The following is a 243,793-nucleotide window of genomic DNA, read 5'->3' as shown; positions in this document are numbered from 1 at the left end:
GTATGTGAGCAGGAAAAAAAACACATTAGAACCACCTGAATGTAGATATGATCTATGATTTTGAGAGCATTCAGTTTTGTTCTCAAGATTAGTGACATAATCTTTACATTGTTATTTTTAAGGTATGTGCAGTTTTGTAATAGTAATACAATGCAGGTATGTATACTTCATTGTAAATAACCATTCTGGCCAATAAAAGGCTTTCAATGACTTTGGACAAGTAAATGATTCCTGGTACAATCATACTTCTTCGGTATTTATGAAAAAGAAGATGTTTTAACCCCTGAGCACCCAATTCCTGGTGCTCCATTTAAGTATTTAAGATATTTCTAATAGGGTTGAATCTTGTGAATAGCTAGTGAAATACTAACATGGAAAGCAAGTTTTATGAGCATTACTAAATTGAACACAAATTATCTGCTGCATAGACTACAAAGAGCTATAGATAAAAAGTACAGCAAAATGATTTCACTAAATCAATATTTTATTCAGTGTCAAAGCATCTTAACTGAGTTGTATAAGTAATTTTGTCTGTAATTTTAGAAGTAACACTTGTAGAAAATATCAATTTTATTATCAGTTGTGCTACTAGAAATAATATTGAAGGAGTTAATTCTGAATTAATTTATTCATTTATGCAGTTATTTATATCCACTTAGGTACAAAACTTTTGTAAGAAAGATAACACTTTTATTGCATTATAATTTCATATTTTACAGGAGTCATAATGCAAACTCATAAGCATAAATATATACATGATGCTACCAAATGGCAATGTAACTACTAAGAGATTTAAAACATAAAACTAGAATTTAACAAGCAAAATACTTAATATGGCTTTTAATGGAAAATAACTGTTTAGAAATGATTTGTTATTGCCCCATTCTAGTCATTCCCCATCAAGTGAACATAAAATTATGATCTCCATTTAAAATGGTACATGTTATCTAAGCCAAAGTTATACATTTTGTAGCATGTATGTAGTATGATTTGTGGACTTCCTTAAATATACATACATATATACATATATACAGATATACAGTACACAGTTCTGTTTTAATACCCCTGAACATCTTGATTAAAACTATTACAATTTTTTCTATTATAAAACTACTTGAAAAGTTGGCATAACTTCTTGGTATCGAAGTTCAATCCTACAGAATTAAAAAAAAAAAAAAAAAGCAACAAAATGTTGGTTATAAATACATTCTTTACAAAAAAAATTGAATAGTGGTCCCGCACTCATAACTTATATTACAGTGAAAACATTTTATCCATTTAAAGGTATTTATATCTTGTTGTCCTTGGTTTCTGTGTGAAACAGAGGAAGTTAATAGTGAGAATATTGTAGGCAGGCCTATTTGTTATGTTTGTCTAGGTGTTCATTTTTGTGTAAGTTCCAATTCTCTTCTTTTGAGTTGTTGTTGATTTCTATTTGCCTTGTATTACTGCTGCTGCTGCTTCTTTTGGTGTTCTGGGAACACAGGGTGACTTTACTTCTAGGAACAGGAAGAAAAGATTTAACTCTTGAAACACCCAACTCAGTCTTTGATTTACTGTTGCTGCATTCAGTAGTTTGATGGCTGCTGAGAGGACTGACCTCCTGTAAGAGACGAGAAACCACACAAGTTTATCACACTTGCCATTGTCACCAACTTCTCCTGTTATGAGCCCTACCCCTGACTCCTCTTTGAGCAAATGCGCAGGAGTTTCTAAAACTATAGGTTCTCATGAAAAATCAAAAGAAAATGGAGAGGAGAAGCTGAGTAATTAATTTCCTATAGATTTACTGCATGATTTTCATTAGTCCCCGTCTGGTGTTACAAAATTCCTAAATACAGGAGTCAGTGAATCAAGTGCTAAGGCATCGCTCTCCTTACCAACAGAAACTTCACAAAATTACAGGCATGAGGAAATCACCAAATTGGAGTAGTCCGATTTGTAGGTAGCTCTGCAGACTGTCACCTTGGGTAAGTTACCTAACTTTTCTGCCTTTTACTTTCATGTCCTAAAAGTGACCTATTAATCAAATAATCTGGGGGCATAGAGCAGAAAACATAAGAGAAACATCCCTTCCCTAGCAGAGCCTACATTCATCTATGATTAGGTTGCTCAAGATCTTCCAGACTTGGAAGCTGCATGTATCTCCTTTCTCTAGTGTTTCAGAACTCCTGTGATTACCTGGTCAATGTCTCTTTTTGCCCATGAAGAATCTGAAAGCTGGAGAGGTAAGATGATTTGCCCACAATGAACAGAGTGGTGAAGCTGGGACAAGACCTCAAGTCTCCCAACTTCCACTCAAGGTGTTTTCCCCTATATTGCATCAAATTCTGCAAACTAACAAACATGATATGACTCCTACTAAGTGAGCTACTCTGAAAGCCTCTGAAGGAGGTGACCTTAATAACTTCCCCTCTTCACAGGTAATAATGCAGCCAACAGCAATATGACCATTAAAAGATTTAAAACAAAACTAAAATTTAACAGGAAAAATCTCACTTCACCTGGCAGTTGCATTCTCCTGGGTATCATCTTACCTGACATTGGAATCACCTGGGGGAGCTTTAACAGTCATTGACTGGGCCCTATTACCAGAGATTCATATTTAATAGTTCTGGGGTGTGGTATGGACATAGGATTTAAAAAAATCTTCTCTAATATGCGGCCAAAATTAAGAATGCCTAGCTTAACTCCTCAATATCCTTTTCCTCCATTGACCAATTAAATCAGGCGTCCCCAACCCACAGGCTGTGGACCAGTCCATGGCCTGTAGAACTGGGCAGCACAGCAGGAGGTGAGCAGGGGCGAGTCAGCATTACCACCTGAGCTCCGCCTCCTGCCAGATCAGCAGCATTAGATTCTCATAGGAGTGCACACCCTCTTGTGAATTGTGCAAGTGAGGGATCTAGGTTGCCCAGTCCTTGCGAGAATCTAATGCCTGATGATCTGAGGTGGAACAGTTTCATCCGGAAATCATACCTTTTACCCAGGTCCGTGGAAAAATTGTCTTCCAAGAAACCAGTCCCCGGGGCCAAAATGGCTGGGGACTGCTGTCCTAAATGGTAGTATTTTTCTTAGCCCTCTATAAGTCACACATCGGTGATCTTTCCCTTCAGAGTATTTCAATCTCTAATTAAATACTTCCCAAAATTCTTTCTTTAGCCCTCATTTATCTCCTGCATTTCCACCCCACTAATTCACCTATATGTCTAGTTACACTTGAAATTCTTTCTAAAACAGTATTTATTGCATTTCCTCAATACTACTCATTTCTAAAGCCTTTCCGCTTGGCGGCTCATTACTGGTTAATACTGCTCTCCCAGTGAATTTAGCAGGAAACCCTCAGTTATCTTTAGCAGTTGCCTCTCTCTCTCATCAACCTAATCCAATGTCACCCACAAAATGGGCAGAGAATTATGGCTGTATCGGTGTAAATAGGAAGGTAAAGTCCTCACTAACTGCACAGAACAAGTCCCAAACTTTTAACCATGTCATTAAAATTCTTTTATAAAGTTTGGCTCCGATCCCCTTTAAATCCCATTTTTCCTTTATTTCCCTATTAAAGTCCTAATTCTTTAAAGCCCAATACAACATGTCCATTAAACTACCCCTAAATCACTGAAGTGAAATCTCTTGGTGTCAGATTTCTAGACTCAGCTAATCATAAATGAAACAGCAATGTAACTCTAATATACACTTGGCTAGAGGTTTGGGAAAATATAAACACACTGAAACATCAAATATGTAATGGAGAATAAAGAGGGGACAAATCCGGGGTCCAGATCACCTGCATTTTCAGGGAAAGGAAAGAGAAGTCTAGACTGCAAGAAGCTAGCTTAGAAAGGCAAGAGCTTCCTGACATAACAAAAAAGAGATGGGCTCGGTTTTAACTACGTCCAAGGAAGGCTGGAAAAAAGCTGAGCTACATCTGGTGAGGGGACACATCCTAGTCCATCCTTGTCACCTCCATGTGTAGTTGATGGTATGTGAAGGGTGAACCTGCTTAGTATGTTCTGCTTTTGTTTTGTAAGGATGCTTATGCTGTCAAGTTACCAGAAAGAAAATGAGAAGCTATATTGCTTGTCATGAGTTGGATGGTGATGGAGCCACAACTGTAAAAACAGTGCAGGTACCATGATCCAATCTCATTTCTCCTAACAAGAAATTACTGTTAAGTCTGCAAAATGGAACTTAGTCATGGGCCAATTACAACTTGTAATTTGGTCTAACACACCAGCAAATTCAACACATACATAGTATTCGGAAAACATGAACTATGGCATTATAATAAGGATAACAGCTAGTTGCTATACAGAATCCGGTGGTGAGGGGAGTTGTTTAATTTTGCCATTATCATCAAATCCACAGAGTTAATGCCATGGCCCAGAGGAAGGAAAGGAGACATACACTGTGTGCTCGTCTATTTCTGTACCTGCAACATGATGGTGAGGGGAGTGTACCTTCATGGTCTGAGGCAGGAAATGTCCACATGAAATGAAGTACCACAGTGTGGTTTGGTCAGTCCCTGGAAGTGTGAGGCTAGGATGGAAGGAGGTAGGATGAGAACATGGAGAATCACGAGGGCTTAGTGTGAGCCATAGCAATTCGAGGCCAGGAGTGCAAGAATAGAGCAAGTGGCCGATGCACAGCGTCCTGACTGAAAAGTACTCCTGACACCCTAGAAGTCAAGCCTAGGGAGGCAGCGGAGTTTAGGAACAGGAGAGTTATGAGTGTTTAATGCTTCCTGGGCCAAAACCCCCAAAGTATCTGTATTAAATGTATAACGTTGACTATCCATGTTGCTGTGCATGTTAAACTCAAAGAGAAACTAATTCATATAGAAAGGCACTGACCTAAAGTAAGTTTTATTTAGCCTTAAAGAATTGGTAAATCAGAGCAATTCATTCAGTGAAACTCATTCAACACACAGCATCTACTAGAAGCTAAGAAGATGCTATAATTCCTCTAGGTGGGAAAGTTGGGGGCAGGAGGAAAAGAAAAACATGTAGGGAAAGTGGCACTGGGGGTGAGTCTTTAAAGAGGCACAGGACTGTGACAGGTGAAGAGAGAGGGTTCTGTGGGGAGGAGTACAGAGGGGAGCAGTAAATTACATGTAAAAAAGGAACGTGTGAAAAACAAGATACATGAAGGCATCATGTATCAATCCCTCTAAAGATATATTTGGAAAAAAAGAAATGGGTGGAAAATGAAGATGACTGATCAGGGCTATGTTTTAGAGTTGTGGGTCTCAACCCTGGCTGCATGTAAGAATCACCAAGGAGCTTTAAAAAACCCACTGTCCAGGCTTCCCCTCAGACCAGAGGATGGGGGGGAAAAAAAAAAAACCTCAAGTGGATTTCATGAACCAAAGATGTGAACTTGTCCTTTCGGAGGATTAGTTTGGATTTACATAAAAAGAAAACATTTATTAGCATTTGTTCTTCCTGTTGATTTAAATATGCATATTTGTTTTTAATTTAGAAGGCCGGCTAAATTAGTAAACCCAATTACGCTCCCTTACTGTTAGAGTAGTGAGGAGTTATATTGTGGCAAATAATAAAGATAAGTTACTCATTTTTGTTTTCCAACAGATAATGATGGTTGCAGGGCCCCTCTCCAACGGAGGCATTGCCAGCCTTCTGGCCATGGAGAAAATGATTTCAACTAACCCAGGGAGCTCTTACCTCTAAATGGAGATACTTCCTGATAACAGAAGAAACTGGGCATCTAACCCAGAAATACCAGCTCAGTAGGAGAAAAGGCATGAGCCAGCCAAGGTTTCAGAAGGCTGCCAACAGTAAGTACCACTTTGCCCTCTGCTGGCAGTTTCTGAGAAAAACATCTTCTAGCTTTTAGGGGTGTCTTCAGTGGGCAAAGGCAGAGGTCCTGATCCCCACAGCAAATTGCACATTTAAACAATAACATAGGTTTTTTTTTGGGGGGGGGGGTATAAGAGCCCATATAGTGTAAAAGGACTCGTTTTAAAAAAGATCTTTTAAACAAAGCTGCCCAGAACTTTGACTTTCAGTACTACTTTATTTGTGGACAGTACCTTACTGTAGCAATTCAATATGGTCACGTGACAGAGAAGTAGTGGTATGACCATGTTTCTCCATTAGACATTTGTCTACCAGCCAACAATATTTTTACACAAGAAAGTGATCTGGGCTTATGGGGAAGGTGGCTCACTGTTCTCTTGCTAAGATCCTTCCACTGACCATGTTCCACAAGGAATCCTAAATTCTTGGGTCCTAGAGACCGGCCTCCAGTCAAGCACAGCTCAGGGCAAGCCATAAATACAGGGGGAAGGAGTTGAGGCTTTAAAGATGGCAAAGGAATGGGCCCTGGACAAAGTGTTTTCCAACCAGAATGCTCAGTGCTGACTCCAGGTCACCTCCTTAGGCCATCCTCCAAATTTTGCTGGGCTTCTAAATTGTTCCCAATTGAACAAAAAAAGGCAGACATTATGCTAGCGTGGGCATGAAAGCCATGCTTTTCTTCACAGGACATCATGTTTAATATTTTGTATTAGAGCCCCAGCCGTGCAAATTCCCACTCCCATACCTGCTCCCCCAATGCATGCAGCTCACACAGTTCCACATGGAATAGCCAGGACCAAAACCTAATGAAGCAGTGAGGGAGCAGGGCTGTGGGGCCCAGTGCTGCTAGGTGATCAGATAAGGCTTAATAACTTAATAGTCTCACCATGCTTACTTTATAATCCTGCTCTTTGCGCCCCACCCTCCCACCCACACACAGGTCTTTGTAAGCCACCTTGGGAGTAGATGAGAACAGGATGTGAATGGCAATCAATCAACATGGTTTGGTGAACAAACCATATATTACAAAGTGCTTCTGTGAAGTCTGCATCCTCACAACATTACTAATGAGTGAGACGTTTCCTATTGTTTCTGCTCACCCAGGAATACCATGCTGTGCCAGCTCTTGCCATTTATTAACCAACTGATAATGGTGCAGTGTTGTAGTCATGGAATCTATTTCAAAAGGTTAAGGAAGTCTACTGGAATCCTGGTTCTTCTAGTTGCCATTCAGATTTGTTTTTAAAGTATCATTGAAATGTAATGCATGTTATAGAAATTTTTTTGCAATGTATAAGACCTTTATGTTATCACTCAGTGCTTTGCTTTGTTATAATTAACTCTAATTTTCTAAAATACAGGAAATCTTAAGAACAACCAAGATGACAGTTTTGTTACCATAGTACCCCCCTCATCCACAATTTTGTTTTCTGCGATTTCAGTTACCTGTGGTCTGGAAATGCACAATTCATAAATTTGCAGGCCATTCTAAGTAGCATGATGAAATCTTGCACCATCCTACTGTGTTCTGCCCAGGATGTGAATCAACTTACCCATTCTGTCTACATTACCCACCCACTGGCCACTTAGTAGCCCTCTAGGTTGTCGGATTGAAGGAATATAGTGTATATAAACTTTGGTTGGGGTTCAGGCATCACCTGATGAGGCAGAACTACTGTATTTCTAGTTTTGTCATGTACAAATGAAAAAAAAAATGGAGATATCAACAGACACCCAAAATTTTGGAATCAAAGAGAAGGGAAAAAAGTAATGCTTTTCTATGTCATTTTTTCCCCAAGATACTCTATAAACACTCTTTCTAATCTTGATAAACTGATGAACAATTTTATCTTTATCCTATTTCTCAGTTCTTAGCTTTGGTTTAAAAAAAAAACTCTCTGATTCACACTGAAAGATGATTTGTGAAGTCAATTCCATAGCAATCATCCTTTGCTCACTTTGGGGGGAAAGGGACACTTACCTTTTGTGACACTGGCATTCTCAGATTATTAATAGTTGCTGAAAGTACAGGGTTGTTTCCAGAACTATCAAACATCCTTAAATCATCCCTGGAATCAGCAATCTGGAAAATACAGAATTTACCCGGTCATGTCTCCACAGTCACACTGTGCATACTCAAGGCACAGCTAAATGGTGGAGAAACCACAGCAGAAGTGTTACTCTTATCCTCCTCCCTGCCCCTCAAATCCTGAACTGTTCACATGAAAGACTTGAAGTCTTCATGTAAAACTGACAGCAAATGCATGAGAAACATCCTCTAAGGAAAAAGAATCCATTTAAAAAGTCAAGTCATTTTGCAAGTAAAGAAAGGATATAAAATTTGCAAGATTTTAATCATTACCTTTTCCAGTGGATATATATTTTGTTTCCAACACAGTTAAATAAGATAGTGAATTCTACTTTGTTGTGGATATTATGACGATTCAAATAAAACACAGTTGAGTGTTTCAGGGGAAGCTGAAAAAGTTACAGCCACTCAAAAGGCATCCATCAAGGCAGCTCTGTGAAACCTGCTGCACATACCAGAGTGCCAAAACGGGTTGAACTTGATGCTGTCCATGTTTTCTTTGAGATTTCAGGTCACTGAGATTTCAGGTCACTGGTTTCCATATTTGGCCTCAAATTTCACAGCTTAAAGATTATGATGATATGCATTATACAAGCTAATTCTTTTTCTCATTTGCAAAGAAAGTTGTTGCTTGGTCTATAACATAAGTCTGCTGTGATGCTTGTTATAATTTTCTTACTGATAGATGACTGATATGCCAAAGTTAGGAATGTGGAAAGGAAAAAGATCCGAGGAAACTCAAATTTAGGCTTATATAAAAAGCTGCCCAGGCTGGGTGCAGAGGCTCATGCCCATAATCCTAGTACTTTGGGAGGCTGAGGCGGGCAGATCACCTGAGGTGTGAGGAGTTCAAGACCAGCCTGGCCAACATGGTGAAACCCCGTCTCTACTAAAAAATCCAAAAATTATCCAGGAGTTGTGGTGGGTGCCTGTAATCCCAGCTACTCAGGAGGCTGAGGCAGGGAGAACTGCTTGAACCTGGGAGGCGGAGCTTGCAGTGAGCCAAGATCCCACCACTGCACTCCAGCCTGGGCGACAAGAGCAAAACTCCGTCTCTCCCCGCCCCCGAAAAAAAGCTGCCCAAATGAATTGATGTGACTCGTACTAATGCAATTAACACACAATTTTAACTTCAGGTCTTGGAGGAATTTGGAAAATCAGGCTTCACAAAGTAGAGCTCCTTTATTGTATAAATGATATTTCGGAAGAAACGGCCTTTCTAAGCAAGGTGAGGGATGGTTTGATTTGGAGCATTAACCATGCTATTCAATAAGGAATTTCTTTTAGGGAATTGTGGTCCCCCAAAAGTCTCCCAGCTCTTGAGTAGAGCCATTCAATGCCCCCCAGTTGTACTGCTCACCTTGCTGATATCAGACTCAGACTTGCTGGAGCACATGCTCTGAAGTTCCTTGACAAGATCTGCTTCGTCATCCGAACCCAGAGAGAGTCTCTGATCCAAATTCAACGTCAGTGACAGATCATTCTCTAAAGACCTAACGCAAAGTTCAGAAAAACGTTTTTCAAAGTGAGAACAATTCCCAATTTGGAAATCTAGACACTGTACCTTTTTTGGGATTTGGTGTGGGGTAGGGAAAATGTTTTTAATATCCTTTAAAGTATTTCATAAATGTCATTTAATGCAACAACCCACTCCCATATCCTGAGAGACTGGAATACTAAGGTAAGAAATTTCTACAGGATTTTGATAACTCCTACTCAAATTCTTGAGAGGATAAAATTTTGTTTCACAAAGAACTTCACTTTGATGTACAATATTCAGGCTCCCTCCTATTGCCGTTTCTTCTGTCTCCCAGGCCAGATAGGAGGCTAAACACTGGCATAGGGGACAGTGTGATAAAATGGGACACAAACACGAATTTCAAACTTGGCTCTATTGCTAGCTAGCAATATGATCATGCACCAGGTTTTCTCAACACCTCAGTTCCTGAGTTCCCTTTTCTATAAATAACCCTTATGTGTACATCCTAAGGTTGCTGGAAAAATGATACAGGCTGTTGCATGTCATGGATCTAGCTGTGGTCCTGCCAGAAAAGAGCATGCCATGCAGTTTCCTTCATCTCCCTTCTCTCTCTTCACCCTCCCCTCTTCTCTAATGCGGCAAACCAGCGGACATGATCCTAAATGTTACCTGCCAAGGGACAGGGCACACAAACTGCCTAAACATTTCTATTCTATAATTGTACAAATCATCCTTTATACCTCGATATTTGCAAGCTGAAATAGTCAATTTCTTAGGAACAACATAAGAAATTATCACTGTAAATATATAGCACTTAAAAATCACGCCTGTAATCCCAGCACTTTGGGAGATCTAGGCGGATGGATCACAAGGTCAGGAGTTCGAGAGCAGGCAGGCCAAGATGGTGAAACCCCGTCTCTACTAAAAATACAAAAATTAGCCAGGCACGGTGGCAGGCCCCTGTTAATCTCAGCCACACAGAAGGAGAATCACTTGAACCTGGAGGTGGAGGTTGCTGTGAACCGAGATCACACCACTGCACTCTATCTAGCCTGGGTAAGAGAGCAAGATTCTGTCTCCAAAAAAAAAAAAAAAAAAAAAAGTCATGCTGTTTCTGTAAATCTGTGGAAAAGTCATCTAATGACTGTCTAAAAGTTCACAAATGTATAAACAGAATTTGATCAAATGAAACCTATAATATTTCTAACCTTATTCAACAAACTACAAGCAAAATAGTCTTTATATTGCATTATATTAATCTTAAGGAACAGTTTAGATGTCATCCAAAGACACCATTCATTAGATTTCAGTTTAATATCAACATTTGAATGACATACATTATTTTAAAAGCACATTAACAGCATAATATTCATACAAATAATTGAGAACATGGAACATTTAAAATGGTAATTGAAGTTACTTGATTTATCTTTGTTTGCTGTGAGTTAAATTTGAAAAGGGAACTTACTTTTGTTTTGACAGAGAAGCATTCCTGTTATAATTCAGCTGTGATATAGTCTTATTTTTTATACCTGTTAAAAAAGAGAACCATTTTCAATAGATCATTGTCCCTGTGCCTCTTGAACTCCGTATTTAAAAGAAACAGACTGTGGACTTTGCAGCACTTTCACACTGTTCTTGGATTAGTATCTACCATTTGAGATTTTCCCCAGGACAGAGGCTTTGGGCATAGCCTCCTGCACAGGCATTGTGGGAAAGTCAAGGAATAGCCAACTCCCTCGAGTACATTTTGGTGGAACTTGGTACTACTAACACTACCTGAAGCTCAAGTCAAGAATCCTGAATTTCGCTTTTATAGATGGCCCTTCTCTCTAGTCAAGTCCCTAGTTCCTCAGGCCCTTGTTCTCGAAGGAACAAAAGAAGATTTAATACCTGCCTTTGGATGATGGTAATCACCCTTTCTCTACCTTTGTGTGCACTCTAACACTACTATGTAATCAAGTATAGTTTTTGATATGTGGCATTAGCCATGCACTTGTAGAAATTTAACTTTTAACAACTTTTGCATTATAGAGAAAATATGAAGAGGGTACAAAAAGTCATGGAATTTAAAAAATGCTGAAAATCATATCAATGTTTTTTAAACTGCAGATTATGACATAGTTAAAAAAAAAAAGAAAATAGCCTGTATTGATTATCAGTTATACAAACATACAAATGCAGAGGTTTGTGTGTACAGGTCATGGTATAAAATGTATTTCTCACTATGGGTTATGGTTAAAGTTTGAGAAACACTCTTATAAACCATTTTAGACTCAATATTATGAATGCATTAAAACAGTTGCTTTTGAGTGAATTCTAAAAATATAATATTGCCAACACAAATTTTCTCTAAAGAATGTTTTTGAAAAGTAAATATATCCTCATTAAAAGAAGATCAAAGAAAATCACTGTCAAGTTTCTTTACTCATACTTTTGTCATTATCATCCAAAGCACTGACTAGTAGCTTCTACTAATCACTACATAGCGCACAGCCTTGGGCTCTGCCTTAAAGGCCTGGGATCTGACAACAGGCCTTTCTGTTTTAGATCAGAGAAGAAATGGGCTGTCTATCAAATTTTATGAGCTTCCATAGTGATCTGCATGCAAAGGGATTCCTGTGTTGGGTTTTTTTTTTTTAAACAAAAACCAAGGTCACTGGAACCATTGTAATAATCATATATACAATGGAATTATTAGAAAAATTTACCATTATAAAAATAACGAGAGGCATGTCAGTCATGGTTTCTAACCCAACTACCGACTTATGAATTATATACTTTGTAAAATTAACTTTTAGAAACTTCCTTGAAGTCTGTATAAACTCTTGTAGCATAGTTTTATTCTGTCAAAGAAGTTCATGCTTTAAAGAATATAACATTTGATATCAAATAGTTCTAAAACAAATTACTAAAAATACAAATAATTTCAAATCTATTCATCTTTTTTTACATTTAACATAATATAGTTTTCTGAGCCAGCCTCTTCCATGATACTGCTTTAAATTCATATTCATTTTGTTGATTGTCCACTCTAAAGCATATACAAACACTTATTAACTTAGCTCAAAAAGTTGGTCTTAAACATTATAGAGATTCTAACAAACTTAGAAATGACACAGTGAAAAGCCTCAATGGGTGTCCAGTTATCTAAGTACCCACAGATCATTGCATGTCTAACAAGATTAGGGTGGCATGGAGTACAGAAAATAGCACTGGGCTTGCAAGAAACAATTATAGAACCACATATTTCCAGGAGAGGTGATTTGGAGCAGGTGTTCTAGGGTTTCTGAACCTGAGTTTTGTTCTCTGTAAATGGAGATGATTATCATTGTCTTAGAGCTTTCTCGCATACCAAAAGGACTGAGAGCAAATGAATGGTATAATCTTTGCTACAGAAAGTCACCTGGGGGTCTATATTAAATTGATGGGCTGGAGTCTAGTGATTCTTACTCCCTGAATCAAACACTCTGACAACTTTGGGAAGTAATGACAAGCTCTGAAGATCAAAACAGTATCTATTATCAATATAAAATGCTTATCTTTTTAAAAGTATAAGAAAATTCATTTTATTCAGTAAATTTTCATTCACTTAAAAAAAGGGGTCACAATTTGCTATCATGCACTTAGGGTAATTGGGGAGCCCTAGCATATATTGATAGGATTAAAAAACATTAAATTGTTATTAAAATTAACAAAATACAAGCTTAAAAATGAAAATATACTCATAACTAAAAGCAACTTTATGTTTTTAAAAATACAAGATTTTAAGCACCTCATTTAAAAACCCCACTGCTAAAAGGTGGCATAAAATTCTACAAAACAAATACTTTGAGAGGGGAGGCAAATGAATGACATAATCTGAAGTCCACGGTGCACATGAGGTGGAAATTTCCTTTCACTTTTATTCCAATTTGGATTTCTTTTGGGAAGGACATTTATAATTTATATAATGGCTGATTATCCTATTATCAATGCCAAAAGGAATAGGTCTAACACCAGAAGATACACACGTGTTACATCTTCTTTGTTAGAATGAAAGCTTACACACTTATTTTTCACATGATGTCCCATCATATGAAATCTGTCCAATTTATTACAATGCCTCAATGAAGGCAGGAATTTTTTTTTTTTTTTTTTTGAGACAGAGTCTCACCCAGCCTGGAGTGCAGTGGCGTGATCTTGGCTCACTGCAAGCTCTGTCTCACAGGTTCAAGCAATTCTCATAGTGGCGTGATCTTGGCTCACTGCAAGCTCTGTCTCACAGGTTCAAGCAATTCTCATGCCTCAGCCTCCTGAGCAGCTGGGATTACAGGCATGCGCCACCAGGTCCAGCTAATTTTTATATTTTTAGTAGAGACAGGGTTTTGCCCTCCTGACCTCAAGCTATCCACTCGCCTCGGCCTCTCAAATTTCTGGGATTACAGATGTGAGCCGCCATGCCGGGCCAGGAATATGTTTTTTTACCGCTCTATTTCCAGGGCCTAGACTAGAACCCGGCACATGGTACATGTCGTCCATGAGAAATAAATGTGTACACCTGATTCACCTGGAAAGGCCTTAAATGGGTATCAATGTGTCTCTACACGTATTTTTTTAAATGTAAGATTAACTTAGGAGTGACATAATAGTAGAGAAATATGCCAATGATTTTATTATGCAATAATGCAATGATTATACAAATTGTGAACACCAAGAGAAACAAATTAATAAATGACCATTAACAACTTAAAGATTCATTTTGGAATTCTAGTTTGAAAGTGGTATTTTTCAATCCTGAAAATACCATATATAGGGATCTCCTATATATTTTTGGAAATGTACCTACTATATAGTTTGTTTATTCCATGAGAATGTGCTTTGAAATACTTAAACTTTGTTTTGCCAACTGCATAGTGATAAAAATGAAAGCAGATTTGCTTTCAGACACTGGACTGGGAATGTCCACCTCCTTGCAGGCAGCATGCCCACCCCGGTCCCTTACCTTCAGTGCTTAGGTCTGGCTTATTCCAGGTGGGTAAAGAGAAGCGGCCAGACTTCCTGCGAGGACTGGTGTTCACCTTTCTCCAGGCACCACTTTCTCCTTTCTTTTTGTTACAACTGTTATAACTGGAAACTATGGATAAAGGGAAACTTCCTCCTTTGAAATCAGCTGTATGCTGGTCTAGTTCTGAAACAACACAAATCACACAGGGATAATGCAGTTTCACTGATTAAAGCAAAATCCATTTCTATTTCTCAAAGATATGGACTGTTCAAAATCATGCACTTGTTTAATATCCAAGCTGGGGTTTTGTGAACCAGCACAAACTTTACTTGGAGGTCTAGAATTCAAACATTAACCAGTAATAAAAATCACAGTTCTGGAACACTGCTTTCAAATGTATACTTTTCTAATTACAAAGAGAAGAGAGACAGCTCTCTAAAAACAACTTCTAAAAGGTATTTTATAAGGGTGTGAATTTCCTCTCCTCTCTGCAGAAACCCACGTACCTGCTCTGGGGAGGGGACAGCCATGCAGTACAGCTTTATTTAGCAAGATGCTGAGAGCAGCTTTGACCACAGCCTGCTGTCCTTGGCTAGGGTGTCTTTTAGCAGTTGTCTGTCCAAAGCCAGGTTGTCTTTTCACAGAGGCTCTTGACAATATTGCTTCTTGAACTCTGGGCGCGATGACGCCGTTCCACAGCTTAGACATCCACCTAGCAGGAGAGGGGCCGATTCATCCCTTAGGAGCAGGCTTCTCAATAATTACACACAATTCTACGAAAGGACAGTTTGAAGACTATGGGGAAAAAACGTTAAGTGTTTCTATAGATATGCTACCTTTCCCAGGTAGTTTTCAAATAAGTGAAATTACCCAATACAAAAGTAGTTTGAATCTTTCTCAAAAATACAATGCATTTCAAATGAAACTGATTGTTTACATGTCTATCTCAATGTAGAATCAATGCTTGAGTGCTGAGTGAATGAATGCATGAATAAATACATGGAAAGGAAGGTAAATATAAAGACTGAAGGAATCTGGAAAAAAGATTTCCTAAAAGTCCATGTCTAAATAGCTTCAACTTCTTTGTTTTATCTCCTTAATAAAGTACATGTATATTGTATTTTAATATTTCTGAAATTGGGATCTTTTTTTTTTTTGAGACAGTCTCGCTCTGTCACCCAGACTGGAGTTCTGAGGCACAATCTCGGCTCACTGCAACCTCTGCCTCTTGGGTTCAAGCAATTCTCATGCCTCTGCCTTCCAAGTAGCTGGGATTACCCGCAAGTGCCACCATGCCTGGCTAAGTTTTGTACTTTTAGTAGACATGGGGTTTCACCATGTTGGCTAGACTGGTCTCAAACTCCTAACCTCAAGTGATCTTCCTGCCTTGGCCTTCCAAAGTGCTGGGATTGCAGGCGTGAACCACTGCGCCCAGCCTGACATTTATTGTATAATCACTGGTAAATTAAATCTGCCTGTCCCAAGGCAAGGGCTCACTGTTGCGTGTGGGTGGGCTCAGTTCTATCGGGAGGATGGGGGTCAACCAGCTATCGCCTCAGGTGGACTGCCTGCATTAATAGCCATAAACAGTGGGACTTCAGCCCAAATTTGCAGCACTCAAAATTAAAACTAGATTATGCTTACAGTATTTTAAAAACACTTATATGATTAAAGGCTATAGAAACAAAACCACATCTCCCGGGTCAGGAATGTTTCCAAAGCTATTAGACATTGCATGAATTTTTCAAGAATTGTCAAAAACTATGATCCATCAAGTTTCTCTCTTAATGTCTAGTGCTATGCAATCGGGGAAAAATAAAAGTACGATAGGGAACACAGACAAAATTCTGGTATTTTACAGCATGAATCAAAATTATGCAGTTATTCCTAAAAGTGCTATAGCATAAATATGATAAGCTGTGGTTTGAAAAAAAAAATCAACTCCTTAGCCATTGGTAGACAATTATCTGCGGCATTTCTGCACATCTGGTGTTAGTTTTTGTTTGGAACTATCTTTTCAGTCCTGGAAGACAGAGATAAAGGTCTCCTTCAGGAGCAGAGGGCAGAATTGTTTCCTGACCAGGATAATAAAAATAACATCTTCCAGGGCTAAGGGTCGACAGAGTTGCAGCATCCCTCTTTAGAAGCCTTGGAGGGATGGGAAGGGGGGAGTTCCACAGCTGTGAGGCAAATCCAGCATCCACATGGGCTTCTATGTATCACCCCATGGGACTTCAGGGGTAACGGGAACCTATGTAAAAGTGAAGCGCAGGCTGCCTGCTGTGTTGTGGATGATGAAGTCCTGTGCCCTCACTCAGCATCCTCAACCATGGCAGGCTAACATGGTAGCTTGCAAATAGGGTAAAAATCTTGGAACCTCCACAGTTCTTGACAAAGACTATACTCCATATAGGAGAGGTCAAAATTGGTTCCTAAGAAGCTTGAGACTCTGGATGTAAAAAAGACTAATTTCATTGACATAATAATGAAGAAAGTGGTAATTATATCAATAAGTGTATTTATTTTGTAGCAAAAATCTAAATATACATTTAATATAATACTTCTTTCCCACCAATTAGCTGTTATAAAAATGGCGGTTTGTCTTACAACAGAGAAAATATACATGTACTTTTTAGAGGCAGGGTCTTGCTCTGTCACCCAGGCTGGAGTTCGGGGGCTTAATCAAAGCTCACTGCAGTCTTGACCTTCTAGGCTCAATTGATCCTCCTACCTCAGCCTCCCAACTCAAGTAGCTAGGACTGCAGGTGCATGCCACTATGCCTGGCTAATTATTTTTCAAGTGATCCTCCCCTCTCAACTTCCCAAAGCAATGGGATTACAGGCATGAACCACCACATCCAGCTGAGAAGATATTATTTCAATCTCCTGCTTTCCAAGACAGGCTTCTGCCTATGACACCAGAAACTACAGAATCAAATCTGCTTGCTGGTCACAGAACCATTACTAAACTGGATGGTAACAAATTTTTTCTCCTTTCAATTTTCTCCTGATTTTCTGTTTCATTAACCTTATTGTATATATGTCTGTTCTCATAAGCTGCTTCAAAGGAAAACACAGTAAGTACTGAACATAGGTCTCAATAAAGGGAGAAGCTTTTCAATTCATTAACAGAATGCAGGTTTTTTGGAGGGTGTGCATACAATACTTGATGAAACTTCTTATGTGGGACCTCACTTAGGAGACTCTGCATAGCAAGCCAAGCATAATTTGGATGAGAGTTTTCTAATAGAGGAAAAACCTAGCTCTCGGCAAAAATGCAGCTGCCCTAGGGGAAGCACCCAGTAGACAAGCTGCGGCCATCCTCTGGAAGAGCAGAGAGCACTGGCACTCTGTATCAGTGACAGGAGGTGGCACAAGGCAGCCTGGTCAGCATCCTCACCCTCAAACATCTGAATTGCCCATGTCTCCATTATAAGCAGAAAACTAACGAAAAATGGCACTTACTTCACTGTCACTTGGGCATGTCCAGGAACTACAGGACAAGACAGGAAATATTTTGGTCCAAGAAGTGCTTCAGGTGTGCCCAAGCGGGCCAGGCAGGAGTTAAGCTGACGCCAGACGGACAGAGCCCAGTCGACAATCTTACACACAGGATCGCAGGGTGAGGGCGCCTGACCTTTGAACTAGAGAGACAGGGAGGTAGAACCCAGGGGCTTGGTTTAGAACATTTTGTTTTTAAAAGCCCAAAATTAAAAATATGAAGCTTTAAATCAAAACTGAAAACGAGTTGAATTTTATGTAACTTTACTTGGGATGGCTGAATGAGGGATAACAACACACTATAGTTGTGCAAACATGTTAGTGTGATAAGCATTTTTCTCCTTTAATTCTCACCATGAGCTTGAGTTAGGCATTTTTACCCCATTTTACATATCAGGAGCCTAAGGCAGGAAGAAAAAATAACTTGCCCAAGGTCCTACAGGTAATAGTGACAAAACCAGGGCTAGAGTCTATTTATATTTTTTATTAAGGTATAATTGACAAAAATTATATATATATATAGTGTATATTATGATGTCTTGATGTATGTATACATTGTGAAATTATTCAATTAAGCTGATTAACATGTCCATTTCTTCACATACTTATTTTTTTATGGTGAGAGCATTTAAGATCTACTCTCAGCAATCTGCAAGTATACGTTAACTACATAGGGTTTATCTTTAATAGAAAAATAGGATACGGCATCTCGCTGAAATAATAAAGGAGTCATTTATCACGTTTAAAATAAATTCAGTAATCACTATTAAGCTAAAGAACTTCCTCTTCTTCCTCAGGCTTAACATTTCTGAAGCTCTCTGTTCAAGCTTCACTTTCTATGGTCAGCCAGGGCTGAAAGAACAGGCTTAGCTTTGTGGGCAGCTGACAGAGGGAGAGGGGCCCCCCCAGCTGCCTCATCAAGACCGCATGTAGAGGAAGGCAGGAAGGCAGAGCTCGCATTGGAACTCGGTCCCCAGGGAAACGTTCCTTTTTCTGGGAAGGCTGAATTCTTCTCTTAATGACTAATAAACTGCTTCTAAAGCTCAGACTGTTAGATATCGTAACAGAATCACATTTCACAGTCGCCAAAGGCAGAATGTAATCTGTCTTTCCTAAGCACCTGAACCCACAGGTGGGCACCCCTTCTCTCCAAAGTGCAGATGTTGTTTATATGAAATTTCTCCTTTTGCAAGTTGGTTGTATTATGGGAAAAGTGGTTACTGGACAGTACATTAAAAACTGGTGTTTCATTAAAAGATCTATCCAATAAATAGACTTTCTAGTAACTCCATGTTTTCATTTCCTTCCCTAGAGATATATTCCTTCAGTGTTAATGGATACTTTTGTGTAGAGGTGTGTATGCCTACTACGTATTCTATGCCTATTTGTTATTGCTGCTAAGAAGGAAAAATCCATGTTAGTTAGTATACTCATGAAATACAGAGGACACAAAAGAAAAGGTGTGAAAAGCTAATGAAGAGCAAGTGATCAGTTCTGGTGTGGTTTCATGGAGTGCAGGATGCCACCTGCCTTTTTTTTTCTTTTGAATTTTACCAGCTGGAAAAAGGAGGAACTTGAGCCAGGCCCTTTATCTCTCAGATCTCTTCCAGACTGGCAGTCTTGAAGTACAGACAGACACAAGCTGCTATGGTAATTCGAAAGAAGAACTGACTAAATACAGCATGGTCAGGAAAGACAAATAGATGAGGTGGGACTTCAGCTGGGTCTCCCACAGGATGTCCGGGACACGGGATTGGTGAGGGGAGGTGGGAAGAGTGTCCCAAATATGGAAGAGGGAAGGAACTGTGCAGGAGCAGTCAAAATGGATGCTGATGTTTGCAGATAACAAAAGGGATGAATAAATGACAGACTTCTACAAGTAAACAGTCTATGTACCTGTTACTAATTCAAGGTGCTGGATCTGATCCCCCATCTAGCAAGTCCCCTGAACAAATGACTTCACAGCCACATAGTTGTCCTTGAGTTTTCTCACATGCCAACCTCCTCCTCCCTAGGCCTGAGATGTGTTGCAAGTGCTGCTCCTTCTGCCCAGACCCCCTGCCTCCCTATTCTCAGCAAACTCTTCTTCCTTTAGATAACAAATTAGCGTGACCTGCAGATCCTTCAGTGTGACCACAGATAGAGAGGTCTCCACCCCAAATTCCTAAAATAAGTACTCTTCCCACTTCCGCCCGAGTTTCTATAGTGGTACTTTACCTGTTTCTTTCACAGCACGTATTAGCCACCTGTTTAATTAGCATGATTTAAGTGTTGTACCCATGAAGTCGGACAGAATCAGAACAGGGAACACAGAGTTTAATCTGATGTCATTTATCAGATTTGTGGCCCTGCCACTCACGAAAAGACAAGGCTTAAATAGTTGAATCCAGTCCAGTGGTGAAATAGCATGGGTAAAGGTTACAGATTCAAATACAAGCTGAGAACTAGGTAATGTGTAAACTGAATCTACCCCACTCGGAAGGCATGGACTTAGATACTTGCACACAGTGACTGTTAGCGGGACTCTACCGATTATTTTCCTGTTACTGAGGAAAGCCTAAGGGCAGATCACAAGTCCTCGACAAGCCCGGCCAATACACAGACTTGGCCAGCCAAGAAAATAACCCTGAATTTTCATGGAAATAGAACCCACGTTTCTTGAGATGGAAAAAATTGGGGGGTATGGGGGCAGGAGGTATATTTTTATCTTCATTAATATTCAGAATTAAATACAATCAAACATGTTATGGGTTAGGATGAGAGAATCATATATTGGGTGTTTTTAAATACTTGAAATGTTACAGGAATTTCATATATTAGAATAGCTTCATGTCCAGTTTAAAATGGTAACTGAGTTACTGATTTAGGGTTGTGACCTTAAGAAGGGGTAAGAGAATTTTATTAAGTTTATGTAAATGGTACAAGAATTAAGAGAACATTTATAAATTTAATTTTCTGGTTTTATAAGAGTTAAGTACTTGGGAAGATTTTTCAGACAGCAGAAATTTTTATAAAGAGAAATAAAATATATTAAAGTTTTAAAGACCAAACTATTTAAAGAAATGTAATTAAGCTGTAAGAGTCCCTTCAAAGGTGATTGTTAAATCTTGCTACATTTATACATAGAAAGATAAAGCTTATATAATTAACTTAAATGCCTGAGGGAAAGCTGGGTATTTGGATGTACAACTCTAACACACTGAATACATTTTTAAAATAGCACTTGATTAATGCCTCCTGAATAAAAGTTGTCCTCCAAGGTCCCAATTCCTACAAAGATCATTTCGTTGTGAAGGTCTGTCTTTCCATGAGAACACTAGCTCTCTGAGGGTGAGAGGAGCCTCATCTTGTCCCACAGTCCCCAGGCCAGGGGCAAATGTTTACAGAATAACCAGCTAATACTGTTCTGATGCACTTATCACACGGTGTTTTGATGATCAGTTTGTATGGCTATATGTCCTTTCAGTCTTAGTACTGGATCCTTCTTGGTGTGCCACAAAGTGAGGATTTAGAAAACGCTATGACTGACCCACGGGAAGAACAGGCTGAGAAGTTCTAGGTCTGGATGACTGATAACAAAAAAGGAAGTCGGCAGGGGAAGCCCGGAGTTAGGTTTGGGGACAGGACACGTTGAGTTTGTTATGTGTGCAGTGTCAGATGGACTGCATTATATAGATCTGTAGCTGATTACATGAACTGAACACAAAATAGAGGGGTACGCAGACAAAGGAGAAAGCTGGATGAATTTTAAAACATGAATTCTGGAGGAAACATTATTTACATGTATATATAGTACCTCACCAGGTATTACAAATAGTTAAGTGTTAACTTAATAAGAATGACATATTTCATATTCTGGGTAAGTGACGAGATGCTGTATCTGGATTTGTAGGATGTTCAGCTGGTACTAATGGTAATGAAAAACAATTTTATTTTACTAAAAGGTCTCAGATAAAATGCTAACGTCACCAAAATGTACAGAGCTCTTTCAGCATAAATACATTTTTCCAAAATTTCAAATTTGCACATTTTAAATAACACCATATAACACATATGACCTAAAGGGAGTAATTCTTTTTAGAATTATATTTTATAAAAATCAAATCCCTTTTTGGTGGTATGGAGGGTTCACACAAAAATAAATATTTATTTACTTTTAGGAGAAATATCTCTTGATTGGAAACCAGGCACAGAAACTAAGTTTGTATTTTATAAGAAAGAAGATTCACATAAATCTTTGCTTTACCAAGTAATTATGACATTAAGACAGAGGACAGCTGTGAACATTGGTATGTCCTACACGAAGGAAATAATGTGGCCAAGGAAAAACAAAAAAATTGATTCTGTGATACCAGCAGCTCTATTAAATTGATATCACTGTATTATCTGAGGCTTTGGGATTTGTTACAATTTTCCTTCTCTTCAAAAGAGGAATGATCATTATATAACTCTGATATTTTTTAAGCAACAATTCTGAGATCATGTATTATATAATTAATGATAGTTAATATTTCCTACTAAAAAGGGAATATTGTTTTTTATTAAATACTAGTAGAAAGCCTAGTACTGTGCCGAGAGGTCGATTTTCTTGTCTCTCTCCAAGGAACTAGAAGAAGAAACTGTGATCAATTACCAGCGTGCTGTAAGTGTCCACAAAGATGAGGTTCTGTGACATTACAAGATTCCTGAAGTTTTGCAGGAGTCATCCGTTCCCTTGTACACACACCCCAGGGACCGTTCTATTCAGCTATTTGAAGTGCTTGTTGGTAAAGGAAAGGCATTTCCTTTTTTCCACTTTCTATTCTTTGCAGCACACCCCACTCTCAAATGCAATGGAAAAGAGAGTGAACCTGAAGCTTGGAACTTTCCTTTCAAAATCAGTTAAAACAATTTTTATCAGAGAGCCAGGGGGAGGGAGGTATGCTTTACCTGAAATAGTGCGAATCCTACATAATAGAACTGGTATCTTTTCTGATTATTTATGTGAATTATCTTTGGTAATGAGATTTAAATATTGACAGTGATAAAGTTAATGGAAGTATCGGCAATTTGAAAAGCTACAGTTTTTACCTCACCATTCTTCCTCTTGTTGAGATCATACAGTGGCTGGGCTTTGGCCAAAAGCATATATTTATGACCAAGTAACTGATTTAAATATAACATGGGGTAGATTTCTCTCATTAAATTAGGAATTTCAGATACTAATTCTAATTACCAGTGGCAGACGCTGTTTAATGAATTCCCAAAAGCCATTCTCACCCCACACTTCTCCCCACCACTATCTCCCCTGCCCCAGTACATGTACATGCCTGCACACACTCTAACACAATAGATGCAGAAATTTGTTCAAGCATTTGGTGGAGAGCTTCAATCTTGGAAAAGCAGGTTTGGCCATGGTCTGGGATGAAACCAGTTTTGGTTAATGAAACATTAAAGAGAAGTCTTATGTTTCTGGAAAAGTGCTTTCCTCCCTGATGAGGAGACTGAGGAAGCCGAAGCTCTCTATCGTTCGCTGCAGCCCGCTTCCTGCCCTTGAACATGTTTTCACAAGGGCACAGTGTCTGCAGCCTTTTGGGCACACGGCAGTCTTGAGGGGAGGGTCAACGGACTCCCTTGGACCTGGGACCTGAGATGTTGGACACCTACCACAAGACATCTGGTTATGCGAGGGTGAAAATCCTTTCTGTGAAGCAGCTAGCAGTTGGGGTGTTCTGTTTTTAGCAGCTTAAAATATTGCAATAATGCAATGACAATACTGTCCTTCAAATGTGGCCCATCGTGCAGGATTAAATGAGAAAATCTTACTAAATCAAGCTCTATTATTTCTAATCTACTTTGACACTCAGCTACTGGCCCACTTTAAAAATATTAAATAATGATGTGTTCGATTTGGTCAACTCTCAATTATTTTTATCATTTGGGAGAATATAGAATACTTATTTTGTGATTCTGTGAAAGTCACTAAAAGTTATTATTACTCTTGAAAATGTGTCAAAAGATATAGAATTCTACTTATTCATGTGGCTTTTTAATATTTACCATAGCGTAGTATAACAGGCCTATTGTAAAATGTGCCCACAGGGGCGTATGTTTTGAAGGCCTCAAGAAAACAGGAAGTTTTCCTTAAGAAGAGTGATTAATTTTCTAACCAAGCTTTTTACGGCATTTAGAACTGGGTGAGATTCCTTGAGAACCACTGATAACAATGGTAAAACTGATTTGCTTTTTCTCGTACTTAATGCAGTGCAGAAATTGTTATGGGTTTCACATTCATTATGTTATTTGGCCATTCAATGTCAAAAAACTGTACTTGCCCAAGGCTGCATAGTTAGTAAGTGGTGGAACTCAAGCCGAGATCTCCTGACGACTAAAACCCCTGCTCTCCTGGCAATGGGCTGCAGTTGCTGTTTGTTACCTTATTCACAACTTTCCTTCGTAAGAACCTCTGCAGCAGTCCTTGCATGGGCTCGCCATCCCACCGCAGCTGCACCCAGCGGAAATGCTGCTGCACTAGCAAGTCAGAGCCCTGGAGACAGGCCTTGGCGATGGTTCCCATCAGAAAGCAGTTCTCATGAAAGTAATAACATTCGGACATTCCATTTCCTGAAACAAACCAAAAGCAATGGCCCATCCTCAGTGAGTTATGTTATGGGACCAATTCAAATGAAAATAACTTAAAGAACATGAAGTATAACTGGTACTCTGGGAAACAGAAAGATTAGAATAGGACGGAAGCTTGCTTCTCAGCATGGTCCCTCTATTAGCGTTACCTTTTTGGAAAGTGCAGGGGCTTTCAGTGCTGCGATTTTCAAGAGGTGCCAAAAAGTCCCTCAATAACTCAGACAGTGAAGATTTTTCCAAATTCTCTAAAATGATGATGATTTTCTTCTTACTGGGAGACTGTTTCACTGGAATCAGACAAGCTATAATAAAAAAGGAAATTCAGTGATTCAAGCTTTTGACAAAAATTTATACTAATTGGCAAAACTAAAAAGTCTGAAGTTATAAAGCATTAGCAAAGATGTGGTATAATGGAAATGTTCTTAAATTGCTTGGGGAGTGAACAACTCTGGAAAACTGTTTGGCAATATTTGATAAGTTTGAACACACAATGATCCAGCATTCCTTGCTCTATAACAAGTCTCAAACGGAATCAACCCCCATCCATCAACAATAGAATAAATGAATAAATAAGAGTATGTTCATACAACAAATAGAAAGTGAACAAATGACAACCTGCACAACATGGAAGACTCACAAACAATATATTAAGAAGCAAATCACAAAAGATTATATACAATGTGTTTTCATCATGTAAAGTTCAAAACAGGCAACACTAAATCTATAATTTAGGGATTCATATGCAGGGAGTAAAACTATAAAGAAAAGCTAAGAAATGATTGTCATGAAAGAGTAGTGGTTACTCCCAAAGGGAAGGGTTTGCGATAAGAGGGATGGACCACACAGTCACATTCTGAGAGCTGAGAATATTTTACTTCTTGGCCTAGTCAGTGGTTACATGGTTATTTTATTTTAAATTATTAATTAATCTGTAAACATAAGTAGTATGTATTTTAGTATATCTATTTCATAATACAAAAGGCTAAAAGCCCTTTAAATTATGCATATGTAAAATGTTCATAAAATTATGTAGACAGGTGGTGGCTCATGCTGGTAATCCCAGCACTTTGGGAGGCTGAGGTGGGCAGATCACTTGAGCCCAGGAGTTCGAGGCCAGCCTGGGCAACACGGTGAAACCTTGCCTCTACAAAAAAATACAAAAAATTACACAGATATGGTGGTGGGCGCCTGTATTCCCAGCTACTTGGGAGGCTGAGGTGAGAGGATCACTTGAGCCCAGGAAGTTGAGGCTATAGTGAGTTGTGATTGCACCACTGAATTGCCACAGAGCAAGACTCTGTCTCAAAAAAAAAAAAAAAAAAAAAAAAAGTAGGACCTCAGAGAGATAAGTAAATCCCTCTCTCCATTTTCCAGATCTCAGAGAGGTTGAAGTAATTTGACTGTGGTCTCAGAAACAACGGTAAGGGAGGAGTAAAATCCAGGACTTCCGACTCATATTTTCCCATTCCTTTCACTCAGAATAGGAATGGCTGACTTCGTGTCAACCCAAAATGAAAGTTGGAAAAGTAAATGAAAAATTAATATTATATATAGGAAATGAATAAGGACACAAAACATACTTAAAACAATACCTGGCACCTACTAAGCAAAAACTATTAATATTTTAGTTAAAATGTATTATATATGGCACTTCCCATATACTAATCAATTACAAAATAAAATCACTTTAGTTTCTTGAAGATTCTAAGATGCCATAGTTTTAGTCAGATCAACCTTGAAAAGAGACCAGTTTAAGACACTTGAGAGTAACATTACCAAATAGTCTACTTTTTACAAATATTCATGATAGTATATTCTCAATTCCTTCTTGTTACTATAGACACAATGCATTTTCATTTTCAAAAGAACTCCTTGAACATTGTAAATGAATCTCTTCTCAGACAGAAATGGCTTTTCTGGATGCTATGAAAATTTAAAAACTAGAAGGCTAGAAACAATCACAGCCACCTCTCAATCTAGTTGTACTTGTGGAGGGCTGTTAACACTAGCATCCAGTGTGTGTCAGATCACTTTCAACACAGCTGTTCAGTAAAGAATGCTAAAATTCTATGTTTCTTTGGGTTCAAATATTATTTCAGAAATAGATGTATTGTGGAAGTATGAGAAATCCGTAGTTGGTTAAAATGACAACGGAAAACTAACAAACATTTTTAATTCAGTGATTAAAAAAACACACAGGATTGATGGTTTATGTATCTGGTTTTCTGTAACTGAGGACTGAAGGTCTCCCATTTTTCCCTGATTTGTGTTAAGTGCGTTGCCAGTTTAAGTGGCTCTGAAGCTGCTGCAGCCAGCCAGAATGTATCTGAAGGAAGGAATATTTCCTTGCATTTCAACAAATGTTTATCCATTGCCTCTTTGCTACAGGTACTGCATGCTGAGTGCTATGGCAAGGCGGAAGTGACTCATTCTAACTGGGGGTGTGTAGCATTTTACTTATTTTTTTGAGACAGAGTCTCGCTCTGTCACCCAGGCTGGAGTGCAGTGGCATGATCTCGGCTCACTGCAACCTCCACCTCCCAGGTTCAAGTGATTCTCCTGCCTCAGCCTCCCAAGTAGTTGAGATTGCAGATACATGTCACCATGCCTGGCTATTTTTTTTTTAATTTTTTTATTTTTAATAGAGATGGGGAGTCACCATGTTGGTCAGGCTGGTCTCAAAGTCCTGACCTCGTGATCCACCCGCCTTGCCCTTCTAAAGTGCTGGGATTACAGGTGTGAGCCACCACACCTGGCCAGCATTTTAAACTAAGTTTAAGAAATGGCACTGGCTGAAGAATGGAGGCTGGGCAGGACTCAATTCTAGAAGGGAATTGGGTATCAGATCAAGGTCAGAATAGTTACAAAAGCAACATCATGGTGAGCTCAAAGCTGATCCATATGGCAAGTTGGGCCAGGGCTGGGAACTTGGCATGGAGCCACAGGAGTGGCAGGGGGCCCAGCAGTCACAGCTGCAGAAGGCAGGCTGCATCTTCATCCTGAGCTGCATAAATCGCTGGACCCATCCCCTGTGATTCTCAGTGATTCTGATTTAATTGCGCTGTGCTGGACCTGGGACATTGGCATTTCGTAAAAGCTCCCTAGTGACTAGAATGTGCAACCAGGGGTGAGCTTTGCTGATAGGAAGCCTCAGGACCAAGCCAAACATGAAAAGTAGAAGACCCAGAATGTCTTCTTGGGAGGGAGCTACCGGTTCTGGGAATCAGTGGAAGTCTTTAAACAGGGGGATAAACAGGATTTGACTCCTGCTCTGAGATCCTCACTGGTGCAGAGAATTGGCTGAGGAGGAAAGAAATAGGAGAACACAGCACCTAGACTCTTACTGCTACGGTAAAGGAAAGAGATGATGGGAGCCTCACCCAGGACCAAGGCACAGAATGAAAAGGCCTTTTGAGACCGAATCAGTACATCTCAGTGGTTGACTTATTGAGAGAGGAGCAAAGAAGAAATACTGGAGACGACTCTGAGGTTTCCACCAGAGAAGAGGCTGAGCGGTTAACGGAGGCAGAGAGCAGATGACCACGCACGTACTTGGGGAGGAGGTGGTGGTGATGGGTTATGCTTCAGGCTTGATGTGTTTGATGCATTCTCTGATGCCCAGCAGGTGGTGGGGCATGAGGGTGAGGGCATCGAGGAAGGATCCATGCTGCAGATAAAATAAATGACTTTTCAGGCATGCTGGGGTCTCCTGGAAAGAGGCAATATGCTCATTCTCCTGGGTCCACAAGCAAAGACTGTATTGCTAATGACCTAATACATCTCACATTCAATGGACAGTTTGTGCCCTAGAGGAAAAGGGGGAAGGGTTGCTATACATAACCGCTGGGTTATCTTTCCACTTCATCTCTGTCTTGGTCTCCCACGAAGTAGCAATCAAGGGTCAAACAGCACAAGTTTCTTTGGGGAAAAGCTTTGTCTTCATTCGCTTGCCTCATCGCCTCAGTTTTTCGTTAGTACCTACTTTTCCATCTGACCACTTAAGTTCAACATCCTTAGTCCAGGTGGGGCAAAGGTGAATTTCATTTTAGTTGATAAATAGTATGTGTCTAGTTCAGGTTATTCTGCATAGTTTCAGGTCTAAAATATTAACCAGCCACAGAAGCAGGAACTCATTACAGTTTCAAGGATTACTCAGTCTCTGATCAGGGCTTACGGAGGGGTGAGAGAAGGCCACACACCCCATGTTACAGCTGCAGGGTTCTTTCTACCTATGGCCCAAAAGTCAGCCATTTGAATTCCCTTTGCTTTGTGCTACTTCAAAACGCTATTTCTGAAACCAGTCTGCTCTTTTTGACCGTTTTCTTCCAACTTTATAGTCTCTCTCAGCCCTGCTCCTCTCCTGCAGGTCGGTAATTTTAACCGGACACTGTCTTTGTGAGGCTCAGGGCTACATCCCAGTTTTGTACATCCTTATATTAAAAGTCCCGGAGAGTGAATTCTGCAGCCAAACTTATCAGTTTAAAAATAATTAGCGTATCGCATTTCTAAACCCAAACGGCTTCGTGTCTTAGGTGACTGACTCCAAGTCTATAATCTCCCCTTTGAGGATAGAAAACAGCCCCTCTTTTCCACGTGCCCCTAAACCCCGGCACTGGAGGAACGATGTTCGGAGAATCCCAGTGGGAAGCACGGGACAAGTCTTTAAAGAGTCGCCAGGGATGCAGGGTCCAAGGAGGTAAACTCATTTCTGGAGACTCCAATTGTCATAGTCTCCTACTGTTATTACAGCAATCCTATCCTCATGACTTTTACAAAGGAAAGTTCCCTTGAAAAATTCAACGTGTTACTTTAAAATACCCTTCTAGTCTTTAATTTTTTTTCTGTTTTACTGTTTACAGTCACTGTAATTTCAAAAAGTATCATCTTGCTAACCCAAGTCCGTACTTTATACTGAGGAGAAATTTGACCTAATTCGAATATGCATTCACAGCCTCCTTACCAAATAACAGAGTCATATGACGTGACCCTCTCTCAAGAAAGGGAATATGAGAAGGAAATGTTATTTTAAAATAAACACAAAGCAATTTATGCTAGAATAAGTGCTGTGTCATTTTCTTTGAAATGGTCTTTTGTTCTCTATTATTTTCTTCATTGGCACCGTTTTAATCTCCATTTAAGTTTTAGATTCTTAAAGCCAATTATTTTAAATACTTTTGCTACTCTTCATTTCTGTCCTTTTTGTTCACACCCTTCTTTAACTCTTTTCTGTGACTGTTCCCTGGCTTTCTTCTACAGCGTTGTAGAGAGGAACACACAAGGCAATGTGTGCTGTGCTCAGTGGAAGACAGAACTTCAGCATTCTCACCCTGTTCAATCCATGTAGTTTAAGGCTCTCTCTTTAGAGAAAATAAGGTTAACCATCAGGAGTACGTGTAGAATACCTCAGGAATCACTGTACTCTTCAGTCGTGGTACTTATCATTTGACCTCTTTAATTCCTTGGTGAAAAAAGAGAGTAGCTGGTAGATAATCCCTATATGCTCATTATTCTAAACGCTTGAGTGGAACAGCCTAAAAACCTCCTTTCCTCCATCCAGATCTCTGACTTCTCTACTCTGTGGCCTCATCCATCGCCCCTTGACTGAAGGATCATTCCCTGCTGCATGCTTTCCGCACAGTGAAAGAACTGACGACACGCCTGTCGATGGATCCTTCCCTCTGGCTCGCAGGAGCTCCCCCACACTGCTCTGAAGTCTCTGGTGTCCTTGTTGATTCTAATTCTCCTCTATGTCTTCATCAGCCTCCAGCCCACAGCATGGGCCCTATTGAGAGGATGGCAGTAGAGGGAGAGTGGGTTTTAGGAGATGAGGGTGAACTGTGGCAGGGCAAGGATGAGAGGCCAGTCAACAATGTTCCTGATGTAGATTCTGAGAGCTTTAGCTTTCATTCTGGAGCCTTGGGGGTATAACAGCAGGGAACTGTCTGAATGGTTTTGTATCCTCCAGTGAGCCCCCAGATGCCTTATGGAGGGCCCACGGAGGGAGTGAGACCAGAGGAAATACAAAAGGTTAATGATGAGGCCTCCACAATGCCTTGAACAAGAAATAATAGGTGATGGGGGAAATGGAGAGCAGGAGGAGGAGATAGAGGAAGCAGATTCCACAGAGCTTAGGGACTGCCTAGATACGGGGAGTGAGGCAGACAGGAAGTAATAATGCTCACCTTGCTAACTTGGGCAACTGCAGTCAAGGTCTTAGCAGATGAACCTTGTATTTGTATCATAGTTTTATTATTAAAAAGTGAAGAAAGATATTGATACTTATAAGTTACTAAGTTACATACAGAATAAAAATCCTTCTGTATGAATTTTCTTTTCTGCTTTACTGCTTACGATCATTTGCAATTTTAAAAAGTATCTGTCTTATTAACCCAATTCCATACCTTGCACTGAGGAATATTTGACCCAATTATAATATGCAGTCACAGCCTCCTTACCAAATCACAGTTATGTGGTATGAAGGGTACAGAAGGATTTTTATTCTGTATTTGGAGACAACATACCATTTCCTACTCTTCCTTCTTGAACTTAGAGTATAGTTTTTTTTGTCCTTAGTCTATTGTTCAAACACTTCATTTTTTAAAATTCAAATTATTCTTTGTGCCTAGTCATCAATGACTCCCTTATCAATGTCTGTCTCTCTATCCCTTATCAATGCCTGTCTCTCTAATCTTACTTCTTTCTACCTTGACTCTAAGCAAGTTCTTCTACTTGTTGCCACCTGATTGAACTAAGAATTCTTTTTCTTTGCCTATGCTATTGCATCAGAAAATTCACCAATTCTTTCAGCAAATAATTATTGACAATTTATATACAAGCTAAGAGAAGAATAAGCTAAAGTGCTAGCCTTCAAGGAGCTCATCATATAATATGTGTGGGACAAGGCAAAACCCCAAATAATACCCTCATTGCCTTGACATACAGCTGGGTGGGGCCCAGAAGTATAAATAAAGTCCACTGCTGTTTACCAGAAGGAGTGAATCACAGAAGCTTCATTTGAGGTGTCCTTAAAGTTTTTCAACAGAGGCTTTTTCTATAGTTTCCAGAAGGGCAGAGACTGTGTCTATTTTAATCACTAGTGTATAACAGACTACTCTGCAACACACCAGTCACGTGGTAGCCATGGTGTCTGTGGGATGAGAGGCGTTTACGTGTTTACTCCTTAATTCTAGTGGAAGCTGCAGCATGAGCAAAGACATGCAGAGTGGAAAAGCAAAGGATACATAGGGAAGAAACCTCCTATTCTGCTGGAGCATGGGTATCTATGTTAAAAGGGTCAGATCAGCAACCTGGGTGGATGAATGCCCCAGAATAGAAGGCCTTGAACAGCATCGACCTGGTGCACTGGGCGATGGAGAGATGTGGGATGGGGAGGGGCAGAAATCACAGGGATTTTCATCAGAGGTCTGCTGGCCTGTGAAGAATGTTCAGGGAGGAGAAACAAGAGACAGAAAACCGTTTACGTAAAAGCTAGGAGTTCCAGGAAAGGGGGGCATAAAGTAAGATGGTGCTGATGGAAATGGATTTTAAAAAGCAGATTGAGCCTGACTAGCAGGATGTGACCATGGACTGTGGGACGAGGGTGAGAGGCCCACAAATGAGAGCACCTGGGATTCCATGCGGTTCTCATTTGCTTTTAAAAATTAGAATAGTTAGCAATATTGAAAGAACAAAACCCCAAAGTTTTTACATAAAAACCTGGATTTCTGGCTTCTTCCTAAAAGTCACAAGACCTGATGACATTGGACCTACAATTCTGTCAGCAACGAAGAGCTGGTTCTGAGAGCTGCTGCCCCTCCTAGAGATGGGGGCACACCTCCCTCTCCCTGCAGCCCCGCCCAGCCTGCTTCACCTCTTCCTGTGGCTTGTTGTTACTTGGGGGCATTGAGGTTTTCAAGCCTGCCAGTGAAATCTGAGTTTCCAGCGTGGGAGCCAAGAGACACGGGCCACTCTCCAAACTGGGAAATTAGGAGGAGGAGCTCTTTTTAAGAAGATGCCCACCGTAGATCTAGAAATGCTGAGTTGGTCACCTTTGCATCCTTCATGATCCTGTTCATTGTACTCCAGTTTTCTTAGCTCTCTAAGCTTAGAGCAGAATTTAGTCTGTGGTTGCTATCTACTCTCATAGGGTGAGCACAAAATACTTTAGCTTCTTACTTTGAGAAGAAGCGAGACTGAAAGTTGAAAAACTGTGAGAGACTTTTGTTAGATAATAGGGAAAAAACATATTTTGGCACTGGGGCGTTAAGGCCAGTAGTGATTAAGGTCAGGCTTAGGAGCTGGAATGCTGGGATTTGAGTTCCATTGTATGTTCTCCCGTGGGATCTTTGGGCAGGACACTTAACCTTTTATCTCAAGTGTTTTCATGTTTATAAATCAGGGATGGGATTGTATCTGCCTCAGAAAGTTGTGAGTTAATAAATGCAGTGTTTAGAATAGGGCCTACATGGTGAAACTCCATCTCTACTAAAAACACAAAAATTTGTTTGTGTGGTGGTGAGCGCCTGTAGCCCCAGCTACTTGGGAGGCTGAGGCAGGAGAATCGCTTGAACCAGGGAGGCAGAGATTGCAGTGAGACGGTGCCACTGCACTCCAGCCCTGGTGACAGAGTGAGACTCTGTCTCAAAAAAAAAGAAACAAAAAAGGAATAGGGCCTACCAGAGTAAGAGCTTTAAAAATGTTAGCTATGATTAGTAACATTATCAGAAAAAACAGCTTTCTGTAGCTAACTGTCACTAATTTCTAGCCCAAGACTGGCCTGTGTAGTACAGTGATATTCAGATTCTACTGGAATTTTCCTGCCCCTAAAATGTGCTTCTAGGTTTGTGGTATCCTCAGTGAAATCCTCAGTGCTTCCCTAAACCTGCCTCTTAATTTCATTTCCTTTTTAAAAAAATAAAAAAAATGGTGGCTACATAGTAGGTGTATATATTTGTGTGTATATAAGGTGTTTTGATACAGGCATGCGATGTGAAATAGTCACATCATGAAGAATGGGGCATATTTATCCCCTCAAGCATTTATCTTTTGTGTTACAAACAATACAATTACATTCTTATAGTTATTTTACAATGTACAATTAAGTTATTACTGACTATAGGTACAATTATTACTGATGATAGTCACTATCAAACAATAGGTCTCATTCATTTTTTCTATTTTTTTCAGTACCCATTCACCACCCTGACCTACCCCCCAACACCCCACACTACCCTTCCCTGCCTCTGGTAACCATCCTTCTACTCTCTATCTCCATGAATTCAACTGTTTTGATTTTCAGATCCCTCAAACAATGAAGAACCTGTGATGTTTGTCTTTCTGTGCCTGGCTTATTTCATGCAACATAATGATCTCCAGTTCCATCCATGTTGTTGCAAATGACAGGATCTCATTCTTTTTTATGGCCGAATAGTGCTCCATTGTGTAAATGTACCATATTTTCTTTATCTATTCATCTGTTGCCTTAGAAAGTGCTGGCTAGGCACGGTGGCTCACGCCTATAATCCCAGCACTTTGGGAGACCCAAGGTAGGCAGATTGTTTGAGCTCAGGAGTTCAAGACCAGCCTGAGCAACATGGCACATTCTTTCTCTACAAAAAATACACACACACACGAATTAGCTGGAAGCGCTGGCGCGTGCCTGTAGTCCTACCTACTCAGGAGGCTGAGGTGGAAGGTTAGCTTGTGCCCCAGAAATCAAGGCTGCAGTGAGCTGAGATCACGCTACTGCACTCTCTACCGTGGGTGACATAGTGACCCTGTCTTAAAAAAAAAAAAAAAAAAAAAAAGCACAGGTAATTTCTATCGTCCTAAGCCTAGGCTACATTTGCCCTGGCCACAAGATAAACACCCCTCCCCAATAAAGAGATTTTGAATTTGCATTTCAACCTATCCTCCAATCTTACAACTGCTTCCTTTGCCCCTTCCCCAGGGGTCTCTGTGGCTTTGAGCCCTAGGAGACTAAAGCCTGGTCCATTTCAGTTTTGTGTCAGAGTCACTAGTTACGCTATTCTACAGTATGCAATGCAGGGTAATGCTAATTCCACCCGTGATGAAGCTTGGGGTGCTAGACCCTGGAGCCTAAGATTGAAAACTCATTAATAACATTACATTAATAAACATGTTTGATCCTGGTGCTGCTACTACATAGCTGTAGCAAATTATTGGACCTTTCTGTGACCCTTTCCCCACCTTTGAAAGTAGAAATAATGCTACCTACTTGCACAGGGCTGTTGTGGAGACTGAATGAGTTAATTAGTGCATGTGATATATTTCACTAAGTGCCGGTCAATGGCATAGCAAGAGTGAGGTAGAGAAAGTGGTTGGCCCCAGGTGCAGTACTAAGGGATGCATTGGTTGTAGAGAATTTATGACTAATCAAATTTACTAAAAAATTGATCTGCTGTGTATCACCACCATGCTCCGGCAATTCTAAACAGCATCAAAGATGTGATACCTAGTCCAGCTAGGGTGAACTGCTCCTACCACCTCCTCCCTTGGTATACCACTAGTGCCAGTAAGACAGTATGTTAGCAACAATTAATGATTCATAACAAAAGATGACAAAAAGAAGAAAAAAATGCAGGATGCTCAACAAATGCAACAATATGCACATGAAGATAATTTGTGCAAGTGTTTATCCCACAGCTGCTGAATAATTAAAGTTATCTTAAATGTATCCCCAAGCAACACAGTGTATTTCCTTGTAATGGCATCATTGAAGAGCACACCTTTAGGTTATCACAGTCAATTTGCTGAAATGTTCTTACCGCTACTGATGAACAGGTCTAGCAGCTGTTCCTTGGAAAAGCCAGCATCTACTTCAGCTCTCACTATTTCACAGGAGAATCCTGCAGCCATTTGTCTGTGCTGTGATAAGAAAATTGGGTGATTAGTTCTACGCACTTGCCAATTTTCAAAGAAAAGGAGATGGTAGACAAGTAACCAATACCTTCAGGCAGAGTGCAAGCTGATGTACTATGTAGTCTTGCAAGCTTCCTTCTGGGCCGTGGAAAATGACATTATGATATTGCTCAACCTATTAACAAACCAAGAAGAGACCTAGGGTGAAGATGCTAAGTTGGGAAGAGAAAAAAAGTGGTACACAAGTGTAGAATTCTTTCTTGATTGTCCTCGTACTTTCAAAAGATTAAAAACAATATTTTAGAGGTTAGTTTTTTTCACTGGACACGTGTACTCTCATTTGAATGTGAAACATGGGCAAAGGGTACTTAGCAAGAGCTGACACTTTATAAAAAAACACATTTTTTTCCCTCTATTTTCTACAGCGAGGGTCAGCAGGGTAGCTGAGAAACACAGTTCCAAGTTCATTTTGTCCCTTCCAGAAATTCTGTAACTTTTCCTATATTATCCTTTGCAGATGTTCTTTATGTGGAATTTTGTCAATGCTTATTTAGCTTTTTAGTGGTTAAAATAGTGCATTTCATTATGGAAATTTTGGTAAATATAAAGAAGAATAAAAAATTACTGAGTGTCAGCACCCACAGTCACCGTAAATATTTTTGTTTCCTTCCAGTTTTTTCTTTGCATAGTGGCTGTGTGTGTGTGTGTGTGTGTTTAAAAGATGGGTATGTGAGTGTAATCTTTTTATAGCTGCTATATATCAGAGAATGTCTTTGTGTTGACTTCTTAGGTAAAAGATGTTTTGATGAGGATAAAACTCAGATCAACTTTATATATTATTCCATTCTGGAATTGAGTGTTTTAAAGAAATCTAGGTAGAGATAGATCACATTTGCTTTGTCAAAAAGAAATTCTCCTGCCTGGATGCTTATGGATTTTTTTTAACCTTTACCCTCGTGTATAAGGATACCTCGCCTGAGAACATGGAGATTCAGCAAGCACTTGGTTGGAAAGACAATTATCATCTACACAGGGCAAAGGCAGCGATGTCTTGAGAAAAATGTGGAGAGGAAAGTCAGCCTCCCACTTCTGTCATTCGAGGGCGGACACCCCTGCCCTCGCCCAGCACACAGGCTTGGGAGAAGCTTTCTTAATGGAAAGCAGGTCTTGCAGCAAGGTCTTGCAGGAAAGGACTTGGACAGGTAAGGCTCCAACCTAACTGATACAACTGATATTGCTCACATGTGAAGACTGAGCCACCCAGACTTAATGGGAGTTTTGAGTTTGTTCTCTCTATAATCTAGAACAGGACAATGTAAGAACGTGTGTGTACATCTCCGAGTTGTCTCTCTCTTGTACTCTGATGAGGTTGTCCCTTTGAGATCACAGGAAAAGGCCCATCCTTTATGGTAGCTGGGATGGACTTCTGTGAAGATAGTAAATATGCTCCAGTCCATCATTACAGGGAGGCAGATTGTGGGATATAAAAGGAAGGCTTGAAGAAAAGTTCTTAGCATAAGAGATGAGGTAACTTTTTCCTTACCCGGGGCCTTTAAGACTTGAGTTTTGGGCCGGGCGTGGTGGCTCATGCCTTTTATCCCAGCACTTTGGGAGGCCAAGGAGGGCAGATCACTTGAGGTCAGGAGTTCGAGACAAGCCTGGCAAATATGGTGAAACCCCATCTCCACTAAAAATACAAAAATTAGCCAGGTGTGGTGGTAGGCGCCTGTAATACCAGCTACTTGGGAGGCTGAGGCAAGAGAATCGCTTGAACCTGGGAGGTAGAGGTTGCAGTGAGCCAAGATCATGCCACTGCACCCCAGCCTGGGCAATAGAGCGAGATTCTGTCTCAAGGAAAAAAAAAAAAAAAAAAAAAAAAAAAGACATGAGGTTTAGCCTGTAAGGAGACTAAGGAAGTTGGTGAGCACTTCTGGGAAGTGGAGGAAAGCCAGGCATGACCACCAGGAGTCAGACCATGCGCTAAGGGGCAGGTGATCCTGTAAGGGTCTCCTTGATGTTGGGCTTGGGACTGGGTTTTAGGCTCTGAAAGACACCATGTCTGGTAGCCTCCAGTAATATTCTCTGAGTTGGAATACTATTCAATGATTAGTATGCCTTCAATAAAAGGCTTACGGTAGAGGTGCAGGCAAGGACCAAACCTGGAGCAGGAACTTCCCTAGAGGCACAGGAAAGAATACCCTAGAAAGTGCTGCTGAGGTTCTGCCTCTAGGCAGTAAGGCAGTGGGGCCACAAGTCTGCAGGGGTACATTATTATTAAATAATAAATAATTATTGAAGAATAATACATTTCCATTTATACTTATGAGATGGGGAAGCCTGGGCGATATACAGATTGTACCTGTCATTAAAAAATATTGCCCAGATATGTCTAGTTATAGCCTCTTTCTCCCAATCTTAAATGGAACATGGTAAGTCCTTTTGATATGCATAGTCAGAACTTTTTTGGATTAGGAAATTTTTCCCCAATTTTTTGGTAATTTCTCCTCTTCTAGTTCTCTTTATAATGAACACCTATAATGCTTAAGTTCTCTGTTTTCCGTGAGTATGTCATCTCACCTCACTGCTATAGCTCTGTCCTCTTTGCATTGAGAGCTCCTCAAGTTAGTCTTGCACAACACACAAAAGAATATTCACGATCTCACTTCTGTTCTCTACAGTCAAATGCAACTTTATGCCATTGCATTTTCAGTTGTTCTTATAGTTCCTTACCTCATCCATCTCCTAAACTTTTCCTTGTAATCTAAGCCCAGACTCTACTATGACTTTCTTGCTCTGCTTTCATAGTCTACCACCTTGCATTCTGTAGACAAAGAACATAATTTTCCCAACTTTTTCTGTTTTTCCTAGTTGCTGTGGTCAAAATGTTTGTGTTGCTTCCCCTGGCTTCAATTCATATGTTGAAATTCTAACCCCCAAGGTGATCATATTAGGAGTTGGGGTTGTGAGGAGGGATTAGTGCCCTTATAAATGAGGCTAAGGGGAACCCCTTGCCCCTTCCACCACTTGAGGATTGAGTGAGAAGGTGCCATCTATGAACTAGGAAACAGGCCCTCACCAGACACTGAATCTGCTGGCACCCTGATCTTGAACTTTCCATACCCTGGACTGTGAGAAATACATTTCTGTTGTTTATAAGCCACCCAGTCTATGATACTTTGTTTCAGCAGCCTGAATGGACTAAGACACTAGCAAATAATTTTAAGGGTGTGTTCTTCCCTGAGTTTGCAGACTGAAAACTGATCTGCAGTATTCTTCCATAGGTATACAGTTATTTTGTTATTATTTGTTTATGTGCTATGAAACCAGAGGAAGAATTTTGCAGGAAAGCAGGATGTGTAGACCACCACTGGCTTCACTCACTGTCCACAAATTGGGTGGCTGAATCTCCTTCTTGGGTCAGTGGGTGGATGAAAACTTGGTGTCTGCAATTGCTGGTTAAACTCCTGGGTCTAGCAACGGCTGCAGTGGAATGAACTCCTGCTGTCCAACACAGCAGATAATGCATGAGGATAAACCACAGTCCCAGGAAGCGCGGCAGCCCAGCAGCTCCTGTCTCCATCCCTGCTGAGTGCTTATGGAGAATCCACCTCCTAGGATGTAGCATAGTTTCACTAATCCCCACCAACTTTTTGTCCAGGTATTTCTAGGACCCGCAGTCTTCAGACGGATGTGGAAAGGCCTCCTGGGAATGGAGGAGAATATCATAGTGCTGCAAAAAGCAGAGACTATGCAGTAAGGGATAAATGCCCAATTTTCTAACTGGTATAAATCTTTTTTTTTTTTTTTTTTTTTAATCACCAGGAAGATGGTAGGGGAAGGATGATAATGATTTCCTGCCTAATTTCAGGTAGGCCTCACATAAGTGGGCCTAATACTCTATTACTCTTAACGAGAGTAGCAAATGCTTCCAGATTCTTGCTGAAGAGAGACCTCAGTTCTATTTTTCTGTGACTGTGAGGTTTTGCCAATTTTCTTTTTTTTTTTTTTTTTTTTTTATATGGAACGCTTCACGAATTTGCGTGTCATCCTTGCGCAGGGGCCATGCTAATCTTCTCTGTATCGTTCCAATTTTAGTATATGTGCTGCCGAAGCGAGCACGAGGTTTTGCCAATTTTCAAAAGTACTTTAGTGGGAAATTGTGTATTAGGTACACAATTTGCTAGCCAGGTGCAATTTTAAACCAGAGCTCTTGAGCTTTCTAAATTAATCCCAAATTGCTATGATTTATTGGGTAGAATTTTTTTTCACAAGTCATGGATTGTTTCACACCAGTGACTCAGGATACCGAGTTTTAAGATTTACTGAAAATAAACAGGCTAAAGATTTTCAAGATTTACCCCTGAGATTTTTCAGCTAGCGTGGCTATTTAATCTTGTCTCACTTCTGAAAACAAGAGTGCTCTATTCATTATGGCCACCCTGTCAAACTGCCTGTACTTTCTTAAGATTGATTTTGGAATCAAATAACATAAAGAGACCCAGTTTCATAAAGGAGCTGTCTTTAGTTTCAACACTTCATTTGTTCTCAGACTGTAGGTTTTTAGGAAACATATGCAGGAAACATTCAATTTCAAATTTCATTGAAAAGGCCATTCACCAGAAGTAAGCCCTTTGTATTTACATAGTCTAAAGTCCTTCACCGGATAAAGTAGAAATATAAATAAATAAGTGAATTAGGTAGGTAAAGAGAAAAACAAATGGATATACTTCCAGATCATTCATACATTTTCATGCACGCATTTCATTAGTAGGTTTCTCTTCATTTCAGGTATTACCAATTTTTTGTAAATGGTATTCTGTTATCTCATCAAATGATATAGTCGCGTTGGTTACCATTTAAATTCTGAACAACAACAAAAATAGCTCAATTACTGGGAACTTGTTGCTCTATCAGAACCGGGGCGAACATGCAAAGCTTTGCTAAGACATTACATATTGTTTTGAAGTTATATTATATTTCTCCAAATATCAAAATCTTGGGCATAATGAATATATATACTCCATTCTTCCAGCAGAGGGCTCTAAAGATAGATACACAGGCAGAGTTTTTGGGGAAAGAGGGGTATAAATATTCTAATTGTATTGAAAGGAGATCTGTTCTTTGAACAAGATCAAACAAAACTTTTAAAATTACAGTCTTAATTGTAGTTATCAGAATTATACCCTAAGTGCACATTTATAGTGTGACATTTCTGCTTATTGGTAAAGGGACACTGGCCTCATTATCACAATTGGTACCAATCCCTTTTATTCTTGTGTCTTCACAGACTATTCAGGAAGCTCATCACATGTCAATTAGTGCTTTGTGAGCCAAACAGATTCTGGATTAAATGGAAACAAGTGACCTCAACAATAGACCATGCATCTCTATTTTTTTCCCTCCACAATGATTTCCTGCAGAATGGGGTTTACCAGAAGAGCTGTGATCTCCACTACTGTTGATGTGGCACCTGTAATGTGTTTGCAGAGCTGTGGCATTTTAAAGCAATAAATCCTAAGTTTTGTTTGGAGTTTCACTTGTCATACATAGTCCGAGGAAAAGCAGCTTCTGTCCAGAGACAGTTCTAGGCCAGCTTGTGCTGACTAAACAGAAAAGAAAAATAAAAGGGCACTATAGAGCCAATAAAATTGGGATTGTTAAAATCACATGCTCTATAGCTACAAATTTCATTCTACCCACATCTGACACCTGATTTTACATAACTAATTTACTTGTGACTTTAGAGCCACTGATGACACAATTACGGTCTACTCATTAACATAAAATTTCCTCAAACAATATTGGTACATCCAGCATTTGGAATACAAAAAACTGGAATTCTTCATGGTAGAGAGCATTTTAATCATTTGCTGAAGTCCCTTTTAAAGAATAGGTATAAGAGTAATAGGAATCTAAGAGAAATTACAGTTCACATACATAGCAGACTTGGTTACTAACTTCAAATATAAGACAGGTCCCCATTTATCCATACAGACATAATAATTTGGGTATTACAGCTATTTCAAAAACATAAAACCATAAGATGGAACTTTTAGACATAACTGCTCCCTTGTCAGCCAGCTCTGGAATTCATGAAGTTTTTCTGCTTTAGACCTTTTCTGGGCTGACACTTACTGCCCAGGATCCTCTTCCACTATTGCCATGGAAGCCAAATGTTCCACTGGTGGCAGAGCCACCTCTTCCTCATATCACGCAACCAGCTGCTTCCCACTTTCACTAGGACCTCACCCAGGCTTGCTCCTCCCTTCCCTGAGAAAGATCAGGCTAGAGCTGGCCCTCTGCTACCAGGGTTGTGGGATGTCTTAGACACATAACCATCACTTACAACCTTATTTTTATGGGAAAGTAGCGAATTTATTTTGGGAATGGATGGAGAATAACTAGGCTCTCCTAGTGATGATTCTCAATGACTGGCACGGCACATTTTGGAGTGAATGAAAAACAGGTAGAAGAATCTGTCAAGGATCCCATCCAGGACATTCAGAGTCTTAATTTTAAAGGCGCACTCAGATCAAGATGATGGAACTCCAGCATTTTTTCTAATGTAATAATTATTCATAGTCACTGAATTATTATAATATGAGGTTTCAAATAACCTAACAAAAAATTGCAACTGGTTAAGAGAAATGTTTAAGTTAATGCAAAAAATTCAACAATTACAATAAATTACTAGTGATTCAAAACTCAATTGGGTTGAATATTTCCTCTATTAAATCAAGGGTGGAGATTTAAAATGTACTTGTATTATTTTTAACAATAAAAGTATTTAAAAATAACATCGTTTTAAAAAACAGAAACAGAAACAGAATCCTGATCTAAAGTCTTCACTACATGTGGTTTTCTGCATAAGGGTTTTAACACATGCATTTTAGATATTTGCATAAATAGTAATGACTGGTACTGCAATGCTTAATCAACAGGCTAATAACCTAGGCTAATAAACTATGATTACATGCATGAGCAGGCAGAAAGGCTAGTTTCAACTCCGTGGGTCTCACCATTTAATTGCTGGAGACGTTGGGTAAATTACTTTGAGTCTTTGTTTATTTACCTGTAAAATGTAACTTGTATGGGGTATCTATCTCACAGAAAGATTAAATGAGATTATCCATATATTTAGAACAGAGGTTGGTGTATAATAAATGCTCAATAAAAAGTTAACTATTCAAAAGCAACTATCATCAGAGTGAACAGACAACCTACAGGACGGGATAACATTTTTGCAATCTATCCATCTGACAAAGGTCTCATATCCAGAGTCTACAAGGAACTTAAACAAATTTACAAGAAAACAAACAAACCCATTAAAAAGTGGGCAAAGGACATGAATAGACAATTCTCAAAAGGACATTCATGTGGCCAACAAACACATGAAAAAAAGCTCAACATCACTGATCATTAGAGAAATGCAAATCAAAACCACAATGAGATACCATCTCACGCCAGTCACAGGGGTGATTATTAAAAAGTCCAGAGGCAACAGATGCTGGCAAGCTTGTGGAAAAAAAGGAACACTTTTACACTGTAGGTGGAAGTGTAAATTAGTCCAATCACTGTGGGAGAGTGTCGCAAATCGTCGTTTATTTTTAGAGGCAGAAATATCATTTGACCCAGCAATCCCATTACTGGGTATACACCCAAAGGAATATAAATCATTCTATTATAAAGATACATGCATACGTATGTTCGCTGCAGGACTATGGATAATAGCAAAGGCATGGAATCAATCTAAATGCCCATCAATGATAGACTGGATAAAGAAAATGTGGTACATACACACCAAGGAATACTAAGCAACGACAGAAAGGAATGAGATTATGTTCTTTGCAGGGACATGAATGGAGCTGGAAGCCATAATCCTCTGCAAACTAATGCAGCAACAGAAAACCAAACACTCCATGTTCTCACTTACAAGTGGGAGCTGAATGATGAGAACACATGAACACATGGTGGAGTGGGAGGAACAACACACACTGGGGCCTGTCACAGTGGGGGTTGCGGGGAGGGAGAGCATCAGGAAGAATCGCTAATTGATGCTGGGCTTAATACCTAGGTGATAGGATGATCTGTGTAGCAAATCACCATCACACATGTTTATTTAATAAACCTGCACAAGTACCCCGGAACATAAGATAAAAGTTGAAGGTAAACAAAGTCAACTATTACTACATTTGTATATCTACTGTACAGATTTCCAACAATTCAACACACATCAATGTGCCTGTAGTTATTTGTGGAACTGGGAAGCTATGCCATTCTCTGGCTCAAATTTCCCCAGTGGCTTCCTATCCACTTGGAGTAAAATTAAAATTTTTTGCCATATTCCTGCATGATCTAGTTTCTGATCATTTCCCAGACTTCACTGTCAACCTAGATACATTTGTATCTGTGGTTCCCTGTACCTCAAACACCCTCCACAAGGTGACTCCCTTCTCTTCATTTGTTTTTCAGTCCAAACGTCACTATAGTAAGATCTTTCCTGATAACTCCATCTAAAAATAGTGCTTTCTGCCTCCGCTTCCACCCACTCTTTATCTCCTTGTCTGCTTTATTTTACCTCACACTTGTGTTAGTGCTGGTCATCACATTACATATGCATTTATTCATTTGATTTTTTAAAAATCTGCCTTCCTTACCACTAGAAGGCAAACTCTATAAGGCCAGGGCTCTATCCTCAGTTTCTAAAGCATTACCTGCATTTAAGAGGCTCTCAATAAACAGCTGTGAAACAACTGAAATAACAGGACACAAAAATGCATAACACAGGGCCTATGCTCTTAAGGGGCTTATAATTGTTTATGGAAGAGAAAACATTCACAACCACTATGATATACTGTTGTCTCAGTCACTTTAAATTTTGCAGTGACTGCTGAAATAAGTGATACATTTTTATTGTATTCATTCAAGAGTTAATCGTTGGATTAAAAAAAGCCTTTTATGTACACTCACTGAATTCAGAATAGAATTAACAGGGTTTGGTCTCTGATTTGCTGTTAACTGGTAGTAAAACTATGTCTTATGTATAAGGGGGCACACATATAAGTGTACTTGGAATATTTTACATATAATGTGACTAGCAGACATTTCATTTTCCAGATTTGCTAGTCAATGCTAATTTGCAGTTATGTTTTATCATCTTAATGGATGAAGGAAAAGCCCTGGGTCAGAACCTTGCCTTGTATGGAGAAGCTGAGAATGGGGTAGGGGAGAGGAGGGAGTGGTTCTACCAGCTGATTCTACTGAGAGCCTGAGGCTAACATTCCTGAAAACCAGTTGATCACACCCTTCCACCTTCATGTAAGCCAACTAATGATATAGATCTCCTTCCTATCACAGGCATACTTTGATGCTTTTAGGAAGGGGGACAAAGAGTAAAGCAAAGAAGTCAAAGTATCGGATTCAGGAGAATCCACCTTTTCTACATTGTGAGGCTTTGAATGTTTCTCTGCTACTGGGGCTGCTGGTACAGCCACAGTTAATCCTAACTTTGAGCCTGGCTAGATGATCAATGGAATGGTTTTGAATACTTCTTTTCATAAGGAGTGAAAACAAAGGCATCAATTCACAGTCTACGGAAACAACTTTTGTCAAGGGTCATAATTTCAACTCATTTATTTAAAAAGGTCATCTAAATTAAGGCAGCAAGCAAAATTATTTTTTGATGTTTTATACCGGTAGTATTAGTTTTAGATAGATCTCATACACATCAGAGACTTGCACTATTCTGGCTTCATCACTTATTAGATGCATGACTTTGAGCATTTTACCTCTCTCTGTTCAGTTTCCCCATGTATAAAATGGATGAAATCATCTCATAGGGATGTTTTGAAGAATAAATAAAATAAATCATAACAGCACTTGGCATATTGCATGGCATGTAATAAGTATGTAATGAATGCAAAGCATTACATTTATCCATTTTACATTTATAATTTGCTACTTTCTTTTGATGATCATATTCTACTTCCTCCTTTTAGTAACAGACCACCTGGTTTTAGGTGAGTGCACGATTGCCCAGCAAAAGGTTCCACTTCCCAGCTAGGCAGCGACAGGTGTCTTAAGTTCTGTTGAATGGGATGTGGGCAGGAATGACACGTGCAATTCCCCTGAAACGAAAGGCTTGCCCTCCAGGCTGTCTCTTTCCAGCTAGGAAGTGGGAGTGGGAGTGGTGACTACCTTTGACCCAGCAACACAAACAACATTCCAGGGAAGAGTGGAGCAGGGAGAAAGGGTGCTGAGATCCTGGGGAGGTCACCCTGCCACTTCTCCCTCCCCAGGCCTCTCACCTGCTGAGACTTACATGTTTGAGAAAAATAAACTTCTATCCCGTTTAAGCTGTAATTATTTGGTTTCTGTTAAAGTGGCCAAATTAACGTTCTCACTAATGCTAGCATCTTTACTCAATTTTAAGTCATAAAAGTTTATAGTAAGACATCTTAATATTTGTGGTCATTCCCTTCCATGCTGATCATCATTTACTTGACATCAAGTCCTTGTTAAAGGAAGACAACCTGCTCCTGCCCAAATTATAACACTTCACAGGTCACAGGTGGCCTCTGGATCCAGGCAATAGATACCCGGATGACAGCGACAGACATCCAGACTATGTAATTGGCAGGCTGACAGGGAGGGGGCTGGTGGGGAAGGCAATGGTGTCAGAGCACAGGGCGGGTTTGGAGGGCTTGCACGCCTCCTTTAAACATCAAAATGGGCCACCCAGTTTTCCAGTGGCAGGGATGGGAAACACAGGCCTCCACTCAGCAGTGTGCACCTACCAGCCTGAGGTAGTTCTGCATCATCTGGAGAGGGATCATGGAGGCATAAGTCACACTACTGAGGCAGCCTTCTTGAGGACCTGTAGGAAAGGACAGACAAAGAAGAAAAATGGGCACTCCTTTATTAAATATAAATGATCAAAATACAACAGAATCTATCATAAAAGAGAAGTGTGTTTTTTGACTTATGTAGGCAGAGCTGACATTTGGCCAGGAGGCACCAATGTGCCTTTCTGTTGTGAAAATATTGTCACACTTTGTTCTGGCTGATAAACTGCCACTGCTCCTGACCTCCCGAGAGCTCCCAGCTGCTCCTTCCCCCACCCCCTGGGATGCCCGCCTACCTCCCAGCAACCACAGCCTGGGCCTCCAGATCCCAGTCCCAACGCTGTGCCCAGTATCTGCTGATTGCTGGGCTCAATGTTTTACAGTTCATAAGTAAAAGTTATCATAGATCATTGCAATCTCAGAAAGCTTTGGCCTTGGCCTGCATTAGGTCGACTGGCGATACTCCGCCACCCCTCCCCCCAAGTTCTGCCATTCTCTCAATACATTGTTTGGGCCTAAAGCAATTTTCTGGGGTGGCCTTACACTTTTCTTTAAACTTCAATAAGTCCAGTTCAAGTAATAAAATAAATATTTATTAAGATTGAATTTTCAGACTCCATTCCCAAGTATGGGAAATACATGATGAACTCCATAGCTGTTTAGCATCAAGGGCTGAGAAATTGAGTATTCCTATATCACGTAGCAGTAGCATGACCTTAGGCAAGGATATCAATCTCTCAGAGCCTCCATTTCCTTGGATATAAAATAGGGATAAGCAGAAATGCGTACCTCATTGGGTTATGAGAATTAAATGATTTGATACTTATGCTATAAACAACAGGGTCTAGTACATAGTAGGTGCCCACTAAACATTAGCCTGTACCAGTTTAATAATCATATTAAGCATTATTAGGCACAATAAAAAAAGACATTTCTCTTTTAACACAGTCTCTGTCACTCTCTTATCAGCATGCCAGTTTGGCCTCTGGTTTATTTCCAATGAGTGATGCAATCAGAATGACAGGAATCAATGATCCAGACAGACATCACCATGGGTGTCAAGAACATAGCTTTTGAATTTTCCTCCCCTTAATCAAACATTTCAAAAAACATCTAATTACCTAGTGGTGGAAGTCACATGTGCGTGGCTAGAAGACATGGGATGAAACTTGAAGATTTAAGAACTGGTGTTCTGAGGCAGCCATGAAGCAAACACTCTTTAAACGTTACCTTAGTTAGGGACATCCTTACCTGACAAAAGCACAGTGATGTGCTCTGCCTTATTCTTCCTCATAAAGTCCCACGGGGACTGCGTGAAGCTCTGACCCACTGACCATGGCACATTTCCTAGTTCCAAAAAATGAAATAAAATGTCAAGGGCAGCTTATGAGTGATTTTTCTCACAAGGGTAAAACGTATGCTCTCCTCTGTGAGAACCCGAAGGAATCCAGAGCTTACACTGTCAAAGGCACATACGGAACACATACAGGGCCACACAAGGGGTTAGCTCCCTAATGAAATTCTTGTTGAAGATTGAAAGGAAGGCTTTCAACCTACAGACTTCTCCAAAGCAGCCCATAGGAGGGATTCAGGGAGAGATCTAGAAAGCAAATATATCCACTCAAATATTTCCAGGGTTAAGCTCTTAAGAATAAAGCTGACCATAATCTAAAACTGTTTCAGGGTTCTTCCAATGCTTGTTTCTCAAAGCTTAAGCACTTTGGGTGAGATATCAGATCATTTATGATCTGGTCCCTGATCCCCTTTCCAGCAAATTTTTAGATTCCAGAAAAAAAAAAAAGTAGATAATTTCAGGTGCTCAGAATAAGGCAGGTCCTCTCCCATTGCGGGCCCTCTGCTCACTCTTGTTCTGAAAGGGTGCCACTCCATAGGTATCTTCCCTAGGGGGTGATTGGTAATACGTATTTGTTTTCTTCTCTAACTTCCACAGATGAATTCCTAAATATCTATTCTCAGCATGCCTCCAATATACATGCACACCCACCTGTAATTCTGCTTATCTGCTGACCTGAAGTTTCTTTCATGTAGCTTAGGGTATGAATCCAGCAAACTCACTTACATACACACAATAATAACACTAATAATTACCAGTTATGAAGTGGTTACAGCAAGGCACTAAATTAAGCCCTTTATCCACAGAACTCAATGATTTTTGGATGTGAAGTGTTACCAGGGTGCTCGATACCTCTGAGACAAGCACGAACACTGCAATAATCAAGCCTTAGCATGCACTGTTCACAGAAGTAAACTTATCTGCTGGCAGTGAATATCCATCTGCCTTTGTCAGTTTCCACATTAGCTGAACAAAGGCTGATGGAGGGCCATTTCCTTCAATACACAGTTGACTGACTTTGTTTATCAGACCCTGGGCCAGAACCATATTTTGAGTAATACTTCATGTGTGGACAAAATGTGTTCCTAAGAACTGAATCATCTCTTAATGCAATTTTAAGTACATTATAACAATTCTATAATTTTTTTTTTTTTTTAAAGAGACAGGGTCTCACTTTGTGGCTCAGGCTGGAGTGCAGTGGCTGCATGATAGCTCACTGCTGCCTCAAACTCCTGGGCTCAAGGGATCTTCCCACCTTAGTCTCCGAGTAGCTGGGACTACAGGTGCATGTGACCGCACCAAGCTAATTAAAAAAAATTGTTTTGTAAATATGAGGTCTCACTATGTTGCCCATGCTGGTCTTGAACCCTTGGGCTCAAGTGATCCTTCTGCCTCATCCTCCCAAAGCACTGGGATTACAGGTATAAGCCACCATGCCTAGTCAATAATAGTAATTTTAATGATCATACCAAAGATCCATAAAATCAAGTTGTCATGAATACTCTTCTCTAAAAACTAGTAACATGTTTTGAAAGTAAATAAACATATATGGGTAAACAGAATAAAACACTTTCTGATATAATAATCTGACAGATAAATAGCAACGGTAAAACGCCCACCTTTCCCTCAACCTTGGACCATTCTTTTCCAGTATGGTGCTGTTGAAAGTACACAAGCTTTTCTATCAGACAGAATATGATTTGAATCCTGTCTGCTTTGCTCACTGGTTCTGTGCCCTCAAGCAAGTCATCTTGTACAGAGTTATCAGTAAAATGACACCATTGAAAGGACCATTTATAAAGCACCCAACACAGTCCTTGCAAAGGAGCAGGTTTCCCATAGATGGTAGTTCTCCTGGACCAAGAAGAAAGGAACTAATCAGGGACAACTAATATTTACAGAGAACTTACTATGCTCAGCAGAAAGCAAATCTCCTAATTTCTTTGGAATTTGTTTTGTGCTGTCTATCAAATTGAAATAACCAGTTATCACCCTGATTCATCCCATGTGGAAGCAATGAATATATCTTTATTAAAGTGCTTCTTTCAAGTCTAGACTTCATCAGAAAACCTGTCCTGGAGGTAAGGTACTAATGCACTATAGTGCTCCTGGGTCAACCCGAGAACAAATTTTGAGCTGTGTTCATTACTTGTGCAAAAGCAAGCAGCTGTGGGGTGTTCAGTTTCTTGCATTTATCTAGAATAGCAAGTGCAATCACAAAGCCTCATCAAGGGCTTTCATGTTTTTTACTCTTTCAGTATTATTTGAGGTATAAAAGCATTTTTATATTAACAGGCAACATTACATAATGGCTACATTGTGAATACTCAAGTTTTTCATCACTGGCAGCTGCCACAATAAGCTTTGAATGTGCTTAATCAATGAACTAAGAATCAGGTTATGAAACCCATAAACATAAATAAACCCAGAAATTTCACTTTCTCTTCGTCATAAGACTGCTGATACCTAGTGTGATGGATCGTATGCTTGTTGCACTGAGGCCGATGTTGGAATTGGTGGTGTTATTGCAAGTCACGTCTTCCAGACTCCACCATCCATCAGAAGAGATTGCTTGGAAATGATTTGTCAGAGCTTGACTCACTGCTTTTGAAAAATCATCCCATGATGTCTGTTTGCGGATATTTAAAGCACATATTGTGTTTTCGCATTCCAAGTCATCAGAACCATAGTTGCTTGGTTCAATCTCACCCACTGAAATCCTTAAGGGTATTTTAAGAGCATCTGGTAGAAGAGTAAAAGAATTAGGAGTTAAAAAAATCCGGACAGAAAAAAAATGCAAAACTATTATATAAAATAAGCAGATACAAACATTTAAAAATACAAACCAAAGGATAGCTATTTTACTCCATTAAATAACATTATATTGAACGTTCTTACACCAGAGTAAACTTTTGTCTTCCAATCTCTTCAGTTTCTTTGGAAGCATGCTGCATGAACTGTCTCTTTCCTTGCATCTTTGGCTTTTTCTATTTCATTAACTCTTTCCCATCAGCAAGATTGTCAAGGTTTTAAAAAAATATCTGAAATAACTATAACCCTCCCTTGACCCTGAGTTCTCTATATTCTCCTTTCCTTCTTAGATAATGTCATGGATGAGGCAGGCTATAGTTGGACAGGTTGGGATGCTTAGGATAGTAACTGAGAACCTTGGGTTGAGCCCCAGGGTCAGCGTCAGCCTCCTATAGTTGGGTATTCTTGTAAATTGCCTTGATCTCTCTGTACCCCAATTTTTTCCATAAAATGGAGGGAATGTACATTGAGTTGGTATGAAGAATAAATGAATTTACTTTTGTAATAGATTTTATATATTCTTATATGGTAAATACCAGTAAGTATTTGATAAATGGTTAACAGGGTAGTACGAATGAACTTCTGAAAAGCTCTTTTCGATTTCTCTGACTGAGGCTCCAGCGCAGTGGGTAGCACCCCCATGTACTTCTGTTCTCATGGCTGAATTGTATACTGAGTTACGTGTGTTTGTTTCCAAATGTTCTATATTCACTGAACTGATGACTACAGTTAGTGAATTAAATATTCCATAAATTGATGAAATATGAGTTACCGTTCCTGTGAAAACTAAGTTGAATTCTTTAGAGACAGTTTAGGAACTGCTAAAAAATGTTATCTAATGAGGTATAAATGGGACAACTATATGAAATGAGAAAGGGTTTAATAATCTCTGGACAGATATCAGCTTTAGTTTGCTTCATAAATGTGTTTAAGCAGTCAAACACTAGAAATCATAGACGATGAATTAAAGGTATGTTTTTTTAAACAAGAGTATGTGAAATTTTAATTAGTAGAACCCACACTAAAGACTTCTATCTAAACGTTGGTTAAAAAAATTACTTTGTACGCTTTACAATTAAAATGTTTTAAAACAACATGTGTTTATATGATTCTCTTCTTAAACTGGATTTTTCCATTAACTAACCAACTGCTGGATTACTTTATTTTCCATTTGCTGACTCTCAGTCATCTTACTTATCCACAGTACCTGACACAAGTGATCTCTCTTTTCTCCTTGGTATAATGCTCCTGGATCTCCATACCCATAGATGGTAGTTCTCCTGGAAGGAGGTAGTACCTCCTTGGTCGCTCTTTAATGTTGTTCCTTTATTGTTCCCTTCACCTTTTCCAGACTTCTTAACGATAGTGTGTTTCGGGGCTCCTTTCTCTATTTACTTTGTGCATGTTCATTCCCTTAGTGATCTCATCCAGTTCCATGACTTTAAATATTACTGATAGACTGCTGACCTTCACATTTATTCATCAGCTCTCACTTGTCTCGGGAATTCCTGCTGATTCGACATCTCCACACAGATACCCTAAAAAACATCTCAAATTCCTGCAACCAAATCTGAACTCCCCAACTTCATGAGCAAAATCTGTTTCACCCACAGCCTTTCCCCTAACAAGTGCTGGCAACTCCATCACGCCAGTTGCTCAGACTGAACACCTTGAATTATCTATGAATCTCTTCCCTCTCTTAAACTTCACATTCAATCCATGAGGAAGTTCTGTTGACTCTACCTTCAACTGTATCCAGAACCCAAGTCCTTCTCACCACCTCATCTGTTACAGTCCTACATTGAGCTACCACAATTGTCTCTCACCTGGAATACTACATTCATGTACTAACAGGTGTTCCTGATTTGTCTGTGACTTCCTATAGTTGATTCTCAACAAAGCAGCCAGTGCTACTGTTAAAATGTGCATCAGATCCCATCTCTCCTACAGTCGAACACTGCAATGGCTACCTTAAGTTCTTACAATGGCCTACACATTCCAACAAGATCAGGCCCCACTTCACCCTGTAACTGCTCTCCTGCACTCAAACACTGAAATGGCTAGGGCTCTGACCTGTCTTCCTGCTTCTCTTTCCTTTTAACCCAGTCACCCTGCCCTCCTTGCAGTTCCTCAGACACAACAGGAATGCTGCTACCTCAGGCCTCTGTCCAACTGGTGCTAAAGCTCCTACCTTAGATAATCCACATAGCTGCCCTGTTCACTTCCTTCAAGCCTTGGCTTCAATGTCTCATCAGTGAGGCAAACTTGGCCACCATTTTAAAAGCTAAAACCCACCCTTACAATCTCCATCCCCCCTTAGTCTTTTCCATAGCATATCTCACCACCTCACAAAGCCAAAAAATAAATTTTTCTTATGTTTATTATTCATTTTATCTCTTAATGTTAGACTATAAGCTTCAGGATGAGAACAATCTTCTTAAAAATTCTGACTTACATCAAGTGGCTAAGATAGTGACTGGCACAAAGAGCAGCTCAATAAAAGCATGTGTTCAATGAATTAATAAAAAGGGGTTTATTCAATGGATGAAGAAAACTATTCTACTGGAGATTTCTCCACTGCCTTTCCATATTATTCTCTGCTTAAAATAATCAGCTTCTGTCTACATAACAGCATGAAACTTGTCTCTGTTAGCAGTAACTTCCTATTTGCCAAATGCAATGGACTCTTTTTAATCCTTACAGTCTAGGGAATGTGATACTATTAAATTACTTCTTCCTGTTAGAAAGGTCTCCTAACTTGAATCCAATTACACCATTGTTTTCTTTTCTTTCTTTCTTTTTTTTTTTGAGACAGGGTCTTTCTCTGTTACCCAGGCTAGAGGGCAGTGGTGCCATCTTCTCTCACTGCAGCCTTGACCTCCCCGGCTCAGGTAGTCCTCCTGCCTCAGCCCCCATGGAGTAGAGAACAGATGGGACTACAGGCGCATGCCACCATTCCTAGCTAATTTTTTTTTTTTTTTTGTATTTTTTGAAGAGATGGGTTTTGCCATGTTGCCCAGACTGGTCTTGAACTCCTGGGCTCAAGCAATCCTCCTGCCTCAGCCTCCCTAAATGCTGGGATTACAGGTGTGAGCCACGATGCCTGACCATACACCATTGTTTTTGGCTCTTTTCCTTCCTATTTCCCAATCTTCTTTTAGAGTCATTTAAAAAAATCTTCTCTGACCTGAAGATAGGGGTTTCTCTGGGCTTGGCCTTCAGTTCACTTCTCCCCTCACCCTATACATCATTCCTGTCTCACAGCACACCTATAACTTGAACCATGACACTGTTTCTCCAGCCCTGTTCCTCCCTTGCTTGTTCAGGCCTCCTTCCCTCTTACTAGGTACTAGTCATGCTCTCCATCTATGGTACCCTGTGTGTCAAGATAATTATTTCCCCATTACCTACCTCTTATGTCCTCACTTGCAATCATTCAATTGTTCATTCAGGTCCATGGGATTGCCTCAAAACTTACAGGGAGGATTGAATCAAAAGGAATACAAGGCCTTTTATGACCTGACTCTAGACTTTCCACACTGATCTCCCTCCTCTCCCCAGCACTGCAGATATAGCTAAATATCTCTAAAGACTCCAAAGCATGTCCCCTTCAGTGCCTCCAGATATGCTGCTAGTTCACCTGGAATGTCTCTATTTTCCACTCTTTCTTGGCTCAGCCCTTCAATTTTCACTTAAATCTTCCATGGGGAAGCTCTTACGTCCCTTATGCATATTTTTACACGTTGCCTCATTTAGTGGTACTTATAACAAATATAGGCTTGGAGTTGTATTTTTAAACTTTTTACACAGATGGTTTTATATTATGTGTCCTTTATAACTGACTTCACTCAACATTTTTTTAAAATGTATTTAAGGTGATTTATACAGATAAAATTTATTTTTAAGTGCTATTTGGTACCTTTAAGATATGAATTTTCTAGAGTTTATTCTATTTAACCATTCCCTAATATATTTCACTTTAGAATGCTTTCGGTTTTCTAGTATTACATACAATGCTGCAACACACATTTTCACATGTCTCCTGGTACACACATGCAAGAGTGCTTCTAGCTATGTGCTTAGGCGAGGAGTAGTTTGTTGAACAAATGAAAATAATTGTGCATCTTTGTTCTTCTTTGACACATTCTGTTCTTCACTTTCTTTCTTTCTTTTTTTTTTTTTTTTTTTTTTTTTTTTTTTTTTTGAGAGATGGAGTCTCCTGCCTCTGCTCACCCAGGGCTGAGGCAGTGTGGTGGCCTCATCTTGGCTCACTGTAACCTCTGCATCCCAGGTTCAAGCAATTCTCCTGCCTCAGCCTCCTGAGTATCTGGGATTACAGGCATATGGCACCATGCCCAGATAATTTTGTATTTTTTAGTAAAGATGGGGTTTCTTTATGTTGGTCAGGCTGGTCTTAACCCTAACCTCAGTAGATCCGCCTACCTCAGTTCCCAAAGGCTGGATTACAGATGTGAGCCATCGCACCCGGCCCCACTTACTTTTTATAGTTCATTTACATTCACAGCTTTTATCATCAGCCTTATGGAAGTAATCATAATCTAAATGCACATCCTGTCTTTTTTACTTCTCTGATTGTCAGAATTGGAATCTTAGAAAGACTTTAAGAAACGATCCACTCTTTTGCACTCAGGTATACGAATAATTGTTAACCCTACTAACAGGCGAGCAGACTGAGGTGAGAGAAGGCTAAGCACCTTGCCTGACATTACACAGACCTCTGGGAGCTGGGATTCAGATGCCCTTTCCCTTAAATCAGACTACCTAATGTCCAATCTTCCACAGGATGTACACCTGCAAAGCCTGCCAACATGTCCGAGATAGAAATTATACTCAGGTCTCCCATACTAGTCTTCTATTTCATAAAGTCCTCCTTAATCCTCAGTTTTAGGATTTCTCATCTCTCTCCTCATTATATACCATTTCCCTCTCTTCCACCCTGGTCCAACTGAGGACTCATCATTAAAACTCTTTGATGCTTGATCTGTTTCCAGACTCTCTATAGGTTGATTTGTCTCACAAAGAGCTGCCTATGAAATTCCAAAACACTGTTTGTATCATATTATGCACTATCAAGAATCTCATTGACTTATCTTTGTCATATAAGGTCAAAACTACTGAAATGAGCATTAAACTGCCCAAAACATCAACTGCGCTGTCTCATCCTTCCAATTTCCCACCTCTAATCACACCTCTATCCCAGCCATGCCAATATGCTTCATATTTTTCACATCTAAGATATCACAGCTATATCTACTTATTCAATTTTTAAATGTTTAATATCAAAATGTGGAATATAATTAAATGATAGCATTTACATTCCATAATAAAATTTTAGCCCAACAGAAAGTTTTCCATGTTTGTTGTTAGGTTAGCATCAGCTTATAATAAAAGAACTGTTTTAGAGAAATCCTATATAAGATACTGTTTCAGACACTGAGCAGTGATTCAAAAGTTTAAGGTCCTGAAAGCTAGACTTTAATGATAAATAAAGCCTTCTGTCAATGAAAAAAAAAAAAAAAAAAAAAAAAAACCACTCAGGTTTAAAGAGAATTTCTATGATTCTCTTTTATCCTTTTATATTAAAGTTTACTTACACAGTTTGCATATATGCTTCCTAGCCATTCTGAAATTTTCTTCACAAAATAAAAGTATATGAAGGAATGTATTAGGTTGAAGATAAAAACATTATTTAAGTTTTTAAAAATCTGCTTATCCTAAAACTGAATTACTGATACAGCTGGCTGACTGGATGGATAGAGTGATAATCTTAATATAAGAGGTCATAATGTTTCGTAAGGTCTATACTCCACACTCACAAACCCACAAGTGAGCCTTTATAAAATATGCTGAGGAGCATATACTCTTGGAGCTGAAAGGGACCCAAAAGATCAACAATTATCTTCACAGAAAAGTAGGCAACCAGGTGCTGGGAGACAAGCAACTTGCCTGCCTCATACAATCAACTGATGCAGAGTACACAGCTGGGATTTCTCATATCCTGCCAGTCTAATGTCTAGAAAGACAATCTAAATCAGAAGAAAAATGCAATAAATATTTAGATTGCTCTCCTAGGTCAGTAAAATACAAGGAGAAGCCCACATCACTTGAGTAGCAATTAGTTCTGCAAAAAGTCATTCTACATGGAACAATAATTATCACACTTACAGTCAGTATTTTTGCCATAGTTGGGGCTCCTAAAAGGTTAAAAAGGAGATGCAAAAACTGTAAATAGTTTTTTCCATTGTACCAGAGGCCCCAGCAGCAGAGGGGAAAGATAAACAATAAGCTCTGAACATCACTCACTCAGATTCTCCAGCAAATGCTTGCAGTCATCAGTGGCAACATCATGCACAGTCCGATTGCACTTGTCTCTCCTTTCTGGCTCAAGCCCTCCGTGTCTACACAAGATTTCTAGGCAGTTCTGTAAAGACAAGAGCTCGATTACCTCCAAGTCCAAATGAATTAACTTGAGTGCAAAACCCAAAGGAAAGGCCAGTTGCCTATATCAATCAAATCAAGAATTCACAGCTATAAATCTTATTTCAATTCCATCAACCCCAATATACAGATTAATCTTAAACTAAACAATGCCTAGAAATGCAAAGCAAAGAGTGCTTATTTAAATGCAAATGATAGGATCATAACACTGTTCCACAGAACAGCTTCTTAGGTTTCAAGAAAAAAAATAGCTTGGTAATCACTCAATCTGCAGATTGAAATTAAAAACAAAATTAATTTCAGCAGACATTCTCCTTCTATGGTAATTTGGCAATATAAAGCAGAAGACTTTTGCTATAACGGGATGTACTTTGCTGTCTTCTAGACTATAAACTGCTTTCCTGGTAATATAAGTGCAGGGTTCTAATTTTAAAAATTCTAAGAGTCCTCATAAGCATATTTGTATTTGAGATGTTACCCTGCCATATTTTATGTGAAAAATATGCACATCATGTTGATTGAGATTTTAGAAAATCATTCCCTATAGATATTGAAGTGATGCTCCCTTTCCTTTTCAGCTTTTTCTTCTTCTGTGTTGCTTAAGGAAATCTCCATTCAAAAAGTAGAATTATGAACTGAAAAGTCTTAGTCCTCCATATTTTTTCAAATGCAAAGTAAGAGACAATATATATACATACATTTTCTAATAAATAATCACATGGCAAGGTATTACATCAGGATATTTACCAAGGAAATCTCCTAAATCAATGTTTGCCACTTGATGATTGTTTGCTAATTTCTCACAAGGCTAAGGAGAAAAATGAATAGACCAGAAAGCATGAAAAGGAACCAATAACCAAAACAAGCAATGACCTGCCCATCACTCCCCTAAACACACACACACACACGCACACACGCACGCACACACGCACGCACACCCACTCGGAGGCATGGGGCTGTCTTGCAGTTCTAACAACATATTAAATCAAGTCATCTTGAGTAGCTTTTTCTTATCTTTCTGTAGCGTAGCCTTTCATTCACTTTTAAAATATACTTTTTTGTCTTCTAATATAAAATATTTTTAAAAGAAATACAATATCCGGCTGGGTGTGGTGGCTCATGTGTGTAATCCCAGCACTTTGGGAGGCCGAGGCAGGTGGATCACTTGAGGTCAGGAGTTTGAGACCAGCCTGGCCTGGCCAACATGGTGAAACCCCATCCTACTAAAAATACAAAAATTAGGCGGACATGGTGGTGGGCGCCTGTAATCCCAGCTACTCTGGAGGCTGAGGCAGGAGAATTGCTTGAACACGGGAGGCAGAGGTTGCAGTGAGCCAAGATCATGCCACTGCATTCCAGCCTGGGTGACAAAGCAAGACTCTGTCTCAAAAAAAAAAAAAAAAAAAAAAGAAATATAATATTCACATAGAAAAGTACACAGAAATGGACAACTTGAAGCATTATCACAAAGCAAACATATTTGTGGAAGGAGCACTTTGGAAGCCCCTTTTGTACTCCATCTCAACAATTAACTCCTCTCTCCCCCGCAGAGGCAACTACTGTCTGATTTCTAATTTTAGAGATTGGTTTGGCCTATCTGTGAACTCTATATAAATGGAATCATACTGTATGTAGGTGCATTCTTTCATTCCATATAATGTCTCTAAGATTCATCCATGTGTTGGGAGTAGTCAGAATTTGTCTTCATTAAAAAATGATAACTATGTGGGATTCCATTACATTCCATTGTGGTATACCACAATTTACTCATCCATTCTCTTGTTGATGAACATTGGTGTTCTGCTATAAACATTCTAGTACATGTCCTGTGGTGGACACGTGTTGGGTATTTGGTATATGGTAGGGCTGGACTGCTGTGCACAGGGCATGCACATGTTCTACGTTAGTCCATACTGCAAAGAGCTTTCAACAGTGCCTACACCAATGTGCACTTCCACAAGGAGTATACATGACTTCCGGTTGCTTCATGTTGCCTCTGAAACATACTTTTAAACGCCATAATGAGTTCGCTAGAAAGTACAGTGAGTCCCCAAGGGCCAGAAAAAAAAAAAAACACAGAGTAAGCAGAAACCACCAATTTAGTGAAACTTTAACAGGAAGCCAGTGCTGCTCTGAGGGTAAAGCTGACAGAGAGAACCTTCTTGGATGTTGGAAAGATGGGAAACTAGGCCTTGGGTTTCCTGAGTAAAGAAAATCTGCCTGCTTGCAAAGGGAAGCAACTAGGACATTTGTTTCTCCCTGCCTGACCCTGTTCAGGTTGGAGGAATCTCTCTAAAACTTGCCATTTAAGTCCGGCAGTCTGTACAATTATTATGTGGCCATTAAAAAAGTAAATCTTAAAGAAAAGTCTGGAAGTCTGACTTTCATAGGTCTACAGTTCAGATTTAAGAAATCGCTAAGAAATTAACAGAAAACAAAGTCAGATAAATAAATGTCAATTCATATCAATTTGTTGTTACTAATTTGGACAAAATCAGTAAAAATAAGATAATGTTGATTGAGAAATGAACTCTAATTAGAAACTTAACTAGAAAGCAATCTGAGAACTAAACTTAGTGAATTCTCAAGATGATAAGTGATAAAAATCACGCATTTATTTTGCAAGTTGGAACTTGCAGTAAATGTAGGTAAGAGCCACAGCTGACCTGGATGAATCCTGCCAACCAAAATGACTGTATCTACCACTGTTGCGGAATCATTTAACAGTTTCTTGCTTTCATTTCCCTATCTGTATTTCAAGTATCTATATCTCATAAGGTTAACGTGACTTAAATGAAAGAGGCACACAAAGTTCTCATATTCATGGCCTGTACTAAACTCCAAGTAGTTATTAGTAGCTATTATTATTACTATAATCAACATCATCATCACCAGCTAGAAAACAGTCCAAATATCCAGTTAACTGGTGAGGTATCATAGCGCATCAACAAATGTCACTAATCTCAAGACAATTTAAGTACTGTTACTTCAAATTACAAACAGAAATGATAAAAGGTGTAACACAAGTTTGCAATACTCCTGAACTGCCTGACCCTGTTCTTTTATAGTCTTTTATTTCTGACCTTCAAAGTAGGTGATTTCTAATTTTTCTTACATTCAGGTAGGTCAGTGGGCCAGACCATAAGCAGTGACTTTCTCTTTAAGGAAGCATGAATGTCAGTCCCCATGAGGGTAGCGCATAGCCAAACACTACTACAAGTGTAAATTCTGCAGCATGTGCTGGCTGCATAGGGAACTCAAAGAAAGTGAAAACTTTGGCCCCACTGACACTTAATAACAACAGCTACAACAACTATTTGAGCACATACTAAGTTCCAGGCACATACCACACTTTGCAAGTATTCAATGTTCGTTTAGCCCTCACAACAACTTTATAAGCAGGGCACAAAGCCCCTTTGGGCCAGGGACTATTACATGGGCTGAGGGTCCTGATGGTGAATAAGGTAGAGGAATTCCATGTCTCAGGGAGGAATGCAAAGTGACCTGATACACTCAGAAAAGGGGCTGGCGAAGCAATGAGTACAGTTTTACTTTATGGAGGAGCAGGAAGAGGTAAAGAGGGAGAGAAGTCTCTATACTCTCTCCTTGTTGAATGGGATTGTGTGAAGAGGACAAATGCTGTGATTCCAGTCTCTGCTTCTGGAAATAGAGTTCCAGGGGCCCTAAACTGGGCAGGATGTCCTACCCAAGTGATACGGAGACAGGGATCTAGATGGATGAGTTTAAGCTAAATTCCTATTAGGATATAGAGACATCTGCTATAACAGAGACTTTTTAAAGAAGTAGCTTAGGCCTCAGCTTTCACGTGCACTCACATTCCACTTGCTGGAACTCAAATATTTGGCCATAGTTCCCTGCAATCAAGACTGGAGAATGCTGTCTTTATGCTGGGTGCCCATGGGTCCAGCTGAAACAGAGGGATCCGTGATTATGGACCAGGGACAGAGGAGAGGTTGAGGGGTGAGGGAACTGCCAGGCTCCTTTCAGCAGAGCTGAGAAGCAAGGTACCAGCGTCCAGGAAATTCAGTAGCAACCCCGAGTCCAGAGAGCTAGAGATAAAAATCAAAGTCAGAGCAGGGAGCCAGGAGTTTGAGAGTGAGCAGAGAGAAAGAAAGTGAAGAAAGTTTGCAAATATACATCGAAAGCCCAGCTCAAGTGCTGAGAACAACCTTGGGGTGTACCTGCTGCTTTACAGGGCTGGGGAGATGGAAGCCGTTAATGTGGGAAATAATGACATGAGCAAGAAGGTAGTTAGGTGTGCATGGCCAAAGATGAAGGTGGCTGCTGTCAGCTGTAAAGGGTTGAGTGCTATGCACTTTGCATGCTTTTCTGTAGGCATGAGGATGTGTTTGGGAAGGAAAGCGCCATGTTCAGCTCTGTTCTGCAAACCAATTGTTGTAATGAAAGATTACATTGGAAAGGAAGAGAGTGACAGCAAGGAGACCAGTTAAGAAAAAGGAAGCAGTCCATTCTCTTACTGACTCAGCAAACATTTAGCACTTTTGGGTCACAGACTCTGCTGGACACAGTATATAGAAGGATTAAAAAGTAACTGTTCAGAGGAGATGGAGAGGCAGCGAGGCATGCAAACAATTACAATGAAGTACATGCTCTCTAAGCAAAGTGTGGAGAGGCATCCTGGGAACACCTAACTCCAAGAAGCCAAGACAAGCTGAAATGTTTTCCAGGCAGAGAGGGGTCAAGACAGGAGAAGAGGCCATTTGAGGTAATGGGAGCAGCAGATACAAAGACAGGGAGGGGAGCGAGCACAGAATGTTTGCACATTGACCAGTATGCGTGGTCAAAGCCTAGCACGCACTAGGGAAGGAGACAGAAGTGTGCCTAGGGGGACAGACCAAGGCCAGATCAGGAAGGGACTTGACTGTTATGATAGGCATCCCTGCCCTGGAAGTGACAGAGGCTTGGGAAGACATGAAGCAGGTAATTACATCACCATGTTCACCTGTTAGAAAGGCCCCTCACATGGCAATGTAAGGGAAGCAGAGAGACCGAACATGATGAGACCGCGGCAGTATCGTGAATGTGACCAGACAGCAGATGATGAGGGCTCCCTAAGGACAGTGCTGACAAGACTACGGAGGAGACAAGGTATTCAAAATTTATTCATAAAAGAGTAAATTTAGAGTTGTGTTGATCATTTGAGTTCTTTCAGTTAGGAAGATGGAGCAAGCAAACAAATGCCAGGTGATGCTATTGGAGTAAGAGAGGAGAAGCAAGAATTGCAGCAGACTGGCTAAGAAGCATAAACATTTGGGCCCAAGAATGTGCTAGAAGAGCTATCTGGTGGAAGCAAAAGTGAATGTGGTCCCCAAACTGCAGGATTACCCTACAGTTGTTTAAACTGGAACACATTAGAGAGTGAAAGGAGGCACTGTTAATTACACTGGGATGACAGGCATAAACAGGGTTGTACTGAGCAAACTGGAAAGTTTGTTCCCCTGATTATCAAGGAAAGGACCTGCCTAGACAGACTCAGAAAATGCTTAAGTAGGGCTAGAGATGAGATTTTAGAATCTGTATAGATTATATTCTGCGGATCAACAAGATCATTCAAGTGGGAAAGTTTAGAGTGATGAGAAAAAGGATCAAAACCCAGATCCATGAAAGGTGTTGGTGGGAAACACTGGACAACTCATGTCTTGGATGAGAGGTGGAGCATGACCCTGCGCAGCCAAGTTTACATTCTCTTTAGGGTTCTGCCATTCATTGCTGTCCAAAGTAAGAAAGGATTCAGTACTCTTCACTGAATATTATAGGGAATGAGTATAGAAAGGCATTTTCCAGAATATTTTTTTCTAAAAATTAAAAGAAAAAAGGAAATAATCATAATCAAAAGCATTACAACAGTGTTCAAAGAACAGATTTCTATTTATCATGATTAAAATCTAGTTCCAATGACTTCGTGCCTTTGCAGGCACCTCATCTAATTTTCTCTTTTCTAAACTAGCTACCCAACTCCATGCAACAATGAATAACTTGAGCGACTCCTATTATCTTGTTCTTGTATCCAATTCCTAGGAAGAAGGAATCCAAATATTGGGGCGTCATGTGGACCTCTGCACATACCTCATGGAGACCTCTTGGAGGACCGAGGTGGCTGCTACAGTGTGAGTGCAAACGTCTGATCCTCATGTGGCTAAAAGCTTAACAATGCATCAGGCAGATCGCAATCCTAACACACAAAAATGATCTAAAGTGGGTAACAAGAGGGCTACTACCTGACCAGAGGGCAGTGGGCCTAACCAGACATGACCTCTAGGATGCTGGAGATGAATGTCTGGAGGACAACTAAAAAGGCAGATATGGAGATACGGGTTTGGGACTAGTTACTGCAGGAGTCACAGCTGATTCCTGAAAGACCCCTGAAAGGCTGGATAAGCTCTTAGAAAACAGGAGTAGGCAGCTGAGAATGAAACTTGGGAGTTGCTTAGAGTTAACACACACACACACACACACACACACACACACACACACACACACACCCCAAAAAACAAAAAGCAGAAAAACAAATAGAAAGCCTGGTCAGCAAAGTTGGAGGGGAAGTGAGAAAAGGACAGTGGTCTGGAAGCCCAGGGAGGGAGGAGTTTGTATTAAATCGTCAACTTGTTAAAACACCCAGGGAGACTGAGCAAAAGCAGAAGTGACAGGAAGCCACTGGCTTTGGTAAGCGAGAAGTATAACCACCTCCTGTAGTGAAAAATTCACGCAGTCCCTCCAGTGAAAAAAATCTCTTGGTATATGAACTTCAACAACAGAGCCGCTCAAATCCAGACAATCTCTTAAATTTGTTTCTGTTGCAGGAAACTAACATGTCAATGGTTTCATGACAGAATAGGAAGTTTCATTAAGAAATTCATCCATCGGCCGGGCGCGGTGGCTCAAGCCTGTAATTCCAGCACTTTGGGAGGCTGAGACGGGCAGATCACGAGGTCAGGAGATCGAGACCATCCTGCCTAACACGGTGAAACCCCGTCTCTACTAAAAAAATACAAAAAACTAGCCGGGCGAGGTGGTGGGCGCCTGTAGTCCCTGCTACTCGGGAGGCTGAGGGAGGAGAATAGTGTGAACCTGGGAGGTGGAGCTTGCAGTGAGCGGAGATCTGGCCACTGCACTCCAGCCTGGGCGACAGAGCAAGACTCCGTCTCAAAAAAAAAAAAAAAAAGAAATTCATCTATCTATTCAGATGAAATGATGGAAACAAAGGCTTATCCTTAGTTCAGCAGCCTGTGGAGTAGTCAGGCCAGCTGTAGAGAGAGGTTTTCCGATGACATTTAATGGTGGTCTGCACAAATTTCTTAACCATTGGAAAAAAGACCAGGGGCTAACGTGGAAAAAGGACAGATGTGGGAATTTGATCTTCAATGAATGGAGCTTGAGGAATTAGTTACCCATTTGTTATAGATAAATACTTAGTTTCTTTATCTACAACACAAGGGAAATTGACTAGATGAACTATGTCAGGGGTCCACAAACCCCTGTCACAGACCAGTATCAGTCCGTGGCCTGTTAGGAACCAGGCCGCACAGCAGGAGGTGAGTGGAGGGTGGGCAAGCATTCCTGCCTGAGCTCCACCTCCTGTCAGATCAACGGTGGCATTAGACTCTCATAGGAGTGTGAACCCTATTGTGAACTACATCTGCAAGGGATCTAGGTTGTGTGCTCCTTATGAGGTGGGACAGTTTCATCCTGAAACCATTCCCACCCCACCCCACCCCCAACCATGGAAAAACTGTCTTCCACGAAACTAGTCCCTGCTGCCAAAAAGGTTGGGGACCACTGAGCTATGTTATGTCCCTTCAAGCTCTGAAATTCCACAATTCTCTACTGAAAACCATATGGAAACTGAAGTCATCTTCTTGGGTAGCAATGATTCTACTACTCTGTGTAGATTAGACAAATGTATGCTAGAGTAAAGAAAAAAACTATTTTTAAGCTCTACTTGTGGTCAATGTAGAATCTTTCTACCAATGCAATGACTAGCTCAGAGCCGTATTTTTTCAGAAATCTGGCCTTAATATCTTAGTTATAAGTAGATTACTTTCTGAAGAACTATCTCAGCCAGAATATAAATATTAGGCAAATGATACTAATACATTTTCCAATATCTTTGACTAGGGTAGAAGGAAGTATGGTACAATGAAAAGACTAATGGATTCAGGCAAACTGGGCTTCATTCCCAACTTTTATCTACTAAATCCTCTGGGGTTTAAATGTCTTAATCATAAAATGGAAAGGTTAGACTAGAAGATTTAATGTCCACTCTAGGGCTTAAAAAATATATTAATAGCCTAGCAGCATGTGAATATTGTCAGTCATGCCCACTTTAAAAAAAATCTCTCTTTCTTTGTCCAAAATTCATCTTGTGCTTCTTAAAGTAAAAGAATACACGAGAGTCATAGTCTATGGGAGAAAGAGGTCACATTTCCCTTGGACAATATGCCAGAGGTGTGGAAATCAATGACAATGCCCTCTTTGATCATAAAAACACCAGAACTAATAAAGAAGTCATAATTAAGGAGTTGAGCAGCATCACAACTGCCCTACACTGAAGGGTAACTCACCCTGGGGAGCAAGTTCCTTTCTGCCTAGCCTGAGAGGTGCCAGTAGCTGAACATCCTAGATCAAGGGTGTTCAGGTTTTTTCTTTTCTTTTTTTTTTTTTTTTTTTTTGCCTCTAGGCTGAGTGCAGGCCTAACACACTCCCATCATTAACATCTCATATTACATTCAGAGTTTTTCTTTTAAAGGAGTGGAGGCAGGTTGCAAACTACCCTTTCCATGCACCTCTACAACAGCAAAAGAGATTCATAGTCCTAGATTAACTGTACATATTCAGGTTTAAACTATTCACATTTCCCATCTTTGTCTCCCAAAAACTTTTATGTCAAATATTATTGCATTCCATTCAAATCATACATACAAATCAAGTTCCCAGAATTTTTCTATCTTTTTGGTCAAAGGGTGAAGTTGGGGAAACAAAACAACAAAACTACTGCTAACAAACCATACCTCCAGACTCAACTGTATCATGCCCTTTTCTCATTTTGTAAAACACCAAAGTCCAAGATGAACAGCTTCTGCCAAGATCACAACAGGAAGTTACCCAACCAGGAGCTCTAAATACACATCTTTAGCTATCTCCATCTGGATGAACAAATCGTAACACATTCACCATGTCTAAAACTGCATTCTGTCTTCTTGATCAAAATGATCCTTTTCCTTATTCTTTTTGGGAATGTTACTACTATCTTTTTATTCAGCTCTCCCATTTCCCTCATCTAATCCATGCTCATTCCTGGGGAATTCCTAGTATTTCTCATTATTTCCACTGCTCTCATCATCTTTCATGTAGTATCTCTTCCTGACACCAATTTCTTTGTAATCTCAAATCTTCTTGATGTTCTTGCTAAGTGAATCTATTTAAACTATTCAGTTGATTATTTTGTTCCTTTGTACAAAACCTTTCAATGGTTTCACTTTGAATAGTAAATTAAGACCAAACTCCTTGCTATGTCACTGAAGGCCCCAGGCCCTGCTGTGAGACTCCCAGTCAGGTCTTGTTTCTCACTACTCTCCATTATCCCAATTAACAGGGACCTGTTATCCACCTCCCTACTTCCATGTGTTTGTTTTTACTGCTCCTTTCACCTGAACCACTCTCCTTTCTCAGTGGTGATGGTGAATTTAATCCTCCTTGCAAAGCTCAAAATAATTTCCAGCTCCTCCAGAATGAGCCATGCTTGAGCCTAACACTCCTGAAGTTCTGCCCTTTGAAATACGTATGTTCTCCTTCTTTTTCCTGTAATTGCTGCATTTTTATACTGTTCCAAGTGCATTTCTGTTCTCCTTGTGTTCATTTTTGTGCTTTTCTTGTCCTACATTTGTCTTGTACCCTGCACACTTGCCACTGAACTAGGAGCTACCTAATGGCAGAAATGATCCTTACAAATGTTAGCACACACAGTAGCTTGCACTCAGGAACTTCCTAATATCTTATTATTGCTAACACAAATTAATGCTAAAGTGATTGACATCAGAACAACATGAGTGAATGGATTACTATATTACACTATTTCTTTAATATTCAGAATCATTCCGTATTCTATCTGAGCATCTAGAGCTTCCTCTTAGATATTGGTAAGACAGCACAGACAGGGGTAAGTTTGGCAGCTGAGGGTACAGGGCAAGAGAACGAGCTCTGCAGCACGAATGTGAATCCTCACCTTGCCTCTCACTAGCAGCGTGGTGTTGGTACTGAAGTAAGCAACCCAATGAACTAAATCAACACCAATGATTTGCTCCTATTGTAGATAAAATGTTTGAAATTACCCTCATATTTCTCATTAACAAACTACAAATAAATTATTTTTATTAAAAGTCTTTTATGCCCTTGACCATAACTATTGCATAGGAATAATGTCAATTTGTATTGGTAACACTTGCAATTGTATCACTCAGTCTCCAATTATTCAATTTAAGTACACTTCATCTATAGCAGACAACTTTGCCGCTCATCAAATTACAGCTGCATGATGAGGCCAGCTGCTAACAGACACACCTTAAAACCTTTGGAAGCAGCAATGTGGGCAGCAGTCCAGCCTTCTCTGTTGGCGTGGTTAATGAGGTCTGCAGGAACAACAGGCTTGAATATGCCTTCAGGACTCTCTTCTCCTCCATCCAAGTCAAAGACACCTGACTCGGACTCCTCCTCATTGAAAGAATTTCCACAAGCTGGTATTCTATGGTACATAAGAAGCTTGAGGCTGTCCACATTACCAGTGTCCACAGCTGCATGAACTGGTGTCCAGCCATCCTGAAAATAAAATGACCAGGGGGAAAGGGTTGATAACAACATTAATGTCAAGGATAATGTTATTGAAAGTTCACTTCAAAATGTTCTTGGGCATGGACCACTGAGCTGGGAAAAGCAGGCATTCCAATCCTGAACATCAACACTGATGAGCTGGGTAAAGTTCTCTGACTTCTGTCAGTTAACAATATTTCCAACTGCTATGACTCATGTTTGCTATTTTGTAATCACTTCTACCTACCAGTTAAACATTTGGGGTGAGCAGGTACTGCCCAGGGCATAACTGAGTATTATGTATGGTAAATCAAAATCTCAATTTAATACTATGAAAGAGAATGAACTTTAAAGGAATTAAAAAATTTATATGCAAGAATGTTATTAGTAGAGTACTGAAAGAATGCAGTTATAAGCCAGTTTTACTTATAAGGCACTGACCTAACTCTGCGATCTTAAAATTTTATGCCAACCATTCCAGAAGGAAAGATCCTAAATAACAGGGAAAAGGTAGACATAAAGAAAAAAACAAAGCCAAATAATTTCAGTGCAGGTTTACAGGCCCCTATTGAGTGTTTTGTGACTGCAGAGGGATACTGATCATTATAAGCTTAGAAAATGTTTCAACTAAAATTACTGGGTCTGTTTTCTAGAATATATTACTTTGGAGCCTCTATTACCCACTTAGCTAGTAGATGGAGTAGGGGTATTAATAGAAGTCCTTTTTAGGGCAGTGATTCTCAGGTGTGGTCCCCAGACCAGCAGCATCAGTATCACCTGGGAACTTGATAGAACTGTGAATTCTTAAGCCTCATCTCAGATCTATTGAATCAGAAACTCTGGGGATGGGGTCTACCAATCTGACTTAACGATACCTCCAGGAGATTCTAATACACTAAAGTTTGACAAGCATTATTCTGGGAAAAATCTAGGTTCTATCTATAGTCTCTTCATCTTTATATAGAGATGGGTCTGCGTTCTATTCGGACACTCATTTTCTTTATTTTTTAAAAAAAATTTTCATAAAAGAACCTGGCTTATTTTGGTGATTTGTATTTCGGCTATGTTTTTCTACCTTTAATTTCCCCTTGACATACCGTTTTCATGTAGTATTTCACACTGCTATGCTAAATATATTTCAGTAAGCTACAGTACACTTTTAAAAAATAATAGGGTAGAAGACAGATAAATAGACAATTAATACGAACAATCTAAATTTGGGTTAAGTCATCTGATCATTTGCTAAAGCCATCCCTTTGCAATGCAGCTTTTTCTCTGGTTTGGTATCTCATACCAATAAAATCCACTTGGCTAAGACAAGACAAGGGTGCTCCAATCAGATAAATAAAGTTCACTTGGCTAAGACAAGTAGGGAGCTTCAATCAGCTCCATTCAGGTGTGTTCTTCACTGGGTTGTGGACACCTTTACTTGGGTAGTATAACAGTATACTACACAAGTAGTCTACTACTGAAGACTATAAGTGCTTTTGACCTTTCCCGATTTATATTAGAAAGGCCATGCAACCATTTCTGGAAAAATAAATTTCTATCTTCCATCCTCTTTTGATACTTATTATAAGGCACAGACATAATTGTTCCCAATTACACTGTTTATCTCTGAACTTTTGAGCATCCATACTTCCAAAGATTTTGTTCAGCTCACCAGCAACTAGCTGGAGAGAATGGATTTCTGTGTTCTCTAACTTAGGATGTGACTAATTTTTATGCTGTACTGCTTTTTTTTTTCATTCAGCCCAGTGATACAAAATTATTTTTCACTATAGAATTTTATACTGAATATGTGTAACACCACAGATTTCTCAATATATATAAATAACATGAAAAATATAAAACTAAACTGTTTTCTCAGATTTTCAAAAAATAGGAAGTTTTTTTTTAAAAAAAAACTCTAGCAATAACAGTCATTAAAAATGTTTATATCTAGCTTATTACATCTCTGCTTACATATATGTTTTTTTTTTTTTTAGGCAGAGTTTTACTCTTGTTTCCCAGGCTGGAGTGCAATGGCGCCATCTCGGCTCACCACAACCTCTGCCTCCCAGGTTCAAGCGATTCTGCTGCCTCAGCCTCCCAAGTAACTGGGATTACAGGCATGCACCACCACGCTCAACTGATTTTCTATTTTCAGAAGAGATGGGGTTTCTCCATGTTGATCAGGCTGGTCTCAAACTCCTGACCTCAGGTGATCTGCCCACCTTGGCCTCCCAAAGTGCTGGGATTACAGGCGTGAGCCACCACACCCGGCCACATCTCTGTGGCCATTATTAACCATTGGTTCTCCTTTACTTAAGAAAACACAGGATCTGAGACTATTATTTGTTGAATGAATAAAAAATTATACCTCCCTTGTCTGCCCTAGTTCTAAAAATAATCAAAGCATAGGTATTTGTTTTCCTGTTTGACAGATGAATCTGAGGCTCAGAGGTTAAAGGACTGGTTAGGCTAATGAACAAGACATTTAATTAACAGGAAAGAGATTCAAACAAGGGTCAGACACTTCCCAAATCCTACGAGCAAAACAAAATAAAGCAACCTCTATTTTAACCTTTATTTTGTTTTTCTAGTTGTAGAGTTTACAAATATATGGCAAATTATGTATACAGGGGGGAAAAAAAAACCAGAGTGGTACTCACTGTGGTTTTTACACTTCGGTTGGTTCCGGCTTCCAACAAGAGTTTAATACATTCTTTATTTTCATTTTTACAGGCCAGGTATAGAGGTGTCTGTCCTCCATCAGCAGCGTGATTAATGTTAGCATCATATGCAATTAATAATTCTACACACCTACACACAAGATTAGGATTAATTACATAAAACCTGGGTTTGACCTTTGAAGCACCACCTAACCAAGATATTAAATACAGAAAAGAAGGCAATGCTGCATCTTTATATACATCAACTGTTTCTATTTATATATATATATATATATATCAATTATTATGGATCTTATTACATGAATACTATTTTTATAAGGCTAGAAAATATATTCTAATAATAAAATTTCATTTCTCCCATGAAAATTTGAAAAGTGCTAATACCTCCTTTATGATACTTCCCTATAACCAACTTGTGAAAGCAGAGTCCTTAGAATTGAACTTCCTGGGATGAACGGTTTAACTGTACTTGATAAATATATATTATTTTGGTTCAAAATAGTTTGAACATTGAAAAAAGGCTGCTGAGTCATTCTGAGATTTTCACTTGAGAAAATAATTATAAATAGCATAGACAGCAGGGCACCATGTGCCTTCTCTATAAAAGGCAGCAGAAAGGCTGAGAAAAGGGTTGCCTTGGGGAGAAAAGACAGCAGAGGTTGTCCTGTCTCCTGAAGGCAGGCCAGCTGATGAGGAAAAAGATAGCTAAGCAGAAACTCCACTGCCCTGAGAATCAAGGAGGAAAGAAACGAGGTAGTCAAGACTTTGTGACACTTAGTTACTAGCTAAACATGCGGAGCTTAAGTTGTAAAATTAGTTGAGAATAAACTTAAAAAGAGGGCTAAATCATAATCAAAGAAAGAAGCAATCCACTTCATCTTTTATTTTCACTCCAATGAATGTTTTTCCTAGTTTTCCCTGATTTATATATATATATATATATTTTAAATTAAGTGACATGTTGATGTATGTGTGTATCAGACACATTTAAATTAACCAATCCGGCCTGGTGCAGTGGCTCACACCTGTAATCCCAGCACTTTGGGAAGCCAAGGGGGGCAGATCACGAGGTCAGGAGATCCAGACCATCCTGGCCAACATGGTGAAAACCCATCTCTACTAAAATACAAAAAATTATCTGGGTGTGGTGGCGTGTACCGGTAGTCCCAGCTACTCCGGAGGCCAAGGCAGGGGAATCACTTAAACCCAGGAGGCGGAGGTTGCAGTGAGGTGATGAGCTGAGATCACACCACTGCACTCCAGCCTGGTGACAGAGCAAGACTCCGTCTAAAAAAAAAAAAATAATAATCAATCAATCAATCCCCAGATTTCTCCAGGGTCCTTCCTTTTTGCAGAGTTATCCATGCTTCCATTCCTGTGACTGCTATACTCTCCAAGAAAGTGGCCCTGTGGCTGCCTGGTGAAAGTAAAGGTAAAAAGCACAGCTCAGAAGGAGAAATTCCTTTTGAAGGAGTCAGGATATGCCCAAAGAGTACAGCAAAATCAGTGTCTAGGGTTCTCAATGACAAACTCAGGGTAATGAAATATGTGTTCGATATGCAGAAAAGTAAATCATGCTATACATAAATAATTCATTTTGTATTTTAAAAATTTTATATTTATGATTAATAACATGGATTCAACCTTAAAAACCCCATTTCAATAATTCTGTAATTTGTTAAAGAACATTTCTATTGGGATCAGTTAGATTAAAAAGTTAAAAGCAACTTGTGTTTCCCACAACCTGACATTTCAGCACAGGCAGAAAAAGCAACTTAGCTATTTTCTATTTTTTTAAAATTAAAATATGACTTTTAATGTTAAAAAGTCATGCCTATATCTGACTGACTTAGTAAGCTACTAAATAAATCATTGCTAAAGTTAGGTATATTTTAATTAATAGGTATCTTTGGCTTAATGCTTAAACTTCTTTCAGTATGTGAAATTCATGCTTCAATTTTGTTTTAAATGGTAAAACAAGATGAATAATTAGAATACATTACCACTAGGAAGTTCAGATTATTACAACCAATTTAATTCTATGTTCTACTTTTAGTGACATCATAAGTAAAAAATCTTTTGGGGGGTTGGAATGGTGTAAAATAGTGAACAACAAACTTCTCAACAGTCTTTTATCTCATGACATATGTGTTGACATGCCATAGATTATCTTCTGAAGAAAGTTCATTTACGTTCAGTTGGGACACAGCACGGTTCTCTTCTTCACTTCCCTCAAATATTAACTATTATTAAGAGCAAATTTAGAATCCTAGTTTGCATTTAAATCCTCAAATATATTTAGTGAATTTATTTGCCAGTGATTTTAAGCACTAGTTTACACATCCAGCCGGAACTAAAATATGTGTGCAAATTATAAAAAGAGGCTTTCACAGTGGGAAAAAAGGAATTAAGAGCAACTTACTCGAAATGTCCCTGAGCAGCTGCAGCACACAAGGGTGTGAAGCCATTTTTATCAGCAGCATTGATTTGGGCTTCTGCACTCAGCAGCAATCTCACACAGTCTATGGATTTTAATAGAAAGCCATGTAAATTCCCCATTTGGAGTTAAGATGTGCCAAATTCTATGCAAGCTGTAGACAGATTCTAAACCCAAAGGGCCTCTCCCCTGCACAGTTCATCTCACAATTCCATCATGGCAGACCTGAGACTCTGCAGACTAATTTACAGGAAAAGCAGCCTCTTCTCCCAAAGATTATAATACCCCAGACTCACTGACTAAGATGGGTGTGTGTGTTTGTGTGTGTGTGTGTGTGCGCGTGTGCACGTGCATGTGCCCATGCGCGCGTGCATTTTGGGAAGAGTTGCTGCTGAGTAAAAAAAATGTCATGTGCCAGAAAATGCTTTACCAGATTTTTCTACCAGTCTATCCCAGAAAATAATGTTCCTGGATGGAGAACCAAATTCACTTACCAAACTGAAATACCATTCTTTGTATTTAAATAAATTATTACTTTATGATGTTTAATCTTTAAACTGCTTCTGGATGGTGGGCATACTACCCTTAACTCCATGAATGAGGCTAAAGGACAGCCCATTGGAAGTCACCTAACTCAGGAATAAATGCCACCTAGATGTCACATTCCTCATGTTACTTACTAGATTTACTTCTTCTATATTAATGAAAATCTCCATAGTGTTTATGAAGAATTCTAGAATACTTAAAAAATAATAGGCTCTCTGAGGTTGCTAGAATCCTCCATTTATCTGAATTAATCGACAGTCACATGGGCTCCCATATGCAATGCTATCTGACTTTGCATTTGCGGTCAAATCCTCTCTTTTTCTGCACTCCCATATGTTTTGATATATTTGACTACAGGATTTGCATTTTAAAGAACAAGAATAATTCCCAGTCTTCATCGATATACCATTTATAGTTACACAACTTCTCGGTTCTTTTAAGACATTCAAATAACTATAAATTCTTCCAACTGTGGAATGATTTCAGGCCCATGTCCTTTCCTAACTACTAAAACTTTCCCTCACTGTAGCATGTAGCACTAAAGTTCTCATAATTAGACTTTCTCACATATCAGGTATTTCTAACGGACCATAAATGCAAAGTCATCTTTGCATAAAACAAAGATTATTTTTTACTAGCTGTGGTAAAACTTTATATTAAGGAACTGTACAATTTGCATTTTTTAAATGTTTATACAAACTTTAAATCTCATTTAATACTATCAATTACCACCTGTAAAAGAAAAATAAAACTAAATTGAGCCTTAGGCTCATAACAATGGATACATGGGCTTTTGACTTTCCCTCCTTTTGCAAGTGTGTGATATGATAAGATCTTGCCATATTTACCTGTATGTCCATTCTTAGCAGCAGAATACAAGGCAGAATGGCCATCTTCACAGGAGTAATTAATGTCCAGTCCTTCTTCATTAAGCAGCATTGATAATAAAGTGACATTTCCCTGGGCAGCAGCTTGCTGAAGAAGGGTGGGCCTGCCAGCCAGGGGGGCAGGACCACCACTCATTAGCAAAGGGGTTAGGGAGGGTGACCAGCCTGTAGGTTAAAGTGACCCTCGTTAGAGAGTAGGAGCAAGGACAAGAGACAGATATTACCCATTCCTTTCTGAATTACACACACACAAACATATGAACATGTGTCCCTAGAGGATTATGTGGTTTCTAACATTATCAATCTGTTAATATTTACTTAGCATGAATCTGAACTGTTATTTCAGATCTTGTATCTGCTGCCAATTAAATCAACATACATACTGAAAAATTATTTTTAGTCATGAGTCTTGTATAGGTAAGTGTTAAAGTGGTGATTGGTTTTAGGAAAACTTAAGATGGCTGTCTTGTTTTAAAAGTTCAAATTCCTCCTCAGGATTTTAAAACAATTTGAATTTTAAAATGTAAAGGTTTTACAAGGTAAAGTTTTCCTCTAGTTCAATATTAATCTGGAAAAGTGAACTGATATTTTTAGGTATAAGATAAATAATTGTAAGAAACAGATTTTTCTTTTTCAACAATGTTTCTAAAATGTTTAATTACAAATTTTATGTAAACTGTTAAGATGGACCAAAGAGTCTATTTATATTCCTTGAATTCCCTTATTTGGGAATGGAAATAATGGAGGCCAACTGCTATTCAGTATTAAGAGATAATAAAATATAACATATATAACTGGATCTAGAGTTCACCAGCACAAATATTCTATATACAATTGTGAAGACGGTATCATCTGGCCACCTTCACAAAACGCCTAACAAACTTTTAATCAGCCAACAAAACAGGACACTCAATATGTAATTTTAACAAAAACAATGAGTTATCATAGTTAGATATTTCTCATCAGTATTTAGCAGCTTTAGAAGAGAATCTGTTAAGTGTGTGAATTCGGCTGCATATAGCATGAAAAACTTTCTGAATTCTTCCTTGATCAAAAGGCTGTAAAAACAGTAAAGTAAAAATGTTCATTCAATGTGATATATAGGTATTTGTGTATTTTAGACTTAAATACAGTGAATTTTCAAAATAAGACATTTTCCTCTTTTTCCTTATAGGGTTCTAATATGTGTAACAGCATTGTGCATATGTACATATATTTATCCCTAAGAGCACACTTTCACAGGCCAATTAGGTCTATTTTGTCCTGACCAAAGTGATCACAGATGGAGGGCTTTATTCTCAATAGTGCTTCACAATGGCTAGACCCTAAATTTTTATACGCACAATACATCTCATTGTACATAAAACAAAGATTACTTTTTACTAGCTGCAGTAAAATTTTACATTAAGGAACTATACCATTTGGATTTTTAAAATGTTTTATAACTATCCACTACCACCTGTAAAAGAAAATTAAAACCATATTGAACCTTCTGCTCATAACAATGGTCATATGGGCTTTTGACTTTACATCCTTTTGCAAGTGTGTGGCATGATGAGATAAGATCTTGCCATATTTACCTGTACATCCTTTCTTAGCAGTGGAATACAAGGCAGAATGGCCACCTGATTACGATACGTGGTAATATCCCTTTAGTAAGATACAACAGATGGATGTTTTATACCCTCTGTACATTGGTATCAGCATAATTATTCTAGGCATATAAGTGTCATATTAATACACATATGTAATACTCAATTCTTATGATTAAATCCTAAATTATTGGCCTTAAATTATCTTAATAAATATTTTCAAAGTACATATCAAAGGAACTTCTCAGTAAAAATTATTTATTAAAAAAGGCAAAACAAAGCCAATTATACAAATTAAACTACACTGCTTATAAAAAGCTGGATATTATATCTTTATAATCAATTATTTGGGTCTATGAATAATTTATTGTTTTTAATCCTATTAGGACTATATGTAGTGACATACAAAATCAAAATGCTCATAAAATTCAATATTTATATAAACTTTGTGATATTTTCCTACTGATACTCATTAGCTCTTCTTACAAAAGTAGTATTTTTACTTCATACTTACAAGAAGGCTCCTCTCTGGTACATTTTACCTTTTGTATTTTCTTAAAAACAAACAAACAAACAAAAAACAGGCCCACAAAAATTAAATCAGTACTTATTAGAAATGGATAAACAGAGAAATTATACACACGAAGGTATAAAACCTCGACTGCAAAGCAAACACAGGCAATATGAAGGCATCGCACTACAGTCCTCGGTGGAACAGGAGGGAATGGGGCTCATACTCAGCCTCTCTCTCTTTCATTCTCTCTTCAGATCTCATCCAAGGGGTCTTGGTTATTGATATTCTTTTATGAATACCAATGCATGTAAATGGCTTGCTATTCTTTTGGGTTTTATTTACATTTTTCTTTTTTCACCATAAATCTAGGCTTTTGTGGGGAGAAGACAGTTTAAATATATTTTTCAACTGCTTTATACAGAAATACTCAATTGCAGCTGTAATTTCCTGGGAAACCCTATTTTTAATAAGTTATCTGAAAAACAAATTTTTTTCTTCAATTTGTTTTCCATCTTTAGACCACTGAAGGGTCGTCTTATACAGAACTACAGAAGATATATCAGTTGCCTTATTTTCTTAGAGGTCTGCAATATATTTTAAAAATCTTTACAGAAGAAAAATGCTTTATAAATACCAAGTATTTTAAAACTGTAAATACATTTCACATCTTCACTAACATTTCCAATGTTGTCTAACACACAGACAAGCTTATTTTAATAAATCCTGCCTAAATGTGGGAAAAATAAGACTTCACCATGAGACTACATTGTTCATCTGAAATTCCTGACAATGATAAAAATGGTAATGTTTAGTTAAGAGGTTAAATAATGGTTAAGACAGAACAGACCGGTATTCGTACAGCTACTCTACTGATGTTAGCAAAAAGTCAATCAGTTTCGCAGTGTCATATGCAAACATTAGTAAGGTGAGCATCCTGCACAACATGCCAGGAGGAAGGGAATGACTGGACATGCAATAGCAGAGGGAAGGAGTGAGAACAGCTTCCGGCATCAGCTTCAGAGGGTGGAGAAGGTTAATGTCATAGCCCAGATCATTCTTGTTTTCTGATTTAGCCTTTAAGCCAATCATACATGGAGGATAATTTTTAAAAGTCATGTTTCAATAGGGAAAAGGTGTAAACCAAATTAAATCAAATGTATCAAATGAAAAAAAAAAAAAAACACAGAAAAAACAATTTCCAAGGGTATGGAAACTCAGTTGCCTGGAGTGATTTCTGGTTTAGGCTTCTGTTCATCTAACATTTGAAATGTGTTTATTTGGCAAGTTCAGGAGGAACAAGAAATTCTAGTTCATTTAGAATTAAGAATGTTATTTAAAAATTTAACATTTGGCTATAAAGGTTGCCAAATAGAGTTTGGGTAATTTATACTACAATTCATTGAAAGGGTAACTTCTGTCATTCCAATTTTCCTTGGGGCTCTAACTTAGTCATAATTGTTATAGATAGAAGCTGACATGGAACACAGGATTCTAGAGTTGGAAGTACTATGGGCCAGTAGTTCTCCAAGGAGGGAGAGGTAGTTTGAAAATTTATCAGGCAAGTTTAAATCTTTTATTGTTTGGGAATATTATTCTATTATTATAATTTTGGTTCAATGCTTTTTTTGAGACATAGTCTCACTGTGTCACCCAGGCTGTTGCACAGTGGCATGATTAAGGCTCACTGTAGCCTTGACTTCCTGAGTTCAAGTGATCCTCCCACTTCAGCCTCCTGAGTAGCTGGTACTAAAGGCACACGCTACCATGCCCAGATAATTTTTATATTTTTTGTAAAGATGGGATTTCGCCATGTTAACCCAGCTGGTCTTGAACTCCTGCGCACAAGTGATCCTCTTTCCTCATCCTTCCAATGTGCTTGGATTACAGGTATGAGCACTGCAGCTCGCAATGCTTTTGCTTTTAAATGAAAAAGCTAATGGCTCAGAGGGAATTAGCTCTCTAGGGTGATACTTAGAAAGGGGCAGGAATGGACTAATCCTGCCTTACTATACTTAGTTCAGCGCTTGTTTGGTCACCGAAATTGGAAGAGACATCTGTCAGGTATTTGACAGATGTGCATTGTCCCTGTGCCTTGCTTTTGGCAACCACAATGGAATCAGTGGCTGTTTGGAAGGTTAATACCCTTCAAAGGGCTAATGACCTGGAGAGGCACAAGCTCACCCAGGGACACACAGGTTAGTAAGCAGGGTGGAGGCAGCTCTGGTGTTTCTTAGTTGCAATGGGCATAGTGGCGAAAATAGGGGTAATCTCAATGCAAAACAGAGTTTAAATCCTCTATCTTATTTGGAAAGTTCAACGCAACATTTATAGTTGAATTGTAGAGTTGTAGACCTCCATTGTGTAAGTGTAATCACACTTTCATTTCCCAGTCTAGGTGCTCAGTAAACACTTGCTGAATGACTCAAGGCTTCCAGTGCCTCCCCTCTCCCTTAATAAGTCACATCTTATAAGCAAATGACATAGAAACCTGTTATTCTACCAAAAGTAATTCTGCAGTTCTGAGAGGAATAAATAAACAAAATACTTTGGCAAAATTGCAGATGTCAGAGAGTAGAAAATAAGGAATCCGTTTTCTGTATCTTCAGGGGCTGGTGTTTTTTTGGTCTCTGGTCTATAGTGTCTTTTGCTTTCCAAACATAAGTGAAGGGCATTTTTCAGAGGGGTTATAGCTCTTTTATCTAAAATTTTACTGTATCCTAGGGCAGGACATCCTGGTGAATAGATAACAGACTAGTAAATCTCTGTCTTTAGAAGTTAACACATTTTAATCCATTAACTTTTCAATCCTATTGAGAAAATGTTCCTCAGTCATAGATCCTGGTTTTAAGGCTTCTCTGCCGAAACCAAAGGGCATGTGCAGCTAAACCCTGGACCACAGTCATGACCAAGGCAACAAGTGGCAGACCCTCAAGGTCTCAGAGTAAAGATGGCTTTGTATTTTTTAAAGTGACAAAACTTCTATATCCTAGGAAGTGTTTTCTATTTTACAGTCTATGCATTTGTGGCAACAGCACTGCCACTGCTCCACACATTTCTGGAACTTGTGTTTTGTGACTGCCCAAAGATCTTATAGTACATTCTCTATTCTACTGAGTAGCAAAATTCCTCTTCTGAGGGTGGATTTAATTTGTAAGAAACAGCCAAAATTATTTTAGGCCACGAGAAGAGCTGTTCAGCTCAGTAATACCATTTTGGATCAAAAATATAGAACGCTGAATGCCTGTAAAGATATCTCAAAATAATACTAAAGTCAATTCCAAAGCAAATTCTCAAAAATACTGTAAACAACAATATCGTTGAAGCAGTAATATCATCTCTACTTATTGATTACTCATGCTATTCTAAGCTCAATACTATGCTGACAGATTAGAGGATCTGCTCCTCCTAACAGCCACCCTCCCCCATATGAGTAGCATAAGAAGTCACCAAAAATGCACAACTGTAAATGGCAGAGACTAGATTTCAACATAGATCTAACTTCAAAGTCCATGCTGCTTCCAATTCCCTATTTTGCCCCTCAAAATATGGATAAAGCCTCTCAAAGACCTTAATTTCAAGTTGATAGCTTATAGTTGGACAAATAAATCCTAGAGTACTGCTGCCATCACCTGATAATTAGCAAATATGATGCTATTTGTTTTTCTCTCTCTCCCTTCAAAGTACTCAATATAACAACTATTCAAACCTTCCTGTAATTATAAAAGTTTCCTCCCGTTAGAACCAACAATCTCCACCAACCACTGAGATCCCATGGTAGGAGAGACTTCTCCAAAGCTTCAACAGAACTTTGTCTTCCACATTTTGAGGGGTAAAATTGGGAACTGGAAACAGCATGGACTTTGCAGTTAGTCAGATGGGTGTTGGAATCTAGTCTCTTGTTATTTATAATTATGTGTTTTTGGTAACATTACTTTAGAGCCACATTTGCTTAGTAAAGAACTAATCCAGTCATGTCAATAAAAAGCAATGCTTTCTCTAGCACCGTATAACAAAAAGGAAAAATCCACCTTTTCTTTGTTCAAGAGTCCCAGATTCAGTGACTTCATAAGCCACACCTGCAATGGAAACCTTCTGTAACATAGCCCACATGCTATGTTAACCATCTGTGCCCAAGTGCTGGAAGACGGCAGCACTAAATAGGGTACATGGCTTTTAGAAATAAACTTAGAACAGATTTATAAATATTCACACTCCATTTCTGAGGGTAAAAAAAAAAAAAAAAAAAAAAAAAAAAAACTCTAAACACCAAACTGATATTAGAACTTAAAATATACCAATTACAGAACAAATCTAGTCAATTTGGTAATCCAATATAGTGTTAATAATTACTTGAAAGGCCTTTAAAAATGTCATCTCAGAAGGAACAGAATTAAACATGTACTGTCTGATGATGACCCACTGAGGTCTTGCGAGATAAATATTTAATAAGAAGGAATACTCTTTTCTCCCATGTAAATACTTTAGTCTCTCTAAATTAATGGTCTCCATGTGCTTTAAGCCACTACTTTCAGGTTATTTTAAAAGAAGAAAGCACTTAGCATAGTGAAACCGCAATTCATACAGCAAGATGAATCACCATACCCTGGAGCCTTTAAAAACAAACAAACAAAAATCAAAAAACAAAAAACAAAAAACAAAAAAAAAAAGAGAGAGAGAGAGAAAAGAAATGGGTGGGGGCGGGGGAAGCATAAAATTAAAAAAAAAGTTTCAAGGCAATGTGAAGAAAATCAAGGCAAGTGAGACGAGAGGCCATATTCTTTAAAAAGGGTATAACAGTTCGATCCCTTTACCTGATGCTGTTACCAGGAGGCTGTCTGAGGCACCTGGTCTACAGGATGAGGCACTAACGGGGTTTATGGAAGAGCAAAAGGCAATGGTGGTAGGAATGACAAGGGAACTGTCTGAACATGCAGGTTGGTTCAGTCCGGGGGTTGCAGCAGGCCAGGCACCCACCTGAGATGTGGCCAGGGCTGAAACGGTACAGCCTGCAGGTGCCACAGTTAAATCTATGGATGGTTTTGGTGGCAGCTGAGGGGAGGATGACTTAGGAAGGTTGTCCTCATTGGTCACCCTGTTCCCTTGTGGCAAACTGGAAGGAGGCGAAGCCACAGTTTTGTTATCAACTTTGGCCCCTGTGTTCGAGGCCCTGCTGCTGTCTATAATAACCTTGAGTTGGGGGTGTGGTGGAGAAGGAGTTTGGGAGAGCCCTGGCTTTTTTGGAGGGATAGGAGGAGGATTTCCTCTGTCAACTCGTGCAACACCGTGAGTCTTTAAACTGGTCCGACCGACTGGAGGGTGAGTGCCAACATCCCCTGTTGGGGGCGCTCCAGGCCTTGAGGGAGCACCTGCTTGAGGGCTTGTAAATCTTGACAGTGCTTGGGTCACAGTATTCCGAGCTAGTTGTTTGGCCACTAGGTTGTCACGACTTGTAGGTGACATATCTCTTGACGGAGGACTTTGGGTAGTATTTCCATTTTGGTCTGGGTCGTTAGCATTGCCCTGAAATCTAAATCTAGCTGCTTGGATTCGTGGGTTTAGACCTGGATGCAAAGAGGCGTTGGCACATGGTGAATGTAAACTGTGCATAGGTGGAGCCTGGGAGTTCTGAGGAGCTATGCCTGGTGTCTGAGTGGTGGGAGGGGCAGCATTACTGGGAAGTGGGGGTGTGCTACTGGTTGGATCTGGTGTTGAGTCAGTGCTTGGTCCATTTTCCTCAATTCTGTTTGCACTTGGAGGTGGGAAAGCGGGTACAGAAGAGCCAATCAAGTCACCGTGGGAAGCCTGCCTATCAATACCTGGTCTGGCCATTGTGGCACTAGTGCACACGCTCCCTTTTGCATTTGCAGAAACTAGGGGGCTCCCTGTGGAAGGTTTTACAGGCATGGTTAAAGGCAACTTTTTCACATGGTCAGCACTTTCTGTCACTAGGTCTGTCTGGCATGCAACAGACCTTGTCACAGTTCCTTCTGTTCCCACAGATATGGAAACCAAACGCCTATCTTTTGTCTTCCGTGGAAGAGAGAGGCTTGGTTTACTGTCACTTCCCCTTTTCAGTTGCTCAATCATTTTCTTCATCTTGTCTATCTCCTCTTTGAGGTCAGTGGTGTGTGCTTCTTCCCGGTTCAGCTTGGCACGAAGCTGTTCCCGCTCGGTGTCAAACTCAGAGAGCTGTTTTTCCATCTGAGCTTCCATTTCTGTGCTTCTTCGTTTCTCAGCGGAGAGTTCTTCTTCTAATTCATTTGTCTTTTTCTTTTCCTCTTCCAGTTTGGCCATTATGTCTTCGAGCTTCTGGGCCTCCTCTATGACCTTGCCGGAGAGCTGCTTGCACTCTTTGACCAGCATCAAGACCACCTGCTTGTTCTTGCCGCGCTCTTCCTCGAGGCGGGCGGCCAGCTTCTTGTGCTCTTGCTCAAGGGCTTGTAGCTGAAGCTTCTCCATTTCCAGCTGAAAGAAATTCACAGGAAAATCCTGATTAATATACAGAATTTTCTTTTCACCAAGGAAATGCTTTTTGTGAGATTTTTATTAATTTTCTAACAATTACATATTCGGGTTAGCAAAAACACCACATTTTCAAAAAGTGTTGTGATAAGAAATATTTTAAAGGCCCATTAAAATGAGAAAATAGATGTAAATGGCTTTATAAAAACATCTAAATTACAACAACAGAGAATTTTTAAAGTCTATTGAAGTTAACTACAGAAAAACAGAACAATAACCAGATGCTTTAAATCACAGGGATCAGAAAGATCTATTTTTGTAAAAACACAGCTCTGTGATGGAACTGGTGATATTTTTAAAAAGGTTTAATGCTTTAAAATAATTAATCTCTGAGGTAAAGTATCATGAAAAGTACTGAAAACCGAGGACTTCAGTTAAATTCTAAGCCACTATGTTTGCTAATTGTATTATCTATCTCAGAAATGTACCTTCTTTGAGCTTCCTATGATGAGTTGTTGTGGAAATCATATAAAATTACATATGAAAGAAAGTTCTTTGAAAACTCTAAAGAGCTAAAAGAACGATCTTATTAGAACTATATTTGGTGTCAGTGAACCTGGAGCCTGACCTTGTCTCCTACTTTGATCCCACTTGCTCCCTTAGCTTCACTGGACGCCTGGAGTTTCCTAAACATGGTCCTGTCTTGGGGTCCTTGCCCTTACTGTTCTTTCTGCATGGGATTCCCACCACACACCTTCCCATAGCGCTCCCACAATAAGCCACTTGTGCACGGCACAAGAGTGACCCACGGAAAGGGTGAGTGGGAGCAAAACTCCAGAGCTCCCCCTCCCTTCCTTGAACTTCCCTACTCATCCAAGTCGCCTGCCCAGCCATAAAGACGGGGTGCCTTTTCCTTCACAGAAAAGCACTGTTTGTTCACCAAGCCATGGCCCTTAGGATTGGTGCTTTCCAGAGTAAAATCATTTTTCTAACTGATCAACCTAGACAGGGAGCTTTTGAAGCCTTTCTCTCTCCAGATGGGGCTTTCTAATATACACAAAAGCTCCCAATAGCACGGGGGTTGGCTCGTTCATTTCTTCCAGGCTTCTGCTTAGCTGTCACTTTACAGTGAGGTCTTCCCTCACCACCCTATGGGAAATAACAGTCCCTCCCACCCCTGCGTTTATCAACCTTTGTTCACTACATGCCTGCACCCCCTACCCCGAATGTGACTTCACTGAGGTCAGGGACTGTGTCGTTAAGACCTAGAACAGTGGCTGGCACACAGTGGTGCTTCATAAATTGTAAATGGAAGGAATTAGCTAAAATTAACATAGTTCCACTGATAACAATCAACTTCTGTTACTAATGGGCTTTCTGGCTACGTGGGCAGCCTCACAGCGGCACTGGTCTAACATGTTCCTGCAGATTTCTCACTTCTCTCCAGGGGAGCATCTGTCATGAGGGGCTCTTGAAGGACAAAGGTCACACCCCAAACTGGGATACAGAAGCCAGGTTGGCCCACACGCCTCACTTCCCCAACTAGTGAAATGTTCCACTGGCAGTCCATAATGGGCCTTATGGTTCCTAAAGGTTAAAGTAGATCTACCTGATTATAAAGCTGTGAATAGGACTTGCTTTCTCATGTAGATGTTAAACACAAATATCCTCTCAAGAGAGTCACTACTTATTTGAGTCAAATTTTTGTCATCAGTAACAGAGGAAGAAGATACTCTCACGACCTGTAAGTCATGAAGATGTTCCTGTTTCTTGCCCTGTTACAAAAATCCATGACTCCATTCCCCTCACAGTCAGCCATGGGACCAAAAGGATGGTCAGAGATAGTGATTCTTTACTCTGGAATGCTTCCTGCTTTGACAACCAATTGCTAAACAGCATTGGGATGTGTCTCATAAATAGATGATCAGGAATAGAGATTATTCCTCAAGCATAATTACACATATACTTTATTCTACTGGATAAAATTTTGGGAGTAATTCATAAGTAGATTAGGTAAGATTGGGGAACAACAGTGTTGTCATATACTGTTTTTATATGTATATCTTATTCACGTGGGTGCCTTGCACAAATTTGACATATTATTAACTAAAACACATTGAACTCTTCTGAGATGCACCAAATAACACACTGGTATTAGAAGGCATATGCAAAGTTAGAACTGTTAAGAAAATTTAAATCTTATTTTATACTAACCCCAAGAAAAAACATTCTTACAGCAATGTAAGAAAAACATAAACTAGGCCAATTTTCTGCTTACTATTAAAATACAAATTTCACCATTTGCTTCTGAAGGTAGAGAATTTGAAGAGCTACCTTCATTTTACAAAACAATAACTAGAGGCCATATGAGTGTTTTTCCTAGTGTCATCCAGCTAATGAGTGTCAGTCATGGCAATCACTCAGGGTTCTACTTGTCTCAGATTTTTCTCGGCATATCTCACATCTTGTCCACAGTAATTCTGCACTATGGATCATCATCTTTCAGAATCAAATCAAAGAAGGAGTTCCAAGCGGAGAGCAACTCAGCTAATCTCAAATATTTATACAGAAAACTATACTATTATAAGAGCATCTGTAATTCTTTTCTATCGTTGTCCTCCATCACTTGTGCTTTGTAAATCCTACCTCAAACTAATACATGTCTTAAAAAAAATTATACCACAAATAGCAGAGCACAGAGGAAACCTCACAGTTGATATACCTATAAACACATGGCTCCAAACTCAACCTCTGACTCCCAGCCATCAATTACTCTACCTAACTTCATTTAGCTTCCTCTGCCATTTACTACAGGGGATATTTCAAACCTCTGCCTTTCCCCAAATCTTCACCCAATGACCTCTTAACTGACTTAGTCTCTCTTTACAGACTCCTTTATCGAAAACATTCAAACTCACTCACTTCCCCTCTTCATCTTATCTCCTCCTTTAAGCTTTATCATAGCAACACCAATCCATATTTCCTTCCCTTCAATCGAAAGGGGAAAGGTTTCCATCTGCTCAGTGGTGGACTTTCCTTCAGCAATTAACTTCATTTTCTCCCGTCACCTCTGGGACTCATTCCATCAGTTATTATGTTGCTCTTTTTAAAATATTAAACACCCTTTTCTCTACAGGAGCCTTCCGATAACAGTATACAAACACAGTATATAAACATTTTTATATTAAAAAATTTTTGACCATTTCAGTCAAACGATGTGTACTTAAGAGAATGAGAGATGTAGTACTAAATAACATACTCCCGTACCTTAAAAATAATTTTTATATAGTACTAAATTCTGATCCCAAACTTACTGTGTGACCTTGGTAAGTTCTCTAAAAATTGGTTCTGTATGGTCCTAATAATTACACTATTTTATGGTTTTAAATAAGACAACACGTGTAAATCACATAGCATAGTACCTGGCACTAAAAAATACTAAGTTTCAATTCATAATACAATAGCTACTTGTATTAATTTAAAATGTGTGTGACTTTGCACTATATTTCTTCCTCTGAAAACACACTAGAGGCATACAAAAATCTAGAGAATACACCATATTAAACATGTAGATGAATGTTTTTATAAGTTAGATAGGGGTTACAATTTAGCAATTATGAAATATATCAGAGAAAGTTCTGCTACCAGTAATGGATAAGCAATGGTTATTAGACTAATTCTCCTGCAGATAATAATTACAACCCCTTGAAAAACATATAAAACATAGTGATTTAAAGGCTCGTGAGAGCAATAAAAGAGGTAGAAATGAGAGAGGAGTAGACCCTCCTGTAAGAAAGGAGCCAACAGCATTGGATGAGATTGGCCTTTGTGTAGCTGCTCAGCTGGAGGCAATTCCCTATTCTGGTAGCACTGGCAGCTGAAGCTCAAGTACAATGCACTGGTGATATGGGCTTGAGGAGTCAGAGGATGAATCTGAGGTTGCCACGATTTACCAGCATCCTTGTTTGATCCTTGAATTATACATTCATGGGGAAGACCCCACAGAACGACAGAAGGTGGCTGCTGAATGTCTGACAGAGCTGAGCAAAGACCTCAGATGTTGTCAACTGCAAGGAGACAGAATATGAATCTAACCAGGTTAACTGCTTACTAGAGCAAAGTACAACTTTTCAGCAGGTAACAGAATCCAGAGTCTGCAACATATCATCCTCAGTGTTTAGTACACAATAAGAAATTACTAGACAAACAAATTAAGAAAAAGTGAATTGCAGTCCAGAGAAAAGTAGTCAATAAAAACTGGCCCAAGATGATCCACACTGGTATTAGTGACAAGGATTTTAAAGCAGCCATTTTCAAAGAAAATACAGTCATAATAAATGAGGGGAAGGGGAATCCTGGCATACAAATAGAAACTATAAGAAAAGAACCAAATGTACAAATAGAACTGATAAGTGTAATACCTAAACTGACAAAAAGTTCAGAATGGGCTTAAAAGCAGATTTGAGAAAGCAGAATAAAAAGAACAATTAATTTGAAAATAAAGCCAAAGAAAGTATCCCATTTAAAGAGCATAGAAAAAAATGATTGAAAAAAAATTGAACAGCATCTTATTCATATCTAGGGCAATGTAAACTGGTTTAAATTCCATGAACTGGAATTTCAAAAAAGAGAAAAAACAGAATGCAGAAGAAAAATATCTTAGAAAAAATGGCCCCAAAATTTACAAATTTGATTAAAAAGGCAAACTTACAAATCCAGGAAACTCAGCAATTTCAAAGCAGAAAAATATAAAGAAAGTTATACCTAGGCACATTGTGGTAAAACTGCTGAAAACAAAGATAAATAATACTGAAATCAGCCAAAAAATTAAAGACATATTACATACAGAGAGCCTGCAACATAAATCATGGCAATGGTGTTAATTTTCTCTAAAATATACAAAGCAGAAGCTGACAGAAATACAGGAAAAATAGACAAATCTACAATAATAACAATATCTCACTTAAAAAACCTAAATTAGAAAGCTCAGCAAGAATATAAATAGTATATCTGAAAACACTATAAAAATCACCTAGCCATTGATATTTATAGGGTAGAATATACCAAAATTACAAAAGATATTCTCTTCAAACGCACTTGCTGAGCTATTGAGAACTACCGAACCAACAGATTTCAAAAGGCTAAAATCTTACAGAATGTGTTCTCTGACTGAAGCAGAATTAAACTGGAAATAAATCATAAGATATTAAGAAAACCTCAAAATTCAAAAATAAAACAATATAATGCTAAATAGTAAAGAGGATTAAGAGGAAATCACAAAGTAATTTAGAATATATTTGGGGCTGAATGAATATAAGAACACAGCATACCAAAATTTGTGGGACTCAGTGAAGGCAGAGAATCTAAAAGCAGCTAAGGCAGAGGGCAGAGAGAAATTTATGGCTTTAAATGTTTACATTAGAAGAGCTGCCTCAAATCAATCATCCTAGCTTCACCTTAAGAAGCTAGGAAAAGATGAGCAAATTAAATTCAAAGCAGAAGGAATCAAATACCAAAGAAACTGATGAAACAGAAGAAATAAATGACAGAGAAATTAACAAATCCAAAAGTTGTGTCTCATCTAAAAGATTAATAGTATTGCTAAATATGTAGAAAGCCAGATTTAGAAATAGAGAAAAATACAAATTACAAACAACAGGAATGAAAGAGGGGATATCACTACAGAATAAAGAAATATTAAAAGGATAACTTTGTGCCAATAAGTTCAACAAATTTAAAAAAGTCCTCTGAAACGTACACCTTCAGACATTACACAAAATGACTAGAAAATTGCAATAGCTTTATATTTTTTAAGAGAAACTAAATTCACAATTAAAAACTTCTTCCCAAAGAAAACTCCTAGCTTGTAAGGCTGTACTGATGTTCTAGCAAACATTAAAGAAAAAAAAAGTGATGCCAAACTTACACATACCCTTTCAGAAAATAGAAAAGACTTCCAATTCACTTGATGAACAAAAAATTACCATTATACAAAACAAAATATTTTTTAAAAATTTACAGAAAAAACATCTCTCTTGGACACAGACACAAAACTGTTTAGCAAAACACAGGCAAATGAAATCCACCAATATATAAAAAGAGTATTAAAAAGGTGACCATGTGATATTTACCTCAGGGGTCTAAGTTGGTTAATATTTGAAAATCAATCTGTGTAATTCATTATATTAAAAGATAAAAGAGAAACACCAGGATTATGTCAACAAATGCAAATAAGCTATTTTTTTAAAATCAAAACCATTCATGATTTAAAAAAACCTTTCAACAAATAGTATAAAATCTCAAATGAGATAAAGAGCATCTATGAAAAGCAAAGCTAACATTGTACTTTATGATGAAACATGAAATATTTTTTCCCTACGAAAAACACAATAAAGTCTACTTTCACTACTTCTATTCAACATTGTTCTTTATGATGAAACATGAAATATTTTTTCCCTAAGAAAAAGACAATAAAGTCTACTCTCACTACTTCTATTCAACATTGCACTGGAGGTTCTAGTCACTGCAATAATTCCAGGGCAGTGGTGGGGAAGAAGAGGAAAAAGGCAGGCAGGCAAGTAATTTGGAAAGGAAGAAGTAAAATGTTCTCTACAGATCATTATGTTTTATATTTTTAACCTAGAAAATCATGAATATACAAAATATTGGCTAGAACTATTTAAGTAATATAGCAAGATTACAGAATACAGTGTGAACATACAAAGTCAATTGAATATCTGCACATTAACAACAAACATTTGAAATTCTTAAACAAATAATGCTATTTACAATAGCATCAAAAAATATGAGTAACAGCAACAAATGACTAAGACCACTACACTGATAGAAGCCAAATATTGCTAAGAGAAATTAAAGATCTAAATGAATGGAGAAATGTACTACAACCACAGGTTGGAAGACTCCATTTTACTAAGATGTCAGTTCTCACAAAATTAGTCTACAGATTAAATGAAATTTCTATCCCTGCAAACTTTTGGAGACACCAAACTGCCTTTAATTTTTCTGTAGGGAAGCCCAAAGGATCTAGACTAACCAAACCAATTTTGATAGAGCAAAACAAAGCTGGAAGACTAACAGCTCCTGAATTTAAGGCTTACTAACTATAAGACAATAGTCATCGTTTACTTAAAATCTGAATACAGGTAAGACTAATCCATGAAGAAAAAAATCAGAATAGTGCTCACTAGTTGCCTGAGTTGGGGGAGAGACTTATTGGGGAGGTACTCCAGGAACCTTTATGTGGTGATGGAAATATTCTATATCTCGTTGGTGGGGTGGGGGATGCACAAATTACACACATGCATGAATTTTCAAAACTCATTTTTAAACTTAAGATATGTGAATTGTACTTCCTGTAAACTTTGTCTTAAGAATCTGTAAACAAATATTGAATTCCAGGTTTTCATTTTGGCCTTATACAGCAGTATGAGTAAGTAATTCTGAAACTACTCTGTATGTTCCACACTTGAATAAATGAGTAAATATACTGAAGTACAGTGAAAATCGGGTTTCTCACTGGTGGAAAAAAGGAGTCATAAATAGAAAAAAGACTGGCATATACTCTCTGGCTCGGAATTAGATTCAGGAATGTCAGTGTCAGTATACTGACAGCTTGATACATAGAAAGACAAGATATAGCTATGTTTTGTGTACATATGAACATGATAAATATATGTAATTTCCTAGCTCCAGATTTGCTGCTATGCATCATCTCTCATTAAATAGGAAACGTAGTGCTCCTGAAAGAAATAGCTAATTCCAAGCATTGGGTTAAAGAAAACACAAAATGAGCTGGAGTATCTTGCTGCAAGTGCTCAAAAATGACGAGAATATCTAGAAGGAGCCAGCTTAAGAGGGCTCCCAGTGGCCAAATCTGGGACAGATGGTGATGGTAAGTTCCTAAGTCACCAAATAGGCATCCATGACTCCACACTAATGTAATAAACACGTAAACAGGGGAGAAGAAAAAGCTTTTCCTTACAGTAGTATGCCACATAAAAAAATGCAGAAGGAATAATGGGGTTGGAAAATCATCAGTGGATTCTAAAACTAGCAGGTGAACATTTAATGAATAAGATATTTAAAGAATATCAACATTTCTCCACAAATTAGTTACTAACACAAAAGGAACAATAACAACTAAACAGTGAGGAAAACATGCAAAAGCTGAATAAAATCACCAGGAAACATTAGACAAACTTGAATTATGTTTTACAAAATACCTAGCCCATGCTCTTCAGAAATACCAAGGTAAATAAAGCAAAGAAAGACTGAAGAACTGTTACAGCTTAAAAGAGACTAAAGAGAAATAACAATTAAATGCAATGCCTGGTCTTGAATTGGGAAAATAATTGTTAAAGGGACTATTATTGGAACAACTGGGGGGAAATGAATATGTGGATTAGAAAAAATGCTGTCTCAATGATACATTTGCTGATTTTAAAAAACTGCATGGTGATTATGTAAGAGATTGTCCCTGTTCTTAGGAGATATACATCAAAATATTTAGGCGTAAAAAAGCACATGTCTTTATTCTCTAATGCTTTAGAAAAAAATCTGTGTGTGTGTGCTCACACATGCATGTGTGTAAAGGAGAAGGAAAAAATGATAAAGCAGATCAGATATATAAACAACTGTGAATCTGGGTAAAGAATGCTGATATTGTACTATTCTTGCAACTTTTCTGTAAGGTTCAAATTATATCAAAATTAAAAGTTTGGAAAATGTAAGCAGCACTACAATAGTGGGAAATTACAATTACATAAGAAATAGACATGGTAATCACTTGAATATGAGGAAGGAGAACTTCCCCAACCTACTAAGGCAGGCCAACACTCAAATTCGGGTAATACAGAGAACGCCACAAAGATACTCCTCGAGAAGAGCAACTCCAAGACACATAATTGTCAGATTCACCAAAGTTGAAATGAAAGAAAAAATGTTAAGGGCAGCCAGAGAGAAAGGTCGGGTTACCCACAAAGGGAAGCCCATCAGACTAACAGCAGATCTCTGGGCAGAAACTCTACAAGCCAGAAGAGAGTGGGGGCCAATATTCAACATTCTTTTTTTTTTTTTTTTTTTTTTTTGAGACGGAGTCTCGCTCTGTCGCCCAGGCTGGAGTGCAGTGGCGCGATCTCGGCTCACTGCAAGCTCCGCCTCCCGGGTTCACGCCATTCTCCCGCCTCAGCCTCCGAGTAGCTGGGACTACAGGCGCCCGCTACCACGCCCGGCTAGTTTTTTGTATTTTTAGTAGAGACGGGGTTTCACCATGTTAGCCAGGATGGTCTCGATCTCCTGACCTCGTGATCCACCCGCCTCGGCCTCCCAAAGTGCTGGGATTACAGGCTTGAGCCACCGCGCCCGGCCCAACATTCTTAAAGAAAAGAATTTTCAACCCAGAATTTCATATCCAGCCAAACTAAGCTTCATAAGTGAAGGAGAAATAAAATCCTTTACAGACAAGCAAATGCTAAGAGATTTTTGTCACCACCAGGCCTGCCCTATAAGAGATCCTGAAGGAAGCACTAAACATGGAAAGGAGCAACCTGTACCAGCCATTGCAAAAACACGCCAAAATGTAAAGACCATCAATGCTAGGAAGAAATTGCATCAACTAACGAGCAAAATAACCAGCTGATATCATAATGACAGGATCAAATTCACACATAACAATATTAACCTTAAATGTAAATGTACTAAATGGTCCAATTAAAAGACACAGACTGGAAAATTAGATAGAATGTCAAGACCCATCAGTTTGCTATATTCAGGATACCCATCTCACATGCAGAGACACACATGGGCTCAAAATAAAGGGATGGAGGAATATCTACCAAGCAAATGGAAAACAAAACAAAACAAAAAAGCAGGGGCTGCAATCCTAGTCTCTGATAAAACAGACTTTAAACCATCAAAGATCAAAAGAGACAAAGAAGGCCATTACATAATGGTAAAGGGATCAATTCATCAGGAAGAGCTAACTATCCTAAATATATATGCACCCAATACAGGAGCACCCGGATTCAAAAAGCAAGTCCTTGGAGACTTACAAAGAGACTTAGACTCCCATACAATAATAATGGGAGACTTCAACACCCCACTGTCAACATTAGACAGATCAATGAGACAGAAAGTTAACAAAGATATCCAGGAATTGAACTCAACTCTGCACCAAGCAGACCTAATAGACATCTACAGAACTCTCCACCCCAAATCAACAGAATATACATTCTTCTCAGCACCACATCGCACTTAGTCCAAAATTGACCACATAGTTGGAAGTAAAGCACTCCTCAGCAAATGTACAAGAACAGAAATTATAACAAACTGTCTCTCAGACCACAGTGCAATCAAACTAGAACTCAGGACTAAGAAACTCAATCAAAACCACTCAACTACATGGAAACTGAACAACCTGCTCCTGAATGACTACTGGGTACATAACGAAATAAAGGCAGAAATAAAGATGTTCTTTGAAACCAATGAGAACAAAGACACAACATACCAGAATCTCTGGGACACATTTAAAGCAGTGTCCCAGTGTCCTCTATAAATTGTAGAGGGAAATTTATAGCACTAAATGCTCACAAGAGAAAGCAGGAAAGATCTAAATTTGACACCCTAACATCACAATTAAAAGAACTAGAGAAGCAAGAGCAAACACATTCAAAAGCTAGCAGAAGGCAAGAAATAACTGAGATCAGAGCAGAACTGAAGGAGATAGAGACACAAAAAACCCTCCAAAAAATCAATGAATTCAGGAGTTGGTTTTTTGAAAAGAGCAACAAAATTGATAGACCGCTAGCAAGACTAATAAAGAAGAAAAGAGAGAAGAATCAAATAGATGCAATAAAAAATGATAAAGGGGATATCACCACTGACCCTACAGAAATACAAACTACCATCAGAGAATACTATAAACACCTCTATGCAAATAAACTAGAAAACCTAGAAGAAATGGATAAATTCCTGGACACTTACACTCTTCCAAGACTAAACCAGGAAGAAGTTGAATCCCTGAATAGACCAATAGCAGGCTCTGAAATTGAGGCAATAATTAATAGTCTACCAACCAAAAAAAGTCCAGGACCAGACGGATTCACAGCCGAATTCTACCAGAGGTAGGTACAAGGAGAAGCTGGTACCATTCCTTCTGAAACTATTCCAATCAATAAAAAAAGAGAGAATCCTCCCTAACTCATTTTATGAGGCCAACATCATCCTGATACCAAAGGCTGGCAGAGACACAACAAAAAAAGGGAATTTTAGAACAATATCCCTGATGAACATCGATGCAAAAATTCGCAATAAAATACTGGCAAACCAAATCCATAACACATCAAAAAGCTTATCCACCATGATCAAGTGGGCTTCATCCCTGGGATGCAAGGCCAGTTCAACATATGCAAATCAATAAACGTAATCCAGCATATAAACAGAACCAAAGACAAAAACCACACGATTATCTCAATAGATGCAGAAAAGGCCTTTGACAAAATTCAACAGCCCTTCATGCTAAAAACACTCAATAAATTCAGTATTGATGGAACGTATCTCAAAATAATACGAGCGATTTATGACAAACCCACAGCCAATATCATACTGAATGGGCAAAAACTGGAAAAATTCCCTTTGAAAACTGGCGCAATACAGGGATGCCCTCTCTCACCACTCCTATTCAACATAGTGTTGGAAGTTCTGGCTAGGGCAATCAGGCAAGAGAAAGAAATAAAGGTATTCAGTTAGGAAAAGAAGTAGTCAAATTGTCCCTGTTTGCAGATGACATGATTGGATATTTAGAAAACCCCGTTGTTTCAGCCCAAAATCTCCTTAAGCTGATAAGGAACTTCAGCAAAGTCTCAGGATACAAAATAAATGTGCAAAAATCACAAGCATTCTTATACACCAGTAACAGACAAACAGAGAGCCAAATCATGAATGAACTTCCATTCACAATAGCTTCAAAGAGAATAAAATACCTAGGAACCCAACTTACAAGGGATGTAAAGGACCTCTTCAAGGAGAACGACAAACCACTGCTCAGTCAAATAAAAGAGGACACAAACAAATGGAAGAACATACCATGCTCATGCATAGGAAGAATCAATATTGGGAAAATGGCCATACTGCCCAAGGTAATTTATAGATTCAATGCCATCCCCATCAAGCTACCAATGATTTTCTTCAAATAATTGGAAAAAACTGCTTTAAAGTTCATATGGAACCAAAAAAGACCCCACATTGCCAAGACAATCCTAAGACAAAAGACCAAGCTGGAGGCATCACGCTACCTGACTTCAAACTATACTACAAGGCTACAGTAACCCAAAACAGTAGTCAAATCATGATACACGATTTTTAATAATTTCCTATGGTATATTAATATTTGAATAACTGCTTTTTGATGTTCAAAAGCCTGGCATTTATTTATTTATTTATTTATTTGATGGAATCTTGCTCTGTTGCCCAGGCTGGAATGCAGTGGGGTGATCTCAGCTTACTGCAACCTCCGTCTCCCGGCTTCAAGAGATTTCTTTTGCCTCAGCCTCCCAAGTAGCTAGGACTACAGGTATGCGAGACCATGCCTGGCTAATTTTTGTATTTTTAGTAGAGACCGGGTTTCACCACATTGGCTAGGCTGGCTTTGAACTCCTGATCTCAAGCGATCTACCTGCCTCAGTCTCCCAAAGTGCTGGGATTACAAGTTTGAGCCACTGCACCCAGCCAAGCCTGGCTTCAATTTTAATAAATGTTATGAGCCAGTAAGTATTTCAAGCCACCAGTATATACAATAAACATCTTTTTTTCTGGTGATCATATGCCTTTTGAATCTTATGTACTATGAAAAACAAAACATCACAGACATGGTATTTCTATCAAAAATGCAAAAGCTCATCAAACTGTGATCAAACTAAGAAGTCCTAACTCATTATTATAAATTTCATATATGACTATTCACAACAGCAAAGACATGGAATCAACCCAAATGCCCATCAGTGATAGACCAGATAAAGAAAATGTGGTACATATACACCACGGGATACTATGCAGCCATATAAAGTAACAAGATCACATCCTTTGCAGGAACATGGATGGAGCTGGAAGCCATTATTTTCAGCAAACTAATGCAGGAACAGAAAAACAAACACCGCATGTTCTCACTTATAAGTGGGAGCTGAACAGTGTCAACACATAGACACAGGAAGGGGCACAACACACACTGGGGCCTGTTGGGGCAGGGTGGGAGTAGCGCATCAGGAAGAATAGCTAATGCGGGCTGAGGTTAATGCCTATGTGATGGGTTGATGGGTGCAGCAAACACCATGGCACACGTTTACCTATGTGACAAACCTGCACGTCTTGCACATGTGCCCTGGAACTTAAAAAATTTCCTGCATGTTCATTCTCCATAATATGTAGAAAAATGATCCATTTCAAGCAAAATCTTTTCTGTGGCCTCTGTTCTTGATTGTTTCAATCTTTATTAATACATTTTGAATGTCTTTTGAATACCCAACCTTCATGTTTTTAGCTCTTTTTGAAGCATGAACTAGATCAATCATACATTTAATGATAAGGGTTTTAGAGCTGGTCTTTTGATCCAATATCATATGGGCATTTTTTTCCCTCTAAACTTTGGGATATTCTCTTGATTGTAGAGCTATGGGGGAATAAATGTGTTAATATCTGTGTCTCTCAATCTTAAGTGGCTTGAGGGAATGACATAAAAATCACAAAGAATCCAAGGTATTAAGGATTTTCAACTTTTCTAGCAGTAAGGAAGAAATACAGTACATATAGGAAGCCTGAGAAGCAGGAGATCGGAGTTCTACCACCGAGTGGCTATAGGAAAGTCGCCCTCGCACAGCAGTTAAGTATGTGGACTCTGAAGGCAGACTGCTTGTCTTCAAGCCAATAGGCACAGCTGTTCAAGTTCTCTGTGACCTTATTTATGCTTAAAATGCAATTATAATAGCCTTTACTGTATGTAATAACAATATCCTCAGGATCAAATGAGTTGATTTAATAGGGAATGGCATACACTGTGGGCTCATTACATCTCAGGGGAATCCCTTAAGCTCTCTGAATTTAATTGTATAATTTTGAAACCTCCTGTCATTATCACCATCAAGAGTCATTGATTCTTTCCTATATTTTTTCCTATCATCAATAAAGTAGTTTCCAGGAACAAATATTTTAAAGAATTGTTCAGGTCAGTATAACAGCAGTGAATGTGCACTTGTTTAAATTTGAGTCACCTTGGTATTAATTTGTTCACACAATTATCACAAGCAATGTCTTTAGAACTTTTGAAGAGAAAATATCTAAACTGCGTACAAGGAACCACACTAGAAACTACAAAGGACGTGAAAATCCATACATTCCACTTACTTGATTGTAGGACTACACAAATTTTAAAGAGATGATCAGATGGCAGGGCCACATACTAAGTTAAAAAGGAACCACAGTATACATAAATTCTGGAGTTCCAGGTGACTTTGTTATGTTATTGTTGAATTTATATCTCCTTCCAACCACTTTCAAGTAGGGGCTGAGGGAAACTTGCATGGAGCAGTATCACCAAACTCTTTTGCAAAAAGCAGTGGATTGTGTGGAAGAGCTCAGAAGAATGAACACAGCTTCACTGGTAGTGAGAAAGTGGGTGGTTGCTCCAAGAATAGCACCCAAACTGGAAGCTATGAATGAAGAGGCACCAAGCACATGTTTTTATAGAATGAAAGGGAAAACTATGTAGGTGGGACCAAAGCAGCAATGTAGAGGCAATTAGTTCTAATTCAAAGTGGCAAACTGAGAGGAAAGCAATTATGGCCATTTATAAATTGAGAAAGCAGAGTGCATATCTGCCACACCACAAAATACTCTTATGACATTTAACTGTATTCTTTATTGCTCTCCCAAAATCTTTTAAGGTTCGTTGCATCCCTGTCCTCTTCTCTCTCTGGGCACCCCAACCCATCTGCTCAATCTGGTAAACAAATACCTAACAACAAAATATATTAAGAGATCTTTTCTTCTTTTTTTTTTTTTTCTTTCATTTTTAATTTCAAAGGGGCTGTGGCTAACATTCAGTGATCTGGGCTATACAGTTCTCATCTACCCCTCCCTCTTAATCTAGAGTTTCAAGAGTGGGAAGGTAAGCCCTGGAAGCAGAGGTTTGGCTCATTTCTTTCTTTCTTTTCTTTTTTTTTTTTTTTGAGACAGAGTCTCACTCTGTCACCCAGGCTGGAGTGCAATGGCGCGATCTTGGTTCACTGTGACCTCTGCCTCTCGGGGTCAAGTGATTCTCTTCCCTCAGCCTCCTGAGTACCTGGGAGTACAGGCGCACACCACTACACCCGACTAAGTTTTGTATTTTCAGTAGGGACGGGGTTTCACCATGTTGGTCAGGCTGGTCTTGAATTCCTGACCTCACGATCTGCTCACCTGGACCTCCCAAAGTGCTGGGATTACAGGCTTGAGCCACCATGCCCAGCTAGCTCATTTCTATTTACATGGATCAGGCAAACTGCTCTCTCCTTGAAATTTCTACTCAGAAACACAGACCTCAATCTCCAACTCTCCCTTGATAATGGCTCTGCAATGCTCCTGGGGAATCAAAATGCATTTTGTAATGTAACAATGCAACAAAAAAAGACTCAGGGATGAGCTAAATAATCATTCATGTGCAAAATGTCCTAAATCTTCTCCTGAAAATTTTATTACATATGATTCTCTACCATGTTGTTACTGAATGAAAGTCTAGAAAGTAACTTAAAATGAAAATACATTCATATATGTAGTAAGCAATATATAATGAAGAACATGGAATAAAAATGGCAGAATAAAGTACAATTGTAAGAAGAAATGGGCATATGAAATCAAGGGAACAAAACAAATATTTTGTTCTTTTCTGACCCATTTCCATTTCTTCGGTTGTCTAGCACTGGAAACTCCTTCCTATGTTAGGAGAATTCTCTATTTTATGATTCTTCCCTATAGAAGCTAAATATGTCCAACAGTTGCTTTCCTGGCCTTCTGTGTAGCCTAAGCTTGGCTAATGACATACACCTGTTCTTAGGCTTCAAATGGAAATGAGTGAAATAAAAAAGAAGGACCCGGGGAGGGACCACTCAGGATCTGGAGCAGTGAGGGCACCGGTGCTGTCTGGCATCAACAGGGTGAAAAGCAAGCTGCAGCATCCATTTCCCATCAGATCAGCAGACGTATCTCCTGCTGCAGACTAGCTCTGCAGAGGGTACTTGTCTGTGATGCTGGCTGGGAACAGCTAGTCCTCTAGGCTTTGCTAGCCATGCTGAACCACAATGTAAGCCAACTACTATTTCTGTAAACCAGTCAACAAATGCCCTTTCTGCCTTTTCAATGAATATTGGCTTCACCTCCTCAAAACTAAGAATCCTGTCTGCGGCATCTATTGCCACGCAACTCACCTATTTATATTGAGCTGACACGTAGAAGGAGCTGTATCTAATATACACAGTTATTTTTAGCTTTTGCACTGGTGAAAAGAATTGCTCCCTCTCTGAATTTCCAGGTTATTATTTTGGCTACACACATTCAAAGTTCTGATCAAGTTAAAAGGTCTTTCCTACTTCAGGGCTAGAATTTATACTTCCTAAATGTGAAGAAAATGTCTGAAAATATATAGATTTCCTCCCTACTGTTCAAATAAATTAGAATGGAAATTCTATTAAAAGATGATAGACAAGATTAAAAAAAAAAAAAAAAACAAACTCCAAATATCATTCCATCCTGGGTTACTGGCTCAAAATGGGAAGTGGATTACCGGAGGCGAAGTTCCCCATGATGATTACTCATTAGCTTATTCAAAGTGGCTTTACAGGCTCAGTCCATTTGCCAAATTGACTCTTGCCCAAATTTCCCTGGCACACAAATTACCAAACAGTTAACCCGCCTATTCGTAGTCGCAGCAGGAGCCAACGCATGAATGAGCACGGACCCTGTCCTCCTGCCTTGAGAGGCAAACCAGAGCAGCGCTCAGGCCAAGTGTCTTAGAATTACCAAAGAGATATGCCCAGTGTCAGATAATAAATACTTGAATCATAGATAATGGAGCCTTTGCTTTCCCAGACATTTGCTCTGGCAGTGATTTAAAGAATAGAACTCATTTAAAATAATGGATTTTTTTCCTTATGGCTTTTAGATGTTGAAAGCTGCAATTTACTCTATATGCGAGGGAACTGAAGACACTCAGTTAAAATATTTGCTTTCAGAGGACTAAAGGTGACAGGTAATTTTGTTGTTAAAGAGATGACTTTGGTGTTTCTGCTTTCATCAGCTGATACGGTATTTTCTTTTTAAGCGAAGACACAGGGTAAGAGTACAAATTGTAACTCTTCTCCTACACTATAATCTACTAAAATATAGTATTTTTTAAGGACAAAATGTAGCACTCCCTGTCAGAGAAACCCTTCACTGAGACTACACAGCCGATGAATTTGGCTATAAAGGACTCCTGTATTCCCATTATACATGGGAGACACACCACTGGCTCATTTTATGTTAGCCTCTCAGGACCCATAGGACAGAAACAATTTCCTTTCACTATCAGCCAGGTTGGAAATGACCCAGTCATTCAGAAACAAACAGGATGTAAGTTGATTTAAAAAAAAAATCAGCTAGATAATAAAATCTTTGATCCAACTAGAAGTGTTCTTTTTTTTTTAATTCTAAAAGAGAAATGAGTTTTGTTAAAGGCAGAACAGAAGTAAAATTTAGGAAAGTATTTTTTATATATTCAATGACAACAAAATGTTTTCTTAATTTTTTATAACGCAGTATAAAGTCCAGCAGGAATAATTTATTATGAAATAACTCATTTGACACATTACAGGCATAATTGAAATGTATCCCATCCAAGAAATACAAATGAGTTTCAGTGACATCAGCTGAAATTCACTGGCTCTTGTTTATGTGGTTTGTGGGGAGTTTTGAAAACCTCCAGATATCTTAGTGGTTGTCTGCAGGGTTTTGTAGAGGGCTTGCAAAGTCCAGAGTAAAACTCTGATTTTGCCTTACATCTATGGAAAGCCTTCTATTTTTCTTATTTTACTCAGTGCTTTAGTGTCCTACCATGCAACATACTGAGAAAAATGTTTCCTTTTTTGCAGCACCTACACCAGAACACTGACATTTATATGTTAATGTAAGGATAAAATTTCAGGGAAAAGACACACATTAAATGACAATATGTATCATAAATATTTATAAGTATAGTGCATTCAGGTTAACTGTCAACTAGTGTTACATATATTAGAAGTTCTGAAAAGGCCAAATAAAAGAAACATTTTAATTTATGCTTTAATAATAATGGTGGAGAGAACACATTAGTTTTAATTTTAATCAAACCACACAGCATGAGCTTCTAGCTTTCTCACTCTTTTTTCTAATAAAAGGCATCGATAGTCTTGGCAGCATATTGGAAGGGCAAAATTTAAATTTCTATTTCCTTATGGCTGATCATCATAAGTTTTATTGAACTTTGTACTCTTTGAAGCAGATACTCAAGTGAAAGGAACATGTGTGCGATGGTGGGGGAGGGGGAGAGGAGAAGGAGGTTGGTTTAAATGAAACACATGTGACCAGGAGGCTTGAGGTCTGCAGCTGACACAGCTATCACATCCCAGAGGTGAGTGTGACACTAACCAGGACTTTAAGATGACACATTGAGACTGGATATACCACACAAACGTGCATTCCATTTTCTTCATGTTATTTTCATTTTCCCCCACCAAAAATAAGAAAAATAAAATAATTTCTAATTGCAAATAACTATTTTAGACAGAAGCTATACACAATAAGTTGGGATGTTACCATACGATCAAAGAGTGCTGGTTTATCACTGGATTAACCTACCTAGCAGCTAAGCATGTTTTCTAGAAGGCACTAGGAAGTCCAAAAACATATAGAGAGAGATTTTAAAGAAAGTATCAAAGTAACAATTATCAGAAACATAATTTTTCTATTATACTTCCTTTATGGTTTAGTGTTATTTTGAGTTACATTTTAAACACTAGGTTACATTGGCTTAAAGAATCTGTCAGCCTCTTGTACTTCTAAGTACTTACTGCAATCCTGTCTGAAAATATAATGCTGAAGAATAAACAACAACTTTGGAGATGATCTCCTCATTCAACATCATGTTGTGGGGGAAATGACCATTTGAACGTCTCAATACCTTCTTTTGTCTGCTCTCAGCAGCAGCCAGCTGTGCGGACATCCTTTCTTGCATTTTCTTGCAGTGGGCCATGACTGCTTCAAGGATGGAGAGGGGGTTGGTACACACTGGCTTCTTCTCTTTGTCACCAGCACCTGCTTCATAGTCTCTCTGGAGTGCCAGGAACGGGTCATTTAGATTAAATCTCCCATACCGTTCCTGGATAAATACCTCCTTCCTGCGAGCCTGGAACAAAGTTAGAGAAAAGTATTGAAGAAAGAAATGAAAATATACCGAAAGATATTTATAAGAAGGTTTTGTGATTACACTTGGTATTCCCAACTGCTATGAGTAATGGCTTATGATGTCAGTGGTGAGTGAGAGGCAAATGTGACCCCCAGTCTCCAACTAGCCTGGAATGCCATTCCATCTGCTTTCAAATTTTCTTCCATTAAGAATACTGTATCTTATATTGCAAATTATGCAAATATAGTTATTTCCCATGATGTCCTACTCCTCAAGGATCAGAATTTAAGGAGCAGTCTTTTTTTACCCCCGCCTCCACACACCCCCCCCCCCCCCCCCCCCCCCCCCCGGTCTTGCTCTGTCATCCAGGCTGGAACGCAGTGGCACAATCACAGCTCACTCCAGCCTCAATCTCCTGGGCTCAAGCAATCCTCCTGCCTCAGCCTGTCTTATAGCTGGAACTATATGTGCAAGCCACCACACCCAGCTATTTTTTTTGATTTTTTAATTAAGATGGGATCTCACTTTGTTGCCCAGGCTGGTCTCAAACTCCTGGGCTCAAGTAATCCCCCAGCCTCGGCCTCCCCAAAGTGCTGGGAGCCGCCACACTCTACCTAGTCTTTTCTAATTTAATGTAAAATCAGAAATATTGACAATTAAAATAATTTTTAGCAAAAGTTCAAAAATAAAATTATCTCTATATTGATAGAACTTATATTTAAAATAATATCAGCTTAAATCACTCATAGAAAAAAATCCCCTATAAGTTTTTTTTATAGCCAGAAGGAAATCACATGGATGTCTGGTAAGCAGAAAATTCTTTGTGAAATTTTTAATGTAAAAATTTTAATTGAAAAAATAAAATTTTTTAATGTAAAAATAAATCACAATATTTGTAGTTTGTAAAATTTGACTAACTACAACAGCCTGCAGAAAATTTAAAAAGGCATCTATCTCCTTCTCACTGAAGGGCATTAAAATATAGTTCACAGAATCCCAGGAAAGAATGCAACTTAATTATACTCTAAATGTCAGTCCATCAGCGACAAAGTTAATTTCACACCCACGTAATGAGGGCCAAATGCAATTTTCTATAATTAGCCTACAAAGTCATTGCATAAAAGTGGAAAAGAGCAGTAGAAATGTATTAAAAACTAGCAACATTTTCCTAATTCAGGTCATTTTGGAATAGCCACTAGAATGAAAAAATCTATGTCACTGCCAGTAGAAAAATTAAGTTAAAATAAATCAAGCTTATTTGTCCAAAACATTAAACATGTTTTCTGAAGAAATATTATTAATCCATACAGTTCCATATTTTAAAGGGAACTGAATTGGAAAACTACACTTTTCCATTTTAGTCCACTATCAGCAAGCCAACAACTAGATAAACACAAATCTAATGACAAATGGGAAAAATCTAACATTTCTTTCCTTATTATCAACTTAGATTAAGAAATAAAATTTGCAAAATGTCCAGTTTCACCATGAAATTTAAGCTAGCTTTCAGAAGACCACTTTAAACTTAAAAGATAAAGTTTATGAGTTAAAAGCACTTTGTGTTTCTAGATTCTTTAAATTCAATTATGTAATCAACACGCTGAATAAGTATCACTTGAGAGATGCAATTTCAAAAGCAATTTCATTTTGTCCTTCACATTTTTCTTAATATTATTCAGTGTAGTAGTTCTTCTTCCACCCTTGGATGTTCACTTGGATAACTCTATGTTTTTTTCTAATCGTTTTAATTTAATAAAAGACCTACAGTCACTTTGAGTCAAAACAGCCTTAATTTGGTTATTAGAATGTCCATATTCATTCAGTGGTACGGCAACCTCCCTTCCTCAGCTAGCATCTGCTGCAGGCTAACATTTACCACCTGGCAAAGAGGTATATATGAAAACCTCTCTCCTTTTCCCAAAACCTTCTCCCCCTCATTCTAAGCTGTTGTAGTCACCTCTGGGTTGGAAAGGACTGGAGGTAGATGATAAAGGAGTGGTGAAGGGAGCAGGAATGCCGTACCTGACTGGTTCAGTTGGTCAGCTACCTTTACCACCCCAGTGTGAAGAATATTTAAAGTCTACTCTTTTCCCATGAAGTACTTGGTGTCTTCTTAGAGGAACACCCCCTCTTGCACTGCTGGGACCCCTTCATCTACAGTTTCTTCAATGTAGGCCATAAATGTAGGACAAGCTACATAATCTGCAGGACCCACTGCAAAATGAAGACATGGGCTTTTTGTTCAAAATTATTAAGCATTTCAATATGGCAACAGCACATCATTTAACCAGACAAGGGACCCTTCTAAATGCACGGCCTCTGTGACTTCTCAGGTTGCACACCCATGAAGCCCAGCCCTGCATACTTTCCTTATCAGCACTGGGAATGCACCTTTTGACAACTGAGGTCCCATGTTCTCTACAGACTTCCCTATTGAAGAGGACTTTAATCGATCTCATTCCTACCATTTCAAGACCATGGCCCAACCTGGTCTACAGGAAACACTCATGGATCTTTATCTAAACAAAAGCTGGGAGTCTCCACAAGATGATCCCCACATCTATCTCTCCTTCACGTCCACAGAATGGCTGTTTGTTCAGCCCCACCTTCACTGAGCCCACCAAGATCTGCAGGAAAAAACCTATTATGTCATTCAAAAGTCTCTCTGAACCCCTCTTCTCTTCAGATGAAGGGAGAAGCAACTGAATGGGGCAGGACTCAGCAGAATTCTCTGCAGAGAAATGCTCTCTGATAGAAATCTTTCTTTAATGTCCAAAAACTACATTATTTTATACCCTCAATGTGGATGAAAGGTTTAAAAGTCAACACTAGCTTTTAAATATTTCTTATGAAAATTTGCATCTTGGTCCTCACTTGAGTATCTGATATTCATTACAATGAGTTATCTGCTGAAACTGACATTTTAACAACCCATTGTAATTGCCTGATGTCTACTCACCCATACAACATATTTTATGATGTACTGTACTTGTAACACTAATCAAGCAATTTCTTAACATGCAGGTTATTCTTAAGCCTGAGTAAACTTTTTGATAAGTGGGTTAAAATTGATTGTATAATAAAAGAGGTAAATACATATATCACAGACCTAGTTCCAGTTTTACCCAACAGATTTCATTGTCGAAAAATATTCTTTTTTTTTTAACTGGTGTGAAATAGTTTTTTACATGTGTATTTTTGTTCTGTTTGTTTTTATTTTAAAATTACTAGTTTTAACTGAGTCACATTGTGACACTGTTAAATGCAGATGAATTTTTTTCTGCTGAAAATGTTGTATAATGATACGTGTACAAGTTGATAAACATAAAACTGCCTATTTATTTGAGATAGGGTCTTGCTCTGTCACTCAGGCTGGAGTGCAGTGGCGTGATCACAGCTCACTGTAGCCTTGAACTCTCAGGCTTCAGTGATCTTCCCACAGCTCAGCTTCCCGAGTAGCTGAGACTATAGGCATGTGCCATCATGCCCAGCTAATTTTTAAATTTTTGGTAGAGATGAAGTCTCACTATGTTGCTCAAGCTGATCTTGAACTCCTAAGCTCAAGTAATCCTCCTGCCTCAGCCTCCCAAATTTCTGGGATTACAGGAGTGAGCCTCCGTGCCAGCCTAAAACCGCCAATTTATTTGCTTCACAAATATGGACTGACATTTAGCCTTTATGAAGTATAAAATATGTACATTAGATTCCTTTAAGGATAGATACAGTGGTTTTGTATTTGCTGCTAACTAGCTATGCAGCTGTGCTGCTGACATCTTTTGTTGTCAAAATGAGAGAAATGAAGCGGTATCATTTGTTGCCTAAGACACCTTGAGTTTAGACAATAAACCTGGTCTCATTCTTTCATTTTTAAGTCCCTAAAAGTATGGAAACCAGGCAAAATGAATGTCAAAGACTACATGTTCTTCATTAACATTAAACTGACTCTTAAACACATATTTATTATTTTCAGAGATGACAGGTTGTTGTTCTATGACCACATATGTATTTATTTGTATATATCACATATATTCAACATGTACTTTTGATATTCTTGTCTTATAGCAAGGGTTTCTAGAAATATGTAATTCTAACAATTAAAATGTCCTTTTTGATCAGGCTTTCTATCAGGCTTATAAATTAGAATGCAGTTGACCATTTTGATTCCATGGTGAAAAGTCATAGATTAAATAACAATAGGACATGAAGATGATGCTATAATATAAATTCAGTGTACTCACAACATAGAATATGACAAATTATCCACTAATAACTAATTTTAAAAAATATTTTGATATATTTAATGTTGGAATAATATATACTCATGTATTTTTAAAATTACTCCCAGAGAGAAATAGAGTTACTTTTCTATATGCATATATCCTACCACCAGTGGATGAGTTTTCCCAGATGGAGGAATAGAAAATATAGTAGATCCATTATCTATCTAGGAACTTTTGGTGACTTGGAAATTTCAAGATCCAACAACAGGTTCCCCACTATTAAGATGCTGGGCAGTGCTGACTCCCACAAACGCATGCAGGAGACAGGCAGCCAACATCAGTGTGTACATTTGGCATGCTACTAATCAGTGTGAAATGGCAGACTTTTGGGGAACTAGAGATGATATGCTCTAGCAAAAGGCAGCCACGTTTTTTTTGTTTTGTTTTGTTTTTTAAATCATGACACTTTGCCAGTGAAACAAAATAAAACTGGCAGGACTGGTTTGGATAGCAGGACACCCAGTTTATCATCTGTGATTTATGGGAAGAGACCAGTCACTCTGGGACTCACTGGCCTATATCGTCTCTTAAGCATTTTGCCTTGAGTTTCTTTTAAGTGGGGGTACTTGTATTTAACTGACACATCCAACCCACTACAGGGCAAAAAACAGGTGCATAACGCATACTTGTTGACTGAATAAAGGTAGCATCTAACAGACTTAGGAAAATAGCAGATGTATCCTTGAAGAAAGAGCTCAGACCACATTTCCCTGTTGGAGGGAAGTCTCCTTCCCAGGTGGGGCAATCTTCCCAGGAACCTGGAGAGGAAGTTAGGCCAATGTCAGACTCCTCTATGCAGGACTAATTCTAGAGAAAATGATAGCTAAGGATCAGTTCACCCACTGCCCAACACAGAAAGCTGGGATCTCAGGAAGGATTCATCAACTCTCCAGCCTAAAGCCAGGTGACAGCAGTTCCAGGAGAACTACAGGGTATATCAGTTGGTTTTCAATGGTTCACCGTGCTTTGTAATGATCATTTTTCTTTGCACCCCCTGAATTGTGCAGCATGGAGGCACTCTGTACACTACACAGTTGTCGGAGTAGTCTTTCTAAAATGGAAACCTTCTCATCATTTCTCTGTTCAAAGCCTTTCGGCACTCTTCTGCCCCAGGCCTTTGTGTTGCTTGGGATGCTTCCCCTCCTTTACCCATGTATCTCCCCATGAACTGCCAACCCTCACTGCCACCTCTTCGTCTTGTGCTCATGTCAAAAGTTTCAGAGTTTAGCTTAATTTGGATTCAAGGAAACATCTGTAATGAAACATATGTCCAAGCCACTTGAAATCTCTTCAGTTTACCTACTTTTCAACAAACAAAATGTGTATTCCTTCTAACATTCTTGTAAAAAGTTTACTGTTCTTAAAATCTTACTTTGCAACAGAGTGCTTATTTTTAATTTTTAATGTATTACATTATGTTTAATAAAGGCAGATCAACAATATAGACATGTTTTAATAGGTAAGGAGATCATGTAACAAAAAATGACTTGAAATGTTTATTATGCTGGGCTTGAGGAGGCCTGACCCTAAAAAAGGAAGAGATGAATGTGTAGAGAATATCTTGGTTTATGCATCAGAGTTACTTGAGAATGAAATGCACTTTAGGGAAATGAGTCATTATGAAGACACAAACTAGTTGTAATAATAAAAACAGACTCTTAAAGGAACTCTTAAACCTAGCCACACTGATGTATAAAAATATAAGTTTGGCCTGGTGCGGTGGCTCACACCTGTAATCCCAGCACTTTGGGAGGCCAAGGCAGGCAGATCATGAGGTCAGGAGACTGAGACCATCCTGGCTAACACAGTGAAACTCTGTCTGGACTAAAAATAAAAAAAGTTAGCCGGGCATGGTAGCGGGTGCCTGTAGTCCTAGCTACTCGGGAGGCTGAGGCAGGAGAATGGCGTGAACCTGGGAGGCGGAGCTTGCAGTGAGCCAAGATCGCACCACTGCACTCGACTAGGTGACAAAGTGAGATTCTGTCTTGGAAAAAAAGAAAAGAAAAAAAAAAAATATATATATATATATACACACACACACACACACACACACACACACACACACACATATATAATTTCATCAGAATGTGAAGTTTTAGAAGATCTTGTTGAGAATGTTGCAAGCAGGAAGTTGAAAGACGACCATTATTACCGAGGATTTCACATACATGAGGTTCCTACTTTGGCTTTCCTTGTTTGATATAATCAATTGAACTAGTTTTGACATGATTAGTAAAAATAAAAGAAAGCATACTTAAAATATACAATCTTTCCTATAGCATGTAATCCTCTGAGAAATAGAAACTAGAACTTGTACTGTGAGTCATAATTAAAACATTATAAAACATACTATCAATTTCAAAACATACTGACAAGCTTATAAGCTTTTCATTTTATGAAAAGCCAAAATAATTCTGTAACAATTTTAAAAACAATACTAACAAAAGATAACTTTTATTGACATTATTTATTGCTAGGTGCTTTTTATTCATTTTGTCCTAAAAATAGGCCCAGAAGATAGCCATTATTTTAATTCACATTTTATAAATAAGCAGACTGAGGCTTAGAAAACTTAATGTGCTTGCCGAAGGTCACTTTAACAGCAGCTGATACTCAACCCAGGCAAGTCTTACTCTAAAGCCTACATTTTTAAGCACTGAAAGACAATTATGACTAGAGTATTTTGGAATGCTAGAAAAGGCTTCGAAAATAATTATTGTTTACAACACTTTTTAAACCAGTACAAGAAATTAGGTTTAAAAGAAAGACAAAAGTATGACAATGTTCTCAAAAGTTAGTTTTCTATATGCTGTATTTGTACTTCCATTATTACTGACCATATACTAACATGATCTAATCAGACTTAAACAGTTTTTCAAGATTCTGCACAGAATATATTGTATCATTTAAGTTTAAAATCCAATGATAAAAATGGTTTCTAGATATGCTTTCACAAACCACTGATTACCTAAGAATAACAAAAAATAACAAAAAACCAGCATTAATATAGATCTAACTGCAAGAAGACTGCCAAGGAATTCTGTACTCAGCTCTAACCCGCTAAACACAGCTGTCACTATCTTGGGTGCCAATAATACAAAAAGCCACAGCGGATGGTCAAAATGTTGAGTCCAGTCTGACAAAATGGACTTTTTCAGGAAGAAATGTGAGTCAGTTCTTGAGTACAAACACAGAAGCAAGCATGAAAAACACTTAGGGGTGTCAATCAACAAGATATTGAGCCAGCAAACCATGAAATAGACACTGCCCCTCCTCCAAACTAGCAACTCAACCCCAGACTTCATTACTCAGTAGAGAACAGGTATCAGAACTGGATCTATGGACTCACTTTTGGCTGAAGTATTCAAAGAACAATCAATAGCAAAAGGATCTGAAAACAACACTGAAGAGGAAGAGCAGAAAGAACTAGGGACACTTGAAAGAGGAAAAGCCTTCCAGAGGCATGATGGTGCTCTTTCAATATCTGAAAGCATTTTATGTTTAAAGAGGTGTTTGAAGATTTATTTACGTGATTCCCAAGGAATAAAATTATGGCTAATATAATAAAGAATTTTTAAGGGTCAAAGGTTTTCCACAGATACAACGAGCTGCATTTGATTGGAACAAAAATCTCTGTCTCCAGCTGTGTTTCAAACACAGGCTAAAGAAACACGTGATAGAAATGTAACTCAGAAGTCTCAAAAGTCAGGAAGGTCCTTGGCTTCTAAACTGTTATATTCCTCTCAAACCCTGAAATTCTATGACTCAAAATCAAAAAGGAGAGAAAATACATAGAGATTTTTCCAAACAGTCAACATGAAAATTTATCTATCCAGCTGTAAATCTGTCTTAGTGTTAAGGAGTTCAAGTAGAGCAACATTAAATAACACTAACATTAAAAGCTCTTTTAAGAAGGAAGGGGGAAATTCCTGCTTGTAAATAAAAGGGAATGGGAAGCCAGAGATACGCCATGGTCCTCAGAACTCATTCTCGCTCTAAGAGGGGTTGAATAGCAGAGGAGTGAGTTCACACATTCACGTACTTTCTCTCTTTTCTCCTTCTCTCTCTCTCTCTCTCTCTCACACACACACACACACACACACACACACACACGGAATGGCTGGGTGACTGCAGAGTAGAATAACAATATAAAAGTTACACAGTCGTCTGGAGAAGGATAATCACTGCCCAATGCCCTTCAAGGATCAGAAAGCCTTAGAAATTAACTGGCCAGGAACTAAAAATAACTTCTAGAATTACGACTTAAATGCCAAAAGAACTGAGTTCATTTCAGTGTCTGCATCTCAGACACCGCATCTATGTGTGAAGATACACTTGAGCCACAGAAGTGAAGGAGAGTGTCATGGTGTCAAATGATTTTCTGTGCAATGCTGAGAATGTCAGAGAAGAGGCAAGCTTTTCCTCTTCCCTCTCGCTTCCCACCTTCATCTCCCAACCTTTCTGCCACCTACAATGTCCTACCTGCTCATAGACATCATAATCTGGAGGTGTGGAAATTGTCATGCCAGGAATATACATAATGCATATCATGAATCATACCAAGACTTTGATTTATTTTGTTCCCAAAGCTAAAATCTGGAAGGCATACTTCGATAAACCACCAATTTTCTCTCAAAGTATAGACCATACTAACAGAATTCATGAGAGGCTTGGTTTCACAGAAGTCAGAGCCAGAAGTAACCTGTCTCCTTTCTGAAATCTCCCACCACTTTCTTTTGGCCTTGTATGCCACTTACCATCCTGCACACATTCATTAGTGCTCATCTCAGCCAGATGTGGGAGCCCATGCTCATCTGTAGAAAATAACAACACCTTTATTCCCTAACTAGGTCAAGAATGGTATACAAGTGCTGCACTGTTCCACTCTCTTGCCCAGGTAGATATTATTAAATTATCAGTGCATTTAAAGCTGAATCCTGAACAACCTCCAACTTTGTCTTAATAAGACTCCAGACAGCCACCGCCTATCAATAACAACGGGAGCACAGATGAACCAACTCACCATTTCTGCCCTGGGCACTGAAATATTACCATTAGGTCTTTACTTCTAGAGAGTATGTTTTTAATTTTGATGAAATCCAATTTAACCACTTTTTAAGGTTTCATGTTTTTCATCTTCTATTTAACAGCTAAGAAACCTTTGTCTAATTTGAAGTCTAAAGATTTTCTCCTGGAAGTTGTATGTATTTAGCTTTTAAGTTCATGATCCACTTTGAGGCAATATTTGTGTATGGTGTTAGAAAAAAAAAAGGTTGATGTTCAATTTTTCCACATATAGATCCAATTTTTCAATCATTTGCTGAAAAGACTAGCCTTTACCCATTGAATATCTCTGATGCCTTTGTTGAAAATCAACTGACCACATACGTGACTCTATTTCTGGATTCTTTGTTCTATTCTGTGAGGTATATGTATGTTTCTTTGCTTTATAATAAGTGCTGAAATCAGGCAGGCTAAGTCTTTAAAACTCTTCTTTTTTTAAATTGCTTTTGTTATTCCAGGATCTCTGTTTTCCACATAAATTTTAGAATCAGTTTGTAAGATTTAAACAAGTCTCCTGAAATTTTAATTGAGTTTGGTAAGTCGTTTTATATTCTCTCAGCAATTTTCATTTTGTCTTCAGCATAAAAGCTTTGTTTTGAATATATTTTGTTAGGTTTATTCTTAAGTATTGTATTTTTTATGCTACTGCAAATAAATTATTTAAATTTCACTTTCTAATTATTTTTCTAGTAGTATGTAGGAATATAACTGATTTTTCAATACAAAGTTTTAAATTCTACACATTTTATAAATTCCTTTTTTGGTTTCAGTAGTTGTCTTTGAAGATTATCTAGAATTTTTACATAAGCAATAATATCTGCAGAAGTGACAGTTTTACTTCTTTATGCTTTTTATTTTATTTCCATCTTGCAATGGCTAGGATTTCCAGCACTACCTTGAACAAAAGTGCTGTAAAAGTGCTAAGCGCTTTTCTTATTCCTGTCTAAATTGCATCCCTCAATTATTATGCTGGCCGTGTGGTTTTTTCGTTGTTGTTTTTCAGTTTTCGTTTAGTTTTTTTTTTTCTTTTTTTCTTTTTTGTAGCTGCACCCTTTATCACTTTGAAGTTCTCTGCTATTCCTGGTTTGCTGTTGAAATTTTTCAAATATTTTTCTGCATCTATTAATGAAAACATGTGGTTTTTGTCCTTTATATTGTTAATACAGTGAATTTTATTGTTTGATGCTTGAATATTAAACTCTTTGATTATGATATATTGTTGGAAATTCAATTTGCTAATATTCTGTTTAGGATTTTTTTTTTTTTTTTTTGAGATGAAGTCTCGCTCTGTCGCCCAGGCTGGAGTGCAGTGGCGCGATCTCGGCTCACTGCAAGCTCTGCCTCTGGGATTCATGCCGTTTTTCCTGCCTCCGCCTCCCAAGTAGCAGGGACTACAGGAGCCTGCCACCAGGCGCGGCTAATTTTTTGTGTGTGTTTAGTAGAGATGGGGTTTCACCGTGTTAGCCAGGATGGTCTCGATCTCCTGACCTCGTGATCTGCCCGCCTCGGCCTCCCAAAGTGCTGGGATTATAGGCGTGAGCCACTGCGCCCGGCCTTTTAGGATTTTTTATATCTATAGTTATGAGGAGTATTACTCTGTAATTTTCTTTTTTTTAATACCTTTGCAGTTTTGGGATTACGATACTCTGAGCTCATAAAATGAGTTCACCCATTTACTAGGGAAACCATCTAGGCCTGAAATTTCCTTTTGGGAAAAGTTTTTGATAGTGAACTCAATTTTTAAAATAGAATCAAGGCTATTTGGATTTTTTATTCCTTCTTGTATTCGTTTTATAAGTGGTATTTTTTCAAGAAATTTGCCTATTTATCTAGGTTGTCAAAAGTATTCATAGTATTTACTGAATATCCTTTTAATGTCTGCAGAATCTATAATGATAAATCACTTTTTCCATTCTTAATATTGGTGATTTGCATTCTTTTTTTCTTGTTCATTCTAGCTAGGAGTATTTCAATTTTGCTGATCTTTTCAATGAATCAACTCTTATCCTTATTATTATTTTTCCTATTGTATGTCTATTTTGCATTTCATTGACTGCTTTTAACAAAATTGTTTTCCGTTCTACTTACTTTGTGTTTACTTTCCTGCCTTTTATGTCATTTCATAAAGTAGAAACATAGGTCATTGATTTTACATCTTTCTCCTTTTCAATATAAACCTTTAGAGCTCTAAATTTTCCTCTAAGCACTGTTTAGCTGCATCTCAAATGTTTCAACATGTTGTATATTTGCTGCCATTCAGTTCAAATTACTATCTAAATCCCTTTTGATTTTGTCTTGGACACATGAGAGTTTTTTTTTTTTTTTTAAATCCACAGATACTTGGAATTTTCCTAAATAGCTAACTGTGACTGATTTCTCATTTAAGTCTATTAAGGTCACTGAATACCTATTATTTAAATTAAGACTTGTTTTATGGCCCAGCATATGGTCTGCCTCAGTAAATGTATCACATACACTTGACCAGAATGTGTTTTCTGCATTACTGGATCTAATACTCTACAAATGTCAATTAATCAAGGTGGCTGAGGGTGTTTCTGTTTTCTATGTTTTTACTGAGTTGTTTTCTAGCTCTTCTATTAATTACTGAGAGAGCTATTAAAAGCTACTATGATTATAAAATTGTGTATTTCTCTTTTTAATTGTCAATGTTTGCTTCCTATATAATTGAGGCTCTGTTATCAGCCACATAAGCACTTATGTCTTTGTGATAAATTGTCCCTTTTATCATTATAAACTGTATTATCTCTTTAACACTGGGCCTGTTATTGAATCTTCTATTGTTTCCTTTGTCTTTCTATTCATAATTCAACAATATTAATGTTTTAATTTATATTAGTAAATGCTACCAACCAGTAGGACAACACTCTCTCACAATGTTCATTTCTTAAAATCTGCTATGCAACCAGCTTATTCTTGTAGATGCAATTTAGATTTCATCTGCTTTGAAAAATAAGCAATCATAATTTTGATTGGAATTATATGTAAATTAGAGATACACTTAAAAGACTTTTTCATGAAATTAAGTCTTGTGGTTGAAAAAAAATTGTTTCTTAATATATTAAAATTTGCTTTTATAGCTTAGAAAGGTTTATATTTTCAAATAAATTTGCATAAATTTGAAAATAAAAGAAATATTTTCAGATATCTTTGGTAATATCCGCACTTGTCTAATTTTCTTTGTATTTATTTTATCTTGAGTAAAGTTGCTAAAGCAATAGGTCTCAATCCTGACCACTCATAAGAATCACCTGCATAACTCTGCAAACATTCAGAGTCGGGTCAACACTCAATGGCAAGTCCACTTGATTCTCTTAAGTCCTTTGATGCCCCAACCAAGGATTAGAACTAGTAACTGATTTCTTGCTCTTCTTGGACACTTTCTGTTTGTTTCTGGAGACAGGGTCTTGCTCTGTCCCCCAGGCTGGAGTGCCATCATGGCTCACTGCGGCCTTGACCTCCTGGGTACAAGTGATTGTCCCTGCTCAGTCTCCCAAGTAGCTGGGACCACAGGCACACAGCACCACTCCTGGCTAATTTTTGTATTTTTTGTAGAGAAAGCATTTCACCATGTTGCCCAGGCTCACCTAATTTCTTTATGCTTATTTTCAGCTAGGGAATCTTTCAGGTCTTTTTTTTTTTTTTTTTTTTCAAGCAGCTATTAGATGGAAATATTTTATATCCTTTCCACTTTGAGGATGATTTCTGTTTTCTTCTTATGTAAACACTGCCTTGTCTGGTAAAAACATGCTTAGGTGGTAACCTTTACAACAGTAGATACTAATTTCAACATCTCCTGAATTCAGGAGTATGCAAGATCAAGCCTGAGGTCAGGTAGATTTTTTTCCTTTTCAGTAAACCTTCTGTTTTTCTACCTTACTAAGTCAATTCTTTTTCTTACCTTAAAATACATAATATTTAAGATTACTCTTGGTGGCAGCTGGTATATTCTGGGCATACAGCCCTTTTAATCTAAAAATTATGTGAAATCTTGGTGGTAGCATTCATTCCACTCATTCCGGTCTCTTTGAGGAACATCAATTTTTCTCCTGGTGGATCTCCATTCTGTATCTTGCACATACATGAATCTTCATTTCTACTTTATCACTTTAATCCTTTCCACTGAGTTCCAGGAGATCTTCTTAAGTTTGTTACTGATTCAATTTTTTTACAGTGTTGATTTTTTCTACTACTTTCAATACATGCTTTAATTCTGCTGATACACTTTAAGTTTTCATAACAATCATATTATGTAGGTGCTGTGATGCTCATTTTAAAGATAAGAAACCTGTAGCACCAAGAGAGGGCAAGGGACTTGCCCACAGCTGCATAACTAGAAGTTTGGGAGTCTGGACTCACTCCCAGCAATCTGCCTCCAAGATCTATGCCCCATTCAGTGCTTTCTCTTCCCTAGCTTCACAGCTAGTCCACCCTTCACAATCTGGCTCCCTTCACTTCAACGCCTAGGTTTCTTCAAATTGTAAGACACAAGACAGATGGTATCTAAAAATGATACTCTAAAATTTGTTTCTTGTAATAATTTTGTCAAATATAAGTTGTTCCTTTGCATTTTAAATGTTACGTTATCGTCTTTGTTCTATGCTGCAAGATCTTTCATGGGCCTTATGTTTTCTTTTTTCTTGTTTACTCCATCCTTGGACCAGTAGGAGTTAACCCAGATCTGGTGTTTATCCACAAGCAGGGCATGCAGGTAGAATCTTCCTGAATATATTTACTGTCCAGCTGGTTGCCATTAAAATGCTTCTTTGATACCAGGTAGGTAGACCGGTACAAATGTACATTTCATTGCCCCTTTCATTCAAGTGAGAGAGAGTAAAGGCCAATGGCAGGCCTTTCAAGATAAATGGGCTCCTAGTTAGGTTTTTTCCCCCATCTGTGTTAAGGATATGCAGTCTCTTTGGCTGTGTCTGCTTACTAGGTACTAGGAAGTCTGTCATTGTCTGTCCTTGCAGAGTATAAGGGAATGACCAGCTCTCAGGTTGTTGCTTCTGTCTGAGTCATGCACTGTTGCCATGCTGCTTTCTGTAACGTCTCCTTCACAGTCACAGAAGAGATTTCAATCAGCATCTCCTACCTATCCCACTTTCTACGTTGGCCTCTCCAAATACACGAGGGTAGGCATTGGCTGGCTCTTTTCCAGAGCATCACAGGGTTTCAGGAAGACTCAGTTCTCATTTATCCTTCAGCCTGGTCATATAGACATTAAATCTAGCAGGCATTCCTTAATTTTTCAGGATATAGGTAGTACAACAGCAGAGGGGTGAGCTCAGAGGTCAAACTGGATTTAGATATAGAACCTATTGCTTCAAAGTTATGCAAACTTGGGTTGGTTACTTGACTCCCCTTGAGCCATCACCAGTTACATGAAGAGAGTAGTGTACCTAAACCAGAATTTTGTTGTTGTTTTGAAGAAGAAGGAATAATACATGTAAGGCACTTAGCTGGGTGCCTAAACAAATGGAACATCCAACAAATCACAGTTATCATTACGATAATGATGATGCTCTTTCTAGTTTGTAGCGCTGGTGTAAGGTTTTCCCTATTCTTATATCCTTAGGATGTAGACAGGAAGTGGGAAACCAGGTGCCAGTGCCAAAGTTTCCATGTTATTTAGAACTCCCAGTTGCAGTTTATCAGGTATCTAGCATAATGGGTGACTGTTCTCATGTGTGTGTCCACACAGTCACAACTGTTCTTTCTCTTTAATTGCATCACACTCCAGAAGAGAAAACCTCAACGCTCCTAACCATCCATTATTCTAGAGCCCCTCATCATCTTTGGAGGGCCAAGAACTATGGGGGCATTCATGAAACACAGCCAATTATGTCAAATGTAATCCAGGTGCCCAAGGCTTGCCCTTATTAATAAATGTTTTTCAGCCTTCAGGGTAAATTTAGATATGAATATATAAATATTGTTTGTAGCCCTAAAATAACTAATGTACAAAAGTCCTTCATTTACTGAAGTTCTAAATCATATCCTTTATGTTTTCTCAAGCTTCTAAATCCTGAATTGATTACAATTTTCTAAGCAATCCAATCATAAAACTTACCAAAGTTTGTGATATTATAACAAACTAGCTAATTATAGAAATAGCTCCTATAGATGACTTAGAACATCTGTAAGAAAATGTTCTTTCAATAATTTAAAAGAAAGTTGAAATTTCTATTGAGCATTATTATTATTATTATCATTATTATTATTATTAGATGGAGTCTCACTCTGTTGTCCAGGCTGGAGTGCAGTGGCACGATTTCAGCTTACTGCAACCTCCATCTCCCAGGTTCAAGCAATTCTGCTGCCTCAGCCTCAGTAACTGGGATTGCAGGAGTATGCCACTGCACCCGGCTAATTTTTGTAATTTTAGCACAGACAGGGTTTCACCATGTTGGGCAGGCTGGTCTTGAACTCCTGGCCTTAATTGATCTGCCTGCCTCAGCCTCCCAAAGTGCTAGGATTACAGGCATGAGCCACCGTGCCTGGCCAATTGATCATTACTTCTAAAGTAAGTGTTTACAAAATAAGGCTTCTGAAGAAGGGTTTGATACTGTCCAAAGAAGCAATCATCATGTTGTGGGAGATGAATATCACTGTAGCAAGCATACTGGGAGTGGGGGCTCATGCAGGGTTCAGCAGGTACTGCTTTCATGTTTGCTAGACCAAATTCCTGTTCTGGAAATTTTCAAACAGGAGTTTCCCCCACTTGCACGTTGTTCTCATCATTATAAATGCACAGAAGCATTTTCTTATTTGGCTTTGATCATGTTTGTTTGGTTTTAATCACTCATAACAGAAAAAAGATTCCCAATATTAAGCTTCTTATATAAAATAGACACATAAGCAGGTATACAAACAAGCAAGCAAGCAAATGAAGACCCTTAGGAGAATGCAGGAAGTTTCCCTGAGGTGTTTCAATGTTTCAGGCAGAATGTAGTTTGCAGTATGATAATTCCAGAAATGCTTACTTATATGTGACTTGAGAAAAGAAATGGGGAAACAGTAGTGGATGTGGAAACAAGAGTTAACAGAAGCATTCCCACACACAAAATTTAAAAAGTGAAAAACACAGAAATAAAGGTAGTTTCTTGTCTACTGGGTATAATACAACAGATAATTTCTGTGGGCAGAAGTTATGATTTAAAATTTTAAATACAGTCCCTTTTATAGCTCCAAGAAACATAAGTTGACTTGGTTAAAAATAAAATTCCCCAGGACATTAAGAGTGAATGGTGGGGACAGTTGTTCTCCTGTACTCCCCCTACGCCCCCGCCCCAAACTCCCTACAGAACCAGCCTTGGCCCCTGAGGAGTAACTCGCCAACTGCACGAACCACTGAGCATCTGGAAAAAATAAACAGAAAGACCTTAACATTTTCACCATCTACCAGCTGAAGATGACTCACTCCATATCAAAAACAATCAAGGGAAAAGGAATGTCAACGGGTTGAAAGCAGCCTTTATTGAAACCCTGCCAGTAATTTTGCCACCATTAAATAAATGTTCCCCCGTACTTGAGAGAAGGTATACCTCCTGCTACTCCCAGAGCAAACCAGAAAACCTTGGAGGCTGACAGAAAAGGATCATGGGGCAGTCCAGAAAGCAAAGAGAGTCCTTTGAGGGTAACTTCATCTTATCCCCACAATAAAGAACATGTATGCCCCTCAGATGGGTGGCAAATGTGCAAACTGTGGGTAGGGCACTCCTGGCTACCGTGAAGTCAGAGGTACAGGGACCTAGGCAAAAAGTGAAGGGAAGAGGTGGTCTTGCTTAAAGGGTAGGCACATCTCAGCAGGACAAGTATCATTTGCAGGAACAGGGTAAGAATCTATTTCAGATCACGTAATTTTGTCTTCCTTCATTGTAGGTAATGTATTAACTGCCGTAAAAAATGCTTTACAAACCATCAAGTGTAGTGCATAGGTTAATTGGTATCAGCAACGTAAAACTGAACAGGCCATTTGTCACAAGGCTGTTTGTATTTGTTCACATTGGTAAAAATGCTCAACTATTTATATTTCTGCTAGACTTTTTATATTATATCATTTATTCAATGAAAATTCATCAAGAACTGTCTATGTGTATACAATTTTTCTCCAGTAATCAGCTTCCCTTGTCTTCCTTATTATGTTGGGCATTTGGGGGCAGAATGGGAAGTGGGTGGTATCTATTAAATAGTCTGTAATACAGAATAAATGCTAGAATACTGTAAACATGTGTTACACATTATAAAACAGTGACATGTAGTGTCTGCTCCAAAGGAGTTTAGCCCAAGACAGATGCTAATCATTTCCTGACTCTCCAACATGATTTATGACTGGCTGTGATCAATTTCTGAAAAGACTAAAACTGAATTATATATTTAAAATCTATTCTTGTAGGAATCTGTTTTCTCTTCTCCAAGCTACGCCACCCACTTTCTCACTGAAAGTGGAGCACAAGCCTGCAGGCCTCGGTGGCCTCAGAGCATATGATACCACTCTTCTGTGTAGGTGGCACATAATAGCGCTTGTTGGAATTTGCTGCAGGAAGGAGGTCAGGACCTGACTATTCCCACCCCCTCTATTCTGAAGCAGCTACTGAAGGCATCTGCCTCTGTCCTTTAATGTCCTTAGTCTCTCATCAATATTCCTAGAGAACACAAGGATGGCAAAAACAATAAAGTAAGCATGAGACTAAGGTCCGTAGCTTCTGCCCAAAATATGTCTGTTCTTAAGACTCATCAGTTACACGGAAGTGTCGGTTTAGGCAAGGCTAAAGCCTGTAGTCAGTCTCTCAGCTAGGGCAGACAGGACTACCAGTTCAAACTAAAGGTACTCATTTCCTTTTCACCTGCACACCTTTTCTTTGTATTGGGAAGATGATGCTGTGGACCTTCTCAGGACACAGGGACTAGCAATGAGGGATCCACATATGCTCATGCCTGTTCCTGTTAGTCACTATCTTCCCATGTAGCCAGCCAGTGGAAAAGGACCCAGGTATAATTTCACTGCCTCTGTGCTATAGTAAATGCCCCCAGTAGGAATTACATTTATAACTCTGATCACAACACTCCATGCTCAAACCGATTGACCAACTGCACATCAGAATTCATACAAGAAGAGGTGTCAGAGTATGTACGAGGCATCCTGATACTTTGAGCTGTCTCAGTGCAGCCATACATTTAGAAGAGACCTCTAAAATAATATCATGCTTGCCTGTGAACGCACAGACTGCTTTGCCTGTGTAGTCTATTTTTAAATATTGGTACCAAGCACATGGATTCTTGCAGCTGTGTTTGAGAAGTAAAGGGTAACGTGTACTTGAGAATTAAGACTGGCATCCATAGAAACAATTCCTACCCCATTCCATAGAAATAGGAGTATCAACAGAAGAGTCCACCAAAATGATTTTTAAAAATCAATTTAGGCAAGTAAATATCTTGATAGCCCATTTCCAAAATTACTACTTTTTCAAAGTTAAAATGACTCTAATAATAGATTTTTTAAATATATGCACAAGTACATGTACAGAGTGTACAACAGGCAATCAAGTTATTTTTAATTGAATGTACTTCTAAAGGTGACCTAAGTTACAACGTTTCACTACAATTCTGTTGAGCTACAAAGTCACACTACAAGGCCAACAGCAAGGGCTCCATGGAGACCTCCTGAGGTCAAAATATTCATTAGCACCATGATATATTCAGAATCTACCCTAAGATCAATTAACCTGCTAGCTTGTGAATGAGTGAACAGCCAGAGACATACTGAACATCAATGCATCTGGAATTCCTATTCTTTCCTCCTTGCTCTTTGAGTGTCATGAACACTCAAACTGATTTGGAAATGAAAGTAAATAATTAGAAAGCCAAATACATGGCCATTGGGAGAAATATCCTTAACGCTGATATATTATTTGGAGGGAGAAGAGACTCAAGAAGGCATTAGAGTCATTAGATAGCTGATGGTTTTGCAACCCTGTTTGATTGTTCTTTCTTTATTAGGAACGCCTCCCTCTCTAGAATGAACGCCACCCTTCCCTGGCTATTTGGCACTTCTGGAAGCTGCCTGCTCTGCACAGAAAATAAACACTTCTCTGGCTGAATTAATTGAGAAAGTAATGACTGTTTTTGTTTCACAAGGTCACAACAAGGATTTATATTTGAACTCCACTTTGGAGATGACTAGACTACCAAACAGTCAAAGAATCCTCTTGGCTAGAAAAAAGATAATGTTTTCACATATAAGTTATATATATATATATATATATAGTTTCTTAAAGTAAATGAACCTCAGGGTTAAAGTGTAATTCTAACTGTGTATGAAATATTTATTGGCTATTAAACCTACATTTTGAACTTTTCAAGCACTTAGAGATAAAACATAAACATGGCTATCTAAAGACCTAAGTCCCCTCATCCACCAACAACTCTGTCATTATCCAGGAGTCCCTGAATCATGTGGATAAGCAAAAGAATCAGAGCTCACTATTTCTTAATATCCTTGGCTCCAACTGTCCAACCACTTTTTCTCTCCATCCAGTGTAGAGCTCTTAACATTTCTCCAGATGCTTCAGCCTCCTGAGTAGATGGGATGGGATTACAAGCACCTGCCACCATGCCCAGCTAATTTCTTTTTGTATTTTTAGTAGAGACAGGGTTTCACTATGTTGGCCAGGTTGGTCTCAAACTCCTAAACTTGTGATCCACCCACCTTGGCCTCCCAAAATAGTGGAATTATAGGCATGAGCCACTGCATCTGGCCCATCAACCTTTTTTTCATGGAACTCATACATCAAGCTACTACCTCCCTGCTCTAATCACTCTCAGGTCCAGGTATCCCATAAGTCCCAAAACCAGAGGCAGTCCCTACAGCCCAGAAGCCTGCTGAAATTATTCAAACTAGCTAATCTCAAGCCTGCTTTCCCCTGCCTCACTCCTTCCTTCCCATGGAAACCACAATAAGGCGCTGGCCCGTGCTTCTCCTCACTCTGCCTCCTGACCGACCCTGGTGCTTCCGCACGGTCCTATTGGCATACTTCGCCTCCTGTTTCTATCTATCTCTGAGAATAAAAAGGTCTTCCTTCATGACAGTTATTTCTGTGTTTGTGTGTCTTGTCTTATCTGACTAAAACAAATCCTGAGTGCATTTAAAACAAGTTCCAACTACAGAACAATTTTGAGTCCTGAGTTCGCCATGTGGTTTCATGCCTGTGTATGTGTAGCTGCTGAGTTGCATCCATCCTTCAAGAGCAATAGTGTCTGGTTTGTCTTTCTCTAAAACGCCTTTGCCAACCACCCTAATGCTGAGCCCATTCTCCCTGATCACCATTATGTTGTACATAGCTCCTCACTGAATTCTTCATATTCCACTACAACCTAGTTATCTGTTTGCAATTCCATCTCCTCTCTGTCTTCCAAGGCTGGGCTGGGAGCTACAAAAAAAGAGACCAAGCCATACTCATGTTTATTGTGAGCACTTTACCTAGTATACAACAAGCACTCAATGAATTCTTCAATTAGTTTAAGTGTCCATTGCTAATGTCAGTACTGAGCAGTACTTAATGACCAGCCTTGCTGCTCTGAAATAGAGCTTCTCAATTAAGAATTTCTCAGCTGAAAGAAAAAACTGTTAATCAGTAATAAACTTAGATGCTGCTTACTCACAGTCCTTTAAAAAATATATAGATAGATAGACAACATCTTAATGGTGGCTTCACCAGTAAAATACATTCACTTCGGAACATATTTTCTTTTTTCTTTTTTTTTTTCTTTTTTTTTTTTGAGATGAAGTTTTACTCCATCGCGCAAGCTGGAGTGCAGTAGCATGATCTTGGCTCACTGTGACCTCCGCCTCCCAGATCCAAGCAATTCTCCTGTCTCAGCCTCCCGAGTAGCTGGGACTACAGGCACCTGCTACCATGCCTGGCTAATTTTTGTATTTTTAGTAGAGATAGGGTTTCACCTTTTTGGTCAGGCTGATCTCAAACTCCTGACCTCAGGTGATCCATCCACCTCAGCCTCCCAAGTGCTGGGATTACAGGTGTGAGCCACCGCGCCAGGCCTGGGATGTATTTTCATATGTATATTTGACTAACGGTATGTGATACAATTTTGGAATTTGTAATACAATACCTGCAAAAAAAAAAAAAAAAAAAAAAAAACAGAGAATACAATCTGACTCTAAACTAACTGAGAACTTATGCTACTATCATTTTTTCTCCCTATTTATGACTCCTTTACAACTCACCCCAGTTAGGAAATGATGGGAAAGTGTAGATCTAAACAAACTAATCTCTCTTCATTCTCAAGAATGGCAGTTTAGTATTTAAATCTTAAATGGTTAGAATTCTAGATAAGTACATAAATAAAAGAATATGTACCTAAGTCATTTTTAAAAGAACTCTAATACATTTAGTATTGATAAAGGAATACACTTTACTTTTTAGTGCAAGTCATAAACTTCTCCATTTTACACTTAGAGAAATCTCATTTAGAACATTCAATATTGCTTTCAAGAAGTGATGAGATTTTATAATTTATTCTATTTTGTTTAAACATAGGGATAGAAATGCATGTACTAATTCTTTAGTCCACACCAAAGGTGCTAGGTTGGGTTTACTTACTCAAAACAAAATAATTCTGGTCCTTCAAAAGCTGCACAAGAAAAATGCTTCAGGTTTCACTTGTTTACTTTGAGTTGCCTCTTGGAAATGCCTCGAAATGATGCAGCAGTGTTCCAATTTTTCTATACTCTTCAGATAATTGCCAGCATCAATAAAAGCAAAAACAGCTTGCAGTGCACACCTCCGTAGGTGGAATTCTAAACCTGAGCAGCTCAGCTGCCACACATGAATAGATGCTCTCAACACTAAGCCTCCCACAGGGGACAGCTGAAGTTGCAGTTTAAAAGTGTTTGCAGAAACAGGAATGAGCCTCTGTCTGAGCCCTAAGGATGGCACGGTGAATTATCAGTGTGTCTTGTCCACATGAAAAATATGCACACTAACTCATGTTTAATTAAGTTTGGCCCAAAGCTGACATCTTGCATGTTTTAAGTTCAGCCTAAAGATTTCTCTGTATGTAGTGAACTGTGACCCCACTTAATGTGTAAACAGACTGGAACCTACTTTTCTAACAAGTAGCCAAGGCTCAGCGAATCACAGCAGCCAAACTTCAGTCAACCACAGGGGGCCAACAGTTAGAAGCAGATTCAAATAAGGCAAACACTCAGCTGTAACCTATCCAGCTGTTTCCCTCACTTCCCTTTTCTCTCTCTAGTCACTTTCCTTTTTCTGTCCATAAATGTTATTGGTCATGTGGCCACTCTAGAGTTGTACCAAACCTATGCTGGTTCAGGGGCTGCCCAATTTGAGAATCATTCTTTGCTCAATTGAATTGTTAAATGTAATTTGTTTGAAGTTTTCCTTTTAACACACGCTTGTCTTGATTAAAGCCAGAGGGTCTGGTGCTGCATCTGGAAAGAGACTGGAGATTATAAGGATGCAGAACCACATAATTCAGTCCACAATGGGGGCTCTGGTTTTCAACTGCCTAGATTTGAGTTTTGGCTCTAAAGTTCCTAGCTTTGTGATCTCTGCCAAGTTGCTAACCACTCTAAGCCTTAGTTTCTCATGTGTAAACTAGGTAATATCTAATATTAGTAATAATACCTACAACTAATACCTAAGTCACAGGATTACTGTAAGACTTAAAGAAGTAATGTACAGCACAGGGCACATTGCCTGACACAAGGAAAAGTGACGAGTTCTGTCACTTTCAAGAAGAGAGAATAGGATAATTGACATCTCCCTATGAACTACCACCCAGACTAAGTCTGAGCTGGAGGACTGGACAGAGGAGGCTTCATTACCAAGACAGTTGTTTCCACTTTCTCATGCTACCTCAAGTGTTAAGCACAAGCCCATTCTTGGAGTAGTAAATTAAGAACTGTTGCTACCTTGTTAGCATTTCATGTCCCTTCCCACCCCACGTTTCTTTTTATAAAACTAAAGAGAGTGGCTGGGAGCGGCGGCTCATGCCTGTAATCCCAGCAATTTTGGAGGCCAAGGCATGCGGATCACGAGGTCAGGTGATCGAGACTATCCTGGCTAACACGAAAAATACAAAAAATTAGCCGGGCATGGTGGTGGGCACCTGTAGTCCCAGCTACTCAGGAGGCTGAGGCAGGAGAATGGTGTGAATCCAGGGGACAGAGCTTGCAGTGGGCTGAGATTGCAACTACACTCCAGCCTGGGCAACAGAGTGAGACTCCATCTCAAAACAACAACAAAAAAAACTGAAGAAAGTGGTCTTTAAGAATACTGATTGAGAGGATTAAGAAATGTTACTCTTGTACAAAATACCTTAAGTGTCTGTATTAGTCTCTTCTCACTGTGCTAATAAAGACACACCCAAGACTGGGTAATTTATACAGGAAAGGGGTTTAATTAACTCACAGTTCCATGTGGCTGGGGAGGCCTCATAATCATGGCAGCAGGCAAGGGAGAAAATGAGAACCAAGTGAAGGGGAAACTCTTTATAAAAACATCAGATCTTGTGAGATTCATTCAGTACCAGGAGAACAGTATGGGGGAACCCTCCCCTGGGTCAGTTATCTCCTGCGGGGTGCCTCCCACAACATGTGGGAATTATGGGCACTATAATTCAAGATGAGATTTGGGTGGGACATAGTCAAACCATATCACCATCCAATTCTACCAATGTTGTACTTTTCAGAGAATCCAGAGTCAGTGTTTTGCCTGAGCAGAGTTAACCCAAAGAAATCAGGATTGAGGCCAGGCGCTGTGGCTCACGCCTGTAATCCCAGCACTTTGGGAGGCCGAGGCGGGAGGATCACGAGGTCAGGAGATCGAGACCATCCTGGCTAACACAGTGAAACCCCATCTCTACCGAAAATACAAAAATGAGCCAGGCATGGTGGTGGGTACCTGTAGTCCCAGCTACTCAGGAGGCTGAGGCAGGAGAATGGTGTGAACCCAGGAGGTAGAGCTTGCAGTGAGCTGAGATCGCACCACTGCACTCCAGCCTGGGCGACACAGCGAGACTCTGTCTCGAAAAAAGAAAAAAAAGAAATCAGGATTGAGAGACAAGGAGCATGAGATTGAGTTCTGATTGACATCATTTGAGCCCTTATTTTTAGCCAAACCTAAAAGCTAGACTTAGTCCTGTAATTTTTCAGTTACATCAGCCAATATATCTCTTGGGAGGTAAGGGTTTCTGTCATTTGCAACCAAAAATTTCCCTAAGCCATTGAATACCATTGAATGCCAGACTATTGCAACAACAACAAAACCACCAATAACAACAAAACGTTCACTTGCTAACATCTACCAACCTAATAAACTTTTACTACTTTTCTCACTACCACTAACTTGGACAGCATTCTTTGCAGATTTTTTCTGATTTCTTCCTCTCTCTCAGTATACCGCTGCTACCTTCTCTGCTCTCTCTTCCCCCTGTCATTTGCCCTAGCCAGCCTCTCTCAATTAAGAAAATACCAACTACAGGTTGAAGATCCCATAGTCAGAATGCTGGGAACCAGAATTATTTTGAATTTCAGAATTTTCAGAATTTCAAATATTTTCATGTATATAATAGGATATCTTAGGGATGAGACCCAAATCTAAATATGAAATTCATTTATGTGTCACATACACCTTACACACATAGCCTGGAGGTAACTTTATATTTTAATAATTTTGTGCATGAAACATAGTTTTGTGTTTTGACTGTGATCCTCCCATGAGGCCAGGTATAAAATTTTCCAGTTGTGGCATCATGTTGGTGCTCAAAAAGTTTTGGATTCTGGGGCACTTTGAATTTCAGATTAGGGATGCTCAACCCATACCTGTCTATGAAGGATGGCTTAGATACCCTAGAAAAGTGACATCCACCTGATAGTGTAACCTGCAGTACCCATCGTCATCTGGCTCCCACCTGCATTTGTGGCCTCACTACCTACTACCCTATCCCTTACACTAGCCAACCCCCGGAGACAGAGATCTGAGAGTTAATCATTCATGGGTTAAAACCTCAAAATTGGTGGTTAAAGCCACAAAACTGGTTGGTGTAGTTTCTTACGCGACCACAGACACATGAAACATTAGCCTCCAGGATGTAATCTCCTGAGATGAGATAGTCTTCACCTAGAGATAAGTACTACCCACCAAGTTGCTAGGCAGCACTGAATATTTGAATGCTTTCCGTAAAACCCTCCCCAAGTAGCAAAGCCCATCTTTTGTATTAGCAATCACCAGGAAAAAAACCACTAAACTCTGACTCCAAAGATGGTATTTCTGCCACTAAGACCATGTGGAGGGTTTGGCTGCTGAGCTTCAATTTCTGATTTCATAAAATGGGGCCTGTTATAAAGAATGCATGGCACAAAACATGAGCATGGTCTCTAATGCTAATATCATCAAGGAGTCTAATGTGGTTATGTGACACCTTGTTTGGGGGGATAACTTAGACTACAGCTAATTCTTCTCTTTAGACACTATTTGTTACTATAAATAAAAAGGAGAGAAAATTTTTAAAGATTCATTAACAGAGTAACTCTGCATTAATCACAGGACGAATCTGTAAAAACTATCTCAGATATTCAAAAAATTAATAGACATGAATTCAGTCATTTTTACAATTGACCAGCTATTTAACAAATGATCCAGCTTGGAAAATTTGAGATGGATGAATCTCCAAAATCTCCATTTTTAAATCTATGAGGGCAAGTCATATATCACCTTTGATTTTGCCTTTACAAAAATGTTAATACAAATAGTGGCATATAAAATACGGAAAGAAACCTGCACTAAAATAAAGATTTCAGGATTTACCATAGTTTCCTGGGCTTGTTCTTATTAATCTTTTTAATAATATGCCTTTATGTAGCTGCAGCTGGAAACCACGGTACCATTTTACTATTTGGAATTTCCTCATTTCTTCAAAGCGCTTTCCACATTTTTGTTTAATAATGTATAGTAACATTGCAAAGGTAGGGGGCTTTTAAACAAAATCCTCCAAAGAATTTTTTAAAAATCTTTTAAAAAATCCTCCAAAGTGCAATTTCCACAGGTTTATGGTCCTTTCCTAGAAACATTAATATTCAAGTTAAGGCCTTCCCCAACCGCCCTACCTAAAGTAGGAACCTGCCTGTAATTTTCTTAGTACAGAATTTCATCACAGTTTATAATTATTTTCATAGTGTGTTCTCCTCACCTGTCTGGCAGATAAGCACCCAGTCATCAAGAGTTACCTACAACTATCCGAGTTTATATATGTAGTCTCACTGAATCCTGACAATCATGTTAAGATAGTTCTTTATATGCCATTAGTCAGAGTAGTAAACTGAGATTTAAGGAACAGGCATAAATTTCCTAACTTCACACAGCCAATAATGGCAGTCTGGACTTTAGTTCCTAAGCCCTGTGTCAGAACCACAGAATTGCCTTAACAATGCTTCTAATAATTTGGCAAAATCCTCTAGTCATAGCTAAGGGATCATAATCAATAGAAAACTTCAACACACTTGTAATGTGACAAATTGTTAGATTTAATATGCTAGTGGACTATTCATTTTAATACAGGTACTTTCTGTTAATTGATTCTTCGGAGCATTTCAGTCCCCTGGGGAATTTAATAAAAGTGCTACTTCTGTCAAAGGAAGAATCAAGGTCAAATCTCTGACTCCAGGCTGAAGAATGGCAGGAAACCAGAGCCCAGTTTTAGTTCTACTTCCTGCTGTGGGCCTGACCAGCTTTCAGAACTCCGCACACATTGTTCCAGCTCCCTACTTTAGCTTTATCCTCATCTACAGGGCCCCATGGCGTAATTCACCTTTACTCCTCCAAAATTTCCCCCAAACAGTTTTAAAGTAGGCTTTATCTATAAAACTTTTTATGACCATAACTCTCCCTAATAACAATAAACTACCAAATAATCATATCTGGTTAACATAAATGTCTAAAGACTGAAATTATTTTCCTGATTTTGAAAGATTCACTACTCCAAATTTACATGGGGTATATAGATTAATAAATACATACACATGTTTCTATGTATGCATGCACAAATATATACATATACATACATGCACACCTGTTCAAACAATCCATAAATATCTAGGGTATATTTTAAAGGTTTTTGAAGGCTACAAAGTACAAAACAATAACTGAGCCTCACAGTTTTATTGAACCCATGGGCTTCTGAATCACTGCTAGTTCCAGAAATAGCCTACCAGGGAGAAAAATATCTTTTGTGGAAAAGCAGGACACTTGGTAACAACCAATAGTCCTGTCCAAAAAAAGTTGAAAAGTAAGGGGATATTTCTGATATCTCTGAGCATCCCCAGCATCAAGTTGGGGTCAGGAAAATAATAGAAACTAAAAAAAAAAAAAAAAAAAACCGTTAATTAGCCAGGTGCAGTGGGGCACGCCTGTAGTCCCAGCTACTGGAGAGGCCACCTGGGGAGGGTCATCTGAGCCAAGGAGATAGAGGCTGCAATTCAGCCATGTTTGCGCCACTGCATTCCAGCCTGGGTGACAGGGTTTGAGCCACTGTCTTAACAACAACAACAACAAAAATTATTTCCCTGGCCGAGTGCGGTGGCTCAAGCTTGTAATTCCAGCACTTTGGGAGGCCGAGACGGGTGGATCACGAGGTCAGGAGATCAAGACCAGCCTGGCTAACATGGTGAAATCCCGTCTCTACTAAAAAAATACAACAAAAAACTAGCCGGGTGCGGTGGCGGGCTCCTGTAGTCCCAGCTACTTGGGAGGCTGAGGCAGGAGAATGGCGTGAACCCAGGAGGCGGAGCTTGCGGTGAGCTGAGATCCAGCCACTGCACTCCAGCCCGGGCGACAGGGTTTGAGCCACTGTCTTAACAACAGCAACAAAAATTCTTTCCCTGCCTCCTCCAATGTCCTCTCCACACATGTAAACCATTACCACACAAGTGCCTTATTGTAAAGCACACATGCATTTGTGATATAGTTAGCTTGCTGTGGCTGCGAAGCATATGACTATTATAATCTCTTCAGGAAGAAGTCTGGGTCTCTCCTGCAGGCAATTATTTCCAGTATCACTGGGAAAAGCTATGTTCTCCAGCAGAAAATCTGAATGGTGAGGGCAAACTTCAAGTAGAGAGACTGCCCATCTTCTCATGAGGGACTGAAATAGCCCAGCATGGACTCTGGAGGAAGAATGGGTCTGGGTAGTGCAACACAGCTGTACTTCAAAAGCCAAATTAAGCAGTTCTCCAACTTTCTAGTCTCAGGACTCCTTTATGCTCTTAAAAATTATTGAAAACACAGAGATTTTTTTTATGTGGGTTACAGCTATTGCTAGTCATCTTACTAAAACATAAAACTGAGAAATTTTAAATCAATGTATTATTTTTAAAATAATTATAAATCCATTTATGTGTTAACTTAACATATTTATGGAAAAAAGCACTATATTTTCCAAACCTAAGTAAGTGAGAAGAATGGCATTGTTTTGTATTTCTGCAAATTTCTTTACTATCTGGCCTCACAGAAGACATCTAGAGTCTAGTATCTGCTTTTTCATCTGAGCTGTTAAAAAATCATCTGTCATTGTAGCCTCTGGAAAGCTCCAATGTATACATATGGGAGATGAGAGTGAAAAAAAGAAAATAATGTTTACTATTATTAAGAAAATTGTTTTGAACTTATGGGCTACTTGGTAGGGTCTTGGGGATCTTGAATCCTGGACCATACCTTGAGAGACTAGACTCTACTTTCTGTCTTTTTTTTTTTTTTTTCGTTTCATCTCCATCCTTTCATTAAGCCATTTGGAACATTTTAGCCTTGTATCAGCTTTGCTACAGAGGATGAAGAGTTATATGTGTGTGTGTGTGTGTGTGTGTGTAATATATATAGATATGAAGAGTTAAATATATACATGAAGAGTTAAATATATATGAAGTTATATATAAAGAGTTATATACATATGAAGAGTTTTACACACACACACACACACACACACACACCCCAGAAAGTTAATGAAAGTACAGCATCCCCCACACATCAAATCCCAATATGGTGGTTGCCTCGGGACCCAAAGGGTCTTCCCCGTACCTCTCCAAAGATAAAATTAGTCTCAGATAGAAAGCTATGACCTTTCAGTTAAATCTCTTCTCCTCCCTCAGAAATCGTGTGCATAGGAATGCAGGGGAATTAAATAGGTGTGATGAACACATGATTAAACAGGCAGAGACACTACTGACTGGTGTCATCAGATAAAAGATTACTTCTCTTTTTCATGATGGCTGAAAAAGATAAGGTACTAAAAAGAATGGAAAGTCAAAACATAAAAGAGAAAAAATGGAACAGTAACCACCAGAGGAAGTTGCCATCAGAATCCACAATCAGGACAGCAAACATCAGGGATGCTACTAGAAACACACTAGAACCTAGAGACAAAAGAAACAGCAGTTCCCTGGCTTGGGGGAGAGCCTGAGAGAGATGGTTGGAAAAAGGGACACCTGGGTTGAAGCCCAGTTTCTCACAAGCTCTTCCAGGCTTCATGGCACCACACTAACTACTAACCACTCTACGTACTATAGGGTTAAAAAATAGGTTAATAATAGAGGAAATTGGTGGAGGGGGGCACATGAGAACCCTCTCTACTTTCTACTCAATTTTTCTATAAAGCTAAAACTGCTCTAAAAAATAGTTTTGTTTTTTTTTTTTTTAAACAGAGTTTCGCTCTTGTTGCCCAAGCTGGAGCGCAATGGTGCAATCTCAGCTCACTACAACCTCTGCCTCCCAAGTTCAAGCAATTATCCTGACTCAGCCACCTGAGTAGCTGGGATTACAGGCACCTGCCACTACGCCTGGCTAATTTTTTGTATTTTTAGTAGAGACGGGGTTTCACCATGTTGGCCAGGCCAGTCTTGAACTCCTGACCTCAGGTGACCTACCCACTTTGTCCTCGCAAAGTGCTGGGATTACAGGCACGAGCCACCGTGCCTGGCAAAATAGTCTTGCATTGAAAAAAAGAAAAGAAGATCCATCACTGTAAAGTATAGTAAAGTACTCCAGGGTCCATAGAAACATATACTCAACCAATAACAGAAGTAGGTAATGTGTAAAAAGTGTCCTCCCCACTGGCTCCAGTTTCATCTATGGAAGAAGAAAATAGAGATAGAAAAAATGTATTCACCTAAAATCAGAAAATGGATATTTCTGTATAACAAAAAAGACAAAAGAAATTATTTCTATGTCTATACAATATTCATCATTAATCTAAACTCCATGATATAAAGAGGCATCTATATTTAACAAGGAAAATTTGGAGTCAATCTAAATACTTTCATTCAGCAAATATTTATTGAGCCAGGTATGACAGAGCAGTGAACAGAATAAAATTCCTGCCCTCATGGAGCTTACATCCTAGTGGGAAAAGTAAAACAAACTATAAACACGTAAAAATATATAATATAGTCAGCCCTCTGTATTCATGGGCTGGGGATTCACACTCACAGATTCAACTGTCGAAAATATTTGGGGACGGGGAAAGAAGAATGGTTGCAATCTGTACTAAACATGTACAGACTTCTTGTAATTATTCCCTGAACGATACAGTATTAACAACTTTTTACATAGCACTTACATTGACTTAAATATTATAGAGAAAATTTAAAGTATATGGGAGGATATGTGTAGGTCACATGCGAATACTACGCCATTTTATATCAGGGCATCTGTGGATTTCAGTGTTCCAGGGGGTCCTGAAACCAATCCCCACTGATGCTGAGGGATGACTACCTATCAGATAGTGATAAATGTATTGGAGCTAAATAAAGCAAGAAAAGATGGAGATTGCTTGTGGTGTAGGCAGGAGTGCCCATTTTAAATAGATGGTCAGAGAAAGCCTCACTAAGATGACATTTCAGCAAACATCTAAAACGGTGAGGGAAGGAGCTACAGGTCCATTTAGGAGAGCTTTCCAGACACAGAAAACAAACACAAAAGCTCTAGGGGTGAACAGGCAAGGGGGCCAGTAGGGCTGTAGAAGAATAGGAATGATGCTAAGAAGTGATTCAGAAATATAAGGGAGGTAGATTATGCAGCCTTGAGGCCACAGAAAGGCCTTGGCTTTTTACTCCGAGCAAGATGGTGGCCATTGAAGGCTGTGAGTTGAAGGGTGACATGATCCCACTCTTGCTTTAACAGGATAACTCGATGGCTATGGAAAACAGAAGCTGGAGTGGGGCAGCTACACAAGTGGGAGGACCGGTTAGGAAGGTATTAAAATAATTCAGACAAGAGGGTTGCAGTGGGCAGAATAATGGCCCCCAAAGATGTCCACATCCTAATCCCGGGGACTGGTGAATATGTTCCCTTACATGGCAAAAGGGATGTTGCAGATGTGATTAAATTAAAGATCTCGAGATGGGAAGGCTATCCCAGATATGGGTTGGTCAAATGTAACAGCAAGGATCATCGTAAGAGGGAGACAGGAGCCTGGGAGTCAGAGAAAGAGGCATGATGAGAGAAGCAGAAAGGAGAGAGAGACAGGGACAGACAGACTCTGCGGGAGGGATAGATACTAGAACATGCTACCCTGCTGGCCTTGAAGAGGGAGGAAGGGACCATAAGCCAAGGAATGCAGCCAGCTTCTAGAAGCTGGAAAAGACAAGGAAAAGGATTCTCCCACGGAACCTGCAGAAGAAATGCAGCCCTGAGGGCTCATTTTAGACTTGTGACTTCCAGAACTGCAAGATAATAAATCTGTGTTCTTTCTAAGCCAAGATGTTTGTGATAATTTGTTGTATCAGCAATAGGAAACTAATACAGGTTGGGGTCAGTGGAGACGGGGTGAAGCAGTAGGATTTAAGGTATATCCTATCCCTAGAGACAACAAAAAGGACCAACAGGAGGACGTGGTGAATTTAAAGTGAGGGCAGTCAGCAAGGCTGGATGGCTTTTCTCCAGCCTTGTGCAAGCCTATTGGTGTGGGCGTGAGGTAAGCAGAGAGCTTAATTTCACCAGCGCCAGGGTTTTGCCAAGTGAGGACCAAGGGAATTGGGGGCATTTGCAAAGGAGGAACTGCAGCAATAGTTCATGGGGTCTAAGATGGGTAAGGAGATGTCCAAAAACTGAGGTTTCAGTAAATAAATGATACACAGTGATTGAAAATCTCAAAGTCGAAGAATAGCTAGGGATATATTCACTCACAATATATTAAGAATGTAAACAGGCTGCACAAATTACTGTGTAGAGCATGTTCCCATTTTTGAGAGATCTGTATTATATGTGTTCATTAATGCAGAGAAAAATGGTTACTTCTGAGTGATGGGAAAATTTCCTCTTTTGTGTCTTTGAAGATACTCAATGAAGAACATTTATTACATTAATAATTAGGAAAAAAGGTATGTTAAATAGCACAACTTTTAAAATATCTTGCAGATTATGTCATTTAAAATTGTACCTACCTAAATTACACATTTCAGGCTGCCCTAAATTCTAGCAGGCACTACCTGTGTTCATTAAGATGACACAGGTTTTTATAAGGAAATACATTTGACTGGGCTGTGCTTCTCTATGGAGGGTTTTCAAAATTAAAACATTACCAAAGGATATCCACAGCAAGGGCTGTGGTTCAGCCAGTACACATCAAGATGGTGTAATGAATATGATCTGTCCTGGTATTTTAAGCATCCTTTCTGACTTACTGCTGCCTGTGTGGTTTCTGTTAATTTTTTTTTTTTTTTTTTTTTTTTTTTTGAGATGGAGTATCGCTTTGTCACCCAGGCTGTAGTGCAGTGGTGCGATCTCGGCTCACTGCAAGCTCTGCCTCCCGGGTTCACGCCATTCTCCTGACTCAGCCTTCCAAGTAGCTGGGACTACAGGCACCTGCCACCACGCCCGGCTAATGTTTTGTATTTTTAGTAGAGATGGCGTTTCACCGTGTTGGCCAGGATGGTCTCGATCTCCTGACCTCGTGATCTACCTGCCTTGGCCTCCCAAAGTGCTGGGATTACAGGCATGAGCTACCGTGCCCGGCCCTGTTAAATATTTTGAATACCATCCCTACTAATAGCTAATGGAAAAACAGCTGATGACAGAATATAGAAGAATAATAAGGTTTTGGTTCTTCAACCGTGTGAAATACTGTATAGTCAAGAAGGTTATAATTTATTAATACTAGAAACACTAAAAATAGTTAAAATGCTTAATAAGAAATGAGAAATACAAAACTGTTGTATAACTTGTTTACAATTATGTTATGGTGTTAGGTTTATGGGTAAATCTTAAAGTCAGTAATTTAACAATCAAATGATATATGTTTCCATTAAGAAAAGGAAGTACAACTTTCTGGTACATAAAGAATTAGAACTCTGTTATTAGTGAGAAAAAATAACCCATGGAGAGAGACTAATCCCACATAGACCCAGAGTCATTGTTCATGTACCAAAAGAAAAATTAAAAAAAGGAAATATACTTTAAAATATCATATAATGCTATTTACAGTTAAGAAAAGGATTAATGAAGAAACATTTGAATTGCCTGTAAATCAAATTGTTATATTTTACAAAACTGTTATAAACTCAATTCTCATAGTTATAAATACTAACAAAAGTGTTAAAAGTTGTTCCATTATTATTACTATCTAACCATCTTCATTCCTTAGTTAAATGTATCAAGATCTAAAAACTGGCTTCTTAAATATTGTGACTTTTTTCCATAAGCTAATATTTATATAATTTAATGTCACCTTGTAACTAAAATATATATATACACACACATATATATACACACACATATATATACACACACATATATATATACTCTCATGTTAAAGGGGCAGTTTCACTTGTTATGAAGAAAAAATGGTAGTGAATGTTTACCAGAAGTTACACTTGGTTAGTTACAATGTAAAGACAAATTGACTTAGAGACAATTTTGAGACTGTTAAGAGACACCACAGAAAGAGCAACAATGCCCTGCAAAAATCCACATTCAATTCACCAACAGGAAGAGGAGCTAAATAACAAAATTTTAGATTACAGGGTTACCAACATGCTTCTAACATTTTAAATCATTTCAGGGGCATCCAGAAAAAAAAAAAGAATGCACAAGCTGGTTTTCAAAGCAATGAAAAGTGGGACAATAAAGAGAGTTGGAAAGTCCAAAAGCAAAAATGCAGAAAACTGGGCCGGGCGTGATAGCTCACGCCTGTAATCCCAGCACTTTAAGAAGCCAAGACTGGCAGATCACTTGAGCCCAGGAGTTCAAGACCAGCCTGGGCAACATGGCGAAACCCTGTCTTTAATAAAAATACAAAAATTATTAGCTGGGTGTGAAGGTGCACGCTTGTAATCCCGGCTACCTGGGAGGCTGAGGCAGGAGAATTGCTTGAACTAGGAGACAGATGTTGCAGTGAGCTAAGATCACGCCACTGCACTCCAGCCTGGGCAACAGAGCAAGACTCCAAAGAAAAAGAATGTTCTAAACTGAAATAAGTTGATTAGAGAAAATAACTAGCCAAATTATTTCAGGGATATAGAAAAATATTATTTACTGTCAACTACCAGTACTTAAACTATTAAGAACTATATATTCATAAATTCATAACATAATTTGTGTTATAAGCAGTCATCATACATTCTGACAAAGAGTGTTATAAGCCAAAATTATTTGCATTGATATAACTGTTTTCCATGCTTTTGTTCCATGTTCAAATTTTTATAGATCTTCTTTGCTAACCTTTTTTTTTTTTTTCTTTTTTGAGACAAGAGTCCTGCTCTGTCACCAGGCCGGAGTGCAGTGGTGCAATCTTGGCTCACTGCAATCTCCGCCTCCCAGGTTCAAGTGATTCTCCTGCCTCAGCCTCCCGAGTAGCTGGGACTATAAGCGTGTGCCACCACGCCCATCTAATTTTTGTATTTTTAGCAGAGACAGGGTTTCACCATGTTGGCCAGGATGGTCTAGATCTCTTGATCCCGTGATCCACCCGCCTCAGCCTCCCAAAGTGTCGGGATTACAGGCATAAGCCACCACGACCTGCCTAATCATATTTGAATACTTGTTCAGTCTAGAAAACATGTACATAAAATGATTAAATAAGGAACAATAGCAAATGTTATGATATCAAACTGGTAAATGGTTTGAAGGTCACACAGCCCATCTGCTTCCTGAGATGATCTGCTGAAGATCCAGTTCACGGCAGACCACCCTGCTATGGTGCCCATCCCTCTCTAAATCCCACTGTCTTGCCCACGCCTCGCCACCCCACCTGATCACTTCCACCCCAGCTACTTTGCCCAAGCATCCTGCCTCTCACTTATGTCAATGAATTTTATGCAAAAGCACCTATTTATACCCAACCATTTCAGTTTTAGGTTGATATTGTGGAACACATGACCACACTACCCAATACCTCCAATTTGAGGAGGCAGAAAAATTTTAGAGCCCAGTATCAGGAAAAGTTTCCCTTCCCTGAGCAAGTAATTGCTACAGCTTTTTTCTACCTTACAAACAACAACAAATCATAGGTAACTCAAGCTGCTCCTATTTTATTTTCTCTTTTAGTTGATTCAGGATACTTAGGACTCTAATCATTTGCTCCAACCCAAGAGCTCAGCTTCTGGTTTACGTACTGGGACTCAAGTAAGATTTCATTAGAAGAAGAGGTCTTATTATTAAAAGGTTTGTAAACCACTGTTCTAGTCCCTAATGTTTATAGACTTGCATTTTCCCATTTTGCTGTTTTTCTTCCTGTAAACCACTTCAATTCCTATGTGAAACCATTAGAGGTGTCAGTGAGTAATTACATCAACTGTAATAGCAATCAGTTGATTGCATACAATTCTTAATGTCTTAATAATTCATGTTTCATTTTAATCCAACAATTCAAGAAAGCTCCTTTAGTGCTATTTCCACAGGCTTCTTTAAGAAAGTTTCCAGGCTGAGTCACTTTGAGGCACTTGCTGATGGCTTTTGAAAAAGCTGTCCTGAGAAGAGCCACTGCCTCTTTTTCTCATCAAGTAGATGGGCAAAAGAAAAAGACTAGACCAATTTGGTGGCCATCTTGCTTCCTGAGCAGAAAGCCTTTCCAGCCCTGACACCTAATCAGCATCAGCGATTTCACCGCACACCCTGATGTGATGTTACACAAATACACCAGCTTTATGAGTGACCATCCTTTGGATCAGCGGTTCTCAGACTTCAGCATGTATCAGAATCACCCAGAGGACTTGTGGAAACATGGAATGGAACACTTTGCTTTATCCCCAGAGTTTCTGAGTTAGTTGATCTAGAGTAGGGGTTCTAAGAATTTGCATTTTTAATGAGATGAAGCTGATGATGCAGGTCTGGAAACCACACTTGGAGAACAAAAGCCTCAGATCATTCAATTTTCCTGCTTGATAATCTTCAGGGACTCTGCACTGCCTATCAGGTTAAGCACATAAATGCTTCAGCTTGGCTTTCAAAACCTCCTGGATAGAGCCCATTGGAACTCCTACTCCATCAGTCCATACCCCTGTGCCTTCATCCATTATCTCCTCACTCTGCCCAGAGCACACACAGATCCTGTGCTCTGGCTCTTTCTGATCAGAACGAACTTCTCATTGCTCTATTCATTAAGGTACTCATTCTTCAAAAGACTGCAAGAATGCCACCTCTTCCCAGAAGCCATCCATAATTCATCTTCGTTAGAACTCTTTTCTCTGGGCTTTACTAAAACACTTACACAAGCCAGCTCTGCATTATAATTAGTAGCTATTACCTAGCTCTCTTCCATGAGATTATATAGAAGAGTAGTTAAGAAGATGCATTTGTAGTTAGAAAGACCTGGGTCCAAATTTTGGCTTGGCACTTAACTATGTGACACAGAACACTTTCCTTAACCATGAGCCTTAAAGCGAAATAACAACAGTACCTACTTCCAGGGATACTCATGAAGGTTAAATGACATAATCCACATAAAATATTAAATAGCATGCCTAGCAGTCAGGGCTCAGCAAACAAGGGCAACTATTTCCTAGAGGTTTTAGAACATCCTCCAATTCTTCATCATTTCTCCCGTGTCAGGTTTATGTCTCTTCACCTTGAATCTGAGTTCTGTGACTGCTTGATTAATGGAATATACGATAGCCTCCCCTTATCTATGGGGAATATGTGCCAAGACTCTTAAGTGCATGCCTGAAACCACAGATGGGACCTATATACATGGTTTGGTTCAAGGCTGCAGTGTGCTATGGTCGTGCCACTGTACTCCAGCCTGGTTGACAGAGACCCCTTCTTAAAGCAAAACAAAACAAACAAACAAACAAACCACCTCTATAGTCATTGGTACAAAATAGTCATACTGCTTTGTAATTTCAAGTAACCAAAGAATGACAGGTAAATAGGAGAGACTAATAGTCACTTTGAAAAGCAAGAAATTCATGAGGCCACCATCTGCACATAAGGAGAGATCAAAAGGAGACATGGCAAAGCAGCTGCACAAAATAAAACAACTTTGAGGGAGTTGCACAAAATCCAGGGAAACCTAAGCAGGTGGGGACCAAACAAGAGAAACATAGTTATTTTTATTTTATTGGATATATTATAAATATTAATATTTTGCAAATATTTTGTATTCTTACCTTGGCCCTATTATTACACACCTCTCCACAGTGGGTCTGAGAAAAATACCGTATCAGTCATGGTACATAATCTTAACAGCCCAGTACTCTTCCATTGTCGCACTTATCACAAATGGAACTTATTATGGTTAGTGTTCTTTACTAGACAATAAATTTTAGAAGTACCAGGACTATTTAGCATACACTCTCTTCCCAGTGCAACACCTGATATGATACATATACACAGAAAATATTTACTAGGTGAATGTTGAACAGCTAAGCACTAAAAAGGCCATTGGAAGAACTAGAACAAATGCCTGATTTAATTGAGCATGAATTCACATGGAGTATAGACACAATGTCCTTAAAAAACAAAGTTTCTACCCTAACACAGAAATTGCATTAGGAACAACTATTTGCTGTCATCAGTTAGAAAATAATGCACTGTTAAGCTTGGCATGGTGGTACATGCCTGTAGTCCTAGTTACTTGGGAGGCTGAGGTAAGTGGAGCTCTTGAGCCCACGAGGTTGAGTCCAGGTTGAGCAACATAGCAAGACCCTGTCTCTATTTAAGAAAAAAAGAAAATAAAACGGAGAAAGAAAAGAAAAAGAAGAGAGGAAATAAAGGAAAATAATGCACTCATGCTGGAGGAGATAATTTTATTTCCAATCTCTCCTGTCTATTCAAGTCCTGTTAATACCCCTCCCCCCACACACAACAAATTACCTACATTTAGAGCCATCACCCAGAATTCAGAGCTTCATGGAACCATACTTTAATTAACGTCAACTGTAATTGCTTCCTCAGATTCCTTCTTTCCCTTTTACTGTCAATCTATCTCCAAAAGTGGTTAACATAATCTCCCTTAAACATTGTTTTTATCACATCTGTTTCCTACCTCAGAGCCTACAGTGAATCTCAATTGTCAACTGTCTGAAATCTAAACTTATGAGTTTAACATATTCACAATATCTATTAAGAGTTTCTAAAGCTCTTCCATTAGTTGTCCTACCTACAGTCCACCAAACCAAACTCACAACTTGTTACTATTCCGATACAGGCACAAAAACACATGGAACCTCTGATGGAGCCAAGCAGACATGCTGGAAGGTTGCTTCTCAGTTACACCAGTCAAGTCTCATTATTTTGTCAAGAAACTCCAGAAGGAAGCCCAATACACTTTTGAGACTTTTTATGAAAAACGTATTCCCAGGCACTCATGGAAAGAGACTCGTCAATAGAAAATCATCAACCCTTAAGTTAACTTGTAGGGATTACTTAAAAGTTTGTCTTAAAAAAGACAAATCTAACCTAATCTAAAACTAGATTCTGTTGATTCAGACTTCATGAAAGGAAACCTAAACTTTCTAACAAGGCCAGTGACACATCTGCATTTTAATATATCATTTACTTAAATACTGAACTCTTCCTAGGTAGTGCCTCTATCATGACCCTGGCTTACATAATCTACCCTCACAAATTCACTTCAACTTTTATTGATTGGAAAAAATAAAGAATTTTATAATATCAAGGAAATCCATACAACAGCCTTTCATGGAAACCAAACCAAATTTCTATTTAAGGACTCAATTTACTACCTGCTGATGTTTTGCAGATACGAAGCCAAAACAAAACAAAACAAAACAAAACAAAAAAACAAGATCAAATATGAAAAACTAAAAGATGTACAAATTTAAAAACAAAATGCAACTACAAGAGACACACTTAACGACTGAAATATGCAAAGATGGTCAGGGTGGAAAGAGCAGTTCCTCAGTAATTGTGTCCTCGTGTATTTCAGAAATCTCCATCACTTCCCTAAACTCAGGTCATGCGGCATTCTCACATGCACCAGCATGTTCCCTGTCATCCAGAGGATGACAGAATCATATCCCAATTACAGAAAAGTACAAGCTTGTAGTATGATAATTAATAAGAAGGACACATTAAAAACCAATGATGTTCTTCTACATTATCATTCTTGCCATTCAAAAGGATCTTAGAAACCTTCAAGGCTTTACTTCTGTTTATAATTACCTGTGCTCAATCACAAGGGAAGAGCAAATGAATGATTAAACATAGAAGACTAACAATTTCTTTGTAGCTTCAATTTCTGTGCAGCTTTTGAAATTTACAATTGATTACAGGTGTGTAGAAATGGTCTGAGACTTCATAGCAATTAAAGTAAAGATTCCATAAATGACAACTTTCAGCTCTAGGAGAATGCTTAGTTTCATTAATGTTGCCTTTGGGGGAGAGACATGGTGAGGGCTAAGGTTAGGAGTCAGACAGAAAATGGCAAATATCCTATTAGCTTTACTTTCTCTGTTCCTAAAGTAGGGGTACTACCACTGATCTCAAGAGATTTCATAGGGATAAGAAATAATGCCTATGAAGTGCCTGACCAAAACCTAACAATATTAAGCCCCATTCCATCTCCACCCCCTGCTAAAACTCTAGCTTGTTGTAAATAGCAGTTAACCTCAGGATTCCCGCAAAGCATGAGCCAAATGGAATTACCCTTGTCTTGATTTTGGCTTGTTTACTGCCTAACCCACCATCATGGGATGGATGAAGGTGGCTGTAGAAAAGAAATTGTTTTAGTTTAAAATGATAAAACCACCCTCTTCTTCTTTCATTTTTTTGTTTACTTTTAACTGGTTGTGAAGAGGTGGTTGCAAACAGAATTATTTATGCAAAGTTGAAAATAATGCCACACAAAATTCAAAAATTTACATAATAAAGACCATGCTGCACACTGTATGAGCATACTGCTTTAGAACCTTGTTTCCCCTTATAATCAAAACATAGAATTCATCATAAAGGTGGCAAAAGAAATTTCTGCAAAAACCCATGACTTGTAGCTTAGCCACCAAGTGTCAGGATGAGGTGGCTAAAATGTAATCAGAATGCCTCAAAGGAATACCTTGTATTTTCAGATCACATGGAATTCTAAAAATGAACTGCTAATTAGACTGAAATCCCCACAATTGTGATCATGTTCAAAGTGTACAAAAATATATTCCTTGTTTCATCCTATTTGTAACCCTGATTCTATCCTGCACCAGAACAGATCAAATGGTATGTGGGAGATTGATCTGGGAAAAGCCTCATCTTTAGTTTGTTCTCCTTACATATATCTTGATAACTTATTAATAATCAGCAGGCAGATGCTACACAGTTACTTCAGTTGCTTTTTAAATGGGCTAGAAATGGTGATCATAAACATTTTGCTTTCACGACCTCATCACCTAAATTTTCTAATATATGGAAAAGCAACGTTTTGCATGGTATTCTATATTTTGTTTGTTTGTTACTAATAGTAAATATTTATCAGAGAAAAAACTGACCAGAAGTAAAGAATCAAAGTTGCTCATTTCAGTGTTCGTCCTGCTGGAACAAATACAATGCTACTTAAAATTCATCAGCTATTTCTTCTTTCTGAAAACTGATTTGCTAGCAGAAACAATACAAAATCTGGTCAACACCCTTCTTCCTTTCTCTAGCATGGCACAAAAGTGTTATCTCAACAGACAGGAAAGGAAACTTAAATTAATTTATGTTTTCATAAAATCAGCTCTGCTCAGCAAATTAATTCATTCATTAATTATAATGAACAACACAAAAAGGGTATGTTTTGGTCTATCAAATGCCTGCATTCACAGGAGAATTTTGAAATACAAAAGACTGCATGTTTTACTTAGCTGAAACCAATAAAAAGCCAGATTGTTATTCTTTTATCAGGATTTAGCAGACATGTCATATGAGGAAAACATTCACAATACTCTGTAGCATACTCTGTAGCTATTTTTAAAACTAGAGTGGAACCATTATTTTATTTAAAGTGATTGTCTTTGTTCTATGTCAAGATTCTAGCACTGAACCATACAACTATAAAGGCTTTTTTAATTTGAAAACTACGGTATTTAATTTCTGCATAAGGAACTGTAATTCAATTTTAAATAGTAAAATATGTAATACATTTTGAAAGTGTCCTGAAGTTGTTAAAATGGGCATTTTCAGAATACTTTTAGTTTAAAGGCATACTTTTTCAAGAAAATCATTGTATCATTATGCAACATATTTGAATAGAGTTTTTACATTTATTTTTAGCAAAAATAGACTTTTCTTTTTCTTTTTTTTTTTTTTTGAGATGGGGTCTCGCTCTGTCACCCAGGCTGGAGTGCAGTGGCTTGCTCTCGGCTCACTGCAACCTCCGCCTCCTGGGTTCAGGCAATTCTCCTGCCACGGCCTCTCAAGTAACTGGGATTACAGGTGTGTACCACTACACCTGGCTAATTTTTGTACTTTTAGTACAGATAGGGTTTCACCATGTTGACCAGGCTGGTCTCGAACTCCTGACCACAAGTGATCCACCTGCTTCAGCTCCCCAAAGTGCTGGGATTGCAGGCGTGAGCCACCGAGCCCAGCCTGAGATACATCTTATAATCACTGGCAAATTAAATCTGCCTGTCGCAAGGCAAGGGCTCACTGTTGCACGTGGGTGGGCTCAGTTCTATAGAGAGGATGGGGGTCAACAAGCTATCATCGCAGGTGGACTGTTTGCATTAATAGCCATAAATACAGGGACCTCATCCCAAATTGGCCTGCCACCATGCCTGGCTAATATTTGTATTTTTAGTAGAGACAGAGTTTCACCACATTGGCCAGGCTGGTGTTGAACTCCTGACCTCATGTGATCTGCCTGCCTCAGCCTCCCAAAGTGCTGGGATCATAGGTGTGAGTTGCTGCGCCTGGCCAATTTTAGCAAAATCAGTTTTAAAAATAGTCCTTCCTTGACTAGCATTACCTCCTTAAAGCAGCATTTCCCAAGCAGCAGCAATGTGGTCCCCCATGGAGAGACCCTGTTGTCACAGCTGAAGAGTTGCTACTGGCATCTAGTGGGTAGAGCCCAAGGATGTCGCTAAATATCTTACATGTACAGGACAGCTCCCCACAAACAGCAAAAAATAAAATGGTCCCAAATATCAACAGTGCTGAGGTTGAGAAAATCTGCTTTAAAGCAAAATTACTTAAGAGCTTTAAATTTTATTTTTAATTTTGAACCCCATGAACAGCCAAGTTTTTGAAAAGGAAGATCGTTCTAGGCAAACTCAATATACTGAGTCACGGTCTGAGAAAAGTAAAACTTAGGCCTAGATGGCATTACATAGAATACTAATTTTAAATATATAAAGTCAAGAAAAACAATTTTCTAAACAGCTACAATTTTGGCATAATACATCTTCACTTATATGTACTTCAAAGTTTATTTTTATGCCTGCTACACAGTAGGTACTCATCAAATCCTTATTGAGGAAGGAAGGAAGGAGGAAAAGATCTATCTTCCTATATCTTAGCCCAGGATATTTTGAAAGATAATATTGAAATCAGGATAGGACCCCTCCCTCTTGGACTTCGGCAGGTTGTTAATGTTTTCCCAAGTCCTCCCATCTTCCATAGTACTACAATGTAGCCAGCTAGCCATGGCCATTTTCCAGGCTCCTATGCAACTACGAAAAGCTGCATGTCTATGAAAGACCTCACCGATACACTGTGTGCACTCTGCAGAAGAAAGACCATACTTAGAGGAAATGCTTGCCCTTCATTTCCCATCTTTCCCCCTTACCATATATTGGGATGCAGAGCTGGCACTGATCCTGTTTCAAGCACGCTGATGAGGTTAACTCCCTAAGAAGAGTAGTAAAACAAAAATAACCTGGGTTGTTGAATGACCACTTGGCATGGAGCTGACTCTCCAGCTGGGATCACTCACCTCCAGATTGTCATGTGAGAGAAATGACCTTATTTAATCTACTGTATGTTGAGTCTCTTTCTTACAGCCACCTGTACAAGGCAATTCTATAACTGATAGTGTCCTGTGTTACTGGGGTGATAAATGCATTCTACCTGAAGAAATGTTAAACTGGATAATTTTTAAACATGACAATGCAAATAATAATTGAAAGTCTAGATTATATAGTTACTTTATATGAACATTAGGAGGAAGAATTGCCATGGGTTTATTATGGTCAATCTCAGTTATCCAATCTAAAAGGAAAAAGGCACAGAAAAAATCTGAAGATAATTGCCAAAGGAATTCATTGTTTAAATGATATTTATGTAAACTCATGCTAATGATAGCAGGCTGGGCCCTGTAAAATGTAGGCTTAAGCACATAATTTTGACTTTTAAAATTTTATAGTTATAGCATTTTCATCTAGTTATAGCATTTTCATCATCTTGACTTTGTCTCTCTTTGACTAAGATACCTGTAAGAATACCAGTAGCAAGAGGAAAAAAGAAACAAAGGCCAGAAGACTCCACAAAGTAAACAATTAAACTTGAATCACGGATTTCTGTATGAATTGTGTACTCAGATTTTGAATAGTCAATTAAATTTAATTCAGAAGCTTCTGTGCCTATCTCGGTATTCAGAAAATGCGGCTGCTTCTCTTTAGGCACCTTCTTTATTGAACTACAAAGTATTTTTCATTGGGCTTTATCTGAATGTATCTATTTGTTCAAAGATTTATTCCTACTCTATGTGAATATGGAGGAATTGTTGACAAACTAAATATTTCCCATGAGAATCAATTAAAATATACTTCAGTTAATCAGCTTTATGCAATTCAGATTTTTCCATCAATATCGCTCTTTTTAAAAATTAATGTCTTCAATACTGTCATGGACTTTTTTTACTAGGAAATATCTATACCTTAAATATATGAAAATAGCAAAGGTACCAAGATATATATTGCAATCTCTTAACATCTTCCCCATTCCAAATTATATTTATGGATTGTTTTGAAAAGTCCGTTGCCATTAATTCAATGATGTATGCAATTTTTAATAACTTCAAATCAAAGCATCAAGATAGCATAATTTAAAAAGTAAAACAGCTTCATCTGAAATATATGTTTAAAGATTTAAAATTCTAAAGAATTTTAACGTCTCACAACAAAATCATTTCTAAATGTAATAAAGTTCAGTGTACAAATTAGGTATCTTTATAATTTATATATTAAATTCAAAACTATTTACTATTTTCAGAGGAATATTAATTTTGGCTGAAAAAAAAAACCAAGATGCACTTCCTTCACAGTTGAATAGCAGCACACTGATTACTGAGTGAGGAGATTTTGATTCTTGATTTCGGAATAAATTGATCTCATAATGTAAAACAAAATTAAAATGACACTTTCACAGCCTCTCTCTTTCCCAATTTCTTTCTGGGGCATTAGTCACTCAGCTACATTCCACCACTACAGGAAAAGGCAAACAGATGACACACTGGGACTGTGCATGTCCCAGGGAACATTCAATCAGTACATCACCACGGTGAGTCTATGATGGCTACCACAGGTATGTGAAGATGACATTATTACCTATTGTAAAAAAAAAATCATCCAAATAAAGAAATCACAATTCTGAATTTTAAACCAAAAAAGCTTTAAGATTCTCCATATACACCGCGTTCCACGTGGGAGGCTGTGTGAAAATGAACTGGAAGCTCTTATGCATGCCATATCTGTGGCCTTCGATAAGTCAGAAGTCTCCAGGCTTTGTTGTTTGATTTTATCTATACACAAAGGAGACTGGTCTTGGCCAGTGGTTCTCCACAGGAGCAGTACCCTAGGATGTGTTTTGGAAATGGACTAGCATTTTTTATTTTCACAGTGATGGGCACTTAGGGGAGGCACGGCAAAGATGTGGTTCCTTTCCACACATTAAAGGAACTGTGCTGTGTTCTCTGTCACGTTCAAGTATTTCTCTGTTCATTCCTTTCACTTGAACCTTCTAGATGACCAGGTTAGAGAGTAACTCCTTTCTACTTATTAAACAAGTCAATTTAATTTTTAACAAACTGAATTTTCCACGGATTCAACTCCTGTGTATGTATGTGCTTTTGTTTGCCACTTTACTAAGTCATTCACCATTTCAGAAAATCACCTCGCCCACCACAAATCTGCTGACTCAGAGTAAACAACATAGCAGGATGGGATCAGGATTCTTTTGCAACTATTATATTCACGTCAATGCCATGAATAGGTTCAAATAGCCATGTGTTTGTTTTATCATGTCTTTCAGTACAGTCATGTCTGAGCATTTATATATTGAGCATATCATATTTTATTTTAACTATTTTCCTGTTATCTTTGTACTGGTTTTAACAGAACCTACTTATACATGCAATTCTCCACAAATTTCATTGCAGGATAGTAAGAAGGTGATAAAATATTTTATGAAAAGGAGACATCACATCTGATAGGGAGGCAAAACACTGACCTACGACATCATCTAAGGCTCCTCGTAATTCTAACATTTCTTGATTCTGTGAAAAATGTCCACTCAGCAAGTGCTGATTATTAGCAAGCTTTTACCTCTACTCTTACATTTCAACATTTCCAAGTATTGCAATTAAATTAAAAAGAGAAATACCTGTGGTCGCTAAGGTGATACATAAAAACACCGACTTCATTAAACGTTCAAACATTGATGTTAGTGGGGAATTCCATAGTGCTGATGCCTTTCATAGGTTAACACAGGACCAAAAAAAAAAAAAAATATCTAAGGCACAGTTCGAGCCCTTCACTTCTATCTGACCACAAGAGGCTATACTACTGGCCTCAGCAGCTGACTGTGCCCTTGTTCTGTCCTTGGGCTAAGGGGCACATATGTTAGTTATATGCTGCCTCAGCATCTCTCCCAAAAATTTCATTCAGGAAAATATACATCTGCCAGTAACAAGATGTTCTAAATGTGGAACAGGATGAACATAACCAAACTGCAAATGTCTACTTAGCAGAACTTGTCATTCAAAAGGCAACACCTTCAACTCAATATTGGCTTGCCGACAGTACAACTATACTACCATTTTTCTGTGGCAATTTGTTCCTGCAATCAAATTGAGGGATAATCATTACATCTGCTATGCCAACTTCTGGTTTATGAAAATACATTGAAGACATGACTTCAGGAGCTATCTCTTCTTCCCACACAACTGAGTTCTCCCCATGTCTACCTTTTCCATTATTATGTCTGACCATCCAGCACTACCACCTCCCTCCTCTACCATATAAGCTCCTGTCACAGGCAACAATGTGTTAACATTCCACAGATTTTCATATGTACATGAAATTAAACTTACCAAGACAATGTTTGGGGAAACAATTCCCTGGTGAAATAAGATAAACCCATACCTAATAAATATAGCCTTCTTGGTCAAATGACCAAGAGCCAAAAAGATAACTAATTACATACAAACTATTAAACAGAAAAGAGGGACAAAAACAAGCACCAAATTCTGTTTGATCTACATACCAAAACAAACGCAAGATCCAGAACATTCAGTTGGAAAACTGCATCAAGAAAGTCTAATAACCATTGTTTTTTCAAAAAGAAAATTTTATTGAGGCTATTAAGTAATAAATTCTTTGTAAGCAATTACAGAAATATTTCAAAATTACTGAAAGATCAAAAAAATTAACACTTTGAAGGTATGGATAAACATTTACTTTTTAACTCATGAGTTTCTAAAAATAAAATAATAATTTTTATAGGAAGAAAAAACATATATTACCAGCAATCTTTTTTTATAAACCTCAACTTTTCCTCACTGCCCTCACATACATGTAGGATACCAAATCAGCAATTTTCTGAAAATGCATGTTTCTAACCAAATAAACATGTGAAACATAAAAGGATTTCTGAACGAGTACAGCTGACTCCTCAAGTTTCCCACATTACACAGTCTACTCTCAGCTCCCAGCATTTCAATGACCATCTATCTGACTTCAGTGTTTGTTTGGGCTTATAAAGGTTATGGGTTAGTGCTTGGGGTGAAGAGCACATTTTGACCTGATGTAACATTTTATATCTACTTGATTCAAAAATTAAGAAAAAGAAGGTTTGCCAATGGCTCTTTGAAAAAAGCAGATGACCCAGCATGGAGACCCAGTCCTGTGTCATTCTTACCCGCAGGGCCTCGATGACGAGGTCTCTGGCCTCCAGCTCCCCTTCCATCACGCTGAGGAGCATCCGCAGCTCGGATTTACTGAGAGTATCCACATCAAACTCTTTTTTCTGTAACACATAAAAAAACAAGGCAATGAAAAATCTTTTCCTAAAGAAGACACACACATCCTAAGAGTTATGCAATGGATCATTTTTATCCCAGTGGCTCAGCAGATCCAAGAGGCACTGGGGTACTATTTGCAGCAGACAATCTATGCCATGACCTTCTAGGAGAGAGGTAAAAACTATAACGCCAGTCTCTCAACTCTCCTCTCCAAGGAGCTATAGTTCCCCAGCCTGCCTGCACACCCAGACTCAAAATCTCTCCAAATCACACAGCACAAATTTAAAGTCCCCGAAGTCTGAAGCAAAACAGGTCTGGTATATCTTGGGGGAGTAGGGGAGTTTCAAGAGAAGCAAAGAAAGCATGGATGTATTCCTAGAAGGGCCCCAACATAAAGACTCCTGGGAGGTTTTTATAAATTCCAGAACATCCAATAATAATAGGTCATGTTTACACACTCTGCAGCAGAGGCCACCAGCTGGCAGCCAAATCTGGCCTACAGATGTGTGTTACTTGGGTCACAAAGTGGGTTTGTCATCGTTGTTGTTTTTCATTTAGCCGACATTTAAAAAATCTTAAGATGTCACCAAAAAATCCAGATCCCTGGCTTGCCTTCAAATGTCAGATGACTGGGTAACTCCAGATTCATATTTCCTCACGGCAATAATGCACAGAGCCAGGAAATAGCTGCCCCTTTAGAAGGAACACATTCCTCATGTTGCCAACCCTCCCCCACCAACACATACACACACACACAGTACAGGCACACACACTTTTAAGAAACCAGGACTGCCACTCATATGTGGTCATCTGGGCGGACAAAGTCCGGTGAGTTTGGAACCCCTGCTGTTTGGTTATCAAAGTGCCTTCTTATGAACGCCTCTGTAGCTTCTTGGCAGGCCTGGGAGGGAGCTGAGACTGGAATAAGTGAGACTTCCAGGGACCTAGCTACAGCTTGAAGTCAGCACCAGGGCCCTAGGTGTGTGTGGGGGGGAGGTGGGGGGAAGGGAGGGGGTCATAATTTCTCACACAAGGTTCTTCCAGCCCTTTTGTCTTCTCTTGTAGATTTCTTCCCTGAGCGACTGCATCCAACCTCTTAAGGCTTTAAATTTCATAGGTATACCACTGACTCTCGATTCTTTTGTCTTCCGCTCCAACCTCCTTCCTCACAGCAAATTTTACAAGTAGGTTCTCCGGCATTTATTTTAGAGATAAAGCTGAGAGTGAGTTCACAGTCAGCCTGGGTGAGTCCAAAGCCTGAGCTCCTTCCACCAGGCACACTCTGCTCCTCCCTTCTGTACACAGACTCATTTGACAAGCCCAGTCACCATCATAGAGAAGGGTAACACAACATTTATCCCCAAATCTGTCTGTACACTCACCCTCAGAAGCCATTGTTCAAAACATGCCAGAATATTACTTCACACTTGCATAGCACCCAATGGCTTCCAAAGTAGTCTCAGAGAATTGACTAATTTACACCATATTGCCATCTCCATTTTTAAAATTGAAACTCAGAAAAGTCAGATAATATATGCAGAGCATGCAACCAGTAAATGGTAAAACGAGGATATATGACCAAATGCCATGACTTATCTTCACACTTTACCAGCATGGCACCAACATTCTAGAATAAGCTCTTTGAGATGAGATAAAAATGGTACCATCCTATCAATCAGCCAACATGAACACTGGGCTATTTCTGTGAAGACACAAAAGTATACATAGTAAAGACAATAAACTATTTCAGAGGCTTTCAAACAGGCATGACCAGAACGGTAACATTTAAGTTTCAAAAGAATCTTCTGGAAAGAGATGATGGTACAAAGGGGAAAGAGACTAGAGCTAGGGGGTTCTCTCAAGAAAGATTTTAAAAGGATCTCTCTCTTAAAATTATTTCTTTTTGCATACACACTAGACAGAGAAGTTATTTGGAAAGGTAAGGGCTAAGGATAAAGAGAAGAGGAAAACCTATAGCAAGCATAAATCATGTATAGTTCTCAGGGATTCCTACTTCAAAGATTTCTTAGAGATGCTCCCTATGAATAGTAAAATCCAACGTACCAAGTCCCAATCTCTGCTCCCACTACACAGTAGTGTCCATAAAGTCTTATAAACCAATTGTTCTCAAACTTTGGCATGCATAAGAATCACCTTAAGACCTTGTGAAAAAACAGGCTGCGGTGCTCCACCCCTGGAAATTGTGATTCAGTGAGTCTGAGGTGGGGCTGTGAATCTGCCCCTCTAACAAGCTCCTGCTGATGTTGCTGGTCCACAGACTACATGCTGAGGAGCACTTCTATAACTCATGCCATCCTCTGTTTTCTCATCTGTATAATGGAAATCCTAACATCTACCCTGCATTCTTGTGAGGATTAAACAAGAACATATCAATGAAGTAAGTGCCAAATGAAGGCAGGCGGTTGTTATTATTAACCCAGATGTTTCATGTAGAGAGGAGTAGGGTATTGGCCAGGAGCCTATTTCTTTGAAAATCTACCAGCCCAAGTCCAATAAACTCAGTTTATTGGCTATGATGAAAGACAGGCTCTTTTATCCTGGTTTTTCCCACTGAGATGGGAGAGTAAGCTGCAATTCTTATGTGCTTTAGAGGGTAATGTTTTATTAATGATGCTGCTGGTTGCTCTAAAGATTTTAATTAATTGTATATTTTATTGTCCTGCTTCTCCAAAGCTTTATAAGCAAAGTGCTCCATTTTAAAAACTAATAAATTATGAAAGACATTGCCAAGATCCTGATTCATATTAGAGTCAGGAGAGCCTGCCCTGCTTCCATCAGCAGCAGCAACACATGTGACCTACAGCCAAAACTTCTGTTTTTCTATATACTACCATCAATAAAGAGGGAAATTCATTAAAATAAAAAATATTGGTACAAGGGTTCTTGCTAAACCATAGATTATGTCACACAGAATGTTAAAAAATAAATCTGTCTCCCATCACAACGTATGAAGTGATGTACTGTTTGACACATACAGTGCATCTGTCTGCTTGTCTTTCTTCTCTCTCTGTCTCCACCCCCATTTCTCCGCTACTAGTCATAGTAAAATTTCTCTACTAATTCCTGGCCTTTCATAGTGCAAATATTATAATAATATTTTCAAATTGTCAACACCTTTCATTTCCACTCTATTCTGGCAAAACAAGGTAAAAACAAAGTACTGTGCATGAAAAGATGCTGGAGACCTTAAGACTCCAAGTATTTTATAAATAAATATAAAGCACTTTAGTATTTTTAGAAAAATAACCTCAGAAGCAAAAATTCTAACAAAAAACTGTATTTTTGTTAGAATATATATATATACACACACACACATATATGAATGAAGTGGCATTAATGTTAGATGCATATGGTACAAAAGTACTTATAGAAAAAATATTAAAGTTTCTTGGTTTAAGAGCCAAACGAATTATTTTAAGTCATATGTTTATAAAAGACTGCACTGATAATCTAATTTTCAAATTGGATAGAAGACAGGACAGATCCAAATGCTGCCACTCACACAAAAAATTAAGGTCTCTGTCATGGCACTCATGAAAACATGACTCCCAAATCCCCAACTCCCCCCAGAAAAAAACTAGAGCAGACATGTTCACAGACCGAGGTTTACTATTGAACTTGCCTTTGCCAATTAAAAAAGAAAAATCCAGTTCTTATTTTTTAGTGATGAAAAGAAGCTAAAAACAAAATAAAACCAGATCTGTGCCAGGCACGGTGGCTCACGCCTGTAATCCTAGCACTTTGGGAGGCCAAGGCCGGCGGACTGCCTGAGCTCAGGAGTTCAAGAACAGCCTGGGCAACACAGTGAAACCCCGTCTCTACTAAAATTAAAAAAAAAAAAAAATTAAAAAATAAAATTAGCCAGGCGTGGCAGCGTGCATCTGTAGTCCCAGCTACCCTGGAGGCTGAGGTGGGAGAATTGTTTGAACCCAGGAGGCAGAGGTTGCAGTGAGCAGAGATTGTGCCACTCTAGCCTGATGACAGAACAAGACTCCATCTCCAAAGAAGAAAAAACAAAACAAAACAAAACAAAACAAAAACACAGATTTCAACTCCACAGGCCACTCTTCCGCCTGTTACATTTGCCAGGAAAAGCATTCCAGAAAAAACGCTTAACACCTGGTTTTAAAAATCTGACATGGCAGCTTCAACCAATCCAGAATCTGGTCATCAAATACAAAGTATGTCTTGTTTGGGATACAAGTCATATATATTAATTTATTGTATGTTAATCTATTGTATATTATAATTTATTATAATTTATTTAAAATTTAAAATTATACTCATATAATTATATATAATATATATATATGATATATTATGTAAAAATTAGAAAGGAGAAATAATCCCAAACTCAACTGTTCAACACTGTAGTTTTGAACAGCTCTGAATTACTTGGGGCAAGTGTGGGGAGGGCATTCTTGAGGATTTTTTCTCATACAGGCTGAGAGAGAGAGAAAGAGACAGAATAGACAAAACAGACCCTGGCTGAATCAAGCCATCTTAAATTTCCAGAATTGAACACAGGCCAATACCAAGTTTGCCCCTCCCCAAATCTAAAACACTAGGTTTATGTGGGGAATTCAGTAGACACGGCTAAATATTAATAGAAAAGTCTTACCCATATCGTTTTAGAATTAGTGGAACCAACCAACATTGATTGGTTATCAGAATGCCTTCAGGAGACATTATGAGCCACGGTGGCAGAGACACCCCTCAGATCTTTCCTCAAATACATCCGTCCTATCAGGGTTGCTGGGGGATATGTTGGTAACTAAATACAAACTCAGGCACTTTATCTGGCTCTTCCCAGCAACACCAAGAGCCTCTCCTTCAGTTTAATATCCAGCAGGTTGTGCCTATTTTCCATCAGTAAGCTTTACATAGGAGAAAGCAGGCAGACTGGAAGGTGGGGTGATGAGTGATGTAGTAGGAAACAATCAGCAAAGTAGGGCAAATCACTTCATCTGTTTGAATCTCAGGTTTTCCATCAGTAAAAATAAGGATGCTGGAGTAAGTGATCTCTTAAATCTCCTCCAGCCCCTAAATGTCCTGATTTCATGTACCATCAGGGTAACTGGATTACTGGACTGAGGAAATTTATTTAGGTCATTTCCTGAGTCTAAAAGCCTTTGTGAGGTACTTGAGGAAAACTGATTTTGCCTCTTTGCTCAGAAGTTACAGAAAAAACTATTTTCCTCCTAGTTTAATAGTGCATGCTAATAATTAATAATGCATTTAGAACTTTCTATGTAAGCAAGCTTTATGCTTTGGGGATGAATAAGGGCTATCAAGAAGTAAAAGCAATGAAATCATCTTGAAAGTTCACCATCACAATGCAAAGGCTGTATCACCGACATGCAAAAAATTAAATCCACCTCTCTAGGTACACAAGAACATGCACTATGTTAAGAATTCAGCTAATTATAAGGGTTTTCATGAAGAAAAGTACATACTTCTCAAGATCTCAAACTATTTTCAAATCTCTGAAGTTACTTCTTGCCTTGAGATTATCTTCCTGGTTTCTCTCTCTTCAAGGAGGAAAGAATTTTTGTGATGGGGTTGCCTACTTCTGATGCTGCTCTTCCTAAGAGAATGGATTCTCCTCTGATTCATCTGGGTACTATCTTTCTTCAGCACATAGCTCAAACCCCACTTCTGAATGCCTTTCCAGACTCCAGAAATCTCTTGTTCTCTCCATTCAGTCTTAAAATCTGTTCTATTACTTCACTTGGCGGTTAATCCTGTCCAGCTTTGTGCATTTCCTCATAGTAAACTTATTATCTCTATTAACTCTATTTTCTCACCCCTACTAGATGTGTCAGGACAGTAAGAATATTACTTCTTCACTTATTTTATCCAACGTGCTCCCCCTGCCCCGACCCACCATATACACTTTGGGTATAAAATGTCTACTGCACACAGTATGCAAACAAAGTGTGCAAAGGATGTCTCAGGTACATCCATCTTACTAAGATACAATGTTTCAGCCCAGTCTAGGTGCAACTAAGTAACTGTATTAGATCATTGACTCAGAGTTTCAAAAATCATCTAGAGTAACCTCAACTAGGGAAGCTGCTTGATGTTCTGCTTTAAAACAACATATAGCACAGAGAACATGGGGTCTATTTGGTGTCAGCTCTCCAAGGTCATGCACCTCAAATCAACCACACTGTCTGGGGTCTTCCATGCAAGACAAGAAATTCAATGTATTGAAAGGAGGTAATACTGACAAGGAAACAATGTCAGGAAGGAAACCTGGTAATGGATGTGACTAATTTTAGCTAAGAGAAAGCTGGAAAGAATGGCAGAAAAGTGGCTCAGTCAGGGGTGACAGCCTCTGATAATTAAGCCCAGCTACCTCCCTTTTCCTCCTTTCAGATCTCCCCGCAGTCTCTATTTCCTCCTTAGGGGAAAAAAAAGGACCATACCTCAAACAATACAAACGTCTATTTTCACTCTAACTCAGTTTTTCGATGATACATCAGCCCGACATGGGACATGGATCAGCTCCACGGGCAAGCAGACATTCAGATGTAATAACCATCCTTTAGGAAGCTTACAATGCATTAAAGAATAGTCTTGATTATCTGTAGGTGGCAAATGTCTGCATGCTGATTTTCAAATGAAGAGGCTGGGCCAAATTAACAGGCAGGCCTTTGGAACCATCTTGTCTTTTCAATGAAATATAAAAATGTCAAAACCAAATCATTTGCAAACAAGTATCCACTCCACATAGCAATGTTACCTTGACTACACTACATTTACTATAACCTTTTAAAATGATCTCCAACATATTAGTTGGTTACTAACAATTTATTTAAACAGAGTATCTCCCCCCACTCTAAAATCAGGATTTATATATGGAAGGCATCATACTGTACACAGCATTAATAATATGATCTCATTATTTGTGTAAGTTATTTAAAACATTAAAATTTTAAAAATCTTTCAATATCAATATCATCATCCTCTCTTGTACCTGTCCTCTGATTCCTTACCTAACTACCAAGAGAAAAGACAAATCTCTTTTTCCACGTTATACAAGCTTTGCAAAGGAGCACCAACAGAGAACAATGTAATCAAGTGTGTTCAAATAAAGTATCCTTCTAAAGCAATACTCAGACAGGCTTCGGTGGCAAAGTAAATGGAGCTGGGGGATACTGCTCCATCCTTCCTAGGCACATTCAATGCTGAAATTCCAGTTCCACATTTCTGTGCAATTGCAGACTATTCTAAAGCCTGCCTAACCTCCTTTTTCCTGCCCAATCTTTCCTTTTATTCCCTCTTCCTGTTTCCAAACTTCCCCACATTTCTCTTAATCCCCTATCAATCATCTTCTCTCTCCTCCACACCCCAATGGGTGATGTGGCCTTGACTCTATTATTGGAAGGATGCAGGATGGCAGTGGTGCAGCCTCAATCATCATTTTGAAAACAGAGAATCCAAAGAGAAAACTAATAGTGTTGCAAATTAAACTTTTAAAAAACCTCTATAACGAATCTAAGAAGTCATTAAGAAAAGCGGCTTGGAAAGGGGCAGTATTAAGATGAAAATTTTTACAAATAAGAATTAGGGTCATCTTTTTGGATCAAGATCCATAATATCTATAATGTTAATTATTACAAGTCACAGGCCAATAGTTTCACTATAAGCTAGCTGGTAACACACACAGTGAGTTTTCCAATTAGCCACTCAACATTAAGTTTTATGACACAACTTCTTGGTGAGCTTCCTTTCATTTTCTTCATTCAATGAATATTTGTGGAGCACTTACCATGTGCCTGGCATTGTGCTAAGCACCTTTGCTTTCCTTTACAAGCTTTACACAACTCTCCTCGGAGGTGGAGGCTGCTCTCTCCCAGCCACAGCCTTGCTGCCCACATGATCAACATCAGATATTTGTAAATGTCTAAGTACCAAGGCTGTGAAACATTTTCTCACCTCATAAAGTTATGTGAAACACACAAGGATAGAACCAACTGGCAATCTAGCCTAGGCATGGATTCAATCACTGAGGACAATTGTTCTCTAAACAAAATTGTTCCTGTGAGAAATACAATAACAAAGACAGCAACGACAATAATAATAAAGTCCAAAAACTGGGGCAAACAGCAACCTACAACCTATTATTTAAGAAGAAGAAGAAAAAAAAGAGTGAAATGCAGGACACTGGAAACAGTTATATTCTCATCTTTGGAAAAATATTCCAGTCAATTTCCTCAACTTCCAAGCTATTTTTCTGAACCATATAACTGCGACCAGAATGGGAACCTCTTCGCTCATCGCTGAAAGCCCTTCGCGTGTGTCTCCCTAGGATATGGCCACATTCACACACTCCTTCCTGCAGTGCTGGTCCAAATCCTCCTTCAATCTCAAGGCCTACCTCAAATGTCATCCTTCTATGGAATTTTCTAGATCCATCCACTAGGAACCCTCTCTATGACTGTCTCTCTCCAAACTTCTAATGCAAAATCATTTGTGCCTCTCATGACACCATCATCTCCAATTTGATTCCTTGGCACATGGCAGTTTCTATCACTGGAATGTATTACTTTAGCAGAGCAAAGATGACACTCATGATACCTGTATCTCAGTAAGTGTTCAGTAATGTGTGTTAAATGTATGTTATTTCCTATTTAAAAATTAAGCTACAAAACTTTCAACATTCTATAGCTGCCATATAACTATAATTTAGTTTAAAAAAACACTTAGTGAAATTGGCTACGAAAGTTCTTTCCAGTGCATTTACATGCAATACTGTCACCTGGAAAACAAAACTTTCAAGTTGCCAGCTGTTAATTTGTTTAATATCACTGTTGTGCATTTTAAATCACTGTCCAAGTTTTTCTTTGTCACTGTCACCATGACAACAAATTTTATACCTTTTTGCATATTAGCTGCTCCAGAAAAGCTCAGAATGACAAGAATGTTGGTTGGCTTCCCAAATATAGCTCTCAAAAGATCTCCATTTTCCTTTCACTCCAAAATTCTTTGGTAACAATAAAAAGCATGAAGATTTCTGTTTTCCATACTGCCTTATCCATTAGGAGTTATTTTCAGAGTAGAAACAGCAATATGGCCTATAAAAGTCATCACATTTGGCCAGGGCACTGAAAATAACCCAGGTTTCCCGGCATGGTTCACAGCAAAGACTATTAATATGATCCTATTGAATAATGTAGCTGTTACCCAGCCTTAAACTTGGGATGCTTTCAGGATTTAAACAGCTAAGAATGAGGATCACAAACTAAATTTAAAACATTCCACTAAAAATGATATTAAACTGAAAACTATAAATTAAGCTTGTCTCTAAGCAACAATCTAAATAGTCAAAGCTTACTGAAAACACTCACTTTCAAAAATAGCCTACTGCTTCAGAGCTTCCATTGACTCCTTACTGCCAAATGTATACATAAAAATCACAATATGTAAACCAATTTGAAATTCAACAAATCTCCAAAATGCAAAGTGAATTGTTCACTAAAATAAAAATTAAGTTATCAGTCAACAAGAACCCAAAGTGCATTAAAACGCCTTTGATTTTTAAGGAGCAATTATGATGACACATATCACTCCTCTACACTAGCTTTCCTTTCACTTTAAAATCAGTCTACAGGTAAAGAGGCTGATAAGAGAGAACCATGCCTTATGAAGTCAAAACTATTTGGAGAAGTAAAATAAAATGCCCAATATTCTACATAAGAAGCCATCATCAAAGTTTTAGTAAAAAGTCAGAAATTATTACTATTTTTTAAACTACTAGATGAAGAATCCTTACTGCATCTCGCAACCCTAAAGGATTCTATGGAAATAGCAAAGAAGGTTCACGTTCGCAGATTTTCCATGGCTCTGCCCATTAACAAGGGTGAAATTATCAAATCCCCAACTATCAGCAGTGAAAATCAGACTTGAAAATTTTAAACAGAAGAGAGGGAACACTGACCTTGTTAACACAGAAATCTTCCTGGCGACCTGGGTTCTGTTTACGATCTAACCAAACAAAACGATATATCAGCTCTACAGACCATCAGTCAGATATTTGTGTTTGGGTTGTCAGGTGATTAAAATATTGAGGGTAATAGAAACCCATCCTGAGTGGATTAAGTAAACAAATTCAAACTTCCTGGGGAACAGGAAACACACACCCTACACACACACACACCCCACACCCTCTTTCTTTTTCCTCTTCCTTCCCCTTCCCACCTTTTGGGGATGAAGGCACCAAATCATTTCCACTTGCCAGAGAGCCTTGTCTCAATAGCTAGTTTCCTTACTGTGCCCCACAGTGGGGAGCTGATTCACATAAGTGGGCAGGTTTCGCTTGAAATCTTAAAGTTCTCATTTTCTATGCAAAGAATGGAAACTCAATTTTCCCAAAAGTTCAAATCAAAACTTGCCAGTTTTGCAAGTGGAAATCAGCAGTCCTCCTCCCCCTCTCGGTTTCTCCTTCCCTTCCCAGGCTCAGCTCCTCTCACCCCAAGTACCTTCCTCCACATCTCTCCTCTCCCTCTCCAGAAAGCCCTACCTCCAGAGGGTGGGAGGAAGTTAAAGCGGCCCCGGCTGTTTACGCCCGGCCCTGCCCTCTCCTGCTCCTGCACGGACTCTGCTCAGGTCTTGAGAGGAAGAGAGGGGGCGTCCACGCCCCGCTCGCTCCATCCCACCCCGATCCTTCGGCGGGAGCAGCCAGATCGGGCCAGAGTGGGAGGCGCTCCTAGATCTGCCTTTCTCTGCAGCTCCTTGCAGCTCCTGCTAAGCTGCTTCTCAAACACTCAGAACGTTTTCTACCCAGGAAATGTGAGTCCAGCCCTTCCCCAAGGTAGAGGCTGGAAACCACCAGCGAGTCTCTACACGGGGTTATTCAGGGGGGTGAAAGGAAGGACCAGTCATGAATGGTAGCTCATTCAGCTACTAGACTCCAGAGAAGAACAATGTCTTGAAACCAGGTGCAGAACCTCCACCTCTCCCGGGCATCGCCTTGGGAAGAACTAACCCATCCACCCGACCCCAATCACCACCACCAAGTGATGGGGCAGCAGGCTGCTAGGACCTAAAGCGCTGGCCTCAGCGGCAGCAGCGCCGCAGCAGGACAGAGCCCTCTCCCAATGGGCCCCCCGAAAGCACAGGAACAGATGCACACAATGGGCATCCCCACACCTGCTGGGCGATGGCCCACCTCCCCCAAGCTGCTCTCCCGGGTCCGCTGAGCGGTACCAGGCACCCCTGAGACAAGCGCTCGCAACCACACGCGCAGCGAGAGGTGAACAATGGGGGGTCAAATTCGCCAGGAAACACGTCCCAACCTTCGCCCCCGGTCAGAAGCGACCGCAGCGGAGGGAGTGGGCATAGGGGTCGCACTGGACTCACGCAGGGAGCTGGGAGAACCGAGTGACTCGAGGCCGCTTCCCGTGGGGCGCGGAAGGGACAGGAGGGATCCCTAGCCCGGGTGGCCGCTCCGCTCCCACCGGCCTCCGCCGTGTGGGCACCCCGAGAAAGGGGCACCGGAGGGTCCCGGGCTTACGGAACGCCCCGGGGGTGCGGAACCGGGTCCGGCTGGGACCCCGGCGCCGCCCCCAGCCCGCGTCTACACTCGCCCCGCGCCCGCCCCAGGAATTCGGTTACCGCCGCCTCCGCCGCGGCCCCCGCCGCGTCCTCCGGGGCCCGGGACAAGTCGGGCTCGCAGCTCGCGCCGTCCGTCGCCATCTTCCTGCTCTAGCGGATCCGAATGCGAGCTCGGAGCCGCGGCTCCGGACTCAGCCTTCTCCGCGCGGGCGGCGCTTAACCCGCTGCTGTCCGGGACGCGGGCGCGGGAAGCCTGGAGCCGCCGCACTCCCTCCGCCCCTCGCCACCGCCCTCGCCGCTTAACCCGCTGCGCGCCGCAGCGCCCCGCCTCGGTCCCGCCCCGGGCCCCGCGCCCGGCTGGGCCAGCCGCTGGCTCGTGGCGGTGCGAGAAATGGGCGCACGACCTGGCTCCGCTGCGGCCCTGCGCGCGGACTGGGGATCAAAGACCACGGAAGAGGTGAAGGGAGAAAGCGCCCGAGGAGCAATGCATTCCGCAGAACCCCCACCACGCCGGAGAAATCCGTGCACAGACCGGATTAAATGTCAGGCCTCCTGAATCTGAATTCTGTGAAAGATCAGGGAAAATCCTACACTTCAGCTCCCTCTATCCCACCGCAAGGAATCACATAGGGCACCCCTTTCTTCTTAAATTGCTGTTTCTTAAATTTCATTGCCGCCAGGGTATTTTTACCCTCCCAATATATATACACACCTGGCTCTGATTTATTCTATCGTTGACTCTAGTCCTTCTCCAAAAACAATTCTCAGATGAAAACGATTTGTCTGTCCTGTTTTCTTTTAGTACGAGGCACCAGCCCCTCAGCTCCTAACTTTCTATACAATCTCCTTTTCGGGGAACGTGTAGTGGGCTGTTTTATATCCTATGACCCCCCCAAGTCTGAAGTCTCTCCTGAAGGACTAACCAAGAAGTGTTAAATGTCATAGCTTTAAAAGCTAAATGTCATGCCCTCTACTTCTGAGACAATTTTTAAAAATTACTCCCTAGTGTGAGGACACGTGCACATATACACCAAAAACAACCAAACAAAAGCCACCTTTGTAAAAATAGATTTTATGGGAATTACACGTCTCAGAAGATTTTTCGTGAGATGAGTGAATTAGGCCCAAACTCTTAATTTTCCCTTCCCACATCTAATTCGGTTCCTACCCTTTGCTGCCAATTTCCAGAATGTGAAAATCTATCACCTCACCAAGACCATATGGTACAGCCCTTGTGAAATCACCAGATCCCTAAAAATGTGTCGAATGCATAAAATCAAATCGAGACATTCAAGCTGTGTCTCAAAGACGTAAACTCAAACCACAACCAAATCCTGCACTTGAAATTTTGGAAGATGAATGACTGGAATGTTCAGTCCAAGGGTTACAGATCAAAGCTTTTTTTTTTCTTTCTCTCTCTCTCTTCTTTCTTTCTTTCTTTCTTTCTTTCTCTTTCTTTCTTTCTTTCTCTTTCTTTTTTCTTTCTTTTTTTTTTCGGCAGGCTCCTAAAGACAGATTTTGACTCTTTAATTGCTCCACTTTCCAAAGTAGACCCAAATATGACACAAACCAGGGCAGAGAAAATCTTTTCTGCAAAGACCCTAAAAGGGATTGATTAATAAACTGTGAAAAGTTCCCTCCCAGAAGAGAGGTCAAGAAAGAACTTTACCTAGAACTCTGGGGCTAAAAGTCAGAGACTTAGAAATCATCTCCAGGTTATCCTGTGAGTACAGGTACTTATTTATTCATTTATTTTTATTGACTCTGATAGTTACTTCCTCACGTATCCCTTTAATATCCATTCCTATTCATTATACAACTTTCCTTTATTAAGTATACTCTCTAAAACTACTCAATATTAGAATAACTAGATTTCTTTAAGATGAAAGAAAAACATTGGACGGTAAAAGTTAGATGCCAAACTGATAGTAAAAATGTAAAGTCCAAGAGCATTCCTTGTTCTTTTCAAAACGCGTTTTCACACATTGCAAGGCAATCAATTTTCTTGATTCTGATGTTGAATACTCCCCAAGCAATTAACTGGCAAACTTCTGGAAAAAAAAAAAATAGCAATACATTTTTACTCACGGTTAAGAGAAATATGAAATGACACTATCTCTGGGAAGCAAATCCCTTTTGTACATGCAGCCCAATTAAAAAAAATGTTGGGAAAAAAATAGCTTGTATTCACCTAAATACAATTAAAGCAGGATCATGTCACAAGGAAATCAGTCCCTGTCCCCCGCCCCCCGCAACCACCCCCCTACCCATCCTTTTTTGTTTTTGTGAAATGGAAAAAATACAAATAAAAAACAGTGATAAAAATCACAGGACACCACATTCTCTAACCTCCAAAATCCAGGACCTTGGAAGGAGAATTGACAGCCTTCTGTTTCCACCTTAAAACCAGCACTGTTGAAGGTTGGCTGAGGATCTCACCTACTGCACAGAAGGGGCACACTAGGAGTTAACTTCCTCACCAGTAGCCTGGCCTGGGGCTGCTTCTCCACCAGGAGGACACTTGCATGTTTAAATTTCCTCTTGAGAATTAGCCTCTGCTACTATTGCAAATTAACTCTTTCTAAGACTTTCTTTGCACAAAGGCAGGCTCTATTACAGTCAAAGCAAATAGATCTGAAAGGGTAGTGACTTGATGGCTCCAGAAATTAAATATTTTGAAGCCTCATTAAACAGCTTAATAATAATAATAATAATAATAATAATAATAAAAGATATCCCAGGGCAACAGTGAAAATTACTGAAAGGCAGGGTAAAAAAGGAGAGTGACAGAAGTATAAACGAGAGGAAAATAAATCCCTACAACAAAAATGAATCATGAGTCTTAATCAGTAACTTCCTTTGGCATTAAAATGGAAGGAGTAATACTGAATATATTGCAAATAGAGAAAACTATTATCTACATCCTTTTTTTGGATCATAATAATGATGCTGATGACCCACTGACTAAAGAATTTGAGGGTAATTATTTTCCGAACCCTGGAATAGAAGTATTTGTGCTGAGCTATAGTACACTCTCTAAGGGTGAAATGACAAGGGAAATGAGTTCTTGAAGGTACAAATGCAGACAGATGTTTGGGTGCCAAGTGGTTTTCTGATTAAACCATGTCCTTGGCTTCGTCAACCACATCCTCCAGCCCACTAAACCAAAAACCCAGAGAGTTAGACATAATAATAAAACAGGACGCTTCCTTCCATGTGAAAAGATAAAGTAATATACACAGAGTCTAAAACGGTTTCTGTCATGGAGTAAGAGAATTCTTTATTTCAGTCAAATGACAACATTTATGTTAATTCCAAAGAGCAAACCATATGTCATCATGTCTTAGTATTGCCAAATGACAAAATTACTGAGTAGCAAATCATTTCTGACTGTATCCGCAAGCCTATAGGTACACAATTTAAATATTGTAGACCATGCTTGTCCCTGTCTGCAGCACGGTGACCAACCTAGGAAGCCCCAAATCTTGACATCAGGAACTCCGCAGATGAGCTCTGAGTGTCCACTGCCAGAAACGAGTCTTCCTATGACCTGACTACATTCCCTCATAGTCAGGTTGTCATTATCTACATGTGCCTCAAGCTTTTTGTGGATTTTACTCAGTAAATTTAATTCTAATATAGTTAGCCACTCTTGTCAACAATCTATGGTTTTGGAAGGCCTCCTCCACCAACTGCAGTTGGTGTGTGCCAAAGGAATGCAAGCTAATTTTACCTAAGCTAAAGCAAAACATAATTAGGGAATTAAATCTGCTATGTAGGAAGCAAGCCAAAGCGAAACATAAATAATTATCACAATCACTCCCAGGCCCTTTTAATACTACCTTTAACTGGGAACTGTATTTGTTCATTCAATTGCTGAGATAATGTCCAAATATAAGATTTGACTGCAAGGTTAGAGCCACATTAAGAAAATCATCCCCCAGTACAGTCACTCAAAGAACAGAAACCAGCTAAGACCAAACAATGAGGTAGTGTTGGTTCCATTCTCTTGCATGGTTTTCACATTTTAAATCATTACTTGTTGGTTTGGACTCTTATCTGCAGAAGTCATTTACAAGAGTAAATTTTAGTGCAGAAAGATGTTTTAGTACAAAACCGTTACGGAAAAATAATTATAACAACAACAAAAAAATATGTTCCGCTCTTGCCCCTTATCCACCTGAATTGGAAATGGACCTGAATATTTCTCTTTATTCAGCGTCTTTAGCAACCTCACAAGCCTGCAGTATATAGTTACTAGGCAACCATTAAAGCAGGGTGTTTATACCATTAGGCATTAATTACAGTGGAGCTTCATTTTTCTTAGAAAGTTTAAAAACTATATAAATAGGTTGTGAGATCAGGCCCTTTTCTCCTCTGATTAGAAGTGTGGATCCAGCTGTAAAACCACAGCTGAGATTTTTCTTTCATTTGGGAATACGCACTGTTCAACACAAAAGGAAATTTAGTGTTTGAAGAATTAATAAGAACACTAAAGATGTTGTCTTTGGATTTTAATAAATATGCATATGGCATTTATGATTGACTCAGTGAGGATTTACTTGGGATACAAAAAGCCGGAGAAAAGCTATACATGAATAACTCTCCTGTGCCAAACTGTGAAATAAACCAATACATTAACACTTCCTAGACAATCATAATCAATTGTCATATACCAAATTAATAGAGTTTCAAATACATTTGGAATTTTTGAGATGTAAATTTCACCTTACCCTGCCTTAAATCTCACTTGATGGCAATAGTTTGCAGTTGTCTTTTTTTTACCATCAAGACTTTTTATATTAATCCAAATTAGTTGGGGTTATTTAAAAATCACCTGGAAATGTGATGACATCATTTGAAAATATATACATATATATAGTAGGAGCTGTTCAATTAACCAATAAGTATACAATATAATTTAATTCATAATATTTATAAAACAATGTCATGGCTAGACTTGAAGGATTAATTTATTTCATTTCTTGATTCAAGAACGGAAGGGAAAAAAAGCGTTGGTATTGCTATTTTCATTCTGAGGAAGGTGAAATTACTTGTAGAATAATAAGAAAAAATACTTCTAACAAATCATAATTAAGGTTTAAGCAGCTTCAAATGTTTTATTCTGGCAGTTAAATAAAAATTTAACTACTGAAAATGTTTTATGCTAGCAATGCAATCAATATTTTTTTCTTATGGCAAAAGATAAATAGCCACATACTGGTCATTACTATCATAATCATCATGACAACCTCACTCACTATCCGTTTCAGCATTAACATCTTTGTTAAGAATCAGTTCAGTTGGGATGTATTTTACCACTACATTTTTCCTCCCTTTGACGTCTGTTAAGGACCTCACTTTGTTGGCTTGCAGCCGCCACCTCCTGACAATTGATCATCCGAAGGACACCATGCCATCTGATTCACAAAACACATTTGCTTGACACTCTTCTGCCTTGACCAGCCCTCCATCCTCACCCAATGTGGCCACAGATGCCATTAGAATGGTGGAGGGGAACCCCACTCCCAGACTTTAAAATTTGAGGTGGCAGCAGGTTAGGAATTGAACTGAACCTGCTAAACATTACCTGACTTCGAATAGTGGGTAAAGGCACCCATATTCAAATACCACATTGCATTGTTCTATTTTCTGTACAGAAACATTTTTAGAACTATAGAAGAAAACATAACCAGAATCATAGTTTTGTGGGGATTTTTTGAGACGAAGTTCCATTCTCATTGCCCAGGCTGGAATGAAATAGCACGATCTCAGCTCGCTGCAACCTCTGCCTCCCAGGTTCAAGTGATTCTCCTGCCTCAGCCTCATGAGTAGCTGGTATTATAAGTGTCTGCCACCATGCCCAGCTAATTTTTTTGTATTTTTAGTAGAGACAGGGTTTCACATGTTGACCAGGCTGCTCTTGAACTCCTGACCTCAGGTGATCTGCCCGCCTCAGCCTCCCAAAGTGCTGGGATCACAGGCGTGAGCCACCGCGCCTGGCCAGTTTCGTGTTTTTATTTTATTTTTATTTACTTAAGAGAACGTCTTGCTCTGTTACTTAGGCTGGAGTGCCGGGATGCGACTATGGCTCACTGCAGACTCAACCTCCTGGGCTAAAGAGACTCTTCTACCTCAGCCTCCTGAATAGCTAGGACCACAGGTGTGTGCCACCACACCTGGATAATTTTTTTTCTTTTCTTTTTTTTTTTTTTTGGTTGAGACAGGGTCTTAGTATATTGCCCGGGCTGGTCTCAAACTCCTGGGCTGAAGCCATCATTCCACCTCAGATTCCCAAAGTTCTGAGATTACAGGCATGAACCATTGTGCCTGGCCCAGAATTGTAGATTTAAACCTGAGCAGTAAAGAAACAAAGCTGCTAGAAGAAAAATATTTTCATGAACTTGTAATCAGAACATAAGTTCTTAATTTTAATGTTATCCAACTTATCTTTATCTTGTATGGTTAGTGTTTTTTGTGTCCTGTTTATGAAATTTTTGCTGAGCTCCTAAGTCACCGAGATGCTGTTTTCTGCCCGTTTTCTTAGAGTCTCATCCCACACATGCCCTGCTTAGAATTCTGCCTAATTTTGAGAGGAAATTGCATGCATACTTTTTGGGCTCTTTTTCTGAAGTGTCTTCCTCCTCTGGAACTTTGTCCTTCAAGTCCGAGACTCTCGGGCAACTACCGAAGCCTGAGCTCTATCTTCTTAGCCCAGTAAAAGTCATCTTTATTCCCCAACTGCCCCATTCCCATCCTAGCTCTTCCCTCAAGAATCATAGCTTTTAGTGCCAGGCGCAGTGGCTCATACCTGTAATCCCAGCACTTTGGGAGGCTGACGTGGGTGGATCACCTGAGGTCAGGAGTTTGAAACCAGCCTGGCCAACATGGCGAAATCCTGTCTCTACTAAAAGTACAAAAAATTAGCCAGGCGTGGTAGAAGGCACCTGTAATCCCAGCTACTTGGAAGGCTGAGGCACAAGAGTCACTTGAACCCGGGAGGCGGAGGTTGCAGTAAGCCGAGATCACACCATTGCTCTCCAGCCTGGGCAACAGAGCGAGACTCTGTCTCAAAAAAAAAAAAAAAAAAAAAAAAAAGAGAAAAGAATCATAGCTCCTAAAGTCCTATCTGCACTCACGGCTTGCCAATGCCTTTTAACAGTTGTTTTATACAGGTTGTTCCACTTTTTTATTTCAGCAGGAGATTTGGCCCAATACTAGCTTCTCTGTCATGATCAGAACTGAAAATCACACTTACTTTTAGAGAGTATTCCTCTAAGAAAACTTCCTAATGTTTCCTTGTCTAATTGAATTATAAACAGGACTGTATTATTTGTTTTTGTATCCTGGGAGTGAGGTGAACCCAACTTAGACTCTCTATTTGCCATTGACAAATAGAGTCCAGGCACAAATCTGCTACCTCATCTGTAGTTGACATGAAAAACCAGGCTAGCAATAAAGGACCACATTGCATTCATGGAATATAATACATAATACATGTAGAACAAAGCCATCTCAAATGTGAAGATTCTAGTACATTCTGAAAACTTTTGGCAGATTTTCTGAACTTTGAGGTCAAATGAAGATTAGTGGGTCTGTAAGAACATGAACTCTACACTTGTAATATCTGACACTGAGCCCAACACATAACAAGCAGTCAAGAAATATTTATTCAGATTAATTGAATGGAACAGATGTGTGGAGAGATGGAAAGATAGATGACTCAATGGATCAAGTAAATATTACTCCTTTCTTACCTTCTCTCATGAGCCCCTTTGACACTGCAGTGAAGCCTATGAATTTCTTCTCAGAAAAAAGTTTTAAATACATAAAATAAAACATACAAGATCTTAAAGGAAACAATTATATTAAAATCCAGTGATCAAAATTCTGCATACAAAAAACAAATTTGTAATGTAATGTGGAAATGTTTATTAGCACAGTAAATAACAAGATATAGTGGTGAACTCCATAATTAATATAATTTTGAAGTTTCCATGATTGTAATTTTTTTTTTGAGACAGAGTCTCACTCTGTTGTCCAGACTGGAGTGCAGTGGAGTGACCTCAGCTCACTGCAACCTCAGCCTCTGGGTTCAAGCACTTCTCCCACTCAGCCTCCCAAGTAGCTGGAACTACAGGTGCCTGCCACCATGCCCAGGTAATTTTTGGATTTTTAGTAGAGGGGGGGTTTCGTCTTGTTGACCAGGCTGGTCTTGAACTCCTGACTTCAAGTGATATGCCTGCCTCAGCCTCCCAGAATGCTGGGGTTACAGACGTGAGCCACTGCATCAGACCCCATGATTGTAAATTATATTTTGAGATATCTGCAACAATTGTATCAAGATTTAAACATATCTGTAACTTCTGCTATGACATAGTCCCAGATATTACAAGGTCTTTTATGGCCTGTTGCCTTAAGTTGTAATTGAAATAAATACTCACTATGAGAGGTTAGGAAGCATGAAAATATTTAATTTTAATTTTTTTAAAAAGTTCATGTTTAAAAATTTCATGTTTATAAAATGTACATATTAAATGTATTAATTAAATTGTTTTGAGAGATTACAATTTAGATGTGATAGGTCAAGTAGGGTATGCTAAGTAAAAGAGAGCTTAGAAGATCACCAAATGCTCTGTCCTCCAAACAAATACAACTTAGGTCACATACTCTACAGTAGTAGTTAAATTCAAGGTTACATTATTAAAACTTCTTTCTAGCTGTGTGACCTTGGACAAGTATTATGTCTCAGTTATCTCTTTGGTTAAGTGGTAATCATAATGGCTCTTATCTCTACAGGGTTGTTGAGAGGATTACATTAACTCATTTAAAGCACTTAGAATAGCGCCTGGCCCCCAGTAAGTTTTGGCTCTTATTACCATTTTCATGCTCTTCATACACTTATTAAATAATTAATAATCACTCTAATACACCCATGGAGTTTCAGAAAGAAATAACTTGTTGAATTAATAAAAATGATTCTACAACTACACAACAGTCCCAACAAGGCTATTTGTATAAATTTTTAATTTTAAACCAAATATTCCATGATTTTAGATTAAATATTAAAACTCTCAATAAGTGCTTGCAAAAGTCTTAATAGAGAAACTCAGGATGAATCATATAAATTGGAAAGTCGCTGCCATTTCATGGATTGCTGGCTGAGTGACAGCATCAGTGGGTGCTGGGGTAGAGGGAAGTGGGAAGACGAATCGGAGGGTGTGGATTTGAGCCTGCACATTTTTACAGTAAATCAACAGTCACCAACCTTTTTGGCACCGGGGAGCAGTTTCATGGAAGATAGTCATTCACAGGGGTGGGTGGGGGATGGTTTCATGGATGAAACTCTTTCACCTTGGATTATCAGGCATTAGTTAGAGTTTCGTAAGTAGCCCACAACTTGGATCCCTTGCATGCTCAATTCACAATAAGGTTGGTACTCCTATGAGAATCTAACACTGTGGCTGATCTGACAGGAAGTGGAGCTCAGGTGGTAATGCTTGCTTGCTTGATGGCCACTCACCTCCTGCTGTGCTGCCCAGTTCCTAACAGGCCATGGACAAGTACTGGTAGGCACCCAGGCTGTGGGAACCCCTTCCCTAGATCTGGAAATACATCATGATTCCTGTCCATTGGACAGTGAAGTTTATGTAGGTAATCTTCGAAACAATGGCAAAAAGACCAAATTGGAACAGGCTTTAGGCTACTATGGACCACTCCGAAGTGTGTGGGTTGATTTTCTTGAATTTTGGAGAGCCCTGAGATGCAGCTGATGCTATCTGAGAGCTCAGTGGAAGAACACTCTGTGACTACCATGTAGGAGTGGAACTGGCATGGCACAGTGGCTCACGCCTGGAATCCCAACACTGTAGGAGGCAAGGTGGGCAGATCACTTGAGGCCAGGGGTTCGAGACCAGCCTGGCCAACATGGTGAAACTCTGTCTCTATTAAAAAAAAAAAAAAAAATATATATATATATATATATATATATATATCACTAGATGTGGTGGCAGGCACCTGTAATCCCAGCTACTTGGGAGGCTGAGGCACAAGAATCGCTTGAATTGGGGAGGTGGAGGTTACAGTGAGAAGATAAGGCATCATTGCAGTCCAGCCTGGATGATAGACTAAGACTCGATCTCAAAAATAAAATAAAATAAAATAAATAAAATAAAATAAAAGGAGTGGAACTGTCAAATGGTGAAAACAAAAAAGTAAGAAGTAGAAATCGTGGCCCACCTGCCTCTTGGGGGCCTCACCCTCGAGATGATTATCGTAGAAGGAGTCTGCCACTTTGCTGCAGATCTCCAAGAAGGAGAAGCTTCTCTCACAGCCAGAGCAGGTTCCTTTCTAGAAACAGGAGAAGAGAGAGACCACTGTCTTGGGAGAGAAATCACAAGTTGTCCCGATCCTTCTCTAGGTCTCATAGCAGATCTAGGTCAAATGAAAGGAAATATAAGACCAGTTTGCAAGAGAAGAGGTGTACAGGAAATTACTTCATTTGACAGGAGTATATACAGAAAATTCAAGTTTTATTTGAAACTTTTTAAACTTGTTTCATTTTAAAGATGTTTTAGTTGTTCAGATTTGTTTGTCTCTTGAAACCGTGACACACAAAGGTGTAATTTTCTATGGTTTGAAATGGATCATATGAGACATGAAATACCAAAAATTTTTACTTTACAATGTTCCCTTAAGCAAAATTGAGTTTGCTTTGAACTTTACACATAGACTGATAATAAACCTCTAAATCCTGCCCAGCAGAAGTGTGATCTTTTTTTTTTTTTTTTTTAACACAGAAACAACTGGCAAAAATTGAAGTAAGATTTACTTTTTTTTTCCATAACTAGAATACAGCATGCAGCTAAGTTGCACAAGCAGTCTTTAAAAGCTGCTATGAAACACAAGCCATCAGGTAAAAAGAAACACTGCACTCTTAAGTTAGAGGTTTTTTAAAAACAGAAGTCCAAAATCAAGATGCTGGCACCTATGGTTCCTGATGAGGGTCCTCTTCCTAGCTTATAGATGGCCAGCTTCCTGCTGCATCCTCACATGGCCTTTCCTCAGTGCATGTGTAGAGAGAGAGATTTTTCTCTTCTGCCACCCACTAATAGTACAACCACAAGGACTTCACCTTCACAACCTAATCTAACTCTAATTACTTCTCAAAGACTTCTCCAAATATCATTACATCCAGGGGAAGGGCTTCACATATGAATATTAGGGGGACATGATCACTCAGTCCTACAAGATTCAAGTTCATTTCTGTACCATCTCATTCACCTGATTTTGAACAAACTTTAATGGGTCTAAGAAAAAGAAGATTCACAGCCAGGCCATCATGAATTGTGCAAAGCTTGTTGCATGTTTTATTTATGCCTCCGGTATACCCTACATGCAAACATTTTCTGACAAGGTTGCAGGGCCCAGAATCACCCACACTACACAACTCAGGGGATGCCACTCATCTGATAGTCTACGTAAATGGCATCCTCATGCTCCACAGAAATCTGAATAGGAAAACTCAGAAAACACTGGTATGGTGAAAGTCCAAGGGACTTGGTCTTGAAGACCTCTTTGAGCATAATTTCTCTGTGACCTGACACAAGTCACTGATCTTCAGTGAGTCTAGTTTTGTCTCTACAAAATGGGAATGATAATTTCAATACTCACTTTACAGGGTTGTTGTGAGGATTCAACGAGATTAATATGGACAAATGCCTGAATGCTGAAAACAGCTACACAAGTAGTATTATGGGCTTGATTTACCTTCCAGCCCTTGCATTCAAGGGTTCTTTCAGTTGGATATAGACAGCCTCATCATTAAGAAACCCCAACAGCCCTTAGTTGGGTCAGATCATGTTGGAACTTCTGTTCTATATACACATATTTCTGAGCTCTTTATTAAGGAAATGCCTCTGGAGTTTAAGCATAGAAGGAGTTTCTCTTTCCCTCATTACCACATTTTTCAAAAAGTGAAATTTCTTCTGTCAAAACACATCAAGATACCATGGTGACAATTGCTATAGAAATGCTAGATTTGGAAAGAAATGAAGAGATTTCTATTATGTTTCCTGCTATCCATGTTTAACAGGCTAAATCAAGCCCATGCTAGCTACAAGACTGAAAATGACTGTTTGCCCCATATATCTTGACCACACTCCCTGCTCCAAACCTTAAATTCTCACTTCCTAAGGCCTTTCAGAGGTTGTGCATGAAATTAAGTCTTAGTGTAGCATTATTTGAGACACAGAGAAACTCTGCATCAGCAGAGTTTTTTCTTTTTAATTATCCACTTGAATGTAGATCACAGAGTCACTGTATTAAACGATTATAAGGGCCATGTGTATAAGATATCCGAACAAGGCTGGCTAGGATGTAAGACAATAGGGAATGATAGACTTGAGCCAACAGCAGTGCATAGGCTCTGTCCAACTAAAGAGGAAAAAAAATCCTCACACTAAGTCAAAAATATACAGACCTAGTGATGTTAGAACTTCTAATTTAAGAGAAGGAAGAAATCAAATATTTATGTGATATTTCCTAATATAACAAATATATCTGCAAGTCAAAGCTGCCCATGGCTGCCAGTTTTCAACCACTGATCAAAGGATGCCTTAAATCCAGAAATTATCTCCCTGTGTCCTTAATACACAGAAAAATGAAAGCATGCTAAATGTGGATTCCAAGATATCCCCACTGAGGAAGTCCCTTTTGGAGCCTAAACAGTTGCATATTTTAACAGGCAGCCCAGGAGTTTCATCTAGAGATCACTCAGGGACCCCTTTTGGGATACACTGCTGGAGACAGCAAGCTCCTGCAAGCTCATATCTACCTTTGTTTCCCTTGAGCCTAGCACATTGCCAAGCACAGGAAGTTTTAGGAGTGAATGAATTCTTCCACATCCTAGTGCTGTATCATATCACTAGTAGATATTTAATAAAAAGATATAATTATCCTTGAGTAGCAAGGCCCCCAAGATACAAGATGCTAAGCAAATAGAGGGAGATAAATTTGGATTGGAGTAGGGGAGAAGGGTAAGGATTGTGGAACATGGGACATTATGTGGAGAGGGCAGGACTGAGAGTGGCCCACAGTGGGTGACTGACTCCATACCATCTAAAGGGCTCTAAGGCACTGAGAAATGTTTACAGGCACCATGAAAAAAAGGTCACTATATGAAAAAGACACTTGCAAATGCATGTTTATAGCAGCACAATTTGCAATTGCAGAAGTATGGAACCAGCCTAAAGGTCCATCAACCAACGAGTGATAAAGAAAATATGATATATATCCACCATGGAATACTACTCAGCCATAAAAAAGGAGTGAAATAATGGCATTCACAGCAACCTAGATGGAGTTGAAGACCATTATGCTAAGTGAAGTAATGCAGGAATGGAAAACCAAACATCGTATGTTCTCACTTATAAGCGGGAGCTAAGTTATGAGGACACAAATTCATAAGAATGATGTAATGGACTCTGGGGACTTGGGCAGAACTATGGGAGGAGGGTGAGGGATAGAAGGCTACATATTGGGTACAGTATACACTGCTTGGGTGATGGGTGCACCAAAATCTCAAAAACCACCACTGAAGAACTTTTCCATGCAACCAAACACCACCTGTTCTTCCAAAACTATTGGAATCAAAAAAAGTATCTGTTTCACCACAATAGCAAAGTTTAAAACAGTGGAAAATAATTAGGCCCTGAAACTGTAACATGACTATTTCTCTTTGCTTTTTATTTGTAAAAATTATGGTGGTTAAGAAAATACGTCTGTGAATTAAGGACAAATAGTAACAGAACTCTCTCAACCAAAATATAATAAATATTGATATTTTAATTCTAACTCTAGATTTTCCTATCTTAATTTCCCTTGCAACTCATTTATACATTCCTCTAATTATCTTTAGAGTGAATCACAAAATGTCATGTATTTAAAAGTAACTATGCAGCAATATTTCCTGCTTCTCAGGAGAGGGGTGGTGAATTTTTAATCAATATTGACTTTGGAACAACATTGTGAAAAATATTTAAAAGGATTAGACTTTTCCAAATCAATTATTTTGAGGGCCAGCATAGTAAAAGTGAGAAGAAAAGGATGTAACAAAAACAATATGCAATTACTTTCAGCATGTTCTTACTAATTATAAGAATCCCCCATTCCCCACCTTCTTTTTACAGAAACAAGTCCTTTCCCTCCTGCCTGTCTCCAGGACCTGGCTGGGGAATCATCTGAAGTTTGCACAGCCTGGGTCTCTCAACTCCAATACCTTCAACCTCCCTCTTACCCTCTTGGAATTGATCTCGTTTTGATCTCGTGACATTATTTGACTATTTAAAATATGTGTTGGTAGCCTTTTTCCGTAAAGTGCCGGGGTAAATATTTTAGGCTTGTGGGCTAAACACCCTCTGCCTCAACTATTCAGCTCTGCCCTTGCCATGTGAGAGCACCCATAAATGTAGACGAAAGGGTGTGGCTGTGTTCCAATACAGCTTTATTTACAAAAACAGGTGTTGGGCCAGATTTGTCCTGTGGGCCACATTTTGCCTATCCCTGTTCTAATACAAAATTATGTACTTTTTGCATCATTTACAGTAATATCTTCCCAACTACAGTGTAAGTTTCTTGCAGACAGGAATGTCTATATTCTGTTTTTGCAACACTTGTAGAACTTAGCCACAATGTTTGGATCATTTTCTGATCTTGATGAATGGTCATTGACTAGCTCGTTGTTTTATTTTGTGTGTGTGTGTGTGGCTGTGGGAGGGGGGTGGAATTTGGTGGGGAAAAGTGTCATAAAATGATGGAATTTTTGAATGGAGAAGACCTTGTCTGTCACCCATCCTTGGAAGTGAAACCAAGGCCCAGATGGGCTTATTATTTTGGATATACAGCAGGTCACATGTTATCTCTCCAAACATAAATGCAACTCTAGGGATCCCAACTTTATCAGCCTTCTATTAACATTCAAATGAAATAATTTCAGCTCCATCCACACAACCATGGTATGTCCAGTCCCTTCCTTTATGTTCTTAAAGATTTCCTAGAGGTATCTTCAGTTCCCTGACATTATCTCCTCACTTGCTGCTCTGAATTCTTCCTTTTGACCCACTTAACGCTCAGATCTCACAATGATGGCATGGTTTTCTTTTTTCTGCTCATGGAGGGTCGATCTATGCTCAGCTTTTGCCTTAATAAAAAATGTCTCCACATCTTCAACTCAATTCCTCTTTGGATAAATTTTAAAATCCAACCCCCTGCTGATTCAGAAATGCGTCCTCGAAATCCTGATGAAAGTCATCAACATTTGTGTATTCACAGCAGCCAAGAAGATGGTTGAGTTTTACTTTTAGGGATTTGAATTATAGAAACAATTGTTTTCCAAAATATCACACTGCATTGTTATGCTAAATATGCTTTTTCTTACTATAAACACCTTACACCCACTGTTCTTACTTCCAGAGATTCTAATTTTCATTTTCAAACCCAGAAATCCATGCATCCGTGGTGAGAATTCCTGAGCCAAAAGATGCTGAATATAGTTCTAACTCTGGCAGAAAACCCAGGGTAAATTTACAGAGTGAGAAGGCTCAGATTAGAGAGAACGGACAGATTATGGTAACATTCTGCTACTTTGGGAGTGATATGCAAAGCAGGCAGCCAATTTTAGATAGTTCATTAGAGGGAAGTGAAGTATCCTTGGTGCCCCTACTGACAAAGCTTTGATGCATAAAGTAATCTCAGAGTATGTGCATAATCAAAGATTTAAGATATCCAGCAATAGCAGTAAGGGTTTTTCTCTGAAGAAACAGCACTACAGTGCAGATCAGGGAAAATAATTTTGTGAGATTCCCAGCTGGTTTAATGGAATTGAGGGGTAAAACAGAAAGACGGCCTGGAATGAAGGGCATTCCCCTAGCTATGCCTCACTCAGGATGATCGTTAAATCCTTATAAAGAATGGACTGGAGTACCCAGCACTGCCCCACCACATGTTTATCTGTGGCTGTCAAGTAACATGATATTGGAATAAAAAATGTCCTTCTACAGTGTCGGTTCTCTAATTCTCACCTTATTCTTTTGATAATTCAGGAAAGCTTTATAACATAGTTACCTATCTAAACTGGAGAACAAAACTGGGTAATAATGTTTGACCTTTAACAACCTTCATATTGTGTCTCCATGTGTCATTATATATTATGTTGGATATTTAGCCTGCATAAATCTTAAAGCTCAGCCAAAACACTAAATGGTGGCTCTTAGATGGCCTTTTATACAACAGAATAAAAGTGCAGTTGAGGCCATGCTCTATATTCTCCAAATGCCTTGTGACCACACAGGAAGATGGCATTTCCCAAGTCACCAGATAGTTCAGTTGGGGTCATGTAACTAGTTCTGGGTACTTGGCTACAAACAGAAGTGACATATATAACTTCCAGTTGAAGGCCAGGTGCGGTGGCTCACGCTTGTAATCTCAGCACTTTGGGAGTCCGAGGCGTGTGGATCACAAGGTCAGGAGATCGAGACCATCCTGGCTAACACTGTGAAACCCCGTCTCTATTAAGAACAAACAAACAAAAAATTACCCAGGCGTGGTGGCGGGCGCCTGTAGTCCCAGTTACTCGGCAGGCTGAGGCAGGAGAATGGCGTGAACCCGGGAGGTGGAGCTTACAGTGAACCGAGATCGCATCACTGCACTCCAGCCTGGGCGACAGAGCGAGACTCTGTCTCTAAATAAATAAATAAATAAATACCAGCTGAAGCACAGAACAGTGGTGATCTCTCTTCCCTTGCTCAGGGACCTAGACGTCAACAATTCCAGATGGCAAAGCTATAAGATGGACCCTTGAGTCACTGCCTGGATGACAAGTGCCTTAGAAAGCTGCCTGGCATGAGAAAATATGCTCACTGTGTTACACCACTGAGAGGTGAGCAGTAATTTGTTACCATAGCATCATCTAGCCTATCCTGACTAATATGCAAACTGACACTGAAAATGAAATAATTATTTTTTATTTAAGTTACTGGGAAAGATTATAAAAACAAAATGCAGTTAAATTTTAATTAGAGAATATGTTAAAAGAAATGCATTCTGCGATATTCATTATGTAGGAATAATGAACTATGTTAATAAGGAAAATCAAAATGTCTACATTGCATAAAAATTATCCAAACAATACATTTTTAGAAATTGAAGTGAATTTAAGAATTCTTTAAAACTCAATGCCTTTTGTTTAAAAAATTTACTGACCCTGGAAAAAGTTTATTTTATTCTCAGTGAGGCCCTAAAAATTACAGAAAATACATACAACTATTTACATCATAAACAATAGAGTTGATTTTCATGTGCATGTACATTTTGTAAGTTAAATTACGTAGGCTTCACTCTTTATTTTGTTTGTTTGTTTTTGAGACAGAGTCTCACTCTGTCGCCAGGCTGAAGTGCAGTGGCACAATGTCAGCTCACTGCAACCTCCGCCTCCCAGGTTCAAGCGATTCTCCTGCCTCAGCCTCCGGAGTAGCTGGGATTACAGGTGCGCGCGACCATGCTCAGCTAATTTTTGTATTTTAAGTGGGGAGGGGGTTTCACCATGTTGGCCAGGATGGTCTTGAACTCCTGACCTCAAATGATCTGCCTGCTTTGGCCTCCCAAAGTGCTGGGATTACAGGCATGAGCCACCACACCCTGCCAGGCTTCACTCTTAATTTACTTCATTGCCCTTCTCCACTTTAAAGAAGATTAGCTTCCAATGCTCTAGGTTAGGGGCTGTCAAACTATGTCTTGCAGGCTAAATCCAGCCTGCTGCCTGTTTTTGTAAATAAACTTTTATTGCGACACAGCCATATTCATTAATACTTACGTATTGTCTATGGCTGCCTTTGCTGTACAACAGCTGAGTTGATGAGTTGCAACAGAGACAGTCTGCTAAGCCTAACTTGCCTACTCTCTAGAACTTTATAGAAGAAACTTGCTGACCACTTCTCTAGGGAAAGTGAGACCACAGCAAAAATGTGAAAACAAACACAAGGAGTTTTGTCCTTCGATTCTTAAGGGACTTCCCATGGTGTTTTAAGCTATATACAATTTTCATCTTAACACACTTATTTTAGAACCTATGCCATATATAGAATATGAAATCACAACACCTAGTCTGTTATCTCAAATTCTGACTTAGAGGAATGAAAAATATTAATAGTTTAAATTTTACTATATATAAGCTCATCTTCAATATTGACAATGCTGCTTCTAATTCTTCTTCCAAATTATCTTGCATGTTATTGTCAGGATAATCTTTCTATTTATTGGTAAGATTTCCAACAAGTGGCTGTCATGCCAGACCAGACCCATATTGACTTAAGCAGGGATGGCACCATGTTTGAGAGGCCAAAGAAGAGAGCTGGAGCCAGCAAATGAGGCATAAAGTTTATTGAAGGGACTTATATATAGGTTCATTCAGTGATGGTGGGCTGGACAAGAGAACCATGATCACTTGTAAAAAGCATGAAGTTTATATAGCATTTTCACATAGCCTCCTCCCGCTAACATCCTTCATTTGACCCAAAACAAGGGACCTTGTTCTCTTATATGGCCTACATTCCATGGGATGGGATGGGAGTTCAGATGTTCCTCATAGATAAGGAGTGAATCTCCAGGTTGGCCATTCCCAGATTCTGTAGCTTGGAACTTTAAATAGACATTCTTCTGAGACCACAGAGTCATTTTCAGGTACAGAGTATGCTTGTTACTGCAGTCAGGTGCATCTGCTGTATAGTAACTCTTTTATACTCTCTCTTACCTTTGATAATACTCAATGACTTCCTGTCATCCATGGTTTCTAGAACAGACTCATTTGCTCTCCAGAATCTAGCCAGTTTCTCTAAGACAATCTTATTTTCTATCACTCCATGACATTCTTTTCTTTGTCACTCAGAATTTTTCACTTCTTTTCTTCTCATGTACTATATGAGGGAGAAATGACCTTGTCTGCAAGTAAACCTGACTATAATAGCTTAAGCAAATAAGAGTTAATTTTTTCCCCCAACACTGTGAGAGACTGGGTGGTAAGTGGTGTTGATTTAGTAACTCAATAGTGTCAAGGCTTGTATTTTCAGAATTCTCTAGGCTTTCCTCTCATGGTCACAAGATGAGTACTGAAGCACCAGCGGTCATATTCATAGCCAGGGCATGCAGAAAAGAAAGGGGAAAGGATAGTGTGAACCATCTGTCCCTTTTATCAAGAAAGCAAATACTTGGCCAGAAACTTCAAGCAGAATTCTATTCATACGACTTACTGGTCAGAGCTAAATCTATGGTCATATGACCACACCTAACTGCAAAGGAGGCTGTGCAAGTACTTAGATTTTCTAGATCTTAAGTAGAGGCCGACAAGGACAACTAGGCTACAAAAGTATGTTAGCTAAGCCATCCAACATGGCCTGTTGCATACATATTGAACAATTTCTGCCTCCATGTTTTTGCATACAGTCTTCCCTGCCTAAAATGCTCCCTCCAGCCTTCCTTATTCTAAACTTTACTCTTTTTTTTTTAGTTTCCAGCTGTACATTCCATCTCCTCCATTAAACATACTCTGAAAATTCCAATTACCATGATCTCTCCTTTCTCTGAACACTTTTTTTCTCATACACAATAACATAACATCTGTTTTTAAAAATTCAAATTGTGCTACATTCATGCCATGTTGGGGCTTAGAAAACAATAGCTCAAAATGAGCTTTGGCTTTCTCTGAAGTTTGCCGATCTACCTGAAAGCTATAATAGATCCTCCAGAAGATACTCAATTGCTATGAATCCCTTCCCCAGATAGGACAGCGACTGGAGGAAATGGATACATCTCACAGAAAGGAAGACTAGAGTTTACCCCACACCCAGAGCCCAGACAAGCTTTGTCCCAGGCTGTTGTCTGTTCTTCGGGTCCATATATCTTCCCTAAATATCATTTACTCCTCCTTGAGAATTGCCTGCATTCCCCACTTTTCTCTCCTTTATGAAGAGGTCATTTAAGCTTCAACCATCTGGCGCTTCTTTGAGTCTCATATTTTGTGGGATTCCCTTGTGCTTGCACCTAATAAATGTGTATGCCTTTTCTCTGTTAATCTGCCTATTGTCAGGTTGTTTTTTAGGCTGGAATTATTGAAACTTTAGGGGGTGAAAGTTCATTTTGCTTCTACCATCACGTTTTTGTTGTTAACTTCCTAGTAGGACACTTGAGTTCTTTTTTTTAATTGTATTTTTCTATAAGTTATTGTGGTACAGGTGGTATTTGGTTACCTAAGTAAGTAGTAAGTTCTTTAGTGGAGATTTATGAGAACCTGGTGCACTCATCACTCCAGCAGTATACACTGCACAATGTTTGCTGTCTTTTTTTTTTTTTTGAGACGGAGTCTCGCTCTGTCGCCCAGGCTGGTGTGCAATGGTGCCATCACGGCTCACTGCAAGCTCTGTCTCCCGGGTTCAAGCAATTCTCCTGCCTCAGCTTCCCAAGTAGCTGGGATTACAGGCACACACCACCACACCCAGTTAATTTTTTATTTTTAATAGAGACAGGGTTTCACCATGTTGGTCAGGCTGGTCTCGAACTCCTGACCTCGTGATCCACCCGCCTCAGCCTCCCAAAGTGCTGGGATTACATGCATGAGCCACTGCGCCTGGCATTTGTTGTCTTTTATCCCTTGCCCCATTCCCACTCTTACCCTCAAGTCCCCAAAGTTCATGGCAAAACTGTTTTCAGTATCTTCTCTTCAGGATCTTCTACAAAAAACAGTCTCATTGAGGTAAAAGTTGATATTTTACAAAAGATAAACTCTTTTTATTTAACTATTTAGTGACTGTGTTTCAAAGGATCTCACAGAGTTTAGTAATAATTACATTTTAAAACTGTCATGAATTGTGGCTTCACAATAATGGACTGAGCCCTGATACCAAACACAACTGTAACTTCACGGTCACATCTTACAGATATTGATGCATTTAGCATTGTTAATAAGATGGAAGACACTGAATTTGAAATGTATTTGTTACATCATGCTAATTATTAATTTGACTAGGAGCTGATTACTCTGCTTAATGGGCTGTAAGAACTCTAACTCATGTATACTATACTACATAGGAGGTCACCTTGTTGATACTTAGTATAAATGTGATTTAGCTAGGAATTTAAGACAAGATTTGGGTTCCTAACTCAAGAGGTTGGAACACTTCAAAAAACAACTCTTTTCCGGGCTTCCTAAGCTAGTCTCCCTTTGCAAAGGTCTGTTCTGGTGTTTATTACTTAATTGCTGACAAGGTAAATCTTATTTTTCTCCCCGGTCTTCTTTAGGGGTTTATGTTTTTCTTTCTCAACTGAGTATTTTTAGATTTGGTTTTTCATGTGAAATATCTTTCCCTCACATCAGAATAATTCTTTCTCCAAACAATTACCAAATAGCTGAAAACTTGTTTTAATTTCTTGGATGGTGATTTGAATGACTGCATATAATTTACAATATTAAGTCATGTGATTGCAAAGGTAGGAATATTTTTGAAAAAAAAAATGAAACAGGAATTAATAAAAGGAATTCCTAGCTCATTAAAAGTGAGTCTAAGTTTGGGTATGACAAAGATTCTCTCATTGACCAAAATTTACTCAGGTTCTCCTGAACTCTTGTCAACTAGGTCTTGAATTTTGGACTTTTATGTTTGTCCAGTTTTAGCAAGAACCGGCTAAGTCAGTTTAGCCAGAATCTCTCACCCTCCATATCTGATCACCCTCAATATCTTATCAGACTTCTCATCCTCCACCACCCCACCCCCCAGGTGATGTCTGATCACCCTGGCCTTCCTTCAGCAAAAAACCCTGTTAGGTTGGTTAAGCTAGAATCCCTTCTTACCCCTGATATTTCCTCTTAGTGATTTTTCATCCACTAACCCCTCTTCTGCTCCTTGGCCATAAGTCCCCACTTGTCCTTGTTGGAATCAGAGTTAAGCCCAAACTCTCTTCTCGACTGCAAGACCCCATTGCAGTAGTCCCATCACAATGGTACTCTCTTGAAGAAAGTCTTTCTTAGTGTCTTCAACAATTGTCATCAATAATTTCTTCTTTTACAGGTACCAGTGTCATTTAAAAACAAACTGCCTCACCATTACAAACATACTCTTAAAAGGATATTGTGAATCTAAAGTCAGAGAACTTGTAGGATTATAGCTGTAGATGATCAAACAAAAAAAGAACAAAGGCAGAGGAAGAAATGAGAGAGTGTGGCCTTCCCAGAGACCCACTCCAGCTCTCCCTTGGTCTGCTTCTCAGACAGTAGGCACTGGCATTGAGAAATAAACCATGCACCTTTTGAAGTTATGCCACATCAATCACAGGCCTTTATAGACTGATTAACTGCCTCTCTCAGCAAGCGGGATGATCCACCTCACTCTCTCAGCACAAAATAAACCAGTTTTGCAGCTCATGAATTAACCCTTCTTTTGCCAGGCAAACTATTTTCCAGGATGATGAAAACAAAAAAAATAACATTTCAGATAATTTAATGATGAAATTAATGATTATTTTCTGGCTAAACATAAGCTGGAAACTCTAAGATCATTACCTAATAACCTAGAATGGCTTCTAAAAACCCAGAGGTGGCAAAGGATGTGAGAATTAACAAACTGGGAGCATCCCTAAGTATGCAGTCTGACTACCTTTGAGAGGTGCAAGGAATTAAAATCGACATGGATTCAGGAAGGGCAACTGCAAGCTACATGTTTGGGAGAACGGAGTTGCCTAATTTCCCATGAAGGATTTGCTGGAACAGTGCTTCTGTAAACTTAATGTGCCTACAAGTGACCTGGGAAGTTTATTAACATTTTGATTCAATATATCTGGATGGGTCCTGAGTTTCTGCATTTCTAACAATCACCCAGTGGATGTGGACGCTGCTGGTCTGTGGACCACATGCTAAAGCAATCTGGTTCTTGAGAACTCTTACTATAACTCAGCAATCCTAATTCATGCGCCAAAGCTAATGTCATCTTTGCCCTCCTTAAACATGTGGAGTCTTTGCAACTTTATAGCCTCTCCTACCCTTAGCCCAACTTCAGCTGTATCAGATCAGTGGTGGCCTTCCCAAGTGAGGTCTGTCACTAGGTTATATGTAGTAGCTGGTGGACTGCAGGTCCAACTGTATTATTTTGAAACAATGTAGGCATTGCTTTACCAAATCTTACAGAAATTCAAATATATCAAACAGAACAAGTAGGAAGAATAGGAGAAGGTTGTTCATTACACGGAAAAAATGCACTGAAGCACATGAGTTTTCTCACTTTGGCATATGCAGAACATATTTCAGGCAAAAATGCAAGACTGAGTTTGCATGTAGGCATGTATTTGTGGTGTTGAGCAAGTAACCAACCCAGTTCTGCCACTTGGATTGGTGCCCAAACAAGGAGCAGTAATGATACCTTACTTTTGCTTGTAAAGTTACAAAGTACTACCGCATGCACTATCCCTTTAATCCTTTTAATAAGCACCTGATTAAGAGTTATTCTTATTTTACACATGAAGAAACAGAAACTTGAAGGTCACACGTCTAATTTCCCAGCCTAACAAGTGGCAAACTTCAGACTTAAAACTGAATTTCTGAGTTTACTTCTCTTTCTAGCATCCTCTATGCTCTGCCATTGCTCTCAGCTCTGGTTGTACATTGAGATCATGGGAAGAGCTTACAGAATGCTAATGCCTGGGTCCCACCCTCAAGACATTCGGAGGTCATTGGTATGGGAAGTAGCCTGGGAATCAGGATTTTTAAAGCTTTCAGGTGAGTCAAATGCAGTTATTCAGGCTTAACACTGTTGGCATCTGGGGACAGATCATTCTTTGCTGAGGAGGACTGTCCTGTGCATTGTAGGATGTCTAGCAGCATCTCTAGCCTCTACCCTCTAGACACCAGTAACACTCCTCCATTTGTGACAACCAAATGCCTCCAGACATTGCCAAATCTTCCCTGGGGTGCAAAATTGCCCTATTGACAAGCACTGCATAATATAAAGCCAAAATTGTGAAGGACTGATAAATAACTACGTTATCATCAGCAATCGTAGTCTATTTCTTCATTTCTTAATTTACCCCACTCATGGCCAAAGAAGTAAAACAATTCATCATCTTTCCCTCTTCCCCATTTCATCAAAATTAGGAGCTAAACCTGATACACATTTTTGCAATACTATATTTATTTGATGATTATCTAATTTAATGGAAGATAGGAACTTCTGTTCATCCACAGTCTCTTAATTCACTCAATTACATTTCCTTAGTGATATTATGTACTAGTATGTCTCAATTTTGTCTGATAAGAATCACCTGGAATTATAACAGATTCCTCGGCCGTAATCCAAAACTAATGAATCCAAATTTTTAGGGAAAGGCCAGGTAATTCAGATATTTAACAAGTGTCTCCAGGTAATTCTTATAATCAGGGAAGTTTGGAAAAAATTAGGTAATACAAAGGGAATACAGAGATGAATAAGACAGAGCTCCTCAAGAAGACGTGTAATTAAGTAGTGATAACTCACGATGATAAAAGCAAAATTATAAGTGTGTAGAAGCTTAGCATGTAGCATAAAGGATGGAGTCATTTACTTATTTTGGCTAGGAGGCATAGCTCAGAGAAGGGCATATGTAGGAGATGATATCTGTCTTGGATTTTGAAGCATAAATACAACTAGCCAGGGGTACGAGGTGTAAAAGTACATTCTAGGTAGGGAAAATCAACAGGAGAAAATCATCTTCTGTTTCTAGATGCCTAGCCTATATAACCATGCATGCAGTAGGTGCTAAATACCTATTCTTTGGTCAACCTTAAACCCACTGCTCCTTCATTATAGTGCTCTCTAGTCAGTGATTCTGCACATTGAGTATTATCCTTAAATGGGCATGAAAAAAGTTTGACTAGGCAAGGAGGTTGCTAGTAGATTAACATTTGTATCTCATCGAAGCCCCCTGCATATTCATATTTAACTCTGAATTTTTTTCCTTGGAATTAACTTTTGTACTCTTGTCTGATGACTGTTGACTTCTTAAAACCTATTCCATAGGTCTTTGTGAAAGCTGAAATTACTGTATGATTATTGTACAAACATGAAGGACTCAACATGCTCTTAGATTACTAATGGGAACATGAAAAGCATTTGCAGGCTGGGCAGAGACCCATCTTAAAGTGATGATGATACCGGCATTGCAAAGAAACATGAAAATTTGAGGACATTTCTGAATACTCCTTCTCTGCCTAAGGCTGTCTCCCAAGAAGCCTGAGAAAATAAGGCTTGTTCCATAATTAAGAGACCAGCTCAAATATAATCTCCTCAGAATGGCTTTTTATGACTACCCACACACTATTTCCTTCATCTCTTTTTCTTATCTTTTTTCATAGTATTTATAATTCCCTGACATTGTGTATCTGTTTATTTGTTGTTTCTCTTTCCTCTACTAGATTAAAAGTTCCAGAAGGTCAAGAACCTTGCTAGTCTTATTTACTGTTGAACACCAACTCTCCAAAAAAGTCCTTCATACATAAAAGCCATTAATTAAATAACTGCTGAATACTGAATAGATTATATATTATTTTAGAATCCTGGTTTTCTCCTTTGTAGGCTCAACATGCTTGTCCTTAGTTGTCTATGTCTAATTTTCTTTCTGGACTGTAACATTCATTAGGGCAGGGATGGTGTCTACCTTATTCTCTACTTATTCCAGCATGTAGTAAATACTTAAAAACTATTTATTTAATTAATCGATCTATGAATGAACAAGTGAATCAAAATAGAAGGCCAGCACTACATGGCTTTACTCTAATGAGCCAGTTTCTCCAACAGCACACTGACCATCAGCATAGACGTGTGGGTCAGCAAATTCCAGGATTAAACAGTTCTGATTATTAGGGCAGTCAGCTCTTCCTGTGACAATAGTAACAATAGAACAAATGAAATGGCTAATGAGCAATAATCCTGTTACTCTTGAAGAGCAATTTTTAAAAAAAGTCAAAGAAGAAAAGAAATCATACATCAGTGGCAGGGAAGCTCACTGAAATTGTTGACTAATGTAGGTGAAACAGAGGGTCTTGCAAGCCAAGAAATGTGGGCATCTGGTGAGAAAATAGCAGAGGCAAAGAAGCTCAACCTAAAGAGACAGAGTGAGCCCAGAAAGCCCAATGGAAACCACAGATGTGGTCCTATCCCTGAAGTTCACGTTTGTCTACTATCGGTCACAGGTATTCTACTCTAGGAAGTCATTCCCAATCATAAAGACATTCCAGATTCAAAGAGGAATATCTGCTGACATCACGACCTTCAAACTAAAACTTGCTTCATGCTCAGTATACAACTGTGTGGTGGGGGAGGAGAGCCTCCCTGCATTCTTAACTCTCAACAAGTAAGAACCTGATTTTCACAGGGTAGTCATTGCCAATGAAGCAGCTACATTGTCTGGGGTATGTACCCTGGGGTTTGTCATCGTGTGCAGGGAAAATTTAGGATGCAGACACACATGAAGAGTTTAGGAGTAGAGGTTTATTAGGCAGAAGAGAAGAGAAAGAGAAACAGCTCTCTCTATAGAGAGAAGGGTCTTCCAGCAGAAAGGACCAGCTGCAGACAGAAGACCCAGATTTTATAGTGTGGTTTGAGGAGGCAGTGTCTGATTTATGCAAGGCTCACAGATTGGTTCCATCAGGTAAAATGTTTACATAGCAGGCATGGAAGGCTGGTTGCCCCACCCTAATATTACTATGCAAATGTATTTTCCTTGAGCAGAGCCATCTTGTCTGCTCCTTCCTGTACAAGTGGCTGGCAGAGAAGGGAAGATGGGGCCGCCATCTTGAACATGTCTAGTCTCTAGTTCCTGCAGGCATTCACCCATGCAACCTCCTAACTTGCTTGTCTATGTCTGCAGCTCAACTTTACAGGCTGCTCTTTGTTAGAAAATGATTTGGGGCTGCTTTTCATTACAAAGGAAAGCCTTACCAAGGCTTCCATACCCTTACTATCTGCCTAAGTGATTTCTTCTTAACCCCTGTATCACCGAAGCTCTCAAATACACTTTACCACACCTTTTGTGTATCACACCACACATAGAAAATTATAATAGTTGTGTGGTACACTTGAATAAGCAGACATGGTTGCTCCACCTGCCAACTCGGGGGCAGAGGAGAGCAGTATGTCAGGCACACCTGGAACTCATTTGAGATGGAACATTTAGCCTGCAGTCCACTGTTTAGAAATTCTGCACTGGTAGATGTGTTCTCATTTTTCATCAGCCATGGAAGGCTTATATTATGCTAGGTTCTAGATGCATCCCAGAAATATTTTGGGGCACCTACTATGTGCCAGGCACTTCTCAAAGTAGGAGACAGAACAGTAAAACAGAGACCCCTTTCTTATGAAGACTACATTCTAGGAAGGTGAGATAGAAAACCAAACCTATGTTGGGCGGTGACAGTGCTACAGAGGTAAATAGAGCAGGCAAGCATGATAGAAAGTGATGGTATGGGGGCAAAGCTGTGAGCAATTTTACGTAGAGAGAGATAAGGGTCTATTATCTGATTATTGCTGCTGCAACAAGTTGTCATACATGTAGTGGCATAAAATAACACAAATTTATTACCTCACAGTTTTGGAGCTCAGAAGTCTAAAATGGATTGACAGGGCTACATTCCTTCTGGAGGCTCTAGGGAAGGGTCCTTGCCTTTTTCACCTCTTAGAGACTGTCTGCATTCCCTGGTTCATGGTCCATTTCTCTACATTCAAAGCCAGTAGTGTAATATTCTCAAATCTCCCTCCCTCTCACTCCTCCTTCTTATAAGGACCCTGAAATTACACTGGGCCTATCTGGATAACCCAGGAGACTCTCCCCATCTCAATATTCTTTATTCACATGTACTCACAGTTGCAAAGTCTATTATGCCATGTATGGGAACATATTCAAGGTTCCAGGGATTAGGACGTGGACATCTTTGGGGGTCATTATTCTATGTAGGACTCTCCGACAAGGTGACATTTGATCAATGACCAAATGGAGGTGCAGGGCAGCCATGGAGCTATCAGGGGATTGGGGGTTCTAGCACTAGGGGAAGTGAATGCAAAAGCGCTGTACGGGGAGTTGACTTGACATGCTTAAAGAATGGTAAAGAGTGTGTCCAGATTGGAATGAGAGGGCAGTTATGGCAGTGGAAAGATCAGAGGGATGGCAGCGGGCCAGAACAGGTATACAGGGCCCAGGAGGCAATGTCAGGATTGCATGGATAAGCTCATTCAATTCATACAACAACCTGATAAAGTAGGTACTATTATTTGCCTTGTTTTTAAGGTTGAGCAACTGAGGCTCATAAAAGTTAAGTACGACTCAAAGAGCAAATATTGAACTGAATCTGATGATTCTGGTTTAGAGAAGTGAGAAGATCCTGGACAAAATATCAATATCCTTCTGAGTTGCAGTTTCAGTTGTGACTCAGAAGCCACATGTCAGTGTGACAGCACAAGGAGCAAGGCCCAAATAGCTGCCCTCCTACCAGTTTCCCATTTGACAACAAAATTAAGGGTTTAGGCAGCTGTGATGTAACTAAAATTAAGTCAGGCAACCTTTTTGTTCGTTTACTATCTGTAAAACAGTAATACAATGTTGCAAATGTACCTTGTTATCAAACAATAAAAGAGATTCAGACTAATATGAATTTTCAAAACAGAAAAATGGGACTTTATTTGTGCCTTGAGAAGACACTCTGTATTAGCAAAACATCATTCAAAGCTTTCTTTATAATCGTAAGTTTCTCTGGTATGCGCGTGCGTGCACACACATGTTTTCTGATATTTGATTGGCAACTTTTTAAGAAAACTAGTGATTACCAGAAGTGCCTTTATTTTGTCTTGCATATATTAGTTCTTTTTCTCTAGCTCTGAGATTTTGCATTATTCCCTGCTAAAAGATGGAGAGTTTGGGGATGAGTTTGCACATTGTGTACCTGAGGGGTTCCTGGAAAGAATAAAAGGTTTCTAGAAGCATCTTAATCACAGATAATTCTTTTTCTTCCTTCCCTGAGTCCCATGTCCAATGAATGCAGTGCATTTAGGGGGCAGAGTCAGGCCCAGTGTGGCTGGCATTGTTGCTAGAACAGTCCAGCGACATGGACTATTAATAAAATTGTATGTTTATGTAAAATTGGGCAATTTAAAAGCAGAGCTATGTGTTCCTTTCCAAACACCTTGGTTGTTTAGAATAGAATTGTTAAATGTGTGAGTTGATTCTTTAGTTTCCAGTATTCACAGCTCCCACTCACAGCTTTGAAAATTCCTTTATGGCATCCACTTACGGTAGTCAAATTGCGAAAGTTAAATGATATGCATTAAGGAAAAATGGGCCACATGTGGCTGTTGGTGCTTTTGTCATCTTGTCAGGAGTCAGGAATCCTAGAGAGACATGCATTGTCTGCATAGCTGTGCTTGCAGAAAGAATACATGGTATGGAGTGTTAGAAATCATAAAGACTCTCCCTGCATTTGATCCATATCACAGCTCCCCGCTCTGCCACGTGGTGCTTCCCACTCATTTCTGCCACCCCCACCATCCTCCATTCTTTAACACGCGTGGTAGCTCTGTGGAGATGGAAGTCCATGTCACTGCATCGTGATGTTCAACCCCTCATGCCTCTCTTCCCCTATCCCCATCCTCCCCGAGGGTGAGTGTTTTCTGAATTGCAGTGATGTCAACAAAACAACAGACTTGAACAACCAGGACAAATCCAGGTGAGGTCTGAGAAGACTCCCGTGGAGAAAATTTTGCCTTGCAGCCTCTGCAGTGAAATTGCACAGTAGAGCAGAAAAATACCATAATGAGAGACCCAAAGGAAAATGGCGTTTTATGAAGTGGAAAGTGGAAAGATGGCCAGATGTGGACACTGCATATTTAAAGATATTCAGTGATGCAATTATTATAAGTGCAATGTCTCAATTTATAGACACTGAGGGTACCTGAAGTGACCAGAACACGCTCCTATGATTTCAGCAACTTAGGTAACCCAGGAACAAGTCTTATCTGGTTATCTGGCCTCATTGTTCAGTGAAGCCAACTTTGCTGGGAGGAAGAAAGGACTGAGAGTTGTAGATTTGAATGAAGGCTTTTCCACTTACTGATTTTGTGAATTTGGGCAGCTTACATCCCTTTCTGAACCTCAAAGTTCACGTAAGGAAAATGGGCATGATAGTGTTTCTCTTACTGGGTCGCTGTGAGGCACAAATGAGATCATGCATGAAGAATTACTATGTAAGCTGTGAAGTGCTGCACAAATGAAATTTGTCAATATTAAGAAAAACCAAAATTATCACATTGACCTTGGACTCACCCAATTTCTTTGATCTGTTTAAATGTGGTAAGAGGTACCACATTTAACCTCCTCAAAGGAGGTTTAGATATCGTGCCAATAACTTGTGTCATTAGAAACCAACCAACATAGGTGAAACAGAGGGTCTTGCAAGCCAAGAAATGTGGGCATCTGGTGAGAAAATAGCAGACGCAAAGAAGCCCAGTCTAAAAAGATAGAGTGAGCCCAGAAAGCCCAGTGGAAATAGTATTGTCAATACTATTTTCAACTTACTGGTAAGAATACAAATTTTAAAAAATGATTCTAATTGCATTAGGTACAATAAAAACCTACTTGAAGTAGTTATAGAATATGTAAGATTTCAGCAGTATTGGACCAAGGAGGAGGGTTAATTGAGGTTGAATTGGGATCCTTCTATTACAGAGTTAGGCATTTTTTGTCTGCAAAAGGACTGGTTTCTTTACAAGGAAGCTAATTTCTTTTAGACTGAGACAACTCTGTAATTCTCCACTAGTTATGACTTAAACATAGCACCAGATATTGCCCTTGGCACAAGTAATATGCTAACCCAAAATGTTTCATGCTGTATAACAATACTTGCAGTTATCGTGCTATAAATTCAATTTCAGAATTTTTCAGTATTGCTGCTCTGTGAGCACAGACATTCCTCTTGTCTTTGTTCATTCTTTCATTTGTATTTTTTCTTTCTTCTCTTTGCTACTCTTCTCTTTTTCTTTTTAAAAAATTCAGCTATTTGTCTTTCCAAGACCAAGAGCAACTTATGGGGGTCATATTCAACCAGATACACTGTGTTAGTCAGTGTTTGGGATCATCCTAATACACTTAGCTCTAACCCCTTACTCTTGAAATTGTGGTTTCCAATAAAGGAGATTCTCTAATAATGGACCTGAAATGCACTATTAGGCCATGTGTTGTAGAGGGAGAGGTAGATAAAGGCATATTTGGGAAAAGAGCAAACATTCATGCTAAAAATAAATAAATAAATGAGGCTAGAGAAGTTACCCACCCAGTGCTCTCTGAGTTGAATAAGAAAGGGTGAGAATGCTGTTTGACATACTCAAAATAATGTCCAGGTAATTAATAAACAAGACATGCTGGCATTGTAAATTGGTTGGGTGACCTTTGATGAGAATTAAAATACAACACATGCCCCTAACTGAATATTTTTCATTTCGTATCCTTAGTCTGATAAATCTGTGAGAAGATAGAGGTACATGTAACCTACATCTTTACCCTTAATATTATTGCGATTTCCACAGTTTTCCCATTGATTAGAGTGATTTTCTTCACATACTCAAATTGTCAGAGTATGAATAAGAGAACTGTCTTAATGATATGATTTATTGCAGAAGCACAGAATGTTCAGAAGAAGATGGCAAAGACCTTTTATCCTTTCTGTTTTGATGACCAAGCTTTCAGAAAAATAGATGTGAATCATTCAAATTAGTTTCCCCAGGACTAGAAAACCTCAGTTGCCATTTTAGTTGCTTCTGCTTTTCTAGGTACTGAGATAATATATGCTATCTGCTCTCCAAAAATATATAACTGGAATATAAATTTGATTCTTATATTGCTTCAGACCTAGCCTTAACGTCTAAAGATTTCTCATATTCTCCTCACATCTTTGAATTCAATTTTTCAAAAATTTAATTCAATCAGGCTTAAAAAGAAACAGTAGGATCTCCATTTTGGTTGCCATTTTATTTTTCTGCTCCTACAATAAAAAATGTTTTTACCTACTGTGAGGTATAATATTAACCAGGTTGTGATTTGGAAATCTTTTAAAATCTTTATTAAATCTTTCATGAATAACATACATATGAAGAGATTTTAGTTGGAGATAGTCATTCAATTTGATTTAAATTAGAAGCAGCCATTATTTGTGGTGAAGTGTTTTTGCAATTACTGATAGAATGCATGAGGTAATATAGATAAGTATTAACAGAAATACTAAGCTCATCAAGAATATTTTAAAATAAGTGTAGACCTTTAGTTAATAGACAATCTGGTTTTTGTTGGGTTGGCCATGTAATATATATAGTATATTGAACAGTATATAAATGCATTGCTACTTAAAATTTTACACATATTTTCTGAGGGTAGATTGTTTATATTCTGTATACTAGGAGATGTGTCTTAGGCAGTTGTATTTATTTGATATTAGGCAAATTATTCAACTCAATAGTTTTCTGGTAACTGCTGGTTGAATGGCTAAATGTTCTCTGCTTGGATCTCTCATCCTCCCCTGTCTTTCAGCTACATCCTCTGTCCTCTTCCTGATCTGTGAGAATTATAGGTTTGTTTCTCTGTGTACTGCTTCCCTTGATTTCTTCTACTACCTACCATAACCCATTCATTGCTGGCTCAAACTCATCTTAGGGTCTTGAAACTATCTAGGCCTGGCCCCAGGGGAGAGAGTCATTAGCCATGGCTTCTGTCCTTTGCTTTGTACACTGGGCACTTCTGCTCCAAGAACAAGACCAGCACTGAGCTGCTTGAAGTAGCAGCAGCAACAGCAGCAGCAGTGTATCTGAAAAACTAGGTTCCCTGAGAAAGCTTTTCTCTTAGAAGATTGTGGCTTGTAGAGTTGCTTCTTGAAGACCTTGCCTCTGGTGTTAGGTAAGCATCCCACACACATTAAACAACACACTTCATTAAAGGATAATCCTCAATTGAAAGCAAGTTCATCATGCATTAACAAGGTTATGATGGATCTTGTGTTCCATAAAAAGAGTTTATGAGCTTCAGAAAGAACACATTTGTTTCCTTCTCAACTGAAGGAGACTCTACTGTTCGAATGCTCCTGGTGTTTAGTAAATCAACTCTAGTTTTTTCACTACCTCATATCAAAATTAACTTAAAAATGCTATTTATATCAGGCAAAAAATTCCAGTTAAAAGTGAGAATCCACTCTATATAATTATTTAACATCAGGTAGAACCACCCACACTTTTTTCCATGAAAATGTTTATTTTTAAATTGAGTGTATCTATTTTTTTAAAGAGTTAAACAAAATGCATAGGACTTTAATAAATAGCTGTTGTTTCCTAGCCTTCAACCTCTCCCTTTCCATTTTTCTCTCCCATCATTCATTCATTCTTTCTTTCTCTCCTTTCCACAATAAGCCTCTTCTCATTCTTTGTTCCCCCGGATCTTCTCTTCACAATCAAGTATCTTGCTCTTTCTCCACGGTATTGGTAGGTGGGGGCCGCCGAATCCTTTCAGTTTTCCATTTTAGTTCTTCTTCTGTTCTTGCAGTACACTTTCCTTGCATGTATTCATTCATACCTGCAACATCAAATGTCACTTAAATGTCCATAGCTCCCAGAGTTAGAACTTTGGTCCAGATCTCTTTCTTTCTTTCTTTTTTTTCTTTTTTTTTTTTTTTTTTTTTTGAGACGGAGTCTTGCTGTGTCGCCCAGGCTGGAGTGCAGTGGCGCGATCTCGGCTCACTGCAAGCTCCGCCTCTCAGGTTCATGCCATTCTCCGGTCTTGATCTCCTGACCTCGTGATCCTCCTGCCTTGGCCTCCCAAAGTGCTGGGATTACAGGAGTGAGCCACCACACCTGGCCCAGATCTCTTTCTTGAGCCTCAAATGTTTATTTCTGTTTGTTTACCAGGCAACTCTGCTTAGATAATCCACAGCAGTGGTGGTCCAGCTAGAATTCCTCATCTACAGTAATCTCACACCCTGCTTCCATAAATACCTTCCTGAATTTCTTATCTTATAAATGACACTTAATCCCACTGCCCAAGCCAGAGACGAGGGTATCATCTCAGATTACAATTTTTCCTTTAAATCCTGCATCTTGTCAATCTCTGTGCTCCATTGATTTCATCTCCTAAAGAATTCTCATATCTGTTTCCATGGTCACTGGAATGACTCACGCACATGCAAATGGCATTGTTTGCCCATTTGACATAATAGGGCATTTTCTGATTGTTCCACTTTTAGCCTTATCTCATTATTTCCACAAAGCTGCTGCAATTTTGCAGTGTGAAAATCTGATTACTCCCTCTCCAGCCCAAAATTCTGCAGTGACTTCTTATTCTCTTCAGATAAAATCTACAGTGCTTTGCTTGACAAAGTCTTCCATGATCAAGACTCTATCCAGCCTCCACTTTCACCTGTTCTTTGTACCTTTAGCCCGTCCCACTTAACACTTTACATTCTGCCAAATTTGGGCCACTTCTAGTGCCTCAAACACTCCATTGTCTGCACACCGCTAGATGTGGCGCATTCTGTTCCTTGGCTGGCATGCCCTCAGCATATGTCTGCTCATTTCTCAAGGATTGTTTAGGAACTATCTGTCTGTGAAGCTTCCTTTTTGTCCCTGGGCATACAGGCTGCCATTGTACTTAAGCCTTACTTTCATCAGAACAGGAAGGATCCTTTTTGTTTGCTTCTGTCTATTACATTGTAGCCTTCTTGGAGGAGAAGTTATGTTTTTCCATCTATGTGTCTGCCACATACAAGTGTCTAACATATAGTAGGAACTCAAGAAATGTTCATTAAATCAAAAGATAACTGAATGAATAAATGAATGAAATTACTAAAACAATTGAAGGTTTGAAACTACGTGATGCCAAATATACTTGCATAAACTTTTTTTCATTTCAGCTTTTCATCTTGATTCTGCATAGACACATCATTAATTAAATTCTGGGTGCATGACAGACTTTATAGAGCATGCTCATATTTTTTCCTAAGATGAAGATAAAAATATTTGCATGTAAATGAGACAATACCCAACCTCAGAGAAGCACTATCCCTCACTCCTCCAAGTAAACTCCATTACCTGTTGGGAAATAAATGAAAATGAATCCACTGCAGTAATGGGTTTTCAGGCCAATTTTCCAAGCAAGAGCTCTTTTCTAGTTGAAAGTAAATATGGTTCCTGAGCTTATGAAATCAGCCCTTGCTTATGTTTACACATGCATTGAGGATGTGTTCATATCCATGAAGTTTGAAATCAGCCCTAAGCATGAGCAAGCCATTCATGGTTTTACAAATTCCATTTACTCAGATTAATAAGCAAATTCTTAAGTTTCTAAATAACTTGAGTTATGAAGACATCTCATATTTGAAGCATTTGCTCTTGTTTCTAATTTTTTTAATTCTGGAAATTGAAATGTAAGGCAATAAAGCAGAAAAATGCCCACATTCTTTTGGTAATAATTCTTTCTTCCCTTCTTCATGCATTCCTTTAAGTCTCTTCAGTTCCCTTCTAAAGTGGCCAGTCGCAGGGTGTGAGGACTTACTATGTGCCAGGCACAAGGCTAAGCATGATGTCTTAATAGGATTTAATCCTCTTAACAACGCATGGAAATGGATACTATTATTTTCATCTCCAAGTAACAGAGGAGGAAATGGATGCAGGCAGAGAGTAAGTCATACAGCTTATAATTGGTAAAGCCAAGGCTGGAACCCAGGTCTGATTTCACAGCCTTGCCTGCAATCCTTAGTGGCCCGTGTCATCCAAAGCATGGGTAACATTTGTGAGGTGGAAAATTATTCCAGCCTGTTTTGAATCACCTCACACTCTGTTGAATAAGAATCGCATGTATCTCGTTATTATCACATTGCCTTTTACATGTACTTTATAAAGTAGGCATTTTATTTTATTTTATTTGTTTATTTATTTATTTATTTTTACAGCTAGTGATGTTGATTCCAGTTTGTAAGATGTCATAACTGGTTCAGAGAGGTTAGATGCTCCAAAGAAAATGAAGGCAGCAGGGAGGGAAGTTTTATCCATCTACATGATATTATTGAGAAATAAAAACAAAACAAAACAAAACAAAGGGAAACCCGAGAAACCAGAGATATTTCAGATGAAGTGGCATTGGCAAATTTTTCCTGAGAGATAGCAAGTATTTTAGACTTTGCAGAGGCTTTGCAGCCTCTATTGCAACTATTCAATTCTGCTGTTGTAATGTGAAAGTAGACACAGAGAATAAGCAAACAAATAAGTGTGGCTGTGTTCCAACAAGACTTTATTTACAAAAACAGGCAGCAGGCCAGGTTTGACCCACTAACCATAGTTTGTTGATGCTTAAAGCATCCAACTACATTTCTTATGTTGTGTTATCAATCTACATATTTGGAAATGCCTAGATGATGAGCAGAATGCAGATAAATTACAGGACAGTGATAGCATTTGAGGTCTATCAAGATTATTTTTGTGCTACATAGCTAAAGCCCCACTGTTTAAACTGGATATTATAAAAGTTCAAAGAGAGATAATCTAAACTCTAGAAGCAGGCTGTCTGGCAATTTATGACATCGAACTGTGAAGTCTTAGAAAAGCTTTTGACAGCTGTGGAACTATGTTCATACAATTTGGAACTGCAATCTTAGTTGGGAGGATATACATTCAGACTCAATGCAGATAATACAAACATGTACTATAAATCTTTGTAGTGTAATCAACAAAGTTGGGCACAACAGTTTTATGGCCCAACTAATAAACTGCAATTTTTCTTAAAAAATACTAGAAACAAGGAAAAACAGACCTTATATGCAAATTTCAACTTCATGGATCTTTATGACGTTTTCCTTTATTTGAGAAATGGCAAGCCTGGGCATGGTGGCTTACGCCTGTAATCCCAGCACTTTGGGAGGCCAAGGCTGGTGAATCACCTAAAGTCAGGAATTCGAGAACAGCCTGATCAACATGGTGAAACCTCGTCTCTACTAAAAATACAAAAATTTGTTGGGCGAGGTGCCCGGCGCCTGTAATGCCAGCTACTTGGGAGACTGAGCAGGAGAATGACTTGAACTCGGGAGGCAGAGGTTGCAGTGAGCTGAGATCACACCGTTGTACTCCAGCCTGTGCAACACAAGTGAAACTCCGTCTCAAAAAATAAACAAGTAAGTAAGTAAATAAATAAATAAATAAAGGCAAGCCTATTTTAGGATGCTGTTACTGTCTTTTAGATAGATGTAGAAGGGTAGAGAAGCCTATGGAAACAAAGTGTTTGAGTTGGTAGTTTCACTCTGTCACTTCCTAGCTGTGTGCACAAATTCTTAAGCATCTATAATCCTGGGCATAAAATATATAGCACAGGCCTGGCACATAGTAACTTCTCAACAAATAGCTGCAAAAATGATAATGTCATTTTTTCCCCCTGACTTCCTCCACCTACAGGTTAGGTCTCTGCTTTACTAAAAATAAAAAGAAAACCTGAATTTGGATGTTGAATTCGAACACTGATTTGAATACTAAGGTAGAAGCCTTTTGGTTATTCCAAATAAATTATCACAATCAAGTATCTTGCTCTTTCACAGTCTACAAACAGCTTCCACATACTCACTATCATTCATTACCTGTAAGTCTGTGCCCCGGCCTTCCTGTGATAGGAAAAAAAAAAAAATTCTTTCTTATGGCATTTTTGTATCATTAAAAAATAATCACACATAAACCTATTGTGTGCATTTGATACTTTGTTTAAAAGAAACATGTCACCCTTTAGTGTGTGCGTGTGCTTAAAAGAGAAAGGGAGAGGAAAAAAGAGTCAGAGAGAGAAAGGGAAAGAAAAGGTGTGGAGATCCCTAGGCACATTCAAATATACTAGGTGATGCCATACTTTTTTTTCTAGTAAATTATAACATGTTACCATTAGCAGTGGGTGAGAATTTTCCTGGCTCTGTATCCTTATAAAGGTTTGGAATTATTAAACTTTTTAAAATTTTGTTTTTATTGACACGTAATAGTTATACATATTGACGGGCTATAGTGTGATGTTTGATACATGTGTACATTGCATAAAAATAAAATCAGGGTACTTGGCATACCTATTACCTCATGCATTTATCAGTTTTTTGTGATGAGAACATTCAAAATCTTCTCTTCTAGCTGCTTTGAAATATACAGTACAATATTTTTAACCATAGTCACCAGAATGTATTTCTCCTATCTGGCTACCATTTTACCTGTTGCTCAATGTCTCTCTATATTCTCTTTCCTCTCCTCTCCCTAGCCTCTGGTAACCACTATTCTACTCCCTACTTCTAAGAGATCTATTTATTTAGATTACACATATGAGTAAGATCGTATGGTCTTTGTCTTTCTGTGCCTGGTCTATTTCACTTGGCATAATGCTCCCTAGCTTCATTCATGTTGAGGCAAACAACAGGATTTCATTCTTTCTTATGGCTGCGTAGTATTTTATTGAGTATATATACCACATTTTATTTATCCATCCAGCTGTTGATGGGCACATAGGTTCATTCCATATCTTAACTATTGTGAATAGTGTTGCAATAAACATGGGAGTAGAGATATTCCCTCAACATATTGATTCTGATGAGGGGTTAATATACAGAGTATGTAAGGAATCCAAACAACTCAATAGCAAAAAAGCAAATAATCTGATTAAAAAACAGGTAAAAGACTTGAATAGACATTTCTCAAAAGAAGACATACAAATGGTCAACAGGCACCTGAAAATATGCTCAGCATCACTAATCACCAAGAAAATAGAAATCAAATAGAAATAGAATCACCATAAGATCCAACAACCCCACTTCTGGGTGCAAATTCGAACGAAATTGAATTGTTCAACTTTAAAATATTTTCAATCTTGTGGGTTTGAAATGGATTCTTATTGTAGTTTTAATTTGCATGTCTTAATTCCCTAATGGGACACATAACTCTTATATATTACATGCAAATATAATCCAGATTTTTTTGTATATTATATAATACAAATGTTTCATAAAAGACACTTATATTTCTTCTGTTGAGACATGCCTGTCAAAGTCCTTTGCTCATTTTTTTTTCAGTTGATTACTTGTCTTTTACTTATTGTTCTATATGAATTTTTAACAAAGATATATTCTGGGTAATTCTTTTCAGATTTAGGTGTTGAAAATATCTATCATAGTTTGTGGCTTGTTTTTTATTCCCTTTCTTTAGTGTCCTTTGATGAACTAAGTTCTTAATTATTAGTCAGTCAAATTTGTCAGTCTTCTTCCTGTATATTTTGACTTTTTTCATCTTATTTAAGAAATATTTCCCTACCTTAAGGTTATAAAATTATTTTTAAATGGTCTTCTAAAAGTTTTTACCATATTCTTATGTGCATTTAGGTTTTTAATCCACCCCGATTTTTGTGTACAGTACGAGGTGAGGATACAATCTCACTTTTTCATCTGTTGTTCCAGCACTATCATATTAAATAATCAATTTTTTCCACGGATGTATAAAGCCTGTTCTGTCACAAATAGAGGATTTATATATTTGTGGTTTGTTTCTGGCCTATTTTTTTCCAACCATGGTGCAATATTATGTTAGCAACTACTATAGCTTTATACTAAATCTTTATACTGACAGGGCAAGTCTTCCCACCTTGCTCTATTTTTCTTCTCTAGGAATGTTTAGCTATTCTTTGTCCTTTGTCCTTTCAAATGCATATTAGAATAAGCCAGTCAATTTCAACAAAAAATCCTATTGAGATTTGGACTGGAATTGCAATCCAAATTGGATTTGGACTAAATTTAAAAACAATTGACATCTTGGCTGGGCCCAGAGGCTCATGCCTGTAATCCCAGTGCTTTGGGAGGCCAAGGTGGGCAGATCACTTGAGGTCAGGATTTTAAGACCAGTCTTGCCAACATGGCGAAACCCCATCTCTACAAAAAATACAAAAATTTGCTGGGCATGGTGACGTGTGCCTGTAATCCCAGCTACTCTGGAGGCTGAGACAGGAGAATCACTTGAACCCTGGAGGTGGAGATTGTAGGGAGCCGAGATCTTGCTACTGCACTTCAGTCTGGGCAACAGATTGAGACTTCATCTCAAAAAAACAAACAAAAAAAAAAAAAAAAGAAAGAAAAAATTGACATATTGATTATGTTGAGTCTTCTATTCAACTGAATTATATTCATTTTCCATCTATTTATATATATTTTATATTTTCAATAAAATTTTACAATTTTGTACCAAAACATAAAGTATCTAGAAAAATATGGTACAAAATTGTAGAAAATTATATCTTTTTCTCAGTATTTTATGTTTTGTTGCTATTGTGAATGATGTACTTTTTAAAATTATATTTTTCTTACTGATTACTGCTGATATATAAGAAATGCATTTGACTTTAATGCATTCATTTTTATTTAGTAAACCTTACTAATCTCTACTAGTTGTAATGATATAGCTTTAATTTTCTTCGGAATTTCTTCATTGTTACACACCTTTCATTTCTTATGCCCTTTTCTTCTTTCTTGCTTTTCTCTATCTGTACTGGCCCAGACCTATAGTGTAATGTTCAACAAGCGGGTGAAAGTGAGTATTTTGTATTTTCCCTGATCTTAACATAAACTATTTTGACTGTTCACCATTCAGTAGGATTCTTGTGGTATGCTTTTTGTAGATGCTCTTTCTTAGGCTAATATAATTCTATTCTATTTCCAGTTTGCAAAAATATGACAAAAATTTGCTGAATTTTATTAAATTTGGTCTGCAACTACTTAGGTGATGTATGGTTTGTCTTCTCTAAACTACAAAGGTGGTCAATGACATTGATTGATGTTTTTGAATTTTTATTTAATATTTTTTTTAATGGAGTCTTTCTTTGTTGCCCAGGTTGGAGTACAAGTGGTGTGATTTCAGCTTATTGCAACCTTTGCCACCCAGGTTCAAACGATTCTCCTGCCTCATCCTCTGGAGTAGCTGGGACTACAGGCACATGCCACCATACCCAGCTAATTTTTGTATTTTTAGTAGAGACAGGGTTTCACCATGTTGGCCAGGCTGGTCTTGAACTCCTGACCTAAAATGATCCGCCTACCTTGGCCTCCCAAAGTGCTTCGATTACAGGCATGAGCCACTGCACTTGGCCTAAATATATTTTAAATTATATATATTAATCTTTATACTTTTTGTTGAGATTTATATAATTGACACATAGTAAGATTCATACTTTTTAGGTATACAGTCCTATGAATTTTGACACATGCATAGAGTTGGGTAATCTCTATGTGATTATCCACTCCATTTCCCATTATCTTATGGTCACCCTTTATGGTCGTATCCAATCTCACCCTAATCCCCTGGAAACTACTGAAATTGTATGCTATCTAGCCTTTTGAGACTGATTTTTTTTTTTTGCTTAGCATAATATGTTTGAGATTCATCCATAATGTTGCATATTTGGTAGTATTCCATTGTATGAACATAACAGTTGGTGGACATCCATATTGTCTCCAGTTTTTGGTGATTACAAATGAAGATGCTATAAACACCCAGGTGTAAGATTTTAAGTGAACACTGATTTTCATTTTACTTGAGTAAATACGTAGGAATGGGAGTGCTTGGTTGTATAGAAAGGGCAATGTTGGCTCCATAAAATGAGTTGGGAAATGTTTCTTCTTTTTTCTGGAGCAAATTATGTGTAGTTGGTCATTTTTCTTCTTAAATGTTTAGTAGAATTCATCAGGAAAACAATCTGGACCTGGGTTTTTCTTTCTTGAAAGATTGTCAGCTATGAATTAAATTTCTGTAATTAATATGACTATTCAGGCTATCTAGTTCTTCCTGAGTGAGTTTTGGTAATTTGTGTCTTTCAAGGAAATGGTACATTTCATCTGCATTGTCAAGTTTATGGTTATAGGGTTGCTCTTGCATTCCCTTATTTATCCTTTTAATTATCTTTAGGGTTTATAGTAATTTTTATAAGATGTTTTTCTTTAGAATCTCTGATGATAATTGTGCTATAATAAACTGTTTTTAAGTTGGAACGATATACATCTCTTTTGTAAAAATTTAATGTAATATGTAAGCAACAGAAAGTAGTTCTATTAAATAGCGGCCAATAGAGGCTGATGCCTCCAATAATCTCTTGTCAATGGTGATAGTGTGATTTTCCTCATCGTATTCCAAATATGCCTTAAAACATTGAATAGACTAGTTTGACAGGAGTGCTATAGATCCATCTTTTGTTTTATTTGGTTCTAACTTACCACATGTTGTAACATTTTGGAATATAGCTAGATAATTATATCAATGTATTGTACTCAGGTACAATAAAAAACGTTTAAAAAAGGACATTTGCTAAAAATATTGTCTTCAACCTTGATTAGTCCTTTCATGTATACCATAAGTTGTTTCTTGATGATGTCTAGAAATTATATGTGGATCTTGACCCGTAAGATTGGATTCTGTCTAGCTTAATGTCTAAATAGAAGTACATTCTCCTATAGTTATAAACAATTATCCAAATTCCCTCCTCTAACCTATTGCAATGATTACACCTACAATTACACCTACATTCACTCTCTCTGTAGTGGAACACAACCCACATTTCTTCCCAGTTATTGTAGCCACCTCTGAGCCCATGATATCTGTTTAATGTCCATTCTTCTCAGGTCTTAATATGGCTTCTTGTGATCCCTGTTATTTATGTTCCAAATAAGAAATTTAGCCACCCTTAACACATCTAGTATGCCAATCAGTGGAAGAAACCTTTGTGTATTAGTCAGTGTTTTCTAGAGAAAGAGAACCAACATGATATATATGAGGAGATTTACGTTGGGAATTTGCTCAATGATGATGGAGGCCACGTAGTCCCACTATATACTATTGGCAAACTGGACAACCAGGGATGTTGGTGGTGTAATTACAGTCTGAGTCTGAAGGCCTGAGAACCAGGGGAACTAATGATATAACTCTCAGTTTGAGGCTGAAGGTCTGAGAACACGGATGGGGGTGAACACTGGTGTAGTCTAAAGACTCAAGAACCAGAAGCTCAGATGTCCAAAGTCAGGAGAAGATGGATGTCTCAACTTAAGAAGAAAGAGAAAAGAATTCACCTTTCCTCTGCCTTTTTGTCCTATCAAGCTTCTCAACAGATTGGATGATGCCTACCCACACTGGTGGGAGCAGATCTTCCTTACCCAGTCTGCTGATTCAGATGCTATTCTCTTCCTGAAACACCTTCACAAACACATCCAGAAATAATGTTTTACCAGTTATCTTGGCATTCCTTAACCCAATCAAGCTGACACATAAAATTAACCATCACACAGTGGTTAACAAAAGCTTTTAATAAAAAATATATTTTGCCTGGGGGGATCATGGTAAATGGGAGGCAGGACTAGATTGCAGGTCCCACTCGGATGGACAAAGCAGTGTGTGGAGGCTTGCATAGTGAAATTTTGCTCCAGAATGACTGCAGGAATAAGTTGGGAAAGCTGAGAGAACATGCAGACCCTCTGAAGGAAGTGGATTGCTCCTGCAAGACCCAGGAGACACCCCAAATACTCAGCCACAGCAAGACCCACACAAGGAGAGTCTGAACTCAGACACGCCTAACCCTGCCCCACCTGATGGTCCTTTGCTACCCACCCTGGTAGCTGAAGACAAGGGACATATACTCCTGGGAGATCTAAGGCCCCACCTACTGCCTGTTTCACCCCATAGTGATGCTCTCTCAGAGCATCTTACAGCTGATGCTCTCTTCAAAGCGCCACCTGCCAGCAGGAGGCCAACCAGCACAAAAATAGTCCATTAAAAATAGTCCATTAAATTACTAAAGCTAAGGACCCTCACAGAGCCCATTTTACACCCCTGCCACCTCTACTGGAGCAGGTGCTGGGATCCATGGCTGAGAAACCCACAGATGGTTCACATCACAGGACTCTGCAGACATCCCCTAGTACTAACCTGGAGCCTGGTAGACTTGCTGGGTGGCTAGATCCAGAAGAGAGATAACAATCAGCTCTCATGAAGACATATCCCTAGGAAAAGGGGGAGGGTACTACATCAAGGGAATATCCTGTGGGACAAAAGAATCTGAACAGCAACCTTGAGCCCTAAACCTTCACTCTGACACAGTCTATCCAAGTGAGAATGAACCAGAAAACCAACTCTGGTAATATGACAAAACAGGGTTCTTTAATACCCCCCAAAATCACAGTAGCTCAACAGCAATGAATCCAAACCAAGAAAAAATCCCTGATTTATCTGATAAAGAATTCAGAAGCTTAGTTATTAAGCTAATCAGGGAGGCACCTGATAAAGGTGAAGCCCAATTTAAAGAAACAAACAAACAAAAAGATACAAAAAGTAAAGGGAGACATTTCAATGAAGCAGATAGCATAAATAAGAAACAATCAACACTTCAGGAAATAATGGATGCACTTATAGAAATGCCAAAATGCTCTGGAAAGTCTCAGCAATAGACTCGAACAAGGAGAAGAAAGAACTTCAGAGCTCGATGACAAGGTCTTCAAATTAACCCAATCCAACAAAGACAAAGAAAATAGACTAAGAAAATATGAGCAAAGCGTCCAAGAAGTCTAGGATTATGCCAGATGGCTAAACCTGAGAATAATTGACGTTCCTGAAGAAGAAGAGAAATCTAAAAGTTTGGAAAACATATTTGGGGGAATAATAGAGAAAAATTTCCATGGCCTTGCTAGTGACCTAGACATCCAAATACAAGAAGCTCAAAGAACACTTGGGAAATTCATCACAAGAAGATGATTGCATAGGCCCATTGTCATTAAGTTATCTAAAGTTAAGACCATCTTAAGAACTGTGAGACAAAAGCACCAGGTAACCTATAAAGGAAAATCTATCAGATTAACAGCAGATTTCTCAGCAGAAACCTTACAAGCTAGAAAGGATTGGGGCCCTATCTTCAGCCTCCTTAAACACAAAATTATCAGACAAGAACCTTGTATCTAGCTAAACTAAGCTTCATAGATGAAGGAAAGATACAGCCTTTTTCAGACAAATGCTGAGCGAATTTGCCACTACCAAGTCAGCACTATAAGAACTGCTAAAAAGAGCTCTAAATCTTGAAACAAATCCTGAAAACACATCAAAACAGCATCTCTTTAAAGCATAAACCTCACAGGACCTATAAAACAAAAATACAATTTAAAAAACTCCAAAAAACAAAAATCCAAGGCAACCAATAGCATGACGAATGGAATGGTACTTCACATCTCAATACTAATGTTGAATGTAAATGTCCTAAATTCTGCACTTAAAAGATACAGAATTGCAGAATGGATAAGAACTCAACAACCAACTATCTGCTGCCTTTAAGGGACTCACCTAACATATAAGGACTCACATAAACTTAAGGTAAAGGAATAGAAAATGATATTACATTCAAATGGACACCGAAAGTGAGCAGGAATAGCTATTATTATATAAGACAAAACAAACGTTAAAGCAACAGCAGTTAAAAAGATAAAGAGGGACATTATATAATGATAAAATCCTAAATGTATCACAATCCTAAATAAATATGCACCTAACACTGGAGCTTCCAAATTTATTAAACAATTACTGCTAGACCTAAGAAATGAGATAGACAGCAACACAATAATAGTGGGGAATTTCAATACCCCACTGACAACACTGGACAGGTCATCAAGACAAAAATTCAACAAAGAAATAATGGATTTAAACTATATACTGGAACAAATTGACTTAAAAGATACTTACAGAACATTCTACCCAACAACCACAGAATCTATTTTGCATTCCACAACACATGGAACTTCCTCCAAGATAGAGCATATGATAGGCCACAAGATGAGCCTCAATACATTTAAGAAAATCAAAATGATATCAAGCACCCTGTTATACCACAGTGGAATAAAACTGGAAATCAACTCCAAATTGATTTGAAACTCCAGATTGATTGAAACATGGAAATTAAATAACCTGTTCCTGAATGATCAACAATGAAATCAAGATGAAAATCAAAAACTTCTTTGAACCACATGACAATAGTGACACAACCTTTCAAAACCTATGGGATACAGCAAAGGCAATGCTAAAAGGAAAGTTCATAGCCCTAAATCCCTACATCAAAAAGTCTGAAAGAACAAAAACAATCTAAGGTCACACCTCAAGGAACTAGAGAAATAAGAACATACCAAACCCAAACCCAGCAGAAGAAAGGAAATTACCAAGATCAGAGCAGAACTAATGAAATTGTAATAGCAAAAAATACAAAAGATAAATGAAACAAACAGCTGGTTATTTGAAAAGATAAATAACACTGATAGATCATTAGCAAGATTAACCAAGAAAAAAAGAGAGAAGATTCAAATAAGCTCAATTACAAACAAAACAGGAGATATTACAACTGACACCACAGAAATACAAAAGATCATTCAAGGCTACTATGAACACCTTTATGTGCATAAACAAGAAAACCTACAGGAGATAGATGAATTCCTGGAAAGATACAACCCTCCTAGCTTATATCAGGAAGAAACAGATATCCTGAATAGACCAATAATAAGCAGTAAGATTGAAGTGGTAATAAAAAAATTATCAACAAAAAGAAGGGACCAGATAGATTCACAGTAGAATTCTACCAGACATTCAAATAAGAATTGAAACCAATCCTACTGACACTATTCCACAAGACAGATAAAGAGGGAATCCTCCCTAAATCATTCTATGAGACCAGTATCACCCTAATCTCAAAACCAGGAAAGACATAACGAAAACAGAAACCCACAGACCAATATCTCTGATGAACATGGATGCAAAACTCCTTAACAAAATACTACCTAACCAAATCCAACAACATATCAAAAAGACAATTTACCATGATCATGTGGGTTTCATACCAGGGATGTAGGGATGGTTTAACATATGCAAGTCAATACATGTGATACATCACATAAACAGAATCAAAAACAAAAATCACATTATCATCTCCATAGATGCAGAAAAAGCATTCAACAAAATCCAGCATTCATTCGTGATTAAAACTCTTGGCAAAATCAGCATACAAGGGACAGACCTCAATGTAATATAAGCCATCTATAAAAAATGCACAGCTATCATCATTCTGTATGGCGAGAAGTTGAAAGCATCAACTCTGAGAATGGGGACAAGACAAGGATGCCCACTCTCAGCACTCCTGTTCAACATTGTACTAGAAGTCCTAGCCAGAGTAATCAGATAAGAGAAAGAAATAAAGGGCATCCAAATCGGTAAAGAGGAAGTCAAAGTGTTTGTGTTTGCTGATAATATGATTGTATACCTAGACAACCCTAAAGACTCCTCCAAAAAGCTCCTAGAACTGATAAATGAATTCAGCAAAATTTCTGGATACAAAGTTAATGTACACAGATCAGTAGCTCTTTTGTAGACTAACAGCAATCAAGGTGAGAATCAAATCAAGAACTCAATACAATAACTGCAAAAAAAAAAAAAAAAAAAAGAAAGAAAGAAAAGGAAATTCTTAGGAATATACCTACCCAAGAAGGTGAAAGAACTCTACAGGGAAAACTACAAAACACTGCTGAAAGACATTATAGACAATACAAACAAATGAAAATGCATTCCATGCTCATGGATGGATAGAATCAATATTGTGAAAATGATCATACTGCCAAAAGCAATCTACAAATTCAATGCAATTCCCATAAAAATACCACCACCATTATCACATGGAGCCAAAAAGGAGCCTGTATCGCCACAGCAAGGCTAAGCAAAAAGAACAAATTTGGAGGGATCACATTATCTGATTTCAAATTATACTATAAGACCATAGTCACCAAAACAGCATGGTATTGGTATAAAAGTAGGCACATAGACCAATGGAACAGAATAGAGAACTCAGATATAAACCCAATTACTTATAGCCAACTGATCTTCGACAAAGCAAATGAAAACATAAAGTGGGGAAAGGCCACCTATTCAACAAATAGTGCTGGGACAATTGGCAAGCCATGTTTAGAAGAATGAAACCGGATCATCATCTCTCACCTTATACAAAAATCAATTCAAGATGGATCAAGGATTTAAATCTAAAACCTGAAACTATAAAAATTCTAGAAGATAACATTGGAAAAACTCTTCTAGACATTGCCTTAGGCAAGGATTTCATGACCAAGAACCCAAAAGCAAATGCAATAAAAACAAAGATAAATAGCTTGGACTTAATTAAACTAAAGAGCTTTTGCATGGCAAAAGGAACAGTCAGCAGAGTAAACAGACAACCCACAGAGTGGGAGAAAATCTTCACAATCTATACATCTGAAAAGGGACTAATATCCAGAATCTACAACAAACTCAAACAAATGAGCAAGAAAAAGCAAACAGTTACATCAAAAAGTGGGCTAAGGACATGAAGAGACAATTCTTAAAAGAAGATATACAAATGTCCAACAAACATATGAAAAAATGCTCAAAATCACTAGTGATCAGGGAAATGCAAATCAAAACCACAATACGATACCACTTTACTCCTGCAAGAATGGCCATAGTCAAAAAATTAAAAAATAATTGATGCTGGTGTGGATGCAGTGAAAAGGGAACACTTTTACACAGCTTGTGGGAATGTAAACTAGTACAACCACTATGGAAAACAGTCGGAGATTCCTCACCTAAAAGTAGTACTGTCATTTGATCCAGCGATCTCACTACTGGGTATCTACCCAAAGGAAAAGAAGTCATTATACAAAAAAGATAATTGCACACATATGTTCATGGCAGCACATTTGCAATTGCAAAAATGTGGAACCAACCCAAATGCCCATCAACCAATGAGGACACAAAGAAACTGTGGCATATATATGAGAGAGAGAGGTGTGTGTATATATATATACACACACACACACACACACACACACATATATGATGGAATACTACTCAGCCATAAAAAGGGAATGAATTAATGGCATTCGCAGTGACCTAGATGAGACTGGAGACTATTATTCTAAGTGAAGTATCCCTGATATGGAAACCCAAACATCTTATGTTCTCACTCATAAGTGGGAGCTAAGTCATGAGGATGCAAAGGCATAAGAATGACACAATGAACCTTGGGGAGTCAGGAGGAAAGGGTGGAAAAGGAGTGAGGGATGAAAGACTACAAATTGGGTGCAGTGTATAATGCTTGGGTGATGGGTGCACCAAAAATCTCACAAGTCACCACTAACGAACTTACTCATGAAATCAAACTCCACCTGCTCTCCAGTAACCTATGGAAAAAAAAAAAATTAAAATTAGGATTAGGAGCCAGAGAAGCAGCCCCTAGTGACACTATCTTTATCTTGCTAGGTAAGCAATTTACCTCTATTTGCAGACTTCCCTTTATGGAAATAAATAATCTAGTAGGTAGTCATTTTGGGTTGGCTTGACTGTTATCTACCAAAAAGTTTAATTTGCTCAGTGTCCTACATGATTTGGTTATCAAGGATATTTGGGAGGATTTACGTTCTGGGAGATATATTTCATTGGGCTGTGACATCAAACATGTAAATATTCAGCAAAACAGAAGTTTATATCTTGCTTACATCATAGTCCAGGAAGGTTGTAGTGTTTACCACCTTCAACGCATGATTTACAAAGTTGACCTGGTGATCTTCTCAAGTCCTGTTAACTAGAAGAGAGAAAGAGCATGAAGAAGAACGTGTGCAAAGTTTTCATGGGCTAGGACTGGAAGAGGGAGACATCGCTTCTTCTCATATGCCATTGAAGATAGTCAAAGGACCACAACTAAGTGTAAGGGAGACTAGCAGTGTGCCTGAAGAAGGGAAACAATTCTGGTGGACAGTCAGGCATCTTTGCCATAGGACTGACAACTTCTTAGCTGTGCATTTCCTGTTGGCAGTGATATAGAGCTTCAAAAATTGCCCTAAACAATGAGTTGTCTTGTATCTCTTTCAGTCAGACTTGTTTTGTGTTTTGTTTATTTGTTTGGGAGTGATGATGGTGACAATAGAACTTCCTTAAAATCCCAGTGGGTTGCTTGTTTAGGAATTCCTTTTGCTAGTAACTGATGTCAGAGCAAGATGTTTGAATCTGGGCTTCTGCCCCTTCATAGTTGTGGTTTCTTGGTGACTCTTCAGGGGTGCTACCCATCCTTATGGGACTTGATTTGATCTCCGACTGCATGATGGCACTGGGGATGAGGCAAGGTTAAGGACCCCTCTGCCCCAGGTACTCCCAATATGCTTTATAATCTGGGGAAAGGAGAATGATGTTTGCGAGGTACAAGTGCTTTGGAAACATCTAGGGAATCTGGTTTCTCCATTCTGGTTGAACATTTACTGGAATTGGGTGCAGTGAGTTGCCTTTTGAAATCCAGAGCATGTCCAGTAGCAGAAAAGGGCCTTTTGAGTAGAGCTGTGTCTTTCTCCTGCTCCACTTTTAGATGGCTCTGCTTGGTCCATTTGTTGTTGTTGTTGTTATTGTTGTTGTTGTTGTTGCAATGCCTTATTGAAGCTGTACTTTTTGTTGATGAGAAGTAACCAATACTTCCAAATTCCTGTTTTCTTTCTACCAAGTCCCATAAAGTTTTAAACTCAGTGGGAATAGGCACAGGATCCGCATAACAATGAACAATGAACAATGATTAACTAACTGCTTTGCTACTGAGTTCTCTAACTCAGAGTGGAGGAAACCTCCTTGTCCTCTTTACACCTGGACACAGACAATTCCACATTTTGGATCTGTCCCCAGCAATGCCTATGGTTCTGTTACCAATTATGGCATCAACTGGGGCTCCGTTGGTTGCCAATGGCAGAAACCCCACCCAAAGTAGCTAAACAAATACAGAAAAAGACAAACAAAAAACACAAGTTCACCAGAGAGTAGTGCTGTTTCAATAGAAATAAAATTTGAGATTCATATGTAATATGAAAATTGCCAGAAGCCACAAAAAAAGATAAAATGTAATAGGTGGAATTAATTTTAAGATTTAGTTTATTTAAATAGTATATAAAAATATAATTTCAATATATATTCATTATAATAATTAGACATTTTACATTCTTTTTTCATACTGTCTTTAAAATAGAGTGATATTTTACACATACATACAGAACAATTTAATTTGAACTAGTCATATTTCAAGTGCTCAGTAGCTGCTTGTAGCCATTGGCTACGATATTAAATAGCATAGTATTAAAGCATATTAGGGTGGTTCTTAGAACTGAAAGAGTTCCTTAAGAACCACCTCTGCTTCTGTGAGATGGTTTCATTACTGTACACTTCTGATTTCTCAGTGTGCCTGGGCACATGGTTGCTAGCCTCTCTAGAATGACATTCTCAGCTTCATCAGAGAGGGGAGAACTCTTCATCTTCCCATCAAGCTCTCCCTGCCTACTCCAGCTCCAATTCAAAAAAATATTTGGAGGAAACTCTGACTGTCCATTTTCAGGTCAATCAGATGGCCCATTAATGAGGTGAGATAACACAATTCATTTAGTGTAGGACAGAGTGGGGTTCTGTGACTGACAGCTTAAAAAAAATCCTTATGACTAGAGTGGGGAAGGAAGAGCTCTTCAAAAGAAGAAGTGTTTCTTAAGAAGAGGATAAGAAGTACTAGGAACTCTGAAACAATAAATGTATACATTCTCCTATGCCCAAGGAAGAATAAAAATGGCTGTTTAGGCAGGTACTATGACTATTGTTGGGTGAACTGAAAACTCAGGTACAGACACTATTATATGTGCTTGCTATGTAAATGTTCAGTGAGCAAGCTTGGAATTTCTAGAAAATGAAAATGGCAGTTTCATTTAACAACTAACTCCTTAATCAGCATATTTCTCACACATATTTTTGTTTTTTTGGTTAAAAAATGATCAGGATGCAGAATACATTGATTTGGTAGTTTAATATTAAATCAGAAAATGTTGTCTTCCTAACTGGAAATGAATGTGTGGAATGTCGGAAGAAAAACAAAATGTCAGGGATCAATAGTATTTTTTAATACAGTCATGGATTATTTTATAAAAATGAAAAGATAACAGAATCTCATAAAATCCTGATAAGCAACAGACCCTACTGTTTCCAGGACCTTGCCAATTACTGTCAGTTTGCAAAATCCTTCGTGGAAAGATTGACTGATATGTGAGTGTAACTGTGGATCTTTTTCTCAGATCAAGACACAGAGCAGAAGCGTCTCTGGCTGCTGTGGCAGGTGATCATTTAAGGTTAAGGATGATTACTGTTTATCTTAGTCTGCTGGGACCCATCAGTAGCTTTCAACACTATGAATATATGATGCTAATGTTCCTCTTAAATGTTCTGGCTAATGTAAAGGAGACAGCTTTCTCCAGGGTAAAATCAGTCCTGTCTAACACACTGTAGCTGAAGATGTTCCTATGCTTGGCCTAAATTGGTACCGATGGCAGGATTATCTTGAGAATCAGTGGAGTTGAAAAAAATATCTTTTACAATTTTGTGCTTTAGTTCTTCCTGTCCCTTCCATGTGGTGCTGGAAAGTCAAAAGACACGGCTGTCCACTACAATGCCCTCTTCATCACAAAATCAGCATTTTTCTAGGTTAAATGTGCATCACAGTCAGGTAGGTACTTAAAAATGTATCTCAGATGGCCCCGCCACTGGAGACTTTCAGTATATTTGGGGTGGGACTTGGGGATATTGATGTTTTATAAGCCCTGTAGGTAATTCTAATGTACACACCTTTAAACTCAAACTGGAGTTTAAGTTGTGTCACTGTCTCCAATTTTCCATTCTGATCATGTATGGAGGAATGAAATAAAATAACATGAAATCATAGTTCCCTTCATATAAGCTCCTTCTTAAAAATTTTTTAATCCAGGGGTATCCAGGGAGGGGAGAATCTGGAGGAGATCCAGATGTCTGAACCTCCTGAGATGGTGTGCAACATTTTATATACCTGTGTGCTTTTTGAAAGGAATATACTCATAGAATTTATCAGATTCTTCAAATTCTCAAATGCTAAATAGATGCATTAATAACTCCCCACTGACCACCTACTTAAATATAAATGCCTCAACTTGGCATTTAAGACATGCAGAACACTATTTTAAATCCACTGTCCAGTTTTTCTCTCGCTCCTCTGCATGTACTCTAATTTCTGGTCAAAGAGACTATTCACTGCTCCCAGAGTATGTTGCTATTTCTGCACCTTTGCCCAAGCAGTTCCTTCTACCTGAAATGCCCCCTCTTATTGAAATTCACATCACACATTATCCATTTAAAAAATCATTTCACCTATTTAAAAGAGATACTTTCACTGGTTATAATTGCTTTCTCTTCCAAGACCCTAAAACATTTTGTTTGAATTTGTTTTTATTTTATTTTATTTATTTTTAAGATGGAGTCTCACTCTGTTGCCCAGACTAGAATGCAGTGGCCCGATCTCGGCTCACTGGAACCTCCACCTCCTGGGCTCAAGCAATTCTCCTGCCTCAGCTTCCCAAGTAGCTGGGATTACAGGTGTGCACCACCACGTCCAGCTAATTTTTGTATTTTTAGTACAGACAAGGTTTCATCACCTTGGCCAGGTTGGTTTCAAACTCCTGACCTCAAGTGATCTGCCTACCTCGGCCTCCCAAAGTGCTGGGATTACAGGCATGAGCCACCATGCCTGTCCTGAATCTTTTTTTTTTTTTTTTTTTTTAGAGTTACTTGCTTCTTATTTTATACACCTAAGTTTTGAAGAATTGTTCCTTAATTTTCTCTGTAACCACTTTTACTTCCAGTCCTACACTTAGCATAGTGCCTTCTACATAAAATACTAAAAAAATTTTGTGAAGTTAAACTAAACAAAGTAGTCACTGTTGGATGTTATATACTTAATTAGCAAAACATTTTAAAAAAATCTTATTTAGGAACTAAGGTCAGAATATGTGTATGTTTCTTAGTATATCCTCAAGGGTAGGAAAATCATTGCCCTTTGAGAGTAAGTAGATTCACATCAGAAAACTAAAAAATTCATGTAAAACCAAGTCTGTTGCCCTTATATATAAATATCAATGTGAGACTTACATTTATTTCATTTATTTATTTTTATTTTATTTTATTTTATTTTATTTTTTGAGAGGGAGTCTTGCTCTGTCGCCCAGGCTGGAGTGCAGTGGCCGGATCTCAGCTCACTACAAGCTCTACCTCCCGGGTTTACGCCATTCTCCCGCCTCAGCCTCCCGAGTAGCTGGGACTACAGGCGCCCGCCACCTCGCCCGGCTAGTTTTTTGTTTTTGTTTTTGTTTTTTTGTATTTTTTAGTAGAGATGGGGTTTCACCGTGTTAGCCAGGATGGTCTCGATCTCCTGACCTCGCAATCCGCCCGTCTCGGCCTCCCAAAGTGCTGGGATTACAGGCTTGAGCCACCGCGCCCGGCCGAGACTTACATTTATATGTTTTCAAATTACTTGCTACAAGCAGTTAAAACAAGAGTTACATAAGTGTATAACAGCAGAAGGTAATAAGTTTTAAGGTCAGGTTCATTGAGGTATAATGTACAGACAGTAATATATACCCTTTGTAGGCATACAGTTCTGTAAGCTTTGACCAACTTATACAAGTGTATAACTACCATCATGGTCAAAATATGGAACACATTCATCATCCTCAGTTTCCAAGATGCCTTGCGCCCCTCTGTGGAGAATCCTTTCCCTCCTCCCTGAGCCCCTAACAACCACTAATCTCTTTTCTTGCACTACAATTTTTCTAGCTTTCTCCAGAGTAAATGCATACTGTTACCTTAATGGAATCATACAGTATGTTGTAAGTGAGCCTGGCTTCTTTTACTTAGCATAATGCTTTTGAGATCCAAGGTGACTTCTGAAAAGAGGAAATCACTCTTTTATGTATATTCCAGAATGTTATTGAAAAATTGTGTCAGGGAACCCCTTACACGTTTTATACTATGCGATGATTTTTTAGTTTCCTAGGGTTGTTGTAACAAGTTGCCACAGGCTTGGTGCTCTAGGCAACAACAATGTACACTGTCACAATTACAAAGGCAAGAAGTCTGAGATCAAAATGTCAGCAGGGCTGATCCCCTCCAGGGGCTCTAGGAAGAGGTTCCCATTTTTTACCTCTTCCAGCTTCTGGTGGCTGTTGACACTCCTGGGTTTGTGGTGCCATCATCTACTTTGTCTCCATCTTCACATGCTCTCCTCCTCTTTTCTGTCTCTCTTATGTGTGCCTCTTATAAGGATGCTTGTCAATAAATTTAGGTCACATCTGGATAATCAGGTGGATCTTAGTTACATGTCCAAAAACACTTTTTCCAAATAAAATCACATTCCCAGACTTCAGGTATTATGGTATGGGCATAACTTTTGGGGGGTCACCATTTAACCCCAAACAACACTATACTCTCTGGCCCCCTCCAAGTTTACCTCTTTCGTATGTACAAAATCCATTCATGTCATTCCAATACCTCCGAATGTCTTGACCCATTATGGCATCTACTGTAGGTTCAAAATCCTATCTAATTATCATCAGCTCAAACAGTTCCAAACATCATCGTCTAAATCCTCCAGTCAGGTATGGGTGAGTATTATTATCTAGAGGCAAAATTCCTAACCATCAGTGGTCTTGTGAAACTAGGACACAAGCTATCTGCTTCTAAAATACATTGGTGGGGCAGGCATAGAATAGACATTCCCTTTTCAAAAGGGAAAAAATAGAAGGAATAAAGGGGGTAATTGGCCCCAAGCAAGTTTGAAATTCAGCAGGGCAAGTTCTGTTCAGTTTCTGGGGCTCAAGGCTCTGTCCTCTGGACCTTCAGAAACTCTGCAGACTTCTGTTCCTATAGCTCTAGTCTCTGATTCTACACCTCTGACCTCTGCCTCTGTACTCAGGCTGCTGCACTCAGAGTTATCCTTCCTTTTTTTTTTTTTTTTTCCTGAAGGACTCATGTTTAAACAAAGTTAACCTGAGTAGCACCATCAATTCATTTCCTAAGTATAGAATTTTAAAAGTCCAACAGCCCTTTTTCACTTGCCCTACCTCTCTTCCCTTCAGTCGGTGCTGGCAGGGTTTCAGCTTATACAACAGTATCAAAAACCTTGTGGATCGCCTGTGTATGTTACGGAGATCTATGCCATTAGAGAGCAGGATACTCCACAGATCTTTCCTGGATAATCCTGTCTCTATTCTTAGCTCTGTCGGAGTGATTGAGTGAATTCATGAGTAAACTCTTAGAATTCTCTCCAGAGCATGTATTCTCAACAGTGAATTTCCTAAATTTTAGCATCCTTTGCAATATGAATAGGCTGGGTACCTCTCAAATCACCAAATGCTGGTTCCTTTTTGCTTAATAGCTCCTACCTCAAATTTCTCTTTCCTCACACATTTTACTAAAAGCAGCAAGAGGAAACAAGGTCACATTGTCAACACTTTTCTTGGAAATCTCAGCTAAATATCCAAGTTCATCGCATACAAGTTATGCTTTCCACACAACTATAGAACACAATTCGGAATTACAGTTTCTGCCACTGTATAACAAAAATTTCTTTTCCTCCAACTTTTAATAATACGTTCTTCGTTTCTGACTGAGTTCTCACTAGCAGTGCTTTAATGTTCGTATTTTTACCAATATTCTGTTTATGATTGTATATGTATTGTCTAAGACAATAAAAGCTTTCTCTATGATGTTCTTCACTTCCTACTGAGCCTCACCATTGTCATCTTTGAAATCCATATTTCTATCAATAGTCTGTTCAATATAATCTGGGTTTTCTTTTCTTTTCTTTTCTTTTTCTTTTTATTTAGACAGGGTCTCACTCTGTTGCCCAGGCTGGAGTGCAGTAGCCCGATTTCAGCTCACTGCAACCTTCACTTTCTAGTTTCAAGAGATTCTCCCACCTCAGCCTCTCGAGTAGCTGGGACTACAGGCATGCACCACCACACCCGGCTAATTTTCATATTATTTGTATTATGTAGAGATGGGGTTTCACCATGTTGGCCAGGCTGGTCTCAAACTCCGGACATCAAGTGATCTGCCTGCCTCGGGCTCCCAAAGTACTGGGATTATAGGTGTAAGCTGCTGCACCCCACCACCTAGATTTTTTCCTAACATGGTCCTCAAAGTTCCTCCAGCCTGTATCCAAACGCACTTCCACAATTTTAGGTATTTTTTTTTTGGAGAGAAAAACTGAACTTCAAAAAGCCCACAAAACCTCTACGTACTAAAATTATACACATCAAGTGTTGATCCAATCTTGTATCAATCTATTGACAATTAAACACCACCATGTTTTCCTCACCTGGTTTCGTTTAACATATCCAGGTAATTTTTATTCAAAGTATTCGTTCCTTTGAAACAAACTCTTAAAGAGAGCTCAAATCATCAACAAACAAACAAGACCTTTTATCAATCATAAATTATTAATGACATCTCAAAATTTCCTCAATAAAAATAGGTTTCAACATTTTTTTTCTGGTTGACAAACTTTGAGAGACACTGCTGTTCAATGCAGCACACACATGAATAAAGACACTTTTTGATAACAAGGACATTATAATAAAATACCCCTGATACCTCCACCTCTAAATATAAAATTTCTCCTTTGGAATGAATGTTGCTTTCTTCTCTTGAATTTAGATTCAATGATAAACAAACCTAAATTAGATCTAGCCATAATTTTTAAAATGATTGCATAAAAATAGGGAAGTAGTTTAAAGCTCTCAGATACATAAGTTATAATAATAGATATATTTTATCAGGCTACAGGAAATGTACTATCATTTTAAATACCAGAATCCTACTCTTGCACCAAAATCTGGATTAGCATCTCACCAGAGAAACAAAACCAGTAGGAGATTATACACATATATATATGTATATATGTACATAGATAAGGGATATATATATGTGTATATGTACATACATATGTGTATATATATGCATATAGATAAGGGAGAGAAGAAACATACATATATATATCTATATCCCTTATCATCTAACATAAGATATATTAATAAGTTAACTTTACCTCACTGTATTTAAGTAACAGGATATCAAAGAGAAAAGTGGGCTTCACACAAGAACTTTGCATCCTCTTCTGGAAAAAGATTTTTATGTTTTCAGTTTTATTCAGGATAGTTTTATCAAATTAAGTGGAAGGATGACTTTGTTATTATCTTTATTTGAAGGTTAGGTATGGTTTAAGGAGAAGTGTATGGGTGCCAAGATGACAAGGGGTGCATTATGAAGGACACCTTTTTTTTTTTTTTTTTTTTGAGACGGAGTCTTGCTCTGTTGCCTAGAGCAACAGAGCTGGAGTGTAGTGGCACAATCTCAGCTCACTACAACTTTCGCCTCCTGGGTTCAAGCAATTCTCTGGTCTCAGCCTCCCAAGTAGCTGGGATTAGAGGTGTGCACCACCACGTCGGGCTCATTTTTGTATTTTTTAGTAGAGACAGGGTTTTGCCATGTTGGCCAGGCTGTTCTCAAACTCCTGACCTCAAGTGATCCAGCCTCCTTGGCCTCTCAAAGTGCTGGGATTACAGGTGTCAGCCATCGCATTTTGTGTGTCAACTTGGCTATGCTGTAACACCCAGTTATTCAATCAAACACTAAACAAGGTGTTTTTTGAAGGTATGTTGTAGATGTGATTGATATGTATAATCAGCTGATTTTAAGTAAAGTAGATTATCCTCAATAGTTGATGTAGTCCTGATATAGTCAGTTGAAAGGCCTTAAGAGCAGAACTGAGGCTTCCCTGGGGAGGAAGAAATTCCACCTGTGGACCACAGCATCAGCCCATGCTTGAGTTTCCAGCCTCCCTTCCTAGTGGTCTGCCTTATAGATTTCAGTCACATTCTTTCCCTGCCATCACTTACCCTTGGAGGCTCTTCCATAGCCCTCCAGCGTCCTTCATGCCTCCCATTTAGTTTTAAGGGTTTCACCACAACTCAGAGTAAGAAATGAACAGGGGTTAACAAATGTAACTAACATATTTTACAAACATTCCCTGAAGGTTGCAAAATCTTAACAGTCATGGCCCTTGAGTTACAGGTCCTGGTTTTGTCTGAAACAAAGAAGAATCCTTTGAGGCTTCTATTGATTTGATAGGGGCTCATAAATGCCCCTTCTAAGAATTTTTCCCTTCTTTAGGGCCTTTCTTACTAATTTTAAGTTGGACCTGAGGCAGAAAAATGGATTCCTCTTTGTCTTGTGTGGCCAGTCCTCATTCCTGCCGAGAGATGGCTCAGTCCCTGACTATTACCTCACGTTTTTAGCTGAAAGGAAAAATTATATGAATTTGAAATGATAACCAGTTTAATACTGCTAATAAGTAATATTTTTCTAGTTCAATAATATGAATATTCTTAAAAATATCAAGATTGAAAGCATGGCTGTTGACAATGCCCAAGCTCATCATCCCTGATTGCATTTCTGACAGTTCATTTATTTAGGATGACTGAAAGGAACTTTTCAAAATGAATACTGTTGATATTGTAAATACTAAGGCAGTAGGCTGATTAAAATGACCCTGGAGAGAATGGTCAAAATTTCCTTTATTCTCCATCTTTCTGTCATGAAAGATAATTTTGTGACAAAGAAACAGATATCAGGAAGACATTGTTAAAAAGAACATCCGGCTGGGTGTGGTGGCTCACGCCTGTAATGCCAGCACTTTGGGAGGCTGAGGCAGGTGGATCACCTGAGGTTAGGAGTTCGAGACCAGCCTGGCCAAAATGGCCAAAAACCGTATCTCTACTAAAAATACAAAAAATTAGCCAGGCGTGGCAGCAGGCACCTGTGATCCCAGCTACTCAGGAGGCTGAAGCAAGGAGAATCACTTGAACCTGGGAGGCAGAGGTTGCAGTGGACCGAGATCATGCCATTGCACTCCAGCCTGGGCAACGATTGAAACTCAGTCTCAAAAAAAAAAAAAAAAAAAAAAAAAGAACATCCTACCTTTTCATGCTATCCTTACTATACAGATCTCAACACTTCTACAAACAAATTGAGTGTAGTACTTCAGACCAATGGGAATAAACATGTTCAGACTTGGTCTTTATTGTCCCTACTGAAGGTCATGAGCACAAGAGTGCACAATAATCCAATGAACCCTGGGCCTCTGTGATACAGGCAAATTGAGTAAGTCAGACAATGTCAATATTTCTGATTCAACTTTTATGTGTAAACTACGAAAATGAGCCACGGTGTTCACGATGATTGTCCCAGATGTAATGAGTATCAGCTATGTGGTCACAGATATAGTACATTGTGCTGTGGAAGAAAAAAAGACACTGCATGCTTTAAAAAAATGCAAGTTTCTATTTTTGTCTCATGACTGCCCCTAAATCCCTTGCCTTATTTCCTTCTAACAGCTATCTTCAAGAAATTGGAGAATTGGAGAAAATATGTGTCCAGGAAAAAATAAAGGCTAAGATCTTCAGTTGCTCCTCTGGGAATTATATGCATCAGAAGTCCTTCATGTGGATCATTTATTCTCTAAGTTTTAAAATCGTATACGTTGTTCAGGTTCATGGAACATTCTATATAACTGGATTTTGCAGCTATGTTAATGATAATAATCAATATTTCTGAAATTTAAAAAAAGATTTGAGCAGATACTTATGCCTTATGAATATCTAAGTTTTGTGGAACAGACATGTACACAGAGTTCTTTGTTAATAATACCTTAAAAATCAATTTGTTTAGTCATTCATCAGGTATTTATCCCTCACCAGCTTTCTGGCCTTGGGCAAATCACATAACCTTCATGGGTCTGAATTTTTTCATTTATAAAATAAAGAGAGTAATAAAATATATAACTCAGAGGAATGTTTGGAATTCACTTGCTTCACAGAATGCCCAGTGCATTGTTGGTACTTTTAGTTTGTGTCACTGTTGTCACTGTGGTTGACGGTATAGTTCATCTCCATGTGCAGGTAATCTCTAGGCACAAGGCATGGAAAGAATAAATTACCCATGGCCCCTTCTTGTGAGAGACTTCTTGTCTAATGGGAGAAAGGCATATAAGCAAATACTTGCACTTCATTGCTACATCTGCAGAAATCAAGGTCCAATGTATTGAATGTCATGGCAATCCAGAGGTGATAGTGTTGACTTTTCCTGGAATTACGAGGAAATGCTTGAATGGACAATTGACTTTTGAGCTGAGCCTTGAAGGGTGGGAGGGAACCATCTAAATCAAACTAGAAGTATAGGAAATCCTTGTGTGTAAGGACACATCATCTGAGAGATGCAAATGAAGATGGCTCACGTGTAGCGTAACTAGTAATTCAGGAGGGCTGTAGCATAGAGAACATGTTAAGGTTGGTTGGAAACAAAATATCTTATGACATTAGTTACTTCCTTGCTTATTTATTACCTATCTCTTTCACTAGAATTTAAATTTTATCAGGGCAAGGACTTAGCTTATTTTCTTTTCTTCCATATTCCTAGCAACTTCCAAAGTTCCTAAAACATGGTGTAATTATACATTATTGTTTGACAAAATTCATCAGTTATCTATTAGTTACCCAATTTACTTGCCTCTAACAATGTTCCCATCCCTTTCTTATGTGCCTCTGTGTCACTTTCTTAATAACTTTCCAGCTATACTTTTGTCTGCAGGTCTCCTAACTCCCTTACAGATTAGAAGCTTTTTATGAAAAGTGATCAGTATCATGGCTGCTGGCACATAGTATACATGCATAAATGTTTGTTGAATGTAAATATTAGAGTGTAGCATACTCCTATCAGATTATTTCCTAATTTGTTATAGAACACAAATATGGCAGATGCCAGAAAGACAGCGGAGGAAAAGATGCAGAAGGCAAGCTAGCCCTCCCTCATGACGGAGCATCTGGACTGTTCACTATCACCTGCTTACAGAGAAATGAAGTCTGCACGTGCAGGTGTTTGTACCATATATACCACAGTGAAGCATGCAGACATCTTTCTTTAGATAGTAGTTGCTAGATATCTATGTCTTGCCTACATGAAACGAGTAACTCTAATGTTTTGCTCAAGCAATTTTGATAGACCCAAACATGTTTTGAAGGTGCAAACTCACTACATTTTTGTGGGCAACTTTTTAAAAAAAATTTATTATTTTATTTATTTATTTATTTATTTACATAAAGAAAACATATGACTCTAGAGGGACAAGGTGGAATGATTTAGAAATAAAAAGTAACATTTCATTCAATGGCCGTCAACTCCCTTCACAGGGAGCTATCCATGGAATTTTTCACACATTATCCTCCCTTCCCCTCCCTTGACTTGGTGGTTATAAAAATCTATGACCTCTGCCCTGTAGGATTGATAATGAGCTAGAAAACAGGCTTTTAATAAGAAAATTACAGCATAAGGCAGAATGTGATGGGTGACGGGTGAGTGGTACAAGGAATCAGTTAGGGTCATAAGCAAACATGAGCCTAAACATTAGCTGCTATAACATGATCAACTGCTCTAATTTTCTTTATGGTGAAATTAGCTCCAGGAAAGCAGGGATCCTATCAATTCCATGTACTATTGTATCCCAGTACTTCTTCTAATGCCTCATATTAAATAGGTGATATCAATAAATATTTGTGGGATGAAGGGCTGAATTCTTCCCTCTGCAGAAGGAGTTCTGTTGTCTTACCAAGCCAGTGTGATATTTTTGTAGATCCTTATAAACACATTCCTTGTACAAGGGCTAGTTTGGTATTCATCAGTCTCTCATACTGTGTGTGAGAGGGGCGGCGAGGGGAGAAACACAAGAGAGAAAGGGAGATGCATGACAAAGGGTAGGATGTGGGAGAAAAAGTGATAGATTTATAATCAGTTTGAATTCCTTCTCTAGCATTCCTATATGTGTCACCTGGGTAACTGCCTTAACTCTGAAACCTGCCTACCAAATAGGAGAAGTTCCTCTCCTGCTGTCCTCCCAAAGCAGCTGTATATGAGAGTGTTTGAAATTATTAGGCAATATAACAAATGCAAATAACTGTTCTTGCATGCCTAGAGTCACAGGGTGAAATGGCTCTGCTCCTGACACTGTTTGGTGCACCTTCTTGATCACTAAGTACCCCGACGGCCTCACCAACGAGAGCTATCAGACTACTCCTGTAGGTGAATGTTCCTTGCAGCAGGTCTAGTTCCTACAGGAGGCAGATAACATCACAGCAAGGTGCATGTGTACGAAATAGCATATTGTGTACAAAGTAGCATACCCCATAGGCATTATAATGACCTCTAAGACTTGCTTTTATAGTTTTTCAATTTTTGTACTTCTTGTACACATTACTTAGTAAGAAAACCATAGAGAAGGAAATGTACACCTGCAAATGTACACTTAGCTTCTGAGGTAGACAGGCAGGGCCAACCTATGGTGTTGCTCTGCGTACTAGCTGTGAGTAGGGTCGGCTGCCTCACAAGGGACATAAATCCAGAAGTGACAAGAAAGCCACAGGCAGACTCTCATATCAATCCATCCTCTTGGCTTAAAGTTGAAATGCAAACACCTGTCAAAGAGTTAGTTGTTACGCATTATCAATCACATTTGTATGCATGAAGGCATCTGCTCCTCTCCTGCCAGAGACTAATGTAATGAAGGGCAGAAGGTTTACTGAGTGCTGGAAAAGGGAAGGAGGGCAACTGGAGGGGAGAAGGATCACAGAAAGACAATCTCAGGAGCACTAGGAGATAAAAGCTATTAAAAGATAAAATTATGTTAATTCCAGTTATTGTGCCACTACATATATAAAATCATGGTTAATTACAAACTGATTTTCAACATGATAAGAAAAACTTGTAGGTTGAAGAAGACATCTTTTTATATTTCTAAAAACAGAGGAGGAATGTAAGTCATATCATAAACTTGAATAGCTAAATTTTTTCAATACAATTCCTTGATTGGTCAAAACCCCTCCCTGCTCTGTAGGGAGGACTCCAGATTGCTTTTTTGATAAATTATTCTCCTGTTTTTGTGGAGTGCACGTTGTAGAAAAGATAGTTGGTGGCTGCTTAGATGACCAAAACATTAATTGTTCTTCCAAGTACCTGCGGCAGTCTTCATGTTGGAGAATGGGGGTTTCACCAGGTATCCTGGTGTACAAGAGAATGATACAATTCCCATCAAAGGTCCTCTTTCCATTAAGGAGAGGAAATGAAACAATCTGATTCCTGAAGACATGCCTGAATAAGTCCTTTTATCCAATATTCCTCTGGTGCCCCTGGAAAGATACTCAATCTTTGCCAAGTTGAGGTCTTGTGGGGTTTACAAGGCTCTTTGGAGCTATGTCAGGAATACATTGGAAAAATATCTTACCTGCCAGTTGACTGCATGTGAGTATGCAAAGTCAGAATCCTGAAAATTTAGCACTGTGGGGGAATGAGAGAGGGTTGGAATGCTTTAGGAGGTACTGATTATGACCATGAGTATCAGGATGAGTATGACCAATTGTATCAGCTGGTCATCTAAGATGAAAACATTAGAACCCTATCACATTGGCTTACACAGTGAACGAATTTATTAAAGGATATTAGGCAACTCACAGACTCTCTGAGAGGTCTATAGAATGGGCCTTGGAAGCTCTGGAACCAGGAACAATGACTAAACCACACATTGAGGTTAATCCAACAGAGATCCTGCTGCTGCTGCTACTTAGCGCAGATACACAACTTGCTTCACTGCTACCTGGCATTTGATTCCAGAATTTTCATCTCTGCTATCTTGGCTAGCCACCTGTCTCTGTGGTCATTCATTCCAGATAATGAATTACTCTTGGTACCTGCTTCTCAAGTTGGTTCCTTTCTATATAAAAGTTTCACAATGGATTATCTGACTGTTTGCACACAAGCTGAAAGAAAGGCTAAAAAAGAGTTTCTGACTTCTATCCCCAGAGAGGTGAAACATGATAAGGGATAGACTCCAAGCAATGGGAGGAGAATTCAAAAGATGCAAGCCACATTCATGACAAAAGGCAACAGCAAATAAAATGCTCTTACTTACTTTCCCCCCTCAGCTAATACAGAATTTCAGCCCTCAGCAAAGATACCTTTAATATTCTGGGTGATTTCCAGATGAGTCTTTTCCATGTTCTTAAACAAATCTAGATATAATCACATGGGTGTAAATTTGGACAGTGTTTTTCAATTCTTCTGGTGCAACAGTCTGTTAAAAGAGTGTCAACATGGTCTTGATTACTCCATAAAGTCTCACAGAATTTTTGGGAAAACATATCTTTCAGTTTTTAATTACAGTCAAGCCTGTGTTTTTATTATTGGCTTCATATATAAATCCCCTCAGGGCCTGGCTTTGTGCAAAATCTAAATGACTTTATATTTCACTTATATAATAGCACTCTCCCTTCCCCCATTACCATTACACTTTATTACTGGATGGATCTGCTTCCCTTTTTTCTTAAGATATCTTTTCTACCAAAAGATACCTCAGTTCCTCCTGTACACAGACTTTTGGATGTCCTACCCCCACCAACAGGTCAAATTCACGAGCATATTTCTGAATTCCTCCTTAGATATTACTATGCTTTCTCAGTTTTTATAAATGTAAAAGTCCCTATTTCACCTTCATTTTTAAAAGAATGTTTTGCTAGGTATAAACCTCTAGATTGATAGTTTACCTCTTTCAGTAATTTAAAGATATCATTCCATTTTCTTGAGGCTTACAATGTTTTTGCTGATAAGTCTGCTATCATTTTTATCTCTGCTCCTCTATATGTAATGTATCTGTTTTACTTTGTGAACTTTAAAGGTTTTCTTTCATTAGTAGTTTTTAGCAATTGAGTATGATGTACAGTTATGCTATTTTTTTAAACTTCTCATAAACTTTTTTCAAAACATTTATATGAAATTAAGGTATTTTTAGATATATGAAAGCTGAGATAATCTGTTACCAAATAGGTCTATATTAAGTTGTGTAATGATAAATGTTTAACAAGTAGCTTTCCAGAAAAATAAATCTAGATTTGTAGCATTTTGTGATTTCCATGCTGTAAATATTCCTTCAGTGGCCAATTTTATGCTAACAACCTATCATTTCTGAAGACAGAGTATGGAAGAGATGCTCACAATGTTCCTGCAAACTTCTGTCAGCTGGCTCCAGCACATTGCTGCCTGCAGCATAAGAAACATGAAAGGAAGCCCTTCAGGTAGAAGAAAAATGATACCAGAAGAAAATTTGGATCTGTATAAAGAAAGAAAAAGCACTAAAAATTGAAAATATGTAGGCAAATATAAAATACTTTTTCTACTTAAAATGTTTTACTTTAAAAGATAATTGACTTTCTAAAGTGGAAATAATAACAATGTGTACCTAAACCCTAGACAACCATGAAAAAACAATGACAATGACAACAGCAGCAGCAAAGAGGTACAGAGAACAAACCAATAATAGAAAGAAATAGAAAATAGAAAGAAATAGACAGAAAATAGAACTGATAAATGAATTAATTAATTTCATTATCCCCTAAAAAGGCAGGAACAGAAGAAAAACTGAAATGGTAAATGCAAGTAGGAAATTTAAGCCCAACTATATTATTATTACATAAAATGCAAATAGTCTAGCCACTCCAAATATAAGGTAGAGATTGTCAGAGTGCATTAAAAGAAGGACCCAACTATATGCTGCTTTAAAGAAACACACTTTGCATATAAAATCTTAATATTTGAAAGAATGTTATAATCAATTTTTTCAGATTAACAGATAGTTACTCAATGCACAGAGTCCCTAATTTTTTTTTTTTTTTTTTTTTTTTTTTTTGGTACAGGGTCTTTCTCTGTCACCCTGGCTGGAGTTCAGTGGTGCAATCTTGGCTTACTGCACCTCCATCTCCCGGGCTCAAGCCATTCTTGTACCTCAGCCTCCCGAGTAGCTGGGACTACAGGCGTGCGTCACCAGGCTTTTTCTTTTTTTTTTTTTTTTTTTGCATTTTTAGTAGAGACAGGGTTTCGCCATGTTACCCAGGCTGGTCTCGAACTCCTGAGCTCAGGCAATTTGCCTGCCTCGGCCTCCCAAAGTGCTAGGATTACAGGCGTTAGCCACTGCACCTGGCCTGTCCCTAAATTTAATAAAAGACTATGTTCTAAGCAGAATGAAGTAAATTTATAAAAGGAGTTTTGGATTGAGAATCAGAACATCTGGGTAGGGAGTCCCAGTTCTACACGTTACTAGATGTGTGGTTTTTGCTAAACCATACCTCTCTGGGGTTTCTTTCTCTCTAAAATAGTGGGTTCTTTAGGGAGATGAGGGAAATCATTTATCAGAATCACCCAACAAACTTCTAAAACACTTGTGAGGCCACCCCACAACCCTCCCAGACTCTAATATTTTCTCAGATTGAGCCAGGAGGGTCTACGTAGCCTGTTTATATGTTCAAAAAGCTCCCTAGTGATTACAGTGAACAGTTCCACCCCCACAGCCTACCTGAGACTTGAAGATCACTGAACCTTATCGTTTCTATGGTTCCTTCCTTTTAAAATATTTTACGATTCTCTGATTTGAGCAGAATTAATATTTGGATGTTCTTCAAATTACCTGAAGTTTGCAGCCACCTACTTGGCCAGCACTGACAGGCCCCAGGCTCGACTCCTTGGCATCTTGCCATTTCCTTTCAGTTGATGGATTACAAATGACACTTGTAACTCTGTTGATTTGCCTAGAGATATTTCATTTCAGAGTGAATGCATAGATCAAATAAAGGATACACTATAGAAGCACATATGTAGTTGTCTATGCAATTCAGTTCACCACAGCATAACTGCTTAGAGACTGTTCAATGCTGCCTAGGTCTAGGGTGGCTGGCATTGATCTATCTGAAAAATCAATGAAGTCTGTGCAATTGAAAAGAGAGCACTTAATTAGCTTTACTGGTTCACAAAACTGGAAAGTAGGTCGGTGCCCAACATTCCAGTAATTGCTACTAGTGCTGTGGCAGGCTCAGTGGCAGATACTGAGGAGCAGGACAGCCACCTAGAGCCCTCAAGTCAGGAGGAATAAGGCCCTGAGTTTCCAATTTGAGCTAGCCCAGACTAGCCCGCTAGGTCCAGACTGGACCTCCCCTTTCAGCCTTCATCTAGGGCTATAGGAAATAATTTTCTGTCATAGTATATGGTTTATTTTAGTTTTAATATGTCAGAGATGTTTCCTTTAATTATTTTCCCATTACTTTTGCTATTTTTCAAAGACTTTTCTGCATTCCTCCCCTGAGAGTACTCGAGGACTCTGTGTTATTTAATTTCTAACATACTGCATTTCAAAAGACTTGTAGAATTAAATCTTGGCAGAAAAAGAGGGGCCTAATTAAGCAAGAGTGGGTCATGTTCTCATTTCCTGTCCTTAGTCAGGATGAAGGTCTTTTTAATTGTAGGGTTCAAGTTAAGGGACTAAAATTTTTATTCTAATAATTGTGAGCATCACCCTCTCATACACAGGTCAAAAGAGAGACCTGTGAAAGCCCCACTGAGGGAAGCCATTGATGATTTCAGAGGTAAGGAGATGGAAAGAGTAGACTGCGAAGTGGCCATAGGCCAGAGTGTGCAGCTATGGTTTAGCTATCCTGTGTCAGCCTTGTATATTGTTGTGGTCCTTGGTAGAGATCTCGACCTATATATAATCAGGATGAGACCTTGTTGAAATCAAGAAGTAGGTGAAATCTTTTCCCCTGACTTCACATTTCAGTTTCCCCTTTCATTGCCTTGATTCCCAGTATCTCTCCTGCCATTCTTTTCTCTTCCTCACAGAGAAGATGCCTGTCTCATTCTCAGGGATCTGTCTACCAGCCTAACCCTTCAAGGCCCCATTCTGAGATTTAAGTGCAATGGTGCTTGGACTTGGGCAACACTATGACGTTGTGGCTTTCATTGAGAGATCACAAGAGAGAAGAACCTCAGAGTCCAGTGGTAGGGCGTTAGGAAATTTGGCAGCGGACAAGAGAGACATTTGAATTAGTAGCTTCCTGCTATTCTAGTAGCAACACATTTGTAAGGGATAAGGTCCCTGCACCATAAGGTCCTGACAACGATCCTTGGAGCATGGCATCACTGCTTCGTCATTCCGTACCTTTGCTAGAGAATATGAGGGGGAGAAGAGAATTTGTTAGTAGGGATCTTGTGATTGTGCATAGTGCTCTGACATACATTATATTCTTTCAGACTTGATGTTATTTGGGGGCTGGAAAGATCAGGCATTATTATGCTCACTATATTAAACCAGAAACTAAATCTGAGAGACCAAGCCATGTTCCTAATATCTAGGAATAGTTGAGCCCCACTAGAAATCAAGTGTCTCAGCCCAAAATCCATCTTGCATTAAGTCTGTGTGTGTGTGTGTGTGTGTGTGTGTGTGTGTGTGTTTGGTCGGGGGGGTATTAATTCTATATATTCCATTTTTGTATAGAGTTCCATTTTGCCACATGTTCATTTAAGGCTGTGAAATAGAAGCCAAAACAAACACATACAACTCTTTATTCTTTTAGCCCAAGTCTTCTAGAAAACAGAGCCTGAGGCAAAAACTCGCATGCTAATGCTTTAATAGGGGTGCAACCCCAGGAAATTAAGAGTAAAAGAAAGAAGGAGTGAGGCAGGGAAGGAAGGAAAGCTTAGTGGATTCTGTGATGCAGCATTCAGGCCTCACCTCGGGAATGATGGGATCACTCGCTCAGCTACAGGAACTGCTGCTGGGAGACAAGCTGTTAGCCCTTTTCAGGAATTGCTTTGGCTGAAGAGAGATGCCTCATGCTGGTAACATGCACTTCCCAGAGCAGCCTCAACCAATGACTTCTCGAAACAGCAGTATAAAGTCCTGGTCCCCTTGCCTGAATTCAAGACAACTTTTAAGGACTAGCTCCATGCCAGAGGTCCCATGTAGTCAGCTGAGGCCTTTGTTATGGCTCATCACAGCCCAGCTTCTCCCCTTGCCTGCCTTTGCTTTCATTCCTTCTCAAGATAGCTTCTTAATAAACTTCCTGCACCTTAATCTGTCTCAGTCTGCTTCCCAAGGAACTCAACTTATAAAAATATACATTTATATTCAGTACCAGGATTGTGTTAACTCCTATGCCCTCATAATATAGTCCAGAGAGATCTGGATCATCTGAACATTCTCTAGAGCATTGTACTGGTTCAGTATACTGAGGACATCATTCCAATATGACCAGAAAAACGAAAAGTGGCAAATATTTTGGAGGCTTTGGCCCTACCAGATGGAAGATAATCCCTACACAGACTTCAAGGACCTATTACATCAGTAGTATTTTTAGGATCCAGGGGTCTAAAATACTGCCTTCATATAAAGGAGAAATTATTGTATCTTTCATCTCCCACTAAAAAGAAAGAATGGTTATGTTTGACAGACCTGCTCAGAGTCTGAGCCAGCATATCCTAAACCTGGGCATACTGCTCTGACCTGCATTCCAGGGGACCTGAGAGGCTGCCAGGGCTGAATGGGGCCCAGAGTAGGAATGGGCTCTTCAGATGATATAGGCAAGTGGCCTGCTATAAGGGTCATGCAAGTTAGCAGACCCTATGGTCTTAACAACATTAATTGTGGGAAAGGGGCCACGATTGATGATTCCTTTCATGACAAGACCCAATGGAAATGGCAATGCGGACTCCTAATGCCATGTCAGGTGCAGAGAACAGTTATACACTTATCCAGAAACAGCTCCTGTCATACTATGGGGTAGAGTTGGAACACCTGATCATGGAGCATTGTTATCCTATGGCTGGAATTGTCATTATGAGCTGAACCCTGTCAAACCTACTAAGGTTCAGGAAGGTCCCACAGCAATCTCTCTTAAGACAGAAATGATACATCCTGAATTGAGCCCAAGCGAGACCAGAGTGTAAAAGCAAGCTATACAGCAGGTGGCCTAGAACCCCCATGTCACCCATCAATGTGTTCCAGTGCCTCTCCCTGAAGTTCACTCTTTTTTTTTTTTTTTTTTGAGATGGTGTCTCGCACTGTCACCCAGGCTGGAGTGCAGTGGCGCAATCTCAGCTCACTGTGACCTCCACCTCTTGGGTTCAATAAATTCTCCTGCCTCAGCCTTCTGAGTAGCTGGGATTACAGGTGCCCGCCACCATGCCCAGCTAATTTTTTGTATTTTTAGTAGAGATGGGGTTTCACCATGGTGGTCAGGCTGGTCTTGAACTGCTGACCTCTTGATTCACCTCCTCGGCCTCCCAAAGTGCTGAGATTACAGGCGTGAGCCACTGTGCCCAGCCCCTGAGTTCACTCTCACAGCTGCCGGGGGCATCTCATGCTCACCTGATAGAAGAGGTTCACAGATGGAATGGCTCAGCATGTAGGTGTAAGTCAGAAGCAGATGGTGGTTACTTTGTAGCCTGATTTGGGTGTGGTCAATGGGTCACAGTTTGGTGCAACAGATTATTAACTTTATGAGCAAAGAGAACTACCGCAAGGGCACAAAACACACAGGCAGTGGAAAATGTTTTGGCCAGCTGATAAGGGGTCTGGAAAGAGAAAGATTGTAAGATTGGAAACAAGGAGGCATGTGGATGAATATATGGGAGTGAGCACATTATGTGAAGATTTTTCTGTCACATGCAATATCTACTGGAAAGTACCCATCACTGGAGAGGCACTTCACAGCCAGGTAGCCAAAAACAACTCAGACAGTTGACACCAACTAGCCACTGTCATTGGCCATCTAACACTGGCAAAAGGAGCACAGGAGTGGAGTTGCCATGGTAGCAGGGCCTAACAACATGGGCCCAATAGCATCCACGTCTGCTTACCTTGGCTGATCTATTATTGCCATTGCCAAATGTGCCAGCAAAAGAGAACAACTCTATGTCTTTATTGTAACATCATCACTAAATAAGCCACTCGGTGACAAGTCGACTATATTACGCCCCTTCAGTCTGGATGGGCTGGTGATTCATTTTGACAAGAGTAGACCTATTCCTGGTATAGGTTTCTTTTTCCTGCTCACAGGACCTATCCAAGATCTTACAAAGTGTTTGATCCACCAGCATGAGTTTCCAGAGAACCCTGAATCAGACCAAGGGACCTACTTTGCAGCAAAAAAGGTGTGAGGGTGAGGCCATATCACATACTTCACCACCTAGAAGGTGCCGACCTAGAAGAGCAATGGCTCACCCTGCTAAAGGCACAGCTGAGAGGATTATCCTGCTGAAGCACCAGCTCAGAGGATGGATGACCATCCTCCAGGATACAGTGCACACTCTGAACCAGCAAGTATGATATGAGATTGTGTTCTCAACAGGTAGAATGCATGGGCAAGCGCTGGGAGGGAGAAGCAGGAGTGGCTTGTTTACCATCGCTCCCCAGCACCCATTTGAGGAGTTTGTGCTTCCCATCCCCACAACTGTGAACTCCATGTGTCTAGAGGTCCTGGTTCCAAAGGAGGAACCCTTCTACCAGAGGACACATCAAGAGTCACACTGAACTCTAACTGATATTGCCACCTGGGCACTGTGAAGTAATCATCTTGTCAGGGTTAACTGAAACTGAAGCCTAACTAGGCTAATGCTTCACAATGAGGGCAGGAAGAAATATGTTTTGTTCTTACATGATTCACTTGAGTGTCTCTTTAGACAGCAACCATGGTCTGCAAAGGGCACAATGCTCAAGGAGCTCAGATTTCTAAAGGATGCAGGACTGAGTCATGCCACTGGGTGAGCCACTGAGACCAGCAGAGATGCTAACTGAAGGTGAAGAAGATCTAGAATGGACAATGTGAAGGGAGATGATGAATATAAATTGAGTAGCAGCAGCAGTGGAGCTGTAGTTCACCCTATTAACTTTCTCTTTTTAAATTTCCTCCAGAAAAAGAAGTGCACTAGTGTCCTGAAGGAGTGATTCCCAGAATTTATACAAAGAATTAGATCTGAACTGTACCGGGGCACATTGATGTGCCCTCCACCTCCCTCTTCAGGAGTGATGCAGACTTATTCCCTTACCTGCTGGGATTATTATCAGAAAACAGCCCTGGATGTCACCTTTATTCAGCATTTGCCATTGTCAATGCCATGCTCCCTTCTTAGGATAGCCTACATCCAATGACTGGTTGATGAAGGAGTAAAAAGTATCCAGCCTCTGTGGTCCAACCTGGCATCATTCTGGAGGGCCACCAAAGCTGCAAAGATTCCTGTGGGTGTGGCTGACACGTCACTCGAGAGTGTATCACAACCCAGCTAATTTCTCTGCTCACACTGCTTCTTTCCTTAGAGGCTGAAGGTCTTATAGTGAAAGTAAGAGGATTATGAACTCGACTCAGGACAACTCTTTCCTAAAAGGAATTATTAATGTGTTTTAATGCCAGACACCTTCAAAAGGGTTTTCATCACATTTAAAATTATCGTGGGAAAATTTTTATACATTAACCTGGTGTCTTTAAGGTATTAAATCTTTTTTCTTTTGGAAACAGAATCTTGCTCTGTTGCCCAGGCTGGAGTGCAGAGTGCAGTGGCTCCATCTTAGCTCACTGCAACATCCACTGCCCGGGTTCAAGCAATTCTTGTGCCTCAGCCTCCTGAGTAGCTGGGATTACAGGCACAGGCCAACATGCCCAGCTAATTTTTTGTATTTTAGTAGAGACGGGGTTTCACCACGTTGCCCAGGCTGGTATCGAACTTCTGAGCTCAGGCAATCCACCTGCCTTGGCATCCCAAAGTGCTAGGGTATTAAATAGGGAAATGATACTAAAAGAATAAAGCATTGTTATATCCTCTGGAGAAGTTCAATCTGGAGGGGGCAAAGGATGCATAAGTAAGTTATTGTAATGTTACCATCACTCCCCAGTGGCTGGCATGGTAGGGCTGGAAGGATGGAAATATGTTTCCAAGGTCCAGGAGGAAGAAAAGGGCACTATGGGCAGTGGGAATAGCACAGGCCAAGCACAGAGGCAGAAACATGCAGCAGGTTATGTGGTGTGGCTGGAACGGGGAGTGCTGAAAGTCTGCAGATGAGCTTCAGGCTGGAGATGAAAAATAAATCAGTCAATCAAATAGGTCTACAGGGCCAGCCACAAGTGAAATTCAGTCCAGAGTAAAGCAGTGCTGTTTGGAACTAGCAATATCACCCACAATTATCTTACAGACTTGTAAATTAGCTAAAAGCTGACTAAGGTGCTTTGAATTGAGCCAAATATTTTTAGCGACCTTTTTCAATACACAAGCACATTGTTAACCAAGACTGGGAAGTAGGAAGTATGTGCAGTTTATGATTTTAACTGATACCTGAATAGCATCTGTAGTTACGGGCATGGACTCTGGAGCAGGCTGTATGGGGTCAAATCTTGGTCCCCAGATGTACTTACTGTGTGACTAAGGATACTTATTTAGCTTATTTGCACACCACTGCTAATCTCTAAAATGAGGATAACATAGGCCTATCTCAGGGTTGTTGTGAGAACTAAGTAAGTTACTATATGTGAAGTACCTAGAACTGTGCTTGATACATATTAAGCATGAGAGAAAAAGAGACGAGATGGGAGATGGAAGGAATGGAAATGCCAATGAGTTAGCAAGGAGAAAAATTATTCCCTGTGAGTGATCAGACAGTCATAACTAAAGATATCGTTTCATCCTTTTTCCAAGGAATACCTGAGCTATGACTATGCTAAGCAATAGTTCTTACATGATTTCCAAGGAATACCTGAGTTATGACTACGCTAAACAATTGTTCTTACATGATTCACTTGAGTGTCTCTTTAGACAAGAACCATGGTCTGCAAAGGGTACAATGCTCAAAGGGCTCAGATTTCTAAAAAATGCGGGACTGAGTCATGCCACTGGGTGAGCCACTGAGACCAGCACAGATGCTAGCTGAAGGTGAAGGAGATCTCGAATGGACAATGTGAAGGGAGATGATGAGTATAAATTGAGTAGCAGCAGCAGTGGAGCTGTAGTTCACCCTATTAACTTTCTCTTTTCACATTTCCTCTGGAAAAAGAAGTGCACCAGTGCCCTGAAGGAGTAACTCCTAGAATTTATACAAAGAATTAGATCTGAACTGTACAATAACTAAATTGTACAATACTAAACAATAGTATCCAAGCTCCCCATGGGCAGTGCCACCGGCCAGTGTACACCAATTAATCTCAACACCAGAGGCAAACGGGTCAGAATGCTCACTGTGACTTGCTCCAACCCACTGAAGCAACTGTACTTCCTGTGTTTGAATTGGGTCATATTTCAGTGCATCTGTGCCCACTACCTATTTGTCTTTCTATTCTTGGATGTTTTAAAGGTTTGCCTTGAGGGGCAGATGGGGGAGACAATGCAGGCCTGTAGTGGGTTTTTGTTTTGTTGGATTTTGTTCTGTTTTTTAGAGTCCAAAGACCAGGAGCAGAATGCTCTCATTTTCCACAGAGAGATACTGAGGAAGGAGGACTTTGGCACCTCTGAGTCAGGCAGTGGTGAGGAGATTTAGAAATATGTCTCTCCTGAATGTTTTTGCTTGTATATATGTCAGTATTTTACTGACTCAAACATAAAATTGAACATTTATTTACTTGGAGCAAGCCATTGTTCTATAATATTTGATGTGTCTAACTCATTGAAAATGAAAGGGAAATGGAAACAGCATTTTAAAATGAAAATATGATTTCATTGTTCTTAGCCTCAGTATTCTTTAACTGCTTTGCCTCTGGAGTCAGTGTGAGGTTCTTAATCAGGATTTGATTCCAGAAGCAGCTAATTATTAACCTGGCCTTGTACAGGCCACTAAACCTCTTAATTAATAAGTAAAATGGTATCTACCTCCTAGGATTTTGTGAAGATTAATAAGTTAATTAGAGGACATAATGAATGTGAAATCCATAGAACATAATAGATATTCAGCAAATGTAAGTCTCCACCCATGCCTGTCCTGTCCTAAGAGATGGCGTTTTAATGAGGACATCACTTAATTTTAACACGAATACAATCACTTCTTTCATAATCATTTCCTCCTAAATCAAAAGCTGACACAGAACTCATTTTCTGTCTCTGGATCTGCTTCGTAATTTGTAAAATGAGGTAGCTAGATTATGTTTCCCTTCCAATGTCTTCAAAATCTGGGTTTCTATGGCTTCTTCCTAGTTTTCCATTGGCCTGGGAAAATCTATCCCAGTCATCAAATTCTCCTGTTTGCTGAGAGAAATAATAAGTTTAAATGCCTTGGGGTGAATAGAAATAAAATATCTCACATGCTTTCTGTATGAAAGCATCTTTTTCCATTTTTGTTAGCTGCAAAGTACTATACAAGTACACAATTTATTGTCATTCTTACTACTATTATTCTTACCACTCTCACTATTCTGTTTTCTCTGTCTCCCACAATTGGTTAGGAGATGTAAGTACTTCATGTTAGGATAAATAGATAACTAGGTCTATATATAACTGTATATATAAACATATAATTGTTCAGAAAGAACAGTATATGCATAGGCACATTCCTACTCATTGTACTAATCATAGTTTAGTTTCCATTCCACCTCTTTTCACCCCTGTCTATTCAGTCACTTGCTGTTCTTTCTGACTGGAGTGACAGTATCAATCAATCATGCTATTCCTATGGTCAGAAATTCTGGCTGCTGTTGCCACCACCATTTAGGAGCCCCCTTGTGAATTCCTGCTTGACAAGAACTCTCTGTACCTATGTACTGGGCTGACTGAACAAGAGAAGGATCTGCCTTCCTTAGTGGCCACCTAGAGTGGTTAAATGATCTGACTTAGTAGTGTTGAGGTATTGTTGCCCAGTGGAGCAGATTTTGGCCAATGGGAGAGAAGTGTATCCTAGCAATTGATGTGCTCTATCTTCCTCTTCTCTCTTTATTTCCCATTGACTATTCTGAGTGTAGTCCTTTCTCACAATCTCCCTTATGTTCTATGATAGTTGAGCAAACAGGCATGTTTGGTGATTGCTGTCTGTCACAAGTTGTGTTCCCTGAGAAGCAGACTCTAAGACAGTTTAGTGTGCAGTATTAAAGAATATGTCTAGTTTACTCTTTATTTCATCTATTAAGATCCTTCCTACTTTTAGTTATTTTTTTTTTCATTTGTATGATTTCTAGTTGGCCCATTTTCATGCATTCCTGCTCTTGTTTGATAACTTTATGTTCCTGTTTCTGGGATGCTATTTACTGCAATATCTCTTTGAGAAATTTAAACATTTGTATTAAATGAGGAATGCTGTCTTAGTTATAGTTTATCATTTGTGAATTCTGCCAATATATGGTCTTTTGACTATCTCACATAGTAGAAATTTTCCTGTATGCTTTATAATTTTCAGTTACGGGTTTATCTTCCCAGGGAGCTTATTTTTACCTACACCTCTTCCTATCCAGTGGTTTCACGGTGCTTCATTGAGCTCTCTGTGTTGTTTAGCCCAGTTAAGCTATTGGTTGGGGTAGATTCTTAAACTTTTTGTTGTTGCTGTTTTTGTTAAATTACTCCATTGAAAACTTGATGATATCCCTGTTTCCTTTTCCCTAAGAAATACAAATACACATATACACACACCCTTCTATTTATACCCTTAGAAAGTTTATGGGCCTTTCAAAGCCCAGTCATACATCTTGTAGGGGTACTTAGACCTCCAGTTAAGAACTCTGAGTGAGGAGTTTTGAGTTTTTATACTGTGGGGGTACACAACCTCTAGATATTTAGCGCTCTTGCAGTACAGCTTCAGTTATAATTATCTTGAAGGGTTTCTGCTTGGGCCATAGATAAGTGGCACATTTTAATTTCAGTCATTTTTATATGTGCATGGCAGCAGCTCACTGTGGTTTTAACTTGCATTTTCTAATGATCGATGATGTTGAGCATCTTTTCATGTGCTTGTGTGCATTCTGTACACTTTTTTGGGGGCGGGGGAAATGTCTGCTCAAATCTTTTGCCCAATTCTTAAAAGTTGGGTTATTTGTTTTTTTATTATTGTGATTTTAGAGTTCTCTTACATTCTACATACTAGCCCATTATCAACTATGTGATTTGCAAATATTTTTCTCCAAGTATGGGTTGTCTTTTCATTCTCTTAATGTCTTTCAGAAAACAGAATTTAAAATTTACTGAAGTCCAATTACTTATTTTTTTCATTTATACATATGGTTTTAATGTTGTATCTAAGAAATCTTTGCCTAGCCTAAAGTCACAAAAATTTTCTTTTTCAAAAAGTCTGATAACTTTAGGTCTATGATTCATTTCAGTATTTAGATATGATGTGAGGTTACCATATATTTTTAGTATTTAAAAATATTGTATTTCTCTTTTATTTGGAACTGAAGGGGGCTGGTTATGAGCTTGTTTACTCCAGAAAATTGACCCTAATTGGTACTATATTACACAGCATTTCATTCAATAGTTCATTTGTTTGATATGCAAATTAATTATATATAGGCTAATCGGCTAGTTTCCAATTAAGAGAAGGAAATGACTGGCCATGCATGAAGTACTGGCTAATGGAGAACAGATATGTAAATCATGCATTCTGACTCTCAGCAGACTGCCTGATTCTCCTAAACAACTGCGTTGGAAAGGCTATTTGTGTAATGAGATCAAACCCCTATATTATCACATGTCTATTTGTAATTAAGTAGTAAGTATCAATGAGGTCTAAATAAATCAGTTCAAAGGTGGTTAGTAAATTAAAAATATGCTACCAGCTGATGAAAGCATCTCTTCAAAATATAACATTGATGAAAAATATTTAATTAGTATACATGTTATGATGGAAACTGACAGGTAAAGGGCTTTCTAATATTGTTTTGAACTTCAATATGTTTTCCCACCAAGCTTCTAAGATTGAAAAATGCAGCATTTTATTCACACTAAAAAAAATAGAAAATAAGTTTCTCTATAACTTAGAAAAAAAAGTTTCTTTTATAACTAACAAATATTTTCAGAGACAAAGGAAAAAAAGGAAAACAAAGGACTTCAGAATGAGGCAGTAATATCTGGACTATATATTCATGCCCAGTTTGGAAAATATAGGTGACTTTAATACCACTTTTTCTTTTGTATAAAAATTCCAAAAATCATGAAGTGTAAATCATAAGAAAAAAGCCTCTGCATTTTTACCTTTTTTGGAAAACTGCTGCTAACAATGTAAACTATTGTTATAAAATGGTTGTAATAAACGTTTCTCTTAGGATAGGAACTACATTTGATTGGGAAAGTGCTACAGGTAGAGTATGAGACCCTGACAAGACCTTAATACTGTTGAAAATGTCTATGCAAAACAATAATACAAATTTACTTGTTACTTTGGAGAAAGAAGGAGGATGAAGGAGAAAGAGAACAGAGATCAGATAGGTTGGAGAGAACCGTCTATCCCTGATATGAACTTCTCCCCTGAGCCTGGGTATCTCCAAATCTTCAGTAAAATACACACAAGAAGCACAAAATGCATATTACTACATATCCTGTGGAACAGTTGAAGCAGCTGAGACCTTCATCCTGACTAATACAGGGCAAACAGAGGTATCATGTGCAGATGACATATGCGTGGTCGTGGAGGAGCCTGGAGAATTCAGGAGAGGAACTAGCAGAAACCATGGAATTTCTCTCACGGGACTGTGGAGCTGGGGTTTGGACTAAGTTCACCCAGATTTCTAGGGGTCCAGGGGAACCCCAGTGGGGATATGTGGGCTACATATAGATTTTACTGCTGTAAAAACAAACAAGGCAGATTTGTATTTACTGATACAAACACATGTCTATTGAAAAGAAAAAGCAAGTTGTATAACAGTCTCCCATTTTTCCAAATAAGTCCACTGGAGGTTAAATATCAGAGGGAGAGTTTACTATACAAACCAGATCTACATTAAGGATATGTTCGGATACAAGAAACAGGTCCTAGCAATGGCGCCCAAATGGAAAGAAAGCAGGAGAGGGTGAGGAGAGTCAGAGGTGTGGCCGAGCAAGGTTGTACAGACCCCGCTAAGCAATGGCAAGGAAGACTATATGATCCTGTGAAAAATGGCCGAGCAAGGTTGTACAGACCCCGCTAAGCAATGGCAAGGAAGACTATATGATCCTGTGAAAAATGGAAATCAGAGACCCCTTGTTAAGGACTTATTAAGAATTCCAAGATGGCAACTGGAGAGCATTAAATCATGTGTGGGGCCCTTCTAAGCACTGGATCCTGTGTGGCTGCCCAGATGACATGCCCATGACTAGGAGGATAAAATCTATAATTCCTGTGCCTTGTTGCATATTTTTCTCTTCTTTTAGTGCTGGATTTTTGGGGAAAATGACTCTTTTCTTCTAAAGGAAATATACAGTGAGACAATAAAGGCTTACTTGCCCCAAATCTCTTTGTTTACCACTTATTTTGTCTTACTTCAGCCAGGCAGCTTAGAAGGCAGCTTCTGCAAACTGTCTTCCTAAAAATCATCATTAGCAAGACTCACATTGACTGAGATCTGAAATCTGTCATATACTGGATTCAAATATCATTAGCTTATTATTTCAGTCACATATTCTTTTCTTTTGTTTTGTTTCTTTTTTTTTTTTTTTTTTTAATTGAGTCAGCATCTCACTCTGTCACCTAGGCTGGAGAGCAGTGGCACAATCATGGCTCACTGCAGCCTTGATCTCCTGGGCTTAAGTGATCCTGCCACCTCAGCCTCCCAAGTAGCTGGGATTACAGGTGCACACTACCAACACTGGCTAATTTTTTTTTTTTTTGCATATTTTTTTTAGAGATGGGGTTTCACCACATTGTCCAGGCTGGTCTTGAACTGCTAGACTCAAGCAGTCTTCCTGCCTTGGCCTCCCAAAGTGTCAGGATTACAGGTATGAGCCACTGTGCCAGGCCTTATTTCATATTTTCTAGTAAAACTGTATTCCAACCTGATTGTTGTAGTGAAAACAGCAGTAGTGAGTGTAGTGAAAAGTGTAAAAATTCCTGGCATGCAGTAGGTTCTCAGTATCTCTTCATATGTCAATGAATTAATACAAATTTCATTCTAGTCTCAGTTCTAAATGTTCCTGGGGAAATCATTTAACATTGGGAGGCCTCAATTTCTCTTCTGAAGAATAATGGGGATGAAGTAACAATCAAGTCTAAAAGTGTTTGTGTAGTTCAACATTTAGAAAGATTTTAAAAGAGAAAGAGCTGAGAGGATGGTAAGGGCTCACTTCTAGCAAACATTCTGTGCTTTGGAAAAGCAACATTAGAATAGGAAAAATTATATAAGCACAACTTCTTAATTTTGAATACATAATCAGTTAATGTATGTATCTGTAACTTCCACATTAATATACTTCTAGCTGCATTATTTATTTATTTGTTTTACATGTCTAAATCTGCCACTATGCTAGTTCCTGTGTGGAAGACATGGCTAAAGAGGTTAGGTTATAACTATCTGGTTTCACATCCAGACTGTTAATTGGAGAATGAGGTTAAGGTCTGTAACCCCAAGTCTTGGTCTTTGGACAGACTAAAATTCATCATTCCCCTGAGCCTTTCAGTACAATATTCACCCCTAAAGCTTACCTATATTGACTGATACAGATTCTCTTAGAAACTTTAAAATTTATTTCTGGGCCAGAGTCAAGGAAAAACAAATAGTGACCTTTTTATTGACAGTTAAATATCTACTTTCTCTTAAAATGCACATATTATCAACAAAATCTCTCCCCAATAAAGTCTCATATATTTAAAGCAGCTTAGTAGCAGATTGACAATATTAGTTCATGAGCTGGTCAGATTACATTTAATTAACAGATACTTTTTAAATCAAACATAATAGCATTTTCCTCCCATTCTATCAATGAATTGAAGAAGATAACTTTATCTGGGAAAACTAATTGTTTTGAAAACACTGCTCAATTTAGTAAAGTT

At 38.9% G+C, this 243,793-nt stretch overlaps 1 protein-coding gene, 1 long non-coding RNA gene and 1 other non-coding gene across 5 annotated transcripts; 1 reads left to right on the top strand and 2 right to left on the bottom strand.

Annotated features, from left to right (window-relative positions):
- Positions 1–469: 469 nt before the first annotated feature.
- Positions 470–162,141, bottom strand: CTTNBP2 (cortactin binding protein 2). 3 transcript variants are annotated; one of them, NM_001168715.1, is given in 23 exon segments: positions 470–1,603; positions 7,801–7,902; positions 9,269–9,401; positions 10,857–10,920; positions 14,373–14,558; positions 14,882–15,087; positions 17,841–18,019; positions 24,292–24,479; positions 24,647–24,799; positions 35,285–35,384; positions 35,467–35,553; positions 46,175–46,254; positions 47,474–47,569; positions 50,043–50,318; positions 56,712–56,829; positions 67,446–67,700; positions 70,346–70,496; positions 72,789–72,888; positions 74,198–74,401; positions 81,154–82,807; positions 102,042–102,266; positions 150,223–150,330; positions 161,969–162,141. In NM_001168715.1, coding segments are annotated over 23 exon segments (4,992 nt in total). In that variant the 5' UTR covers positions 162,050–162,141; the 3' UTR covers positions 470–1,357.
- LOC116274857 lies at positions 39,391–39,497 on the bottom strand. Its single transcript, XR_004183611.1, has one exon. It is a non-coding gene; the product is annotated as a U6 spliceosomal RNA (small nuclear RNA).
- LOC116274488 lies at positions 61,627–70,492 on the top strand. Its single transcript, XR_004183162.1, has 3 exons — positions 61,627–61,976; positions 62,907–62,995; positions 70,419–70,492. It is a non-coding gene; the product is annotated as an uncharacterized LOC116274488 (long non-coding RNA).
- Positions 162,142–243,793: the final 81,652 nt, after the last annotated feature.

The sequence above is a fragment of the Papio anubis genome, chromosome 4 (assembly GCF_008728515.1).
Source record: "Papio anubis isolate 15944 chromosome 4, Panubis1.0, whole genome shotgun sequence".
In the NCBI taxonomy this organism is placed as follows: domain Eukaryota; kingdom Metazoa; phylum Chordata; class Mammalia; order Primates; family Cercopithecidae; genus Papio; species Papio anubis.
This window is presented reverse-complemented; position numbering and strand designations above follow the sequence as displayed.

What these genes read in the sequence shown, in the direction of transcription:
- CTTNBP2 (XM_031664840.1), bottom strand. Translation starts at nt 160,579, where the DNA reads ATGATTTGGTGCCTTCATCCCCAAAAG. An exon ending in CATGCCCAAGTGACAGTGAA is followed by an intron (nt 15,088 to 17,840) that starts GTAAGTGCCATT and finishes CTCTCCTGCTAG; the next exon opens with GTGGATGTCTAAGCTGTGGA. An exon ending in CTGTCCCCTCCCCAGAGCAG is followed by an intron (nt 14,559 to 14,881) that starts GTACGTGGGTTT and finishes GTGTTGTTTCAG; the next exon opens with AACTAGACCAGCATACAGCT.